Raw genomic sequence first — 288,358 nt, 5'->3', positions numbered from 1 at the left:
TTTCGTTCTTCCTCTTCCTACCACTATAATATCATCAACGTAATTGAAACAGCCTTTCAGTCCTTCTAGTGCTAGATTTAATCGTCTCTGAAAAATTTCTGAACTCACTTTCAGTCCAAATGGTAATCGTTTCCATTTGTATCTACCAAAAGGGGTTATCATTGCTGTCAAATTAGATGACGCTGTGTCTAGTCTGACATGCCAGAAAGCTTCTTGCACATCCAATTTGCTGAATATTTTGGCATCGTTCAAATCTGCCAATATGTCATCTAAAGTAGCAAGATTATAGAATTCCCTTAGTAAAACGTTATTCAGGGCTTGTGGATCTATGCAGATCCTAATTTTTCCATTAGCTTTTTCCACAATTGCCATCTGACTCACCCACTCTGTAGGCTCTATCACTGGTTCTATGATTCCTCTCTGCACTAGGGTCTTTAACTCCTCCTTAACTCTTTCTTGTAAAGCAATAGGGATCTTTCTACACGGCAGAACCTTGGGCTTAATGCTGCTATCAATCTTTAAAGACACTTCTCCTAAGTCACCCAAATCACCAGTAAACTTTGGACTATAGTCTTCTTCTTGGTTATTCACTACTGATGCTATGAACCTATCTTTATTGACTTTGATTAACTTCATTCTTGTTAAAGTTTCATGACCTAGAAGGCATGCTAGATTATTTGGTACAACTATATATTCCACCTCAAATGTTTCGTTAGTTTTCTCATTTCTCGTCGTTAGAGTGGCTTTCCCTATGGGTCTCATTTCAGTCTTATTCCACATTAGTAATCTTTGCGTTGCCTTTTCTATCTGATTCTTATTTACGTATTTTTCCTGGATGGTATTTACATCAGCTCCACTATCCATTTGAAACCTTACACGGTGACCATTTACTGTCATAACTGCTGTCATCCTTTTCGTTTTGTGGTTCTCCAAAGACATCACTCATTCATTTTTTACCATCATGACATCATCTCTTGTGTCCGACTGTAGCTGTCTTTCATCGTTAGACATATCATCTGACACCTGCTGAATTTTCTTTTTGCACATCACAGCAAAATGATGTCTCCCCTTGCATGCTAGGCACATTTTACCCCATGCAGGGCACTTTTCTTTAATGTATTCGTGAATCCTTCCACAATACCTGCATTTACCTTTCTGAATGTTTGTTCTTGAAGGTGTTGATACTTTCTCAATGATTGGAGGGTCGGCTTGTATTTGTCTCAGCTGTTTGTTGGCGGTCTCGTATGCTCTGCAAATATCTCTGCACCTTTCCAATGTGAGACTACTATCTTGTAGCAATTTCATTTTGAGGCATTCATGTCTAATACCAAGAACTACTCTGTCTCTAATCAAGCTATCTTCCAGGCGTTCAAAACTACACGTTTTTGCTGGTCTTCTCAGATTTGTTATGTACTTTTCAATGTCCTCGCCTTCTTGCTGTTCACGCGTATTGAACACATAGCGCTCATAAGTTTCATTCGTTTTTCCAATGCAAAAACTTTCAAATTTGTTCACTATTTCTTCCATCTTTCTTTCTTTTCCCTTCTCAATTTCAAGACCATCATATATGTCCATCGCTTTTGTTCCTATAATTGTTAGAAAGGTGGCCACTCTGACCTCCTCTGATTCTTCCGACAATTTAATGGCTAACTCATAGTTTCGCCAGCTCCGGTGAAACTTTTGCCAATTAGCGGCCATGTTTCCTTCTACCTCGAGCGGCTCGGGTACAGGAAGGAAATTTCTAGCTGCCATTGCACGGCGTAGCCTTGAATTGTTGTCTATTTATTATTGCAAACAATTAACCTTTATATACTGATTAATGATTACCTCTGATCATTAATATACCGCTGCCACCATGTTAATTATGATCTAGGTTCACAGTCAGCAATAAACAAACAACAACCATTAGTGTCCTGGCGGAGAATGATACTTTATTATATTGAACGCGTGCACCTTTGCGCACCATATCAACACAGGAGATTTTAAAAATAATTTCCACGACTTTTTCATATATTTTGCATCATTTTGCAATTACAGATATACTTAGCGCGGGGTCCACTGCGGCCGCATAGGTTGCAGTGGCTTAAGACCGGCCCTCAGGAATTCGATCAAAACGAATTTGACGAAAGGTTGTGCGGATTTCAATATTTTGCTCACTGTTGCATCTGATTAACATATTGAAGTATTTATGCAATGAATCGCAAATACCGTCTAATACAATTGATTAAAACAGAGAAGCTCGTTCTCATGTTAACAGTTACAGAAACATTTCACTGCTAAGCAACACGGAAGTTTTCCTTTCATCTCTTTCTTTGAGACCTAGACCTATAAAAGTTCACTTTGAGAAAATGATCAAAACTAAGAAAGAAGAAAGTGTTATTGCATTGGTATGACTGTTTTTGTTTCAGTATTTTAAAAACAAATGTAAAAACAATGTCTTGGTTGATGTCTTAAAAAACTTTTGATTGTGAGCCAATGATTAGATTGCAATCAATTAGTAGGTCAATAGACTATACCAAGACAGATATTAATTAAAAAAAAATGTAAACAGCTTTTGAAGATTCCTATCTATGGCTGAAAAACTAAATAGCTAATAGCTTTTTTTTTAAATCTGATGTACTGACTATAGGCAGGGTTGATACGCTATGTATTTAAAAAGGTAAAAGAGCATTGTTTCTTGCCATCTCGTCTAGAAGATATTACTAGAAATGAATTGGTAGCTAAAAGTATTTTGTTGGTACTCTGGTACATTTATTTTCGTCTTGACTAGAATCTCTTCCAGCGAGTCAATAAGCCTGTCCATTCCTTTGATAGTGTCTTCCCATGGCTCTATCTGCCTCTTCCTCCCCTTCAATAAGTCTTTGCGAGCCCTGGTGATCTCATGATAAAGCCATACAGTTTAAGTTTGATATGTCAGTAAGCCAATTGCTAATGTGATCCTGTTTCAAATTTCCTAATTTGTGATGAGGTCTTTGTAAGTGATACCTAGGATCTTTCTAAATTGTGATGAGGTCTTTGTAAGTGATACCTAGGATCTTTCTAAATTGTGATGAGGTCTTTGTAAGTGATACCTAGGATCTTCCTAAATTGTGATGAGGTCTTTGTAAGTGATACCTAGGATCTTTCTAAATTGTGATGAGGTCTTTGTAAGTGATACCTAGGATCTTCCTAAATTGTGATGAGGTCTTTGTAAGTGATACCTAGGATCTTTCTAAATTGTGATGAGGTCTTTGTAAGTGATACCTAGGATCTTCCTAAATTGTGATGAGGTCTTTGTAAGTGATACCTAGGATCTTCCTAAGTGATACCTAGGATCTTCCTAAATTGTGATGAGGTCTTTGTAAGTGATACCTAGGATCTTCCTAAATTGTGATGAGGTCTTTGTAAGTGATACCTAGGATCTTCCTAAATTGTGATGAGGTCTTTGTAAGTGATACCTAGGATCTTCCTAAATTGTGATGAGGTCTTTGTAAGTGATACCTAGGATCTTTCTAAATTGTGATGAGGTCTTTGTAAGTGATACCTAGGATCTTTCTAAATTGTGATGAGGTCTTTGTAAGTGATACCTAGGATCTTCCTAAATTGTGATGAGGTCTTTGTAAGTGATACCTAGGATCTTCCTAAATTGTGATGAGGTCTTTGTAAGTGATACCTAGGATCTTCCTAAATTGTGATGAGGTCTTTGTAAGTGATACCTAGGATCTTTCTAAATTGTGATGAGGTCTTTGTAAGTGATACCTAGGATCTTTCTAAATTGTGATGAGGTCTTTGTAAGTGATACCTAGGATCTTCCTAAATTGTGATGAGGTCTTTGTAAGTGATACCTAGGATCTTCCTAAATTGTGATGAGGTCTTTGTAAGTGATACCTAGGATCTTCCTAAATTGTGATGAGGTCTTTGTAAGTGATACCTAGGATCTTTCTAAATTGTGATCCTGTTTTGAATTTCCTCATTTGTGATGCGTCTTTGTAAGTTATAGAAAGGATCCATCTAAATTAAAATTTGTCTTAAAACTATTTGATCTCTAAACAAGTATCGCAACGTATAACATGTATTTTTTGGGCTATATAAGTCAAATGTGGGCTATTTTCATGAATGCCGAGTGTAATGGCGGTGCATCTCCCTAGAATGGGGCTTCCTTTTGTCACACCACACCCATTCTAGATTTTACTCTTTTTGCCTAACGTAATTATACTAGACATCAATGGGTTATTACACTTATTAATGAAATTAAGAGAAAAAAACACGACTATTTAATAGTGTTGGAAATAGTTTGCACTGCCCACTTTTTGTTACTGAGCTGACCAATCTATCTTTCTCTCTTGCAACCCTAACTAATATATCTTCTGCTGTTCAATAAAGTTGATTCGGATCTAATAGGTTTAAAGTGTCTGGTCGATAGCTTTATTCATGCCATTGAAAATGCCGCTGCTCTGAACCTGCTCCCAGAATGGTATCCTAGAAACGTAAGTCCTAACTCCTGGCGCCGATGTCTTAGGTACGCACGGCATGCTATCATCGAAAAGTCTGCAGACGATATTTCTAGTTGCTTGCTTTTCAATAGAGGCGTACACGCAATTCCTGTCCTTGCTGCACAGGCTAAAGCAGACAGATATGGAAAAGACATTCAAGTTGTTAATTGGTTTCTGAGTTGACAGCACATCTTTTTCTTTGAGCTTCCAACTTTGTTGGATGATTCGATCTGATTGGAGAGAAAAAAAAAATTCATGAAAATTTAGAGAATACAGATCTAATATATCTAGAAAAAATTTCATTAATTGTAGATATATATCTTATCTATATCAAATCATTATCTTATCTATCGTATCTATATCTTATCTAAATCTGTATATCTTATTAATTAGCTGTATATCTTATTAATTACAGATGTTCCTTTAAAAGAGAAGATAATTACATCCAATGCATATCCATATGTCGATTATTCAGAGGCGTAGCTAGGATTTTGTGATTTTACCATCACAAAAAAGATAGGCTACAAGACACCAATAGCAAAGATAAACAGACACAAAAAAAAAAACTTTTTTGTTTCCCCTGGCTATCAAATCATTGAATAGATACTGTCTGATATAAAATTTACGCATGTAAATTATGAGTGAGTCTGGTGTGAATGTACATTTTGGTTTTCCATAATTATATAGTTCGTCCATCGTGGTTCGATGATGACCACTTTGTCATCCAGGGTGCTGAGGGGTTTGCACTGCGGTTTTATGCCTCCTCATGTGGCTGGTGAGACCTATGTGAGCCCGGAATGTTCGGCCGCACACTGGGCAGGTTATTTCAGCTGGAGCTAGTGTCGTTTGCCTTGCTTTTCTTCTCTGGCGTTTTTCTTCTGCCAGCGTTGTTCTCTTTTCCTCAGCAACCTGTGCGCCAGCTTTCACAGCGCGACGCCATGATGCTCTGTCATGTGTCTCTGTCTCCCAGGTGCCTGGGTCTATGCTGAACGCCTTCAGAGAAGCTTTGAGGGTGTCCCTGAAGCGCTTTCTTTGACCACATTGCGAGCGCTTTCCATACAAGAGTCGTTTAGGGATGCGGTGGTCTTCCATCCTGCAGACGTGTCCTGCCCATCGCAGCTGGGACTGCATCAGGATTGTGTGGATGCTTTGCAGACACGCTCTTCGAAGGACTTCAGTATCTGGTATTTTGTCTTGCCATTTGACATTCAGTATTTTTCTCAGACATGTCATGTTTTGTTGGATGTAATGCACAAATTGTAAGACAAATTTCCTTAAATAAAGATTATTATTATTATTATTATTATTAATGTGCGGGTGGTATGGGCCGCATGGGATAACAAGTGGTGAGGGGTATAAAATTTCAGCTTCCTAGTTCCCTGAACTTTTCAGTAAAAACTACACACAGGACATAGATTATAAAAACACAATTTAAGCTGCTGTATTTGAAATATAAACTTAAGATTGTCTTCGAGTAGGAAACAGTATTGACAGCAAGGCTCAACGAGCAATTGGTCTCCACTGACCACAGGTCTCCACTGACCACAGGTCTCCACTGACCACAGGTTTCCACGTCACAGGTCCGTGTTCAGGCCTATTATAACGATTGGTTTCGGTCAAACAATACAATAGTATCGACACTATCCAAGGATTGCGGAAATGTGGTAGGATGGTTTTGTTCAGTACTTTATCTCTCACCTTTAAATGCCAAATTTGCTTCGTGCATCGCTATTGCGTCAGGAGTAGCCCAGTAAAATGTCTGAAAAACATATGCAAATATTATTATAGTATATATTTTTTTAAAGTTAATTTGCTATTTAAGAAAACAAGATGGCGAAACTTAATAATTTAATGTATACAGCGCTGTCCTCTATGGTCAACTCGCGACTGGCACAAGAAAAACTGTAATAAAACGTGACCTCAAATCAGTGAACATCAATACTGACAATTGGGAAGACATAGCTCTAGACCGCAACAGGTGGAGAGAGACAGTGACCAAGAAAGCTATGGACAGTGAAAGTACATGGGTCTCAGCCCAGGAAGAAAAACGCACAATCCGAAAAATGGCCAGCTCCTCTACCACCGAAGCAAAGGCCACCTTAACCTGCGCTATCTGTGGACGGGAGTGTCTCTCCAAAATAGGGCTCCACAGTCACACGAGGAAGTGTGCTCTGAGATGAACCATAGTCGTTCTACGACTGAAGGAGGCCAATGAGAGCGCTGTTTACAAACAAAATGTAGTCTCAAGGCGATGTGATAACATTGCAAACATAAACACGAGAGCTAAAATGACAAACTAATCTAAAAAGGTTTTAAACAAATAGGTCTTAATGTTATTCTCGAATGTAGTGTAGTATGTTGTTTGTCTGAGATGGGGAGTGAGTTCTAAACCTTTGGTCCGTGCACTGAAAAAGCCCGCAGACCTTATCTGGAAGCGTTGAGTCTATTAAACGCAGGGCTCTCTGAGGAACAGTTCGCGAAGGTACAAGGGCATTTTTGTTTATTATAGATACACTGATGACAAAGTGTAGCCACCTTGTAGTCGATTCTCGCTTTCACAGGAAGTCAATGGAGTGTTGGTAAGAGAGTAGTAGCAGAATCTCGTCTTGTTTTTCTTAGGACTATTCGTGCAGCGTTGTTCTGAATTTGTTGCAGCTTGGCGATTTTCCTTATATTAGTTGAAGAGAATATTCTTAACTAATCCAGTGATCCGGGATGAGGGAGAGGAAGTAGTACTTAATTGAAGCTACAACAGTTGGTGAAAATAATTCACCAGGGCCTAATAATTTAAATTATATGTGCTAGTCTTACTTAATGCCATTGACATTTCTACCAATGACTAACATATACCTATGCTGTGTCCCCCATCTAGAAATAGAAAAAAAAATGAGCAGGTGAAACAGGTCTAAAATGTGTAAAGAGACATTTACAACTGTAAAAAGGTGGAGACGAAGCAGTCCTACGTGTTTTAGCGTTATCCATTCTTCTAGATTCTAGAGCAATACACAGTTTGGGAAAGACTGTCCTACATAGTATATACCGCCGAAAGAACTAGATATGGATTAAGTTAAGTATTTGAGAGAAGTAAAGTTTGAAATGGCTGCCTGGTTATGTGGTTATGCGCTCTGCACTGTCGTTCGAGGTCTCGATGCTCCCAGCCATCTCCTGCAGTCCTAGGGAAGGTTTGGACTAGGATTTAATACTCATCACATTTGAAGCATCCGAAACATGAAGAACAAACAAAAACTCTTCAGTTTTGTTTGGGGCTATTTTTTTGTTTCAAGATGTGGATTGTCTCGCGTGCATTAAATAAGCGCTTTATCAGTTTGTTGAGTAATTTTTCGGCACAAAAATTTCTTTGATGGAACTCATGGGACAGTGTTTTTTTGTTTTTTTAGAGATAAATATTCATATTAGTTTGACTATTTAAAATTATTTTTTGGATCTGGTTATTATAATATTAGAATTGCTCAGTAAAAGGATGTAATATCTTTCAGAACTTACGATTTTTTAACGTAGAAATTAAGTGATTTTATAGCACAAATAAAATGGCTTAATGTTTAAAAATTTTGTATTTGAATTTTAAATGTTTATAATTAATGTGCTTTCTCATGACTAAATAAGTTACTTTACTTCAATTGGTCTGACTCCGTCTATGACCAGTGGTGCTGCATATGCGGTTAAGTCCCCTTTACCATAGACGTAACCACCAAAGGTCACTGCATCATTGGCAGTTTTAATGGTGTGAAATCCCGAGTTGTTTGGTGGGACATTGATGCTGACATAGTTGAAGCCCGTCGTCCCAAGCTTCTCCCAGCTCTTCCTGGAGACCCCAGTGGAGTTGACTGCAAGAAGAGATTGGAACATGATGAGGTTCTTGTGTGGACAGGGCTGGGGTTGCTGTTTGAATAATTTGTAGCGTTTTGGTGGGTCGTAGTAGAAAAAAAAGACATCAATAACAAACTCTACAAAGACTATTTTGTGAGACTTGTCTGATCTTTAAGTTAGCTTCTGATGTGATGTTCTCATGTCTCCTCACTCAAATGGAGTTTGATATGAAAACAACATAGGCCCATAAGCTAAGTGTCTTTCAAGGTATAAATATTAATATACCAATTACAAGAAAAATCTTATTCCCAAAGTTTATACAATTAGAGCTCATGTGTATTTCTAATGAATTTTATTTTTGAACACCTAATGTACGTTTTTTCCAAACCTATTACTCAACTGGTAATTGAGTTCGTGTTACATGTTTCAGTCAAGAGTCTGATACTGTTCTCCTGAAAAGATCCTGTCTCTATCATCACAGTTGGCACTTGGGCGGAACTCCCATAATGCTCCAGCGGCGTCACTAACAACATAAATGGTGGTCTTGGTGTGTATTGCATCACCTAACAACAAAATAAGAACAAAGAGAAACAAAAAGTTTTTTTTTAATGACGTAAGCTACTAGTCTATATGAAGTAAAGTAACTTGTCTAATGGGTGAAAATGAGTTGGGCAGTGTTTCTCAAACTTTTGTCGATGGCATCCTCCCACCAACGAGAAAAATTTCATTCACTCCTCCTTATATATATATCTAGCGGAGGATCCTTGGGGAGCGCTGTAGGCCAAAAAAATGGGGATGGTGAGGGATTTTAGAATGTAAAGGGAAAAACTTGCTAATCATAACACAATTTTCCAGTTTTATTGTTCATAAATATTAAAAATAAGTTACTTATCCAAATGTACGTATTAAATGTTTATTAAAGCTAGTCCGTTTAGTCTTTTTGTTCTTGGAAATAATGTTTTGTGGATCATTTGTTAATGGTTTGTTTACTTCTAGGTTCTTTCTTGAGATACAGAAGCTTTCCCTCCATCTAGCAAGGGATTCTGGGAGCACGCTTTTAGCTTCCTCAGTAGTGTTGTGACATTTTTGTTAAATGTAGGTACACCTCTTTAGAAGTTTGTTGGCCAACCTGTAAACGTCCTGACGCTTGGTACATCCTGAACTGACCATCTTCCAGATATTTGTCAATGTAATCTCCTGTTCGTTCTAGTTTGCTAGTCTTCATGTCAGAGGAATAGACAGTAATGTTGGGCTCGCCGGCCATGATGCGAATCAGATCACCTAGTAGGACAGATGGAGCAAAGATCACAGGTTATAGGTCAACAGAAACATTAATTTAGTTTAGAGACAAAAGTTTTAGCCAAAGTTTGGCAAGCTTTTAGAATTGGACTGCCAAGATAGTTTTCTAAAAATAAGTCATAGCCTCAAGCTAAAAAATATATTATGACTGATGTGCCGTTTGCTTATCAAAGACGATTCCGGAGTGTAAGATTTGAAGAAGCTACATCTTCATTCTTAGTGTCTAAAGCTGTGGGTCTTCAACGGAGGCGCTAACGCCCACCGGAGGGGCGATGAAATTGGGGGCGCTGGGAACCAAAGAGGCGGTAGGGGGGCGCTGGGCACAATGGTAGGCGGTAGGGGGAGCTGGGTATAAAAGGGGAATGTAAAGCCCCATTTTCTCTAGAAACTTTGGGAGGACGAAAACGTTTTGAGGAAGTTTCAAATGTGGAGATAATGTTGAAAACGTGGACTTCTGAATGCTGATGGGCACAAACTGTTCTGAAGAGAGTTCATTTGGCAAATCAAAAATTATTTAATACAGATTAAGACCTTTAATGGCGATAAGAACATTATTTTTGTGATTATAATTTTATTGACCAAAGGGAGACTTAGATTTATGACTAAAACTTAAATGATCAATGAATATGATATTCTTAAACTGATCGACGAAAATAATTTTAAGCTAATGTAAGACTTTGCCAATGCTAAATTTTATGAAATAGGTTTCCTTAGTCTGCAACGAAATCTTTGACACACGAGCACTGCGTTAATAAGGTCCTGGTTTTTATTTGATTTACTAGAACAAATTACAAAACTTTATGACTAGGGTTGCCAGACATCCGGAAAAACTAGGATATGTCCTCCTTTTGAATGTCACATCCTCCGTCCAGCAGGCATTAGTCTAAATTGTGAAAATGCCGCGGGTAAGTGGAGAAATAGGTTTACCATTGATTCATTGAAAGCCATTCTTCTCAAAAGACATTGTCGCTCCATATGTCTTTAGGAAAATAAACTCACCTCGTCTTTATGAAATGGTAACTTATAATATGTATAAGATGAGGGCAGTTACCATTTCCTACATTGCGATGTATATGGCAGATCTTTTTCTATGGCCGACGGTTAACTAGAGTGTCATGTAGGCAGCACAACGATCAACCGCCTTCACTTTCCCTAATATCTAATGTCTAATCCATTTAAAATTGTGTTATTTAGAAATACAAATCTACACATCATTCTTACTTAAATAAGGTTCTAGATCCCGGCATATGTCAAATAAAGTAAATGTTTACAAATACGTTTTTTACGCCATTTTGAAATGAGAAAGGTCAGACATAACTTTGTAACTATAACAAGACGGAACCAAAATGTATAACCTGCATTGGAGGTGTACACCACAAACGTCCTGCCCCAGAATGCCACTGGAATTATCTGCTCCACCAGCAGGTCCCCACCATCTCTGTCGGTGATGGGATTGCTAAGGGAGATTATGCTGAACACCGCCGCCGACTTATTGGTTTTGATTTTCGCCCCTGTCAAATCACATTTTTCGCAATTTGGGTTTTGTCGAATTTCAGCCACCTGGAACTTGTTGAGAGTAACCTATAAATAGTAACATTTATAATGTACCAGTAACTAAGTCAACATTGAGCAAAAGCTAAGTACATATCATTATAAAAGCCAATGGCTTACTAAAATCGAGACCTTCAGTTCACGTACTAAACAATTAACGGATCTACTAACCCTGACAACCATCTGCGGTGAATAAGTCTGTCCTTTGAATGTTGCTATTGGATCGTAAGTTGAAGGGGGAAGAGTCACTTCAACCCAAGTCTGGTCCTGGTATGCCACGATGCCAATGTATCCTTGACTTCGAGTACAGTTAATGAAAAGTTATACATTTCATGTCTCATTATAGTACTAGTATGCGATTTTACTACAAAAATTCATGCATTCATATCAATAGATAGAAAGACAGATAGACCCAGATAGAGATAGATAACAGAAAGACAGACACATAGATAAATAAATAAATAAATAGATAGATAGATAGATAAATAGATAGATAGATAGATAGATAGATAGATAGATAGATAGATAGATAGATAGATGGATGGATGGATGGATGGATGGATAGATAGATAGATAGATAGATAGATAGATAGATAGATAGATAGATAGATAGATAGATAGATAGATAGATGGATGGATGGATGGATGGATAAATAGATTGATAGATAGGCATAGATAGATAGATAGATAGATAGATAGATAGATAGATAGATAGATAGATAGATAGATAGATAGATAGATAGATAGGTAGGTAGATAGATAGATAGATGGATGGATGGATGGATGGATAAATAGATTGATAGATAGGCATAGATAGATAGATAGATAGATAGATAGATAGATAGATAGATAGATAGATAGATAGATAGATAGATAGATAGATAGATAGATAGATAGATAGATAGATAGAACTTATTAAATATACGAATTAATAAATAACTTAACGCCAAGGTACACGTTGTTAACCTCTTGGTTTTAACAAAAATCTTTTCAAAGCGACCAAACTTGAACAAATAATTTTACCTACAAAATTAAGGGCAAGTCTCTCTGCAGGCAACTCTGTTCATGATATCCGTTTACTCATTTGCTTATGAGTTATGACTACAATTTTAACAAATATAGATCGATAGGTCTAAACAACTCTACAATGTAGCCACTTGTTGTAACATGATTGTAACTGAACCAGCTGCTCACCTGGGTAGGTTGAAAGTAAAGCTTGGGAAGATGTACTCCATCCCGAGTGATGCCTCTGACAGAACAGAACACAGGGCTGCCTGGTTTTTACTCGGGTTCATGGCGAACACAGAGATAGGCGCACTGGCTTCCACCAGCACCCCTTTGTTTTCACTACCCAGTTCCGTAGTCCTCAGTTCCGCCGGCAGCGTCACGATTTTTGGTGTCAGGAGCGTCACAGTGGCAGTCTCGTTGATCTTGGGGGCCTCGGTCCAGGCTGGAGCAGTTATTTGGACCGAAACCCCCAAGCGTGAGCTGGTGGATATGTAAAGATGCACGGGTCTGGCAGGGAACACCTGGTGCTGGCTGCTCTCAGTGAAGTAAAGGATAAACTTTGTACCAACTGTACTGACTGATGTCTGCGGAAGGGGGTGGGGAATAGTGAACGAGAGGGGGGGGGGAGGGAGGAGAGTGAGAGAAAGAAGATGAAGAAATATTTTTTTAAACGGTACACTGTAAGATACTTATTGGTCTCTTTATAAGCCAAACCTTTTTTAAAAAGCATATATAACCAAAGTATATATCTAATGTATATATTCCAAAGTATATATCTGATGTAAATCTAAAGCATATATCTAACGTAGGCTATATCTAAAGTATATATCTAATGTATATCCAAAGTATATATCTAAAGTATATATCTAAATTATATGTCTAATGGTAAATGGTACTAAACAGTCTTTCTCAAACTATGGCAGCTCCCACCTAGATAAATGATGTCCTGACCAATGGAGGTGGGGGCGAAAAGAAGATCTATTTATTTTTAAAGGGTACAAAAATGTATTTTCATTGCAGTTATAAAGTCATGCTTCAATAAAAACAAAGTAAAATGACATTATTAGCGAAATTTCAAAAAAATTAGGCCTAATATTTTAAGTAAGAGACGTTGTTTCGTCATCTAAGTAGGACCATTGAAAATGTGACAATTTTCTCGAAGGTGTCTGCAACAACAAGATCTTTGAAGAAGTCATTTCATAATGTCCCAGCTAGTTATTATTTTAGACTTTCTCCTGTCCGAGTGATGGAATATCTTCCGACTGTCGTAAATTGTTATGTTAGTGACTTTTGTGTCGTCATCATCATCTTTCCTTTGCGTTCCTCGTGGAACATAGAGCCTCAGTAAAAACACACCACACTCCACGGTCTCTTGTAGTTTTTAAATGGCTTCCCAGCTCTTTCCTGTCCTCTCGGCTTCATTTAGTTTACTGCGTCGCCCTGTTCTTTTTGGTCTTCCACTACGTCTTGTGTCATGGGGGTTCCACTCTAAGACCGTCAAGCTCTGTTTTTGTTATCTTTTCTCAGGGTGTGACCAATCCACCTCCACTTTCTAAGATCTGCACCTCTATATTTCTCTGTCCACCAATCTCCCACAGTTTGATGTTTTCTATTTTGTTATACCAGTGTATTTTTCAGATATTTCTCAGACATCTGTTGATGAAAGTTTGTACTTATTGTTGTAGTTGCTTCACTTGTTCTCCGTGTTTCAGAAACTTACAGTAGGACAGCCTTGACATTAGAGTTTTTGTTTGTTTGTAAAATGTTTTACGTGTTTCGGATGTTCCTTCAGAGTTGAAGATAATTACTTCCTGGTCCAAATCTCCCGAAGGACGTCGGGGGATGGGAGCGGGCAGGGTTTGAACCCGGGACTATCGATAAGTCCGAACGACAGTCCAGCGCACAAATCACACGACCAGGAGTTAAAGATTCTTGTCAGAGATGTTGGGAGATTTCCAGGTTGGCTTTAGGTGTGTATAAGAATAAGGATAATAATAAATAATAAGATGTTTTTTGTCTGACAAAAAAAAATATATACGCGTCAAGACGTCTCGCTTAATAAGAAGATGATCTACGACAATCATGTCCACTAAATACGTACGTAGGCCTATGTTTTATGTTGGTCTACCATCGCAAAACTTCGAGCCCGTGCTGTCGCCTTTTTTATTAGACTTAATTTGACCTGCGTATTTTTTTCTTTAATAGGATAATTATTGAGCCCTAGACGCCAGGAGAATGCATTTCTTGGCTCTGATTGCAAGAAAACACTTCCAAGGGGGGGGGGCGAAATTTTGTTCGTCTAGGGGGAGCCACTAATAAAAGTTTGAGAACTGCTGTGTTAAAGTAAGAAAGAAGAAGAATTACCGTCTTTGGTATTGCATCTTTGACTGCTACACTGACACATACGAGCAACTGTTGCAAAAATTGCAAAAATTACATTTTGGTCCTACTTGGTATTAGGCATATACACTTTAAATAAACATTTTTAAAATTGACATGTATTCTCACCAATGCTGTTCATTCCCTATGCACATATCACTCCCTTACTGTTTCTCTCTCTTTTTCTCTCTCTCTCTCTCTCTCTCTCCGTGTGTATGTGTATGTATGTGCATTGACGGCACTTTCAATAGTATGGTTATTTGAATCAATTTTTCCCTTGAAAATTAAACTTTATCTCTTTTTTAAACGTTCTTAGTGTGAGTTTAGTTAAGCATTTTAATGTAAACCTGTGTTTAACTTAAGCTAATCTATTCTATAAATCTAGGCCTATAGGTCCACTTAAAAAAAAAGAAGCCTAATACTATTTACAAATTTTAACAATACTCTGTATCTTTGAAAAAAACTAATTTTTAATAATATTTTAGTTTTTGTAACAGGATTGAATCTAAATATATGATCTTATTTTATTAAATGTAGTAGGTCGTTTGGTATACAATATACAAATATTGTTTTTTGGTTTATTTTGTTTTACATGTTTTGGAGATCCCTTCAGATTTTAAGATTGAGACCGACATCCTAACTTAAACATCCCGCAGTGCAGGGTTCAAACCCTGGACCATCAAGCCCATCGAAAGAGAGTGCAGAGCGCATACCACATGAACAGGCAGCCATTGTTCAATGCTTTACGTATGGCTACGTAAATAATTTTCATTTAATAAAGCTCTATAGACCTTCTAAGTAAATACAAAATTCCGACTGTGTTTTATATGAAGATCTTATATTAATTATTCAACTTATGAGTCTACAAAAAACAGTTAGGCCTACACTAACTTTACCGTTTCATCTAAAGTTTGGCGTTACTTTGAAAAAAAAATGTTCCTAATAATAATAAATACAATGAGATTACTTACAAAAGTTAAATCCATTTACTGGAAAGATGGAAATAATGATAAGTGAATACTAAACTCTAAATTAATAGTAGGCCTAATTCATCTTTAAAATACACCAACTCAAGACCAACGCTGGCGCGAGTGGCCTTCGCAATTTTTTTTGTAGTGAGTAGACAGGTTGTTTTTTTTAATGTTTATTTATTTATCTTGTGACATCCAGAAATTAACCCAGTGTTCGCTGTCAGAAGCCGGAGAGTCCTGTAATTAAATCAATATCGGAGTAGTGACATTCAGTTTCGACACATTCATCATAAATTACCTCCCCTCACCAACCCTTCACAACAGCCAAAATTGTTTTGTATTGGCACAAACGAGAGACAGGCAGAGAAAGAGAGACAGACAGATAGAAACAGAGACACACAGACAGAGAAAGAGATAAAGAAAGACAGATAGAAACAGAGACACACAGACAGAGAAAGAGATAAAGAAAGACAGATAGAAACAGAGACACACAGACAGAGAAAGAGATAAAGAAAGACAGATAGAAACAGAGACACACAGACAGAGAAAGAGATAAAGAAAGACAGATAGAAACAGAGACACACAGATGGAGAAAGAGAGACAGACAGACAGATAGAAACAGAGACACACAGATGGAGAAAGAGAGAAAGAAAGACAGATAGAAACAGAGACACACAGACAGAGAAAGAGATAAAGAAAGACAGATAGAAACAGAGACACACAGATGGAGAAAGAGAGAAAGAAAGACAGATAGAAACAGAGACACACAGACAGAGAAAGAGAGAAAGAAAGACAGATAGAAACAGAGACACACAGACAGAGAAAGAGAGAAAGAAAGACAGAAACAGAGACACACAGATGGAGAAAGAGAGAAAGAAAGACAGATAGAAACAGAGACACATAGACAGAGAAAGAGAGAAAGAAAGACAGAAACAGAGACACACAGATGGAGAAAGGGGGGGGGAAGAGAGAAACAGAGTCATAAGGACAAAGAGATAAAGACAGAGAAAGAGAGAGTAACAAATGATGACATGTATAATAATGAAAATGTCAATTAGAATACATATTTGTAACATACTCAATATGATTTATTAACACTGAGCATCTTTTAAAAAAAATACACAACATTTAGAAACAACTACAATCAACATCCAGTTAGTAATTAAAACCAAGAAATTTAGTGTTTGCATGAAATCCAACCAAAAGATAACATTTTATGGTTTAACTATTAAAATTATGAAGATTCTTTTTGTGAAAACAATTTTCTTATTTACAAACCTTATATCAACTATTCTGTCTGTCAGTCTAGTGAAATGTTTGTTCGTGTTATTTCTTCCACACCCAAATGACGGATCATGTTAAAATTTATTTTGCACATATAATTTAGGCTATTGTACCTGACAAAACAAGAATTAATAAAAACATTATTAGTTAATTAACTAATGGTAATTAATTATTTTGTTTTGGTATCGAACAAGGGAAAGACATTGCACTTGACATTATTATCCCCCATGGGCGTAGCCAGGATACGGGAAAAAATTATATGTATATATATATATGTGTGTACATAATTAATCTTTATTACATTCTGACCCTTTCGGAAGACGTTTATTGTTTATTGTAGACTCCCCGCCCTTGCTAGCAAGGGGGTCTGGGGGAGTTCGAGCAGTATTTCTGGTATTGAAAGCCAACAAACTGCATATTCTGAGGTATAGACAGTGCATTATCTTGCTATTAAAAAGTTTTATTTCAAAAACCTAATGTGCTATTTTTACTGACTTAGACCCTCTCGCGCCGTTCGCGCATTTTCCGGCAAGCTGTTTCCGCAACTCTTATTGTGCGTAATTCATTTTGTCGGAGAACATGTCCCGCAAAACCTCATGCGACGCTCTGTCACAATCTTACTAAGGGTTCGACTCCCAGTTCGGCATAGGATTTCTTTGATTTAGACCCGATCTCTATGACTGACTCCTACAATCTGTCTTTGTCATCTTTGTTGAGACACATTTAATGATTTTCAATTTCGGCAGAAGACTATTCACACTTTATTAATGGAGCCCAAGCCAATGGTAGAAATTTGTAACCTTTCTTGACTATGCTTTTGGAATTACATGCCTGTATTTCGCTTTAGATTTTATATCGAAAAGGAAAGTTTTTTCGTCAAATCATCTGTTGAGGGGTTTTAAACTAAGAAATCTCTGGAGTTTTTTTGTTTTGTTTTTAATTCAAAACCCCATTTAGCTACGATCTTAGAATTTGGTGACTGTAATTTGCTTTAAAATAATATTGAAGAGTGAGGTTTTCAACTCTATACGTTCTGTATGGGAATTTTAAACTCAAAACCATCTGGAGGGGGTTTTAAACTTTAAAGAAAAAGCCATCTGGAGGAGGGGGATTTAAACTCAAAACCCCTTTGGCTACGCTCATAGATTTTATAGTGTGTAATTTTTTTTTTTTTTATTGAAGAGGTACTTTTTAGCTTCAAATCCCAACTGGAGAGGGGGGGGGTTAAACTCAAAACCCCATTGGCTACGCTCATAGAATTTTGAGTGTGTAATTTGCTTTTTTTATATTGAAGATGGGGTTTATCGTAAATTTTGAAGGGGATTTTAAAATCAAAATCTTCCTCAACTGTGCAGTTGGAATTTGGGGATTGTTGTTTGCATTTTTTTTATTCTGTTTTATAGAAGAGGGGGATTTAACTGCAAAAACCTCTGGTAGGGGGTTTACAATTCAAAACCCCCTGGTAGAGGGATTTGTATCTCAAAACCCCCTGATAGGGGTTTTTTAAATCTTAAAACCCCCTGGTAGGGGGATTTAAACTCAAAACCCCCTGGTAGAGGGTTTTTAACTCAAAACTGCATCGGCTGTGCTGTGGTAGGTGATGATTTAGCATTAAAATCTCACCTAAAATAAAAAAAATTAAATGAAAAATCAGTCACTTAATTCCGTTCACCCCCCCCCCCTGCGGGGGGGGGGATTTCATTTCGGGGGGGTGGGGGTTCGAACCCCAAGAACCCCCCCCTGGCTACGCCCATGTTATCCCCTAAGTTGATATAACAACAGGATATATTGTTATTCTAGACAACTTTCTTAACCGCTTGATATCTAATTTAAGCTTAGGTTCCCATATTTTTTTTTTGTTTTTGTTTTTGCATTTCGGTTTTCCTTATATTATGGGATATTGGATCATATTGGTACGGCGATGTCAATAATTGTAGCGTTCTTTTGGTGTAAATAAATACAGATCAGGCGATTAAAAGCCACCGTTTTGTCAGTTAAAATAGGCTTTTCCCAGTAGGCCTATTCAATTCTAAGTGATCGGTTGACTCGATAACCTCTTGTGGCGAGTATTTGTAATTAGGAAGATAGTATCCTGATTAATTAATCAAATTAAGTGCCAAAGCCAGGTGTTGGAGTAGGCCTATTACTTTTGCAACTTGGTTATAGCGATCTTGGTAGGCAGATTCTAATAAAGCTAAGCATCCTGCCATTATGTGTTCAATAGACTCACCCACATTTCTGCACTTTCGGTATTTGTCAACAACATTGAGTTGAGGATATGCTTCTCCGGCTTCTCGTAGTTTTTTGTCCTAATTACTCTGTCCTGTATTGCTGTAACAAAGCCTTCTGTTTCAGGGTAGAGATTACCTGCTGCTTTGAGCCATGCTAAGAACGCAGCATTGTCAGTGTTTTTACCATGTAATAAAGCCGGGAATTTTCTGTGGAGTGTTTTTTCCTCCCATCTCATGTCCTGTGTCGTCTAAACCAATATTAACATGTCTTGTATAGGTTCAGAGGAGTTGCTTTGGAGTCGTATTTGCTCAGGAAAGAAACTAGTTCATTGCTGGAAGCAGGCAGTTTTGATCGTATCTAACACAATTTGTAGATGCTCTGCAGTCCACGCCTCGACATCATTCCTGGGCAGGTATAACCTTATGATAATATATATAGTTCAGTGCTCAATGGGGAGATAATTTGGTTTATTCTGCTAGAGTCGAAAGTCTATTTTTCGGTACCAATTTTGTTAACGATACGATGCTTTCGTGAAAGGTAAACTAGATTTATATTGAATATTGTTCTAGAGTCTAGATAGACCCATATAAATTTAGAATTATATAGATCCCCTATATAGATCTAGACATAGAACTATATAGATCTAGAATCTAGATATAATCTATATGTAGGTGTGTTGTTGTTTTTTTGTTGACAAACTTTTAAAGTAACAAAAAGTTTGAAAAAGGTAATTTTAAAAATTGAACAAGTCTTAAGTTAGTCTAAACTACTAAAGTCAGTAAAGTCAAAGTGACTAAAGTGTCTAAAGTCACTTAAAAGTCTAATATTTAGATATAGATAACTAACAAGATAAGATTACAAGTCGTAACACTAACAAGTAGACTAGCTTAGCTAGCTAGACAGTCACAGAGTCACTAGAGTCTAACTGGACTTTTATAATTTTAATGACCATAATATATTGATAAATAATGATAATCATCATATAGATCTATATATAATAATATGATATATGATCATGTCATAATGATAGAGTTCTGACTAATTATATTATAATATAATTAATGATCATTTTTATTCTCTTCGACTCTTGGCTTGCAGATAATTTTATATTACATTCTAGACTTCTAGATCTAGTTTATATATTAATATACTATAATAATTAAATAATAAACAATGTAATATCTAAAGATAACAACAAAAACCTAAGGTCATACATTAAGTCTAAGAAAATGGAAACAACAGGCATAGCACCATTAAAAGATGAACATAACATAATACATAATGATAATGGAACTAAAACAAACATCCTAAACAAATACTTTGCATCAGCATTCTCAGCCCCAGGAGACAAAGACATATTACTTAATTTGAACCAAGTAGACAACATAGAAGATATAGTAGTAGAAGAAAATGGAATCCAAAAACTATTAGCCAACACCAAACCAAATAAAGCGTCTGGACCTGATGGTATTCCAGCTAGATTACTCAAAGAACTAAACAATGAGCTAGCCACAGTGTTCAAAATACTCTTTTAGGCATCACTTAACCAGGGCAGAGTACCAAAGGACTGGAAAGAAGCTAATGTCACCCCCCTATTTAAAAAAGGAGAAAAATCAGACCCAGGAAACTACAGACCAGTATCACTTACCAGCATCACATGTAAAATCCTAGAACACATTATACTATGTAGCAACATCATAAACCACTTAGACAAACATAATGTCCTCACCCCATACCAACATGGCTTTAGGAAATATAGATCATGTGAAACACAACTAATAGGACTAATTGATGATTTTTCAAAAGGTTTAGATAATAGTGAACAAATAGATGCTATCTTACTAGATTTTTCCAAGGCTTTTGACAAAGTTCACCACCATAGCTTGCTTAAAAAATTAAAATATTTCGGCATTAGTGGTCCTTTGCATCAGTGGATTAGAGATTTTCTGATAGGGAGAGAACAAACTGTAATAATAAATGGTTCTAAATCAACACTGATAACAGTAAACTCAGGTGTATCACTAACCAGCATCACATGTAAAATCCTAGAACACATAATATGTAGCAACATAATAAACCACCTAGACAAATATAATGTCCCTTACTCCATACCAACATAGCTTTAGGAAATATAGATCATGTGAAACACAACTAATAAGGACTAACTGATGATTTTTCAAAAGATTTAGATAATAGTGAACAAATAGATGCTATCTTATATTATTAGATTTTTCCAAGGCTTTTGACAAAATTCACCACCATAGTTTGCTTAAAAAATTAAAATATTTTGGCATTGATGGTCCATTTCATCAGTGGATTAAGGATTTTCTGACAGGGAGAGAACAAACTGTAATAAAAAATGGCTCTAAATCAACATCTATAACAGTAAACTCAGGTGTACCTCAAGGAACAGTCTTAGGTCCACTAATATTTTTAATTTACATAAGTGATTTACCAAATTGCATTACTTCAGGAACAAAAATCAGATTATTCGCAGACGATTGCGTAATATATAGAACAATAAAAACAACACAAGATACAGACATTTTACAAAGAGAATTAGATGAATTACAGAAATGGGAAATGCTGATGCAAAGTATTTATTTGGGATGTTAGCTTTAGTTTCATTATCATTATGTGTTATCTTCTCCTTTTAATGGCGCTATGCCTGTTGTTTCCATTTTCTTATGACCATAGGTTTTTGTTGTTATCTTTAGATATTACATTGTTTATGTATTCACTCTGCAGCTGTCTGCTTATTTTTGGGTTAGGTCTTTAATTTTTATATACTTTTTGTAAACTCTTTCTGCCTTAGTTTCTTTAAATTTTCTATATAGGTTTTCCTTCTGTTTACAAAGCCTCTTTGAATATTCACATTTGACTAGAGTAACACCTTTAGTAAAATCACTAAATTTAGAAAGCCTTCAGGGTAGAAGACTCAAAAGTAAAGTAGCAATTATACATAAAACACTGAACCATAATCTTCAAATACAAAAACAAAATTTAATAAAATACTCATTGGTTAATATGCATGAAAAAAGAAAATGTATGATCATCTTCTTGTTTTGAAATCTATGGCCTCCTTCAGTTGCAAAGCGACTATGGATCATCTCATGCAAATGAGATGAATGCCTGAGCATTAGCTGTGGTCGGAATGATGTCGCCCACACATCAGTTCCCCCCTCTCCACGCAGCTGATTTATCCAAAGGAACGGCAGTGCTAATACAGTTTGGGGTCAGTGGCGTCGCAGGTTCTGCCAGAGTGTAGCACTGGGTGCTGCAAACTGCCTTAGGGTCGCCAGCTCCTGATTTTTCCTCAGGGTTGACTCCTGAAGCCTTTCCCATGATTGCAAGGCAACAGAGGTTTGAATTCAGAGTTTTCCTTCTCTTAGGTGGGTAGCCAGCCATGGCTAACGAGCCCCTCCTGCCCGAAGCTTACTGGTTAAGGCGCCAGTTACTCGCCTTTGCCCCTTCTCCTGTTAGTGAGAACAGTTCCGCCGGACTCAATATCTGAGCCACACGTGAAGGCCAGGAGTTGGACTGGTTGTCAGAGGCTTACATCCATTACCACTTCCGGCAATAACAAACTTGCGGAACCAAGTATCATCTGTATTATATAAGATAAAAGATAAGATAGAATCTAAGTAGTAGGATAGTAGATCTAGATCTTTTCATTGTCTCATACTAGATTAGATCAAAATCTAGTATTAATAGATCTTTATTAGATCTACAATAATCTACATCATCTATAGAATCTAATAATAGAATCTATTAGTACTATTAGAAAAATCTAGAGTCTAGACTAGTCAAGTAACCAAGCCTAATAAATCTAGTAAATCTATAATAGTAAATAGATTAGTTTTGTTATTTGTTACTTCTAGATGTATACAAACTTCAAAATGAGCATATGGGCATGTGCATAATTAAGATAGCATTATGATATGGACATAGCCTATGCAATGTAACCTTAGACTTCAGATTGACATCTAGAGACTTCAGATTGACATCTAGCCTTCTGTAGCAGAGAGCTTTCCAATGATAATATCAAGTTTATATAGATTTTATAAATTCAATAATTGTGAGGTTTTTACAATTTTAGATGTAAAAAATTAGCTTCCTTTAGCCCTTAGAAAAAAATGTTTCAAAAAAAAATATATGAACTTTAAATTACTTAATTATAAAAACTCTATAAATGATATGGTGTTGAAACTTCACATAGTTTTTTTATTTATTTATGTCTATTCTGTTTTAATGTAATAGAAAAACTAAGACTCAACAAAAAAAAGTCTTTTATTATTATTTAAAAAATATTTTTTTTCCTTGAAATTATGTACAATCGAATCAATCTCATTATTTTTACAATATATAAACAATTAATTATTGTTGTATACCTTGAAAATGGATTAATTGTGAATAATTAATATACTTAACTAAATTACTGTAGTTAGTATTATTAATACTATTGGTTATTATTGCAGTGGTACTCCTGAAAATGAAATCAGCATTGGTCATAGGGGCTACAAGAGGCATAGGGAAACAGATTGCTTTAAAATTTGCTGAAAATGGATACAAAGTTTGTGTTGCTGCCAAAACTACAGAACATAGTGACAAACTACCTGGTAAGTGCTTCAAAAATGGCACTTATAAGTGCTTAGTAAGTGCTACACAAACTGCCTGGTAAGTGCTACACAAACTGCTTGGTAAGTGCTACATAAAAAGTGTATAAGTGGCAGGATAAATGATTGTTGTCAATTATTGTAAGTAACTTAAAACTTTATAATAATATAATTAATGTGTTCCATTTCCTTGTAACTAATTGAATAATTTTGTAACCAGGTATTAAGTTTTACAACCAAATTTACTGTTTAATTTAGAGAAAAATATTATTTTTCTATTGAAAAGGTACAATCTTTGATGTTGCAAAGGAAATCAAAGACAAAGGTGGTGATGCCAAACCCGTCAAATGTAATGTGCGTAAAGAAGATGACATTGCCAGCACAGTCCAAGAATGCATTGATACATATGGATCTCTTGATGTAGCTGTTTATAATGCTGGTTTGTCTTCTTGTAGTTACTGGTTATAATGTATGATTATTATGATTATCATTATGATTTTGAAGGACAAAGACAAAGCCTATCCACTTCAAAATATGTCATCAGGCTAAGGTCACTTGAGCACAGGTGTAAAAAGTTAGCAACCAATTATAAAGGATGACAATTTATAACAGTCCTGATTAACATAAATCCCTTAAAAACCTATAACTATACTTTGAAATAAAATCTAAAATTCCAGTTATCAAAAGAAAAGAATAAGTTTAATATCTAAAACAAAGCAACAGTAAAGTGCGTCTTTTTTTTTTTCATTCATCAGGAAACCAAATAACTTACAAAATACTCCTTGTCATACTGAACATTCAAAACATTCAGACCACATACTCATACTCCGGTAATACAAAAACACAAGAATGTAACTTTTTCATACCTAAATATATATATATAGCTCCTCCTTCGTGATTGAAGATGAGTACATTTCTCATTTCCTATGGGCTCGAATGTGACTGTAAAGTCCAATCTTCACTTTAAAAAGCTGGCTGCATACCTAAATAACAGCATAAATAATACATTCATTCTGTGGTATTGTTATTATGGCTAAATCTCTTTTCTGCATACAGGAGCTGTGCTATGGAACAGTGTCATTGAAACTCCACTCAAGCGCTGGGATTTGATGAATGAAGTGAATGCTCGTGGAGCTTTTTGTATGGTACAGAACATTTTGCCACACATGTTGGAGAGAAAGAAGGGACGCTTGATTCTTGTAGCACCTCCAATTTATAATAGGTGTCTCTGAAGAAAGGCATTCTATTTTTTTTTTGTAATTAAAAAAAATGATCTTTTATTGTATTTTGTGTAATCTTTAAAAACGTTATACTATGTAATTTAGATGCACTTAAAACACTCTTTTATTATCTGTTTAGTTTTGTTATTTAATACACTTTTAATTATAGATAGAACTAATATTATTTATGTTTTTGTGCTTGTAAAAAGTTGTAATATTTTCTTATCATTTTCAGATTTTTTAAAGGTAAAACCCCATATTCCATGACAAAAGTAGCAATGACTGTCTTAGTTCATGGGTTAGCTAATGAACTAACTGGCACAGGTAAATACAGTTTCTTTTTTCTATTTTCTTCAGATCAATCTTCGGCCTTCAAAAGCCTTCAAAAGTTTATTTTTTTTAAACATGTCACCTTAATATCCTAAATTGCTTTTGTCTTTTTCCATTTTTGTTTAATCTTAATAAAGCAAGTTTTCTTTATAAATTTTTTTGTTTAGAGCTTGAAAATATTGTGTCGAACCTTTTAGTTTTTTTTTAAATATCAACAAAAAATCACTTTCCTGTAATTTGAATTATTGTTTTTCTCAGGAGTTTCAATCAGTGCATTGTGGCCAGCAACAGTTATTGAAAGTCATGTCACACAAGTTCGTAACTTGGCCCCTGCTTATATGAGAAAGCCTACAATATTTGCTGATGCCTGTTTTCAGATAGCAGAAGAGACAACAGAAAAGTATGTAGCTACAATATTGTCAGGACTTTGATTATTTAATTACTAATTATTAAGTTGTCTAGGTATTAAAAATGTCATTTGGATTGCAATATGCCTGTGTGTTATAATTAATTTATAATTTCTTATTACTTAATAAATATATCAGTCCCAAGGTTCAGCCTAACAGACACACCATACACATCCAGTTGTATATAAATTATAAACAATGTGTATGATGATTTACAATTAAACTATAAATTTAATACAATGAGATTTATACAATGAAATGTCATATGACTAATGGGAATGAAAATTGAATACAAGTACATATAGCATGATGTGAAAATTAATAACTCATAGTACAGTTCAATTAAATACTTAAATAGTATTTCAAACAGAATAACCACCTTTTAGTATGATTTCCAATAATATTGACCTCAACAATATTTCATTTCAAGACAAAGATTCTGTAATCAGGTTCAGTTCACTTCATACACAAATGTTCATGGCAACACAAGTATCTTTTAGCCAAGATGAATGTTCACCAACAATGAAGATACAAAGTTAAGGGTAGCAGCAAAACTCACAAAGTGACAATGCAACCCCAAGACTGAACACTGAAATCTGGAATCCAGAACTTGAAACCCCTAAACAGATGTCAAATAGTCCTTCAAAAATATAATCAAGACAAACACTAAGGCTGTCCAGTAACGTAAAATGCATGGAAAATTCAGGAACTCAAGATACAGCTCTGTTGAGCAATATGGCGTGAATGCACCAAATGTACAAGAAAAAAAAAATGACATCATATGAAAAATTATGACGAAGCTACAAGGGGAGAAAAAAATACTGCACAAAATAAGATAGCATAAATGACGTCATTGCCTATTGAAGAAAGCGGCGCTATTAGATTGTGTACATTTTTAATACAAAACTAACTAGCTACGACAAATATTTTGATTCGATGTGATATGCTAAACTGAGCAACTTTTTTTTAACAAAACAGGTAAATATGAAAATAATTGTGTACCAACTGTTCAGCTAATGCCATTAGGACATTGACTTTTCTTTCTTCACTTCTAGACAATCAAGAAACACTATGTAGTTGTGTAAAAACTCTCACCATGTCATTGATATCTTTCTGCTACAAAACAAATTTCATTTATATATGTGAGGTACTGTTTTGGTTGACTATTATAGCCACTGTTAGTTAAAGACCTTTGTTTTCTCTCCTTAAGTAGATTGTAATTGCTCCTCTTCTGGGGCCATCTACTTTTGTGTTAATTCTTGTCAACTTGTGAAGTAGACATAATGGTGAGACTCCACCCTCATTTCATCATAGGTTCCTGTGAGAGTTGTTTAACATAATGTGTGATAATATGTTTTGATTGTTTGATGTTTGGGTTGATTTAGTGCCTCCATACAAATATTTCTGTTTACATGTAATTGATGGATTAAAGTACTGTATTCATAATCTTCAACAAAACGGTGTACCCGGTATATTAACAGACTTATTGTTTTGCTTTTTTAAAAAATGTATTCTTAGTAATGTTCTAATTATTCTATATGTGTCACTGACTGCACTTATCAATACACATTTTTCAATGGCCTTTAGAAAAAAAAATTCTTAATAATTCTTTTTCCCTTAAGAAATGTAAATTTCGAACTGTTTTTAATTCAAATTATTTGTCTTATAATATAATTTACAGAAGATTCTTACAGACATCCATACATTGAATAGTTTAAGTTAATGAATTAGATTGTACCAAACCTTTAATTTTCATGGTTAATGGAGACAACATATGTTAAGCCTAATTAACACTTCTAAAGAAATAGTTTTTATATATATGTTTGATTTCAGGACTTTGTATGAATAACTGTCCATAATCATTACACTAAAAAGTAACTTTCAATAGTTAATTTAAGAAGCTGATTTGAAAAGTTGTCTTTTATTTTAGACTCAACGGACTGGCTCTTATTGATGAAGATTACTTAAGATCAGAAGGAGTGACAGACTTCACAAAGTATCGTTGTGACCCACAGCAGGAGCCTGATCGTATGATGCCCATAAAATTCCCCACTTTGTTGGTCCAAGAGGAGATGAATGACCCGCCAGTCACGTCCAAGTTGTGAAATAAGATTTTAGAGACTTGTTGTTTTGTAATAAATTTTAGTTTTACTCTGGCCTTACTTCTTGTTTGTAACACTTATGATAGAAGTGACTGAGTAGCTTGATGGAGTGAATATATGGGGGTTCTTTTGGCTAGTGATCAACTCAATAAAAAAAATATGATGGCTAACAGGGTAAACCAAGAAAAAGGCATTTCATGTGTTTGTCTAAAATTTAAATATTATATGCTTCATTCAAGCTAGATTTGAAGTGATACATAAGCTAGTGTGAAATACTTGGTTACTTAATGCAGCTAGAGAGCCTTATGTTAGTTACTTACATAGGCATTTCTTCTTCAATTAGACTGCTTTCAGCTCTTTTTAATCTGTGCTAAGGAAAAGCACTGCGATGTAGAGTGTTGGCTATGCTGGGTTCCTATGGCAATAGGGTCAATCATGGATTGGGTAAAAATTGACTATTTTGTAAGGGTATCACAGTGTCTACAGCGGGGTGGTTGTTAGAGGTTTATGCTGTTAAAGGGGAAAAAAAATTGATATAACACCCTTTATTAATGATAAAATTAGTATTTTGTACTAGAAGCCTTCTTGGACTATAATGCAGAAATACACATACATCATTATCTTCTTCCTTGAGGAATGTCTGTAATTTAAAAGATAAGGTTTTAAGATAAAAGGAATATGAATGTCTGCATGAAATATTAAAAACATTTTGTATTATGCTCTTGAATATTTGATTGTTATGTTCATGCCAAAGACAGTTTAGTGATTTATATATCTGATAAATAAAAAAACAAAGAATCAAAAATGTGTTATAACTTCTTTTAATTAATTATTTCAAAATCCTAATATCAAACTTCATTACACAGTTTACTAGAAAAAGAGATAGTAATACTTTTAAACTATCAATGGTTTATGATTACCAAATATATGAGGCTTAAAAAAGGAATACAAAGTTCCAGTGCTTAACTGAAATTTCATTGGGCTCAAGAACAAATATATGAAACAAAAGCTCTTGATAATCATCTAAAATTTTCAAATTACTCCTTAAATTAAAAGTAAAAATAAAATGGTAAACTTCTGAATAGCTACTGTGGCTAAGTTGTACTCTATAGCTACATTATAATAATAATCGAAGATGAGCACATTTCCTATGAACTCAAAGATGGCAATAGAATCCTATTTTCACCTCAAAAAGCCAACTGTGCACAAGGCATAGGAATGCTGGATCTGTTGCAAAGTTACCTGGTTGGATTCTCAGCTTTTTTTTTTTTATGATCTGCTTTCTTCGCTGTTGGCTAATCTTCTCATTTCACATTACGTACCAATATCACATCTAAATCACCTTTTCAAAAGTAACTTGAAGCAATGAGTTTCATTATTATCATTAACAGAAATATTTAAAAAAAAAGATATTTGTTTTTGTCTTTCATAATCTTTTCTTTTGTTCTATTTGACTTTATAACTTGATCTATGTGACTATTAAATAACATGCTGTTTGTTTCTAGAATACATTGAAAAAAATTGGTAAAATAATAAGTAGGCTATATTTATTTTTAAAAATAAAAGGGTATAATTCACCAATGAACATTATTAATATTGTAATAAACCTGGTGGTGGCACATGGGGGTAGTGGTGTGTGTGTAGTCAGTCGACGCAAATCGCCCCAGGCCAGCGCTAGACGAGCGGTCAACCGTGATGAGTTATGACGGTCAGCCAAGACAAGTGTCAACATGACAGTTCGGGAACAGAACTCAGGAGCGTCACGAGGGATGTCATCATGATTACCAGAAGGGTCGAGTGATGTTCTGTCCGGTTCTAGAAGGCCAGCAGGGGTCCTATATAAAGAGCGGAGGTATGACGGCTCAGTACAAGTCCGAGACAAGACGGAGAGACCAGTGCAAGAGTTGATACGTCCATACGGTTATTAACGGAGAGTACAGTCTGTGTTGCATGTTGCCAATTGTACAGTATTGGCTGTTATTTATTGACATTAAACTATTACGTTACTTGGAGCCCTGAGTTGTCAAGTTCTTTCAGTTGGTGGTGTCGTGTGGTGCAGTTTGCTGAGAGCCTGGATAGTGAGATTCACTACAATATGTTAATGATAGTAAAATCAGATTTATAGTAAGGCTTGGCTTCAAGTCTGAAGATAAAGGAGGAGTTTAGAATGCAGTCCTAGCTGTGATCTTCATATTTTGCCACATCCTGGGCAGGCATAAAACAATGTCTGCTGGTGGTTGGGTTAGGTTCGCTTTTTGCAATCTATGTCTTTCCTCTGTTCTTTTTGGTCTCAAATGTAAATCCTGAAGCCTTTGTACAAAATCTCCACTGCCTAGTTCAGAAGTCACCTGCTACCAGGTGCTCTCTTCTATGACTGATGACTGAGCTCAATCAAATCAGACTCATTCCATCAATTTTCCTCATTGCTTGGTTCCATTTCAATGCTGACACAGAATGTTTTCTGTTTTAAAAATAAAATGCCTTAACCCACCTGTTTTCACCCATTGTTTGGCAGCAGCACAAATCCCAATTTTTTTTAGGTTTCAAGTATTTAATTTTTGAAACATTATTAATGACAATGGAGAAATGAGTTTTAATGTCTCAGATAGCACAAAATATATTAAAAGTAACCCTTGGCTATATTATAAAGACTAAATCAGCCAAACTTTGTTATCTGGTAACTAAAAGTATATACTGGTATGTTCTACTTTCTATTAAAACATTCGTTAACTTATATTTCAAAGCCTCTACTCCTTCCCAAATCTTGAGTACTAATTTTAATTATTTTTTTTTGGGTTAGAAAGTAAGATAATAAAATTGTTAATTATTTCTTGGTCTATATTTATAAATAGATGTTAATTTGAGAATCTAAAAAACAAAAAACCAATAACAATGTAATTGTTAGCTATAAGTTTTTATTTCATTGATAATAATAGCTACAAATATCTCAAAATCTCATTAAATATAAAGTGATCTGTACAGTAACCAGTACAATTACATTTCTATACAACGACGAGGATATTTCAACAAAGGTTCTGAACACACAATGTTGAAGCTTTACTTTATGGTTCATAATATTATTGACTTAAAATAATAAGTTTCTGTTAATAATGCTCTAGGAATGTTTTCTAAAAGTGAACACAACAATTAATTATCTTCTTGCCCAAAATGGGGGCAGGAGATATTAATAAGCAGGATTCCAACCCCAGAAAAGCAAGTACTTTCCAGAGTGCACACCAAACAGCCATTCAGCTATCCAGAAAGTACACACTGAAAGTTTTTTTAATGATTGTTTGGGAATGTCCAAAGTACATTCTTTAAAATAGACTACAAATTATACAAAATTAATGTCTGCTCAATTGATCTAAAAGTTTACAACCTTTTTTTTGTTTTAATATATTACAAAATCCACACATAATAATTAAATATAAAGACATAAATAATGAATATGACTTTGATTATTCTATATTACACAAATATCACAAATATAAACATAAATCTATTCAAACTACAACGCAAGCAGCAAATATTTTTAATGTTGAAATCATTTGCAGCCAATTGAATTCTTGATAGAACTTAGAACAAATATACTAGTGAACAAGTTGGGCATGCATTCCTCTTGCTAGTATGACTTTCAGGTGTTTTGGCCAACATTATTAAGACTTGGTGACCACATTTCAGGAAATTCTGATGCTTGCCTAACCCTAAGCTTAGACATTAGGAATAAGATGAAAGCTGGGATAAGAGGAAGAAGAGCCAGTCAAGAAAGGGAGTGAACACATGACTAGCTCTGTTCTACGGCTAAACAATGGATCTAGATTCTGAAAACACAATACAATACATAACGCAGTAATGTAATGCCACCAACAACATGGAGCCACAATAAAGTTTCCAGTGATCAAGTGAAACTATATACACAAGATACATGTCTAGTGCATTATGTCAAATGTTTTTTTTGTTGACATCAACACTTGGGTTATACATTTTGGCAACTGCACTCAGTACTAACAAGTGAGCCATTCATTGACAAGAAGAGAACAAGCAAAGTATGTATCAGCTAGCACTGTTTAGGCTGGCTTAGACTAACCTTAGCTCAACAACACATTTGAACAAAAGACTGTTTTGTTCCAGGGGATTAGATTCTATTTATAGAGATAGTGTTACAATAATAAATAAACAATGACGACAAAACATAATTTTTGAAAGACCAAAATAAAAATTTGATAACAAAATTCAACAAACACACCAAATAATATTCCATGTCTTAACTTTAACAAGCTAAAATTATAATGTCTATGCTTTGTCCTCTGTTTACCAAAGTAGTTAAGTAAATACCAGTACACAAACAGACAAAGATTTTTTTTTTTAATTTATCATAAGTAAATCTGAACATTTTATGACACCATGTATTGTTTCTTTAATAATCAATTTGATATTTTATGCAGTTAAGTATTTTTCAACTAAAAAAATATATTGAACAAACCAAGTGTTGATAAAACAAATTCATAAAATGATTTACTTGAAAAATCAATTTTGCAGTTTGAACATGAGGCTTCACTTTATTTTTGTTACTTATTCTTTGTGAAAGTCTAATAACCATATGACTATCATGCATTCTTGAAAAATATTAAATTAAAAATCAAGACCTATAAGCTTTCTAAAGAAGTTTTAAACAAATTAACTAAACTTAATATCACCAAGATTGAAAATGTTAAATTAGCACAGGCATTTTTTTTTATTAATCACACCTTGCAAGATAACACTGATATCAACTCTAATGCTCACTTGCAAGATAACACTGAACTCTAATGTTCACACTTAAGGATCAGACTGTGTACTTCAGCTCCTGACCATCAACTGTCAAAAGGAAAATGGAGGTTTTATCCACCCAGACCAGTCTGACCAGCTTCAAAATGTTGCTGACAGATGAAGCTGCAATGGGTGGGGTTGCATAGGTGCGTAGGTGTTTAGTCTGCTGGGAACCAATGCCAAACAATGTACTTGATGGAGTCTGGAGAACAAAGGACATTGTTAGCTGCATATGTTCAAATACATTCAAAACAAAACAATAAATACAAAAGCTGTTTCATTTTAAAGCCTAACAATTCTAAGGCCAGCAGTGTGGCATTATGTTTTATATGACATAACAAATCAAATATTTTATTTTCTATTGTCTAATACTTGCTAAGGCAGTTATATTCTCAGATTCTATGTAAAAATCTTGTCAGTTACCAGGCTTTGAATCCAAGACCATTGGCTCTGTAGCTAAAAGCTAATTAGTCCTACCCATTCTAATGTCCTGGTCTGAACAGAACTTAAACTTCAGATGATTCACTTCTAATAAGTAGACCACCATGCCCATAAGTAACATTTTTTTAAAATAAAAAACTTTTATTAATGTTTTGACATTGTGGTTACTGTGTATTTAAAATAAGCTATAAATAAATTTCAGAAAAGTGAATGCAAAAAGAGTTAACTCAAACATATTCAAATGTAGTTCATAAATCATCTGATAATAATAGGTTGTATTGATTCCTTCTGAAGTAAGAAATAAACTTAACCAGTATATATTAGACATATATAAAACATCTACTGACCTGCCAAAACTTGAGCTTGTTATCCACATGGGAGAAAGTTGCCAGGTACTTGCCATCTGAGTTGACAGCAACAGCAGTTATGGCCCCTTGGTGAGCAGTGATCAGCTAAAAGACAGGAGATGTAAAATATCAGTTTTAATTAGATAGTGGCAAATAATAATTATTAACAAAACATGTTGGTTCTTACTGAATAAAAACAAGTTTAAAAGTGTTTTTCTCCCATTCAAAAGTAAGCTGAAGCAAAAAGATTAGAATAACTAAAAAGTAATGTTCATTATATGGTAGTGGATGGAGGGAGACAAAACACTAAAAAAATAACACCAAACTGATTAAAATCATAAAGCAATATTCTTATTGCATTACTAGGTTTAGCATCAATCTAGCCATTAATGTAATTCTAGCCTTAATACTAACCATAAACTAAACTCAACTGCAGTATAATTATCATAAAATAAAGTGACTTTAATTCTAAGCTACTAATTTCACTTTTTCAGTACAGTGAGTCCTAACTTAACGACAGGTCTGTTTAACACAGACTCAAACTTATGACAGACTTTCACGATATATTATCAAATTTCAATGATATGATGGATGACAGAGCAATATCTTTAAACTTCATCCACTGAGCGGAACAGTGGCAGCACTAAGTGTGGGTGTATGATAAGCTGGGCTGAGACAGTTCATCTTGGCAATGTGATTGCTCTTTTCACACATTTTTAGTTTGTTGTTGTTTAAATTGTACTACCAAGCACATGCCACCAACAGGGGAGATAAAAGGAAGAGTAAATGTATGTGGTTAGGATTTAAACTATAAAGATGAAAGATGTTAAAGATGAAAGATGTTAGAATATGTACGACTAAAGTGTATATAGTGTTGTATCAAAAGAAAAAAGTTACTACATACTCTACTATTAAAGAATGATAAATAGCTAAACCAAAGCTAAGGTCACTCTTAACAATAAAACATGCTTAATGACAGACAAATCCTGTTGCTAAGCAGGGACTCATTGTACTTTGAAATTAAACCAATCACTATAATATACAATATGAAAGCAATAGTTTCTAAAGTAATCTCTTTTTAAGACTATGAAGTTGTAAGCAGAGGTAGAGTTTTTTGCCCAATTGTCTACAAGAATAGCATGTAGCCAGTTCAATGAAGTGCCTTTATATAAATGATGTATGTCCTAAAAAAAAGTATGCAGGATGGAGTAATTTAAATACTTTAATTCAAGGCAAAATCCTAATACATATAACAAAGTATAAAACATAAACTTTTTCTTTAGCAGCTATTGTGTTATAATGCAAAGGGAAAGAATCCTAAAGAGTAAAAAAAAAGTTTAAAGGGACAACAAAAAATGCAAATTGTAAAATTCATTATTACTTGACAGCGAGAGTGCTGTTTCATTTCATACAGTGCAAGGCAGCCATTTCTAGCTCCAACCCAAACCCGTTTAGTTGACTGGCAGTAGGCAACCATGCTAAATCTGGGAATACAAGAGAACATCTTTTGGAATGGAATGAACAAAACAAAACTCATAATGGATTTCAATAAATAGTAATTTTTTTTTTAAATTTAGGCTTAGAGCAAATTAATAAAATATAAAAAAAAAAAAACAGAGGCAAGATTATTTTACCTGCAAATAGCTGGAAAGAGCTCTGGTAAGCCTTTGGCTTTCAGAGTGTTGAGGTCTAAACAAAACATTGTCACATCCATTGCCTGTGGAGAAAAACAAATGTGAATATTTCTGGATATTAACCTCATGATAACTGTTCAACCAAATAGATAATGATAAAGCAGCAATGCTAACTTATCCAGCTTTATTATATTCGTTATAAAATTAAATATGAAAAAACGTTATTGTAGTCAGAATTGTGTTAGTTTAAATTGCATATAGAAAAAAGTGGAAAAACTAAAAGGCCTAAGCTAAAATGAATTTAATAATAAAAAATAATCACACTATATTTGAACTTTATAAACAGACCTTGGAAAAAAAAAAAAAAACATTTGAATTTTGAATAAAGATTAATAGATAGTTTTATTTTAACTATAAATTAGAGTGTGCTGTTAAAATTATATGCACACATATCACCAAACTCTTGCTTTGAATGAATTTGTATAGACTTCATAAACAAAAACACATAAGCCACATTTTAATATAGAAATATCTCTATATATTCCTTATTAACAAAAAGCTATCAAACTGAAAAGTAGAAGATTAGAGAGATATTTCAAAAAAAGAATTCAGTGATAAATACTGTTTATTTTAATTTATAACATTTTTAATGTAAGTAATAAATTATAACACAAATAAAGCCATGAAGCAGAAAATAAATCTTTCATACGATCTATAAATATATATATATATATAATAAAATAATTGTAATATTTTGAAAATAAAATCTACTTGCCTCAACAATAAGATCTGCCACATCATTTGGTATCTTCTCTACTAGCAGCTCAATTATGTGTAGAATCTCAGCCGATGCTCTGGCCAGAGTGTGGTTCTGTGCATGGGCATTCTGATGCTGGGCATTCTGAGCAAGGGCATTGTAACGGGCCACCTCTTTGGCCATGGTGATGACAAATGCCGGTGGCCTGGCAGTTGCTATGAGCGACAAGGCGTGTCTAGCTGAGCGGCAGGTGTCAGCCATGGGAGACAGTGGAAGGCCATATGTGGTGCTAGAATTGTAATTATAAAGAAACTTGGATTACACAACTGAACAAGCAATTATTCTAAGAAAGGAAATTAACAAACAAGATAAGAATTTACTTTTAGGCCAAAAATTCTCTGACCTTCTATACAATAAGTATTTAGTTTGAAGCAGATAATGTCATTGTAATGAAATGTTGGAATGAACAAATATTGAAATAAACAGTCATCTAAGCTCAGCTATCTACTTTCATGGAACTCTATCCAATTTTCAATCTAAATCTAGACATTCAAACAAAAGCAAAATTCAACAGAAAATAAAGTAGGTTGTTTCCTAAGAGATGACAAACCATGATACAGCATGTAAAGCTTCTGCATGAACCTACAATAATATTTCAATTGTACTCTATACCAGCAAAATAGTTGTAAAAAAAAATATATAACCATTCTGAACTGGAAGATCTGTATTTTCCAATGACTCTTTTTCCTTCTCCTTTCACCAACATACACAGACATTTTTCTTCCTTAGATAGAATCCATCACTTAAAGTTTCTTTCCAGTTTCCCAAGTCAGTCAAACAGCCCCCCCCCCCCTTTTTTTTTCCCAAGCAGCCCTCTACTATTCCCCTACAAAGTAGTCTGCTAATATCTCCAGTGCTTTGTTTATTCTTTGACAATAAATTCCTCTTCACAATAATAATGATAGGATACACCATGAAAGTATTTAAATACATTTCAAATGATATACCTTGTCAGAAGAGAAAAGATATTAAATAGATTATAATACAGAAAGGTGGGTCAGAGAAAGTTTTCTTGCATATCCTTCATGTATCACACAGCCATCATTGCTATAGAAAAATACTTAAGAATCATTCCTTTCCTAAAGCCAGAATTTTGGGTAGCTAATGACCTTATATATCTGTACCTACAATAAAATTTATTAGAAAAATAATAATTAAACCCCAGTATAACAGATCAAGAGCTTACAGAAAGTGGCAAGAGCTTTGAAAGATAGAAATAACCTTAAAATAGCAGGGCTAAATGCTGTGTATAGAGGCCAATGTGGTACAAAGCAGAAACACAAATAGGCAAGCAATATAAATGATGGATGATACTACTATTAAAGTAGTAGGTCTAACCTTATTGTAGATAGAGAAAATGACAAATTCTACAGTAAAATATCAATACAACCATGCCTATTTTTTTTAAGTGTATGCATCATCACAGCATAAAAAAAAATTATCAGACCATATACTATCAATTTATTAAATTATTTGTTAACATTTAATTAAAACAACTTTGAAAATTGGTCATCATATTGAGTTGTGTAAAATAAAATATTGCTAAATCATTATGTGCACACAAGACTGACCAATCAACCCAACAATAAACACATAGATAGGAAGTTTAATCTACACCAACATTCCCTTGCTTACTATTGATAGATTAGGCAACCAGCAGCTACAAAGAGCAAGGGGAGCAAACTCCTAACTGGGAGGCTTACTTTTGTTAACTTCTATTTAGTCTTTTTAACACACAAAAAATATAACAGATTCGTGGACTTCTCAGACATTTCTCAAGCTAACTAAATGTCTGGAATTGACTTTTATACAACTCAGGGTAATTTATCCATTCATTAACAATTATTTTTTTCAGGAATAGGAAAATCTTATAACATTTTCAATATTTAAAAAGCTACTGCTTAATATTTATAAAAATCTATAAACTTCCTAAGATTTAAAAGTAGGTCCAGTGGATCACAGGACAAGATTGTATTGATGCTTTACTACATTAATGTACATCTTTATGTATTTCTTTTTGATAAAATAGAAAACAATGTAGGGTAGAATAGAAAGAAGGTCATCCTTCTTGATTTTAATTAATAATTTTAAAATTAAGGGTTAAAAAGTGATATGAAATTATTAAATAAATGTATTCACTATGATTAATTCAAAAATAATTTTAAAATATAAAACAATATAATATGTGTATATTTATTTTAGGTGTTTAAAAAGTTAAAAAAAAAAAAAAAAAAATAGTAAGAGAAAAAAAAACTGAACAAAAACTAGGAATATATAATATTTGTAAACAAAATGTTATTATAATGATGAAATAAAAGAAAATAAAACAGCTAATAAATGAGAGGGGGACAAAAGCAATGCATATATCTCTCTCTATATATATATACACGTGCATGTTAAGATATTTTTAAAACTTTATAAACAAACAACTGTAAAATTATGTAATTGTACTAATCAATCATCCAAGTGGCTACTACAACCAAAAATGTTTTTGGAATGCAAAGAGCTTTGTTAAATCTGTCAGTCCTCAGCCAATACTTTTGAATCACCATCAACCAACAGGAAATTTGAAACAAAACAAAAAAATCAAAACACTCTTACTGTACACCCAGGATTCTGGTTGGTAGAATTGGAATTATGGGTAGACTTAACAGTAGCCTAAGTAGTGAAATAACATTTAGTTTAGTTGTTTCTAACAAACGCAAATAAATTCAAAAAGATTTAAATAAAAAGGGACCCTCCTCTTTTTCTACACTGTGTTGTAATTCCCTTCAAATTGAAATGTTTCAAAAAAGACAACATGCATTGAGTATAAAAATGTGAAGGCGTTTTAGAAAGGCATAATGGTGAATGTCAAAGCAATGCAATAAAGATATACTCTGACAGCAGATGACCTTCATAATGGGAACTACAATACAGTATCTGATGTTAAAAGGGTAAAAACCCTGCGTATGCTAAACTAAATTGAGGTTTTTGCACCAGGGTGGACAGTTTTTACCCAACATGACAGTCAGGCTTTAGTCTGATACTTACAGGCACTTCCTACTTAAACAGAAAACAAGAAGAATAGCATTAACACCCAGAGACAGACAAGAACTAAGCATTAATGGATAGGTCAATTCAATGCTAATAGCCAATGACTTCTGTAAAATTAAATTCAAATAGAAAAAGAAACAAAAATAAAATGAAAACAGTAAAAATAAATCCAACTTTAAACCAGCATACGCCGACCTTACAAATCTGCCATTTACTCTTAGCCTGCAAAAAATATTTATGATCTATTAATTCCATTTTCACTAACTTTTTGATGATTTGTTACTCTGACCTATTAAGAAAATTCATTTGAGAACTGGAGTTGTTAATTATGTCGAGACTGATTAGAACATATTTGATCAACCAATTTTCCGATATAGAGCTTGCAAATACTTTCCAGAAACAAAACAGAAGTTTTTTGATATTTCAAATTGTTGTGTAGACCTAAATACATTTTCTAAGTGTGCAATAAAGAAATGCAAATACAAATGCATGACATGCATAATGTTGGCTACAAACAAATGCCCACAGTAGGGTACAATGTTATTCTGCCATACAAGTCTTCACTGTTAGTTTAGCTACACCCTCAGGGTTTGCGCAGGAAAATAAATTAGTTCGCATACAAGTTGTATAATAACAGTGAAGCTAAAAAAAACATTCACAACTTTATAAAACGTTAGGAGTTATAATATTTTGTTATTTTCGTTAAATCATACCGTTCCATGAGTCGATGAGATATTTCACGCCTGAAAACATTGAAGTCATTAACAGATAGCAAACAAGCATGCAAAATGCGACAGCACACAAAAGAGTTTGTATGAGAAATCAAACAAAAATATACAGGTTCTATCTGGTGTTGAGAACAAAAAATGGTAAAGGGATATAACTTATGATACAGGCTGGCTAGCACATTAAACATTGACAAAAATTATATAGTAGTTCTAATAAGAGTGCATCATTGATAATAAATACTAAAGAGAAATAAAGAACAAGTTCTAGGATGTACAATGAGCCATAGGGAAGTGATATTTTAAATATATTAGAGAGATAAATTTAATCAATAAAATCTTTAATCACAGAGTGAGCTTTGACCAATACTATTCCTTTAAAATTTAGGAAATATTGAGATTCTAATGTCTATATTCGTGAAAGATGTAAACTCTCCATTAAATATACTATTAAAAGAGAAGGGAATTTAAGGAAAAAAATGATTTGAATAAATGTGTTAAATATCTTTTATAAAAAAATCTTAATAACAAAACTACCAAGAAGACAGACAGATTGTTGAGTCCCTTTCTGTTATACACATCTACAAGAGTAAATCAAGAGATATGAGCTCACCTGGGGATCAGCCTATTTGAATCAATGCTCAACTCCAGAAGGCCAAGCAGAACAGCAGAGACATCTATGTATGGTTCCCAGACAGTAAACCCCCTGCCAATCAAATCAATGGCAGCCCTTCGTATGGGTGTGTTGGGTGGGAGTTTGGGAGTTGGGGGGTGCAACAAAATAAATGTTAGAGCTTTACCTGAAACAAAATGTTTCTCAAAGATTAAAAGTATTTCTAGAAATATCTTATCAGCAAACAAAATACTAAAATGATGTTTTAAAAGAGCTTATCTAAAAGGAATAACTCCACATTTACAGACATAGCTAAATACTGTAAGATTTATTCACCTTTTTATATCAAACAAAATGAACTAATTAACTAACTGGATCATTTCTTTTGATTGAATCATTTCTTACCAAGAGACAATGAATAATTGTGCAAAGTTTCAACTTGATCCGAGAATGGGAAGTGGGAGAAATAAAGTGTTCGAAATGTGTACTAGACAGGTTGTTTTAAGCCTCTGTAAAATAATGTTGTGAAGAGACCAAACCTGAGCTGATTCTGTCTTATTGTAAGTCAGAACTCACTATAAAAATCATCATTCAAGGTACAGTGGATGGAGAAGAAAGACTGGTTGGAAAACATCAAAGAATGGAACATCTTCTCTCTATGCTGTGACTAAGGATAGCTGCTTACGAGGAAGAGCGGAGGATTTGGTTGCCCAAACATTTGCAGCACTCTATGACGCAAGTCAAGGGACTATGATGTAATTTGTTATGAAGAATAAAGGAGGCCTTTGTGAGTGAGCTCCAGCTGTCTCGTTCTGAAGCCACAAGTAACCATGTGCTCTCTTCTATGTCAGCTAAGGCAAGTTGGCACCTTAGCTGGTCTTAGAAATGTTTCCGTGGGGCGCCTCTATTACGTAGACCACCTTTTAGCTCACCAAAAAAGACTGCCTTTGGCATAAGTTCGCCTCCCATACAGGACACGTGTCCCGCCCAGCGTAACTGTCGGACCATAAGAAGTCCTTCTATACTGTCCATACCGAAGTTCACAAGGACTCTCTTATTAACCAGGTGGTAAAAAACAGTCAAGAAAAAAGTGAAACAGTTTAGGTGATTTACTTGTATTCCTAGCAAGAGAGTAGTTGGTCAAGCTGAAACCCTCAACTGGCCCTTGTTTTTTTGATTTCTTGATGTCCTCTGGTTTGGCTCGGCTTGGCTCTATTTCATGACCAAACTCAGCACCTATCACCCCCAGCATGACAATGGCTGTGGCCTGCTTCCTGCGGCTTTCAAATGATACAGACAACTTGTGGGATGGAATGTCACCTAAAGAAGAAATAAATAATGGTGATTTGTTGAATTTTAAATTTATTTTTTTTCTATAAAAAGTTGTTTTAAAAATAATTAGATACTTTAATACATGCATACTAGGGTCATGGATGTAGATTAAAAAATTCAACATTTTAAAAAATAATAAAACTAAATAAATTTATTTGCTCCCTTCCCTCCCCGCCAAATAAATGTTTTAGTCATTTATTATTTCCTTTATTCAACAACTTTTTAATAATTTAAATAAAATGTTATGATACTTTAAAAAAATTCTTTACTTCTTTCATTTCCTATAGTATCTTGTTGCTAAAAAAAATGTCTAATGCAGATTGCAAATGTTGTATTAAAGTTAAAGAAAAAAACTAAGTTATCTTTATAAGCCTTATAATTATATATGTACATACATATATTGTATGAAAACTTCAGCTAGCAAAATCTTTTTTTTTATACTGTTTTTATATATCCAGATTATCTATTTTCTCTGCATCCTCTTCATCTATGCCCATAAAGATCTCAAATGTATAAAGTGCTAGCAGCCAGTGTGGTGACTTGAGAGTATAGGAAAACGGTAAAACTTTACATCGAAGGACCCTTTTGAAGAATGTTACGCAAGTGGCAGCACCGCGCTGTCTATCGCTAAGGTAATCAGGTCACAAGGTCACTACCGGCTAGACAGTGTCAGTAGTATCATGTAATTGTTCGTGATAGATCTAGTCATGCTCTAATGATATGAAAACTCTGGATCTATATTATGTAATAATAAAATATTATAAAGGCTATAAAAAATAAATATTGAGAAAGAATGAAGCTTTATTTTTTTGATTTGTTTTTTTTTTTTGTTTATGAGGCTAAACAAATGTATGGTTTCCTATTATGTACGGGTCATAGTCATAGGCCTATATATATAATATATATATATATATATTTTTTTTTTTCATTTGTAATGTTTTATAGATCTAAATTATTAGTTTTTTAGAAGGGTATTATGGTGGATCAAATTATTAATTTAATGGGGTTCGTATTTGTGTATCATACTCTTTATTTTATTTTCAAATTAAATTAAACTTAAAGTTTCCTTATAAGTGCAGATATTTGTAATTATCTGAAATCCGCGTGTTTTCAATAACAGGAGCTAGATGTTTATGAAGCGTAGTAATATATGTAGCCTAATATATGTGCTCACCCCTCCTCCTTTCACATTCTGGACTTAAAACCAGACAACGGAGGAGTTATACCAGCTTTTAAGTAAAATGTAACTTTTAAAAAAAAATAATATTTCAAGCCAGTAGAGGAGACATAGGCAAGATGCAATACCAAGGCTGATTTCTATATTCATGGAAATAAAATAATTCGCGGTTGCGCTAAAACCAAATTGGTTAAAAATGTAGAGATGAAAGGTAGACCTAAACTAGAAGATGTAAAGATATAAAAATATTTCTGATTCAAGTTTCTAATGTGCTGGCTCTCAAGCATAAAATCTAGGAAAGTTGGTGTCACAAGGGAAATAGCACACTGCAAATGTACCACATTATTTTTTAAAAAATATTCCAGTTTCATTGAACAAGGGATTTATATCTGCCAGATCTTTACAAATATTTGTAAAAGTATTTTAAGTTGTGAAATCCACCGTAAAACATACCCGAACTTTTGGCATGAAACTATATAAAGAAAACTAAAGAATTGAAAAGATTGAAAACTTACACTGGATTTTGTATACGAATCAGTCAGAAATAAAAAAAAAAAAAAAAAAGGAAAGCGACGATGCGATGTTCAGTGTTGGATAGCTTGATAATAAACTGTATTAACTAAAATGTGGACATGTGACTTAAGACAAATCAAACCAATCACGCAAATCTGTGGTGGGTTATCCAGATTTGTGTGACTGGACAATGTGAAGGTTACATGAAAAGACAGCAAGGGGTGGGGTGATAGGAAGGAATGGGTGGATGTTGACAGTCTAGCATTGGCGAGGGAGTTACACAACATGGCCATCTGTCTTATATGACCTGCGTGCTCATGTTTTATTGATGTATTGTATGTATTGAGAATGTAAACCTACATGAAAAAATTAAGATTAAATATTATTATTAATAAAACAAAAAAAAAACATTTATTACTTAAAAAGATTCATGCATCTTCAACTGTATAGCTTTTAAAAAGAAATCTTTTAGATATATATATATATATATAGATAGGTTAGAGAGGTAGAGGATAGATAGATAGATAGAGAGAGAGAGAGAGAGAGAAGTTAGAGAGAGGATACATAGATAGATATATATATAGAGAGAGAGGTATAGATAGGGAGAGAGGATATATATATATATAGAGAGAGAGAGAGTTAGATAGATAAGTTAGACAGAGAGAGGATAGATAGAGAGAGATAAGTTAAACATACAGAGAGAGAGAGGGGGATAGACAGAGGGAGATAGAGAGAGAAGTTAGACAGAGAGAGGATAGATAAATAGATAGATAGATAGATAGATAGATAGATAGATAGATAGATAGATAGATAGACAGACAGACAGACAGACAGACAGACAGACAGATAGATAGATAGATAGATAGATAGATAGATAGATAGATAGATAGATAGATAGAGAGGGATAGAGGGATAGATGGAGAGAGAGAGAGGTTAGACAGAGAGAGGATAGATAGATAGATAGATAGATAGATAGATAGATAGATAGATAGATAGATAGATAGATAGATAGATAGATAGATAGAGAGGGAGAGAGGGAGAGAGAGAGAGAAGTTAGAGAGAGAGAGGATAGATAGATAGATAGTTTGGCACCTGACATAGCGCTAGACAGAATGGAGCCCCCCACCTACCAACCCCGACCCACCCTCACAGACACCTAAGTAATAATCTCATTTGTAAGTGATACATTTTGTTCAACAGGCCTGTTTGTAACTTTGTTTTGTTACAGAACTATAATTCCAAGCTCTAAACAAACAAAAAATGTGGGAGGAGAAATTAAGTGGACCAATTAGATTATACTCTAAATTTTTGGCATTTTTAGGATTCGAGCATAAATTGTGAGTTATAGTCCCAAATGTATTTATACAATAGAAAATATCAGGTTGATTAAAGGTTGCTAATAGGCGACTAGATAAAGAATATTAGGGTTCAGAACTCATCTCAATTTTTACTCTTATACTGAATAATTTTGTATAAATTCTAAATTTTCCAAAAGAAAGTTTTTCTTAAAATAATTATGATAAATTCATGTGCAATTACATAAACTCTGACCGCCCTCTCATTCAGAGGGCTAGAGTGGGGAGGGCAGAAGATGAAATCACCCTCCCATCCCATCGAATTCGCCAAGAAACCAGAAGGGTAGCGACATAATATGAAAATTATATACTAATTCCCTACCCCACCAAATCGGCCAACATACCACAGGTCTCATCTTTGTTAGGCTTTTCCCCTCTTCTGTACACCTGGCCACCAGAAATGATAGCCTGATAGAGTTTCATGTGCCCTCCTTCTTTCTTTCTTCCATTCTTCCTTTCTTGCCCAGACATAAATCTGGGGCTACTGTCTAAGTCTCTTTCGTCAGTTCATGTGTCGTTCTAGTTTAATAAAGCCTTGTTTTAGGTTACTCTTCAGTGTTCCTTTATTTCTTATTACACTCTTTGCAATCCTGCATTCAACGTCACAAGACAGGTCCTCATCTGGAACCTCCAAGGAAAGAGAAAGAGAGATGGCCCAGAAATATATGGCGCCGAGATTTGGATGCAGATGCCAAGAAGGACAAGAGACAGCTGGCTGGTGTCCTATATCCCAGACTGAACCACAGGCTAGGATTAAAAGGAAGGGAGATAATTTGCACCCCTGTCTCGATGCTAAAAAACTGTTGTTCATTCTTCTGTTTTAATGCAGCACCTAGACTGACTGTATATGTGTCATAGGATCTGGACGAATTTTTCTGGGATGCCGTATTCTCTAGCTATTTTCCATACTGAATCTCGGTGGACACTATCAAACGCTTTCTTAAAGTCTACGAAACTGATCGTTAGCCGTTGTTGGTTCTCAATGGAACGAAGATCTGCTCTGCACATGTTCTGCCTCTTTGGAAGCCTGCTTGTTCTTCTCTGAGCCTCTAATCTACAGACTGTTGAAGCCGATAAAGGCACTTTTCTTATTTCATATGCTTGGACAAAAGTATTCAAATGCCCCGTCTTTCACCGTGACTGAGCAATATACCCAGCAAATTCAGTTGATTCATAATGCTCTTGCTCATATTTTTTATTTATTTATTCCAAATCAACGTTTTGACTCTTACGACGTTGAAGAACTTTCTAATATTATATTCAAACCTTTTATAGTGCAAAGAATTGCAAGCCTATTATTAGATGTACATGGTTGGCCATCATCATCTCATCTCTGCCTGTGGTCCCTTATGGGGCATAGGCCACCAGCCAGCTTCTTCAAGGCGTCTCGGTTCTGGGCGAGTCTCTCCAACTGTCCCCACGTCTTGCCCATCTGCTTGACATCTGCTTCCAAATTGCGGCGCCATATATTCCTGGGCCGTCTCTATCTTTCTCTTTTTAAGTCTGTCGAGTATGATGATAGTCAGTCTGTTGTAAATATTATCCTTCTCTTCCTCTTCACTGTTGTTAAGACAATATCTAAGTTAATCCTCTTCTTCACTGAATGGAATGAGGCTGTTATTATCCGTGGTCCATGCGCTTCCCATCCTACCAGTGCTCTCTGAGCCCGCTTAGATAGCATTAGGACTACTGCCTGTGTGCTCAAGTCCATAAAGTGTAATTCTTGGAGGATCGTGTTTCAAATCAGGAGCTTTGAAACTGGACAATACACAAAGTATCAATCCTTTTTTGACACAGTAGACCAAGTTGGATCAGATATGTCACCCGCATGCCAGATGAAAGAATTCCTGAGAACATCCTGTATGCTGAGCTTGTGGAGATCCAAGAAACGTTCAAGATTTACCAACAGAGATGTCTGCAAGTGAAATCTGACGACTACAGGGATAAACAAATAGTTTGAGAACATCGCGCAGGGTGGACAACAGAACAAACTGAGCGTGCTGGTACGAACCTCGCTGATAGCGAAAGAAATGAAGTTGTCATAAAGAAGGGGATGCAAAAGAAAGCAGCCCTGTTAGATAGCCCTAAAACAGGAGCATTCAGATACACGAACAGTGGCTAACTTTGCCGCTTCGGAATCCGATTGTTCGCGGACTCAAACAGAAACCAGACTAGTTTTTAATGTGAGTACATTATTTACATCCTTTGTCTTTCAAGACAGAAGGAGACATATTACAGTCGGCAACCTCGTCATGGTTAACAAAATGTCCATTTGTAGCGTACTCGTCATATAAACATCCAGTTACGGATTTACGGCAGTGCGTCAACCCTGTGCCTATATTTCCGCAAACCTAAAAATATACAAAATACAATTTTGTTTGTTTGCATATTAAATAATTATAATTATTTTTAAAGTAGAAAAATAAGATTACATCTTTCTTCTAAAATATGTCATATTATCTTTAGATATTATTTTTTTTTAAACTTATGCTTTGCTGTTAAAATGATTCAATAGGAGAGTCATACTCTAAAAAAAAAAAAAAATGAGGGCAGAAAAAATGTATTTAAATGCATATTTAAAATAAACAAAACAGCTAACACACGATTAGATTTATTATTTTATTTTTTTTTAGCAAAGATACGTAGGCCTATAATTAATTAATAATATATTAATTAAAATTCCCCAATTAAAAACATAAAATACCATCTAAACATTAATATTATTCCAAGAATAATGTGTAGAAAAAAAATCTAAATCTATATTACATAGATCTATGATTTACCATACTAAAAGAGGAGAGAGAGAGGGGGACAGTGACCGGGCACGATCTGCTAATAGAGCGCGCGCGAGCAGGTTAGGTCACGTCAGCACGTCATCGTACGTGCGGATAGACAGCTGCCAAATAATTGACCTGAAAAACTAGGGTCCTTCGATGTAAAGTTTTACCGGAAAACAATAATTTGTGACCAATCAATAACTGACCTCCAAGAATACTTTCTTCATCTTCCATGTCAATCTCCTCCCCATCTCTTTGATCTTTTTGGCTGCTCAGGATGGAATGTTCAGCATCGATGTAACTTGGTAAGTATGGAGCCCACATGTCTAAAAGCCGCTTACGACCTTCAGGGTTGATTCTGCGCAGCTCAGCCAACAAAAGAGCCTGTGCAGCTTCTCTGATCTATTTCATACACAAGAATATTTTGTGAAAAGAAAATAATTGAATGATGCAAGCAGTCTACATAAGAAGGTAGGTTTAAAGTTTTGATAATATAAAAGAGTTCCCTCAGATTACAACAAATATGTAACATTTCTTAATAGAAGTAGACCTGAGAATTACCAACAGCTTATTTAAACTTTGCCTAGTTTGTTTGTTTTACATTTTTTGGATTATTACATCCTAGCAAAAACCTCCAACAGGATGGCGGCGGGTATGGATCGAACCTAAAACCATTGAGACAACAGTCCAGAGCACATACCAATCACATGACCAAGCAGTCATTTTTAACCTCAATTCCATTTTGTTAAGAAATGAAAACTTTAAAAATAGAAGAAAATTGTTGTTTTTTTAATATCATATTTTAATCCTTCACCTTTTTGTCAGTTCAATATGTTGGGGTTCTAACCTATATAAATCTTTAGAAGCTTCTTTTCTTTTGAAGATATAAAATCCTTATGTTTATCTAAGTGTTCAAGACAATATTATCAATTGTAAAATAATGCAAAAGAGCAAGGGTAAAGCTTACAGAGGTCTTTAAATCTGGAGTTTTAAGGCAAGGGGGGATGGGAGGCTGGGGAAAATAGTTTTTAGCCTGAAAGACTGGATATATTAAGAACCCCTCCTCCCTTTGAAAAACTGGTATTTTTTTTTATTTTTGGATTTTGGGCACATTGACACAATTAAGGCCATGTCGTGCCCACCTTTTCTAACTGCTAAGAAGTGAATGTGCTTTAGTTTCATTCAGGCTACAATAAACTAGAATTCACAATGAGGAAAGAGCTACTGCCAAAGTGTGACATAAATTTCACAATGACGAAAGAACTACTGCCAAAGTGTGACACAGAATTAAACCCTGATTAAGTAAAAAAAAAAAACAACTGAGAACAAATCCTGACCTCAAGACATCTGTCCTGCCAGCGTCTGGCCAACATCTCCAGCTGAGGGCACTGGTAATAGTCTAGCCCCACCAGCTCTGGGAGTAGAACACAGTGCATGGCAGCAAGTAGACTCCAGCCCTGCTTTACTTGAGCCTGAAGGGTGGCCTGCATATCAGCCGAGTCTGAATCTGAGCTGCCAAAACTTTCTGGGCTGTCAGTCTCTCGGAATGAAAGACCAAAGTTTGAGCTTAGAGAATCCCCTTTGGGTCTGTAATATTTAACATGTTCATTTATGTTGGTACCATATCTTAATCAAGTACATTATCCTTTATTTATACACATTAAAGTTACATATGAAGAAAAAAATCCCCAACACTGCCAATGAATAAGTAAACATTTATTAGAGACTAAAAAACAAAATGTAAGCTAGCAGAGAATTCCAGCTATAAAGAAATAAAGTGTAGCTAGTGTAATGAGTAACTCAAATAAATTATTATTACTAGAAAATAAATAAAGTTGGACGGAAGAGAATACCAGCTATACTGAAATAAAGTAAGGTTAGGGTATTGAAGTTTTGAAATAAATCATTATTATTTCTTTATTGTACTGTGCATGCATGTTTATAATATAGTAGGCCTTCTTATCAAAGTGCACTTTGGCCATTCAGGGAAAATCTTCTGTGCTCTAGCTTCCAATGTAAAAAGTTCTAATTAAGACCTTCTTTTTAGCATGCTAATATTCCATATGAGAAGGCACCTTGCCCTAATATAAATAAAAATGAGCGTATAAGTAGTTTAATAGTGTTCATTGACTGACGAGGCTAGTTCATGAGTGAAAAAAAAGTGTTCTAATGTAGGTGAGGTTAGGAAATTAATATATTGTAAACAAAATATTATATAGTCAAGTTTATATTATTAGAAATTGTCACATTAAATAAATAAACTATAAAACTAACAAGATAATATGTTGATAGAATTCAAAGTTATCCCACCTGGTAGGGTGAAGCAACTCTGGCATGAAGACAGCTCTACTCATTCCCATTAGAGTATTGGCAACAGAAATAACACTCAACAAATGTTGTGTTGTCACTGCACTAGATATTTGCCACCGCATCTGGGATAATACAACAAGGTACAGATATTCAGTAACAATGCTATCTTAAAACTATTTTTTTTTATAAGTAAAAAAAAAATTACAAAACATTCTATGTTGTGTTGTTGTTGTTTTTTTATAGATAGGTACCAATAATTGTGGTTTTTTTTATATATGGTTGCAAAAGTTATAGGTTACTGGGTATATGGTGGCAAAAGTTATAGGTTTCTGGGTATTGTTAGAGTTAAGAGAATAGAATAAAATTTAGAAATGTGCACTTTAGCTTAGAGACATATACATAATTATGACATTTGAGGCAGAACCCACAAAAGCCAAGCATAAAATTCAGACTTAAACCATAACCCATCTAATAATAAACACTTTTGATGTTCTAGAAACCATTTTCTCAATTACATTGAATTGTTGTTATCATCCTGTCGAGCTTGTTTACTATCAACATTATAGCAGTTGTTAAGAAACAAGTCAATATCATCTCCAATAATAAGGGTATTTAACAGTTTACAACAATGGGAAAAGAAAACAAATGAGTGTGTCATTATACAAAGATTAAGAGGGAAAACTGGAAACAGAACTAATAAATACTGTAAAGCAACAAAAGCTGGTAGGTTCAAGCAGGCTTGTCATTTCTTGGTTCAGGTACCATTGAGAAATTATTTTAGAAAGATCCCCAAAAGAAAGGTTTGTTAGATAAAGATTAAAGAGTGAACTGGTCCATATCAGGATAAAGCTGATGGCTTCTGACCAATTGGAGTGAAGCGACTTCCTTACACTCATGGTTAGACTTCTCATCCCCCTTCTACCCCAAGGACACATGATATAAGCAATGCTAATGATGACTAAAAGACTAACATACTTTAGTAGAGAAATCATAAGCTTGTTGCTGGCAGGCTACAACAGACGCATCTCTTCGTGGTGTGCTTGGCCTAGAAGATCTACTGACTGTCTCTCCTTCAACCTCACTAGGTTTCTGGACAACTTGAGTTGGCATGGGTCCTATTGGAGAACATTTAACAAAGTCTCATTTCTCATTACGAAAAGAGGTTGAAAACTTTGCAAAATGATTAGTCTGAGTGTATTCTAAAATAGCCATATGCTATGACAACAATAATTATAAAAATTATGATGCAAAAACTTCTAGAGAAATCTATACAGTTTTATGTAAAAAGAAAAACCCATTAAATCATGGAGGACCATTTAATTACTATTCTACATGTGACAAAAGCTAGTCGGTATTTAGAAAATAGGTTTTCCTGAAACTGAAACTGTCACTATAAAAAAAAAAATTCACTACCTCCAGGTGTCAATTTGTCTTGGGCCTGATGTCTGTGCCAGCCAGGGAGCATCAAGGACATGTGCCCACCATGGGACAGAAGACCAAAGCTTATGGGGCACTTGGGTTTGTGGAGCCCCAATTTTTTTAGGCAAAGATCATCTAGCTGAAGGTCAAGGTTCCAGGCATGCAGACAAGACATGAAGAGTTCACCAATGGCCATACTCAAAGATTCCTGCAAAAAATTTTTATAAGTAAAATATAAAAAATACTTTAAAAAAAAAATGAAGCTTATATTGAGAGAAACTGCATCAATTATTTTGAATCAGTCAAATTATTAATTCTAATAGATCTAGACTAGCAATAATAATTTTGTATGATTGAAAATATTTTTATTAATTGTTTTTGTTTAATGCATATAGATTGTTCACTTTTGTGGACCAGTTGAGGTGCAAAGGGAGAAGGTTGCCATGCTGCTTTATCAAAAGCTATTAAAAATGGATTTATTCTAAATTCAAACTAGGGGATCCGTGATGGAAGGCTGATGTTTTATATACTGAGATATTCAATTACTTAGAAAAAATAGAAGGTTTCATAGTCTAAAAAGTCTACACATTACCTTAGAACATTATTATAAAAAACAAAATTAATAAATTATGACTAATTGGGTAATATTTTGATTGTTATCGACAATGAATAATTGTTAAAAATTTCAACTACATTCGAGAATGGGAAGTGGGAGAAATCCACCCAGAGTTGATATAAGCTTTTTAAACAAGAAAAGCATAAAAAATACTTTTTCAAAAAACAAAGCTTATACAAAGTGTAATTGTATCAATTAGTTTGGATCCGTCATGTAATTAAATTTCTAATAAATCTAGACCAACAACAATAAATCTGTGCGATTAGAAATATTTTTACCAATTGTTTTTGTTAAGTAATATTTCATTCTTTCTCATCACGCTATGATCCTATCATTTATCTGGACCAGTTGGGAAAATGGGGGGTTGGGGAGAATTTTACCGTAATCATTTTTAAGAGCATTTAAAAAAAAAAAGGAGGAACGGACAGAATTCAAACTCATGACATAAGCCTCCTCAGGCTGACATACTAACCACTCTGCTAGGGAGGTGTTAATAAAAAAATAGAAATTGTATTGTTATCTATTGTTTGTTTCAAACTTACTTTAAAGTGGTGACCTATAAAGGGGAATAATTCAGCTTATACCACCAATTTCTTTCTCTTATTTGAGGTACCAAACAAAATAATTAATTACTAATAGTTAATTTAATAATTTGATACTTTTTTTTATTGATTCTAGTGTTGTCAGCTAAAAGAAATAATTGTGCACAATTTCAGATGGATTCGAGATTGGGTGTCGGAGAAATAATGTGTACAATCTATTTACCAGACAAAGTGAGTTGATATAAGTTTCGTAAAAAACAGCTACTGTTTTTACACACCAATAAAAAGATCCATTCATTGAACAGAAAACATATAAACAGATAAACATCCTAATGTTGGTAACATACATGTACTGTGATGGAGTCTGGTCTCTTCCTGGCACTGGTGGGCTGGGTTTGTATGGGTATAATAGGCTGACCACCTACATTGCCTACAGCATCAAGCTTGTTCTGAATCTTCTGACCCACAGTCTCAGCTTTTTCTTTAGCTCGAGCCAACAAACCTGAGGAGAGTCAAGTTAAAATGTATCAACTTCTGAGGATCTTTGATTAAAAATCATCAGCTTTGTCAAATTTTTTATAAAAACTAACACAAAAAAAAAAAAAAACAAGCGTTGATGGCAAGACTTTAGTAAATGTAATGTAATTGCTGTGTGGCACTAAATTGTAAATCGTTAACAGCTTGTAAGTTATTACTAAGTAGAGCTACTGACTACATTATACTTATCTATTTGTTTTTAATTGTATCTTTAGTGTGTGCAACTCTTGTGACATAAATTTATTTGTAATAATGTAAATTAAGAGAATATTAATCCCTACTATTAAGGCTAAAACATAAAAAGTCACGAAATTGTGTGTAGCTGATATAATTATAATATCCTATTTTTACTTTTCTATAAAAGCAAAATGTGACTTCTCTTTATTTACTGGATTAGTAACAAGAAAATTCATGTCAGATACTATAAACAGAATGTGAGATCCATTCAACACTTCTCTATCAGTGTTAATGTATTTGATGCAGAGGGCTTTTGTGAAACAAGACTAAAAGGTACATTTTATAGTTAAGAGAGTGTTTGAAAGAGTGCTATCAATAAAAAAAAAAAAAAAAAGAAACCATTGGAATAAACTGGAATAAACATTTTCTGAAAGGATAAACTCATTCTGAATGAAGTGTTGAAAGTAAATATACATCATGAGAGCTTCAATATATTGGTTACTTAGAACACATTTGTTAGGTTCAACTCTTCTCTATTAGTTAACAAAAATATTTTATTGTTAAATCACTTAATAGTTTATACCAAAATTTTAGATTAAATTATAACCTAGAAGAATGATTATTGATAATAAATACAACTACTAAACAATGTCCAAATATATACATAATGCATTTCTGCATCTACAGTGAGCAAGTTACATTTTAGTGAAACTTATGCGATTAGTTCAACGCCTATATTTTCTCAATTAAACTTCTTCAAAAATTCTAAACCAGAGCCAACTAACTACAATGTATGTACCGGAAGAAATGTTTCAACTACTGTGAGAGGTTTCAGCATAACTATAATGTTTCAACACTAAAACATTCAGCTTCAATTGATTTAACTGTCAGGCAAGATAGAAATCGTTAACCTAGGTTCAGCCTCACTTATAACAGATAGACTTTTAAAAATTACTTTTATTTCAATGTAATTATGTTTTTAATGTTTCACTCAACAATTGAGTCATAGGAGGACAAGCCTTTTATTAATCTATTTCTATACAAAATTGATTTATATTTTAAATTAAATAAAAAACATATTTTTATATGTATCACTAATATCATCAAATAATAAATGGTACTGAATCTTTTATTTTTATTTTGTTATAAGTTAAAAATAAAGTACTCTCTCTTGGTTAAAAATTGTAAATGCTGAAAATGCCTTGATTTTAAGGTGCACAATTTCGATTTAGATTTATACTTGAGTACCATGATTTAGATAACATTTTCTTATACGATATGCATAATTTTTTTTCTCATATTGAAATTCGAGGCAACCCAAAAAAACTAGCAACGATCTGAATTGTATAAGGATATGAGGGATTAAGTACAAAATTTCACATCTAAACAATAACAAAATATGGAGGTCAAAAAAGTAAAAGGAAACAATAATTTTAAAAGCAAATTGATAAGCAGATTTCAATTAAGACTAGACTAATACTGGAATACAAAAAAGTTAGTATCAAAGGAAGATTGCTAAAATCATGCCAAGATTTCTGGTGCAGCTTAGGCTAGAATGTATAATACAAAATGGAAAGGTTAAAAAATATAATGAATACTCTTGAGTAGATGGATGATTCAGATGTACATTAGAATAGTCACTAAGGCTCCAGAAAAAAATAAAGCATCTACATGGGTGCTCACCCAGTGGTTGTCTCAATATGATTCCTGGGTTAATGAGGGGGATCAGATAAGAGGAAGAATGCATGGTGTAGCGGAATATCGGGCGCTTACTTTCAGCTTCTGTCTCACTCTGAATAAGGTCAACAGGAACACTTGCAGGCCTTGGCAAGGAGTTAGTTTTTTTTCCTTCTGTTGGGCTATGACTTTTAACCTTGAGAGATTTAGATCCCCTATAAATTTTCTCTGAATCTAGGTCAGAGCTGGAGCTTACAGACTTTGACTTGGAGGAGAATCTTAATGGAAATTTAGACTTTTTACGTAGCGGAACAGCTGGGTTTACTTGAGGGGCCTGTCCGCTTGGGGAAGTTGGCGAACTAGGAGAAGGAGAAGTCGAGGAGCTCAAAGATGAATGAAAACTAGATGGTCTAGAGTTCAGCCTAGGAGGAACATTCCTGCCAGCCGTGCTTGAATAAGAAGCAGAAAAAAAAACAGAGTCAACGTCTCGGTCCTCCTCTCTGGTAGGATCAATATGTTCCTCATCCTCTTCCTTGAAATCTGCCAAGGTCATTTCATAGGAAGAGTTGGACACATCCTCTAGGTATAAAACAAAATTATGACAACATCCACCTTTTCTTGTAGCAATCAAAATGATTTTGATGTTTAAAATTCAACTAAAAATATTTTCTAAAAAAAACAAAACTAAACATATAAATGTAACACATATCACATGTTAACAACATTTTTTCAAAAGCAAAGAAAAAAAATCAATGTAAAAGAAATATAGGGAATAGATTATCTTTTGCTGATAATAAAAATTAAGAGCTTATGATACACTTTACAGCACATTTATATAATAATGTCTTTTCAACTATGATAACTTTTTGATTGGACATGTTTACACACCAACATGTTTACACACCAACATCACTGAATTAAAATGAAATTGGATCTTGAAAACTTTCTCTTCAAACAAATTAGGTCTATTATAAATTGATTTCAAATTTGTTTATTTATTTGTTTTAAAAAATCTAAATAATCTAAAGCCCAAATCATTCCTTTCCAGGATAACAACAGCAGGACCATTTGTTTTTTCTGTATAAACTAAGAATATAACAGAAAGATCATGTCTTTTTTTTTTTCTTTAATATAATGTTTAACTAAAGATGAAAAATGAATAAACGCCCAGTTATGTTCTATAAATTTTGCCACAACTACAACTGATCAAGTGTAGCGCTCAAATCAATTAGTATGGGCATAGTCAGAAAATGGTATGAAAAAGTTACATAATAGAATTGTCTTCTAATTCCCTCTTCTTCTGGCTTGATATATTTGATGAACATAATAAAGCTTTGCCAAATGATTCGTTTCTTTTTGTTTTAGATTCTCTTAATGAAAGATATGAACCCTTTTAAGATACTAAATTTATTTAGTCAAAAGATACTCAGGGTCAAGCGGCTCACCAAGTTGCTCATCTTGTCTTGTCCTACGACATAACAGCTGACAAAAAAAACTATTACTCCCACAAAAAAAAAAAAAAATACAAGCCACCAAAATGAAACACCAAAATGTTACTGCATGCAATACTCATGCACCAAAATTTTTAATCTAACAAAAAATAGAATGTTATCAAGAAACAGGAGAACCCAATATAAAAAAAAATATATGAAAATATTTTCATTATCAAACACTTTTGTAATATTGGGAGAGCACTAAACATTAGGGTCACAGTGTCTTTAGTTTTATTTTTTTTAAAAGGAATTTTCAATTCAACCAAAAGTTTACCTGTAAGTTTTTGTTGACCGTCCATAAAATCATGTGGCTGTATCTTATCACCTTGAGGAAGAGTCATACCCCTGGCTTCCAGCTCAGCGGGTGACAATAAAGCATACTCCTCAGTTAGAAGGTGGACTGAAATAATTCAATTTTATATGATAAAAGATCTATTGTCTTAGAGGAATCTAAGAATTTTTAAAGGAAAATAAATGTGTCCCATTAGTTATTAAGTCTCATTATTTGAATAGATGACAAACACAATCTAAGTAGTAAACACACAAACAAATATCAAAGACCGAATAGTGATTTAAAGTTAAGGTTAAAGCCTGTTTTCGAAATTCTAATGGGTACTTAAGTTGGAAAAAATAAAGGGGTAAAGGTGCTGGCCAAATGATACGATACCTTAGTTAACAGCGGCCATAGAAGCAAATGGCCTTTACATCATTGCCCTATAGATTTTTACTTATCTAATAAATAATAATGAAAAAAAAGATATAAAAGTTTAACAATGAAATGATTTCCAATCAAGAATATTAACTCTTTCTCTCCGCAATTATTTACCACATTCTGGTGGAATCAACACTGGTATCGTCAGTTAGGAGATAAAGAGTTAAATAAAGTGTTGTATACAAACTACAATGTCACACAAGTTCCTTACAAAAATTTATATTTTGAAACTAAAAAGATGTACACATATTTCTTTGTAAATGTTTTTATCTAAATCTGCTACTTACAACAGGAATATGATTGAACTAATAAAACTATTTTTTTCTGACCTATTAGAGCTTCTGTATCAAAGAAAAGCACATGAGCATCCGGATCTCTAGTGTTGGTCTTGACCCCTTGAATGAGGAGTGGGAAGCCAGTTGGTTTCATGAACTCAACCTTGTTGCCTTGACTGTTCTGATTAGGTTGTGCTGTAATCTGTGAAAGAAAAAAAATTCAGGCTTACTTAGCTCATTCATAAAGACCATGTGATAAAAATGGCAGATCTATATGATCCCAAGAAGTATTCATTTCACAAGGGTCTTTTCTTTCCTGACCAATTAGATAGACAGTACTACAGTTTCAAGACAAAAATTGTCAGGGTAGAAAATGTGGCTACTACAACATTTTACTTCTTCCATCCAATGACCATGAGTGAGGTTAGTTGGGGCACCACTTATGACTTTTCAAAACTTCATATCATGTCTTGATTCTAAACATTCCTTAATATACTTGATGTCATCCCCAGCTGGCACATTAAAAACACTTATCCACATTACTATTATATATTTATTTATAAAGAAACAAAACATTCTTACAACATGCACACCAACATAAAAAAAAAAAATGTCTAGAAACAAAATCTTTATAAATGTGTTTCAAACTAAAATCAGTTATTGAACAACATTTCAAGGTGTCAAGATGACCTACATTCAACTTTTGCTGAGTGAAATTTTTAAAAGTGGCCAGATTTCTTCTTTTCAAAGCCTGGGCTAATGTGATACTTGGATTGGTGAGTGCTTCCACAGGCATGGCATTTTCATCACAGTTGTTGAGAACATCTTCAGCAGTCTTACCATCAATCACCCGATCCAAGTGACCTGACAGACACATTTCAAATGACGTCAGCATGATACAGATATTCAAAAACATATTTTGAGAAATGATACCAAGAAGTTAGCAGCCAAACCGAATATTTAAAAAATTTAGGAAAAGTATTTAACACTAAAAACTAGAATTAGCTAGCACATGCTCCTCATCAATTGTATTTAAATGATGAAAAAGACTATTCTCAACTTTTTTGCTCCTGCCACGGTAGAAAGTGTTGTCAACAGCTAAGCAATAGTGAGTTAGAATGCGCTGGGATGTTAGCAGTAGTTTTTAAAACTGTCCTATAAGAAGAGCTCATCATGTCTCTTTAAGAACAAGAAATAGAGCATGGTGACTCTTTTTGGTGAAAACAAAATGTCTATGGCATTTATTTTTTTTTTAAGAGTTTTTGAAACAAAGGTGCCAATAGGTGCCTATTTTTTAAAGTTGTTAATTTATTTATTAGTATTAGGTATTAAATTTTTATTTTTTTGTGAATTTTTTTTCTCTAGATTTTTTTAAAATTCATCAGAGTTACCTCTCTTTGATTAGGGTATGTTAAGGACTTTTAAACCAGAAATCAGACAGAACTAGTGGGTTAAATAATAGAAATTGTTCATTGAATATAATTATGAGTATTTAGAATAAAGAATCAGTCAAAAGGTAAAAACTAAACCAAGAATCATCCACTTTTTTGTGCAACTACAGAGAAGCAAATGTGACCTACTTGTTTAGCAAGATTTGATGCAAATAAAGCAAATCTCTGGCAAGTCAAGTCTTAGTTCTTGTTATGTGTGCCATACTTAAAAAATAATTTTTTCCAAAACTATAAAGTCTATCACATAGAATATTTGACTTTACCTGTCTCCATTTGCCAGACTGTCACAATGCCATCTTTTGTCTGTACCAGCATAAAGTCATCTAGGGGGCGCCACTTGATCATCTTCACAGGATACAGATGACGGGAAGCCAGAAGGACACATTTTCTTTCTTTGAGACTAAGAAGTGCTACTGAATGGTCACCAGCAACAGAACAAATACATGACAAGATGCGAGGCTGAAAAACAAATGAAATGAAATTATAGACAATTAAAAGTTAAAAATTGAAAATCTCAAAATAAGTATGAAAGAAATTCAATGTTTGCCATTTATTGTTCAACATATAAATCTGTCATACATAGATAGTGACAGCAAATAAAACAAAATGGAGAAACTTTGGGGCATCTTTAGTTTCCCCTAGCTCTAATAGCTATAAAGCTCATCTAGTTCCACCTAGCTCTAAAAGCCTTGTGGCAGACTTTCAGACTTTGATGCATCTCTAGCTCCACTTAACTCTAAAAGCTTTCGGACTTTGATGCATCACCTGTTCCACCTAGCTCAAAAAAGGCTTTAAAACTTTTGTTATGGAAAGTAAATGTCTTTAGTCATTATTCTAGCTACATGACACCCTTGTTAACTATTGATCATAAAAAAAATTGAAATACATCTTGAAGAAAAATTAGGTACTATTTTCTTTAGTTCTTTTAGAGATCATATGAATAGAACTAAATTTTTCTTGTAACATATTATTGCCAATCCCCATTCTTTTTTCAAATCATTAACAAGAACAAATTCAAGGAACATAATGAGTTTAACATATGAAGACTCACATTACAGTTGGCAGGAGGGACTGTCATCTGAGTCAGGCTACCACCATGCACAGTGAAGGTATGGATTTTGACACCTGTGTTGACATCCCACAAGATGACAGAGAAATCTGTGCCTCCTGAGAGCAAGTGATTTGGCTCATACCGAGTGGCCTCATTGAAGGGGTACAACAAGCAGGTCACCCTGCCATGGTGGCCAACCAAGACTCTGGGAGTCACTTCTGTAATATATACATCAAGTTTTGATCAAACTAAGTTTCTTAAACAAACTACATTTGTGGCATAAAAAAAACTTAGTACACATTTTTTTAAATTAAAAAAATTCTGATAATTTTTGTGTAATATTAAGGTAATTCTCGATAAAGTTTTGTCTATTTTTTAACGAGCCCAGATTCAGCCTTAATCATTTATCAGATTTCTTAACATTGAGGTTTATGTACGAATGAATGGTTTTGTTAGGCTGTGCCACTAGGTTTTCACTACATTGCAAAATTAAAACGGTTAATATGTTTGAGAAAAAAAGAATAATTTTTGAAAAATTTAATGATATATGGTACATTTATATCAGGCCCTTATCACATATCTAGAGCTGCTTTGCTGCAAATAAACTGAATTAATTAAAACCAACATCAGATGTATATCAGATAATTATTATTAAAACAAAGACTAAATTGAATAACGAAGTGTCTTAATTTTATTGTAACACGCATGAAATGTTAGTGACTAAGACTGTTACAAAATTTGTGATAATGTTTTACAAATTGTCAGCCGATAAATTCAAAGGATCTTACGAGATGATTTATTTAATGTCAAGAGTTGTCTTTTAATGCAGTCAATGGCTGGGACAAGAACGATGGTTCCATTATTTCTTCCACAAACCAATTTACCCTGAGAAGGGATGTAGATTGTAGCAGTGATAAATACTTCAGGATCATCATCTACACCATCCATCTGGAAATAGCCAAATCAGCAGTGCACTCAGTTAACTAGCAGAAATAAAACTACATACAAGTTCTTTATGCTCTAAATTGGAAAAATCAAATAATGTATAATTTACCATTTTTCAATTGATAAACCAATGAAAATTATAACTAGTAATTCATTTAGTGATTAAAGCTGTAGACTGAAATCTTATTCTATGAGAAAAGTTGACAAGTTTACTATTTGGCATGCTAAAAAAAAGTCAAATTCTGAGGTAATCTTTGCCAGGTATTTTAAACTTAAATTTAGGTGGGTGAACTCAAATAATACTGAAATATAGATTTTTAAAAAAAATTATTTTTAAACTGAGACTTTTCAAAATAATATATTTTATAACAATAATTGTTACAGTGACAGTTTATGATGCCACCAATGCATTATTGTTTAATTTTGCTAAATTTCTTGAAAAATCCTGATTCATTAAATAGCATTTCCACTCACCAAATTATCCAGTATACCTGGTGGGGAGGAGGTGCCAACAGTCCATGATTCTTGTAGAGTGGTACTTGACTTGGGACTTAGGGCTACATAGAAACAGTACTGATTACTTAAAACTTTTACCCAAGTACAAATCTAATAAACAGTACACAAGCCTAATGCCAAATGCACACAAACAGCTCAGGAGTTTACTTTTGCAGATCTTGTATAATGTATTGATGAAACATCATTGTTTATTTTATTGAAACTCTATTGTTTATTTTATATTGTATTTTTTAAAGATATAACTACAGTATTAATAAGTTAAAGCTTTGTATTTATATACAGAACATAAATTGAGAAGAAAAAGTTGTATTACCTGGTAGTCTGTCAAAACTTTCTTGTCTAACCAATGTCATCTGCTTCTCTGAGACTTGTGGTAAAGACCAAATTGTGACACGTCCCTCTGAGTCCCCGCGAAGCAGCAAGTGTACAGCAGTTTCCCCACTGCCATAGTTAACATACGTAAATGCAGGGGAACAATCCAAGTTTTTCTACAGAAAACAAATGCAAGGTAGCTAAATGAACTAGTTTTTAAAGAAATTACAACAGAGTTTCGACAATACAAAATCAGCTAATATATGCAGTAACTTGTTGGCAAGGAAACATGTCGTCCAGACTGTTGCTCCACTTAGGCAGGCTTATAAAAAGAGTGTCAAAAACTGAACGCACAACCCTACCATATTTGAATGAACTTTTACAGCAAAGATATCTCATCAAAGCAAGAATCTTAGAAAACAATGGCCACTCACTCCATCACGGCAAGAACCAAACAGTACGTCAAGAACAAAACAGTACGAAAAAGCGTTTGTTCCTCACTCTGTCAGTCTGTATCGTCATTACTCATAAGGGAAAATTAAAAAGCTCAAGACGTCTGTGTGTAGTCATTAAACTTCTTTGTGTGATGTGTTTATTCTATTTTGTGGTATGTTGTTGTTTTTTTTAAATGAAAAAAGAAAAAAAGGAGTCCTTTTAATCACAACAAATTTAAAAAAAAAATGAATAAAGTAATCTTAGCCTTAGAAGCCCACACATGCAGACTAGAAGCAAAATACATAAAAATTGATATACTTACACTTTGTGTAAAAATATCCAAGACATAATAAGCATGTACGGATGTCTGGTTGTATGGCCTGTGATAATCTTTGTGATCAGGGTTGGCACTAGTAAAAACAAAACAAAAAATCACAATTGTTATTTATCTACAGCCATTTTGTTCCTTGAGTCTTATTTTAATATATATTTATATATATATATATATATATATATATATAAAGAAAAACACAGAATTAGATCAAATTGCCATTTGAAAGATAGGAATACTAAAAGTTAAATAAAAACTTGTTTTAAATGAGAAGAATGAGTACAAAATGACAGAGATAGATCATGAAAAGCTAATGAAAAGCAGAACATTGTTTGCAAGATATAATGAAAGATATAAAAGAATGTATCAAGCAGCTTTCCTAAACCTCAGCTTGGTTATAAAACAATAAGCAAAAAAAAAATTAAATTAAAATGTACAAACATAAGGACTTTATGTAATATAAATGCTTTACAAACATTAAATACATGTTCAATTACTGTAATCATAGTTAGAGAGAACACATGTTAATCTTATGATAAGCTGATGGTTTTTTATAAGTTCAATGTTAAAGAAATGATTAGAAAGAGAAAAAAAGAAGTAGCTGATATTAAACTACCCTGGTCATGGGGTAAAAGATGTATCTATTTGAAATTTTTAAGACACTTTTTTTTTTAAAGAGTGATTCCCCATATATGTGCAATGAGACACTAAGTTATAGAATACTGGCTTCTGCAGTGGTGTCTTGAAAAGTTTACAAAAAGAAAACTTCAACAGTTTCTTACAGAAAATCCACACTTAAAGACTGATACAACTTTTACTATGATAAGACAAATCATTCTTTTCAAAACAAATACAGAAATGTACTGGAGAAATGAAAAAAAAATTTCACAGACTCATATCCTACAATGACTTTAAACAAGTATTGTAAAAATATAAAGGGCAATAACTTCTTAGAATAAGGAAGGACAAATCATGCACATTATTTACATTTTGTTTTTGTTTCTCAAACTATTTTCCTTGAATTATATTTCACACTCGCATCAGGTATTTGTCTGTTACTTTGAAATTAAACAAACATGTTATTATTGAAGGGACTGGGAGTGGGAAGAAAGCTTAACTATAAATTCATATATGGAATACTTGGTTTTGTTTAATCCAGCACAAAAAATGAAATTTTACTGATGTCCTAACTACATATAATAAGCTTTGGCTAAGCATAGAACCCATTTAATTTGTGTTAAAAAAATCACAGGACTCTCCATCTTATGGTAGAAACAAAATTTCATTTCCTGTAAACACAAAGATGGCTGTGAAATCCAATCTCTGCTTTGACTAGCAGACATCAGAGAATGGGTTGCTTTTTTTTTTTGCCTGTCTGCATTTCCTCTCCTATTTTTGGTGTATCTTTGTAGTCAGGTGCATTCTTTGCCTCCTAGCCTAAGCACCAACACTAATGACACCACACCTATAGAGTAATCATGTGTTGGTTGACTATAGCTTATGCAGAGAACAAGTCCAGACAATAGCTGCCTATGAAAAACAAACCAACTGAATCCGCATGAAATCTACACTTGTCATAGATGAAGAGTAATTCATGCCAAGGCAAAAAGGTCACAACTACAAATTCACATATCATGTGGACAAAGACACATACATTTTACTCAAAACCTGCCACCACAAGCTTAAAGAAATTGATTTTGCGAACAAGAAACATAAAAAATGTTTATCAAAATTTTTTTTTAATCATGCAGTACTGTTCATACAGAAAAAAAAAATAAAGGTTCCTTCAAAAGAAGATTATTTTTAAATATTTCATTGAAACAAAGTGTTTATAAATGTTAAAATGTTAGTTCAGAAGTCATTACAAAAATCTAGCAGCTAGAAAAGAACACACGACCTTGTAAGATAATGCTCACTATGCAAAAAAAAAAAAGAAAGTGTTTTTTGTTTTAATCTTTTTCATATGGGGAACAGGAAGCTGAAACATAAGCAAACGACCCTTTATTGTCAAAGTAATACTGGCCAGACGGGGAACTAGCAGTAGTCCATACTTACTGAGGGAGCTCTGATTTATTTTTTTGCTGAATTCTATAAGGTAGTGAAACAAAACAGAAAGTAATATATGATACATTAAACATTACAAATATCTGGAAGCACATGTTTAAAAAAAAAAAAAAACAAGAAAGTAATTTTTTTTTTAATTTAAATATCTGGAAAACAAGAAAGTAAAAAAAAAAATTGCTTAAAATGAAATGAAAAGCCAAAAGAAAAATATATTTCAGATTCAATTAAATTAGCAGATGATGTATAATTCAAGTAAAATTAATAGAGACATAGTGAGAGATAGTGAAAACGTATCAAAGTAATACATTCAATTGTTAAATATTTGATAGTACTAGCAGCACCAACTGAAGTTTGAGATTCTATTCATCCTCATTGACCAACAAGTTTAAGCAAACTGTCCATTCAATCACTTGACTACAGTCCTACAACATCCAAGCTGCTTCAAAGGTAATATGTGTTCAACATTTACACAACAACTAGAAATTTTAAGTAAGGGAAAAGCAAGACAAGAGTTTTTTTTGTTTTTTTTTTATTTGTTTTTTTTTACATTTTATTTTTATTTTTAAAATAGAATTTTTTTTAAGTATATATTTAAACAAAAAATTTAACTTAAGGGGTTACTGGATCCGATTTTGGGTAAAAAAATCAATTTTTCAATTTTGGTGTAATTAAACAGGTGGACATGTATTTTATAAACTGGCACCAAAAATTTTCAAAAAAATAGCATTTTTTATTGAAAAAAAGCATTTTAATGAAGCATGGTGAACACTATTTTCCATATTTTTCTTAATACAAATTCACTGTTTTTGAGTGAATGCATTTTTTGTGCCCCCCCCCCCCCGTAACATATTTCTAAAATCTCTAGAACTAATAGAGATAAATGTGTCAAATTTGGTACACATATTCAGAGATAAATAATACAGAGAATCAGCTAGTTTTAATGACTTTAGCTGAAGAAGTTTTTAATATATGATCTTTTGGGAAAAAAAATGTGGATGCATTTTACAGGAAAAAAATCACTCTTTTTTAAAAAATCATAAAATGCACAATACTAAGGGAAAATGTATAAAATCTAGCTAGCTCCTTCCAGCCACCTTTATACTTTAAGGTGTAAGTATTTTTAGCTTTGAAATTTATCTATTTTGAAAAATTTTAGAATTTTCCTATATGAACTAATTTTTGTTTATTTTCAAGATGGCCGCCATTACCATGGCAACCCGGAAACATTAGACAACATTCAATATATATTTTTTATTATTGAGTTGTCATATGATATAATATAACAATAGTTATTAAGTTAAAGCAAAAATAAAAAAAATAAATTTCGCACTCCAGTAACCCCTTAAGAAATATTTTTTCAAACTGAAATAATTTTAAACAAAACAAAAAAAAATAATTTACAATTAAAAATGGCTACTCTTACCTGGCTACTGCTTTTCCTTTAAGCAAGCTAAGTAAAAAGTAAGCTAAGGATTCAGTAGCTGAATAGACAATGGTAGCCTACTTGTCTATCTACTCAGCAATACACTATTATAGTTCAGACAAGACCACTGCATACAAAGATACTACTTTGAACTTTGATTACTTTTTTCTCTATGATGTGAGAAGACAGTGCAACTTAGGCCAGATCAGAATATCATTTTTATTAAAAACTGAATAAATGAAAGAGAATTGATGTGAATGGCCAGTGTATTATTTTTAAGCTGTGATATACCAGGTGTATAGTTTCAACAAAGTGATACATCAGAGTGTAACTTCTACTAAGAAAATAGAAAGTATTTTATTCAGGTTTATATTTACATTTCAAAGCTTTAGTCCTCTATCCCACTTTAACATTTTGTATTTCTACTACATCTGATTATTTTTTTAAATTAATCAAAGTGATACAAAATAACAGCTTTACTCTTCATTTCAATTATGTTTTCATTTCATTATTTTTTAGTGACAACATTTCATGTTTCACTGCATTTAATTAGCAAAGAAATGCAATTCGATGCATTAAAATGTAGGTACCTATTACTTGACATTGTATTTACTTTATCCTTGACACAGTTCAGTGGGTGAAAAGGTTATATTAAAGTATGGACTAGAGTATCAATATGCATATAGAAAATTTCTGTTAATCACATTTCTGACATGTCATGCTGTTAATCTAAAACAAAAATACTTAGCCAAACAGAAAAAGAAAATAGATTTTGAAAACACTATAAGTATAAGTAAATCAAGTGTTGGTTATTCAACACATCTTAATAGCCTCTTGGAAATAAATTGGTAAGCATGCAGTCTAAAAAACCCTTAAAATGAAACCCATCAACAACTATGAGATCAAATTAGAAACAGAAAAGTTCATAAGGAATGACCAAGTGTTAAAAAATAGTTAAGTAAGTTTTAAGGACGTATATGACTTGCTAAAATAATGGGAGTTTGGTTACATATTTTTATCTTTATAAAACAAGATATACGTTAATACTAAATCTTACTCGTTACACACAAATCTGCACAGAACCTAATTAGGATATTTTTTTTTTCTTTCTATCTTCAATTCTTTTAAAAGTTGAAGAATCAGATATTATATTCATTAAAACTATAGACTTTAATGTGCTGTTGTTTTTTTGTGTGAGATGAGAGCTAAGTTTAATATGAAAAGTTATGCTTTCAATAAATCTCTATACAAGTCAGTATTGTTACAATTGTGCTGATGACATGGGTAGGTGTCGCAGTGTGTGTGCTAACAGGTAACACGGTCAGCTTGCTATGAGGGTCAACTGTATCAAGGGACAAACCTACAGGAAGTGCTGGTATGAACTCTTCATGTGAATGTCTCCCGTGATATTATCATGGGATCATATAGAAAGGACTGGCGATTTCTGTGATTTAGCAAGAGAAGGCCTTGAAGTATCCAGTATAAAGAGCGAGAGTGTCAGAATCACACGATTCAATTGTGATCAGCACAGCAAGACAGGCCAGTACTGTGAATCCAGAATGAGACAGAAAGTATGTCAGTACAGTTATCAGAGTGAAGCATCTGTCAGTGTATTGTGTAGCCAATTGCACAGCATTGGCCCTTGCTTTATTAGTTATTTAAGTATTATGTTATTTTGGAGCTTGTGTAACAGTGTTGTTAAGTTTTTGAGTTAGTTTATGTTGTGTTGTGTTTGCAAAAAGAAAAAGCCTCTTAGGATCATATATATATATATATGACTCAGTCAAATAATAATTAACTTTTAATTAACTGACCAAGCATAATCGTTTACAAGGTGAGCATCAGAAACACTTAAAAGCATTACATAAACAAATTTACAGGTCAAGCATCTGTCGTTGATTTTTTTTTATGTAATTAGGCCAATACCAAACACTGAAACAATGACTTTTTAGTAACAGTTTAGTTGCTTTAGAAAATGTGGGTGACATCATCATTGAAGACATGACAAAGTATACTCTCAAAGTAAACATCCTATGCTAATCTATGCTCAAGACAAGTGATAAGCCTTCCTACACAACAAACACATTTTTTCTGTCATGTTGGTTACATTACCCTGCCAGATACGCAATGAGATCAAAGGGAAAGAAAGAGGAAAAGAACAGGGACAGAACAAAAATTTACTTTGTTGGCAGCTTGTAGAGATAACCACGCCCCTCGTTACTCCAGACTATGACCCGGTCCACGCTGAGAAAATCTCCACCGGTCCAACGCTCACCACGACGATTGGACTCGGAGCACAAGAGAGTGAAGTCACTGGCATCATATATCTGCGTGTATGTGGGAGAAGAAAAAGAAAAACAAGGAATGTATAAATAATTTTTTATAAAAAGATATTTAAAAAAATGAAGTGTTAATATGCAATGACATCTCAAATGGAAAAAATTATATTAAAACCATGTTTTTGCTTCAATAAGAGAACTGATAATTCACAAGAGATTGAACATAGTATGGTAAAGAGTATTGTTTATTATCTTAACTCAGCTCTTTTTCACAACTCTTCTTCTATAGTAGAGTCTACTACACTAGTAGCCTGGTTAAGGGGGAAATTCTGATTTTTTTAAATTTATGTTGTTATTATATGTAATTTCCTAATCATGGCCCACATTACTCCGAACCAAACTGTGTTGAAGATCTTTCTGAAGCAGAAAAAGACGTGATAAATGTCTTATTGGTGTTAAAAAAACTTTCACCCAGTATACTCAGCTTTAGGATGTTCTTCAATTGCGTGCCTGTTTTTTTTAGATATTATCTTATCACTAAAGGATTTAGATAATTAAGCAATATTTTAATATTTTAAGCATGACAGCATCTGCAGAGCTGTAGGTTGCATTTTTTTTTTTTGCAAAGTGATGATTGATTGGTTCCATGACTGTTGTCATGTTACACATTTAGTACCACATTGATCATTGATAGACATTCACAAAACATGAGTTTCACCACTGCTTCTGCTTCTAATAAAAACAAAATGAGTCGTCATCAATTATTGGTGAATGTGAGGATTTGGAATAATTATGTCTTCAATTGTTTCTGAGTAGTATTTGTTGTTTATATAACATGAAATCTAGTAAACTATTTTCTAAATTTAAAGAAAATACAATATCTCACTTATAAATCAAAGAATTAAAAGATAAGAAACAAAAATTAAATTGGAAAAAAAAAAAAGAGGGCCAGAAATACATACATTAACTATTAGCCATAATTGGAGAGACAGAAAAATTCCAAGACCCTGATCTTTATGAAGAATAAAAATTAAAAGAATGTTTCAACCCAAAAAAAGCATTCAGAAGAGATCAAGACATTTAATAGCAAAGTGAAAGTAAAGCTGAAATACACTGATAACTGATCAAATAAAAAATTTTAAATCATAGAGATTTAAAAAAGTCCTTTTTTTTTTCAGATAAATTTTGCCCTGAGCTACTCAAGAAAGAGTTAGATGACATCGACTAGAAAGAAAAACTTTTAAGGAGCTCTAACACACACACACAAATGTTATGCATAATTTATAAAGAGCGAAAAAAAATTTTACAAAATAACATGTTTTGATTATCTTTTTAAACACAGTCAGAAAATTTGAAGATAAGAAACAATAGAAATCTAATATTAAGATGGGTTTTAAAATTAAGACTTCTGAATATCAAATGCAATTTATTTTATTTCCATACATTTAAAAAATGCCATATTAAATCTAAAGAAATACATACATCTTCTATTATTTATTCATGAAGTGCAATGCCACAAGTTCAAAGAAACTAATTTCTCATGAAATAAACATATTGAGACCTATATCTAGAAAATGAAATGGTCTACTTTAATCATCATGCTCAAATATTCATTTGTACACAGAGTCCAGATATAGAAAGTGTAAGTGCACACTCAAATAAATGTAAGAATTTTTAAAGCAGTTATTAAGTTTATTAGTTAGCAAAGGTTTATGAAATAAAAAACAAATAGTAGTGTAGTTCATCAGCTGATAGGCTGGTCTAGCCTCATGAAAACTTATTCTAAGGCCACTAATAGAACAGTGTTAAGTAGGCTTGCACAGCGCTTAAAAGTATGAAACTTAATATTTATTTTTAAAAAATGTGTTTTAAAATATATAAATATGCGCCAAACATCTATTGTTACAAAGATAATTAAATAGTAATAAATGGTTGGTAGGCGTGTTTCTTATATGTGTGCGTGCTTAATATAAATAGAAATGAAGCTTGACATAATATATGTGCATTACATAGTAGCTGCTCTATTACTGTACCTTTTTTTTTAGTGTGTCTTGACCCTTGAGTGGGTAAATGAACATGTTATATTCCTTAACTATGTGACACTGGCCAGACATCTGTCTCCAGAGGGAGAGATGAACACTTCCCCAACCCCACTTTATTTCTTTAGTCCATCGCATTGAGTGTAAAAAGACAGGTGACAAAATAAGGCCAGAAGGAATTAATGATTAACATAAATTGCTAAGACACATTGTCTAGAGGTCACATCTGTTGACACTAAGTTTGCTTACTTGTCAGATAAATCTCAATTAGGGGGTGGACTATGAGGCACACCTACGCACTTGACCTTCACATGTTTTGTTAGACAAACCTCAACATGTAATTATATTTCACAGTCTAGTAACTAATTTCGATTTATATAAAAGTCCACTATTGGCTACTTAAGAATTAGATATGGGTATATTAGCAGTATGCATTATTTTGTTAATGATTATTACTGTTGAGTTACTTTTCCTAACAAGTTAACTTTGACTCTTACTCCTGCATTGAGTGTTTTGATTTGTTAACAACACTCTACCTAATAATTTGGAAATGTCAAGTAATTTGTATGATTATTCACAATATCTACTAAGCCACTATTAGTATCAGGATCTAGACACCAGGACCAGAAGCAGTCCATGGCCTTTAAAACACAAGCCTGATAAGCAGTTGATGATCTGAAATACATGGACATATATATGTACCCACTATACAACCCAGATTGCACATTACCTTTCAGAGATTTACATTAGTTAAATATACATATAGCCTATAGATACATATATATATTTTACATTGACTAACCCATGCACAGCCATAATAGTCAGGGGCCTTACACACACAAATTAAATTGACATTTGAAAGATATATCTGTTAATAAATGCTGATTAACTTTAATTCAGCAATCAGTGATAGAGTCTAAAACAATAAGGTGAAAAAAAAAAAGTAACAAAATAATATTAACATGGGTATGTTATTTAGAAGCTTTGCGAAATGCTCAGTAACACAAATGATTTACTAGAGACATTGGAATGGTATCCGGCTCCCACAGAATAATATCATTGTAGTATCCACCTGAAGCTCGATTTGGCCAGATATAAAAAAGTGCTGACTAGTGAACCCCTAGTGTTTAATGAACCTTTCTTTGAAGCTCTAGGGCACATGTATAGTATTCTACCTCCCAAAACATGTAGCTATTGGCACAACAACAGTGCAGAAACTTTTTGATGAATTTCATGTAGGAAATCACCAGATGAACCCCCCTATTTCCATGATGCTTATGACTGACCAAGAAACAAGGACAATCTAGAAACAATAGCAGTCCTAGTAAAGAAAATGTAAAGACAACAATGCCCTAAGAAAGATTTAAGATATTTGAAAAAAGGTTTTAGTGTAACTATTTCAGTAGTTAACTTTTTGTAAGAAAAAGTTTTAAAAAAGAGAAACTGAATTTTTTTTTTAGAATTAGAAACACTGCAACAAAACAGACAAGAGAGCAAGGGTCATGGCTCATGAATTAATGAAGTTAATTAACTGGATTACTTCTTATACTTCTTATATTGTGCTTTAATATCTTTTATGTATTCTTAAAACTCAGCAGAGAAAGAAACTCACTTTGCCAGCCCCATTAAAATAAAAATTGCACAAACCAAGAAAATGTTCACAAACTTTGAAAAAAAAAAAATTAATCTTCAATACTGAAAGTTTTGATAAGCAAGTATTTTAAGCATGCTAGAAAATTCAGAAATAAAGCATCAGAGTGATTAGCTAGTTTCCAAGAATATTTCATTTCTTGAAGTAAAAAGCATATGTAATAATCACAACACAGACAACAAAAAAAGCTAAAAAAAAAAACAACCTAAAACAAAAAAATAAATAAAATTGCTGCAAATAAACTGCTGATAGATAAATCCTTCATATAGTTTGACTGCTAATGAATAAAATTAAATAAACCTTCCTGTGTATTCACCTTGAAAATGTATTAATTTCACTCTACATTGGCTAATTATGAAAGTTAACTAGTAACTACATGAAACAAATGTTCTCAACATGCTGTTTGGCATTTACTAGTAGGGGAAAGCCCAAGCTGTGAACTGGCTCTTTGTTTCTAATGCACAAAAACATAAAACTGTTAAGCCCTTCTTACCGCATCTTGATTGTCTGGGTTGCGACTGGTAAAATTATACACCTTAAAATAGGAGCAAAATTTTGTATTCCTTTTTTGCCACAGAAGTTAAAAGGTTAAAAGGTAAAATAAAACACTTTAAAATGAGAGAAAAATTTTGTGTTTTTTTTTTTTTACAGAAACTAAAGGTTAACAACAAATTCTTTATAATTTTTGGTATAATTAAAAAAAAACAAAAAAACTGTAATTTCATTTATTTTTAAAGAATATCATAAAAGGAACATATATTATAAGTTTAAGAAACTATGAAAATAGAATAATAGTAAAAATCAATAATTAAAAAAAAAAAAAACATCTAACTATAAAAGAATCTTCAGTTATATTAATATACTTTTTTTTTTTTTTTCTTAAAAAAAAAAAAGCTCTTATGTAAACATGTTAATGCTTTAAAAGACAACATCTTTATTTACTTTACTAAAAAATTGAAATGTCTATATTAAACAAATAATTTGCAATGACCTAAGAAGTGCACAGATTTAAAAAAAAAATGTTTTGTTATACTTTTCTTATTTTCCTAAATAGCAAACTATTTTGAAATAAAGACTTGAATAGCAGAAGCATCACATTGAACTGCATATTATTATGTAAGTTTAAAAAACTGTTTACAGAAACAGTGATGCATTTACAATACATTGGACCAAACAATGGAGGAGAAAGCATGCCAGATAAACAAAAAAAAGGAAATATTCTCAGCTTATTTTGTGTTGAAGAATGTGAAGTTGAAATAACTAGTTTTTAACCATAAAACATAAATTCAAATTTTGGCAGAATTTGAAAAATTTTCAAAGAAAAAAAAGATGAAAGTGAAAACCAAAACTTTTTCAAACAGACAAAAATGTAAATAGTTTGAACCAGTCAAAAGAAAAAAGGTTAGGTAAATGTAAGATATTAGTGTAGCACTAGGTATTTGCATATCAGAAAAAAAAAATTTTCTCATTTTTTGTTCAAATAAAAGGGATTTTATTTTGTTACTTGTCTAGAACCTTTTTTATCTGACCACCCACTATTTTTAGACAGATATATGACCATATTGAACAAGTAAAGTTTTTAAATTTGACATTGCTAAATGTGAAAATCCAGCATTTTTGTATTTACGTCTATGTAAATGTGAGAAGAAATGTAACCTATGTACTATTTTCTAGATGGGGAAATTCCAACTATCCAAATGGACATGACTTCAAAACAAAATTGTGGTATAAAACAATGTCTTATGTTACAAAACAGAGCTAGTTTGAAATAAGAAACAAACCAAAATATTTTTTTTATTTTTAAAACCTGTATTTGAATATAACTTTTTAAATATAATACTATGTATTTCAATTACTATTTCTTGTGTAATTTTTTAAAGTATTTTTTTTATCATAAAAAGTAACATTATGTTTTAATTAAAAAATTTCTAGCTTTTCTTTAACTTTAGAATATTCTTTAGCACTAAATAAATGTCAATTTCATTAGTGATCTAAAATTCAAATTTGAAAGGGAAAAAAAGATTGTAACTCATTTATTAATGCATTCAAAATATAAATGAAAGAAATGCAGATTATCATATCAATATATATGTATGGCAGACCAAACATGACCAAGAATATGCCAAATTTGCTTACCTGCCAATATTTACTACAAACAATTAGAACAGTGCGCAAATTTCCAGGGCAGCAAGTAAGTGTTTGAGCATTTAGACATCTAATCTGTTTGGACTCATCTTCTGTAATTTTGTTGCCCTAGGAATGGAGTATATTAAGTATAAAACACATTCTATTAAGTAACTTTATATTATTAAAATTAATTAAGGATTTTATATCTTCTTCTTCTAGCCAGCTTTTTGCTGCTGAGCTGTGAGCACTTTTGCAGACTGTGCCAAGGAAAAATAGTGTGCTGTTTTTAGGATTTTAAATAACTATACAGCATTTTAAATAATATTAGAGATGATAATTTTGTTTGATAATAGAAGGTTCCTAAGTATGACCCACTGTGGGCTGTTTTCTTTGTTTTTGTTTGGGTAATGGTGGTTGTACTCGTCTTTTGTTTGTCAAAGAAAAAACGGAGCACTAGTCTTAAAAATCCTTGAATTTAACTTGTCACTCTATATTTATTTAAATGAAAATATGAAGCATTACATTTGGAAAGTGTAGCGCTGCATATTTAATATACAAGTACAAATATTAATCAATAAGTACAACAAATAATAAAACCTTATGCTCTGGAAGAGCTGATGACAGTGTCCAGACTTTGACTGTTCCAGAATTGGTAATAGCCAAGATAACATCATCTGTTTAGGATACAAAATTCCAATTAAGGAAATGGCAGAACAAAGAAACAAGAATAAAATCTTTAAAGACAAAAAGAAACAACCTGACAACAAAAATATCTTACCATCTCTGTTTGGTGGATTGATAACACAACAAGCACTCATCCAATCTGAATCTGACCTAGCTACTAGACGAGTCAGAATTTCAAGACTGAGTGGGTCAATGATCACAATTTCATCATAGTAGCCATTACATATCAAACGAAGGGCTTTAGAAGATCTTAGATGATATGACTGTTGAAAAATAAAACTTATTTCAAATTTAACATTTAAAACATATATTAACAACCTGTGCCATAATCTTTTTAATTAATTTTTTTTTATCTTTAGAAACAAAATCAACAATAGTAAAAAAAAAATTAAAGTATAAAAATTTTTTTTACAAATTTTTAATCATAAAAAAAAATTAGAATTGGAAGAAACAATTTTGCTAGTCGCTTTTTAACTTTTTGAGTGCGCAACCAAAAGTCATAGCAGCTGAAGTGTTAAAATATAATAGTTATACAACAGAAAAATTGTTGTTTAAGATAGAAATTCTTAATATCCTCCCAAGTCTAATCCACCCACCAAAAGTCAGTAAATTTTTCAGGTTTTCAATCAAGTTCAAAGCAGGGCTTATGACAGATACGCCCTTATGTTCCTGCTCTCTCACTTACGAATTCTAATTGTAAGACAAATATGCATTGTATTTTATGTATTTGTACATTTACAATGTTACTCTATTTAATAATTATTGTTAAATTTGTAAATAAAATACACAACTATGTGTTCACCAGAAAAACTGCCTTTTCAACTATTGTCTGGGAATTTGGTTATTTATATAATTTAATAATATAAAAACATTTTTCAATATAAAAGCTTAATTCTTACTGTTATTTCAGAATGAACTTTATCCATTTTTGTATTTTCAATACAGCGGCCATCAGATACATCCCACAAGCACATTTCACTGAAAAAGTGAGATAATATTTTTAACTTAAAATTTTAATACAAATGAAGAATAATTAGTAGAAAGAAAAAAAATATTTTTTAAAAATAAAACAGAGTAACCGACCCATTTTCTGATGATGTGACAATATAGCATTTGTCTTTCTGTTCACTACCAACTGCAATACAACTGATGGCAGCAGTGTGACCAAAGAGCATATTTCTGGGGGCAACCTGAAATCAAAAAAAAAAAATTCAAGACTTAAATATATTTAATAAACTAAGTATACAATTTAAATCAGCATATTTTTATTGTACTGAATAAAATGCTTCATTACTGAACCACTAAAAATACTAAAGTAAAAATTATAGAATGACTCAACCAAATAATAATTTACACAAAAAAAAAGAGAAGAAAAAAAAATTATATCTCAATAAATTCCAGACATTTCTTCAAATACAAAGCTTATTACGTGGGCAGTGTATATTATTATTATCATACTATTTATATATATTTTATTTATGAATGAAGTCCATATGGTTGTATTTTGAAGTCTGAAGAACTAATGGAAATAATATATTGTTTTTCCAACAAGACTACAGGCAGGTAATGTGAAGGTAAACCATTTCTGGAGCCAATGGCATAAAAAGAATTCTAGAAATAAACCTGGATTCACTAAGGCTAACCACTATTTCAGAAAATAAAATATCCACATGAAAACTTGAAGTTTCCAAAACAACATTCTTACCTGCATGTGATCTAAAACATCCCAAATGCAAATCTGTCCATCATTGCATCCAGTCACAACATATCTGCCGTCTGGTGTCATGAGAATGGCAGAAATGCAGTGAGTAGGTGCATGGCGCCCCCAAAGTACCATAGGAACCACAAGACTGCTACCAGCTGCCATTCTTCTTTTTGATAAATTACTTTTTTTGGCTAAAATAATAAATGCCTAGTTGTAGATTTATATCTAGAGAGAAAGAGATTTATAATATAATAATCAAAATATATTATATTGTTATAACCCTAGTGGCGGACTGAAAGGGTTAATATGTGTACAGCCTACTGACACACATGATTCAGGCCAATCACACAGGTCAAGTGCTGTTGAACAAGGGACATTACTGCTAATGCACGCAATATGACCAATGTTATGGTCATGTGACCAAAAAGCCTTTACAGACGAGAGACAGTGTGTTAGAAAGGACAGTAGAGTCCAGGACAGCAAGCAGTAAGGACAGTTTGCTACGAGGTGATTCCTTGAAAATGTAGCTGTACGAGCTAGAGAGACTTGTAGTGATTAGTTAGGCAGTTCTGTAATGTAGCAAAGCATTTGAAGTTAGTGTAGCCAATTGTGTTTATTGGCTGTTGTTGATGTAATTGTAAATAAACCGCCACCTTGTTACTTGAGACTCTTGTTGTCAAGTTGATGTTTTAGATGTGTTGTGTTGTTAGGCAGTGTTTACAGAAGGCCTGATAGAGAACGTAACACTATTATATATATTTAATATATAAGTATAATTGTGTGCCTATGCCAGCCTATGGTAAATCACTTAAAACTGTTGTACTAAAGTTATACTATTCAATTATTAATATTAATAATCTGACTTAAATAAAGTAAAGTATAACATACCAACTTATAGATCTAACAATATCATTGAGAGAATGTTGTTTCTAGAGTGCAACATCAATTAATCATATTAATGCTGTGAAAAAACAAAACAAATTATAACAATTATTATAGGTCTAGTCAATATATATATTATTTATATAGTCTAGTGAAGTAAATCCTATTGAGGCTATTGTGAGGATTATGGATCTTATAATATATTTATATGTAATGGTAATAAATAATATATAATATATATAGATTTATATAGATATAGATTCTAGATCTATTAATATTATAATTTATATACTATAATAATATAATACTTTAATATAAAAAATAAATTATGCTAGTCTAAATTTATAGATAGTTTATAAATAGTAATAGTTAAAGAGTTTAACTATTATTTTAACAGCTTAGTCTTAGACACTAAGATAGAGTTAGCCTGTTCACTATAATAGTATAACTACTATAGTATAAGTATAAAAGTTTAAGTCAACTAAGACTAAGAGTTAAGAGTAAGAGTAGAGACTAATGACTAAGACTAAGAGTAAGTGACTCTAACTCTATAGTATAGTATAGTATAGTATATCAGTAATGACAGTATTAAGTAGATCTATAATCTATGACTCCAGTGTCACTAGAGTCTAGATCTAGATCTATATCATATGAGTAACTCTAACAACTTTCCGCTGTCTAACTCAGAGTAACTGACTGAGTCAGTGAGTGTGACTCTCACTCTAACTCTAACTTAAAAGTTAACTACATTGACTACATCTAGAGTGACTAGAGTCTAAGTCTAAGTATAGTCATAATTATAATAGTGTTACTAAGTAAACTTAAAAGTATTATAGATTCTAGATCTAGTCAAATTTAAAATCTGATCTAAACCCTTTTCGTTTACCTAGACTCTAGATCTATTAAATTATTCTATATGAGTAGATCTTCTTTCTAGATCTAATATAGATCTAAATCTAGATCTAGTTATAAATCTAGTAAAATAGCAAATCTAGCTACTAATTAATGTCACTTGTGATGTTATGATTAAGGGACTTGACAGCCGGAAGTCAATGTTAATAAATTTGTCGTAGACCTCTTTTTTTTAGTAATGACTAGGTCTATGTCCAGTTTTTATTTTTATTCCAGCTCAGGATGCACGATATTTCTTTACGTGTTAAAATACCTATTACTCTATATAATATCGAGATCGAAAATATGAATAGTCTAGATTTACATAGCATTCTAGATAACCTGGATACAGGTCTGGAATATACATGCTAGATTGCAGCTAGATCTACTTTCGTTTTCTTCGTTGTTTTTTTTTTAAGGGTCACAAGTGCTACTGTCATGTGACCAACAAGATGGAGGTTTATTTATCTTCAGAGACTGAATCATATTATTTGAAATCTGTGAAATTTTAAGAATAATATACAATGAGTGTTTTAAAAATACTGAAAGGAACGTTTCACAACGTTCAGCAAGATATAGTTGATGGGTATGTTAGTATGTTATGTAAATATGTTTAATATTACTAGATCTAGATATATTTCTTAGTCTTAGTTATACTTATAGTTATAGTTATAGTAGTTATACTATTACTAACTATTAGATCTAGTTATTAGTATTACTAGATCTAGTACTACTAATTAGTAATTACTAATATAAAATATAATAAATATTAATTATTTTAATAATAAATATAGATCTACTAGATCTATATATACATTACAAGTACTGAAGTAGTATAAACTCAGAGTATAAGTATAAAGTAATATGAAGTATTATTACTAATTAGTAATTATCTTTAAGTTTAACTTAACTTTAAGTTAAGTGAAGTCATTAATTTAATATACTTGTCTTATACTATACTTATACTAGAATAACTAAGAATATTAATATAGATCTAGATTGAGATTCTATAACTTAAAATAAAAATTATATTAAATATATATTATAATAGACATATGTTTACCCGCGACCCGCGGGTCTTTATTTGCGCATTACTGTCGATATAGTCACTGAGAGTGTTTTGTAAACAATTAAACAAAATAATAATGTAATAAGTAAAGCGAATGTGTCAATGTAAAAAAAAGTGTGAATAATGCTATCAAATCAAAATAGCTAATAGGCTTAAATCCATTTTTTTTTAATTAAAACATTTCTTTTAAATAATCTAGTGGATTGGATTTAGATGTATGTTAAACGTAGCTAATGATCCTTTCACGTTATTTCAGTTTCGCTACGAAAATAAAATTAGTTTTGCGAAAATGGTTTACCCAAAGTCGATACATTCTTATCTATTAAAAACGAAAAGAGCGATAGCTTTGTTAAATAAATGGGATTATAAAGTGAACAATTAAACGAAATAATTTTTAGTACGCGATTCATGAATGAATATAGATCTAGGCCTATCTCAACTCGGCTTCGCAGCTTTCGTAAACGAATGTAACTTTAGAAAACCAATTTTGAATGTTTATTTGATCAAAATATGAAATGAATGGACTTTAATTAATATATTTATGTGTTAAAGTATTAAACTATCTGTGCGAAGAGAAGTTTTATCATCTTAGAGTTGGATTAGAGTTTTAGATCTAGGGATGGGATTATAAAGTAAACAATTAAACGAATTAATTTTTAGTACGCGATTCATTACGGTATTGTCTAATGAAAGAATGTTCGTCAGGAAATCTGTAATCACAGATATAAGGAACTAATTAATGTAAAAAATGCTTTTGAAACACAAAATTGAAGATTAATTTTATTATATAATGAAATCAATGGATCTTCTTTTGTATTTTCATGTGTCAAAGTAAAAAACTATCTGCGCAAAGTGTATTTCTTAAAATTAGATCTAGGTCTAAATCCTTTCTATCTTTTCTTATGTCAACATTGTAGACATGGCCTAGATCCATAAAATACTATAGCTGTAATAGAGTCGGACAACTTTATTTTTTTTGAGGGTCTTACATTTGTTTTAGGGCTACAATACATTCACTAAGGTCTAAGTTGGTACCCAAGGAACATTCCTGCCTAGTTTTATCAAGATTGGTCAAGCGGTTTTGATGTCTATAAGTAACATACATACATACATACATACATACTCCACACATTCTACTTTATAATATAGATTATGTTTCTAGAAGTAGATCTAGTAGAAGTTCTACTCATGATTCATTTTACTGTAAGTAGTGTACTATTGTAAGTGTGTAACTATGCTGAGTATTGACAACGGCTATGGAGTATTGTTGTCAGTATTGTTAGTTACCCTTACACTTAGCAGTAGTATATAAATAGAGTAGTAAGTTAGTAATTACTTACTGTTAGTAGTCTACTCTAAATAAGGACTATGTAAATCCGCCATCTAAAACATGATCATACCAAGGAACTAAGTTAACTAAGTCTAAGTAGTGGTACTACTAGTGTTAGATCTAGATATATAATAATACTGAGTAGTAGACCAGTGCTGATAGACATAGAAATGATAGACTACTTTTCTACTAGACTAGTAACTAGCTATATAACTCATAATAGTTATAAGCCTATATTATTAGGCTTTAATTTTTTTTTTAGTATGCCTATAAATTAATATTTAATTGATTGCCATTAAATCTACTTAGGCTAGGCATCGGGCCTTAGAATCTACATCTAGAATCTAGATCTATAATCTATACTATTTTAGACTATATTACTATATAATATATACTTACAATAGCAAGATATGACTCGCAGCCTGCAGGCCTTAATTTGTTTGAATGTTACTGATCTAGTGGATTGAATTTAGATATAGAGTCTAGAATAGTCTAGATCTATGTCAAACATGACAAATGTTTCCTTAAGGGCTTTAACATTATTTTATATATATATATATATATATATATATATATATATATATATATATATATATATATATTGCTACGAAAATGAAAGTAGAGTACTGTGAAAATGGGTTTAGCCATATTGATATCAAATATAAAATAAATATTTTTTAAAATAAATAATATATAGATATAGATATATATAGATAGACAGATTTAGATATTATTGATTTCATATTAATATTAATAATTATACTAAATCAAAATTGTTACTAATTTTCTAATCTATATCTATAGTCTATTTAGATCTATTATATAGTTTTTTGTAACTATTGATAATTGTATTGTCACAAAGATCTTGACCAATAACTATGACATTAAATTGGCAATGTCTGAGTAATAAATACTAATCTATCTTTAACTAGAATCTAGATTAACTAGATATATATTATAGATCTAGATCATAATAAATAGATTAACATGACAATGCTGATTACCAATATTACATTTATAAAATTAAAAACAGTATTTGATAGTTAAACCAGATAAAGTAAAGAATTAGGCCTTAGGCTCTTAGATTCTATTGTTTGGTGAACTTTGCAGATAAAAAGGAATGGTTTCCTTGTCATGCAGTATGGGGATTGGACTGTTATTCAGTTGTCTTGATGGTCCAGGGTTCATACCCTGTCCGCTGCCGTCCCCTTTATTCTGTGGGAGGTTTTGGGCTAAATTATCATCATCTCTGAAGAAAATCCAAACCATATAAAACATTTTCAATTTCTAAACCATAACGAACATAAAATGAAATGTATTACAGTACCCATTTGAAAGACTGTTGCCTTGTACTGCATGAGGTCCCTTGATTTTGCAATCATATTATGCATAATTAATAATAATATTATTATTATACCTTTGAACATTTTACTTTGTTCATGTATATTATGGGATTTTACATTGATCACTTTTGAATATTTAATTTTAAAAGTAAAAGGATCTCAGCTTTGAAAGACAGAAAGTACCACTGCACCTATTTTTGGCATGATAAAGAAGATGGTGAAATTGGATTTTCAATAGCATTTTTAGTTTTTGAGATCTAAATCTTATTTATAATAAATATTATAAATTACAGACATTCCTTCAAAATAGAAAATAATTTCCTCTTATGCATATTATATCCATGTCTTAATCTAATTGTGCATGTTAATTAGAGACTTCAACTTTGTTTGTTAAGTCATTGGTTTACCTTGCTGATTCAGGCAACCCTGAATATAAATGGTGTCTACAATAGTGGATCTCATTTAAGAAGGATGAGAATTTAAGTTTCATTTCCTATTAAAAGAGTTAACTTATACATACATATGATTTGTAGATTAGTTGTACCTTTGAATTCTAACCTTGTTATTGGAATGACAATTTTTAAATTATTTTATTTAAATAGTTTAATTTTGTCTACATGAAACTAATATGAAACATAACTATATCTAAAAAGAAATGTAGAGAGTACAGTGTTGAAGTTTTAAAATTTGGCTTCATTCTTTCCTTGTCAAACAAGCAAGTTTTAAGTAATGATGCTATGAAGCCATCTTACCTCTTGGATCATTTGAGATGATGCCACCCTGAGAAAATATATAAAGATATAAAGAATGCACCTGATAAGGTAGCTTTCTTTATCATTCATACTTTCTCTGTAGTCCTCAGATCTTGCTTGGAGACATCTTTGAAGATAGTCTTGGGCGTCCCTCAGCAAGCTCAGCGTAGAGGATGTCTTTTAGAATTCTTCCATCTGGCATGCTGGGGATGTGTCAGAGCCAACATAGTCTTCTCTGTGTCAAAAGATACTTCCACAATCTCACCATGAGATGCACATTATGCTGCACAGGCAGCGCAAGTGAAAACTGTTTTAATGTATGCTCTTGATGCACCAGCTTTCACTACTACTATAAAGAAGAGTGCTCACTATGCAGGCTTTAAAAACTAGCCTTTTGGTAGCTGTGGTCAGTTTGGTATCTTCTCAGACAAGATTAGAGAGTTTTGCCATTGTTGCAGGAGCTTTTTCAGTTCTTTTTGTCACCTCAGTGTCTAAATTTAGGTTGCTTGCATTATTTGATCCCAGATAGGTACATTTCTGCACCACCATATGGGTGTGGTTTCCACTATTTATCACAGGTATTTCTGAGACGTCTTGTGCCAGATTTTCAGTCTTAGTGAGACTTATTATAAGGCTGAACTCTTGACATGCAGCTGCCAGAGCATTAATTAGCCTTTGTAATCTTTCTTGCAAATGGTTGTTGAGTTCGATCTTCCAAGCATTCAAAGGGTCTGGAGAGTACAATGGAAAAGAAGATGCAGAATAGTGTTGGGGCCAGTACACATCCTTGTTTTATCCTGCTCTTAACTGAGAATGGCCTAGGGGAGGAATTGTCAAACTGAACAGTGCCCTGCATATCTTCATGAAAAGCTGACTCTAGTTTCCGTTTTTTTTCAGTCAGCCTCTAGTATGACAAATTGACCACTTCTCCTGACAAGATCATAGGCGTTGGTCAAATTGTTAAAAGCTATGTAGGTGGGCTGCTTTTTTGCTCTCCTGTAGCTGCTGTAGTTCATTGAGTGGCTTCAGTAAGGTATGCTTTCCAGCCTGAATTACTTCTACAGGAATATCACCTCATCTGAGTGTTTTCCTGTGTGCAATCAGTTCCTTTACAAAAATGGAAGTGTTGGAAAGTTAAAATGGTTGGCAAGATAGCATTTTCAATCTGGTATAGTTCTCCATAATGCTCCAAGCTTCTCTCCATTTACAGCGCATTATCACTGATGACTATGTCATCTTTTGACGAGCTGGGAACACTTGCTGGTGTGAGGTCCAAAGGCTTTTCTCATTCCCTCATATAACCCTCTCATGTTGCCACAGTTAGTACAAGATTGAATGTTTTTACACATGTCCTGCCAGTATTTGCTAGAAAATTTCTTAACATTTCTTTGATTGTATAAACACTAGAAAGACCTATAAAATTAGTTATAAATTGTGTGTATTTTTGGTTGCTACTGTGTGGGATATAGTCTGTGCCAGTGGGTCATTCACCATCAGAAAGCAGAGAGGAAAATATTAAGTAGCAGAGTGTCATTGTTTACTTTTATTGGGAGAATTTCACTTTTAGTTTTGACGAGTGGGAAAATAGATGTTATAATATTTCAGAAAATATTTTGTTGCTGATATTTTATTCCTTAGGGAAAAAAAGTTAAAAGCCTGTGAAAATTATGTGCATGTAGTTTGGGCAAATAACTTCTAGATCTAAAAAGATTTCTCCTGTGCATCTGTGGGATAATTCAGAAATTTCTCTATAAAATATTCAATATATAAAATTAAAATTCTTATCTTGATGATGTACTGTGTCTATTGCAACACCTTAATCAAAATATTAGATACATAGTGTCTGAATTGCTTACATTGTTATTGACACACATTTTTTTGGTTGAGCTATTAGCTCAAAAAAAAAATTAACCATGATAAAGGAACTCACATAATCTTTGAAAATGTAAGGTTATAAGTGTAGTTTCTCTCTCTCAGACATAAATAATCATACTATATGTCATACTTTAATACAACAAAAACCATGTTAACATCTAAAGCTGAATGACAAAAATAACTATACATATAGTAAAGATCAAGACATGGAACATGGTCAGTACACAATCTAACACGAATCCACAAATGTAAACAAACACTAGGGGAATCGAAATAAACAAATTCACAACACTATATTAAAAAAAGAACGGACCTCATTCACCAATCGTAAACAAACAACATTTTGCCATGTGATTCTCTATCTCTTCTATACAAATTACGCAATACACACAGGCTGTCACGTGACAGTTTTTTTCTTTGTTTTATCAATATTATCACGTGGCTAAATGTTGTTTGCTTACAATTGGTGAATGAGGTCCATTATCAGAGACACAAAAATCAACATTCTAATTAGTGCTTCCTATCATTTCATATATTGTTATAATATATTTTCAGACTTCGGACACTCACTTCATCTGATGGCCAGCCAAGACATGAACAGCTACGCAATATTAAAAATAAAGAAATAAATTTGAACGTTGGTGCTGATTTGTTATATGGGTAAGCTACATGTCTAATTATAAGACTTTCAAAATCTTTTCTTTTTTTTTTTTCTTAAAAACTTTGCAAACTTGTGCTTGTATCATAATTTTTTTATCTTCAGATAGTCTTTATTCTTTAAAAGAAGAGTAGAAACTAGTTTTGGAGAATTTGTCCCACAGTTTTTAGCACCATCTGCTTGCTGAAAAGTATCATTATAAAACATTTCTGCAAGTAGAAAAAAATCCTTGATGGATTCCTCTACCAAAAAAAACTTGGGTCAACTGCTTTTTTTTTTTTTTTTTAGCCAGATTTTTCCTTTTTTGTGGTTTAAGAGGACCTTAATCTCATTTCCTGCAAACTCACAGATAGATGAAAATTCTGACCTTTGCTATAAAAACCTGATTATATTCAGGGCTTGTGTAGGTTGAACCTACCTTGTTTTCATTAGCTATGAGTTTCTTGGCTTGTCTTTTTTCTATGATGTTCTCTATCTTTTTTAGCCTCAAAGCCTGAAGTACCAACACTGATTGTACTGACTGATTCTGCATTTCTCGAGCATTTCTCTTGGGGGTATCTTTATATCTCTTGGGTCGGCATCCTTGAGAACACCTTTGATTGTACTTGTCACCATTAAATAGTTGTTTAGTAATTAACTATCTCAGACTTATGGACAATATATTCAGCTCATCTTGTTTGGGAGCTTGTCATTTTATCATGAATATTGTCCAAATTTTAGTGCTTGTCAGGTACCCATGTTATTTCACATGGAATTTATCCATTAGCATTGAATAAATATAAGTCCAGGACTCTTGAGGCATATAGTGTTAAAGACCTTCTGCTATTTTGAGATGTTTAGTTCCTTTCTTTGCAATATTTTTCTATATTTTTTTAAAATTATATCTCATTATGTATGTATATTTACAATATAATAATATATATATACAGGTACCAACAAACATGGTCAGCTATTCAGGCAGAGACCAAAGACTCAGCAAAGAAAGCAGAGGTTTGTATTTTAACAAAACATGATATGGAACAAAACAATTTTCTATCTTCAAATAGAACTTAACTATGTGAAAATTTTGACAATGCTTAAGGTCTTAAATTATAAACTATGATTATCAAAGATACTGTTTACCATTCATTTTTCTTCAAAATGTAATTATCTTATCTTATATAATACAGACATTACTTCAAAAAAGAAGATGATTATGTCCTACGCATCATGCATTTAGTCATGCATATTAACCAATGACTTAAATTCTGCCAAGTCACTGGTTTTCCTGGCTAGCTCAGGCAACCCATTTCATGCCCTAATAGCACAATCTTGTGATTAAAATGGACCTTCTCTGACACATTCTTTCTACCTTCACTTTGTTTGTTCCATCCCTGTTCCACTTGCTATGATTCCTTTAATATGTCTGATCATATCAAGAGGTGTGGTGCATGAGCGGTAAAGCGCTTGGCTTCTGAACCAATGTCCCGGGATCGAAGCCTGGTGAAACTGGGATTTTTAATTTCGGGATCTTTGGGTGCCTCTGAGTCCACCCAGCTCTAATGGGTCCCTGACATTGACTGTCGAAAGTAAAGGTGGTTGGTCGTTGTGCTTGCCACATGACACCCTCATTAATCCTTTTATTTCAATTAGAAACAGTAGTGACTGTTTCTTGAAGTATACCTGAGTTTACTGGTGCTGATAGAAGCCATTTATTATTACATTATTAATTAATTTAAATTTATCTAAGACATTAAATTGACCTTTTTTTTAAATTTTATATTCATCCAGGAGGTCAGTACTTTATTACAGCCCATGTTTCAAGTCTGGGATAAATGTGGTGAGTCGGTGACGCAGTTGGAGGAAGAGGTGAAAAACATTCCCAGCATTCTCAATACTCTTGAACAACTTCAGAAATTGATAGGTACCATTTTATTTAATACCATTTGTCAAGTGCATGATTTTCAATAAAACATTCATATTTGTGTTTGCTGAATAGGCTTGGATGTCCTAATCCCTTCTCTCACTTGAAATAACTCATTATTATAGTCATTACAAGAGCCTAATGGTGTTTTATATATATTTATATATATATATATATAAGCTTTATATATATATTTTATACTTTATATATTGGCTTCAAACATCCATCTTTGAGTTGATACTGAAAATAAGATAAGGAAAATGGATCTTTGTGCTGACAACAAACATATTAAATCATTTGTTAAAATTGTCTTTTTGATTTATTGTCACTGCTGATTCTTTCACAACCTTGCACAATGATGTATTGTTCTCTGCAAATAGACTAAATTCACCAACAGTTCATTATTTTGTATTTGACTTTTTTTTTCTTCTTTCTTGGTGCTGTGTCTTGCAGGATATTTTATACAAAGTGTTAGTATTATTAACTTGAGGAAACAAGTTTCTCTCACATTTCAATAATTGACTAATTCAATATCACTGACATTTTTTCACCAATTACAGCTGGACTTCGCCAGGACTTCATTGTAGCAGAAAAAGGGCTTGAGGTTCTAGAAAATTTGTGTGAAGAACAAGAATTAAAAAAGAATTTTCTTATAGAGCAGAAAAAACTGACAGCTTATAGATTACAAAAAGAAAGTGAAGCTGAAAAAATTAAAGGTATATAATATAAAGATTTAAATTTAAAAAGTTAATAGACTAGACATTACAATCACGCAGTTCATCATATTTTTTTATTACCTTCACTAAAATGTATTAAATACATAAATAATACCTTTTATTTTCCCCCATACTTATTAAGAGTAAATAGCTACAATAACTTTGGCTTAATGTAGAAAAAAATATGAATAAAAATTATTTTAAAAATTTTCACAAATTTGAGTTTTAATTATCTTTCTTTTTTTTTTTTTTGGTTGGATTGAATAACTATGTCTAATATTAAATATTACATATAAATTATAGTAAACATTTTTTTTTAATCATAAATTTTTTTGTCTTTCTTCTCAGTTGTGATGGCACAAGATCATGCCAAAAAAATGGCTAAATTAGAAAGCCAAAAAAGAATTAACCTCCAAGAACGTGCTGAAGTTTTTACTTCTGCTTTCCAAGAAGATCTGGAGTACTATAGGACACATGGCCATCCAGATCGTAAATTACTTTTTTTTTTAAAATGTTGCTAATTTTTCTATCAATAAATTTTGGTAGATGCAAAATTAAACTTAATCTTTTCATTATTAAATTTTTACCTCTTTCATGTAAAGATTCATGCACATTATCTGAAAGAAATTTTCATTTTTATAGGCTCACACCAGCCAACAGTCATATGCTTCTAGAACAGTGTTTCTCAAACTTTTTTTCTACCGGCACAGTAAAAAAAATATAAAAAATTTGCGGCACACCAGGAAGATGAAACATATATTACATTTATTTCATCTGTTTTTAAGTAGTACATTTAATGTGAAGGATGTGCCTGTTTTTGAGAGCAAATGCGATCTAATAGAGGCTCCAAAGTCGACAAACAAACTCACATTTCATCGTCTATTGTAAGAAGTCTCTCTCTTTTCTTAGACTTGATTTCAGTCAGTGCTGAAAATCCAAACTCACAAAACCACGAGGATGCAAATGGAAGAATTATTTTGATTGCTTTTAAACTGATTGCAGGATATAACTTGTTGATTGAAATCTAAAACACATCCCATCCAGGCTTTTCTCGGCCCTGATTGATGTTGATGTACAATAGCCTTTAGTTTCCTCTCAATTGTACAAATGCAACATTAATTAAAGAGTTATTTCAGTGTTCGCAGATGTATCAATGCATTTGCACCAGCTTTCTTTATAACTTATGTTATAACTCATCATTGAGTTTTGCTAGGTGCAGATGCAGTTAGTTTTGAAGAAAATATACCTTGAAATAGTAATTTGTTAATGCAAAATGTTCTCAAATTTTTTTTTTGTAGAGAATTTAGCAAAGATTTAGCCATGTTAACTTATTATCAATGTTATCTTTTTAATATTTATATTGTGTTGCTAAATTTATTAATTAATTGACTCTCATAATTTACATCTTTCTGAAATTGATGATCAACTTTTATGTTTACATTCAATTGAAGCTAGTTATTGTCACACTATTCAATTAAGTCAAAATATTTTCTTTTCAAAATTGAACATTTAATTTTGAATCTGATTCTAAAAAAAAAACAACTTTAAATACTTATATTTCTTGTAAACAATGTCTCATTTTTAAACCATGCAAAATAAAGTTTTAAAAATATGATACCATAACTTTCTTATCCATAGGTGTTCCAACAGAATTTCCAAAAGTTTCAAGTTTGAGTGAAATAGTAATTGAAGAAGATAAACAGGAGTTGGACTCCTTTCTTGGTCCACCTGATGGCTCCCAAGGTAAGTCTAAAATTCTAGACAATGAAATTACTGTTCAGTTTGCATTATTTCTAGCCCATATTGACTAAGTGGAAGAAGATACAACTTTTAAACTTATACAAATAGTCATGAGTTCAACACCTTGCCAGGAAGAAAACTGAATGTGCCTGCACTGATGTTGACCTAACAGATAATGTTTGTTCTTTATGGAAACAAATTTTTACTACTTTTCCTTTACCTCCATCAATAATATATTTGTTTTAGTACATTTCTAGTTTAGTACTCGGAAAGGCACAAAGATAAAGGCACATTTCTTATTCCATATGCTAGGAAAGATTTGTACAACTGCTCCTCCTTTCCTATAAGAGTTATTAGTGCCATTAGAGAATGAAATGGGTTGACTAAATCAGACAGGAAAACCTATGACTTAGCAGAGTTTAAGTCATTGATTAACATGCATGCCCAGATTGACAAATGAAATGCACACAACATAATTATCTTCTCTTTTGAAGAATCACCTTGTAATTTATAAGATAAGAGCAGGTACCTTGCTCAAGAAGCACTAAACAATGTTACAGTATGTATATTACTGTTTTAATATGCAGAGATATTAGCTTATGATGTTGTGATAATTTAATAAACTCTATTGTCTTTGAAGAAATTTGTTTCACTAATTTGAGTTTGACACCACAATTTTCTAAACTCAAAAAGAAAAGGACTTTGTATTGATCTATATAGATCCATTATACAAGTACATGAAAAACGATGTAAATTTATTCAGCAATAACTATAACATTTTTAAAGAGGGATATTATACTCATACAGAAGTTAATTTTTGCTATAGGTAAAAGCATGAGCAGTTTTTAAATCACACTTGATCATCTGAACTCCTAAAGTATCTGAGTAACTCACATGAAAATATCTTTATTAAACTTTTTTTTTCGTTCCATTTTAGAGTTGTCAGGAGAAAATGCATACATTGAAGATGATTACCTAGGAGATTTCTCTGTCAAAGAAGACACAGACTTCATAGAAAATGTTGAGTACATTAATAGCACTATAGTAGAGAACATGGCCATTGTAGGGGACCATGAGGATTATGAAGACTCTCCCTTGACCAGAAGCTTTGATTCTTCAAAAGGTGCTACTGCAAGAGACAAAGAAGATGAAAACAGTGAGATGGGAGAACAGTTTCTATCGAGGAATGCCCTGGATAACAAATTCAGGACACTGACAACCACAAGCGATAGCTCGGAGCACGATGGTGAAAATCATGGACCAGATGCCAGCCAGTCAAAGACACCTTTACATACTGAGACTGAAGTAGAAAAAAGATTGACAGAAGAGGAAAGATGAGTTTTAGATGTTCACTGTAAAGGAGGAGGTTGATGCAAAAAATTATATTGTGGCTGTTAATGATAAATAGGCTGCTTTGCAAGTGTTAATTATATGATATAATGATAGTATCTAGAAAATGTCTACAATCGCCTGTAAATATTCTTATTCATAGACGTGGGTTGAGATTGTTACATTTTTAATAGTTATAATTTAGACTTTTCCAATTTTAAAATAGCTTCACAAATTATTTTATTTTTTCAATGTTATATGTGCAATGGTCAAATTAAACATATATACAACTTATAAACTAATAATTTAATTTCATGTCCCAACTTACACCAAATGTGCCTTTATCAGAATAAGTAGAAATTTCATTATCAAGATTTAATTGGTTTTGGTTGTATAATTGGTTGCTTTTTTTTTATACTATATCAATCAGAAATTATTTTTTCAAGATAGAAATCAACAAAGGTGAATATTTTTTGTTATATTAACATTTTCCCTTAGAAAGAGAATTAGCTTAAAAATAATTTACAATGAAATATTTTTGCCATTTCTTTTTAAAATTATATATAAATCTATAAATTAAAATCTTAAAGTTTCGATATTTGTTTTTTACTGCTTTACTTTTAACATGTGATATAGTTATTCTGTCCAAAAATCTTTTAATTTTCTCCATTTGTTTTGAAGTCTTACTATCTCTTCATCTATTCTTAATACTTTACATTTATTGATTTGAAATGTTGTTTATGAATGTAAATGTTTTTGTCACTTTTCTTAAATGTTTAACTAATACAAAATGCCAACAACATTTTTTTGTTCATTTATTTTTAAATGAAATACAATAAATGTCTTTTTTTGTAGTTAAATAAATAACATCTTTTGAGAATCAAGAAGCAGAATTTAAGTAGGCCTTTTTTTTTTTAGAAGGGCTAAGCAACAATATAACATATATATATCATATACCATCTTGATTGTTTTTTTTTTATTGAAGTAGAAGATAATATAATAATAAGGCTTGAATTCAAGTCTGAAGATTAATGAGGAATGCAGTATTTCCCTTGGCTTTGTAGCCCAAGCTGTGACCTGCTTATTTTGCCACATCCAGGAGCTGCATATTTAGTGCACTGAGGATTTTGGGGGATAGGGAGACTTTTTGAAGATGTCTCTACGGCCACAAGTTGCTTAAGGCACACAACTCACTCAAGTTCATCATACCCTCCATTAATATTGGAACATATGATCCTCAGTTTAGCAGTCACGTAGTTTATATCTCTGTCATCACATTCACCATAATAGGTTTACTGCTGCAGAGTGTACAAGTTATTTTTAGCATCACACCTTTTCATGGTCTATTTATTTGACCTATTGTCTTATTAGGCTGATTTCTCTTCGTGTAAATTAATACGCCAGACGTTATGTTTAAAAATGATTTTGAAAAAAAAATAGTGTTAGTAAGGCTAGTGAAGTAAAGAGAATAGTTGATAGGCTAAGAAACTCAAGAGATGAAGCCAAAGAAATCAAGCAGGGTTAGGTTATTTTTCTTTTTCAAAAGAGTGGACTTCACAGTGATCTTCAAAAGCATAGAAAATGAGTTAATGTTTTATATTAAATAAGTCAGCTAAGACAACTTGTTTTAAACAACTTCTCATTGTCACCGTATAGATGTACACGTAAGGTTGGAGATGTAACTCATTCCTTTTATGAACCTTTGACCCGGTAAAGGATTTTATCCCGTGGCCAGGATGAGGAATTGGCTCTTCACCGACACCTCCGTCTGAAGTCACCAGTAGGCTCTAAAAATTGCTACACTCCGATCTATAACACAAATCTCTCTCTCTCTCTCCTATTGTAAAATCACTATAGGAATATTCGATTAGTGCATCACATGACCACGCAAACCCAGATGCGACCTTTGTATGTTGGCAAATCTAACGCAGACAATTAAGGAGTGCTTATTAGACATGGTATTTTATTCACTTATATTTGCTCTTTCGTTTCATTAACGTTTTATTTTTTTTTTTACTTCTTGGAAAGAAAGTTAAAAATAAATTCAGGTCGATATATTAAGGCTGCAAACAGTTAGAGCTGAACGAAATAAACGGATTTTACCAAAAATATTCATCATCTGGGCCTAAGTTTCTGCAGAGTGGTTTTCTAAATTCAATGAACATTTCAGAAGTAGGTATTCGTCTTGGCCACTATTAAGATACAGGTCTGTTACGTAATTAGGTATTATTTTTATCTTAGAAATCGATATCTAATTAATATTGTCCGTTTTAGAACTATAGCTCTTTTATATTAAAGACGGTTATTTCAAGAAAAAAAGAAGAATATGCTACATGTGCCATAGGTCAATCTAGTCATGTATGTTAATCAATTATTTAAAGTCATTGGTTTTCCTGGCTATTTCAGGCAACCCATTCCATTCTCTAATGGCACTGGGAAAGAGGGAGCACTTGTACGAATTTGTTCTAGCGTATGGAATAAGAAATGTGCCTCGATCAATTTTGTGTCTTTCTAAGTATTTTATTAGGTTTTGTTTTTCTATTTGTAAATTATGGTTCTGTGTTTTATGTATTATTGCTACTTTTCTTTTTATTCCTCTGTGTCTCTAAGTTTGGTGATTTTACTAATAGTGTTACTGTAATCAATTTTGAATATTCGTTTGTTATAAATAATTTAAGCTAGTTTTATCTTTAGTAAGCAGTGGACTAAAAATTCGTAAATTACTAAGATATTGCCGATTTATCCTTAATACTTTGAGAGCTTATTAATAAGGTTTTAAGGTGTCTTGGATTTTATTTTCTAATTTAAAAAAAAACGTTTAATACATTTTGAAACGTAAAAATAGTAGGTCCATGCCTTTACTGGGACCATACAGGGACGAATAGGCCTACCAACATAATAGGGCCTCTAGAGATTACAAAATAAAACAATATAGAGATAATATAGAGACAAACATAATTTATAGAGATCAAAAAATGAAGTTTTAAAATTGTCCAAATTTATAGTGAAAAGGGATGCATTGGAGATGACCAAAGTCATTTTAAAAAATAGCCTACGTTTTAAGTTGTTGTTTTACATCAGAGGCAACGCAAATGTATTTTATCTATGATGGTGATATTTACTGGTTTAAACATTCCTTGTAGTATTATTTATTATAAAAGGATTTTTTTTTTATAAAGTTAGCATTGGGTTTAGAAATTGCTCATAGATTGGCACGTTTCAAATCTACGTTTTGCTAGAATTATATGAAAAAAAAAAAGTACTTAATTTAAGTAGGCCTACTTAACTTAATTTTTAGCGGCCCCTGAAGCTTTTAGTTTGGTGTGGAATGTCTGTCCGTCCGCCCGTCCGTCTCGTTTAGATCTATAGTAAGTAGAAAAGATAGTGAAAATCTGACATCATAATATTTTAAACCATTCAAAGTTCTGATGCGACGGCTACTTTTTTCTTTTCTGAAAACGAAAAAAAATAATTTTTTAATCACTTATGCAAGCAGTTTTTTTTTCATAAAAAAATGCACCACTTTTACAACTATTCACTATTAATAGCAAGAAACACCAGAGGCTCTTTAGTAGGGGAGATGACGATTTACCATATTTTTAACACATTTATGCAAATGGTTTCAGATTTTGTCAAAAAAAAATTTTTTTATATTTGTATTGCTAAGTTAAATAAGTTCTGTCATACTTATTAGGGCCTACTACATTTACAAAAAAAAAAATTTTTTTTAAAGAAAAAAAAGGTATTTAGTATGCATATAGGTTGGACATAATTTAAAACAACAATTAATATGTAGTTATTCATATTATCGCGTGAACTGCACACGGCTCACACGAGGACGCCAAACTAAAGAATTTTTTTTATGGAAATGTTTTTTTCTTGAGGATTTGACCCTTTACAAAACAATTAGATCAATTAGATTAGATATTCATTATAAGACATCAGTTAGGCCACTTTCACTTATCCTTTGGTCTGGTGGACCGCTGGGGCACCACACAAGATCTGTCAACCTTCTTTCTCCATTCTTCCCTGTCATTTATCCTTGATAGAATTTCATTCTGATGTCCTTTCTGAAAATATTGAAGCCTGCCTTTTTACCTGCCTGGGTGGACCACTTCGGGGGCCGATTTTGAGTTCATATTTCCACACAAACTATCTTTGTAACCTTGTTTTCTTTTATTTTCCAATCACATGAAAAGGAAAATTTAAAATGCCTGACAACACACTTTATTTTAGTTTAAAGTAGGAATTTGATTTTTTGTTAAAGTAGGCCAATATTTATTTATGGTTAATAATTATCTTTTTTGTTTAATTTATCAGGCTTATTATATAACTTAATTATAAAATCAATCCACACAAATGTACAAAACTAACAATAAAAAGCCGCCTAGTTGCTTTTTAAGTATAAGTTGTACTTCTGAGGAATTACCTTTCTGGCAGTCAATGGATCATTTAGCAGTAAGTTTTAGAAAATCTTTAATAATAATAATAGCCCTGATACGTTTAAGCTTTTCATAATAGTGTTACATTATAACCATTATCTTTAATAATAACACCATGATAAGTTTAGTTTTTCATAATGGTGTTACATTATAACTATAATCTTTAATAATAAAACCCTGATACGTTTTTGTTTATAATAGTACATAATAGTGTTTGTTATAGCCATCGTTTAATCCTAGCTGTATTATTTTTATTCTATTTTTGACAGCCAGTTGTTTTGTATGATGTGAATCCATTCGCAAAAGAAGGCGTTGAGATATCTACTAAGTTTCATCAAACCTTATTTTATCCGGAGTTTAGAATTCAAAGAGTGTGGCGCATCCAGAATCCTATTCTCTGGTTACATTACTCTCTGTAAGTTAAAACATCTGAAGAAATATTAGGCCTATATTATAAACCAATGTTAGCTCGCTGTGGCGTGCAGATGTTTTGATAATTGATGAGCTGACTTGCGCTGGTGAGGATGTATGTTTTCAAGGAGACTTGAATTGGAATCCTGACTCGAGCTGAAATAGCTGACCGCCTACAAATGTCTAAAATTGAAACAAAGCGCAATGACCGTGTGCTGCGCTACACCAAAGCTTTTTTTTAAAACTTCAAGCCATGCCAAGATGTAATCCTGTGATCCTTTATTTTAACATGAATCAATGTCTCGATCTTTATCCGTTTTCCAAATTTTACTATTTTTCCACCTAAGTAGCTCCACGGGAGATGTGAACAATTTAGAAATGGAAGTATAATTACATTTTTAAAAATCATCATCCATTGTTCCCCTTCAGCTGTCCGTATTCTGTTGAACCGTTGAGGTACCACACATGATCTGTCGACCTTCTTTCTCCATTCTTTTCTGTAGTCTAATACCAGTGACTTGCCAGTTCGAAATGTCACACCTGGTATTTTAGCAGTCCTTCTTCAGTCCAATGTATGATTTGTCTCAAGGAAAGTGGTGCGTTTCTGATCTGTATGCTGTTTTAACTGGTTAACCGCGTACAGTAACCTCAAGGTGGGCACACTTTTTATCAGGAAAGTGGCAACATGCTACAATAATAATTAAAAAATGCGGTTTGAACAGCAAAGCTTCCGGTGATACCAAAATAACAAAGAAAGAACAATCACCGGACCTAATTGCAGTTACAATGAAAACTATTTCAATGCCTTCTTTTCTTTTTTTTTTTAAGTTGGAGGATACTTTTCAATAATCTTATATCTGTGATGAACCGCGTAGTGGTTTGCAGCTCTCCATTTAGGAGGGTATCAGGGTTTGGTTTGGGCCTCAAAGTGACATTCGTTGGCAGCCTGTGTGCGTTATTTTTAATGAGGTAGGCCTACTGTCAAACCTGTGTATGAAGCCATCATGACATCCTTGGCTTAAATTAGTTCAACATCAGTGTTTAGTCCTGAATCGTAATGAATCTTTTTAAAAATGTTGCGCTAGTCTCGAAGATACCAACTCCGTGCGTTTAATTTAGTGTACACTCAAACGTGACCATTAAGATTATTACACTCCTCCCTCCCAAAGCGACAAAATACTAAAAAATATTCCAATTAATAGCATGACACATAACAATGTACACATGCCGCACAGACACGCCAAATAAGACACGGTCCGAACCCTTTTAAAACTATGAACATTTTGTTTAGCCTTCTAGCCAAATTATCCCATTTCTAACAGAACCGAGTATAGCTTAGTTTAACTAACAAATATGGGACAGATGAAGGAAGAATCGTGCTAATTCTATGCAAGAGAATTCGTAAGGTCTTACATTGTGCAGAAGAAAGCTAGTTAGTATGGTACTCTTTTAGAATATTTTAAACTTATCCAAAACTTTAAAAAAAAAAAAAGATGACTTAATGCCCTTTTGTTGTCTCAGTAAGAAAAAACAGTTGTCTCAAGAACTTGGAGGAGCTGGCCGCTATCCAGAAGAACGGCAATTATTTCATGGAACTTTTAGAGACAGACTAGAGCCAATCATTAAACAAGGTTTTGATTGGAGGATTGGGAAAACTCACGGGAAAAAGCTTGGCAACGGTATGTAAATTATTTGACAAAATAGTGCATAGGCCTATATTCTAGTTTCTAAGAATGTATTGAGGTTTCTTTTGAAGCCATACAATGTCTAAACATTTCACCTGTTTATATTTATAAGACGTTAATAGAGCTAGACCTCTAGAATTAAGTTTTGACTGGTCATTACTTTGTATGTGACTTGTCTTTTTTCTTTTAACTGGTGTATAGACTAGTGCCCATTGAAGTTCATTGGAAAGAAACACATCACATCATTTAGAGCTAATATTTTTCTTTTTAATTGCTTTAGGCTTGGGTGTTTAAATCTTGATTTTTAGCGGCCCCCGAAAGGGGAAAAGACGCTATTAGTTTTGTGTGGCCTCAGGTGGCCTGTCTGCCCGTCCGTCCGACCAGTTTAGATCTCAGAAACTAGAAGAAAAAATGAAAATCGAACATCATATTTTAGATCATTCAAAGTTCTGATTTCAAGCAGAAATCGGTCTCAATAGTAAGAATCGCGTTTACATTCGTTTGTTATATCGTTTTTTTTTTTGTTTTTTTTTTTTGCTAAAATGTATGTCAGAAATATAAAAACACTATAATGGGTTATATCAGAATTTGATACATTTGTATTCATACAGTCAACACATTTGATTCAATTTTTTAGAGTGTCATTGTGGGCCCCTATTGTTCAAGGGCCCGGGTTTATTGAACCACTTAGCGCCATGGTGTCATCCCTTAAGAGATACCATATGTAGGCTTATCTTCACCTCTTTTTTTTATTTTGTTTTAAATATCATAACCATATCTTTTTATCTGATTTTTTTATAAAAGGAATTTATTTTGGAAGACACGCAGTTGGTGCCCATGAATTTACAGACTGTGGTGGGGATAACAAAAGCACAAGATGGAAAACTCATATCTTCTACTCTAAACCATTACAGTTTCAAAGTACTAATCATTTGCAAGCATCTGAAAACGGGACGGCCATAAGCGACATATGGTCACTTTTTAAGTACCATAGTCATACTGACAGTCATTTTATGCTGGCTGTACGTGTTCTGGTTGGACGCTACACCATGGGGAAACCAAGTCTACTTCGTCCTCCTCAGTTTGATGAAAGAGATCTGAGTGTAAGATATGATTCTTGCGTTGACAACGTCAGCGCACCACAGACATTTGTTATTTTCGACCAATACCAGGCTTATCCTGAATATGTTATAGAATATCAACACTGCATAAATAACAGATTGCGAGTATAACTATATCAATAATATAATTACTTTAACATAATTTAGGTCCATGAATTATAAGTACGCAACGATGACTTAGAACGGCCCATTTCAATCGACCTCCCACACACAAACAGATACTGGGAAATATATTGTCTCCCTTTTCTCACCCCCCTCCTCCTTCACCACCCCTAAAAAAATAATTGTACCTAAAATCAATAACTTTTCTTTGGCTTCTTAGTTCAATATCAAATTATTTCATAAGCTCCGTGTTGCGGTCAGTGTTGTGGGCAGTCGTTGAGTTGTAGCACCAAACAGCTGATAGACAACAAAACCGCTGTTGGCGTATTATATCTTAACTTATAAAACTTGAGAAAATTCTTTCTGAACAATGGTAAATACAACTTTATTTTTACAATACAGTCACATTTTACTTGAGATAAAATGAAATAAATATAGTGGACCTAAGTAATAATATAAAATGGTATTTTAAACAAAATTTAACTCACTACAATACCTAAGACCGCTGACGACAATGCTATTTATCTTGCATCATTTACACTACATAGCTAACCTCTTCCCACCGCCACCGTAGAAACTCACACACTCCGTAACAGTCGCAGTCGGATTCCTTTTTGTTATCAGTTGGGCATCGTAACACACTCTCACCCAAGAATTCTATTTTTTTTTTATATTTTATTTTTTCTAACCTCCACACTGAATACAAAATAATATAGTTATGCCTACATTTCATTTTTTTTTTGTCCCACTTTAGAACATATTTTAGACTAACAAAAAAAATGTTTTTTTTAATATACAAAGTCTACAAAAACAAGTTACGCGCCAAGTAGGCATAGTTTTGTTGAAATTCAAAAACTGTTTAAATAGTGCTTATAAACAGAAGGAAGTATAATTTAGTACTTTTTGATTAGTCGGCTTTCAAAAACGCATTGAGATAAAATTGAGAATTAAAACAAAAATCGTTTTGGGGAACAAGACAAGTAGTAGGCTTAACAGGTTAAATTGCCATTTTTCCCCGTCAATTTAGCGTCCTCGACCTTGTTCAGTTTAACATGAAAATCTCATGTCAGCTTAACTAAACTGAGGTCAAAGTTTGTTTTTAAAGTATTTATTTTGGAGTGCTCCTATTGGACATTCTTCCATGTTAAGCTCACAAAATAACAGCAGTAAGCCATACTCCATATCTATAAAATCATTAAATATTTTGATATTTATAATTTTAAAAGTTTTTAAAGTTTTTGTATCTTGAGGCAAGTAGCTAATTAAATTATTTCAAAATATTCTTATGACTTTTTTTTTTTAAATGTGTTTTTACAAAGCTTATATCAACTCGCTCTGTCTGTCTGTCAGGTATACGTTATTTCTCCCCACACATAATCTCAGATCAAGTTGAACGTTTGCACTTTCTTGTTGAACTTTCTTGTACCTGACAAAACAAGAATCCATTAAAAAAAAAACTATTAATGTATTTTAACTATTGGTAATTAATTATTTTGATTGGTATCGAACGCGGGAAAGAATTGTATTTGACAGATGTGGTGGTATAAGTTGAAATAAAAATAACATCAGATAATTGAGATAAATTCGATGGTTGTGTTGTGTAAAAAACGAGTAGAATTGCATTGGTGGAGACTATTAATATGACTTATGCAAGAAAACGTTTTGAGTCGGTATTGTTGCAGATGTCTTAGCTCAAAAACGGTATAAACGATCATACTTCGAACTTAATTTATTTAATTTTATTTACATTGCTAATAATTTAATATCCATTTTTACTTGATTACTTTTCAAAAATTGATATATATAGGTTATAATAGCACTAAACAACAGAATCTAGGCTCACGATACTAACAAGAGAAAGAAAATCAATACATACAAAAGTTTATGAAGTAATCACATTACATATTTGAGGCCCCTACGATTTTTCGAAAGCTTTAATAAATATCCACTTATTTATAATAATACTATTATCTAAAAACATGCAATATTCTAATATCCAGCATTTGAGTGGTTCTACTTGTAAATTTAATTTAAATTTCCTTCTTTATTTTATTATTTAATATGCAAATTTTTAGTTTTAAAAAAGGAATATTTTTGAATTTGTAGAGGGTAAGGCCCAATATCCATTTTGTATATTACGAGCACGCTTTAAGCGAATACTTCTTAACCACGACAGTGTCATGCTTATAACCGTAAGATTTAAAATATTGACCGTAAAAATGCGAAATAATGTTCCAATACAAATTTAAAAAAAAAAAATCGGATTTTAAAAAAAATCTCTCTATAAAATTACATTACTTGATGCGGAAAAATATGCAGGTCGTAGTATGTATATATGGGTTTGGGTATATAGTCATGTGAAACACTGCATCGAAGACATTTTATTAATTGTAGCGTAGTTGGCAGCAAAGAAGATTTGTTGTGGTGTTTATATTTATGAGTAATCGACTACCAAAATATACTTGTGTATTAACAATACAATAACAATGCATTAACAATACATGTCATAGTATTTGTTTATATTGTTATTCAACCAGGTTTTATATATATATATATATATATATATATATATATATATATATATTAATACTTATTATAAGTTGTTTTTTTGTATAGCTATATAATGAACATCTTCAAGTTTAAAGAAATGTAGGTCATGTAATCGATTATAGACTTGTTATTAAACAATTCTAGACATGCAGTTGGAATCGTATTTCCAAGAAAAGGAACTTTCACTTTCTATGTTAACTATGTAGTTACAAATTATATAAATAGATTTAGATTTTAGATTAAGATCTAGAATAGATCTATAGTGACAGTCTAGATCTATAGTAATAGAGTCTATATATACATTTCATCTGGGTAATTTCCGCATTGTGCTGGCGTTTGTTTGTTTGTTTTACATGTTTCGGATGTTCCTTCAAGTTCAGAGTTGAAGATAGATATTAGATAGAATCATAGATCTACTACTAGTTATCATCTAGAAATCTAGATCTATGATCTAGATCTAGTTTACAGTTTACTTTCTAGTCCAAACCTCCCGCAGGACGACGGGGGATGGGAGCGGGCAGGGTTTGAACCCTCGACCGTCGATAAATTCGAACGACAGTCCTGGGTCCAGCGCGCAAACTGCACGACCAGGCAGCATTTGTTGTAGAAATTACCTACTCTAGATCTGTCTAAACTCTGAATTCTTAGTGTTTTTAGTCGAATCGATCTACTACGACTACCCGGACTAGCATTACTAGGATCTAGATAATTATAGTAGGTAAGACCCATGCCATAACTGGTATAACTAAGTAGATTTTAATTCTACTACTACTAGTACTACTATAAGTATAAGTATAGTCTATAGTAGTATAGATCACGTATAGCATATAATATATAATAATTATATCATCTAGACTCTAGGTAAATCTCTATATTATAGACTATTATAACTATAGATCAGATCTAGATTTAGATAATAATTATAATACTAATTATATAGGTAGTAATATATTTACAGGGTTGGGGTTAGTAGGATAGTAGCTTGCGATGAAGACTGTGATTTTTAATTTCCGGATCATTATCATGGTGCCTTTGAATCCACCCAGCTCATATGCATACCTAAAAATAGTTGGGATAAGCAAAAGCAGTTTGTCACTGTGCTGGCCTCTTGACACACTTGTTAATCTTGAGCCACAGAAACAGATGATCTTTACATTATCTGACCCATAGATTACTGTAACTTACTATGTCTGAAAGTGAAACTTTACTTTTTTTTTTTTTACTTTTAAAATACTGTTAGAATGTTCTTATTATCAGATGCATCAGTAAAAATAAAAAAGAGGGAACTGTGAGACCTGATTAAATTATAATGATTGCTTCAAAACCTCATTATTAATAATAATACAATTTTACTATCCAAGATTGAATGCTCATTAGATTGTTTTAATTGAAATATTTTTTTTAAGAAGTTGGTTTCTAGTAGGCTACTCTTCCTCATCGAGAATTTGTCAAAGTTGGCATGATTTATTTACCTAATATTCTTGTACCTGACAAAAATCAATGGACTTGATGACCTTGTTGCCAAGTGGAGTACTTCTCAAAAGGAGCAGATCAAGACCTAAATCTCTGCTAAACATATCTGGACATAAAAAGTAAATACAGTATTTTCTTTTGGCTCTAATCCTACCTTCTGCACTTGGCTGTGTTATTGATAATACCGGGTTAATTTAATTTTTTTTTGTTTATTTTTTTTTTCTAATATTTTGGAGAAATTCCAACAGTATTTGTTGAGAGACGATTTGTTTAAAATTTGCTAAACATCTAAAGAACTCATTAAAATGGAAATATTAGATGATTATTTTTTCTATTTTGTTTTTAGTGGAATTTAGGAAGCCTAATTGTTTTCTTTCTGTAAGATGCTCTTCCAATGAAGTACCTCTATGGCAGCGAATGGAGCGAACTGCAGTAAGTTGTATTTAATCTCATTAATACTAGGTTGTTTTTTTTAAATTTATTTCAGTGTAAAATACAGAACCTTATTTTTTATTTTAACACTGTTATAACCATTCATAACCTGTTTGATATTGTTGGTTTTCTTTATGTACTTCTAATTCCATTGAATGGTATGGACATTTTATTTACATTGATCTAAAATGTTGATTTTTTCCTTTTTATAGCCAGTTATGTTGTATGATGTGCATCCTGATACAGATGAAGGTGCTATTTTATCAAGTTTGTTTCATAAAACACTTGTTTACCCAGATTTTTTAATTCAACGACTCTTTCGTGTTCAAAACCCCATTTTGTGGTTGCATTATGCTCTGTAAGTTCAGTAATACAGGCATCTGAAGTAGTTATTTCCCCTGCATTGATGCTCTGCCTATTTCTGTTACCTGCTACCTTTTTTTATTATAGCTCTCTCAAAACACTTCTCAAAACACTGGTATTTTATCTTAAAAGCATTTTACTTTATTTTCTGATTTTAACTTTTTTTTATATCGCTTGCCCTTTTTAAAGATATATATATTTTAAAAGGTATTTTGTGCATTGTATTTTGTTTACAAGTTGTTTTCGTTGAACATCAAATTTGTTAAAATTTCCATTATTTGTTTAAAATTAACTTTTTCTCTCCGTAATTATTTTCCACGTTCCAATGTAATTTTCCCTTATTCTCAGTTGTATTTCACTACCCTGCTATGATTAAAAATAAAAATGTACAAACTGTGGATAAGTCTCTTTAGAACTAGATCTAGGTAATATTTTATGATTCAAATTGAAATAAAAGTATTTTTTATGATAGTTCTTATGATAGCTATTTATATTTTCTTAAAACTTAATGTATAAATAACACATCTATAACATAAAATTATTGTCTTGAGCTAATAATCCAATGTGATTATTTCTTGAATCTAAAGGAAATAAAGCCTTTTTAGCCTCAGTTCTTTAAAAACATCAATTTTGGTTAAAATACATTAAAAAAAGAAAAAAATCCAAAGGGAAATTTTAAGCAATTAAAAACATTTTGGGAAAAAAGAAAACAAAACAACTGACCCTTGAAGCATTGATGGTAATATTATCAATTTGACTGAAAGAATAGGGTTAAATCCATGATGGTATTGTCTATTGTTGTTCACAGCCGTCTCAGACTTCTGTGCTACTGTGAACTGCCTTTAGCTTAAAGAGTGGTATTGGTCTGCGCGAGCCAATTATCACTATAAAAATACTCTGCGCTGGTTGGAGGCAATACAGTAATTAGTCCACAAATTGTCTATTAGGAGAGATTGAGTAGATTAGATTTTCAGTAATTAGAAAAGAAAATAAGCTACTAAAAAGTTTATTATTATTTAGTTTAACTATATCTAATTGTAAAATGTATTTTTTAGTGTGGTAAAATGCTAATTGCTAACTACTCACTGAAGTTTCTTTGTGTAATGTAATTTTGTTGTTCAATTGTTCTGTTGAGAGATATACTGTTAAAATAGAGCCATTGTTTGTCTAATATGTATCTAATGACTGTCTGTCTCAACTCTGTTAAAATTGGTGAAAATGGGTATGACTATTAACCTCTGGGTGGCAGGTGCATGCTTGCAAATGCTACAGATAAAAAAGATGTTTTTTTTTTATATCTGAATGTTCTAGTTGTTAGTTTGCTAAGCCCTGTGTTGTTGTTAGGCAGAGTTGTCATTTTGGAGGGTCACTGGCTCATGCCTTGGTCAGTGCAGTTTCTTATTTTGTTATACATAATTCACGCTTTTCTTTAATTAAAAAAGTTTAATCCCTAGTGCTGCTTTTATGCATGTGATATGTACGCATCATTCATTGGTTTCTTTATGTAATGATTAACCTGGCAGCCTGCCCTTTTCAGACTGTTTGTTTAGCTGAACCTTAGAAATTAACTAGAAACATTTTAGCATAAAACTAAAGTCTAAAGCCCAATACAAAAACATAATCTAATAACATACTCAGAAAGACACAAAGATAAAGGCACATTCCTCGATCCATATGCTAGGACAAATTTGTACAAATGCTCCTTCTTCCCAAGTGCTATTAGAGCATGGAATGGGTTGCCTGAGCTAGCCAGAAAAACCAGTGACTTGTCAGAATTTAAGTCATTGGTTAACATGCATGACTAAATGCATGACACGTAGGACTTAAAAATCTTCTTTTTTGAAATAATGCCTGTCTTATATAAGATAAGATAAAGTAATAACTTTTTCAAAACTGTTGCTTCTGAAGCACTTTTAATAAAAAATATTTTTTTAAGGGTTCAGGGGTTTCATCATTTGTGTTGTAAAGAGCAAATACATTTATTGATCCCAATATAGGACTTTCTTTTTAAAGTTCTACTAAACTATTGTGAATAATAAAAGTCATTGTTTCCTTAACAGCAAATATGTTATTCTTTCTGATTTCTTTTATTAGCAAGAGAAAGCAAATAGAACAAGATCTGGGAGGCTTAGATGCAGATGAGCGTCGACTTTTTCATGGAACATATAGAGACAGACTTGAAGCTATAGTCCGTCAAGGATTTGATTGGAGGATTGGCAAAACTCATGGAAAAATGTTTGGCAACGGTAGATGCACTTTTAAAAAATTTTTGCTAGCTTGTATTTTTTTAAAAAGTAAATGCATATTTGACTTTACCTGGCACTTTCCTCTGCACATGTTTATTTCCAACAAATGTTGTTGTATTTCTTGAAGAGAAACTTAAAGACTTAAAGTTATTCATTATAAAAAAAAATTATAATAATATATTAAAATGGGGAACATTTATTTTTATTTATAAAAATTTAATTTATAGATGTTTCTTAAACAAAATTGAATTGATTGATTGGATATTTAATTTCAGAAATGTATCATTCTTGAAATTGAAAACATTTATTCTGACATAACCTAAAAAGACCCTGAATTTTTTTATTAGATGTCACAATTTTGTTTTGGAGAGTAATATTGTTTCCCCAAATTACTTGACAAATTCGAGTTCGGGGGTGCCTCTACGCTTTTATTTGAATACACTGAAGAAAACACAGAGCAGAATCTATTTTCCTTGAGTTGAATGTTTTCAAACTAAGTTCAATAGAACAAGTCATCCAGCGATGAACAGGTTCACATAACTCGCTTGTGCAAATAGAACTTCACTGACATATAGTATTATCCTTGAGTAAATTGAGCACAGTGAAGAATTTATCAATTAAATAGTTATCCATCACAGAATACTGAACAGTGACCCAAATAGCTAGCTCTGTGCCCCTTATTGTCCTGCACAAGGACTTTTCTGGATTTTCTTGCATCATTGTTAGTCTTGTCTTCCAGCTTCTTAACCTTCTATATTGACCTATCTTTAAGTATTCCTAAATTACATTTGTTTACATCCTTATCTTTCATGGTCTTGGAAACTTTCAGTTTAACAATAAACAATTTTTTTTACTTACACATACACAATATGATTTACTATCTTTGTCAGCCTTCACTCTTGTCTTGCTCACTGAGACTTGACTACCCCTCTCTTGCATAGTTTGCCCACTGAGGAGTGACATTAGACAAAAATCTTGTAAATCATAAGATAAACAACCTGAAAAAAAAAAGCTAGAATTTTCACATTGTTTTCATTTGTGAAATCTAGATCTACTGATGGGCTTTCATTTGTCTCAATGGAATCGCTATTAAATTGTTTTAGAAAGTTATTATATAATGAAGAGATCCTCTTAGTTTCACATGGATAAGCAACAGTAGAGATGCTTCTACACCTACAAGGAGTGCTTTGACCAAGTGATTATAGACCACTTACAATCTTTTGTTGTTGTATTTTTTGGACAATTTTACAATTGGCAAAGGACCACTACTTTAAGCTCATCAAACAAAATTGAGTTTTTCAAATTTCTTTAAAAAGCAAATAATTATGTGATGCTTTTATGTGAAGAACAGTTATTGAAGATGAAATAAGTGTTCTTCTTAATAAAGAGGCAATAAACAAAGAACACTATTTCTGCTTTAATGAAGAAAGTACATGATGCTCTGGAAGAGGCAAAAACATGTTTAAATGTAATGTGCTTAGTAGAATGACGAACGGGTAGTCTGGAGAAGTTCATATAGTGTCAAAAGTTATAAAAGAAAGAAAATTGGATTTAAAAGTTGAATAAATTCTCCCAATTCTCTTTATGAAGCATAAAATATTTTTTCAAATATATATATATATATATGACACTAAAAATAAAAAAAATAATAATAATTTAAGTTACAAAATTATGTAATATTGTTTTGTTAGTGTTTTTTTTTAATGATGAGTGTACTTTAAAAGCTGTTAATGACTATGTTCCATTATGTTTTGGTTCTTCTTGAAAAGAATCCATTTTTTGGGAGGTTACAATGATTTCACTGCTTTGAAATATAAGGGAATAGAACATTTCAAACTTGTTATTGATCTAGCTAATACTCTCTATTTTCTTATTTGCCAGGAACATACTTTGCAAGGCAAGCTAGTTGTGCTCATGAGTTTACAGATTGCGGTGGAAATAAGTTCAGTGCTAGATGGACAGCTGATAGTGGATTTATGGAATCTAGAGAATTTTTCAGGTCTCAGGTACAAATGCCAACTTTAGGATCAAAATACCCTCAGTTTTTAAACCAACCCTTCATCACAATTCCTGGCTTTCACACTGATCAGGATAGTGATGACATGACCAATGGCAGACCTAGATATAAGACTCAGACTTCACTTGCTTACGAGAATGGCACTTCTGACATCTGGTCACTCTTCAACACTCAAACTCATCCACTGAGTCACTACATGATAGTAGCCAAGGTTTTAATAGGACGCTACACTACTGGAATAGCTGGCTTACAGCGTCCACCGCCCTACGATCAAAGGGACTCATTAGTCAGGCTGTATGATAGCTGTGTGGATAGTATTCTAAATCCTGAAAAGTTTGTTATCTTTGATAATAATCAGGCTTATCCAGAATATGTTATTGAGTATCGAGATCTCAGGTGGAATAAATAACTCAGGTTAATACATTCAACATTGTTTGAATGATGTGGCATTACATTTTGGAATATTTTCACTAGATGCTAAACTAATTGTATTCACATAGGGGCTAGTACATTTGAAAACTAAATAGCTACTACATCTAATATGATAAAGAATGAGAGAAAAAAAAAATAATTTCCTCCCTTTGTCTGGCAAACAGTGTGATGATCAGTTTTCTGGCACATGTTGGTAAACAGGGCGTTACATTGTGATGGTGGTAATCTTGTGCTATTCATTGTAATAAAGAAGGGAAATAGAGCTATTGGTTGTAATGACTAAGGGAAATTGTGCTATACATTGAGATGATTTTTGTTCATTTTTTCATGAAACAGTGTTTTATATATTAATCATAACTTTTTTTTTATTTGTAATTATTGGATTATTTATTAGTATAAAAAATATTCTAATTTAAATTCTCATCATCAAAAATAATCTGTATATATGTAAATATATGACAACTTTGTTTTTATAAAATGCAAATGAATCTATTATGACATTGTGGCAGCTATTCTAACAGAATCAAAATATAACAGTTTGCCACAACATCTCATGTTTCAGCTAATGAAAGTGGCCATGACCAGGGAGGGCATCAGTCTGATTTTAGTGTTTGAGCTTTGAAAGTGTATTCTGTGGACTGCTATTCTGGCCAGTAGTTCAGGTTTGGTTCCTTCATCTGAGGTATTTAAAACTAGTAACACTTGTCACTTTCCCTCTCCAATACTGATGTCCCTTTTAAAGCCTTGTTGGCTATTGGTCATAATTTTTGTTCTTTCGGCATTGATTTGCATACCTCATGTTGCGGAAGTCTTGTCTATGCACATCACCAAATCAGCAAGCTATTCTGCTGCCCCTGCCAGATCATAATGTCATCTGCGTAGTACAAGTTAGTATGGTCAAGGCCACAATCTTATATGCTTGTGAATCTTGGGTGCTGACTGCAGAACTAGAGAGGAAGACCCTAGCAATGGAATTGACATGATACAAAAAGATACAATGTATCGCGTACAAAGACTGCATCACAAACAAAGAGATAAGAGACAGAATTAGCACAGCAATTAGACCTCACGATGATCTGCTAACTACTGCCAAAATACACAACTAAAACGCTGTTGCCATATCACATGGTCCTCAGGCCTAGCAAAGACCTTCCTTCAGGGAACAGTTCCAAGAAAATGAAGAAAAGGCAGGCAGAGAAAGCAATGGGATAACAACATAAAAGAATGGATTGAAAGAGATTCTATCCAAGGCAAAAGACAGAAATGGAGAAAGATAGTCAACAGATCTTGTGTGGTGACACAATGGTCCAACAGATTAACCTTGGATAGGTGAGGGTGATGATATAATCAACTTAAAAAAAAAAACATTTTCGCTTCTATTTCATAGTCAAGATTATACTAATTTAACTTGCTCATTTTGTCTTGGACTTCAGGTATAACTTACTTCCTTTTCAGGTTTTAATAAACAGATAAAGAAGGAATTATCATTTCAATATTTTTAATGCCTTTGTAACTGATATTTTATTATTGTTTTGGACTCTATGCAGTAGTTCTTCAATGATTTCAAAAAAAAAAAAAAAGTTTTCTCATTTGTTTTCTTAAATCTAATTTCCTGTTCTAGTTATATAAAAATTTATCACTTTCAAGACTGTGATCTTGAGAACAAGGAAATCAAGTAGGGATAAATGATGGAACTTCTAAATACCACTGTCTCGGTGTCACACAATTATTTATTATTGTAATGTTAAGACTGTTTATGGCAGTCATAAATTTGATGAGAGATCTGATAATAGAAGCATTATTGTTGATATAGAAATGAGACTGGACACATTTAAGGATGATGATAAATGAATTTCCAGGAACAGCACCTTATTAGAGGCCTTTAGTGAAAGGGAAATAGTGACGGCCAAGAAAAACACAGGAACATATGAAAGAAATGGAAGGCAATGACCAGAGATCTACTAGTACTAGAAACCAGCAGTGTTACATTGATCACACCAAGTCTCCTGGACACTGATGGGACATATAACAAAAAATTGGGTTATTATTACATTCAAAGTACTGTAGACAGTGTACTATAAGCTTATTGTTATTGTTGTAGCTCTCATGTTTATGTTTGTAATGTTATCACAGCGCCTTGAGCCTACATTACTCAGCTCTCTATAAATTAAATTATTATTGTTATTCCTATCACAAGATAAGATTGATTTATAGTTTTGAATGTAACAGTGAATGAATTCATTTGGTTTGCTTGATTTTTTTATATGATTTCTATTTCTACTTTTATTTCTAAAGATGTTTTAACTACTTAAATTTTTTATGCTGTTTTTGCATTAGTCCAGTCCTACATTGATAAGTTTTAACTTTCTCACATTTTTTATTTGTCCATAATTCTTTCATTTTTGTTTTTGGTCAAATTACTGTTGATTGTAACTTACGATTACAAAACAACAGCCTTTTTAATAACCACTGTGTAAGTTATAGATACAGTCATATACATTTTGTAGTAAAACATGAAAATTAAAAAAAAACAAAAATCTTTCTATACCATCTGGCCATCATCATTTGAACATCCCATTAGCTGCCAGGAAAATAAATAAATATGCAAATGTTATAAATATTAAATTAACATGATCAGATAGATGAACAAATGTTGCTAAAAAGGTTGCCAAATAATATAAATGAAGGTTTTATATTTTTAGAACCAATGGAAAACTGGTGGTAGCAAAGAAAACTGAATATGATAATTTTGTTAAGCAAGTGCACACAAGACCTTTTCATAGTACTTAGCTTTACTTTGATGTTTGCACTAATAGGCTCTATCTAGGATATCATATATCATATACCTTTTTCTTTTTTTTTCAGTTAGGTTCAATTTATATGGAATGAATAAAAAAATAACTACTTGAACTTTTCCTTCATTTTTTATCTTCCCTCTAATTCTCTTCACTCCTCTTACATTTTGTTTGTGTAAATTTAAAAGCTAGTTTTGTACCAGCAAGTTGTCAATATACCAGGCAATTAAACTAATACTGTCACTTTATCCATTGTTTTAATAATTGTACAGTTGTCAACACAACTTAAAGTTTCAATTGGCAATTTAGTCATTTTTTCCCATTTTTAATCCATTGAATGATCCAGCTTGTTTACTTTCTGACACATAATTCATTCATTGTAAAGTTGCTTCAATTCAATCATCATTTCTGTGGTTGAGAATGATATATTTTACTAATAAGTACCAAGTCTTTCTTTAAAAAAATATACTATTTGAAAATAAAGTGTTTTGAACAGAAGTCTTAAAGATTTCTAAATATTTTTGTTCAACTATTGTGTGTGTGTAAATATTGTTAATGTGGATGTATCATGTTGAAGTTAAAATCTGTGAAATTTGGCTTTTTTTTTTATATTTAGTATACTAAGTAGGTGCTACTGGGGCTGCATAGCCACTGGAAATACTGCATTTCTCATTAATCTTGAGACTCGAAGACAAGCCTTATTATTATTTTGTCAAGTGGTACATCACTTGTCTTCAGGTAACGAGTTGTTACGAGTTCAAATCCCAGTGAAGAGTAGGAGTTTGAATTTATTTTTATAACCTCCTTGAGTCCACCCCCTTCAAATGGACAGCTGACAATAGTTAGGCAAAGTAAAGGCAGTTGGTCATTGTGCTGGTTACAAGATGGCTGCCTGGTCGTGCGGTTTGCGCGCTGGACTGTCGTTCGGATTTATCGACGGTCGAGGGTTCAAACCCTGCCCGCTCCCATCCCCCGTCGTCCTGCGGGAGGTTTGGACTAGGAAGTAAACTATCTTCAACTCTGAAGGAACATCAGAAATATGTAAAACATTTTACAAACATCCGAAATATGTAAAACATTTTACAAACATGCACCATCGTTTTTCTTTGTTTTTTTTTTCTTTAGAAATTAAATAATACTAAAACTAATTCAACCATTTATTTTATAAGTACAAACGAATAATAATTACTGTGGTTTTCTTCCTTTTTTTTTTTTTTTGGGTCTAAAGCTAGTACATTTTTCTGGTAGGAAATAAGATAAATTGAAAAACTTAAATATAAACTTGATAGCTTTCCCTTTCTCGCCAGGAACCGGATGTTTAAAATAGCCAATGACAAAGCTGTTTCTAATTAACAGGCATGGTGGATACGTGTATGACGTATAATTTCTTTTGAAGGAATGTCTGTAAAATAAATCTTTCTATTGCTTACGCTGGCAATGTTTGGGAGAGTGACCTAATTTTCTTGGCTACCTTGCTGGTGGGGGGGGGGTCGAGGGAGGCTTGTCTCGAGATGAGCGCCCAGGGACATCTCGTAAACCTTTAGATACTCCCCTTCCCCTCCTATGTCCACAAATAATAATGGGCCAGAGCACAGTGACCATGCTACACAAAACCAAAAATAATTTCAATCAGAGGCGGCGAATTTAATAATTAATTACGCCATTTCTGTACCCACTCGATTTGATTTTGAACTTGTTGGTTACTGCTACTCAAAGTTTGATAATTATAGACGTTTTACGTCAACTGCCAGATGCATACAAACTGATTGATACCACCAGATCCATGCCGTGGATTCTCAAAGTGTTGCTCTAGTTTTCTATTTTAAAAAAACAAGATTTTATTTAAAAAATCAAAATAAAAAAAAGTCTTTAAAAAATGAGGCTTATACCTATTAATTGTAATTGTATCAATTAGTTTGGATGAATCATGTGATTAAATTGTAATACATCTAGGCTAACAATAATAAATGTGTGCCATTATAAATATTTTTACCAATGTTTAGCGCAATTTCATGTTTTTAGCTTTCTCAATGCGCTATGATCGTCTTATCACTTGTCTGAACCAATTGGGGAAAACAAACAAAGGGGGGATTATGTGTGAATGTTACCATGATCGCTTTTCAAATGCATTAAAAAAATGTTCACTCAGAGCGCAAGCCTCCTCAAGGGGAATAATTCAACTTATATGATCATGATCGCTTTTCAAATGCATTAAAAAAATGTTCACTCAGAGCGCAAGCCTCCTCAAGGGGAATAATTCAACTTATACCACCACATGTCAAGTACGATGTCTTGCCTTGTTCTTTACCAAACAACATAATTAATTACCAATATTTAATTAACTAATTGGTATTTTTTAAAATTGATTCTGGTTTTGTCAGGTACAAGAAATAATTGTGCCAAATTTCAACTTGATGCGAGATTGGGTGTGGGAGAAATAACGTGTACGAACTTTTTACCAGACAGAGTGAGTTGATATAAGCTTTGTAAGAAGAGTGTACATTTAAAAAGGGTGTAGGCCTACATTTACTTTGGGCGAGTCCAAATTAAAATCGAGCCTGGATTTAAACCCAAAGGTCATACAGGCCTATAGCTTCTGTAACTTTCCTATCTTTAGTTAATACTGCTAGACGTGTAGGTCTAGTCCAAAGTAAAATTTGAAAAAATCATAGATTTCTATAGAGTACTATAGACTATCTACGCCTAAACGTAAAAATTTACAACGCGAGGATTTATTTTTCTTCATATTTATTCGTGAGACTGGCTGCTTGGTCGTGCGGTTTGGACGCTGGACTGTCGTTCAGATTTATCGATGGTCCAGGGTTCAAACCCTGCCCGCTCCCATCCCCCGTCGTCCTGCGGGAGGTTTGGACTAGGAAGTAATTATCTTCAACTTTGAAGGAACATCCGAAACATGTAAAACATTTTACAAACATTTTTACAAGACAGATGGCGTATAACTGTAGAACTTAATGCATAATGTGAGAAGCGCTGGTTTTGGCTACACTAATCTCTTATTTCATCTCTCATATTTACCGAGCCACTGCTTTCATCCACTCATTATTCAAAGTAGTTACGCGCGCGACAGGAAATGCTCTCTTCAATTGGTTGCCAAGCAATGTTTTGTTTTTAGTAGTAAGAACTAGTAAGCACATAGGCCAGTTTGGATCACTGGCGGATCCAGGGGGGGGGCGGTAGGGGCGATCGCCCCCTCCCCACTCGGCCGACCCCCCCGAAGGGGGGGGGCGGACGAATTTTAGTATAGAATTCACACAATTTGTATACGAATTTATTACTTATGTTAAAAATATATACTAATTATTTATATTTCAACCTATTATTAGATTATTTCGCCCCCCCCCTTTCTAGTATTTTGGCCGATTTGGTGGGTTCGGGAGGGGGCGATGGCATCAATCCGCCCCCCCCCCCACCATAAACTTTCGAGTGGGGGGGCGGTCCTATTTATTTGTAGAAATCACAGCTTACTAACAGAATCAATTAAATATCTATATGATTAAAACTTTTTATTGGTATTTTAACCGGTCTTTATATTATGTCGTTCATCTGTTGGCCGATTGGAAGGGGAGGAGCAAATACCTCTTCTGCTTTTCCCATCTAAACCCTTTGTGTGTGTGTGGGGGGGGCGGTCCTACTTTTATGGAGAAATCATAGTATGTGAACAAAATTAGTCGAATATCTATATAATATAGACAGGTGGAAGTGCGATACATGCAATCACCTTTCCCCCATCGGACAAACCAATACTTTTTCTTTTTGTATTATAGTAAGAAATTACAAAATTTAAAAAATCTGTCACTAATATAATTTATTTATGCTATAAAGTAAATTCTTATATCGTGTCGCCCAACCCCTATTCTTTAATGCAAAAGGCAATCATTAGCAGAAATTATAAAAAGGAGCGAGGATTAATCGTTTTCATTTTACCGCCCTTCCCCTTTTCAGACAGAGTTTGTGTAATTTCACATGAATTTATAATAACTATTTTAAGAAAGACTTTGCTTTGGAAAAGTTATAATTCAAACGAAATTTTTCAATATAACAGTCACGGTTGAGATGAGTTCAAAAGCCAGATAATCTTTTCCTAGTCGACTTTTTTCAACCTTTACTCTATCTCATATTTTTCTAGTTAAATAAATTTAGGACTATAACTCACAATTTATGCTTGAATTTTATTGAATATTATTAATCGAATTTTTTTTTTCGGCGGCGATCCTCAAAGCCTTAATCTAAATATGTGGGGTATATTATCTTTTCAAAGAACATATCGGTTGTATTTGCAATGTATTAAGGGACTATAAATTCATATTAGAATATTTGTCCACATTATTGGAATGAATAATGAGCTGTAGGTCAGGAGAATGCGTTTCTGCAGTGAAAAATGCAGAAAAACTCTTTTGGCGTCGGGGCTTCGCCCCGAACCCCACTGATAAATAATGAGCTGTAGATGTCAGGAGAATGCGTTTCTACAGTGAAAAAGCAAGAAAACGCTTTTGGCGTCGGGGCTTCGCCCCGAACCCCACTGATAATTAATGAGCTGTAGATGTCAGGAGAATGCATTTCTGCAGTGAAAAATGCAGAAAAACGCTTTTGGCGCTCTCACAGACCCCCAAGCTTGCAAGAGAAAGGCCTCAACATGACTGGGTTTTTTTTCTGTTTTTTTTTCGCAGAAGAGAAACAGTCTTATTTTATTCTCATATATCGAATATATATATTGTAATAACTTAAGGGAGGCAACTCAACGAGGACATAGACGTTTATTTACAGAGAGACATGACAAACACAAAGGGCATCTGCCTTGAGTACAGCATCTCCATATTGGCTCTAGACTTGGGCGGAAATCGTTAGTCTCTTATGTCAACATCCGACTTGTCTGGTCACTGATAGTGCGCACCTTCTTTCTGCACTATCTTGGATGGCGGTGCGCATGGCAAAGTCATAACATTGCCCCCGTCTTAGCACTTTTCGTCCCGAAAAGAAACACTGTAGCTGAGGTTTGACAGTTCAGGTGGAGGTCGATCAGTGGGAGCCACAGGCGGCAGGGAGCGTGTTCCCCACGAAGCCATCCGCATTGTTTTCCTCCAGTGCCGCTTTCTCTTTCTCCAGTTGACCAGGCTGTTGTTGCGATAATGACGTGGCCGTTTGCCACACAAAGAGATAGGGTCGAGCACTGTTTTCTTCAGCACAGCCGTTGATCGGACACGCTGTCTCAGCAGACCTTCCCGACAGACGCCTCTCAAGGGAGCTTCAGGTTCGCTTGCAGCCACGTTGCAAGCAAAGTCCAATGCACCGAAGTCATCCTCAGACAACAGTCTTACGTCCAGAAGATAGGTCTCTTCAGGTTCAAGTGGAAAATGTCTTTCTCTTGACAGCTCAGATTTGGAGTGATTTGATTGACATTCATCTATGCCAATGTCGATGATGATGGTAGAAGTACATATGCGCTGTTGGTGGTTTTCTTGGCATCTAAATTCTACGTGTGAAGCGCCGCACGTACCATTCATGGTAAACTTCTGGATGCTGTTGTCAAGCTTCGAATTTCCCTCGTGAGCACCGACAGATAGGCAGAGGTCTTGAAGGTCCATAGCAACAGGCTTGAACGCAGACCCAACGTTGTCTTGCTCCGTCAGGCTCATTGAGGTACTGGTAACAGGTACAACAGGAACATCCGCTTCAGGCACATAACAGACTTCAGTTAAGGTACTGGTAACAGGTACAACAGGAACATCCGCTTCAGGCACATAACAGACTTCAGTTAAGGTACTGGTAACAGGTACAACAGGAACATCCGCTTCAGGCACGTAACAGACTTCAGTTAAGGTACTGGTAACAGGTACAACAGGAACAAACGCTTCAGGCACGTAACAGTCTTCAGTTTCTTCATTTGTCTCTTTCCGTTCGATTCGGTACATCTCGTTGAAATCATCACAGCAATCGTTGTCACGTTTCTCGTCTTGAAAGTCACAACCACAAGACTTGCCCACAACACAGACACAGACGGCGCTCAAATCCCCAGCGTCTCCGTCACCACTGTTTGTGCAACCACAGTCTTGACCACGCAACTTCTTGACCAACGAGTCTACAGGCAACTGCTCCTTTACCAACGAGTTAACTCCTTCTTTCAGCTGAGACAACATTTTATCTACCTTGTTCCCCATACTGTTAATTTGTTCACACATTGCTTCATTTATCTTGCCAATAAGCTCATAAATCTCCGGTTCAATTTCAAATAGGTAGGTCTCCGGATCTTCGTCTTCATCAATCAAGGCTTGCCGGAGACGAGCTGTAAGCACCTCCTTGGTACCACCAATTATCTCATATCGGTTACGAAGTTCCTTCCTAAGCTCTCTAACTGAGAGTTGGTCTAATCGTTTCAAAGCTGCCATTGTAAATCCTACCTCCTCTCGTTGAGTTGCCTATAATCCCACTTCTGACAACCAATTGTAATAACTTAAGGGAGGCAACTCAACGAGGACATAGACGTTTATTTACAGAGAGACATGACAAACACAAAGGGCATCTGCCTTGAGTACAGCATCTCCATATTGGCTCTAGACTTGGGCGGAAATCGTTAGTCTCTTATGTCAACATCCGACTTGTCTGGTCACTGATAGTGCGCACCTTCTTTCTGCACTATCTTGGATGGCGGTGCGCATGGCAAAGTCATAACAATATATATATATATATGCTTTACGCACGTTTATGCATAGGGTTAGGGTTTACTGGGCGTTAGGGTTAGGGTTTGGAAAAAAATCGCCCCCCCCCACTTCAAAGTTCTGGATCCGCCAGTGGTTTGGATAGAAAAAGTTTGTTTGGCTACACGGATGCAGGAACTGATCTTTAATGATAAATCTTGTATATAAGAGCATATTTAATCTAATCAAAGCTTTTCTTATTGAGAGGTTGTTGTTTTTTTAATGCATAGCTATGATAGCAGCATATGCGTGTTTCTGAATTCTGATGTAACCACGAGAAAAGGTGGGCGGATTGTAAGGTTATGTTGGCTGAATAGATTTTGATAAAATCACGAGGTGGTCTGTCGTAGTTCAAGCTTATAAATACGGGTGTAAAAGTTGAGATGTGAACAGGCGAGAGACGTGGGACACAATAAATTGTATTTTTACTTCACTTATATCATGTTTAAAGATGATTATTATTATAAATCCATTATCAACTCACTCTGTCTGTCTGGGTGGAATTTTGTACAGGTTATTTCTCCCACTTTCTGTTCTCGAATCAAACTGAAACTTTGCACATTTATTCATTGTCAATAACAACACACGAATTGATCAACAAAAAATTAACTAATTATTTTATCACATAGTCGTAATGAAATACTTGTTTTCATATAGAAATGTACTAATTAAGGGGGGTAAGCCTTGCTTAGAGAGTTGGTTTGTTCGCTGAAAAAGATAACTATAAAAACATCACTTTTTATAAGTAGGCCTACTTGGGTAGTTAAGTGGAAAGCACATCAGCCTTCCATAATCGATGGAATTTTGACTCTAGCAATCTTTTTTTAATAGCCTTATCTTATATAATACAGACGTTACTTCAAAAAAGAAGATCATTACGTCCTACGCGTCATGCATTCAGTCATGCATATGAACCAATGACCTAAATTCTGCCAAGTCACTGGTTTTCTTGGCTAGCTAAGGCAACCCATTCCATGCTCTAATAGCACTAGGGAAGAAGGAGTATTTGTACAAATTTGTCCTAGCATATGGAACGAGGAATGTGACCTTTATCTTTGTGCCTTTGAAAAGGTAGCAAGGAAATCTTCTCCCAGATACCACCCCCACACACACACACACCGATCTACAAAAGTAATTGGACCATAGCATGAGCATGCTAAAAGCATGAAAGTTGCGCTAACCAGAAAAATATTTCCAATAGCACAAATAAGAATCTTGTTAAGAAAGTCTGTAACGGACTCTCTAGTTAATATATTAAGAATCTTAACGAGAAAATCTGAAACGCAAAACTCTCTTGAGCAATATATTTTATTTGGACAAACCCTAACAGGAAAAAAACAAGGTTACAAAAGACAGTTTGTGTGGAAACACAAACTCAAAATCGGCCCCCGAAAAGGTCCATCCAGGCAGGCCTCAATATTTTCAGAAAGAACATGCAAATGAAATTATTCAAAGACAAATGAGAGATAAGAATGGAGAAAGAAGGTTAACAGATCTTGTGTAGTGCCCCAACGGTCCCTCAGATCAAAGGATAGGTGAAAGTGAATGTAAAGTTAGATGTGAACCTGGCCTAACTAGTTCCCCTTTTAGACCTTGTGGTCTATAGGACAAATGATGTAAAGTTCATCTGTTTTTGTGGCCTACGATTAGCGAGGGTGTCATGTAGCCAGCACAACGACCAACCGCCTATACTTTTCCCCAACTAATGTCACTTACCCATTAGAGCTGAGTGTACTCAGAGGCGCCCAAAGATTCCAAAGTCGAAAATCCCAGTCTTCACCAGGATTTGAACCCGGACCCCCAGTTCGGAAGCCAAGCGCTTTACCGCTCAGCCACCGCGCTTCCCTTGGCCTAACTGATGTCTTATAATTGATCCAATTGTTTTGAAAAGGCTAAATCTCTTATTCGAATCCTCAAAAAAAAAAAAAAAAAAAATTTCCGCAATAAAAAAAATGATCATAAAAATGAAGTTTATAAGATTACTATTCATTTTAAATTAGGTCTAACTTATAAATGCATACTAATTAGCTTTTTCTCTTTCAAAAACTGCGTGCATAACTGATTTTAAAAATTAAATTTTTCGCTTTCAGAAAAAAAAAAGTAGCCGTTGCATCAGAACTTTGAATGGTCTAAAATATTGTGATGTTGGATTTTCAATTTCTTTTCTAGTTTACGAGATCTAAACGGGACGGACGGACAGACGGTCAGACGGACAGACGGACAGACATTTCGCACAAAACTAATAGCGTCTTTTCCCCTTTCGGGGGCCGCTAAAAACAGTTTTGAGTAGATTCATATATATATATATATATATATATATATATATATATATGTATATATATGTATATATATGTATGTATGTATGTGTGTATGTATTATATGTATATATATGTATGTATGTATGTATGTATGTCATGGGCGTAGCCAGGGGGGGGGGGTTGGGGGTTCAAACCCCCCCCCCCCCCCGAAATGAAACCCTGGGGGGGGATCGGAATTTAGTGAATGATTTTTTGCTTTGATTTTGTTTATTTTAGGTGAGATTTTAATACTAAACCATCACTTGCCCCAGCACAACCAATGGGGTTTTGAGTTTAAAACCCCCTACCAGGGGGGGTTCGAGTTTAAAAACCCCTACCGGGGGGTTCGAGTTTAAAAACCCCTACCAGGGGGGTTCGAGTTTAAAAACCCCTACCAGGGGTTTTGAGTTTAAAACCCCCTACTAGGGGTTTTGAGTATAAAACCCCCTACCAGGGGTTTTGAGTTTTAAACCCCCTACCAGGGGTTTTTGCAGTTAACTTCCCCTCTTCTATAAAACAAAACAAACAAAAAATGCTAACGAAAATCCCCTAATTCCAAGAGCACAGTTAAGGGAGATTTTGATTTTAAAACCCCCTCCAAAATTTAAGATAAACCCCTCTTCAATATAAAAAAAAAAGCTAATTACGCACTCAAAATGTTATGAGCGTAGCTAAATGGGTTTTGACTTAGTTTTGAGTTTGAACCCCACTTCAGCGGGGTTAGAAGGTAAAAAATACCTCTTTAATAATAAAAACAATGCAAATTATAAACTCAAAATGTTACGAGTGTAGTCAAAGGTTTTTTGAGTTTAAACCCCCTCCAGTGGAGTTTGAAGCTAAAAAGTACCTCTTCAATATAAATAAAAGCAAATTACGCACTCAAAATGCTATGAGCGTTGCCAAAAGGGGTTTTGAGTTTAAACCCCCCTTCAGAGGGGTTTGATGCTAAAAAAGACCTCTTCAATATATAAAAAAAAGCAAATTACACACTAAAATTATTTGAGCGTAGCCAATCCAATCGGGGGTTTTGAGTTTAAACCCCTCTTCTACAGATGGCGTTTTTTTTAAAGTTTAAAACCCCTTTAAATGATTTTGACGATACAACTTCTCTTTTCGATATAAAATCTAAAGCAAACTACAGTCACTTAATTCCAAGAGTGTATTCAAGAGAGGTTACACATTTTTACCAGTGGCAGGGCTCCCTTAATAAACTGCAGTGAATAGTCATCTGCCGAAATTGAAAAACACTAAATGTGGCTCAACAAAGATGGCTAAGAGAGATTTTAGGAGTCAGTTATAGAGATCGGGTTTAAATCAAGGAAATCCTATGCCGAACTGGGAGTCGACCCCATAGTAAGATTGTGAGAGAGCGACGCATGAGGTTTGCGGGACATGTTCTCCGACAAAATGAATTACGCATAAGAAGAGTTGCAATGATATCCTATTACATTTGACGCCACTCATTCATTGAGGTCCTCACGGCAGGTGGGAAGAGGCTTCAGACATTACCAGTGACAGATTTTTATGGAAACAGCTTGACGTCAAATGCTCCGAACGGCGCGGGAGGGTCTAAGTCAGTAAGAATAGCACATTAGGTTTTTGAAATAAAACTTTTTAATAGCAGGAAAATGCAGTGTATATACCTCAGAATATGCATTTTGTTGGCTTCCAATACCAGAAATAGTGGTTGGCGGCGGGGCTTCGACCCGCGCTGGGGGAGCTCCTAGCGCTCCCCCAGACCCCCTTGCTAATAATGGTGGGGAATCTACAATTTTCCCACTAATTCATGAAAGAACCTATTCTATGGCACATTCTTCCGAAAAAATGGAGGGTCAGAATGCAATTAAGAATATGTACACACACATAAATACATATAAAAAAAAAATTTCGCTGGGGGGGGGACCCCCCAAAACCCCCCCCCCCCGAAAAAAAATCCTGGCTACGCCCATGATGTATGTATGTATGTATGTATGTATGTATGTATGTGTGTGTGTGTGTGTGTGTGCGCGCGTGCGTGCGTGTGTGTGTGTGTGTGTAAGTAAGTTAGATTTTCAGACCAAATGCTACAAACAATACGTATACGTTTATATGGGTATCGAATTTCAAAAACAAATATAAAGGTGCATTTATTTTTTTTTAACAATTAAATAATCTTTGGAATAGCCCTGTTGACCATTACGTCCTTCTTAAATGTGTGGAGGAACTCAAAGGAGACCAGAGCAAAATTTACGTATAGTTTACACAAGCTACGGTTTAGGGCCCCCACTCTCTTGGGGGACCCCAAAATAAGTGTCTGAATGACTTTGTTATGAAGAATGATGTGTTCTTTTTTTTTTACTGAGTTAAAGTTAAGGATACATTTTTTCACTATCTAGTCTGTTTTATTGTAGGCCTAAATCAGTTTAACGCTCTAATTATCCGAAAATCATATTAGCACTGGACTTATAAAGAGCCCCATATCTACACCGCATTCATTTCAAAGTTTCACCAAAGTTACTTGGAGAGAACTGACATGTCTTGAATATACTTGAGTGTACATCTGCGTGTGACCAACGAACACAGACTGCACTTCATGCTTCGCATTTCGATCTGCTTCTTTGGTAAGATCGTGCGATTGGTTATGTTAGTCTAGTGACAGTTTAGTCCCTGATGGCACTCACTCATTTTCTCTTCTGTCCCTCGTTCTCATTTACCTGGTTCTAATAAAACAGACTCAAAACGACACCCGCACCACACAACGAAATTTAGACGTCAATCTACCATGTCTCTAATGCTCAGTGACGTGCTGGTCTCACGGATGCTCAGAATAAGCTCAGCCTCAACTTATCAGCACTTTCTCAGTTAATCATCTACCATCTTGGTGAGCTGGCTTAACAGTTTGATTAGACGCTCTGTGCATCTGTCAAGTGGATTAGTCAAGTTAATGAGGGCGTACAATAGGCTGGTTCATCTACAGACCTGCAGCCAAGTATACATTTAACAGCAGCATCTTAGCGCTATTAGAATTATTAAAAACCAAGTCTAATGCAATGTTGCTGGGTTGTTAGGTATTTTCTTTTTATCTTATTAATTTCAGACCTTAAAAAATACGATAATTACGGTACGTCCTACGCGTATTTGTACCAACTACTGCAGTGGGACTTAAGTTGAAATGAGAATTGCTGTTGTTTATATCTCGACACTAAGGAGACCAGACTAGACACACATTCTACATGGGTTCTAACGATTTTCTTTTCTTTTCAAAAGTGAAAATATAAAAAGATTAAAAAAATAGGGAAATAACAATGATGTAGGCCTATAATTGTCATATAACTGAACCCCAACTGATTCAGAATCACATTTTAACAAATATAGGCTAATTAATTTTACACCCTCAACACTTAAACACGCGTGGATTAATCAAGGTGTGCACATTCACAGTCAGTATTTGTCCATTGTATAACTTGTGCCTCCCTCAAAGCCAGCATTTGTCCAAGTTGCCCATTACATAACTTGTGCTTCGCTCAAAGCCAGCACTTGCCCATTACATAACTTGTGCTTCACTCACAGCCAGCACTTGTCCATTACATAACTTGTGCTTCGCTCACAGCCAACACTTGTCCATTACATAACTTGTGCTTCACTCTCAGCCAGCACTTGCCCATTACATAACTTGTGCTTCGCTCACCGCTAGCCCTTGCCCATTACATAACTTGTGCTTCGCTCACAGCCAACACTTGTCCATTACATAACTTGTGCTTCACTCTCAGCCAGCACTTGCCCATTACATAACTTGTGCTTCGCTCACCGCTAGCCCTTGCCCATTACATAACTTGTGCTTCGCTCACAGCACTTGTCAAAGTTGTCAATAACAAATCGTGTGCTTCACACTTAGCCAAGGTGTCTACATGTACGTACAGTTAACAGATACTTGATTTCATTAAATAAATACATTCAATATGATGAATAAGAAAAAAAAAGAGTTTAAATTATTTAAGGGCCGATATTTAAAAAAAAAAAGGAAATGGGCGGAGATAAGCATGAAGGGAAGGATATATTCTTGGATTGCGTGGGAGTTCTACGTGAGTAAACAGTGTCAAGTGGACACAACTGGACAGGATTTGAGGACGGCAGCAGACGTCACTGGCACCGCTATATAATACAAGTGGCATACAGTCATTGGTTCAGTTGGTCATTAGAGTAGATTTAGGACAAGGTGACTAGGTTAAGAATTACTTTTCTAATTAACGAAAAAAAGTGTTTTTTCTTTTAAAAATAACTTCAGTATTCTTCTTAGCAGGACTTTTTAAATTTAGTTTTAAGACACAAAGTGAAAAAAACAAACATTGATAGTTATTCCGATACATCACAGGCTATACTATCAATAAAGAACTAGTTTCCGTGATAAAATGGCTGTTTGTTACAAGAGAAAACGTTCAAGTTTAACACGACATGTGAACATTCATTCGATTCTACTTATAGTTTTGTTGGGTAGCTTCATTTTGCAGTTGGCAGAAAGTAGCTCGCAAACTCAGGATAAAGAAAAACTTCTCAAGAACGACATCGAAATTCTGGCGTCTTTGTTTCCAGGAAGCTACAGCAACCTTCACCAGTACCACAAACTCGCTCAGAGGGGGCTGCCTCCCAACAAGAGGAGCCTCCTCATCCGCTCGGAGTTCTTTCTCGTGACATCCTCACTGTTCAACGACTCCCTGACCATTTACTTTCAGGATTTCACTAAATTTTCCGCTGACCCTTTCAGATCCGGTTTCTACAGCTTTGTTTTTGACTCCACTATCAACGTGTTCAGGATGAGGACATACAAACTAAGGAACAATTCGGTTCGCATAGAACCAAAGTCCTCCATTTATAGCATGGGCGCAGAGCTTGTTGCTTTGGTACTCGAGAAGCAGAATGTCAGTTCTGCGGAACTACTTACATATAAGGCATGTGACATGTTCTGGAAGAGGATCGGCGAGAAGACTTTCGTGGGTATGACGGGTCCCAAGTGTATTGGTTCTCTTGGCAAAGAGCAGGTTGGTCATCATTGGTATATATATTGTTTCGTTTATGGAGCTTTTTGAAGCCTATTTCATAATCTCTCTCGTTAGGTATAAACTCGGGAGACCTAGCATGCGTCTGCAAGCAAATAAGAAAAGCGATTTAAAAAACTAAATTTTGAACAAAGAGTACGCTAAATTGATTTTAGATTTTAAAACCAAGAAAGGGTACACTTAATTGATTTTGAAACCGAATTTCGGAAAACATTTTAAACCAGAGTTTACAGCAGGAGAAAAGTTTATTTAGAATGATAAATGTTTTTTTTTCTACACCATTTTAGTTAATAAAAGCTGCATAAGATTGCAGAAATATTGAGCTTCAATTTTCTTTGTGAAACCAGTGATTAACAAGAATATCTTTATCTCAAAGATGGAATAAGACAATGTCTTCTAAACTGGTTAAACAAAAATTACAAAAAGCAATTAGCAAAATATTACAAAGCTTCTATCAACTCACTCTGTCTGTCTGGTACAAATGTTTAACACGTTTTCTATCACAGATCCATTCTCAGATCAATTTGAAACATTTACACAATTATTTATTTTGCCTATCAAAACATCAATCAATAAAAAAATTAATCCAATTAACTACTGGTAATTAATTATTGTCTTTACCAACAAAAAGGAGATAATTCCTTCAGTATTAAGACACCTCATTCTCGGATCAAGTTGAAACGTTAAACAATTATTTATTGTATTTAACAACACATGAACCAATTAACCAGTTAGTCGATTAATTATTGGTAATCAATTATTTTGTTCGATATAGAAAAAGGGAAATACATTCTACATTATTAAGATATATAGTAGTTTTAAATGCAAAATTATTCCCCTTATATAAGCTCTGTTTTTTTTAAGTATTTTTTTTCTTTTGTCCATCCGATTTCAACTTTCAATAATTTTGTTTTATTCCTTCCCAGGTTCATATCGGTGTGTCGATGACCTTAACATCTGACAAGCTTCACTTGACTGAAGGCTGGTATAATATCAAGAATGGCAACCAAGTTTTGGAAGTTAAAGTTCCTTACATCTTTCAAAAAGTGAAAGCCTCAGAAATGCCACAGCGAGACTCTTTTGAAGAACAGGTCACTTCAACCAAATTGAAAGGCAGGCGTGCCATACAGACAAAGTCTTTAGAGAGAAGGCGAGAGTCCAAGTCGGAGAGAACGCCCGACGGGCCAGACAGTGGTAGCCACACAAGGATTCTCAGAAATTTTCAGCAAGTGTCCGCTGCCTTAAACGCAGGCTACGACGTCACGTATCGCGTGGAACTCTCCGCCTGTTCCATGCCCCAACAGATCATGCTGGACAGAATGTCCTTTGGTGGACGTGTGAAGGATTTCATTTTCGTCAGACAGGATGGGGGGATAAACGACAGAACAGACTATGTCCAGTTTGTGACAAAGAAAACGGTCACAGCGTCACAAGGTATAATAGAACTAGTCCTGCTTCACCATTAATATATAGCTATAATAGAACTAGTCCTGCTTCACTATTAATATACAGCTATAATAGAACTAGTCCTGCTTTTTCGTTTATATGTAGCTGTAATAGAACTAGTCCTGATTTTTCGTTTATATGTAGCTGTGATAGAACTAGTCCTGCTTTTTTCGTTTATATGTAGCTGTAATAGAACTAGTCCTGCTTTTTCGTTTATATGTAGCTGTGATAGAACTAGTCCTGCTTTTTCGTTTATATGTAGCTGTGATAGAACTAGTCCTGCTTTTTTCGTTTATATGTAGCTGTGATAGAACTAGTCCTGCTTTTTCGTTTATATGTAGCTGTGATAGAACTAGTCCTGCTTTTTCGTTTATATGTAGCTGTGATAGAACTAGTCCTGCTTTTTTCGTTTATATGTAGCTGTGATAGAACTAGTCCTGCTTTTTTCGTTTATATGTAGCTGTGATAGAACTAGTCCTGCTTTTTCGTTTATATGTAGTATTGAATCAGCACTAGACCTGCTTCCCCGTTTATATGTAGCTGTGATAAAAGTAGTCCTACTTTCTCCTTTATGTGTAGCTGTGAATCAGAATAAGACATACCTTCCCATTTATAAAGCCTTTTATTGTGTAATTATTATGTATCAGACCTTCCACTGTGTGTAATAAATAATAATATATAGTATCTTTATATTCAATTCAGTTACTGCCTAGGCCTAGATGTAGATGTTCTCAGAACTAAAACTCAAAAACCTTTGTCTCTTTCACAGGTTCTCAAATTTTAACGCGCGAACTTACTTTGCTTAGAGGAGGTCGATTGAATGTCAAGGTCACCAAAAGTTATCTGGATACCAACAAGATGAAGAAGGAGTACATGTTTGAATGTAGACTCTATGACGACCAAAAAGGGTAAGAAGCTTATATATATATATGTATTAGTGTGATAGATAATGTACAATTATATTATATATACAATTATATTATTAGATATTTTCTTAGAAGATTATGAAAAGTGCAGTATTGAACGTAGATACGAAGAAAGCCCTCGTGTGACCTTCATATTTTGTCCTGAATAACGCTGTAGTTTGATGGTCTATTTATATTTGTCATCTGGGCCGTTCTTCGGAGACAATCTTTCCTCATGTTACAAAAGTAGATCTAGATCTATGGGTCGCGACCTTTCTAAGAGTTCTCCAGCTTTCTCTTTCGGAGTCAGTTTCTGCCAAGTGTTTTCATATATGCCAGCAGTACTACTGACCTAGACCGAAGGTCTCATAAAAAAAAAATTGGTTGATAGAAAGAAACGAAAAAAAAAAACAAAACATTGCCATTATTATTAATAAGATAAAGAGATACGTAAATCACTTGTATGTACAGAAGGAGGCGGAGGTACTGGTTTCATCTCTCTCTAATGCCCCTCCACTATTTTCCTCCAAGTAAACTAAAAAACGGTGTGTGTTAGGTGCCTTTAAAAGTTTTGGTTCAGGGAAAAATGTCTTTAATCGCAATCAATACCTTTAAACAGACATGAATAGTCACAATGACAAACAGCAGCTAAGTCTTTCGGTTTTCTTATCACAGCTATGGCGGCGTGAAAATCTTTACCAACCAAAAAGACAAACCACACAAACTGCCCAGTTACAGATCAATAGCCCGGGCATTGGATCAAGGTCATGAACTACGTGTAGTAACTGACCTGGCAAGGTGTCAAGGATTGAGAAATAAACCAGCTATTATTTTTGGAAATACCATTGCAGGTTAGTAGGCTACTACGCAATCCATGTAGACCTTACTTATATTAGGGTTATCACCCTTCAACATCAAAAGCTATTATAGTTTTAAAAAAAAACATTTATTACATGTAAATAACTAGGCATATTTAAATTATTATAATTTTTTAGATTCTTCAGAAATTTTGTTTCGGGTAAACGTTATCGTTTCTTCCTTGTTATTGTTTTATATTGTTTGGTTCTTACAGACTACGATACTGTAAATGGCGGTAAAACTCTGGAAGTTTATCTCCCCCTACTTCAAGCAGACACCGCTACAACAATGAGTGGTGAAGGATTTGTTGGTCAGTTTCTGAAGAATGGAGACGTGGCGCTGACCAAGACAGGCAGGCCTTTGTTCATCGCCAACATTAGCCAGTGGTCATTCAGTCCGGCGTATCACTGCAAGCTCTCATCGCAACATTTCTTGCAGAACAATGATGAGAATCTGAGCAGCGTCAAAGTGTTTCAAGTGAGGTGAAGCTGAATATAAGCCATCGTGAACTGAACCAGACTAGACTGAACACATTCCTAGATGAACTGAACCAAAGAAATTAGACTAGACTGAACACATGCCTAGATGAACTGAACCAAAGAAATTAGACTAGACTGAACACATGCCTAGATGAACTGAACCAAAGAAATTAGACTAGACTGAACACATGCCTAGATGAACTGAACCAAAGAATTTAGACTAGACTGAACACATGCCTAGATGAACTGAACCAAAGAAATTAGACTAGACTGAACACATGCCTAGATGAACTGAACTAAAGAATTTAGACTAGACTGAACACATGCCTAGATGAACTGAACCAAAGAAATTAGACTAGACTGAACACATGCCTAGATGAACTGAACCAAAGAATTTAGACTAGACTGAACACATGCCTAGATGAACTGAACCAAAGAAATTAGACTAGACTGAACACATGCCTAGATGAACTGAACAAAATAAACTAAACTGACAGATCTTAGGTACGCCCAGATGAATTGCACCAAAGAGTATAGAATGAATTAGCACAAGCTTGTCCCATTATGAGAAACAGTTTGCAGACACTAGTACAATATTTAAAGTAAAGAAGGGTCGTTTATTTGGGTTGCTCATGAAACATTCACCTTCACCCATCCCTTAGCCTTTGTCTATTATTTCAGTTCCCCCCCCCTTTCCCCTTTTTTTGATATTATCAATGTCTGTACATATTCTGCTGTCATTGGTCTCCATTGTTGTTGAATAGGCTTAACTTTATAGTGGAAAACGTGGGGGTACGGACAATGAAATACTCTTGACGCTGCAGTAACTTATTTAGACCTTTGTCACTTCATTTAATGACGACTAGAACTTTACAATTTGACATTCTGGGAATGACGCAAAGGGAGAATGTTTTTCCCTTAAATTAAATTTCAGAATCGGTTGTGAGGTTGTGTAATTATAACATTGACATGGATTTTTTGACAATGATTCTTTCGTGATTTTTTATTCAATAATGTTGAATTGTAATTAATTGTATTATTTATTATGTTATATATGTATTGCAACTATGACAAAAACAACAAGGGAGGCTAGAATAAAGATGGTTAAGGGAGGCAAAAACGCAAGCAATATGTTATAATTGCAATATACCAGTTACTTCCCATGCTCTTTTCAATCATATAACACTTGTTATAGTATAATGGTATTTCAAAACGTATAGTACATTATTTATTATCGGATAAAATGTATTGACGTATATACAATTATGACACCGACATGTGATTGTTTTAGATTATTAAAATTATTAGCATATGATGCCATATCTTCAATAAGTCTGTAACTAGCATATCGCTAACTATTTATTATTTATTCCTAATTCTGTGTTCATAATGCCATCACTACAATAAATACCCTATTTATCTACTCAACTCATTGAATTGTATACGTTGGTTACTTTTCATTCACTTATTCATTTATCACAAACTACAGAGAGGGCTTTGATACAAATAAATAAAAATGTTTCATTCTGTGTAACTTACAGTTTTGGAATCACTGCAAATGGCTAACAGGTAACTGGTCAAATGAAAATTCGTTACCAATGATTGGTAAATTAGTCAATTGTTCACCAGTCATTTGGTTCAACGATTAACCAGTTTACCAGTCAATTGTTCACCAGTCATTTGGTTCAACGATTAACCAGTTTACCAGTTAATTGGTTCACCAGTCATTTGGTTCCACAATTGACATCAGTTCACTAGTGAATTAATCAATGATTGGTTCACTAGTCACTATTAGTCATGAGCCCGACAGACTAAGTAAATCCAATCAATTTTTGGTTGTTCTTAAATGTTTTACCACTGTTTTACTTTGACTAGCTTTAAACAATGTAAAATCTAAGAAGATTAGCTCTATTTCAATTTTATGTTTGTTTCACCACGAAGCATATATTTAACCAATTTTAATCATAATCAAACCAAAAGTACGCTTTAACTCCCCTTTCTCAGTGCCACGACACATATTAAAGGGGATTATCTCCCTTGTCTCTACATTTCTCTTTATGAAGAAGCCTACATTTTAGCGAAAAGGGCAAGTAGATCTAAATGTTTAAAGTGGCGAGGATGGTGTAGCCACCGTCTAGGCCAGAGAATACCAAGCTGAAAGAGGCAGAGAGGGAGAAGGCCGGGCTCAAACAAGAAGAGAAAACGTAGAGAAGAGAAAAGGAAAAAGGCAAGCGGTCCCAGGAGGGGGAAAAAAAGGTGGGGGGAGGTTAACCTGTCAACCTGTTGGCTCAGTCAACATCTCCTGAAGCCATTTTACCCTAGCATGACATTTTGGTTAATTATAGAACAGTGGCGGGTGAGGCCAAGGAGGCTGATGTAAATTGTCATAAGACTAAAGAAAGAGACGCGCTGATAGCGTTACCTATACCACAGTTGATGGACTGTCTCTCTGCACTGTCTCCAACCCACCCCCTTTTTTTTTTCTCAAACTTTGCTGGGAGATTCCATGATAACAGTGAATACAGTAACCTATTTATTATGCAATTTCAAACAAAGCATTGAAGTCTGTTGTTCTATTCACAAAGTTTTCTTACAGCAAAGGGCAACAATCCTGCATAGGTTTGTGGGAAGAATTGTTCAAGTCTGTCATAACAATTGTGCTCTTTTTTTTGTTTAGGTCTAGTAGCAATATGATTTTCCTAAACGCATGTACGTCGAACCGAGCCTCAATGGTTTATTTAGTAGAAATTTCTGTAGACCTAATAGCCCCGCTTCAAGGAGTGGATAAACTCTAAATAAAAACATCTAGAATCTAGATGTATCTTTGCTAGCAAACTCCTATTGCATACCTTGAGGAAAAAGAAAGAGTCAAATATTTTCGCTTCCTCTCTCTCTCTCTCTTTCTCTCTCTCTCTCAGTGGCGTAGCAATGGAGTTGGGGGCCCGGGGCGACCTATTTAGAGGCCCCTGCATTTTGACATTCGACATCATGACATGAAATAATGGACTAATATTTAATTTAAAAATAAAATTTGGAAACTCATTTTGGGGCCCTCTCGTGTGAATGCCCGGGGGGATTTTAGACTTGTATATTTCTGTTATGTATTCACTCATCAAGTGGCTGTATCTGGGGGTCTCTCCAAACAAGGCCCACAACTTTTTTTTCTCCACAATTTATGTTTTGTGTGAATGAACACACAGACTTTAGTGTCGCCAGGAAGATGATATCAAATATTTATTTATTCATCATACAACCACGCCTAGAAATAGAATGTAACAGCTGAAGTCAAGTTTGTACATGAACGATTAATGAGATTAAAGCATTTAATAAAAGGGCTCTGTTTTAAAATACAGTTCGCCATCAATAGTTTTCTCTCCCCCCCCCTTTCTCTCTCACGCACACACATACACTTTTACTGTCACTTTCTCTCTTTCTCTTTTTTATTCTATTTTCCTCTCGTTCTTTCTCTCTCTCTCTCTCTCTTTCTTACTCTCTTATTTAATCTCTTTATCGTACTGGATTTCTCTCTTTCTCTCTTTTTTACATTATCTCTTTCTCTCTCTTTCTTATTTCTTATTTGATTTCTCTCCCTCTCTCTTTCTCTCTTGTTTCACTTTCTCTAACCTTTCAACAATCCAGTTACAAACTTCTCCACCTTTTAACCTTCTGGAGGTACATAGCAGAAGTGGCAAACGTGCCTACAATGTAAATGGCTGAAAATGTTGTTGATGTTTTATCCCATGTATGTCAAGGTTTAGGCAACTAATTAAGGGCGCCTAGTATCCGCCTATCATGTAGGTCGAGGTCAACCAATTAAGGGCGCCTAGTATCCGCCTATCATCACTTCACCTGCCAGGGCAGTTTCGTCGGACTTAGCCAGACGTGCAGGTCAGCTACTGGACTTGGTTCTCAGTGCCTTTTTGATACGCCTGCTATTTAGGAGCATTTTAAAAACTAAAGGAGCTTATCCCCAATGACATCTTTTGACATCCTATCTTATCTTATAAAATACAAACATTATTTTTAAAAGGATGATTACGTTCTACTTGGATTCCCAGGTCAATCTAGTCATGCATGCTAATAATATATTCCTGGCTGACTCAGGCAGCCAATTCTCTAATAGCACTAGGGGAAGAAGGAGCATTTGTTGGTATTCACCTTAGCATATGAAACGAGGAATGTGCCTTTATCTTTGTGTCTTTCTGAGTATTTTTTTAGTTGAAGGCTTACTCCGATTCCTAACCGCAGTTAGGTGCCAATGCTTTAAGATCTATGGACAAATTAATATAACAAATTAAAAAAAAAAGCAATTCCTATTTTATGTTTAAATAATTATTTTCCTTCCATTTAAACGTTTCATTTTCCTATAATGTCTCGATGCATAACGACTATTATCTCTTTGTTATGTCATACCTTTGCATGAGAGCGACCATAAGCAAAAGGGATATTAAGAAAAAAAAAACAATATTTGACTATAACAATATTGTTATTTCTCCTGTGTCTCCATAGATGGAACATTAGGCTTTAACAGTAAAGTAAAATCGTAATAGATTGCATAATTAATGAAGTATCTTCTTAAATGTTTTATAAAATGTGTTATCACTCGGCGCGAGTTTATGTGCCAACTTTCAGCTCGATAGGAGCATTAATATTTGTCGAAGGAAATAATTCCAATGTTTGACTATAACGAAATTGTGTGTTAATAGTAGGAATCGAAAACTCAAGATTCATTTTTTGATGCTATATGTCAAGTCTGTTATTCCTTTTTGTTTCACGTTGTCAGGGTAGAGAGACACAACAAGGGAAATGTCGAGATCATCCGTTATAAAGGGCCTAAACACTGACCTGCAACGTCACAACCTGTGGGCAGTTTTTTTATGCTATATGTAAAGTCTGTTATTCCTTTGTGTATCACGTTGTCAGGGTAGAGAGACACAACAATGGAAATGTATCACAAGTCGAGATCATCCGTTAGGTCATAGGTCTGTACGACGTGGCAACGAGATATTGGTCTAAACTGCCCACAAGTTGTGACGTTGCAGGTCAGTGGTCAGGCCTTCTCACACAGGTCCCAAATGCGCCGAGAAGAGAAAAACTCTGGTGTTCTTGTGAATAGCTTAAACTAAAAACAGGAGGGGGGGGGTATACCATACCTAAAGACTCGCCTCTGACGCCGGTAGATATCGTCTTACTATATTGATAATGAACTGCCAGATGATAATAAAATGTTGAGGGTTTAACTTTGTTTTCTGTTTTTTTCGGAGACGAATATTTTGTAAGTGTGTGTGTGTGTGTTTCGATTATCATTTATAATGTATGCGGTGCAACTGTGTTGGTGTGTGAAACATGTGGGCGTGTAAACGTTAGTGAGTGTGTTCTTTCAGTTTTTGTTGTTGTTGTTTTTTTAATTTATCTGGTATCGAACAGGTCAAGCTGTTACTCAAAGACCTTCAACTGTTGGGCTACCACAGCTGGTGTGTAGTGACTCGTTCTTCAACCACACCAGCGCTCTTCACGTTGTTGTTTTTTTTTTGTCTCTCTCTTTCTCTCTCACCAGTTTTTCTTTTCTCTGCAATCTCTCTCTCTCTCTCTCTCTCTCTTTATCTCTCACACACACTCTATCTAACTATCTTTTGCTTCCTGTTTATTAATATCATTTTAATTTAATTAATCTATATTATAAAGTAGAATGTGTGGTGTATGTATGTATGTTACTTATAGACATCAAAACCGCTTGACCAATCTTGATAAAACTAGGCAGGAATGTTCCTTGGGTACCAACTTAGACCGTAGTGTATGTATTGTAGCCCTAAAACAAACTTAATACCCTCAAAAAAAAATAAAGTTGTCCGACTCTATTACAGCTATAGTATTTTATGGATCTAGGCCATGTCTACAATGTTGACATGAGAAAAGATAGAAAGGATTTAGACCTAGATCTAATTTTAAGAAATACACTTTGCGCATATAGTTTTTTACTTTGACACATGAAAATACAAAAGAAGATCCTTTGATTTCATTATATACTAAAATTAACCTTCAATTTTGCGTTTCAAAAGCATTTTTTACATTAATTAGTTCCTTATATCTGTGACTACAGATTTCCTGACGAACATTCTTTCATTAGACAATACCGTAATGAATCGCGTACTAAAAATTAATTCGTTTAATTGTTTACTTTATAATCCCATCCCTAGATCTAAAACTCTAATTCAACTCTAAGATGATAAAACTTCTCTTCGCACAGATAGTTTTATACTTTAACACATAAACATATTAATTAAAGTCCATTCATTTCATATTTTGATCAGATAAACATTCAAATTTGGTTTTCTAAAGATACATTCGTTTACGAAAGCAGCGAAGCCGAGTTAAAGGCCTAGATCTATATTCATTCATGAATCGCGTACTAAAAATTATTTCGTTTAATTGTTCACTTTATAATCCCATCCCTAGATCTAAAACTCTAATTCAACTCTAAGATGATAAAACTTCTCTTCGCACAGATAGTTTTATACTTTAACACATAAACATATTAATTAAAGTCCATTCATTTCATATTTTGATCAAATAAACATTCAAATTTGGTTTTCTAAAGCTACATCCGTTTACGAAAGCAGCGAAGCCGAGTTAAAGGCCTAGATCTATATTCATTCATGAATCGCGTACTAAAAATTATTTCGTTTAATTGTTCACTTTATAATCCCATTCATTTAACAAAGCTATCGCTCTTTTCGTTTTTAATTCATTAGCTACTAAGCCATACCTAAGCAGCATCTCTCTAAATACTAAGCAAAGGGAGGTAACTCCAAAACATCAATAGACTGACTTTACAAAATATATTTAAAAAAACATAAAACAACATCTATCAATAACAAAAAAAATTCTAAAAAAAGAGAAATGGATGACCTTTAAAATGATGTATAACTTGAATAGGTTTTACAAGATTAAAACAATAAAAACAACAGGTAAAGACGAAAATTTGTTCGAGTGCCTGATTTTTTGAAGACTGGTGGACCCCCCCCCCCCACCAATCAGATCTGTAATTTTTGGTAATATTTAAATTTTACCCAAAGACCAGTAATATTTTTAAGTAGGAATTTAGTAGGCCTATACAATAAACATTATGCTTATATATAAAATCTTTATATGTCTTGAGTATTTACTGACTTTCACTGGGTACGCGTGAGGCCCTTAGTTGCCTGAACATGGCATCATGCTGATGTGGTTCTGCATGTGTCTCAGATTTCATGACTTCTAGCATAACAAAGTAAAAGTAATCAAACCATTGTCCAAACCAACGTTGTGAACACCCCCAACTAGATCTATTTCATCTAAAGTTTTCATGTGGTAAATAAAAACTGTTCAAAATATCAGTCAAAGATGTTGAAGATTCATTGACGCTAGATCCAGAATAGTCTAGATCTAGATCTAGGCTAGATGATCGATCTAATGTTTCCTTCACTCTATCTCTGAATCGGACTAGATCTAAGTCTAAATGTAGCGCTAAATTCTAATGATCAATGTCTTGATCAATATCAAGTTCATTATTAGCTGTATTTAGTGTATTATTTGCGATAACGGGTCTAAAAATTGAAAGGTCATTGAGAAAATGGCCTGTGCAGCTAAGAAAAATCGAAAAAAAAAATCAACAAACTTCGAAGGCCCATAGAAACTGAAGCGAAAGACGTAAAAACATCCGTTTTTTTTTAACGAAACGATCTATATTTCTACTTTTTAAAAAAACCCAGCCAGCTCAAAATAACACCACGCGTCGCGCAGGAAAACGAGAGCTACGCAAGTCACGCTGTATGTGTGCTGTGGCGGGCGCATTTGGGCGCATTAGTACTGAGGGGGGAAGGGCGCATTTGGGCGCATTAGTAGCTAATGAGTAAGAATGTATCGACTTCGGGTAAACCCATTTTCGCAAAACTAATTTTATTTTCGTAGCGAAAGAGAAATAACGTGAAAGGATCATTAGCAAAGTTTAACATACATCTAAATCCAATCCACTAGATTATTCAAAAGCATTTTTTACATAAATTAGTTCCTGATATCTGTGACTACAGATTTCCTGGCGAACATTCTTTCATTAGACATTACTATTACCAAATGGTTACACATTAACACATCTCTCTACTGAGTCTATTCCTAGGCCTAGGTCTAAAACTCTTATTGAACTCTTAAGATGATAAAACTTCTTTTCGCAAAGATAGTTTTATGCTTTAACACATAAACATACTAATTATTGTCCATTCATTTCATATTTTAATCAAATTAACATTCAAATTTGTTTTTTATAAAGCATTTTTAATACATTCGTTCGCTGTTCGCTGAAGCTGTGTAGCCGTGTTGAGATAGGCCTATATTCATTCATGAAAACAAGTTCACGCATGCTCAGCACAGAATGAACTCTATAAAAGCCAATTTTTAACTCTAGATTAGTGTAGATTTAGATCTATGTCTACCTCAAGATCTACTTTATACTTTATACACATGAACATACAAAATTTAGTCTATTCATCTCAAATTTTAATCAAATATATGTAGGCCTACAAGCAAATGTTTTAATTTGAAAAAAAAAGAAAAAATTTAAGCCTATTATCTATTTTGATTTGATAGCTTCATTCACACCATTTTTACATTGACACATTCGCTTTACTTATTACATTATTATTTCGTTTAATTGTTACAAAACACTATCAGTGACTATATCGAAAGTAATGCGCAAATAAAGACCCGCGGGTCGCGGGTAACATATGTCTAGTATATTTATATTATTTTTTTAATTTTATTTATTCATATTCTTTACATCTATCTTTCCGTCTCTTGCAGTCTCTGTTAAATATTTCCTTATTTAAAAAAAGACTATTCAAATAACAATATAGTCGTAATTCTGATTTGTCTTTAAAAAAGAGAAAAAAAGTACATGGAGATGCCGGGGATCGAACCCGGGGCCTTTCACATGCAAAGCGGACGCTCTACCACTGAGCTACATCCCCACATGAAAATTCACATTGTGTATAGCTTTACTATTTCAAATTTAGTACTGTATCTGAAGTTACAAGTAATAAGTCATATAGATCTAGGTGTTACATTCAGTAAAAAAGCTAGAGATGGATGTTCTATCTAGGAACTAGGCCTATAATCTATGAAATAATCTCTCCAGATAGTAGACTGCTTCATTGATCCTTATGGAAATTTGTTGTGATTACAATGACTCTTTTGTCATATAAAAACAACACAATAGAAACATTCACATAAATAGAACAGACACAACATAGAGCAGGGGTTCTCAACCTGTGGATCGCGACCCCTTTGGGGGTCAATTGACGATTTGTAAGGGGTCGCATAAGACCATCGAAAAAATGAATTGTTTTTGTCCATTCTTCTATTGCTGTGTGTGTATGCGGAAAGGGGGGGGGGTTCGCGGCAGAGTGGGGGGTTGTAAAAAGGGGTCGCCGAGCCTAAAAGGTAGAGAACCGCTGAAATAGAGGGTTCATTCAGCGACTACACACAGGCATCATGATCTTTTTCATGTTTCTTGATACTACTCAGTGTAGTATTACCAAACTCACACTAATAGTGTCAGGAAAAGTTAACTGGTGAAAAGTTGCTAAAATGTAATGTGTTTTGTCTATTAGATGTGCAATGTGTGGAATGCCTCAGATATATAAACATTAATATAATTGGATTATTAAGGACTCCACCTTTACTTAATGTTTAAAACAAAAATTAAAAAAAACATGGAGATGCCGGGGATCGAACCCGGGGCCTTTCACATGCAAAGCGGACGCTCTACCACTGAGCTACATCCCCAACTATCTACTTGTGTCCTAAACATGTCATTGTTGTTGATATTATAAGATAGTCACGGGTGGCTTTGCCATCAATGTTAGGAAACTCACATGATAGTGTGTCTAAAACTGTATGCATGCTAAAAATGATACTAAAAAAAAGGTGGAGGGGCGTATTCGTTCAGATTAGTTTTTTCATGCGAAATTTTTTTATTTCATTTATTTGAATATTAGGGGGAAAAAAAGTAACCATTTCAGACATTTCGATCAACAGATGATGTAATAGTCATCTGATTCTATGGCCAACAGTTAACGAGTGTCAGCAACACGACCCTCTACAGTCAGGCACCCACTAGAGTTAAGTGGACTCAGGTCATGCTAAATATCCCGAAATTAAAAATCCCAGTCTTCATCGAGATTCTAACCCGGGACCTCCTGGGTCCGAAGCCAAGCGTTATACCACTCAGCTTGCAAGCCTCCCTATTTGGATATTAAGAAGGTAACTATTACATACGTGTTTCAAACATTCAAATAATCTAAATAAAAGTCCTCGTTTCATTATCTAAATAAGTAACTTCTAGAATGTTTATGGATTTTGCCAGAACAGCTGCAACAAGATGGACTTAAAATTGTTTTAAATGGACCTCTCCGTTAACACGATTCTTCTCGACGTTCTTGTGTCCTACTTGGTTCTGTTAACGACTTTCTTGTGTCCTACTTGGTTCTGTTAACGACTTTCTTGTGTCCTACTTGGTTCTGTTAACGACTTTCTTGTGTCCTACTTGGTTCTGTTAACGACTTTCTTGTGTCCTACTTGGTTCTGTTAACGACTTTCTTGTGTCCTACTTGGTTCTGTTAACGACTTTTGCAGGACCAAAATAAAATGTTCCTCAAGGCGTTTTACTTAGCCCTCAACTCAAGAAAACACAAAGAAACTAAAACAGTCACAAAATAGAGCAGTGAGATTCATAACAAACTAATATTCACATTTGACTAGAGTAACACCTTTATAAACCCTTCAGGATAGAAGACTCAAAAGTAAAGTAGCAATTATACATAACAAAACCTAATAAAATACCCAGAAAGACACAAAGATAAAAGCACATTTCTTTGTTCCATATGCTAGGACAATTTTGTACAAATGCTCCTTCTTTCCTAGTGCTATTAGAGCATGGAATGGGTTGCCTGAGTCTTCCAGGAAAACCAATGACTTGGCAGAATTTAAGTCATTGGTTAACATGCATGACTAGATTGACCTTGGAACCCGCGTAGGACGTAATCATCTTCTTTTTTTAAGTAACGTCTGTATTTTATAAGATAAGATAAAAGTATCTTAAGACGATCCCGCACTCTCCAAATGTACATGCGCTGTATGTAACTTGAATGTCCTTTATAGCGTTGGTCATTTATACGCCTTTCGTTCCTTGACTGAATTTATCCTGTAATCGTTTTTAACCTGAATGAATAGTGCGCTCTATACGCCAGGAAGAGGCATTTCTGCAGCTTGGAATGCTGGGAAAAGGCTACGAGATCGCCCAATACTACCTCTTTATTTAACCACTGCTCTTCCAAATATGTGGAAAAAAATAGTGTGTTATAGATAGGCCTGCAATGACAATGAATTTCTGGCGCTCAGAGCGCAGGCAATGGATTCGCACTTTGTGGAAAGAGCACTGTTCAATCTCTGCCATATCTCTCATTACATCAAGGTTTATCTCACGTTAGCTTATTATTAAATTATCAGTATCATTAAATAATTACGACTAATTGATTGGCTTATTGATTCTTGTTTTGTTTTTTAAATGTATGTGTTGTCAACGACAATGAATAATTCAGCAAAGTTTCAACTTGATCTGAGAATGGGAAGTGGGAGAAATAACGTGTACAAGATTTTGACCAGACAGACAGATGGAGTTAGTTTATATAACCATTATTCCAACGAGAAACTACTTGTAAGGTGTAATATTTTGATGCTAGAAGTAAATAAATGTCATCAAAGCAGGAACGTCAAAGATCCTAAGTTCAAATCTAGCCCGCTTCAATCCCCCTGCCATTAATGTCATTTTAAGTTTTGAGCAAGGTCAAGGTCAATTAGACTAGATCTAGTCATGTGCTTTTTATATGCTACCAACCTCGAATTCGACATTTCCACCTGCTAAGCCCCACGCTCTTTCTAATAATAATCAAGATTTTTGAACAAATTTTGAACACGTTATTTCTCCAACTTCCCCTTTCTCGGATCAACTGGAAACTTTGCACAGTTATTTTTGTTCCTACCAAGGGCAAGGTTTGAGCCCGGGACCATCAACACGGCAGTCCAAAGCGCATACCAAACGACCACATAGCATTCCACGACTTGATGGCGATGACTTGCACCTAAGTTCAAACTTTCTTGGCTGTATGTTTGATTTAACGATATGCTAATTTATGCGGAACTGTGTTGTACGTAACATGTGTGTGTGTTCATTGATACATACAAATGTTTCACCTTTAACTATTACCCAATGTTTTAAAACATTTCTAATTAAAGTCTGAACGTAATGTCTTTATCTAGCCAAATGAAAATATGTTCTGTGTTGTCTTGTGTGCGCGGGCTTTGTGTGGTGACATTGGCGGTGTGATCAATGTCTAGGCTACAATCATGTCTCATGAAGTTTGTTCAATAGCCATCGGCAAGTTGAACATGACCGACATAGTTCATGCTATCACAGCTTGGGGAAAAAAAGAAATGTATTTGGATTCCTTATGGAAGTTAGGATTTTACTTGGGGAAGATTCTATACATAGTAAAACAAAGTGGTCCACGCCAGCCATATATATATATATATATATATATATATATATATATATATATATATATATATATAGATAGATAGATAGATAGATAGATAGATAGATAGATAGATATAGATATAGATATAACATGGGCGTAGCCAGACCCCCCCAAAATGAAATCCCCCCCCCCGAAGGGGGGAGTCGGAATTTAGTGACTGTTTTTTTGCTTTAATTTTGTTTATTTTAGTTGAGATTTTAATACAACCCAGCACAACCAAAGGGGTTTTGAGTTTAAAACCCCCTACCAGGGGGGTTCGAGTTTAAAAACCCCTACCAGGGGGGGTTCGAGTTTAAAACCCCTACCAGAGGGGTTCGAGTTTGAGGATAATTAAATACATCTTCAGTGTAAGAAAAAAAAAAGCAAAGTACGCACTCAAAATTTTATGAGCGTTGCCAAAAGGGGTTTTGAGTTTAAACCCCCATTCAGAGGGGTTTGATGCTGAAAATACCTCTTCAATATAAAAAAAAAGCAAATTACACAATAAAATTATTTGAGCGTAGCCAATCCAATCGGGGGTTTTGAGTTTAAACCCCTCTTCTACAGATGGCTTTTTTAAAAGTTTAAACCCCCTCCAGATGGTTTTGAGTTTAAGATCCCCCTAAAGAGCATTTTGAGGTGGAAAACCCCCAACAGATGATTTTGACAATAAAACTTCTCTTTTCGATATAAAATCTAAAGCAAACTACAGTCACTTAATTCCAAGAGCGTATTCAAGAGAGGTTACACATTTTTACCAGTGGCTGGGCTCCATTAATAAACTGCAGTGAATAGTCATCTGCCGAAATTGAAAAACACTAAATGTGGCTCAACAAAGATGGCTAAGACAGATTTTAGGAGTCAGTTATAGAGATCGGGTCTAAATCAAGGAAATCCTATGCCGAACTGGGAGTCGACCCCTTAGTAAGATTGTGCGAGAGCGACGCATGAGGTTTGCTGGACATGTTCTCCGACAAAATGAATTGCGCATAAGAAGAGTTGCAATGATATCCTAGTACAATTTAGCGCCACACTTTCATGGAGGTCTTCAGAGCAGGTGGGAAGAGGCTTCAGACATTGCCAGTGACAGATTTTTGTGGAAACATCTTGCCGCCAAATACGCCGAACGGCGCGGGAGGGTCTAAGTCAGTAAGAATATCATATTAGGTTTTTGAAATAGCTGGATAATACACTGTAGATACCTCAGAATATGCATTTTGTTAGCTTTCAATACAGGAAATAGTGATTGGCGGCGGGGCTATGCCCCGCGCTCGGGGAGCTCCCGGCGCTCCCTAGACCCCCTTGCTAGCAAGCACGGGGAGTTTACAATTTTTTCACTAACTCCAGAAAGTACCTATTTTAGAGTATAAAGAATGAAGGGTCAGACGCCACTCATTCATGGAGGTCCTCATAACGGGTGGGATGAGGCTTCAGACATTACCAGTGACAGATTTTTATGGAAACAGCTTGACGTCAAATGCTCCGGACGGCACGGGAGGATCTAAGTCAGTAAGAATAGTACATTAGGTTTTTGAAATAAAACTTTTTAATAGCAGGAAAATGCAGTGTAGATACCTCAGAATATGCATTTTGTTGGCTTCCAATACCAGAAATAGTGGTTGGCGGCGGGGCTTCGCCCCGCGCTGGGGGAGCTCCTAGCGCTCCCCCAGACCCCCTTGCTAATAATGGTGGGGAATATACAATTTTCCCACTAATTCATGAAAGAACCTATTCTATGGCACATTCTTCCGAAAAAATGGAGGGTCAGAATGCAATTAAGAATATGTACACACACATAAATACATATAAAAAAAAAATTTCGCTGGGGGGGGGGACTCCCCAAAACCCCCCCCCCCCCGAAAAAAAATCCTGGCTACGCCCATGATGTATGTATGTATGTATGTATGTATGTATGTATGTGTGTGTGTGTGTGCGCGCGCGTGCGTGCGTGTGTGTGTGTGTGTAAGTAAGTTAGATTTTCAGACCAAATGCTACAAACAATACGTATACGTTTATATGGGTATCGAATTTCAAAAACAAATATAAAGGTGCATTTATTTTTTTTTAACAATTAAATAATCTTTGGAATAGCCCTGTTGACCATTACGTCCTTCTTAAATGTGTGGAGGAACTCAAAGGAGACCAGAGCAAAATTTACGTATAGTTTACACAAGCTACAGTTTAGGGCCCCCACTCTCTTGGGGGACCCCAAAATAAGTGTCTGAATGACTTTGTTATGAAGAATGATGTGTTCTTTTTTTTTTACTGAGTTAAAGTTAAGGATACATTTTTTCACTATCTAGTCTGTTTTATTGTAGGCCTAAATCAGTTTAACGCTCTAATTATCCGAAAATCATATTAGCACTGGACTTATAAAGAGCCCCATATCTACACCGCATTCATTTCAAAGTTTCACCAAAGTTACTTGGAGAGAACTGACATGTCTTGAATATACTTGAGTGTACATCTGCGTGTGACCAACGAACACAGACTGCACTTCATGCTTCGCATTTCGATCTGCTTCTTTGGTAAGATCGTGCGATTGGTTATGTTAGTCTAGTGACAGTTTAGTCCCTGATGGCACTCACTCATTTTCTCTTCTGTCCCTCGTTCTCATTTACCTGGTTCTAATAAAACAGACTCAAAACGACACCCGCACCACACAACGAAATTTAGACGTCAATCTACCATGTCTCTAATGCTCAGTGACGTACCAGAAATAGTGCTTGGCGGCGGGACTTCGCCCCGCGCTGAGGGAGCTCCTAGCGCTCCCCCAGATCCCCTTGCTAGTAATGGCGGGGAATCTACAATTTTATGGAAACAGCTTAACAGCAAATGCGCCGAACGGCGCGGGAGGGTGTAAGTCAGTAAGAATAGCACATTAGATTTTTGAAATAGAACTTTTTAATAGCAGGAAAATGCACTGTAGATACCTCAGAATATGCATTTTGTTGGTTTTCAATATCAGAAATAGTGCTTGGCGGCGGGGCTTCGCCCCGCGCTGAGGGAGCTCCTAGCGCTCCCCCAGACCCCCTTGCTAGTAATAGCGGGGAATTTACAATTTCTCCACTAACTCATGGAAGAACCTATTCTAGGGCACAATAAACGTCTTCCGAAAGAATGAAGGGTCAGAATGTAATAAAGATTATGTACACACACACACATAAATACATATAATTTTTTTCCGCGGGGGGGGGGGGAGAAAAAAAATCCCCCAACCCCCAAACCCCCCCCCCCCCCGAAAAAAAATCCTGGCTACGCCCATGAGATATAGATATAGATATATAGAAAGATAGATAGATAGATAGACAGATAGATAGATAGATAGATAGATAGATATTATAGATATAGATGTTATAGTAAGTATGAAGTATAAGTATGGGATAATGTCAGAAGAAGGTAGAAGATAAGATAAGATAATGAAATCGGTAGATAAAAGCATAAACATATTCCACTATCTCAACAAACGGAGATTGCATTGAAAGTCATGAAAGACAACTCCAAGGTTCTATACATAGCTGGATAGTGTTTGAATGCTGAGCTGTGCGGTACGATTATAGAACGGTGCGGTGTTAATAGTGTCTGGTGCGAATGTGTTGCTGCGTTGTTGGATGGAAATGAAGTCAGAAAAGGCCGGCTGAAAGGATGAAATGACTTTTGTTTGTTTGATTTAGATGTCTAAGTGTCAGCTCTTGAAATTAAAAGTATATAAGTTAAATCGAGTGTTTGGTATTGAATTCAATGTAGTACTGAGATGAGAGATACAACTCTAGCTAACACAAAAATAGTATGTGTGAAAACACAAACTCAACATCGGCCCCCGGAAGGTAAAAGGGCAGGTTTCAATATGTTCTCCAAAAATATCAGAACCTGTGACCTATCAACAACCCAACTCTGACTCCGCCATTACAATAAAGAAGAGACGTGTACGTATTGAAAGTGTTGCCGATACTATTGTATGGGCCTCATTCACCAATCGTAAGCAAACATTTAGTCACGTGACAATATTGTATGGACCTCATTCACCAATCGTAAACAAACATTTAGTCACGTGACAATATTGATAAAACAATGAAAAAAACGTATCACGTGACAGCCTTTATGGATTGCGTAAATTGTATAGAAGAGATAGAGAACTACGTGGCTAAATGTTGTTTGTTTACGATTGGTGAATGAGATTACTTTGTAGGCTGACTAACGACATGATACCACAGGATGCAGAGATTTAGTAATGTTATTAGTATTAGTATTGTTTTTATTGACATATATTCAATGAACTGCTTGTTATGAAGATATGGTTCATTATGAACCTTGCCTGACTGACATTATTGAATTATTATCTCATTTTTTTTCTAAAGGGCAGGGCAATCTCTCATTCAAGGTCTCAAGGAAGAAACTTTTCCCTTTGGTTCAAAGTAGAAGTGTATTTACAGAACAGTGCAATGCATGCACTCCAATTGTATAATATAAAACATTGGTTATAAATTGTTTTAAATTATACAAGTACTAAATACATTCTTTCTGTTTTAAAGCAAAAGTAAACATTTATTCTAATTCTAAGTAGCTGGTATAACAGAAAACTCTTAATTTGGTAATACAAATATTTTTAGTACTTTTTTTTTTAAAGAAAATAACAATATTGAATTTTGCTATTAATAGTGAATATTAAAAATGGCTTGCATAGTTAATTTTAAGAAATAAACGGTTTAGTTTTAGAAAACAAAAAAAAAATAGCTCCTTGCATCAGAACTTTGAAAGACCTAAAATCGGATTTCAATATCTTTTTCTCTTTTCTGTGACCTAAACGGGACAAACAGTCAAGGGCGGAATGGCTATATGGGCATTTGGGCAAATGCCCGGTGGGCCGGTAGGGCCACCGAAATGGCATGATCGAAGTCACTATTGCACATATCAAGTTGTTAAAGGTTTTATAATATTCTTATTATATTCTTATTTTTATTTTTATAAAAGGCCCACTGAGCGTCGTGCTTAAACAAATCGTTCACAGACATTACAGTGTAATACTATTTTAATCTAACACATTTTTCGAAAATAAAATGTAGAATGTAGACAGTGTTACTAGTAGGGTTCAACGTTTTAGGGCCTACATAATTGTTGATTTGAAAAGACGCTATATTGCTTATTAAGATATAGAGTTCACTGTATGCATGCATATCGATACATTATCAAACTTAACAATGATTTTTAAGGACCGATACACCTAGAAATGGATGCCCATCACATGATAGAGAATTTGTGGGCCGAATTTTATAGCAATGCCCGGGCCGATTTTGACACCCAGTCCTCCCCTGAAACAGTCCACAGTATACTAATACGGTAGCGGCTTTTCCCCCCTTCCGGGGCCGCTAAAAATATTCTTGTTTCAAATGTGAGGTCGATACTGCTGCACGAGCCAGATCATAATAGAAAGTATAAAATTAAACTCAACAACCACTTTGTTCTGGTTATTGCTGCTGCCAAATACAAGTCATTTTTTGAAAATAAAAACTAAAGACTCAAAAAAAAAAAAAAAAAAAAATGACATGAAACTCCCATTGTTTGGAGAGTCTGAAACTCTCATTTCTTTGCCAGTTGTTTTTTTTTTAACGCTTGCCAAAACAATAACTGTGATGTCATATCCGATGTGACGTCATATCTGCTGGCAATTGTTGAAACCGTAGATCAAAAATGATATAATTGTTTTCACAAAATTTCATTTCTTGACAAACAAAACTTTGTTTCGAAATTTTTAGTAATCTTTAAATAATTTTTAGTGGCCCGCGAAAGAGGAAAAGACGCTATTAGTTTTGTGTGAAATGTCTGTCCGTCTGTCCGTACGTCCCGTTTAGATCTCATAAACTAGAAAAGATAGTGAAAATCCGACATCATAATGTTTTAGTCCATTCAAAGTTCTGATGCAACGGCTACTTTGTTCTTTTCTAAAAGCAAAAAATCTAATTTTTTAAATCACTTATGCAAGCAGTTTTTTCATAAAAATACACCACTTTTATAACTATTCACTATTAATAGTAACAAACACTGGAGACTCTTGAGTAATTTGCCATATTCTTAACACATTTATGAAACCGTTTGTTGTTTGTTTGTTGTTGTTTTTTTGTCAAAAAAAAATAATTTTTTTTTACATTTGTATTGCTAAGGTAAGTAAGTTCTGTCCTACTCACTACTACAATTACACGAAATAAATGTTTCCTTTTTTTTTTTAAGAGAAAAAATCTATTTAGTATGCATATAAGTTGGACATAATTTAAAACAACAATTAATAAGTAATTTTTCATATTATCGCGTGAACAGCAAATCCACAACGTCACTGTATCCATTCTTTTCTGTCATTTGTCTTTGATCGAATTTAATTCTGATATTCTTTCTGAAAATATTAATACCTGCCTTTTTACCTGCCTGGGTGGACCACTTCGGAGGCCGATTTTGAGTTTGTGTTTCCACACAAACTGTCTTTGTAACCTTGTTTTACTTATGTTTGTAAAATGTTTTACATGTTTCGGATGTTCCCTTAGAGATGATGGGAGATGGGAGCGGGCAGGGTTTGAACCTGGGACCATCGATAAATCCGAACGACAGTCCAGTTGAGTCCAGCGTGAAAACCGCACGACCAGACAGCCATCTAAAACTTAATTTTGTTTTAGACTCGATAACAAATATAACAAAAAATTTTTATTTTTAAATTGAAGCCTACATACACTTTAATTTAAATGTATTAATTAATTTAGGATTAGGGTTAAGTTGAAATGTTAGGGTTAAGTTATAAGACTCTTGAAATATTCTCTGTCTATCTCTTTATATAGCCTACACTAGCTTCTTTACATAGTCTATAGACGCTGTATGGCGTTTTCAAAGGGGCAACAAAATACTAAAATATTAATTATTGAAATATTTTCAGACAAACTCCTTGGGCTTTACAATTATGCTGGATTAAATCTGTTGAATAATCTCTTCTTCGCAATCTTTTTAATAAGTCACAAAAAAGAAAAGAAAAGAAAAATTAGTTATTAAAAAATAGTTTCTTTTAATCATGAATATATGGGTACTACATCTAGATCTACAAACAGGATCTCTGCTCAAATAGTGTACAAATTGTTGATAAAATCAGAATATAAATTTTTACATCTAGATGTAGATCTATCCCAAGAAAATGACACTCAAAAAAATCGATGAACCATCGTGCTAGCAGCGTAGCACGTTCAAGATGGAGGAGCCAATAGAAGTGATGGGAAGCACCACCCCCCACCCCTCCTTTCAGCGATGATCTTCCACTGTCAACAAACGAGGCGGGCTGTGCCTTTTTTTCTCTCCTTTTCCCACAAACACGCAAAGTGGCTGTAGGGCTTTGAAAAAAAAAAAAAGAAAAAGATAAAAGTTTGGGACTTTTTTCTTCCCTGCATGTGTTTTGTTGTCAACTAACGGTAAAGTCATTTGCTCAAAAACTTTCAATAGTATTGGATATTGGATGCTGCGGTTGTGAGCATACTGCCAGCAGGTCAGTCATGCGTGCAATGTTTGTTATTTTTACGTATTAAGTTAAATACTGGTCTAATAGAGCTGAGATGGTTGTGTAATGTGTGTGTGTGTGTTTTTGTTGTTGGCACATTTCTTGCTTTATTAACATATTAACAGAAAACACAAGAAACAAATCTCAACATGTTGGTTTTTTAAAGAAATACTTGAATATGTTAATTTACTTCTCAGCCATTTTAGACCCTTCTTAATGGCAAAGGTTTTTAAAGTTGTAGTTATTCTGTTGTGATACCAAAGTACACCTAAAACGTGAACGTTGTAAGAATTTCCAGAAATAGTAACCCGTCATTCAGGTACGGTAACTACAGGAATTGTGTCGTTCCAGGAAAGATAATCGTTGCTCAAGCGCTGTCTAAAAGTGCAGCTCTTATAATTATGCCTTTACCTGCTCTAGAGTAGAAGATAGTCATTCATTATATTGAATTTAAAAAGAAAAAATACATTATATTTTTAATTATTTTTTTGTGTGCTAAAAATACTGAAATATCCTCAACAGCATTTATAATAATTGCATATAGAGTAAAATAAATTGGAGTTAACAAGAAAGTTTACATGCACATTACACAATCTAGCACTCTTATATTAGTAAGCCGTAGGTGACCGCCGAAACAAATCAATATGAGCCGGAGTAACTTAAAAGAGGCATAAACCCCAAAGTGAGGCATAACCCCCCTCCCCACCAAAAAAAACAACAATTAAATCATATTGTAATATTTAATGTTCATTTCATCACTGAGGAGACCCAATCTCATTAGATAGCAGGATTTGTGATCTCCTTCCCACGTAAGCGGTTTAAAAAAAAAGGCCGAAAACAAAGAACACTGTTTTGTATTTTATAAATAGGGTAAGGAGGACACAAAAAAGATTAGGATTGTTGTATATATATGCTGTCATTGCAAAAACTTCGTAAAGTCTTGACGTACATTTTATTACACTAGACCACGTCACTCTAAATTATATATTGGTCATTTCTGTGTGACGCTTAATATTGAACCAATGGACCATGTATTCTACGTATGAAATAACAGCACACCATTTTTAATACGAGAAAATAGTGAAATAAATAATGCGAGTTCAATGCCAGCTCTACTTACAATACTATCCACGCTTATCATTGTTATCATTGAAAAATTATTATTTTTATTTTTTTTTTGGGTATTAAACAAAAGCGAAAATTTTTTTTTTAAATACTTTAAAAAACAATCTCCAATAAGGGAAGGAGCCGCACATTCGACGCCACAACATCAATAGTGCAAGATTTATCTTCATTTTTCTTTATAAAGCAAATTTAATTTAATTAATTACCTTAATTTATTAACTAATTGGTTAATTTTTTAAAATTAATTCGCGTGTTGACGCAGACAATGAATAATTTTTTACCAGACAGACGGAGAAAATGAATTGACACAAGATTTGTAAAAAATAAATATGTAGACCTAGCATCCAGTAGGAATGTATCATTCTTCGTTCTCTGGAATCAGTACCCCCTCGCGTCGCCCCTACTTTCATTGTGAATCTTCTTGCGCTGTCAGAATCCGAAAAAAAAACAACAACCCCAAAGCGATATAGATCTAGCCCCGAGTGTTGTGATGATGTAATCTTTAGCGTTGCTCTTATACCAGCTGTCATCTTTGTCATACTGTGCTCTGATGACACTCACCGTCGTGACACTTTGCACGCTCCAACGCATCCACGTTTTCTTTAACTGATAAACCCTATTGACCCCCCCCCCCTCCACCTACCAAGCTGGTCCTTCTAGTACGTATACCACCCAAGCTCCTCCCTTCACATTTTATCATCCTCTAATTGTGTGTGTGAGAGAGAGAGAGAGAGAGGTGGGGGGGGGGTTAGAAATGTGTTGTCTGAGTTTTGGGAAAATCCACATCTTCACATCGGCCTATCATCACCTTCTTTGTGTTGTTCAAGAAGTTAAAACAACATAGATAAACATAGATAAACATAGATAAACTGGTTCCTTGATAAGTCATCTTTCAAGACGAACATTTGACCGCATGATAAATAGCCCGATCTCACTTTATTGTACACATTATTGATGCCTGTACAACCAACCATCATCTTTATTCTTACTACCCTTGGTTTATTTACAAAAAAATAAGGGAGGTCGAAATTAATGTGGGTGCATTTCAACAATTAGGCCTATTAATAGTAAACGAAAATTGGCATCAGGATGGTGAATATCTTCAGAACAATGGTTTGCATTAGTAAAACAATGTTTTTTGATGGTTAGGTGTATTGCCCTGTGTGCGATGAAATTGGATGGTTAATATGACCCAATGTCCAAAGTAGGTCGGGGATATTTATGTAAGTAAATAAACGACAGAAATTCACTTTACCAATTAAAACACTTTAATTCTCCACGTAGAAATCACGACAAGATTGAACACATGTTATTAAGACACAACTTAATTTCAATGATAGATTCACTCAATTATTTGACATGCACCCTGAAACTTATTAATTGATAATCTTGCATCTCCCTTTTATAGGTCTTTAAATAGAAATATATCGAACCGGAAATAAAGTGATCATTTTTCATTTCCAATTAACTCCCTTTCGTTCCCCAATCTTCTGTCTTGAACGTTCGCGACCCAAATAGGTAAGAGAACTTCCTGTTTACACATCTCTTGAGACCTTCGTGCCTACACCACGTAACTCATGTGATCTTGAGCTATTATGATTAAATCTGTTAATATCTGGAGTATTGATAAACTGAAAGATGAATTGATTGATGAATTAATGCATTAATGAGTGGAAGTTTGAATGCGTGAATTTATTTATTTTCTTTTGATATTATTAGATAACTGTGTAGATGCATTGATTGATCAATTGATTAAATTGATGTAAGAGGAGAAAGAATCAATGCTATTACCTAGACAAGAAGATAGATCTAATAAAATAGGAATATCATGCAAAGGTTAAGAATGCAAGGCAGGGATTCAGAAGCAAGACCACATTGTAACTTGTAACCTCTGAGCACTTTAAAGACCTGAACGTCAGGTGATACATCACCTGGCTTAAATTGTCAGAGTTTCTTAAAACGGCAACTGAATCCCACGTGCTCTCCTAGCAACAAAAGTAGTTTGACGCGTCTCACCTAGACTGTTGTCTCAAAAACTGACTTTCTCGTAGCCTCCCTCTGTTTTATTAACTCAGACGCACACACCTTCAACTGCAGTAGCTATTGCTCACCCACTTCTCTTTATAGTCATATATCTTTCTGCAACCTCGCTTTATACCAAAATCTTTTCATACCAAAGTTATACTTGTCTCTTTTAGCGCCATTCCCCCAAATATCAGCCCCCTTTTTAATACATAATTTGTATTTCTTTTATAGCTATCGCAATTAATATATACCTATCTCTCTTTATAACACCTTTTCTTTATATCTAACCCTCTTTATACCTTCGCATCTTCTATAAGACTTAAAGTCCTGCGGATGGGTTATGGAAGTTGCCTATGATCGATCTCTGTGGAAAGAGCTTGCCGCCCTATTGGCCTCTCTTTATCCTTAACTCTCTGTATACCATCATCTCTTTATAAATACCTCTCTTTATGCCTCCTTCTAACCATACATTCAACTCCTTATAACACTTTATTTCGATCAGGAATTAGTATTTTTTTTCACAAACGTCAACTGGGTAAACAAAAGTGTAGTCCATTCTGCAGTAAATTTACTTTGCACTGTAAAGTATTTAATGTGTATTTACTTTGCACTGTAAAGTATTTACTGTATATTTACTTTGCACTGTAAAGTATTTACAGCATATTTACTTTTGTACTGTAAAGTATTTACTGTATATTTACTTTGCACTGTAAAGTATTTACTGCATATTTACTTTTGCACTGTAAAGTATTTACTGTATATTTACTTTGCACTGTAAAGTATTAACTGTATATTTACTTTGTACTGTAAAGTATTAACTGTATATTTACTTTTGCACTGTAAAGTATTAACTGTATATTTACTTCTGCACTGTAAAGTATTAACTGTATATTTACTTTGTACTGTAAAGTATTAACTGTATATTTACTTCTGTACTCTATAGTATTAACTGTATATTTACTTCTGCACTGTAAAGTATTAACTGTATATTTACTTTGTACTGTAAAGTATTAACTGTATATTTACTTTGTACTGCAAAGTATTTACTGTATATCTTTTAGCCTTTGAGTTCAGCTTTTACTAACTCACATTTAACTATGATGAATATTCAACGAATCTTCCTTAAAGGTTTAAGAAATAAATTTGAATTTGTTTTCAAAATGTTAAGCTAAACCTGTATTCTAGATTAAGATCGTAAAAAAAAGTTTGACGCTGATAAACGAAAATATTATTGGGAGTGGGGGTGGAACTTTGAGACATTGTCACAGTATTAATTTTCCTCTTGATGGAAAAGTTTGGAATTCAGAGCTAAATAAATTCTGAGCAGTCCACATTAGTTTTTCACTTTACATGGCTCTGCTGTGAATAAACTGACGTTTGGTAAACTCGCTCAGAGTACAGTGACAACTTTTTCAAATCAATCTTCGAAAAAACAAATGTTCCTTGGTCTTGAACGAGAAAATATAAGAACCACTGTACATTGATTTTTTAGTATTTAAAATTAAACTTTTCTTATTGACAATTAGTCTAGATCTTTGTACATGAAACAAAAATTCTAACAAATCAATCTGGACTTTCTGAATGACAGCAATAATGTTTTAAAAATGTCCTACATTAAAACGGGGGATTCATCAATATAACCAAACAATGACTCCCCGTTGTTCAAGGCACCATTGCGACGCCTCATCTACACGCCCTTTCCGGACATTCATTCCAAGATAACGTTACCTGAACTTGTTCAGCCTCGCCCCTCTACTCAGCCAAGTCACTAGGCACCTGCTGAGAAGTAAGGTCTACATATGTGAAAGAAAAGAAAAGGAGACTCTGGGGGGAGAGGTAACCAACAGAATGTCTGCATCAGAGAAACACACGTAGATTATCTATATAGATCCAGATCTATACAGTACACACCAGAAAGAGACAAAGAAGATATTTTTTAATTGTTTTTTTTTTCTTTCCACTTCTGGCAACAGGTTTTAAACATAAGTTACGTCCCCTTGGACTGTCACGTGGAACTTATAATTATTAGACCGCGCCATGCGCCCTCTGTAATTATGCATTTTTAGTCAATGTGTGTTTGTGTATGATATAATGTGTGACTTGTTTGCTAGTGTGTACATGTGTTTGTGTGTGTGTGTGTGTTAGTATGAGCATGTGTTGTTGTTGTTTTCGGCTATGCTCTTTTCAGAAAGTTAGGCCAAATTAGATTTTATAAATATGAAAACCAAATCCAGTTGTCACATTTCATAAATGTAACATTACCTGGCAACATTTCCTGATAGAGACGATACAACGATACATTTCTACGCAGAAACAGGGGCGAAACTCCATATCCCGCCCCCTTATAACTTTCAGTAACCTAAATTCTATGAGTTTGTTTTAAAGTTAATCATTGTATGTAAATCGTGACGTCATTTCCACTTGTTGGGCCACGACAAAAATGTGACATGTTAAGGTTTTGTTCCAATGAAAGTGGCTCCGGTCTATAGTCAGTGTAATGTCTTCTGCTTTCAACGCGTGCCACGCTTGTGTGCAACAAAAAACAAAACAAAAACAAAAACTATACATTTTTAGAAGATATTTATTTTTATTTCGTTTTTGATAGGTAAGTGATTATTTTTGTATCCTACTATTACGCGTCCAAGAGAAAGTTTCGTGTAGACTCTTGGACTTAAGTAAAAGGAAACAATAATTATTTATGGTAAGAATATAGCAAATATAAGATTCGCACACTCCTTTCTATTTTTCTCTCTCTCACTCTCCCTGCTTTTCTTTCTCGCTCTCTCTTTCTCACTCTCTGTCTGTCTCTCTTGTCTATATCATATTTCTAAGTTACCTCTGACTGACTGGCTGACTCAATGATCAAGATATATCTCAATCTGTCGTACGAATTAGCGTGAAATTTCCTACACATGTTCCTTTTACCTACTAGCCGCGTGCTAAGAACCGTCTTTTAATAGATTCGCAACCTGACCACCGCAAAACCGCAAGCTTTCTATCAAATCTTTGTATTTTATTTTCGGTATTTCCCCCAAAACGCCAGTCTAATTATAAAGCACTTTAACAATAGCACAGAACTTTCGTATTTTTAAAGCAATTTGTTTCCTTTTTTTCCACCCATGTCTACTTACATTTTATATAAAGGCATCATATTCCATTCCAAAAAATGAATAGGTAGAAACATCAATGCCCTATTCAGGGGCGGACTGGGTATCAAAATCGGCCTGGGCATTTCTATACAAATTCTATATCATATAATGGGCATCTAATTCTAGGTCTATCTGTCATTATGTTAAGTTTGATAATGTATCTAGAAGCATGCAGACGGTGACATCTACTATCTTTATAAGAAATATAGGCCTTTAGTTGCTTTCTAATCATTGAGTATGTAGGCCCTAAAAGGATGAAGTCTACTCGTAGACTATTACATTATTTCGGAAAATGTGTTAGATTAGGAGCGCATGCGCATTGCCAGGAGGCACCATAATATATTTATTACCGCCCTTGATAAAGCAACCGGATGTTCTGAGCATGGATGACGTAATGTCTTACACAAGAGCTCTTCAGTTTTGGAGAGAACAACTATGCACTGCACTGCACCGTAGCTTCTTATGCGACAAAATTGCACTCTCCCTCTCCTCTTCCTCTCTCTCTTTCCGACCCTCTCTCTTTCTTTCTCTCTCTCTCTCTCTTTCTTTGCACATTGTGCTCTTTTCTTCTATAAATGTCTGTCAACATCTCCCTTCCTCTATCCCTTCGTCCTTTCTCTCTCACTCTCTCTCTTATCCTCCTCATTTCTCCCCCTCTCTCGTGTAGCTGTGGTCAAATCTTGGCGGACAAGAATTTCAAGCACACCTCCAATGCCAAAACAAACAAGATCAAAATCCGATTCGACCTCAAACATCAAACATCGCAGGAGAGAAAATTTTGAGGGTTCCCTTGAAATGAATAACGAATAATGCTTTATATTTGAGTAGGTCTTTTCCTCTCTACAATTTATTTCTACATTCTCACTCTTATCCTCTCCCTCCCTCTCTTTCTTCCCCATCTACAACATGCAAGACAGGGAGTTGAGGAGAGGGGAAGGGAGAACAATAACTAATTGCAAAAATAAAAAAAAAAATCAGACGCTACTGCTTCTTTTTGTCAACGAACTTGTTTCATCAGCTGGAGGTTTGGTGGCTATGTAGAAAAGCACTTGGCTTCCGAACCGAGGGTCCCGGGTTCGAATCCTTCGATTTTAAATTTCGGGATCTTTAGGGTGCCTCTACAAAAAAAAAAGAGAGGTTGAAATTAAGGAGGGTACATATCAACTAATGGGTACTTGACATTAGTTGTGGAAACGTAAAGGCGGTAGGTCGTTGTGCTGACCATATGACACCTTCGTTAACCGTGGGATGGAGAGAGAGAGAGAGGTGCACGGGGCGCTGTCTTTGCCTAGTCAACGTCCTCCAATGGCGTTTACCAAAGAAAAAAAATCATTGAATCATCATTTCTGTTACACAATAGAAGGTTCACTTACAGACAATGGAGAGGTATGTCGTTCGTCTTCGTGTCTTAGTGACAATGTCAAGTTAGGGTAGTGTAGTACATGTTACGCTAGTGTAGTACATGTTACGGTAGTGTAGTACATGTTACGGTTGTGTAGTACATGTTACGGTAGTGTAGTACATGTTATGACAGTGGGATAGGGATTAAGAGAAATCAGACCGAATCTGAGACTAACTATTGGGAGTGGCGCGAGGGAGAAAAAGAGCGCGAGAAAGAGAGAGGAAAAGAAAGTGAAACAGCAAGTTGCGAGGTTCATTGGTCACAATGACTTTGTGTTTAAGGACTCTTCGTCTTATTTTTCTGGCTTCATGTCTCTATAACCTGCCTTGTGGACGTCATGTCTCTATAACCTGCCTGGTGGACGTCATGTCTCTATAACCTGCCTGGTGGACGTCATGTGTCTATAACCTGCCTGGTGGACGTCATGTCTCTATAACCTGCCTGGTGGACGTCATGTGTCTATAACCCGCCTGGTGGACGTCATGTGTCTATAACCCGCCTGGTGGACGTCATGTGTCTATAACCCGCCTGGTGGACGTCATGTCTCTATAACCTGCCTGGTGGACGTCATGTCTCTATAACCTGCCTGGTGGACGTCATGTGTCTATAACCCGCCTGGTGGACGTCATGTCTCTATAACCTGCCTGGTGGACGTCATGTCTCTATAACCTGCCTGGTGGACGTCATGTCTCTATAACCTGCCTGGTGGACGTCATGTCTCTATAACCAGCCTGGTGGACGTCATGTGTCTATAACCTGCCTGGTGGACGTCATGTGTCTATAACCTGCCTGGTGGACGTCATGTCTCTATAACCTGCCTGATGGACGTCATGTCTCTATAACCTGCCTGGTGGACGTCATGTCTCTATAACCTGCCTGGTGGACGTCATGTCTCTATAACCTGCCTGGTGGACGTCATGTCTCTATAACCTGCCTGGTGGACGTCATGTCTCTATAACCTGCCTGGTGGACGTCATGTCTCTATAACCTGCCTGGTGGACGTCATGTCTCTATAACCTGCCTGGTGGACGTCATGTCTCTATAACCTGCCTGGTGGACGTCATGTCTCTATAACCAGCCTGGTGGACGTCATGTGTCTATAACCTGCCTGGTGGACGTCATGTCTCTATAACCTGCCTGGTGGACGTCATGTGTCTATAACCTGCCTGGTGGACGTCATGTCTCTATAACCTGCCTGGTGGACGTCATGTCTCTATAACCTGCCTGGTGGACGTCATGTCTCTATAACCTGCCTGGTGGACGTCATGTCTCTATAACCTGCCTGGTGGACGTCATGTCTCTATAACCTGCCTGGTGGACGTCATGTCTCTATAACCAGCCTGGTGGACGTCATGTGTCTATAACCTGCCTGGTGGACGTCATGTGTCTATAACCTGCCTGGTGGACGTCATGTCTCTATAACCTGCCTGGTGGACGTCATGTCTCTATAACCTGCCTGGTGGACGTCATGTCTCTATAACCAGCCTGGTGGACGTAATGTGTCTATAACCTGCCTGGTGGACGTCATGTGTCTATAACCTGCCTGGTGGACGTCATGTGTCTATAACCTGCCTGGTGGACGTCATGTCTCTATAACCTGCCTGGTGGACGTCATGTCTCTATAACCTGCCTGGTGGACGTAATGTGTCTATAACCTGCCTGGTGGACGTCATGTCTCTATAACCTGCCTGGTGGACGTCATGTCTCTATAACCTGCCTGGTGGACGTCATGTTTCTATAACCTGCCTGGTGGACGTCGTGTCTCTATAACCTGCCTGGTGGACGTCATGTCACTATAACCTGCCTGGTGGATGTTCGCTCTTCTATTTCATTTTAATTCATTCACGGCTTCTTTCGCTTCCCGCACTTCTTGCTTGCTAGTGGCCAGTTTCTTGGGTTCTTTAAATCGTGATAACACGCCCCTCTTAAAAAGAAAAAAAAATATCCCCGTCAAGGTATTTGTCACACACATACACGCGCCAGCACAAACACACACACACACACACCACGCATGCATACACAGCTACACACAACAACGACGTCAACCGGTTCTGTTCCGGTACATGTAGAAAGAGGGGGAGGGGGAGGAGTTAGAGAAGCGATGGCGAAAAGAGGAGAGGGGGGAAGTGGATGGAAAGGAGGGGGGAGCGGAGAGGGTGTGCGACACAGAAGATGGAGGAAAGGGGGGAGGGGGGACACGCCAGAGGGGTGCACACATTACCTGTTGATTTTGTGAAGAGAGATGCGGCACGCAGGTATAGCACACCATATTAGTACTCGACTTACCAGTTAAGTTTAGGACCTTAACTCTACGAGGTGTGTATATGTAATGACTGTGTTGTCTTCTTCTAGCCTGTGTGTGTAGCAACACGGCGACTGTTTACATGCCTGTTTTTTTAATTATTTTACATTCGCACTGGTTAATTTACCTGGATATATAGAGACCACAATACCACTTCTACTAGTCAGATCTTACGTCTTTAAATAATACGTTCTTTGTTATTACTGACACTGCATTGGATACATCAATTACAGGTCTAGAGCTAGTTGTATATATATATTTTAACACTGTGGCAATTAAGTTGCTGTCAGTTGTAACGTCCGCCGCAAGACCTTTGAATTATTAGAACAGTCTTCGACTTTTCCCTTGGATTTGTTCAAAACATAGACTCTATTAACTCTATATTTCACACGTAAAATGGAGTTACCTGCTCACATATAGATCTCAAGTTTTCTGGACATTAAGTAAGTCTATAAAATCTTTACAATAGTATCGTAAAATTAATTAACAACTTAGTCAAAGACCGTGAGCTCACGCTAAGTCCCTGTGGGAAAAGTTAAAGCAGTTGTGCTGTCCACATGATACCCTCGTGAACCGCTGTCCACAAGTAGAGATTCATACTCATAGCGCTGGTTGAGTGTTTCGTGGGTGTGTTGTTTACCGTTGCCTCTATAGTGTTATTGTTGTCACTGCTGGATTGACATATAGGCAACATAAGCTAAAGCCCCACTTGCTGGGGGGGGGGATTATTTTGAAGAAAAAGCAAGGGAATAAAATGCCTTATATTGCTTCCTCAAATAGCTTAGGGCCTTACCGAGTCTAAATCCGGCCCTGGTTGTTTTAGTAGTAACGTTGAGGACTGGACTACCATTTGGTTTGGACCAATAAAATGGACTTATCTATTTTATCTTAGTTTAACTATTACGTCTCTGTCGAATAGATCTAAGCTAATATTTTCTTAGGGAAAAAGTAAATGTTTGTTTGATCATATTTGATGAGTTTATCTTTTACAAAAATGCATATGAATGATATCGACGGACAATCTGGGATCTTATTTAAATTACCTTGACATTGGTTTTACACGTTCTAAGACATCTGTGTTCTATCAATACGTACGTAGTTGACTCTGATGATGATGTGGAGTTTCTAGCCCAAGTTACATGGTGAAGATATCAAGTCGTGTTTTCTTTCATTCATCGGGCTTGTAGAACATTCTTTTTATTATCTGCTCCTGTCATAGAGATGTTTTTTTTTCTTTGTGACACATGCGGAGGGGGGGGAAAGGGGGAAATTCAACTCTCCATTAAAATTATTAGTTTTCATAAAATAACTTTTAAAAAGCTTTAAACTCTAGGTAAATAAATAATCTTCATCACCTCCGCAAGGGGGTGGGGATGGACAAAAGTCCAGGGTCATATAGTAGAGATGTCTGCCTGGTTGTGTCGTATGTGCTATGGACTGGATGATCCCGGGTTCGAGACTCGCCCGCCTCCATCCCCCGTTGTCCTGAGATGGTTTGAACTGGTTGCAATAATCTTGAGTCTTGAAGGAACGTCTCAAACCTGTACAACTAGAGAAGGTTTGTTCGCACATGTAGAATATAAAAACAAACAACAACTCCATTTCTGTACTACAAGATTAGGTCTAGATGGTGAATGGTAAACAAAGTTTCCATGTATTATCATCTCGTTCTCTTCGTTCTGCCGTACACACTATATGTATTGCAGATGTAAAGGACCAGTCCATTGAGTCTTTGGTTACTATTGTTAAGACTTTATAAGTAAGTAATACGAAGTACGATTTATTATTATAACTCCCCCTCCCTCTTTTCCCCCCATCCTATTAGTGAATGTGTGTTTGTCTACATCTCTTTCCAAACTGAAACTTTGTCAACAGTGGAGTTTGTATCGAATCAAATGGGGTAAATACAAATAAAGGCATGACAGGACCTACATAACAGACTCCAGAGCTTCTTTATTTTGTGTCCGTCTTCTGGCTATCAAGTTATGACTAGAACACGGCCCCCCTTCGTCTTAGGTGTGTAGAGATTTCACAGACAAGAATCGCACGCGCGTTTGTGTAATTAAAAAGCATGGGGGCCGCTGCTTAACGAACAAACTGCGTCAGACGTAATTAATATAATGTTAGCCATCATTCGTTATGCAGTACCTGGCTGGCCTGCAATGGACGGGCATGTTTAGTTCTGCTTTAGATCAAGACACTCTGGCCACACGTACACTGCATATGAAAAAGGAATACCTCTCTTAAGGTTGAACTTAAAAAAATAGGGGGAAAACATTTTACCCAGTCGAGAGACTCTAACACTGTCTAGATTACGAAATACGTTGTATCACGAGATGTGGTTTGGTTAGATCGCTAGCACGTTAAATAGTGAACCTATGTATCTAGGAAATAGATGTACAATAACATGGAACATCCGTCTCTCTCTCTCTCTCTGAGTCTTTTAAATAGGCCCTATTCCTTGTTTTTTTTTTGTAAATTGATGGAATGGTGTGCCAATTACTATTTTAAAGACTGTTACTCTATTTACGCACACACTATGAGGGTTAACAGCCTCATCTATATACATCCTGGATCGGGTCAATTGGCCCTAGCAACACGTAAAAGCTACCTATAGCTACTAGCCTCATCTACACACACACACACAATATATATAATATGGCTGCTACCAAAGCTGTACACTGTTTCCACTTCATGCACGCATTACATTTGAAATGTTCTTCAAATCCTGATACAGACGTTCCTTGAGTTTATTTAATGAAGCTCTGTCGCTGCCTTCCTCTCTGTCTCCTCTTTCTATTTCTTTCTATAAAAAGAATTCATCCGCTGTTTTTTTTTACACAAAGCTTATATCACCTCACTCAGTCTGTCTGTCTGTCTGGTAAAAAGTCTCTACACGTTATTTCTCCTACATCCAATCTCGGATCAAGTTGAAATTTTGTACAATTATTATTTCTTTTTCCTGACAACACAAGAACCAATAGAAATAAAATAAACCAACTGTTGTAATTAATTATTTTGTTTGGTATCGAACAAGGGAAAGATATTGTACTTGAATAATGTGGTGGTATAAGTTGAATTAGTCCTCTTTATAGAGAGAAATAGGTCGCCGCTTTAAAGTTTGAAACTAACAGTAGATAACTATAAAACCTTCTATTTTCATAAGCACTTCCCTGGCACAGTGGTTAGTGTATTTCCTTGAGAAGGTTTGAGCCCTCGAGCTCCAATTCTGGTCGTTCAACGTTTTTATATAAATGCCTTTAAAAAGCGATCGCGGTAACACTAACACAGATCCCCCTTCTTTCTCCTCCCACCCAACCCTTTCGCAACTGGTCCAGACGATACGATCATAGTGCATTGAGAGAGCTAAAAGCATGAAATTGCGCTAAACAAAAACAGTTCGTTAAAATATTTCTAACCGAACATATTTATTATTGTTAGTCTAGTTCTGTTACAAATTTAATGACATGACTGATACAAACTAATTGATACAACTTCATTTCATATAAGCTTTCTTTTTTTTTTTTTTTTTTTGATGTTGCCACACCCTCCCCAGCCCCTACAACCACTATCGCGCGATTCTGAGCCAAACTTCAGCAATACTGTCGATGCTGCTTGGCTACAGATGTTGCACACGCCCCCCCCCCTTCCCAACCCAACCAATACAAAAGACTCCCTATCAGACCAACCAGTCAGGTCATTATTGTCCGTGCATCAGATGTTACTCACTCAGATATCTCTGTTTGGTGAACTAAGGCTGTTTCTGATCTAGCTGACTGGGTAAGTGCCACACTATTTGTGTACAACAGTATACGTGTAAGTTTAAGCCTACAACTTTAGGTGATCGGTGAGCCCTATAGCAAAGCAAAGGTACCCATGTTACCGGGTTCAAGAATAGGATACAACGTTGTTGTTTTCTTTCAATGGCCCCTTTTGGTGCCTATCGGTCATTGACCCGACGCATTGAGCCCCTTTGAGCCATGGTGTCACTGGGTGAGCCAAAGTAGGATCTCGATTGTACCGCGTGCCAAAAAAACATGCCTCTCGCGATGTAGATACTTATTGCACTAATTTACCTTTGATGATTAATTTGGTTTCTGTGCCTCCCCCGCGTCAGTCATAGGTTGCTTGGCTGCCGCGTTAAATTGGCTTTAAAAATAAAATCAGCTGCCAAATGTACACTTTTATTTGGACCTCGGTGTCGTTTTATTTTGACTGTTGATCCTATTTTTCTGCTTGACCAAACAACTTTGAACGCCAGAGACGTCACCGTTCTTCTAAAACAGTGTTTCCCAACTTGTTCTTTAACCAACACTGCACACATTCTGAGTATTTAGAGGAACACTAAGCTTGTTGTTTTCCATTGTATCACTCCAACTTATTAACCTTGAACCAGGGGTGTATATTATATAGTCGCAGGGCCGGTCCTACAGATTGCGGGGCCCTATGCCTAAGACCGTCCCTGTATAGTCGTACATGTATATTAGTCGGTATGTTTGGGTGGTGACTATTTAACTAGCCAATGTTTGATGACATCTGCGCCCCACCCATCCACCCCATCACCTTCCACATCCTCTCCCCCATCGCCACACCTTACACATTTCTGTTGGTTGGGGGGGGATTCCACTTCAACTAGCCGAGCTCTGAACTGATTCATTGGTTCCGTGTTTAAAAAAAAGAAATTATAATAATATCGTTTCGCTTCAGTTAATCTCCTGGGGCCCTATAAATTAAAGGATGGCTGATCAAACAGGTTAGATTGAGTATGACTACGGGTGGAATATATTTGCAGGAATCTCTCTACTGCACCTTGAGTCGCGTACTTAGTAGTCTGAACTAGAGCGTAAACATCCATTACTTATCATGCGTGTTGTATCAATAAGGTTTTCAGCCATAACTTCTGAAACAAAATCTGTCGCCGTTGAATGCCTCTGACCACCGAAATCAAGCTCAATTCTTGCACGTCTTTTCTGAGCCTGGCCCAACCCGGCAATGACTAGGGACTAAAATGGTAAACCATATAACGTCACTACAATCACTTTTATTTGCTGTCCAAAAAGAACATTGAAAACATTGTGATGACTTATCCCGAATGAAAAAAATGTACAAGTGTATCCATCTGCAGACATTGCAAGAACAAGTTCTAGGTCCCGCCCCACCCCCAACCTATTCCCCCCCCCCCTTTTTTTTTTTCTTACATTGTCACTTGACAGAATAAGTCAAAGCTTCCCCCCCCTCCCCCAACGTTTCCCGAACAATAAAAAACTTCTCTTACACCCCTCCCCGTTGTTTGCATAAGTAAAAACTTCTCCCTCCCCCCACCTTGCCCCCCCAAAAATGAACAAGCCCCCTCCCCCCCTCCAATAACATTACCCGAATAAGTCAAAGCTTTTTCATATTCTCAACATTGCCCGAACACTTTAAAATTCTCCCCAACATTGCCCGAACATGTAAAAGCTTCTACATCCACATCGCATGGAGAGGTGATCAGATGTAGAACTTTTTTTTTTTTGTTTTTTTTGTTGTTTTTTTTAAACAAACCTCCAAACTCCAACAACTTTAAACAATTCAACTCTAAGCAATTCATAGTAAGTTATTACCCATTTCAATTCGCAATATTTGTACCGAAACCTAGAAAATATTTGTACCGAAACCTAGAAAATATTTGTACATAAACCTAGAAAATATTTGTACCGAAATCTAGAAAATATGTATACATAAACCTAGAAAATATTTGTACCGAAACCTAGAAAATATGTGTACGTGAACCTAGAAAATATGTGTACATAAATCTAGAAAATATGTGAACATAAACCTAGAAAATATGTGTACATAAACCTAGAAAATATGTGTAGATAAACCTTGAAGTTGCTAACTTGCTGGCATCACTGCTCCTCCACTTTCTGTGCCTTAATACCAGATCTACTCGCAGTTTCCTTGTTTAAAATACTAAATGTACACTGTTTGACACTATTAACCCCTCCCCCCCCCCCAACCTCGCAGCTAAACATTTGCGCGCACTTGTCTCATTAAGGAATCTTTTTCTTTAGATACTCACATACCCCTGGTTATCAGTCAAACCGATGCCTTGAAGTCCAGGGGGTCTCGATCAAACCCTTGCAGTAAATGACAAACAGTCATAAAGTCACGTACATTACCAGACAAAGGGAATTTACTCTCTAAAAGTGAATCACGGTAATCTACTCTTTGTTTACACTTTGATTTTTAAGATCCAGTTGACGTTCAAAAATACAATAAAAGAGAAAAAGAAGACAAAACTATATGAAGAAATGTGGTGGCTATATCAAAAAAAAAAAAAGTAAGAAAACGCAAAGAGGAAATGGGATACAATTTGAAACAAATAAGCAAAAAAGTATCAATGTTTAAGGACACCTTATTGAAAGATCATTATTCCCAACTATGCCTCAAGCGAAAGAGATACCATATCTGATTCCAGTTCCAAAGTGCTAAAAAAAAAATGGAACACACATTATTGTATACTTTTAAAAATACTTCACTAATTGGTACTATTAGAATACAGGAAACACCAAAAAAAAATCTTGGGTTCGCCTCCCATAGGAAAATCTCTCATTGTGTATGTTTGTTAGAAAAATTGGTTTCACTTTTGTTACTTTTGCCCTGTTGCACTTATAATGAGTCCGCAATGTGTGCCCCAACACCAGTGACCAATGGTGCATCGCATTAGCTCTACAGGCGCACGCACTCGGAACGACATGCACGCGGCATGACGTACGGACATGCACGAGTGTTGTCGTCAAAGTTCGAGCCAAAACGAATGGCAAGGCGAGATGGAGCGGGACGGGATCTTCATTAGTGAAACAGAAGGATCCCCGGCATCACTGTTGCGTTCACTCATCTAGAACGCCTAAACAATTGTCATTTTGTTTCTAACTTACTATCTTGTCATGTTTCGAGAAAGTAACATTATTCCTTGTACAAAATACGCGAAACCACCTGACACCTAAATATTTGTCATCATGGGGGTTTTGAACTCTCACCCCTCGGTTTGGAAGCCACTCAGATCTGTGCTATGCAATGCTCTATTGTTCGGCTAGATTATAGTTCCATTCTGATCCCAATGCCAATAGTTCAGATGATGAAAATGTTACGCGTCTGTGGCTTACGAGAGTGTTACACGTTTAGCACAACGACCAAGTTACTTCCCCCACTTTTTTCCCTTCTTTTCCAATGTGAAGTGTGAGCTAGAACCGAAGTTAAAACACCTGAGTTAAGAAACTTGACCTCCACTAGGGTTTGAACTGAAGATCCTCGATTTGACATTGGGCAAAAACAAATCTCTTTGCTTTAGAATGTCCTTATAAAGTTAGATCGCCACAATATTTCACAGATTCTTTAATATTTTCTATGTAAAAAATAATTTTGTCAATTACATTATGCTACGGTCACGACCCGAAGTCTAGACACTGAGTGAAATGACTAGCCACATCGAACGCTGGGGTCTTTCCATCGGCTTTGGACCGTCGGTCAAATGTATTTGTGATACGGCTTGCTTGGCCATACTTTGGGACCTGGGCAGTTATACATATACGTGCAATAATGAAAAGTATTTAGTAGCAGCTTCTTACCATGCTTCTACCTACTGCTTCTACCTGACACGAGAAGGTATACATGCTTTTTTTTTTAATTAAAAGTAGACTTTCTTGTTGTAATACCTGGACAAGCTACTTTACATACTTGTTGACTTAAACAGTTGTTTGTCTGCATGCTTCTCCATTTAACTCATAAACAATCTTACTTTGGCTAAGCTCGTGGCTGCGATACGTATCAGGGAAAGGGGGGGGGGTTGTCAAATCCGAAGGAGTCTCCGGAAAACATGCATGGCTTCTTTTTTTTTCCGGCTTGTTCATTATATTTTTTAAAAAAAAATTGTTTAGGCATCTTCGTACACCATGGGAAATGGAGAAAGGCAAAACACGTTGAAAAATACTTTAAAAAAAACAAACACTTTGAATTGACTTTTGAAACATCCTTTGCCCTCCCCCTCACTCCTACTCAATGTACTTATTTCTGGTCGGCGACCCATGACCTCCACTGAACCATTAAGTGTTTTGAATCTTATGGAAGTATCTCGATCGATTCCAGCTAGTTTTCAAATACATATTGGATTCGATGCGATCGATATTGATGTCTATTCTAAGAATATATTCTCAGCTATATCTGACGCTCTAGAAACTGGAATCTCTTTATGGACAGCAGTTTTCTAAGATAACTTGATTAGGTTTGAGACGAAATGCGGACTTGATCCTCTGTGCTAGTAACTTTCTAAACTCTGTTCCGGACCACCGTTGCTAGCTACAAATATCACTCCTAGTAACTAGTAACCCATTGCAATCTGTCACATGTCTCTGCACACACCGCCAGATATTACCAGTCAATAAGACAAAACAGCACACAGCGTGCAGGGTAAACAAAGAAGACACGGTAACTTCTGTTGTTTTCTTTTTTAATAGTATGCGGCAAGTCCGTTGAGTGTGGCAGTTGACCTAGTTCAACCCTCTCTCTTTACCTGGAGTCTTGTCAAGTGGTTTGCCTTGGGATGGGGGCGGGGGGGAGAAAGGTAAAATTATATAACAATTATTGTGCGAGCACTCTTAATTGGTTGTTGGGTTGTTGTTTTTTTTAATTACTAGTCAAGTCATGTTAGTTTTACAGATTATTGGTGGATTCTGAGTTCCCAGGAAATGATTGGAAGGAGAGAAAGTATTTTGTATAAAGTTTAATTTCATTTCTAGGCCCATTTTGTCTTCAATCTTATGTCTTTGGGAAATGGCAAGAGCCTATCAGAAGTGCTACAGAAGTCTAGCCTGTTGACATTAAAGATAAGCAACCAGGGTTACTATTCAAAGATTAGCGCAACATCACTCCTTATTGTGTGTGTGTGTGTGTTTTACGACTGGATCTGGTGAACAGCTGACCGCGACACTTGTCTTTTCTCTCAGACATTAGGTAGGCCAACTAGTATCAGGTCTTCCTGTGATAAGTTCACCACAGACAGGCGCGTGCACTGGGATACTATTAAATGGACATTAGAAGTCTTTTGTTGCAGTCGAATATTAATGTTTTTACTACTATTTTTTTTAAGGTATCTTCTATCTATCTATCTATCTATCTATCTATCTACCTATCTATCTATCTATCTATCCATCTCTCTCTCTATCTATCTATCTATCTATCTATCTATCTATCTATCTATCTATCTATTTATCTATCCATCTCTCTCTCTCTCTCTCTCTATATATATATATATATATAAATATATGACAATATATTGACAATATTTTATTACATTAAGAATAAATGAGTTTATATTCAATATTGATCATATCTATTAATGTTATAGGACTATAGCATCACTCACATATCCAGATCATTGTGTTAGACTGGATGGCTGCTTGGTCGTGTGGTATGTTGTCTGGACGGTCCCGAGTTCGAAGCCCTTCCGCCCCCCCCCCCCCCCATTTCTAGCCCTACTTTGGAAGGTTTGGGCTAGGATTATTCTGGAGGAACATTCGAAGCATGTAAAACAAACAAAATCTAGTTTCAAAATGCAAATAGTTAAGATTTATTCTATTAGGCTAAAGAGGAAATAAAGGACACAACGTCAGGGTCTGTTAGCTGTAGGTTCGGAGATCGATATCTAGGCCATTTATAGTAAAGGAAAAAAAAACGAATTCTTAAATTTCTTCATTTAATGAATTACGATGTGAAATACGCTATTTGATAGATGACTGCGAAACCAAATGTATCCGGGGACGTATGCATATAGTAATCTGTTTTAGACATTTAATCTAAGCGAAAGGATTCTTCCTTGAGGCCTGGAATGAGATATCGGTCCTTTAAAAAAAAAAAACATCATTTAGGTTAGAGATGATTATTCAACTTCCATACCAGACTCACACCGGACAATGGATGACTCACACCGGACAATGGATGACTTACTAACCAAGATCACGTTGGCCATAAGAGGACTTCCTTACCAGGATCACTGAACCGGATAAATTTGGTATATAACTTGATGGATGATGAGTAGCAGAAGTCGGGCCCTGGTTGTGGAGTGTAGCCTGGGGGGCTTTAAGGTGGAGAGGGGCGCATAATGGATGAAGACATGATTGAGTGAGAAAATGACTTTCCTAATGCTCGTAGGAAAACAAAGTTAAGTAGGTTGAAAATAACTTTTAGTGTTACAAATGAGGAATAGGAAAGAGTTTGGGAGTGGGTACGTTTGTGTTTCTTGCAACTTTGTAAGATGTTTACGTGTTGTAAAAACGGTCATGCTAGTAGTGTCCCTTTACAAGTTCAATAATCTTAGTACCCTTTCCCTGTAGCTGTTCTTCATACTCTCTCTCTCTCTCTCTCTCTCTCTCTCTCTCTCTCTCTCTCTCTCCAGTCATAAAAGAAATTAGTATACTTATGCTATTTATACTTACAGTCCTAATTTGTAGCAGCTATTAGTTTTGTGTTGTCTGCCTGTCTGACTCCTTTAGTTCTCAAAGGCTAGAAATGATATTGAAAATCCGATATCATGATATTTTTAAAGTTATCTATGCAAGTTGTTTTTTTTTTAGGAATGCTATAAAATATTTGTATTATTAAATTAAATTTTTTATGTTATACAAGCTACTTTAATTTTAAATAACAAATTTGCGTTTGTTTTAAAAAGGAAAGAATGCATTTAGTAAGTATAGTAAAGTCGAATAAATTTTAAAACATTTAATAAGCAGTGTTGACTATTATAGAAGTGAAATGAAGTAGACATATAGTAATCCGTTTTAGACATTTTATGTAAGCGAAAGGCTTCTTCACTGAGGCCTGGAATGAGAGATCGGCCCTTTAAAAAAATATCATTTGGATTATAGATCCTCATTCAACATCACATTTGTAAAAATATCGTCGGCCTCTTTCTGTACTGTAGGCAGAGTTATCGAGAGGCCCGATAGCAACGCTTCACGGGTCGGAAAAGTCCCACGGGCCTTAGTCTGAGTAAGAAATAAATGGCACTTATAGTACATCTGTGTTTTCTATTCAATGTATGAACTAAAATACAAAGAAAGACTAGAGCTGGATGAAACTGAACAGATGTTTCTTGCTTTAACTATTTGTGTGTGTGTGGTCACTTTGGGCTATCTAACGTTGACATATATTATTTTATCTTTTGGCAGGAAACAAACTGTGACATAGACTCCTGGAAACGTTTATGAAAAGTCCAAGTCTAAACGATTTCCAAACAGAAAAGAAATACAAGTGTTTTCTTTTATATGAAGATTAAAATTACATGAGAGATTTCTCGTGTGAGTGAGGACTACACGTTTCCATAGCAACCATCTACTGGACAGGATATTTTCTAAGGGAGATTTGTAACATTGACTAGGATACATTTTATACATAGACAAAAAAAAAAAGAAGAAAATAATAACAAACGAAGGCGGATATTCACAACGGCATCGCTAATCTGTGTGAGAGGGAACAAGAAGAGCGACAGAGGCGGCGTCCAATGGCTGCCCTGCCACACATCGTCTGCTTCTTCGTGACCACGGCTGGCAAGAATGGCGATGAGCTCGGGTCGGACGAGGAGCAGATCGTTCAGGTCGTCTACCTCCTGTACGACCAAAACAATAACAAGGTAAGAAATGGGCATGACCTAGAGTACCTTATAGTAGACTAGTACAAACACGTGGCCTGTGTACGCCTGCTGCATCCTTGTAGCCAGATGTGTGTTTAATATGCCTGAGTGTGTTTGGTGTCTTCCAATAGCTTTTGGCTGGTTAAACATTATATATGTGTCGATTTTTTTTTAAAGCTAAGTACTCTGAATACTGTGTATCTTGTTTAGGACGACCTCTTCCGACATAGGGATCTGTTGCTTATATTAAGCGCAATCTTTCTGTCACAGCACTCGTTGAGACTTGAAACTATTTTTTTTTTGTCAGAAATCTAAGCCCATTTACTCCTTAATTAATGTCTATAATATCTCAGTCCAGTGACTCCCATAGTCCAGTCTATAAAATCTCAGTCCAGTGACTCCCATAGTCCAGTCTATAAAATCTCAGTCCAGTGACTCCCATAGTCCAGTCTATAAAATCTCAGTCCAGTGACTCCCATAGTCCAGTCTATAAAATCTCAGTCCAGTGACTCCCATAGTCCAGTCTATAAAATCTCAGTCCAGTGACTCCCATAATCCAGTCTATAAAATCTCAGTCCAGTGACTCCCATAGTCCAGTCTATGAAATCTATGTCCAGTGACGGACTTTTGTGGCGGTCCTATCATGCATTTTACGTGTCGCTGTACGAATAGAAGAACTGTTTCCTCTGCCGATTCTTGTCTATGATTATTTTTCTAAATCATTTTCATTATGATATTAATATTTGTATTACAATGAAATAGTCCAGTAAAAGTTTCAGTTGTGTGACAGCGATTAGACAATCTGTTCTGTTATAGGGCGAGACATGTCAAGAGATCCAATACATCTCTCTCTTCTTTAATTGAAATCCTAGGTTTGGGTTCATTCATCGGAAGAAGAAAGGGGGAGGGGTGTAGAACCCAGTTAATGCAATTGTCAGAGAGAAACCTGGTTATACTTTTCAATTAACTTTCTATGTATGAATGACTATTTTTTTTTTCTTTTACTGTCAACACTACTGTCAATGGGGAATAAATGACACCGTTATTACTGACAGTTTTGTATTTAAAAAGGCTTACACCAATAGACTTGTAATTACACAAGGAAGAAAGTAGGTCACCAAATCAGGTCTTACACCGATGATCTATTTTTACTTCGTGACTTAACCAGGAGTGTATAGACAGCGGTATACTGTGTAACACAAGGCTGTACTGTGGCTGGATATTTGTTTTGGCTCATCCTAACTCTTAGTTATATGTATAATCATGAAATGGGGTTATGTCTTTTTTTTCATGAGGGTTTTGCAACGTCAAATGTCTTCTTCTGGAATAGAGGCATCTTGTAGCAGACCGCACCCCACTACCCATACCTTGCTACACCTGTGGAATTTATCGGCAAATTAAAAACAGTTTCCTTTGCATACACTTAGTGATGTACAGAAAGTCCACTAGAAGTCAGTGTGTGTGTGTAGCGTCACGCTCTGATTGCTTCCATTAGGTGACTACATCTTTCACGTCCGTATGCAGCCTGGATGCCACGAAATCACTTTGGAGAATTACACACACAGGGCCCCCCTCCCACTTTAATAAATGTCTTTAAATGTATTATATTCAGCTTAGAAACACCACACACACACACATCCGAAAGTTCTTAAAAGTGAGCAGAAGACTTCAATAAAATGAAAAAAGCGCCATTTTATTTTAGTAAGATAATTTCTAACGTGTCCATATTAGAATGAATATTTTGGCGATCTAACGACATTCTAACGGAAATGGCCAAATGCCAATCTTAAACTCAATATTAACCATAAATTGATAAAAAAAACAGGTTTTCTTTATTTTTAACGGTTGAAGTTTTAAAATATTAAAGCTTACCCTATAATTAAAAGATAAAATATGAAAATACTCATCGTGATTCTAACCCTACATTTGAATCAATTCCTAGATCCAGCTATAATTCCTCTAATCACACGTAGATTGATCTAATTGTAACCAAGTATACCATTGATAAACCTACTCCACCATAATTGTGTTTCCTTTGTGACTGGAAGTAGGTGTATACTCTCTACGCCTTTTCTCCCTCATTCTCCATTGCTAGGGCGGCCCCAACAATTGCGGGGCCCTATGTGAAATGGATTCCGTGGGGGGCCAGTCCGGTTAGGGATAAGGATAATAAGTGAAGCTTACGATTTTATATTAGAAAATAAATTCATCTTTGCATTAAATTTTGTTAAATGAAAGCTGACAATGCCGTGTTTTTTTTAATCGCGCGTAGGATTGGCATTGACCATATTGAATGACACCCTAAATGACAATTTTGTCTATATTTTAGGAGATTTTTTATAAGTTTTCAAGAGATTTCCAGGACTTTTTCGTATATTTTGCAACTTCAGGAGATTTCCAGGATATACTGGAAAATTGGGAGGCCGAAGGAACCGTGTTATAAGTTAGAATGGTTTAATTTAATAATTTACACCTAGAATTAGCGCGGGAACTATGAAAGTGCGGGGCCTGCTGCAGCACTTTCTTCTCTAATTCTATTCGTTTTCTTTCTCTTTTTTTTCTCTTTTGACCCTCCCACCCACTCTTTTTTAAACTCTCTCTCTCTCTCTCTCTCTCTCTCTCTCTCCACTATCTTTCTCTCATAACCACCTACTTTTTAGCTGTTGTATGCAATTATCCTCCACATTTCTGACACACGCCCCGAATCTAAAACCCTCGAAACTTCTTTTAGTGAGATTGCTAAGGTGATATTATCACACACACACACACACACTTTGAATGGGATGTAACTCTGCACGTACCCTTCGTTTCAGCAAATATAGATTTTAATTGCATCTTTGAACAAGACCATTGAACCCTGCCTATATATATTTTTGCCCGTGACACCAAGCACTGTAGATGTTTTGACAGGTGTGGGAAGTCGCTCCTCCTTTTTTTTTTTAACGAATTAAAAAGCATGGAGAATATCGTATCATTTCTTTATGGAATTGTCGCTGCAGATGGATATCGCGAAAATTAAACTGCCAACACCTTTTCCGCTTCCGTGAATGTGTGTTATTAATTTGACACGACCAGGTAAATATAACGAGGGCTAGCAGCAGTTTTTCTCCCATTTCGATAGTGGGGGAAAAAATGTGCACCACCGACGCTGCAAGTCTGATGTAAACCATGTGACGACTTCAGGTCGAGCGATGCAGAGACGGAAATAGATGCTTAATTGTTTCGTACGTTTCCTTATGTCGTTAATCTTTTTAAATCTCTTAGCGACGGATCTCTAAACAAGAATGTCAAGCGGTGTGTGAAAGGGAGGGGCGATACTCACATTATGAAACTTAATTTACTTATTAACTATGCCACGTGTCTAGTGGGTAAGATACAGATTTACAAAGTAACCGCCTTTACCAAAGACGCCAGATATCGGTTCTAAAAAAAAAATGGTTACAGACATACTGATTAGAGGTACAGGTCAAGTCAGAGGGGGGGGGGGGAGCCTTGTGTTTTCCGCGTGAATCGCTAGCGAGAACCAAGACGATAATTTCTTGTCAGGGGGAAGCAACAATTCTTCCCGTCTTGTCATTGATACAGACGCGGCAAGAGTTAAGGGACTTAATTTGCTCTATGTGGTTGTAAAAACAAAACAACAACAATTAAAACGTGTATATGTGTGTGTCTAGTGATGTACATCCACAGGAAGCTAATGATCGTCAGTGCTGCTTAAATATCTACCCATCAGTTTGGACAAATTGGCGCATGCAGTCAAAGTGTAGCATGTCCATCTCACTTGAGAAATTGGCCCGGCCCCCGGGGGTGGGGGGAGGGTGATGCCTGCAAACTTGTGTCCACTAACGGGATTATTTTTAACCTTCTTCGTGAGCTGGTACTAAGCCTGTGAAATCTATTGGGTGGGGGGATAAAGCCTTTGATCTGGTGCAGCGGCGGTGAAGGGGGTAAGGATGTCACAGCTGCGTATGACCTGAGGATGGAGGCCATGGTGCATAGTCAGACACAGTCAAGTGCACCCGTGTGCGCGCACACCCACGCACACACCCACACACAAATGTACTTACACACCCATGTATACACACACACACACACCCATGTATACACACGCCCATTTCTTCCGAATACATTCGTTCCCAGATTTCCTATCTTGAACCTGGGAGTGTTGTAGTCTGTTTTCCGTTTGGGGATTTGGCATCTGTCTGGGTATACGAGATCGAGATATATTTCTTTTCTTTGCAAACAATCATGGTATCCTGGTATCCTGGAAAATAATTTATGACGAAATGTCCTTCATACATTGCACAATTCATTGATGAACTTCTAAACGATATAAACGTTTTTTTTTAAATGTGTTAAAATAGTTCTTGTCGTTCTGAATATTGTTTTGTATCGCTGTTGATCTATAGGCACGTTGAAGTACAATAAAAGCAACATCTTTTAAACGGAAGACTGAAATAGATTTCACAAATCAAATAGCAGAATAAGGACAATAGGCTTCTGTAGTTGGAATCCAATTTGAACTGTTTTGATATTAACACATTCTGTAGACATAGACTGAACAAAATAAGACGCTTCTACATCTTTAAGTTCTAGGTAAGCGTATGTCTCGTGCAACCCAAGAAGACTGAACACCAACAGTTGTGAATATCTCCTTAGAAATAGTGTTGTAGGTATTGAATCCTTTCTGAAAATGTAATGTTTACTGGAGCATGATGACACAGAAGACTACATTTTTTTATTAGCCATTTTCTTTTTCTTTATTATATATAATATAGTACAAATATATTTTTTGTAACTATAAGAGACTTGTACATTCTGTTTCTAAAATTGTGAATGCCTAAAAAAAAAAAAGTTACTTGTTTTATTTTAAACAAACATGTTTAGTTTTCAGAAAAAAAAAAGTAGCCCGTTGGAGCACTATACAGGCAACAGAGGAACAGGACATTCAGTAATGCTTTTAGCTTTTGAGATCTAAACGTGACATGCAAACGGATAGACAGACTGCACAAAACCAATAGCGGCTTTTGCCAACGGAACTATTGCTCTCTTTACATTTGTGCATTGCACTCATTTCGCAGTACAGGCTTCGTCGGCACATGGGGTTCATAGTAAGGCAATGACTCTAGACATCTAGATCTATTTCTATGATGGTATTAGGACCAGTCCTCTGTGATGGCTTGCGTGTGTGTTTATTTCAGGAAGGCAGTTATCACCCTTGCCAGTTTAAGGGGAATTCCCTCGGAAATGTGTATGTGTTGAAAGCGTTTATTGTTTGTTATTGATGTATTCAACACATTAGTTCCCACGAAGTGCTACAGTTGCAGTTGATAAACGTCCCACCCATACAAGCGAACTTACACGGCGAGAGCCTTTGTATTCATTAAGACTCGAGTGCACCGTACGTCAATCGGAACAAAGAATAAAAGATCCCTAAGAGAGATAATTCAATTGAACTCGAACGATCGCAGACGAGAGTTCCGCATTATCTTCCTTTCTTATGTAAATGCTTACGACAGTGATTCTAAATATATTTATTGTCGGCCAAACCGCAGCAAAAAATATTTAAAGATTATAGAATATACAGACAAATTGTTCCTAGATGTTTCTTTTTTTTTTCTGATCTTTTTAAATCTATAAAAGAAAAATAACAAGGAATTGCAAGATTTTTTATTAATCCAAAAGTTCTGAAAGGAAAAAAAAAAGGAACCACTGGGCGGACAAGATGTCCAAGCGTAAGATGTCACGTTTTTCACCAGAGCACCCAATAGTCTTGACCCAAACAAATGTCTGCTGACCAATAATGTCCATTTCAGTTGCTTTGACTGGTCGACATCTCGAGATCCCAGCACCCACCGGGGTTCGAACTCGAAACTCTTACATCATCAGTCATTCGCATCTCGGCCACACGGCATCACCGGAGCTTAAAAAAAAATTGAGTAAATATTTTATCTGGCTTTGTGACTTATTTTTTTAAGCGCAACATTATCGCACACACATACACACACACACATTTAAGGCATATACATGTCTAGTTTTAGGCTTCGAAGTGCGTACAAAAGTGTAATGTATACAAAAAAACTTACTGAAAAGAATCCTTTATCAGGATCTGCCAAGTTATTTCTTCATAAGATCATCTTTGTGTTAGATTCTGCAAAGGTGGGCTTCGATTGCAGAAGACTTGAAAACGGTATAAAGGTTATACCAACTTTAAACATAGAAGGTGAAAAATCGTCGGTTTTAATAATTTCATTTCAGAAAGGGCTACAAATTGGTGATGTTTTGCAGAAATACAAAACAATTGATTTCATAGATTTATTTATAGATTTCATTTTGACCCATGAATTAAGGGCCTCCTTGGACCCCCCCCCCCCCACCCTTTTTTGCGGGGTGGGGAAGGCGGGTTGGGGGAACAATCCTTCCCTCCATCTCCGGCTCGTACAACCTGACGGAACTAACTGGACAATTAGAATATCTTATGTCACCTGAAGTTGTTAAGGATACAAACAGCAATGTAGTTTTGTCGAGAACAAGCATAAAATAAGATACCCAGGCTAGGCCCAAGGTTACTCAGCTCTAGAGAAACACCCTCTTGTGGAAGTACTAGACTTGGCCATAGTCTGTGTCACAGCAACAGCTTGCCAGGATATGAGCATGCGGAGCCAAAATTAATAATGCTAGAGCAATAAACGCTGGTGAGCGAAAATGACAAAGCGGCAACAGAAGGTGTGTCGTCTTTGTTTACCGGCCTACTCCAACCACGGCTGTCTGCCTTTCCAAAAAAAAAATTATGCAGGGTATTGTTTTTTTGTTTTTTAATCGGCCATCTGTAATTGGTAGACTCCTTTTCTATATGTTAACTTCATTGTCTAGCTAAATATATAATTTACACTATTGAACATAGGATAGGTGAGGCTTAAAGAGCATAGTTATCTAATGTATCTATCTATAGTTCAAAGATATTAAATTCAGACGTTAGATCAGTATTTCTCAAACTTTTATCCCCCTTCCCTTTTTTGTTTTAGAAGCACTGTAAGCTCCACCAGCGGCGTGGGACGGGCTGATACAGAAGTGTGAGGCATCCGAGGCAGTAGGACATGTGGGAATGGTACAGACCAAAATCATTGCGCGAAACTAGTATCAACTCTCAAATATAGCAAAGCACTAAGGCTCAAAGACTACTCCCCTAGCTCTAAGTCTGTACTATGGCTCAAGGTTTATTCACACTTGTTTACATCTACTTGTTAGACTACTTATGTTAGAAGACCCTTCTTGTTGTTTTTAATGAACTGCGTAACTGTATATTTTGTATATGTTTATTTGCTGCCGGGCGCTTACACTCTTCTATTGACTGCTCTATGGACCAAACTGAACGTTCTCGTGATAACGGAAAATACTGTCACGTGATATCCGTCGTTGATTCGAATTAGGTCATAAGTTGTATAGACAAGATAGGGAAGCACGTGGCTCAAAATTGTTTGTTTACGATTGGTGAATGAGGTCCGATTTGCTTATATACAGTATCAAATGATATCTAGTGTGTGCGCTCCAGTTTCCCTTCAAAAGTGTCGAAAACGTTCTTGTTGACTCTCTTCACTCTTTTCTTTTCATCTGGCTCCAACTGTGTGCCATAACCATATTTATAGCAAAGCCCGTCACTGACTGTAAATACATTTGAATCTTATTTGCGTGAGCATTATATAATTAAAGATTAGAAATCGTACAAGCCCATTGTAAAGCTTGTTCTTATGTGTTGTCTTAGTGTGTAGATGGGAGTGTGTTACTTTATTGTGTTGTTTGTAAAAATGTTTTACATGTTTCGGATGTTCCTTCAGAGTTGAAGATAATTACTTCCTAGTCCAAACCTCCCGCAGGACGACGGGTGATGGGAGCGGGCAGGGTTTGAACCCTGGACCATCGATAAATCTGAACGAAAGTCCAGCGCGCAAAATCGCAAGACCAGGCAGCCATCCTGTGTTAGAGAGAGAGGTGTGTAAATAACACAGAGAAGCTGCTTGAGCAACAGCTTGTTGCTAGGTCAACTCACACATCCCCCCAACACCCCGTCTAGTCAACTACTCAAGATCAATACAGTCGTTTATGAAGCTGGCGTAGATCTCTCGCACAAGCTGACCAGGACAGAACGTTGATCAAATAAAAAAAAAAAGAAAAGACCCTCGTGTGACAGATTTTATGAAAGTTTTTCGTTTTTTACTTGGCAAACGATCACATTCAACGACCTGTCCAAATGAAGAGATTCATTGCCTTTTCCGAAGCAGCTTTTAATACTACCTTGTCAGTGGATGAAAGAGGCACGGTGGCTGAGCGGTAAAGAGCTTGGCTTCCAAACCGGGGTCCGGGTTCGAATCCTGGTGAAGACTGGGAGTTATAATTTCGATATCTTTGGGTGCCTCTGAGTCCACCCAGCTCTAAAATGGGTACTTAACATTAGTTGGGGAAAAGTAAAGGCGGTTGGTCGTTGTGCTGGCCACATGACGCTCTCGGATCAAGTTGAAATTTCGCACAACTATTTCTTGTACCTGACAAAGCAAGAATCAATTTTAAAAAAATAACCAATTAGTTAATTAACTATTGGTAACTAATTGTTTTGTTTGGTAACAAACGAGGGAAAGAAATTGTACTTGACAGATGTGGTGGTAAAAGTTGAATTAGTCCCCTTGAGCAGGCTTGAGCCCTTAGTTCAAATTCCAGTCCTACATTTTTTAAATGTATTTAAAAAGCGATCACTGTAACATTTACACAGATACGCCCTTCTTCCCCCCCCCCTCCCCCAAACCCCTATCCCAACGGGTCCAGACAGGTGATAGGATGGATCATAGAGTATTTAGACATCTAAAAGCTTGACATTACGCTAAACAACAAACAAAATGGTACAAATGTTTCTAATCGCCCGGATTTATTATTGTCAGTCTAATCTGTAATTACACGACAGATCAAAACTAATTGATACAACTACACTTAATATAAGCTTTTTTTTAAATATTTTTTTTTATATTCTCTTTTTTATTGCAGTGCTGGGGAGAGTGAAATTTATAATCACTCATGCCAAACATTAATTGGGCATCACCAGTATATATATTATTTATATACATATTTAGGCCTATAAATATTATCATGAAGCCTCCTGCTTCTTATACGTACCTTCATTGTTATTTGTTGGTTGAGGTCTAGGGCCATCACTTCACAATGTGAGGGTTTAGATTTAGAAAGAATTGTATCCAACCCGAACCCTCACAGTTTTAAAACTTGTCTTCATGAAAACGAACCCATCTCGCCTGGAGTTGCCACCCCTGTCTACACGAACAGGGGGGGGGTAGGTGTTCGGGAGTAGACTGTGAACCCATCTCGCCTGGAGTTGACGCCCCTGTCTACACGAACAGGAGGGGTGGGTGTTCGGGAGTAGACTGTGAACCCATCTCGCCTGGAGTTGACGCCCCTGTCTACACGAACAGGGGAGTAGGTGTTCGGGAGTAGACTGAACCAATCTCGCCTGGAGTTGACGCCCCTGCCTACACCAACAGGGGGGTAGGTGTTCGGGAGTAGACTGTGAACCAATCTCGCCTGGAGTTGACGCCCCTGCCTACACCAACAGGGGGGTAGGTGTTCGGGAGTAAACTGTGAACCCATCTGGTGTTCTGATATATACATCATCTCCTTTAAGCGCCCTGTGGAATCAATACATCAATACATTGCTTGTTCTCCCTGGATATCAACTTTTAGCCACAGCTGTTACGACGGATATATCAATATTGGGGGAAAGTACTGGATGTGGAGGGAGGAGAAGAATATAGTGGAGGTTCTAATCCTGTGGTGGTATAATATGTTAATAGTGTCTTTTAGGACGTGAATGTCACTTTTCTAAAGTGTCCACTTGAGACCTGAAGGTTAGGAGTCTGAAAATGTTTGAGACTTGACATGATTTTTAAAAGTTCATTTGACACCTAAAGTTCAATGGTTTTTAAGTGATCATAAGAAACCTATCGGTCAAGACTGGAGAGTGCTAACTTTGCCTTCTGGTTCACTTCAGCGTTGTATGCTCTATGGTTCACTTATCTTTGTATTTTAACTGCCACATAAACGTATTGACGAACAAGGGAAATATTTTTTTAAATACCTAAAAAAACAAAAAAAACAACTATCTGTGTCTCTAGAAACTCTAGACTCTGTACAAAAACTACTATCCTGCAGCGTTGATAATGTCAATGCACATTAAATGCACCTGTTTCATGAGCACACATTGATCTGAAGAAACACCTGCAGCTTTAACTCACAGAACCAACTGTGTTCAAGTTGTTTTTATGTCGTGTGTGTTAAACATGGTCCTTGTTGTTGTTTTTATACTCAGTATATTGTAGTGTTAAGCCTTATTTTTCATATATATATTTATAACATTATAATATATAATGACATTACTTATCCGTCTGTTCAACAGTGTTGTGCTAACGTGTCTTTGTTTCATTCTGTATGTTAAAGTCTGTTTGTTATCAAAACGATGTAACAACTTGGTACAATTTAACTTTGTCACCCGTTATACTGTAAAATTTGCTACAAATCAACATTGTCTTTCATTATAATGTAAGACTCCCATTATAATGTGCACGAAAGCCCATTATATATATATAATATATATTATATAATATAATAATAATAATAATCTTTATTGCTCGTAAGGAAAGTTGTCTTACAATGTGTGCATTACACCAAACAAAACATTATAACTATAAAAAAAAAACGCAATGTACATTCACACCAGACTCACTCATAATTTACATGTGAACTCGTGACTTATCATTTGATAGTCTGCTAGATGTGCGTGGGTTGGGGGGGGGGGGAGATAGAGAAAAACCTGAACGTCAATATGATGGACATCTGTTTCTTTGACAGACATTTTTATTAAACACTTTGACGCTATTGATTTGGTCTCTTACTTCTTTATGTAGTCATTCTTCAGTCATTCAGTCATTCTTCAGTCATTCTTCAGTCATTTAGTCATTCTTGTCATTCATTCAGTCATTTTTCAGTCATTCTTCAGCCAGTCTTCTGTCATTCTTGAATCATTCATTCAGTCATTTTTCAGTCATTCTTCATTCTTCAGTCATTCAGTCATTCAGTCAGTCATTCTTCAGTCGTTCAGTCAGTTTTCAGTCATTCTTCAGTCATTCAGTCATTCTTCAGTCATTTAGTCATTCTTCAGTCATTCAGTCATTCTTCAGTCATTCAGTCATTCTTCAGTCATTCAGTCATTCTTCAGTCATTCTTCAGTCATTTAGTCATTCTTGTCATTCATTCAGTCATTTTTCAGTCATTCTTCAGCCAGTCTTCTGTCATTCTTGAATCATTCATTCAGTCATTTTTCAGTCATTCTTCATTCTTCAGTCATTCAGTCATTCAGTCAGTCATTCTTCAGTCGTTCAGTCAGTTTTCAGTCATTCTTCAGTCATTCAGTCATTCTTCAGTCATTTAGTCATTCTTCAGTCATTCAGTCATTCTTCAGTCATTCAGTCATTCTTCAGTCATTCAGTCTTTCTTCAGTCATTGTTTTTTAAGACCCTGTCTATTCATGAAGTTGTAGTGTGGGAATATAATAACTGTTGAAGGAATTGGACTTTTGTGAGGCCAACATACAGACTGTTCACAGCCAGCCTGGCCACTAGGTGTTGCTTTATAAATTCTTTCACCGTCAAGACCAAGGCCAATTCTCACAATTCTCGGGCTTAGGTTCTGTAACATAACTGTATACTCGCAGTAGTTTACAAAGAATTAATAAGGCTTGTCTTAGTCTAAAGATTAATGAGAAATGCAGTATTCCACGTGGATACGCAGCCCCAGCTTCTACCTACATATTTTACCACATCCAGTTTACACATTTATTTAGCAAACAAACACATTTGTCTTTAAAATAAAAATTACTTTTTTTTTTAAGTGCACGCTCCCGTTAGAACTAGTGTGTTCCAATTTCTTATGAGTCTATCTGTCAGAAGTTCAGAATATATTCTGCTATGTCGTATGCTTGTGTAGATGTTATTATAATACATTATTATTATTGTTCGTGCGTAAGGCATGAAGGTATATACTGGTCTAACGAGTTCCTTGATATTTTGAAAATAACTCTATTTCTAGGCCACATTGCGTATTTTAAGTTACTACTCTATATATATTAAAAAAAAAAAAAAAAACTAATGCTATATTTAAGAATATGGCCTACTTCAGTTTCGAAAAGGCTATGGATCATCTCATAGAAATGCTGGACATTAGCTGTGGCTGGAACGATGTCGTCCACTCAGCAGTTCCTCCCTCTCTACCCAGCTGATCTATCCAAAGGAACGGCAACTCCCGATAACAGTTTGAGATCAGCGGCATCGCAGATAAGGTTGCCGGTTCCTGATTTGTCCTCAGGGTTTGACCCCCGAAGCCTTTCCCATGATTGGGTATAGCTGAAAGGCAGCAGAGGTTAGAATTCAGAGTTTTCCTTCTCCTAGGTGGGTAGCCAGCTAAGGTTGATGAGATCCTCTTGCCCGAAGTTTACTGGTTTAGGCGCCAATCACTCGCCTTTGCCCTTTCTGTTAGTGATAAAACGTTCCGCCGGACCCAATATCTGGGCCACACGTGAAGGCCAGGAGTTGGACTGGTTGTCAGAGGCTATTTTAGACACATGCCATTGTAATAATTTTATAGAGTGCTTATTTCCAAAACCACTTCTGGTAATGACAACCTTACGTTTACCTATCTACTAGGTGCGTAATAAAACGTATCTAGGTAGTCGAAACTAATTTGTTTTTGCTACTCATTTTTCTCGAAATCTCTGTAAGTTTTGAGTAGAGCTAAGAATAGCTCATAAATGTCCAACCGAATCTATAATACAATTGGAAGTTGCGCAAACCCAGATAGGTCTAGAAGTATTTTGAGTTTAAAAAAGAGGAGAGACTAAAGATTCGGGGGGGGGGGTGTTTGTTGTGCTTCATTTCAACTTATTTCCGTGGATTGGTTATTTAAACTGATGTACGGTGTTTCTTTATATAACAAGTAATGTGTCTACTTATTTTATTCTACAATTCACGTTTGTGATGTTCAAATATTCTGTTTTCTAAAGTTTATTTGAGTTATTTGGATAATGTGTCGCTAGATTTATGTCTAGAATTGTATCGGCTTGAAATCAACCACGCCATGCAAGCGTCACATCCAGTACGTCCGGCTTTCGACGGGACACGAGTCCACGACCTCCGTCTTTTTGTTTTCTTCCATGACCTTGTTTTGTATAAAATTCTCAACTTTTCGTCTTATCTCCGCTACAAAATGTTTAGATTAAAAATTTTAAATAGCACAGCCAACTTTAACGCAACAAACTCGCCCCCCTCCCTTTTCCCAAACTTTAACCACATAACGTGCATGTCTAAATTATGTTGATACACATTTTTTTTCTATGAACTGGGGGCCATGTATTAATAAAGCTGTAATAGTAGATTTCATTCACGAGAAAGTCTACACTTAAATGAATCAAACTAAGCCATTCCACTAAGCTACCAGTTCCAACTCCAGATAATGGACCATGTGGAGTGTTAGTACATTCGTGTTCTTGACATTTGTGCCATGGAATACATTTGTTCTGTTCAGATGCAACACAATGGCCCGGATAAATTGTTCTACGCCGATCAACGTGTAAAAAGTTCTAATTATTGCATTTTTGTTTAGCAGTGATTGTGTGTGTGTGTGCTTGTATGTGTGTGTTTCTCCGCGCAATATTAATAATGCGATCGTAACGACTGTCAGACACTCATAACATCCTTCTTTCATCTTTTTTTTTTATTTATTTACTGATAATGTATTTCGTGGTGTCAGTAGCGCTCTACGGAATCCAATATATTAAAAACACTTATGCGTTCACGTGAGTGGGCGGTATTCGTTCCGACTGATAGCTCGTGTGCCGGCCATTCTAATGAAATGCCAAGATGAGCACTTGACGACTACGGGCGTCCATTCATCTGTGAAGGTTTTATTACTGACTCGCAAGATGTTACCATCGCCTTTTTTTTTCTCCCTCTCCATTCCAGACCGTCGACCACGCGCTCGCTCTCTTCAAAGTAATATGGCGTATTAATCTTACATTGTCTTTCGTCTGATTACTGCGCATGCGCGTGTGTTAAAAAAGTTCTTGCCCACGTTATTGAAATAATGACATGTGCATGAAATAACTGGTCCTCAAGATTTCATAATCGTCATAGTTTTAGAATTAATATTTATTGAAATAACAAAAAAAAAATAGCCTGCTTTAATTAAGAATTTATTTTTAAAAGTACATGAATTATGTTGTTTTTTTTTTAAATATAGATTAATACTCGGCAATCGACTGATTGACCTTAGTTACTTAAATACTTACCGCATATAGGCCGGACTACTTATCAGACTAACCACAGTGCTTCTTAGTATACATAATGTGTATATATTTATATATCCCTTAGGCCTTAGACCGTCGTTCTCCAGTCCTCTCTGGATAGAATCTCCCCCGATGGCAGGCCCAACACTCCTTTATGCTGTCTTCCCTTTCTCTGTCTGCCTCTTCTTCTCTTTCCTGGTAGACTGTTCCCTAAAGGAAGGTCTTTGTGGGCCCCGAAGATCTCGTAATACGGCCATAGAGTTTTAGTTTGTGGGTTTTTAGTAAGTATTATTATTTATTTATTTATTTAAAAAACACTATGGTGCTATATAAAACAATTGATAAAAGATTAATTTCAACAACTCTCTATTCATTTTGTTGGTGTTGTTATTTTAAATTTGGGTGTCAAATTCTAAATATATTTTCATTGTTAAATTAATTGTGTATACATACTCTTCAATGATGGTCAAAAATATTCCAAAAGTTTCAAATACATCTCTTTACATTTTAAAAAATATTTCATTAATTTATAAATTTTGCATGAGCTTTACAGTTTATCTTATCTTAACGATTCACAGACGTTGCTTCCAAAAGGAATGCATTTACGTCCTACATGTATTCATGTGTCAATGTAGTCGTACAGGTTAATGAGAGACTTAATTTCATTGGTTTTCATGGCTGATTCAGGCAATCCGTTTTATGCTCCAATGGTGCTAGGAAATAATGACAATTATTTATAATAGAGTCGTAGTACATGGAAAAAGAAAAGTGCCTTCATCTGAGTCTTTCTGGATATTTTATTAGGTTGTGTTGTTTTTTAATTTGTAAATTATAATTCAGTATTTTGTGAATAATGACTTCCATCGATACCTAACTATGTAAAATATAACCTATTTTAAAACATCTTTTTAAGTAATGAAATGTAAATGTCGGTAGTTGCACGGACATCTCTACTTCAAACAGAGGAACATTATTTCAAATTTATAAAACGAGTCTTCCCCCCCCCCCCTCTTTTTTTTTTTTACACACTATTTAGTGTAGAAATGTCTCAAAGACAATTTTTGGTACACACTATTTAGTGTAGAAATGTCTCAAAGACAATTTTTGGTACACACTATTTAGTGTAGAAATGTCTCAAAGACAATTTTTGGTACACACTATTTAGTGTAGAAATGTCTCAAAGACAATTTTTGGTACACACTATTTAGTGTAGAAATGTCTCAAAGACAATTTTTGGTACACACTATTTAGTGTAGAAATGTCTCAAAGACAATTTTTGGTACACACTATTTAGTGTAGAAATGTCTCAAAGACAATTTTTGGTACACACTATTTAGTGTAGAAATGTCTCAAAGACAATTTTTGGTACACACTATTTAGTGTAGAAATGTCTCAAAGACAATTTTTGGTACACACTATTTAGTGTAGAAATGTCTCAAAGACAATTTTTGGTACACACTATTTAGTGTAGAAATGTCTCAAAGACAATTTTTGGTACACACTATTTAGTGTAGAAATGTCTCAAAGACAATTTTTGGTACACACTATTTAGTGTAGAAATGTCTCAAAGACAATTTTTGGTACACACTATTTAGTGTAGAAATGTCTCAAAGACAATTTTTGGTACACACTATTTAGTGTAGAAATGTCTCAAAGACAATTTTTGGTACACACTATTTAGTGTAGAAATGTCTCAAAGACAATTTTTGGTACACACTATTTAGTGTAGAAATGTCTCAAAGACAATTTTTGGTACACACTATTTAGTGTAGAAATGTCTCAAAGACAATTTTTGGTACACACTATTTAGTGTAGAAATGTCTCAAAGACAATTTTTGGTACACACTATTTAGTGTAGAAATGTCTCAAAGACAATTTTTGGTACACACTATTTAGTGTAGAAATGTCTCAAAGACAATTTTTGGTACACACTATTTAGTGTAGAAATGTCTCAAAGACAATTTTTGGTACACACTATTTAGTGTAGAAATGTCTCAAAGACAATTTTTGGTACACACTATTTAGTGTAGAAATGTCTCAAAGACAATTTTTGGTACACACTATTTAGTGTAGAAATGTCTCAAAGACAATTTTTGGTACACACTATTTAGTGTAGAAATGTCTCAAAGACAATTTTTGGTACACACTATTTAGTGTAGAAATGTCTCAAAGACAATTTTTGGTACACACTATTTAGTGTAGAAATGTCTCAAAGACAATTTTTGGTACACACTATTTAGTGTAGAAATGTCTCAAAGACAATTTTTGGTACACACTATTTAGTGTAGAAATGTCTCAAAGACAATTTTTGGTACACACTATTTAGTGTAGAATTGTCTTAAAGACTCTTTTTTGTACACACTAATTAATGTAGAAATGTCTCAAAGACAATTTTTGGTACACACTATTTAGTGTAGAATTGTCTTAAAGACTCTTTTTTGTACACACTATTTAGTGTAGAAATGTCTCAAAGACAATTTTTGGTACACACTATTTAGTGTAGAATTGTCTTAAAGACTCTTTTTTGTACACACTAATTAATGTAGAAATGTCTTAAAGACAATTTTCGGTACACACTATTTAGTGTAGAAATGTCTTCAAGACACTTTTTTTTTTTCTTTCTGCTTGTAAACAAAACCAGTCCACGTGCTAAGCTAATTTGACCCGTTTCGACACGCGCTCTGTTCACACGACAATATTCTGATAATGTTTCTTGGGGATGACAACAAATACTTTACCACCTGGCAATTTAACACACTTGGCGGCAATTTGCCAGTTAGCACGCTTCAGGCTATTGTTTCACACACACATAGACACAAAGAAAGCCAAAAGATAAAAAAAAAAGTATTCTTTCTCTCTTGTCATTTATTTACTTTCGTTCTAAAGAGAAAAAAAGTTGAAATACACGTAGACAATGACCTTTGAAACCGAGGTCAACTGAAGGATTGAAATTTTAAAGAATTATTTTTGTTTATGTTATTGTTACGAATCTCACTATCCAGGCTCTCTGCAAACTGCACCATACACCACCAACTTAAAGAACTTGACAAGTCAGGGCTCCAAAATAACGTAAAGGTTTAATGTCCATAAATAACAGCCAATACTGTACAATGGACCTCATTCACCAATCGTAAACAAACAATATTTAGTCACGTGATCTTATTGATAAAACAACGAAAAAAACTGTCACGTGACAACCATCATGAATTAAACATGAGATCGTAAATTATATAGAAGAGATAGAGCACCACGTGGCTAAATGTTGTTTGTTTACGATTGGTGAATGAGGTCCATTGGCATCACGTAGAACAGTACAAATAGCTCTGCGATAACAAATATCTCTCCGATAACACCGTTCCGCCGTATCGAGTCTTGCACTGGCCTCTCCGTCTCGTTCCGGGCTTGCACTGGGTTCAACAGTTCAGGACTGACTTCACACACTTGGGCTCGTTGTGTCGGACTCGATCACAGACCAAGATCAAGACGCCGTTCGTCTCAACTGTACTTGACAGTACTCCGCACTGAACCGTCGTAATGCTCCGTACAGAACCACACCGCTGAACTGTGCTGTAGTTGACCGTGTTCTGAACTCCTGTCGTGAACCCGCTTTCTCAACCGTCTTGACTGCGACACCTCCGCTCCTTATATAGGGTCCCTACTGGCCTTCTAGAACCGGACAGAACGCCGCTCGACGTTTCTAGGTGGTCAGATGACTACAACTCTCGTGACGCTTCTGAGCTCTGTTCACGACGACGATCCTACTCGAACCTTCATGTTGATACTCGTCTTGGCTGACCGTCGTAACTCGTCACGGTTGACCGCTCGTCTAGCGCTGGCCTGGGGCGATTGGCGTCGGCTGACTACACACACACCACTACCCCTCTCTGTGCCACCACCAAGTTTATAACACTGCCCCCTCCTTAGATCTGTCCGTCCCGGACAGAATCAAGCTCATGACATTGGCTGTAAAGTTTCATCGCTGCAGGCGGGGGTCGATCAGTGGCAGTTGGCTTGCCTCTTGAGCTTGATGGAGCCATCCATGTTGCAGTCAGCAATGGTCGCTTCCTTCTTCTTCTCCAATTGGCCTTCACCTGGTTGCATGGACGTCGTGCTTTCATCGCCACCCACGTTGAATTCAGAAAACGTTTTCTTCTTCTCCTCCAGTTAGCCTTCATCTGGTTGCATCGATGTCGTTGTCGCATCGTCATCCATGTTGCACTCAACAAAAGTAGCCTTCTTTTTCTTCTCCGCCAGTTGGTCTTCGTGTGGCTGCAGTTAATTCTTGGTTGAATCACCATGCACGTTGGACTACGCAAACGCCGCCTTCTTCTTTTCCTCCAGTTGATCGTCCTCTTGTTGCAGTGACGTTTTGGTTGCATCGCTCTCTTGTCGGTCGGTACTGAGGACAGCCTCTTGACACATGGAGAGGTATAGGATGTAAGGGTAGGGATTACCAAGATTGTTGACCAAAGAGGTGGCTTCATAGGGCTTTGCGAAGAAGGACTGGGATGGGCTTCAAATTCACAGGACAGGGAATTGTGGGACAGGTCATCATCGTCAGCCTTGTCTGGAGGGCATGCTTGTGGGGCAGGTTGGTAACACTCCTCGTGCAAAGGTCCCTCGTCTTCGGCTTCAGGCTCCATTCGGCTTTCTTCACCACCATCAGGACCTCTCTCTCTCGTCTCAGTATCGGGCCAATCGCCTGTTGGTTTCAGACCTGGTCGATGACTTTCGTCGTGCGAATGTCCATCAACTTCAACGTTAAGCTTCCTTGGATTCTTTTCACCACCATCAGGACTTTCCTCTCCAGTCTTGGCAGCCTGACCAACGTCTGTTGGGTGCCGATCTGGCTGGTATCTTCCGACTTGCAATTGTCTCTCAACGACTTCATCAGGTATCAATGGGTTCTCACGATCACCACCAGGGCTTCTCTCGCTGATCTTAGCATCTGGACGAACGTCTGTAGAGTCCAAGCCTCGCCGGTAGCTTTCATCATGTAAACGTCCCTCAGCAACAGGCTTGTAGGCAAACTCAGCGTTCTCTTGATCTGTCTCTTTCGGCTCCACAAGTCTGTACTCCTTGTTTTCGGATTCACAGGCAGCACCACCTTCATCAGCATTGCCATTGTTACTGCTTATTGATTCACAGCATTGGGTGGGTAATTGTTCAATGTCCAACCATTGTGAACCTCCTTCATCTTTCAAGTCTCCTTCGTCGTACATGGTTTCTTCCACCACGTCCATCGTTTTCACCACGGGGCTCGTCATTTCCTTCACTGAGGTACCCATCTTTTTAATCTCTCTACAGAACTCCTCGGTGTTCTTCTTCAATGTCGCACTCATCTCGTCTAGCATGATACGGGTACTGGTGATCTGTTGCTGCATGCTACTGGTGATCTGTTGCTGCATGCTACTGGTGAGCTGTTCCAGCAAGTTAGGTTCGACTTCAAAAAGATATGTGTCCGGATCTTCTCTTTCTTCCAACATGTCTTCTCGGAGGCGTGCTTGTAAAGTTTCCTTGTTACCATATACCTTCAGCCTTCGTCCACGGAGTTCTTCCTTCAGTTCTCTAAATTCGAGTTCGTACAGCAGTTTCAGACGAGCCATAGTAGATCCGATCCAATCCGATTCCGATCCGATCCCACTTCTGACACCAGTTGTTACGAATCTCACTATCCAGGCTCTCTGCAAACTGCACCATACACCACCAACTTAAAGAACTTGACAAGTCAGGGCTCCAAAATAACGTAAAGGTTTAATGTCCATAAATAACAGCCAATACTGTACAATTGGCATCACGTAGAACAGTACAAATAGCTCTGCGATAACAAATATCTCTCCGATAACACCGTTCCGCCGTATCGAGTCTTGCACTGGCCTCTCCGTCTCGTTCCGGGCTTGCACTGGGTTCAACAGTTCAGGACTGACTTCACACACTTGGGCTCGTTGTGTCGGACTCGATCACAGACCAAGATCAAGACGCCGTTCGTCTCAACTGTACTTGACAGTACTCCGCACTGAACCGTCGTAATGCTCCGTACAGAACCACACCGCTGAACTGTGCTGTAGTTGACCGTGTTCTGAACTCCTGTCGTGAACCCGCTTTCTCAACCGTCTTGACTGCGACACCTCCGCTCCTTATATAGGGTCCCTACTGGCCTTCTAGAACCGGACAGAACGCCGCTCGACGTTTCTAGGTGGTCAGATGACTACAACTCTCGTGACGCTTCTGAGCTCTGTTCACGACGACGATCCTACTCGAACCTTCATGTTGATACTCGTCTTGGCTGACCGTCGTAACTCGTCACGGTTGACCGCTCGTCTAGCGCTGGCCTGGGGCGATTGGCGTCGGCTGACTACACACACACCACTACCCCTCTCTGTGCCACCACCAAGTTTATAACATTATTTATATCTAGATTTGAACTCTTTTTTTTAACATAACAAAAGTCTGGGCTCACGAACAGAATAATGAATGTTAAAATTGTTGAAACATTTCACGTTCAATTTAGTGTTCGACTTGACCTTTTGCTTTCTTGCTCTAACGTATGTCTTTTATTCAGGAAAACACACTTATTTTACATGCGTTTTATTGTAGGCCTTATTGTAGTCCTGGAAATTTAAACATTAAAATTGAAGAGAATTTTGTTGTTTTCAACAGTTTACGGGTAAACAAACAAACAAAATGTGTGAATAGCAAGTAAAAAACTTGAACTTGTGGATCTTTAGAGACTAGTTGTTTTGGTGCACGCAGCCACATTGGTTTTCTCAGACATGGCGGAACAACTATAAATAGCTCAGCTTTTTGGTGTCTCCGGCGTACAAACTAAAGGAAGTGTTGATAAACTAGGTTGTTGTTTTGTAAAGGTGTTGATAAACTAGGTTGTTGTTTTGTAAAGGTGTTGATAAACTAGGTTGTTGTTTTGTAAAGGTGTTGATAAACTAGGTTGTTGTTTTGTAAAGGTGTTGATAAACTAGGTTGTTGTTTTGTAAAGGTGTTGATAAACTAGGTTGTTGTTTTGTAAAGGTGTTGATAAACTAGGTTGTTGTTTTGTAAAGGTGTTGATAAACTAGGTTGTTGTTTTGTAAAGGTGTTGATAAACTAGGTTGTTGTTTTGTAAAGGTGTTGATAAACTAGGTTGTTGTTTTGTAAAGGTGTTGATAAACTAGGTTGTTGTTTTGTAAAGGTGTTGAGAAACTAGGTTGTTGTTTTGTAAAGGTGTTGATAAACTAGGTTGTTGTTTTGTAAAGGTGTTGAGAAACTAGGTTGTTGTTTTGTAAAGGTGTTGATAAACTAGGTTCTTGTTTTGTAAAGGTGTTGAGAAACTAGGTTGTTGTTTTGTAAAGGTGTTGATAAACTAGGTTGTTGTTTTGTAAAGGTGTTGATAAACTAGGTTGTTGTTTTGTAAAGGTGTTGATAAACTAGGTTGTTGTTTTGTAAAGGTGTTGATAAACTAGGTTGTTGTTTTGTAAAGGTGTTGAGAAACTAGGTTGTTGTTTTGTAAAGGTGTTGAGAAACTAGGTTGTTGTTTTGTAAAGGTGTTGAGAAACTAGGTTGTTGTTTTGTAAAGGTGTTGATAAACTAGGTTGTTGTTTTGTAAAGGTGTTGAGAAACTAGGTTGTTGTTTTGTAAAGGTGTTGATAAACTAGGTTCTTGTTTTGTAAAGGTGTTGAGAAACTAGGTTGTTGTTTTGTAAAGGTGTTGATAAACTAGGTTGTTGTTTTGTAAAGGTGTTGATAAACTAGGTTGTTGTTTTGTAAAGGTGTTGATAAACTAGGTTGTTGTTTTGTAAAGGTGTTGATAAACTAGGTTGTTGTTTTGTAAAGGTGTTGATAAACTAGGTTGTTGTTTTGTAAAGGTGTTGATAAACTAGGTTGTTGTTTTGTAAAGGTGTTGATAAACTAGGTTGTTGTTTTGTAAAGGTGTTGATAATTTTGAGCACTTTTTAACACTGCAGAATCAAATTGTCTAAGCTCTTCTTTTGGGAGCTCAAACTAAGCTCAATACGAAAGAAGCCTTGAATTGACAGTGGCGCAACGTATTTGAAAACAAACAGGCAACAGCTGGATATAGTTGTGCATTTTAAAACGGTACGGCACGGTAGTGTATTCAATAACAAAATTACAGTTGGAATCTTCACTCATTTTTTTTTTAGTTGGCAGAATCGAGATTAAATTGAGCGTCCTTGACTTTTGTTTAGTTTATGGTGAGAGTCTCCAATATTTAAGTAGCACTATATTGACTAATTATTTGACTATTCCAACACATAAATGACGACAACATGACACTCGGCATCACAAACACAGTGCCTTGAGCTAGGAGAACGTAACTTAGCTGCGTAGAACAAGATAGAAATGTAAAGATAGAAATGTAAAGATAAAAATGTAAGTTTTCTTCCTACTTTCTACTGAAAACGTTCCGAGTTAAATGCATGAAGCTGGTTCTTCTCTGCATGGTCCGTATTCAAACACCATTCTACCCCCATTAAATTCAAGACTTTGTTGTCATTTTCTTGTTCAAATAACTTACATAAAATGTGCAGTACTGTTTTAAAGAAGGGCTAATAAAATGGTTAGTGTGACTTCCAAGCGGGTAACTTATTTCCTGATGACATGGCATGACGGGATAGGTAAGAAAAATAAAGCAAAAGAGAATGTGGTCAACTGTTATTTGAAGAATGAAAACAAAACTTGGAGCTCATTCTGTACAACAAAGAACGTGACCAGTACATAACGTACACACGTTTAATGATGCTTGGTGGTGATAGCTTGACTGGTGGGGAATACAACAGCTGTTGTGATGGGAAGATAGATCTGGTGTGCTCGTGTAAGTAACACGTTCCTCCCTTCAAACATCTGGCCATAGATGGGTCATATATTTTATTGATTTTATGCGGCTTGGAAGATAATGTTTTACACACACCAAGGGCGGCCCCACGGGGGTAGACCTAATGAATAACATCTGTGGGCAGAATGAAAATAGAGCAAAACAATGACAGCCATACGTTGGTACAACCACAATCAATTGTTTGTTGTTTTTTTTTTTACTCCCCAGGTAGTTGATGTTCAGAACTACTACGTCAAGCCCCAGCCCAACGAGTTGACGGAGACGCTCCTGACAGATGATTGTAAAGCTGAAACGGGTCTGGACGAGGAGCTGGTGAAACAGGCTCCGCCACTAGACCATGTTCTAGAAGAGGTAACATGTCAACTCGACCTAACGTTGTAGACAAAGTCGATTGCTACGTGTATTCGGAAAGTCGCCTTCTTTTTTTCTGCTTATCTGTTCACTGCATATGTGATCAGATCTCAAAAACTAAAGGCGTTATTAAAATCACTATATATAAAAGGCTGAGTAAGCCTAAGCTTATTGTAAGAGCAGGTTTATATCCATCAACAATTGAAAAACAAAATTAAAAGGCACTAGTTGCGTGGGATGTAAATTATCCCAAACTGTTAATGCGATTTAAGATACAAATGGCCTGTATTACGCAACACATAACACTCTTTATTGTCTAAGACGAATTTCATGAATACATAACTAAGTGTTGCCACAACACAGAAGTTTACAGGCTAGTCACGTGCTTTTCCAGACCAATAAAAAATGTTTTGAGAGTATGTCTTTTCATATCTTTTTATTATTATTTACTTTTGGGGGCGTGATGATCCCCACGTCTTAAGGCCCATGTGCTGAAGCATGAAATTATACCTGCTGATTATTTCCCTTGTTTCTATTATTAGGCTCTAATTCTGTCATGCCAGGGACCAGCAGTACACAACATTGACCCTATTTCCTCACCAAACGATTAGTGCTCTCCACAATACGCTTGTTGATCCTCTTGCCCCAGACTGTTTGCCATTGTGTCCGCCCTTTCGGTCCTTCTTAAAACATGGCCCTCAATTTTTTTTTTCTCGCTGTTCAGTTTGGTCAAATTCAATGGCTTCCTGTGTCCCCTGAGTACCTCAGAGCTGACCTCTTCTTAACCCTTTCCCCTCTCCCCTTTTTTTCTCCTCTCTGCCAGTGCTGCCACCTAGTGACCAGTGGCACGGGGCAGAAGGCCACAATAAATAAACACTCGGGGCATCTTGGAACTGTTTGACCACAAACAGCAGTCCAGCAAACAGAGAACAAGACGTACAGACAGTCCCACCAACACGCACCCAATCAAACACACTGCTTCCAATGTCCACCATTGTGTCCCATGCTATAATAGTGTTGTCTACAGACCGGATGGGTTAAACGTTTTATTGTAAGGACTTAGACCTCTGTTTGAATAAAATGAATGTATATGTAATCAGTCGTTTAGTTTTTGTTATCTTTCTTTGCCAAGACTAATTTGAACTAATAATAATTTGGTCTGACATCACGAAAGAAATATAACAGTTGATACAACCTGGCAAAAGTAACATGGTAGTGTCAGTAAACAACTAAAAACATTAGCCAGGTAATAAAGTCCGAACAAAATGGTAAGACGAAAATTAAGGGGACGGTTAAATAAATCAGTTCCTACTTAATGTTCAAGAAACATGGTAAACTAAACCTACATGCTTTATTTGTCTTTGAAAGTAAAGAGGGGGGAATTACCAGCATGGGAAATGTGTTAACAGCTTCGCTAAACCAGCTATACAGCTATGTATGATGTATCAGCTCGAAATAAATTATTCAAAATTTTTACTTTTGGTTTTGACTATGACGAAAGCACGAGCCAAAAGTAGGAATTGAAAAAAAAAATATTTGAAACAAAATTTATTGCAAAAGACCGGTCCTGCCCCCGCCCTCTTTTTTTTTTCACTTGAGACCTATTTATTAGATAAAAGTATGCTATGAATCACTTAATAATCTAAGTTAATGTTGGCTGTAGGCCTACATAGATCTAATTACTTCTTTCTTTCTAGTTTGACAGATTTCTCAGTGCTAAAGGAGTACACCCGGAACACGGAGGACGGTCATTCTATCTGCTGACCGATGGTCAAGCCCACCTCAGACAGTGCATACACCATGAGTGTTGCAAAAAGAACATTCCATTGCCCACATATTTTTACAAGTTTTACGACATTAGGAAGGAATTCAAAAAGTTTTACAAGACGGAACCCATGCCTTCATTGAAGACAATGATTGACTGTATCCTTTCATTTTTTTTATTTTTTTTTAGGGAGGGGTGGCAAAGAAAGGTGGGAATTCTGCAATAATTAGAGCCTTCTGCTGTAGCTTGGCACTACATTCATCCTTAATCCTCAAAATCTAAGACATTGCCATTACTATTAATAAAATTGACCAATAAGTGTCAATAACATACTAAACATTTTTTTTCTAACCAAATTTACATAACGCTGTGGAAAATAGATCTAGTTGGCTTGATTGAAGCCACCAACTATACTAGCAACATAAATCAACAAACAAAACACAATATTGAGTCCTAGGTTTTAAATTTGGCCCCCGCGTCGTGCTCTCCCTGGCACACACAAAGTACACGTTTCAATTGCTGTACTACATCCCACGTGCTGTTTATCCTCTCCAGAGAAAGACAACCGAAAGTGCGAGGCCCTTTTGCACAAAGACATTCCCTTCTAGAAGGAACTAATCGGCTCAAGACTCAAATGAGGAAGCAATATTTCTTATTGACTGAACGACAATCGTCCCATCGGGCGGTCAGATTTACTGAGCAGTCCTGCTGACCGTAGCACAGTTCAATACTTGTCGAAATCCGCTTTAAACCTAGATGTAGACGTAGTAACATAATAAAAAAAAAACTTGTTTAGAGTGGGAATGTTTTATTAGCTTTCTGCTTGTAAGTAGAAGATTGTTGCCAGTTAAACTGCCCATATGCATGAAATCAATTGAAAGGGATGTTTTAAATTAATAGTAAAGGAATCAATAGAGCAGCACACACACACGAAATAGAAATGTATAAGTTTAAAAAAAAAAGGGGCAGATGATGTAAATGTGTTTTTGTGGCTCACGGTGAACGTCATGTGGCCAGCTCTGTCTCGTCACTCATCTCATGCATCAGTTGCGCCTCTATTTATACATGCAGTGCAGCAATTTAAAAATAGCATCTTAGTCATAAGGCATTATTACATCCGTTAAATCACTACTCACACTCACACGCATAAATACTCTAAACCTCACATGTATACTGTTTAGATAATTATTTCTTTCTATTTCATTCTTTTTTATTTCTCTTTTTTCGTTTTTTCTAGCTCTTTCCTTTTTCTCTCCTTTTCTCTCTTTTTCTTTCTCTCTCTCTCTCTCTCTCTCTCTTCTGTCTCTTTCTTTTTTTCTCTATTCCTCTTTCTTTCTCATTTCTCTTTACTATTTGTCATTCTTTTTCTTTCTACCTTGCCCCGCTCCCTCTCTCTCTCTCTCTCTCTTTCTCTCTCTCTCTGTTACACTTTCTCAATCCTCATTGTAACACACACACATAACACTTACAAACGACCCGTCTCTCATGTTGTACGCCCCTGTCATCTCTCATAACAAGAAACCAGCGAGTTATCTCTTAGTGAGCTGGAAGTCAGGCCTTTGATGTCTCTGTAGATACTTCGTCTGCTGAACTGCCTTCCCCTGCAGACATTTTCACGTTATTAGCCTATAAATAGCTCAGTTTGACAAGTTGACTGTGGCTTGCAAACACAAGGGTAGGGTGAACGGGAGTAGGATTACTACTCGAGTTCCAATACACACCCAACCCCAGCTCCCCCAAAATTATACCTTTCATGTAAGTATTTGGGTAACTTACGGGCTCAGTTAGCCAAGGTGCCTTTTTTCTTTCTTTTATCCCAACAGGCGACTAGATCCAATTACCGACAGATCTAATTATTTGTTTACTTGAAAAGGCCAACATTTCTGAAAACGTTCATATTTTGAGCTCATAGCATCCAGTCAGTGCTGGGAATGTTTTTAAAGTAAAAGGTCTATTATTTGACAAAACAATTAAATAAATATAGTGGCCAAAACTCTTTATCATTTAATGCTTTTAATTATATAATCAAACGTCTCTCTGCCTATGAGTTAGTTTTGTATTTCACTTTCTGGCGAGGCATTTTGAAACAGCCTGGGATCTTTGGGTTATTCTGAGCTATTCTTTACCAAACACTTGACAAGACCTTTCCAAAGAGCATCTCCAGGTAAAAGGTGGAGGCATCTTATATCGGAAACAAATCTCACAAAAACAGAACAATCAGGCATCTGTTCCTACTAAAGACATGCTCACGCAGAGAACAATTCAAGAGGAAGTGATACCCGATACAAAGCTCACAATCATTCATTACCACCACACACACCGTCTCTCTCTCTTTCACACACACACACTGTCTCTCACACACACACGTACATGCGCGTTGTTTTCACATGTGGTAGATCTTTTGATGTGCGTCTAGGTTCTTACCAACCTCTTGCTAAACAATGTCTCTGGGAACGCTAGGTCTCAACTAGGAGAGAAACCTTCCAATGATGTCATTTGACGTATTTTTCCCCTTTTCAAATACTCTCGTCTGGTTTTCTCATTGCCAGGGTTGTTTTAGGGTTTTTTTTTTTTGTTTTTTTGTCTTTGTTTTTTTTTAATATTTCGTCACGAGTCATAAAAGAGATTAATGGTCGTCCCCCCACCTAAAAGTTGAGGGGAAGGGGAAGTAATTCTACAGGTAGAGCTAGGGCAGTAGACATCTGACTGAACTGCTGGACCTGAAATGAGTTTTCCCCCCTTGCTCCAGAGTGAGTGACAAGGAACGATATTATCTCAAATTGGATTAGGTGCTAATGGAGGGCAACAGAAACGTAACATGTATCCCCCCCCCCCCAAAGTGGGATTACTTCTTGTCTGTAGTGTCTCGTCCACATAAAGTCATGTCTTAAATAAAAACAAAATGGCATTCACTATGAAAACAAAATCACATACACTAAAACAAAATCACATACACTAAAACAAAATCACATACACTAAAACAAAATCACATACACTATGAAAACAAAATCACATACACTATGAAAACAAAATCACATACACTAAAACAAAATCACATACACTATGAAAACAAAATCACATACACTATGAAAACAAAATCACATACACTATGAAAACAAAATCACATACACTATGAAAACAAAATCACATACACTATGAAAACAAAATCACATACACTATGAAAACAAAATCACATACACTATAAAAACAAAATCACATTCACTATGAAAACAAAATCACATACACTAAAACAAAATCACATACACTATGAAAACAAAATTACATACACTATGAAAACAAAATCACATACACTATGAAAACAAAATCACATACACTATGAAAACAAAATCACATACACTAAAACAAAATCACATACACTATAAAAACAAAATCACATACACTATGAAAACAAAATCACATACACTATGAAAACAAAATCACATACACTATGAAAACAAAATCACATACACTAAAACAAAATCACATACACTATGAAAACAAAATCACATATTCTATGAAAACAAAATCACATACACTATAAAAACAAAATCACATACACTAAAACAAAATCACATACACTATAAAAACAAAATCACATACACTAAAACAAAATCACATACACTATAAAAACAAAATCACATACACTATGAAAACAAAATCACATACACTATAAAAACAAAATCACATACACTATGAAAACAAAATCACATACACTAAAACAAAATCACATACACTATGAAAACAAAATCACATACACTATGAAAACAAAATCACATACACTATGAAAACAAAATCACATACACTATAAAAACAAAATCACATACACTATGAAAACAAAATCACATACACTATGAAAACAAAATCACATACACTAAAACAAAATCACATACACTATGAAAACAAAATCACATACACTAAAACAAAATCACATACACTAAAACAAAATCACATACACTATAAAAACAAAATCACATACACTAAAACAAAATCACATACACTATAAAAACAAAATCACATACACTATGAAAACAAAATCACATACACTATAAAAACAAAATCACATACACTAAAACAAAATCACATACACTATGAAAACAAAATCACATACACTATGAAAACAAAATCACATACACTATAAAAACAAAATCACATACACTATGAAAACAAAATCACATACACTAAAACAAAATCACATACACTATAAAAACAAAATCACATACACTATGAAAACAAAATCACATACACTATAAAAACAAAATCACATACACTATGAAAACAAAATCACATACACTAAAACAAAATCACATACACTATGAAAACAAAATCACATATTCTATGAAAACAAAATCACATACACTATGAAAACAAAATCACATACACTATGAAAACAAAATCACATACACTATAAAAACAAAATCACATACACTATGAAAACAAAATCACATACACTATGCCCAGACGTGTAAGGTTTGTGTACCGTATGTTAATTATACTTTTAATTCTTTTTTTTTTCCTTTTCGTTGGATGGTAGGTTGTGTTATGTGTCCACAATATGTTGAAAAGTATATGTCAAAATTCGTTTGTAACGGATTCCGTGAGCAACACTTGAGTTTGATATAGGTGATAGGTTACCTAGCAACAGCATAATGGCATCAATGTACATAACAAATCCAATGTGCATTAATGGCTCTTTTTCTTTCGGGGGTAAAGAATTCACTTTCAAAGATTTGGCACATTTAAAAAAGATTTTCTCATTTCTTTTTTCTTAACTGGTATTGTTCTTCTACTTTAAAGTTGTAAAAAAATTGCCTTGTAGTTTCATCTTTCGACTTTTAAAACTCTGAAGCCAAAGCTACTTGTAAATTGTGTGTTATATTTGTTTCGTTTAAGGGTAGGTTACTCTGGACCAACTTATAGATTTTGACAAATCAAAGCAAAGTTTTGTCTGATTAGAGTGTTGTATTAAACAGCAATTACCAGCAGTATAAAAATAGCCATAGCCTATATAATTCTATATTATAAGCGCAATAAATAACTGTATTTTTATAGATAGATCTAAGTGTTTCTGTTTTGGCACCTGGCCATTATTATCCTTTTTGGTTGTAAAATTGTTTTCAGTTTAACTTATTTGAACGTTCTGGTGAAAACAAATGTCTAAAAAAAAAAATAACTCTAACAATTGGAAGCGATGAGTCGTGGGCCATTGATCAGGGAAACCATCAACACAAAATAGATCTAGATTGAGTGCAACAATTTATTTTCAGAATTGAAGATCACAGTTTTACTTAGACTTAGGTCATCCCGCGCCGTTCGGCGCATTGGGCGGCAAGCTGTCTCCACAAAGATCTTGTCACTGGCATTGTCTGAAGCCTCCTCCCACTTGGTGTCCTCTGTTCTGAGTTCCTCCATGAAAGTATGGTCATACGAGGACGTCCCTGTTTGCGCTTCACTCGTATTGGCCTCCATGTCATCGCAACTCTTGGTATGCGTAGTTCATTTTGTCGTAGAACATGTCCCGCAAACCTCATGCGACGCCTTGTCACAACCTCACTAAGTGTTCGACTCCCAGATCAGCATAGGATTTCCCTGTTTGAGACCCGATCTATATAATTGACTCCCAAAATCCGTCTCAGATCATAGTTTTATACGCATACAAATGTTGTCTATCACCAAATGAAACCAATGCCTATCGTCCAGTCTTTATATTTCTATGTCAATGGATAAAACCTAAGACATTAAATAAGACTTTAAAAAACAACATTTAATGATGTAGGCCTAGCCTTAAAGGAATGTTATCAAATATTAGGGGAAAAAATGAAAATGAAAGATAGGCTTTAAACCTAATCTGATTGATCAGTAAGTTTGAGCTCATCCAGAGATAGCTCCATACTGAACGACTTTAACATTTGCAAAAATAAACTGGTGAGGATGTGACTTAGATGCTGAATGTGAGAGACTTAAGAGAGACTACGCTAATGACTACCTTTTTTTGTTTTACCTGTATCGTGCACCGCTAGTAGCACGACAGACTGACATTTCTCTACAGACAGAAAACATCCCTCGACATTTAAGAATAACCTTGTCTGCGCCAACTGTCAACTCTGCCTAGCTAGCCAACGAGGCCTGGCTAACGCTGAAATGAGTTTATAAAAAAAACAACCGTGTATAAACATTCGCCCGTTGACCGTTAGCAGGGCACCTCACTACCTGTAGTCAACATAGCAGGTCTTAGTTCTCAGTCGTTTGTATAACAAGAATGCCCATTAAAGGTACGAGCATGTCACGTAACGTCAGCCTGCCCCATCACCTTAAACCTACACAACTGTTGAGACCTTAACATTCGACAACATACAGAAAAACAAGTGCAAAGGCCAATAACTCCTCTTTTTTATGTAGTTTAAAAACCAATAAAGCATAGTGAAACTAAAACCTTGTATGTGCAGGTCAAATCATGAAGAGAAGATGTTCATATTGAAGTAACGTCTGTATTATATAAGATAAGATAAGATGAAAATAGGATAACTTGCCCTCGAAAATATAGTTCAGAAAAACAAGTGTAAAGGCCAGTAACTCCTCTATTTTGTTTTTAATTTTAAACCAATAACGCATAGTAAAACTAAAACCACCTTGTATGTGCAGGTCAAGTCATTAAGAGAAAATGTCAGTGGAAAATAGGATAACTTGCTAAGTTGCCCTCGAAGATATATTTCAGATGACTCTTGCAAAAGGTTGAACTATGTTTAAGAAGAATGAGCGAGAGATTGGGAAATAGCCGAGATAGAAATGCTCTAATATAGTTAGCCCTTGTAATTGAGCTAGACACAACCGATACTCCCAACACGTTCAAACAACTGAGCTGGAGACTAGCCGCGTACCGTTTCCTTTTTATTTTTTTTACAAAGCTTACATCAACTCACTCTGGTAAAAAGTTTGTACACGTCACTTCTCCCACAGCCCATTCTCGGATCAAGTTGAAAACTTGGCAGTTATTTATTGTACGTAACAAAATACGAATTAGTGTAAAAATGAACAAAATGAGTGAATTGATTATTAACAATTAATTATTCTGTTTGATACCAATAAAGGAAATAAATCCTACAATATATACATGTATCGCTTAATAGTCCACTTAGGTAATTGTACACGTAATTCTCCCACACCCATCCTAGGATCAAGTTCAAACTTTACACAAATATTTACTGTACCTAACACGAATAAACAATAAATTAACCAGTTAGTGAATTAAATTGGTAATATTTTTTATATCGAATAAGGGAAATAACTTATAAATTATATAGATATATTGGTGTAAGTGCGGATTGCTTCCCATTAAATAGGTTATTTTTTAAAGGATTTTTTTCTATTTTGCTTGTTTGTTTTTTTCGTATAGTGCTAGAAAATATTTTTTTTTATGTATGTTAGTAAAACGAAAGTTTGACTCACTACCAATCCAACTTCATTCTGTGCCCAATGCCCAATGCTGACAAGGTGAGATTGATTCAATGCAAGTTTTTACAACCAATTCAGTTGGTTCCTATGTTTGACATCATGCCTTTACATTATACACAAATCTCTGACCTCCTTGTCCATTTCCCTCACATCCCTTGGGATCTCCTCTGTGTCCACTCTACTCCCCTTCCCCCCCCCCCCCATCTCCCTGATCTGCGGTTTAGCTTTAAGCGCCCCCCCCCCCCATTTCACATCCCCCCAAACCACCAATGTAAGGAAGGCGAAGTATGCACACCATCTTTGTGATAAGCTTATGAGGGGCTTACCTGAACTCCAAAGGGCGCTATACTTACCTGGTGATGAGTCACTTTTGTATTAGCCCCCCCCCCCCTGGCATCTGTAGAACGTGTACTCCCTCTCCCCACCCTCTTTTTTGTTTTTGGAAAAAAAGGGGGGGGGGTGGAAGAAACTTTTTTTCATTCCCTACTTCTTTTTATGTTCCACTTTTTGTGGATGTTTTTTTATTAAATCCTTAAAAAGTGTCAGCCTCCCCCCCCCTCCGTCATCCATTTCTCCTCTCCCATTCCTATATTGCAACCCCCCCCCCTCTGTCCTTCCAAAGCCTCTTGGCATCTTCTTGACATCGCATAGTTTTGTCAGTCGATTTAAAATCAATATTTAAAGTGTCGCAATTCGGAAGGCAGCAATAGTAAGGGAGAAAGCAGGGTCGAGCTGTTTGGTCGAGGTAGCAATAGCCATGGAGAAAGCAGGGTCTATCTATTCTAGTTAGTATAGGTAGCAATAGTTGGGGGGGGGGGTAAAGCAGGGTAGGTTGAGGAGGTAGAATAATTGCCAATTACAAAAGCTTCATTTTATCGCTATAAGCTTAAACGAAATCAAGCAATGATAATTGACATAATTATCTTCAGATGAACGAACTCATTAGCATGTACAACAGCATAACTTGATATAGATTCAACACATTCTACATTGCTACAATTGAACTTAGCACCATGTAGATTATGGACTATGTTATGGAACTATAACATGCACATAGTCTGATCTATCTATATATATATATTCCTGTATCGTATCAATAAAATCATGTTAAAGTTTAGAACTGATAAAAAAATATTGTTTCTCCAATAATCTGAAGGAAAGTCCGAAATTTGAAAAAATCAAAACAAAATGAAATAAAAAAAAGTTAAAAGTATTTGACTTTATAATAAAGTTGAAACCTTGAACTTATCAATAGGTAAGACAAGCAATAGCTTATGGACCCCAATAAATAGTAATCACTGATATCTGGACTTATAAAAGACCCAGAAGAGACCCTATATCTGAAATAGCTTAGGACCTTTTCAAGTCTAAATACGGCACTGGCTGGAATTCTCCCCCACCCCAAACCTTCTTGTCTTTATGCCTATATTCCCTATTCACTTTTTGGGGCGCACATTTTGAGTGCGCCCTCAGAGTACGTCAAGTTTGTCTTAGATCTAAGAGCGTTAAGAAATGTTTGCAATAAATTGGGGCTGTAGGTAAAACGGTTTAAGCAAATACTGTTGACATCCTGGAGGTCTGACATTAATGACAATGACATCCGATTTGTAGATCTTTCGAAATTTTTCTTTTACGTAATGGAGATTTTGCATCAATGGCAGATTACTATAAAAAATAGTTAGATTTTTTTTTCTTATGATTAAACGATACATAAAATTTATTTTTATTTATTTATTTTTTTTTGCTTTTTAGCACTGAAAAGTAACATTTTTAAAGCTAGTTTGCTTGTAGCACAAAGTTTATTAGTATTTCATTATAGTCATTGCAGAGGCATAGTGAACAAAACGTGCTCCCGGGGCATCATGCCGCCCTTACATTCCTCTCGCTACGCCTCTGAGTCATTGACATAGTTTATTTATCCATTCATGATAAAATTTCCAATCTTCTTCTTTAAATTTTCTAACGTTTTTATTCATGTTTTCATATATTGCCACCACATTTCTCCAGATCTACTTTTTTACTTTATTTTCTTGATTAAAGAAGAAAAACATTAAAAATACTTTTTTCAAAAAGACAAAAGAACGAACTCACTAATTCTTATGCATAATACACACATACATTTATACATACGCATTAATTGCAATTGTTTTATTTCTTATAGACATAATGTTCTGTTATCGAATTGAAGGGCCTAGATCAAGAAGGTCAAGTCACAATTTGGTCAGTTCGAGAAAAAAGGCAAAAACGCTATTTTTTTTTTAAGTTCCTCTTGATATTTGGTTCTTGTGGGTTATGAACTAAAATTTAGTGATTCCATTCTTAATTGGCAATTTTCCACTGTGCTATCTTAGGGATCTGGAGCTATTCTCCATAATTTACTATTATGTCTTTCTAATTAGGAGGTCAAGTCCAAAAGGGACTATGTACACATATCTACACTTCAACACACTCCATTTTCATTAAAATTTGACTTAACCACCTTCTTGCACTAGTACCTTCTACTGACGTCTCGATATTTTATGTTTTTATTTGCACTTTCTTTAATTACTCTTCGGTTGTGGTCCAATACCTTGTCCTGAAGACGAGGCTTCCTTCAATACGCCGTTCTGAAGACGAGGCTTGCCTCAATACCTCGTTCTGAAGACGAGGCTTCTTTCAATGCCTCGTTCTGAATACGAGGCTTGCCTCAATACCTCGTTCTGAGAAAGACCCTTGCTTCAACCAAAAAGTTTCTGTCAAACTTTAATGTTCTTCTAGATTTAACTAGATCTATTTGTCATACACTATTAGATGTCAAGTTTCAAAACGCTCCAGAGAATAAACTTTGATAGACATTTTAAGACTATTAAAAACATTTTTTTAATCTCTGTTCATTAAAGATTAACACATGATTAACTTTATCAATGAGGAGTGAGGGTGAATGATAGTTGACAACAGAAATTAAAGACATAGTCATCGGGAGGATTATGCTCAAAATCGCAAGTCAACTGTGACTTTATTTTATGCGGAGATCACAATGACTGATGTTACGTCATCTTTCATAAGGGCATGATGACGTGTCTATCAGAATTTTGTTTCGATATAAGATTATAGGTTATAGTTTTTTAAGCATCGGTAGTTTTCTTTCTTAGACATATTTGTATTGATTTATTAATCCCCTTTCTTTCGCTAAGATTAGAAGCGCATTTTGTCTCCTTAACTCCGTAATGAGGCGGATGATGTATCAATCTCAGGTCTCTTGGATGTTCCCCAATCACTATTTCCAAGAATGCTTGTATCTGTATGATCTTGAAGCAAAGCAGCGTAAGAGTATGAAGCTGAGCTTTTAGTTCCATGTTTTAATCTTCAAAAATGTGATATTCAGAAGGAAATCCAAGCACTGGTGGATCCAGAACTTTTGAGTGGGGGGGGGCGATTTTTTTCCAAACCCTAACCCTAATGCCAAGTAAACCCTAACCCTATGCATTCACGTGCTTATATATATATATATATATATATATACATGAGCATTTTTTTAAAAGCAGCATTTCTCAACCTTTGGTGAAAAACAAACCAACTGGGGCATCGCTATAAGGTTTTCAAGTGGGGTTCGGGGCGAAGCCCCGACGGCAAAAGCGTTTTCTTGCTTTTTTCACTGCAGAAAAGTATTCTCCTGACATTTACAGCTCATTATTCATCAATGGAGTTCGGGGCGATTTCTTGCGTTCTTCACTGTAGAAACGCATTCTCCTGACATCTACAACTCATTATATATCAATGGAGTTCGGGGCGAAGCCCCGACGACAAAAGCGTTTTCTTGCATTCTTCACTGTAGAAACGCATTCACCTGACATCTACAACTCATTATTTATCAATGGAGTTCGGGGCGAAGCCCCGACGCCAAAAGTGTTTTCTTGCATTATTCATTGCAGAAACGCATTCTCCTGACATCTACAGCTCATTATTCACCAATGGAGTTCGGGGCGAAGCCCCGACGGCAAAAGCGTTTTCTTGCTTTTTTCACTGCAGAAAAGTATTCTCCTGACATTTACAGCTCATTATTCATCAATGGAGTTCGGGGCGATTTCTTGCGTTCTTCACTGTAGAAACGCATTCTCCTGACATCTACAACTCATTATATATCAATGGAGTTCGGGGCGAAGCCCCGACGACAAAAGCGTTTTCTTGCATTCTTCACTGTAGAAACGCATTCTCCTGACATCTACAACTCATTATTTATCAATGGAGTTCGGGGCGAAGCCCCGACGCCAAAAGTGTTTTCTTGCATTATTCATTGCAGAAACGCATTCTCCTGACATCTACAGCTCATTATTCACCAATGGAGTTCGGGTGAAGCCCCGACGACAAAAGCGTTTTCTTGCATTCTTCACTGTAGAAACGCATTCTCCTGACATCTACAACTCATTATTTATCAATGGAGTTCGGGGCGAAGCCCCGACGACAAAAGCGTTTTCTTGCTTTTTTCACTGCAGAAAAATATTCTCCTGACATTTACATCACATTATTTATCAATGGAGTTCGGGGCGAAGCCCCGCCGCCAAAAGCGTTTTCTTGCATTATTCATTGCAGTAACGCATTCTCCTGACGTCTACAGCTCATTATTCATCAATGGAGTTCGGGGCGAAGCCCCGCCGCCAAAAGAGTTTTCTTGCATACTTCACTGTAGAAACGCATTCTCCTGACATCTACAGCTCATTATTCATCAATGGAGTTCGTTGCGAAGCCCCGCCGCCAAAAGCGTTTTCTTGCATTATTCATTGCAGTAACGCATTCTCCTGACGTCTACAGCTCATTATTCATCAATGGAGTTCGGGGCGAAGCCCCGCCGCCAAAAGAGTTTTCTTGCATACTTCACTGTAGAAACGCATTCTCCTGACATCTACAGCTCATTATTCATCAATGGAGTTCGTTGCGAAGCCCCGCCGCCAAAAGAGTTTTCTAGCATACTTCACAGAAGAAACGTATTCTCCTGACCTAAAACTCATTATTCATACTATTAAAAAAGGACGTATTGAATAATGTTGTACTTGAAAAATATTCTAATATGAATTTATAGGCCCTTAATACATTGCAAAAAATCCGATTTGTTCCTTGAAAAGATAAGATACCCCACATATTTAGATTTTGGCTTTCAGGATCTCCGCCGAAAAAAAATTATTCGATAAATAATATTCAATAAAAGTATAAATTGTGAGTTATAGTCCCAAATTTTTTAAACTAGAAAAATATCAGATTGAGTAAAGGTTAGAAAAAGGCGACTATGAAAAAATGATTTGGGTTTAGAACTCATCTCAATCGTGACTCTTATAGTGAAAAATTTCAATTGAATTCTAATTTTTTGAATGCAAAGTCTTTCTTAAAATAGTTATGATAAATCCATGTGAAATTACATAAACTCTGTCTGGAAATGGGAGTGGTGGTAGAGTGAAAACGATTCATCCTCGCTTCTTTAATAATTTCTGCTAAAGATTGCATTTGGCATTAAAGAATAGGGGTGTGGCGACTCGATATAAGAATTTAATTTATTATATATATAAATTATATTAGTGACAGATGTTTTTGTTTTGTAATTTCCTAACTGTAATACAAAAAGAAAAAGTATTGGTTTGTCCGATGGGGGAAAGGCGATTGCATGAATCGCCCCTCCCACCTGGTACAACCCTTTTTCATTTAAATTTTACTAATGATAAAATTTGAGATTAGAGTGTGGTACGACATAATATACAATGAGTCCACATATCAATATGTAGTTTATATTATATAGATATTCAACTAATTTTGTTCACAAACTATGATTCTCCATAAAAATAGGACCGCCCCCCCACTCAGAGGGCTAGAGTGGGAAGAGCAGTACATGCAATTTCCCCCTCCCCCAACCTCACCGAAACGGCCAAGATACAAGAAGGCGAGCGACATAATATAAATCTATATATTAATTCAACTAATTTTGTTCACAAACTATGATTTCTCCATTAAAGTAGGACCGCCCCCCCTCAAAAGGTTTAGGTGGGAAGGGCAGTAGAGATAAATTGGCAAACAGGGAACGACATAATACAAAGATCGGTTAAAATATCAATAACAAGTTTTAATCACATAGATATTTAATTGATTCTGTTAGCAAGCTGTGATTTCTACAAAGAAATTGGACCGCCCCCCCCACTCGAAAGTTTATGGGGGGGGGGGCGGGATTGATACCATCACCCCCTCCCGACCCCACCAAATTGGCCAACATACTAGAGGGGGGGGGGCGAAATAATCTAAAAATAGGTTGAAATATAAATAATTAGTATATATTATTAACATAAGTAATGAATTCGTATACAAATTGTGTGAATTCTATACTAAAATTCGTCCGCCCCCCCCTTGGGGGGGGGGGGGGTCGGCCGAGTGGGGGGGGGGCGATCGCCCCTACCGCCCCCCCCCTGGATCCGCCAGTGAATCCAAGGGAGATTACTGATACAATATTTACACAACTCATTTTGCCAAAAAGTGTATGACAGTCTCGGATATACACTACACTTTTCACCAATGTGAACTTGAGTTGTCCAAGAGTTCAACTGTATTATACATGCATTTTGTTAAACTTAAACAATTTTTGGTTTGTTTTCAGAATGATTAGGGGCCTATTTAAAATGTTTAGTTATACCGGTATGGATGTTTCCATTTACAGAAGGCCTATATACTTTTTATTTTTATTTTAACACCAATGTTTGTTTAATAAATGACCTGTTTGAATGTTGTTGAATTTGATACAGAAAAGAAGTATTTTTATATTATAAAGACATAATGCAGTTAACTAGTCTCTTAGTGAAGGCAACTAAACAATGTCCTTATGCACCTTCTCTCTCTCTCTCTCTCTCTCTCTCTCTCTCTCTCTCTCGTATTTTCCGTATCTACTAGATCTATTTCTCAACTTAGTGTATGTATATTCTTTTTTTTTTTTTTTGCTAGGGTAGTGATGACATCAATCACCCCCCCCCCCCCTCTCTGAACCTCCGTGGAGTGCTGTGTCGATGTGCACAGCCGAGGTTGTCCACACATCCGGATTTGTGGCCGGTTCCTCGCGTCTGCTTAATCAGATTTTCTTCAGGCAACATTTTCTGTGTGCTCCCTCGACTAGACCTTGAAGGAGAATCTTGGCCCCCAACTAAGTCAGTCCTCACAGTATGTCCAAACCTTCGCTTCAAAGTAGAGAGGAGTTATTGCATGACTAGATACCGTAATTTACTTTCTTATGAAATGTTAACCCATCAACTGTATATAACTGCATATAACTGTATATAACATTCAGTATTACCATTTGAATTCGTCTCAGTCTCAGCCGTCAGCCTAATTAAGGGATTCGCTAGTGAATCAGGCCTGTAAATTTTACAAGAACGCATTTATGATGCCAGTTTGCTTGAATGAACCTTCCTTTCTTTACAAAGCTTATATCAACTCACTCTGTCTGTCGGTCTGTCTGTGGGTCTGTCTGTCGGGCTGTCTGGTACAAATTTTGAACACGTTATTTCTCTCACTTTCCATTATCGGATCAACTTGAAACATTGCACAATCATCCATTGTTCTTAGTAAAACATGAATCAGTCAAATAATTAACCTATAAGGTAATTAAATAGTGATAATTAATTTATCTTGTATGATGTCAAAAAGGGAAATACATCTTACAGTATTGAGATGTATAACTGTAACTGTGGAATTATTCTCCTTAGATAAGCTTTGTTCTTGTTGTTGTCTTTATTTTTTTTTTATTTTGCTTGTTTTAGAAAATATTTTTTTTATATTTAACTTGTATCATCTAAAATTTAGAAATGTCAGGGTTTATCCTAAGCTCGCTTCGCTTATCCTCCATTGTGTTTGAGATTTGTGCAAAATGTTAACAAAAAAATACTATTCAGACATATATTTGTCAAATCTCAATAAAAATTTGTTATAGAACGTGTTGACCTAGTTTGAGATACCTAATCGCTCTCTAACATACAAACACGTATGCCTTCTATTTCGCCCCTCATAATGCTAATATTAATGCTATTGTGCATTTCCTATTGATTTAAAATATAACGCTTTCAAACCACTCCAGAACTAGTAGATCAAGATTACCGGAAATAATTCATAGTGCCTTCGTATGACCATGGAACCATGGTATGACCAATTTTAGAATAAGTTATAAACATATAACGTGTGCCTGTATCATGTTCTTTAAGTTTTAGTAAGTATTTTAAATTATCAAAATAAATGTACATAAATTATGTCTAGGCAATAAAGTTAGTCGAGGGTATCTTAAATAATAATAAATAAAATTATAAGCATGGCGCTGTAACTATCATTTGCCAGCGTGGCATGGTTACTGTTGACTGGCCAGGTAGATCTAGTTTTGTTTTTATAGGTCAACGAAAATATGAATATGAAATGCACTCTCTTTGCGGATGTCGTTGCTTGGCCTCTATTAAATGTACTTAATTACAATGCAAATTATACTATGATAATTCATATGTAAATCAACATAAGCTTTTTGTCAAGTTGAAGGTATTTAAATAAAAGCATTAATAATGAGGGAAATGGTTTTCTCCAACAAAGAGCTATCTTCTACCAAACGTTTTACTGTTAGCAGATGTTTTTTGTGTTCATGTTCCTATCTCGAAAACAAATGAGCGCCTTTGATAATCACTTTTTACCTTGTGCTCGAAATCAGTGATACTTATGTTTATTTAAAAGTGTGCTCCTTTTACAAGATATGTATCTTATCTTATATAATACAGACGTTACTTCAAAAAAGAAAATGATTACGTCCTACGCGTCATGCATCTAGTCGTGCATGTTAACGAATGACTTAAATTCTGCCAAGTCACTGTTTTTCCTGGCTGACTCAGGCAACCCATTCCATGCTCTAATAGCACTAGGGAAGAAGGAGTATTTGTACAAATTTGTCCTAGCATATGGAACGAGGAATGTGCCTTTATCTGTGTGTCTTTCAGAGAATATTATTAGATTTTGTTTTTGTATTTGAAGATTATGGTTCAGTGTTTTATGTGTAATTGCTACTTTACTTTTGAGTCTTCTCTCTTGAAGGCTTTCTAAATTTAGTGATTTTACTAAAAGTGTTACTCTAGTCAAATGTGAATATTCGTTTGTTATGAATCCCACTGCTCTATTTTGTGTCTGTTCTAGTTTCTTAATGTTTTCTTGAGTTGAGGGGTCCCAAACAGAGGATGCATATTCTATTATAAATTAGTATGCACATAGATCTACATATCATCTACTTTTTACTGCGCTTATATTACTCACACAGTATCTTTCTTGGATGTTCTTGTTTAGATTTTCTTCAATCGATTTGTTGACTTCTACTCGCCCAATCGTCAACAAATGTCGCATACAAGCTTATGGTCGATGAACAAACATGAATTTAAAAAATCAACCAATTATTAGTTGTAATTAATTAATTTTGTTATTGAATAGAATATATAGAAAATAGATGTACTAAACTAAGGGGATATCAAGCCTTGTGTAGAGCATTAGGTTATAAGAATTAAAAGAGTAAAATAGAGTAATTAAAGGTTAATGTAAAGAATTAAAGATTAGGGGCCTATATCAAAGTGCAAACACTGAATGTTAATGCAAAGATTACATAAATGACTGGTTGTATATTAATCAATCATAAAGAAAACTTTGTAATGGATTTGTTAATTAACATTGTCTTAAATACCATTTTTAGAAATGAATTTTTTTTCTTCTACCAAAATACAGTGACTTATATAATTGCAAACATCATACAATAGTACATAAGAATAATAAGGCTACAATTATACACATTTCAACATTTAAAAAAACAACAACACTTACATTAAAACGCACTAAAAAGTAGAGGAAAAAAATCGTTGGCTGTGAGTTTCACTTGAACTCGAACTCCAATTTTTTTTTTATTATTTTAAATGTTTAAATAAAATAGGAATTCTAAAAATTGGTTTTGGGGGGGGGGGGGGTAATTCTAACTTTCTAAAGCTCCGACACCTAGTATTATGGTCTGTCGATATCGTGCTATAAGGTGTAAACACATTTGAAAGTAGAACATATATCAAATATGTATCAGTCACTTTTTTTTTACTTCACTGTGTCTTAAAACTACACCAAAAAGATATAAAGGTCTGATGTGTATCTATCTACTTTACGTTAGGCTTATGCGTTTATCAATATGTTGTATCGATCAAAAGTATCGATCAAGAAAACCATCTTTGTCTTCACTTTTTATCTAGATTGAGTGCTGTATCTTAAGTTTTTGTGAGACCCTTTGTTTGTTTTGTTGTTTGTTTGTTTTTCACCTATATCCATGTTGAGTTTTACCAGTAATTAAGGCTATGACGGAACATTGTGTAATTTGCTTTGTGCTAAGATTTTGATGAGATCTTTCCCAACCTCCAACTTTCTGAACATACAAATAAAGTTGTGTTGTCAGTATCTGATGTAAATTATCACGTTTTGAATATAATATTGTTTCCCAAGTATGAGAACATTTTAGATTTGATTTCATTCTTAGATAGAGAAAATAGTTCAACAACCTACAAACTCACACACTACGGGAAGGGTGTTTGTTGGGCTTATGTTAACTGAGCTCAATACCTACCCAGGTAATATAGGCAATGGTAATGACAACCCCATCAAGCCACTGGCGGATCCAGAACTTTTGAGTGGGGGGGGCGATTTTTTTCCAAACCCTAACCCTAATGCCAAGTAAACCCTAACCCTATGCATTCACGTGCTTATATATATATATATATATATATATATATACATGAGCATTTTTTTAAAAGCAGCATTTCTCAACCTTTGGTGAAAAACAAACCAACTGGGGCATCGCTATAAGGTTTTCAAGTGGGGTTCGGGGCGAAGCCCCGACGGCAAAAGCGTTTTCTTGCTTTTTTCACTGCAGAAAAGTATTCTCCTGACATTTACAGCTCATTATTCATCAATGGAGTTCGGGGCGATTTCTTGCGTTCTTCACTGTAGAAACGCATTCTCCTGACATCTACAACTCATTATATATCAATGGAGTTCGGGGCGAAGCCCCGACGACAAAAGCGTTTTCTTGCATTCTTCACTGTAGAAACGCATTCTCCTGACATCTACAACTCATTATTTATCAATGGAGTTCGGGGCGAAGCCCCGACGCCAAAAGTGTTTTCTTGCATTATTCATTGCAGAAACGCATTCTCCTGACATCTACAGCTCATTATTCACCAATGGAGTTCGGGGCGAAGCCCCGACGACAAAAGCGTTTTCTTGCATTCTTCACTGTAGAAACGCATTCTCCTGACATCTACAACTCATTATTTATCAATGGAGTTCGGGGCGAAGCCCCGACGACAAAAGCGTTTTCTTGCTTTTTTCACTGCAGAAAAATATTCTCCTGACATTTACATCACATTATTTATCAATGGAGTTCGGGGCGAAGCCCCGCCGCCAAAAGCGTTTTCTTGCATTATTCATTGCAGTAACGCATTCTCCTGACGTCTACAGCTCATTATTCATCAATGGAGTTCGGGGCGAAGCCCCGCCGCCAAAAGAGTTTTCTTGCATACTTCACTGTAGAAACGCATTCTCCTGACATCTACAGCTCATTATTCATCAATGGAGTTCGTTGCGAAGCCCCGCCGCCAAAAGCGTTTTCTTGCATTATTCATTGCAGTAACGCATTCTCCTGACGTCTACAGCTCATTATTCATCAATGGAGTTCGGGGCGAAGCCCCGCCGCCAAAAGAGTTTTCTTGCATACTTCACTGTAGAAACGCATTCTCCTGACATCTACAGCTCATTATTCATCAATGGAGTTCGTTGCGAAGCCCCGCCGCCAAAAGAGTTTTCTAGCATACTTCACAGAAGAAACGTATTCTCCTGACCTAAAACTCATTATTCATACTATTAAAAAAGGACGTATTGAATAATGTTGTACTTGAAAAATATTCTAATATGAATTTATAGGCCCTTAATACATTGCAAAAAATCCGATTTGTTCCTTGAAAAGATAAGATACCCCACATATTTAGATTTTGGCTTTCAGGATCTCCGCCGAAAAAAAATTATTCGATAAATAATATTCAATAAAAGTATAAATTGTGAGTTATAGTCCCAAATTTTTTAAACTAGAAAAATATCAGATTGAGTAAAGGTTAGAAAAAGGCGACTATGAAAAAATGATTTGGGTTTAGAACTCATCTCAATCGTGACTCTTATAGTGAAAAATTTCAATTGAATTCTAATTTTTTGAATGCAAAGTCTTTCTTAAAATAGTTATGATAAATCCATGTGAAATTACATAAACTCTGTCTGGAAATGGGAGTGGTGGTAGAGTGAAAACGATTCATCCTCGCTTCTTTAATAATTTCTGCTAAAGATTGCATTTGGCATTAAAGAATAGGGGTGTGGCGACTCGATATAAGAATTTAATTTATTATATATATAAATTATATTAGTGACAGATGTTTTTGTTTTGTAATTTCCTAACTGTAATACAAAAAGAAAAAGTATTGGTTTGTCCGATGGGGGAAAGGCGATTGCATGAATCGCCCCTCCCACCTGGTACAACCCTTTTTCATTTAAATTTTACTAATGATAAAATTTGAGATTAGAGTGTGGTACGACATAATATACAATGAGTCCACATATCAATATGTAGTTTATATTATATAGATATTCAACTAATTTTGTTCACAAACTATGATTCTCCATAAAAATAGGACCGCCCCCCCACTCAGAGGGCTAGAGTGGGAAGAGCAGTACATGCAATTTCCCCCTCCCCCAACCTCACCGAAACGGCCAAGATACAAGAAGGCGAGCGACATAATATAAATCTATATATTAATTCAACTAATTTTGTTCACAAACTATGATTTCTCCATTAAAGTAGGACCGCCCCCCCTCAAAAGGTTTAGGTGGGAAGGGCAGTAGAGATAAATTGGCAAACAGGGAACGACATAATACAAAGATCGGTTAAAATATCAATAACAAGTTTTAATCACATAGATATTTAATTGATTCTGTTAGCAAGCTGTGATTTCTACAAAGAAATTGGACCGCCCCCCCCACTCGAAAGTTTATGGGGGGGGGGGGCGGGATTGATACCATCACCCCCTCCCGACCCCACCAAATTGGCCAACATACTAGAGGGGGGGGGGCGAAATAATCTAAAAATAGGTTGAAATATAAATAATTAGTATATATTATTAACATAAGTAATGAATTCGTATACAAATTGTGTGAATTCTATACTAAAATTCGTCCGCCCCCCCCCTTCGGGGGGGGGGGTCGGCCGAGTGGGGGGGGCGATCGCCCCTACCGCCCCCCCCTGGATCCGCCAGTGCATCAAGCCTAGATTAGCTTGAGGCCTTGTGGCTCACTGGCTCGTCCCCTCCCCCCAACACCATGCGTCCCTTTATCGTCCATATAATTTTTTTTTGACAGAAATATTAACAGACATGCCTGTGTGATCAAATGTGACACTGTCAATGTTGGGGTTCACAGATTGTCAACGTTAACTATAATACCTAAAATCATCTAGTCAGGGGTGAAATGGTATTGGAATGAGTTAAATGGTGCCCGACTTAAATATCTTAATATCTCTGTTCAAGAAAATACTGGCCTCGTGTATCTCTTGTAAAAACGCGTAATGATTGATAATCTAATATTAATCATCATCATCATCATCATCATCAAACTCCATTAGAGTGAGGGCTTGAGAGGCTCAAATCCTCTCTTGCAAAAGCCCTGGACAGAAACCCTGCTGTCTTGCGTAGTGCATAAATGTCGCCATACAGGTCAAGAATTTTTGGTTTCCCAGACCTGTCGAGACGGAGATCAGCAAGTCTGGGGCAGTCAAACTGAATATGAGGCACGGTTTCCTCTTCTTCCCCGCAGCGGGGGCACCGTGAATCAAAATTTGGCCATAGCCGCGAGAAATATTAATAAGCATAATTAAGTTTGAGAAACAATTTATCCCACATTTAGATTGAGTAGGCTACTGGTAAGCGTGGACCCAAGATTGTCATTGTAGAAAAAATGAAAACCAAAAAAAGCAGCTTGCAGTCGGCCAGAATTTTCTATCATCTCTTGACACATGTCCATTTCATAAGTTTTTTAAGCTTGTTAATACTCTAAATCTAGGTTATGTGTCGTGTGTCATTCTGTGTGATGCGTAAAAGTCTGTCATCTATCACAGCAATGATTGAGAGTTTCTGAACGTCATTCTGCCATAGGTACAGACTAAGTACAAGATTAATGTATGAACTGTGGTCGTGGAGAGAGGGTGTTGGAGACGATGTGAGGAGTTTGATCTAACTCTCCCCCCCCCCTTTACAAGAAACGAGATTGATTACACCAGTCGCTCGTCATTTTTTTTTATTTCTTCTTATGGCCTTCGTCCTCTCCTCCTGACTTTATTTTAATGTGTCTTCCCTTTCTTCTTCATCTTAGGCTCTAACCTCGCGATAACACTGTGTGACTGCCCCTCCAGGCTCTTGTCTGCCATCTCCCAAAACTTTGTAACTTTTTTTTTTATAATGTTCAAGGGCTCTAAATCTTCGGACTGCTTACACCTCGGGGAAGATGGGTTAAAGAAAGATGAAAGCTGTTGGGTGAGGTATTAGCCATCAGAGAAAGCATCCCTGGTGCTTTATGCTAATCTCCAAGCCCCTCGGGGGATAAAGGGCTGTCGCCGTCTTGAGTCGCTGGATCCCATTTTGGCCCACCTGGGGCAAATCACATCGTCAAAATAAGCTTTCCTGGTGCAGAGTACACGTTGAATGATTTGTAATATACGTGAATACATTTGAATAGTTAGATGCAAATAATACATTTTTAAACAATGCCGATTGTCATAAAAGCACACACAAGAATTAGAACTGTTTAATAAATGCATCTCGTGTAAATTTTTATTGAACATTTCATTTCTTAAATATTGGGGATTTTATTTCCACGTTAAAACTGTATATTTAGCAAAATTTCTTTTTGGAAATTTCAGATTTTGTTTTTAATTGTCCGGGCTGACTTAATGCCTCTTTTATCTTTGAAACAGACAACACCCTAAGTCGATAACGTAAGCTGAATGTTGAAGCTTCAATTTTCGGAAATTTCTTTTATAAATATTTCATACTTTGCCAGTTCATTTTTTTGATATATATAAATGTGTATGAATTGTAGGATTTCATACTTTGCCTTAGACATTTTAGTGCAGTATCATGTGACTGTCATGTGACTATGTCCAATGTTTCCCATCTTTCTATCAAAACATTATGTTTCAGAAGCCAGTAATATGCCTGAACGTCTCTAGCAACTAAGGAAAAACAAATTTATTAAAAAAAAAAGGGCTATCTTCGCCTGATTTATAATTTTCTCACCATTCTTATAAAACTCGTGGAGCATTCTTAGACAATGAAAGCCTCGTGCGCCTCGCTCACCTTTTCTTTCTTTTCCAAGCACCGTTTAGATTTAAGTATTATATGAATTTTGTACATATATATATATATATATATATTAATATCCTTTTGCAAACATGTCATGGTTACGTCCTCTTTGTATGACGCATCGAAGACAATCATGTGCAACCTATATGATTTACTGTTAATCTAGAAACCACTTTACAGAGTTTTATTATACCCATAGCAATGACAACTTTCTCCCTTTATTTACCTGAATTAGCATTTCATCTTAGCCTTATATCTTTATTGTTTGAATTGTAATGAATGCACGATCGTCACATGAATAAGTAATGGATTCATTGAAGTTGGATTTTATGGGGCGTTTCATTGCATGACATTATAGTATGATTATACGATAATAACAATAAAAGATTAAGCTACCCTTAGTTTTTCATTTTGTCTGTGCAATCTGGCAAACTAATTGCAGTATGCATATTCATTGCTTTGACCCTTTTTTAGACAGTTAATTAATGCGTCTTTATTTAATTTTTTAAAAAGTAAAATATAGGTCTAATATGATGCCTTTTCAAAACTATTTTTTTTAAAGGGAAAGTTGCTCGAACTCGAGCCTCTGTGATGGAAGGCCGACGTGCTTAAGTACTTATAAAAATATAACGTTTTATTATTTTATAGCCTATTGTTAGTTTAAATTTTTAAGGAATGACCTAATTCTCTACACAAGGCTTATTCCCCCTTAACTCAGCACATTTTCTTAATTAAAACAAAATTAATTAATTACGATTAATTGATTAATAATTGGCTATTTTTATTTATTTACTAGACATATGTTACCCGCGACCCGCGGGTCTTTATTTGCGCATTACTGTCGATATAGTCACTGAGAGTGTTTTGTAAACAATTAAACGAAATAATAATGTAATAAGTAAAGCGAATGTGTCAATGTAAAAATAGTGTGAATGAAGCTATCAAATCAAAATAGCTAATAGGCTTAAATCCATTTTTTAAAATTAAAACATTTGCTTTTGAATAATCTAGTGGATTGGATTTAGATGTATGTTAAACGTAGCTAATGATCCTTTCACGTTATTTCTCTTTCGCTACGAAAATAAAATTAGTTTTGCGAAAATGGTTTACCCGAAGTCGATACATTCTTATCTATTAAAAACGAAAAGAGCGATAGCTTTGTTAAATAAATGGGATTATAAAGTGAACAATTAAACGAAATAATTTTTAGTACGCGATTCATGAATGAATATAGATCTAGGACTATCTCAACTCGGCTTCGCAGCTTTTTAGCTTTAGAAAACCAAATTTGAATGTTTATTTGATCAAAATATGAAATGAATGGACTTTAATTAATATGTTTATGTGTTAAAGTATAAAACTATCTGTGCGAAGAGAAGTTTTATCATCTTAGAGTTGAATTAGAGTTTTAGATCTAGGGATGGGATTATAAAGTAAACAATTAAACGAATTAATTTTTAGTACGCGATTCATTACGGTATTGTCTAATGAAAGAATGTTCGTCAGGAAATCTGTAATCACAGATATAAGGAACTAATTAATGTAAAAAATGCTTTTGAAACACAAAATTGAAGATTAATTTTATTATATAATGAAATCAATGGATCTTCTTTTGTATTTTCATGTGTCAAAGTAAAAAACTATCTGCGCAAAGTGTATTTCTTAAAATTAGATCTAGATCTAAATCCTTTCTATCTTTTCTTATGTCAACATTGTAGACATGGCCTAGATCCATAAAATACTATAGCTGTAATAGAGTCGGACAACTTTATTTTTTTTTGAGGGTCTTACATTTGTTTTAGGGCTACAATACATTCACTAAGGTCTAAGTTGGTACCCAAGGAACATTCCTGCCTAGTTTTATCAAGATTGGTCAAGCGGTTTTGATGTCTATAAGTAACATACATACATACTCCACACATTCTACTTTATAATATAGATTTATGTGTTGTCATTGCCAAGGAATATTTGTGCAACTTTTCAACTTGACCTGAGAAAAGGAAGGGGAAGAATAACGTGTAAAAGATTCCATCATGACCGACGAAAAGAGTAAAAATATAACCCATAGACTTATATATAACCTTTGGAAAGATAAAATGAACTAAGGATCCAAAGAGAAACAGTTGTTTAGCACCAAGAACTAGATCTACTGATAATGATTAAAATGTACGAATTTAACCAGTGATCTTCAAAGGTCTCACTGACTTATATTGATGTCTGTCACATGACTTGTAGCTTCAGTGGCCATTTTGGAACTATTAGTTTGTTTTAAAATGGAACGATCTTTGTTACAATTTTAATGACAAGTCCTACTTAGAGAAGGGAAGAGCCATAGAAAACATTATAACATTGGTATGAATATCATTTTTATTTCGCTCTTTTTGTCCAGAACCAAACAATAACGTCCATTTTTTTAAAGCATCATTAATTTTAAAAATCGGGATCAAAGGTAGCAGTCAAAATGAGGATGGGGTTAACGGCCTTTTTAAAAACTACATATTTTTTCCCCCCTCTAGTTTTCTTTGCTTATATAGCCAAATAGAGTTAAATCACGATTTAATGCTTTTTTTTTTTTTTTGGCTATATAAGCAAATACAATGAAAATTTCGGCATTGATCAAAATTTACACACATTTTGACATAAATTACACGTATTACACATTTTAACCGAAATACAATTATGCAAAACAGCTAGAGTTTGTGGTGTATCCGGTGTACAGAAATAAAGGACTTGTTGACGTTCGTGAAAAATCCCCAACAAGTATCAAATCCATGTGTCTGTTATTGTTTGCTTATAGAAAATGGCGGTTTCGTAGTAGCTTCCACGTGTTTCCCATAACACTAATCCTGATACTTTTGTCACTATTTATATATCGCTTCTTTTGTCACAAGTGGGCCAAATAAAGTCACATATCCTATGAAACTCTCGACTACTAACAACGTGACATATCACAGGCTAATCATAATCTGTTTTTTCGCCCCACGATCGGGCATACCCGTCAATCGTAGTTCCGTTCCTAATTCAAACAGCATTGATCTCCAGGTTGTCAGTGCAGTGTCTCGCACGTTTCCCACGCTGACACAGTCTGTCAAAACCAGTTCATTATATTCTTTACCCCAACAGTCTCACTTTGACTTGTCTGTTTGAACTGGCCGCTAATTGACACTTAGAATGTTCGCCTAGGCCCGTCTGCCATACAGGCAAGTCTATTTGTATGCCCCTGGGATCCCACTTTTTTTTTCTCCTGGCTACAAAATAGATTCCATATTCCCCGTGTTGGCTTTAGAATGAAATGTTTTGAGGGGGGAGGGGGAGTGGGCACTCTTAGTCTAGCTCCCCTATTCTAGATATTCTAACCAAACTTTGAGAAATAGAGGTACGTTATAAAGACTTATTCTAATACGGAAAGTAGATCTAGTCTAATGATAATCCAGATTTAATGCATTAGCATGTCTTTGATTTCAAATATTTAGTCTAGACTAGATGTCTTAGATGTAGATCAAGATCTCAGTCTAGGTTTACTTGATTTACTATTTAGTATTTCACTCGACTAGGCTAACCAAGTTTCTACCCCCCCCCCCCCCCACGTTGGTTGATCCACTTATTTTGTCACACCCAATAAAAAAAAAGGTCAGTTAGAGACAAAAAAAAAAAAAGCAAAAGATATTGTCCATTACGGCATGGTAGGCCTACCAAAGAACATCCTCATGTACGGGTTAATAGTAGATCTACATACTTATTAGAATTATGAGGTCAGTCTTATCATATAAAATACAGACGTTATTTCAAAAAAGATGATTATGTCCTACTCGTGTTATTAGTCTTATTCAGCTCCCCACCAAAAAGGTGACAAAATATATTTATTCCCTACTAGATCTAGATTCTAGGCTTATTGGCAGACTACTGGAGTGTATATTTTAAATCTAGAGAGTCTGTATGATTGATAGTAGGCCATATAGGACATTTGAATAGTGGCCTGTTGCTGGAAGGTAAATAAAATGAGAATCACTGCCCTACAAGTTAGGCCTGTTCAATGGAGAGGCGAATCCTTCTAAATATATAGATTTAGGTCAATTTAGGTCTATATAATAATAGCCTACTTCACTGGGGCTGGAAAAAAAAGTTTTCAAAAGCTTTAGAAGCATGAGGTTTCTAATTATAGCTTTGTTGTGATCAATATTATTGCCTTAGATTTTATTTTAAGTTGACAATAGGCCTAACTACAAGTATATCTTTAAAAAAAAAGGAGATCAATATCTACATATATTATATTAGTGCACATATACATTTCTATCTGCATTTTCATGTAAAATTGCTGACATGTAACATGCTAGTTTATAAGGTTAAAAAAAATATGTTAACAAATTCTTGACCAAAGTTTAAAGATCTTGCATTGGACAACAACGGTTCTGTGGAGTATGGTGTTAGACAATGTCAAGAAATGGCCAAAATTTTAACCAGACTAGTCAACGATGGTAAGTCTAAATTGAATTTCTTTTTCTTTTTTTTTTTCTATTTTGTGACAATTTCTGTTGTTGGTCTTAGTTTCTCTCATTGTGTTTGCAAAGGAAAGTCTTGGTTAAACTAAGACTAACTGTCAGCTTTGAAGTCTGAAATGTGTCAATTAACCTTCAGAAGTTTATTTTGTTTACTATAGATCTAGATGTATTCCACATTAAACTTCAAATAAAAAAGTTTAGATGACTCCTAGATGGAATCTTGGTCTGAATCAAAATTTAGTCCATCATCTTGTAACATACCTCATATATATATATATATATATTAGCTGATAGCTGTGCTATGCTGCGGTTGAAATAGTTGGAATAAATGCTTATTTTGCCTGGAACACTCTTAAACCCATAACAAAAAAACTGTTCATGTTACAATGCTCCATCAGCCTCAACACAATTTTCTAGCCCTCAAATTCTATTTCCATTTTGTTTTGTCTCTTTCATCCTACAAACAAAGGGCACACAAACCCCTATTATAGAGTATGCACAAACAACTTCTAGGCCTTCCATCTTCCTTGCGCCATAATGCCCCCACACTACTTTCAAGTGAAGCGCCCCTTCCCGCAGAAATTGGAAAGAAGAAACATGACTATTTGCAACTTACATTTTTTTTTTTTTGGAAGTCATGGATCTTGATCTAAAGAGGCATTTTATTTACAATAACTCATCTTCACAAACTGTATTAAACACCTCCGCCCTTATTGAATTTCACAGCTAAGATTTTGCTTCATTCATAAATGTTGAATATTGGGTTAAAGTCACAAAAGTTTTTCTTGGTTTAAAAAAAAATGAAACAGTACACATTTAACCACTTGGTTTCATTTTGCAAGACAATATTTATTTTATCCTCTGTGATATTTGTACCTTATTGATCTTTGTAACTCTGGGTTGGTGTGAGAAAGAGGCAGACTTGTTCATATCTTGTTTCTGAAAAAGAAACACAAAGCCAGGACTGTGATGTTGCAAAGGGCAAATATTGTGTTTTCTTTTTGTCAGAGCTACAGCATGACTTTTCGAGGTAGACAATTTTATTCATGTTGATTTCCAACTTATTTTGTCACATACTTCAAGTATGAATTTCTTTTCAATCCTTGCAGGACACAGCTTTGGTGATCCTGAAGTCATTAATGAAAGATTAGAAGGAGGCATTTGGTGAGTTTTTTAACACAATCATCTAATCAATGCTGAAATTGTAATATCACTACTTAATTGGTTAAAAGTTTATGTAATTTACTCAGAGCCATCATATATTGCTTTTTAAGACTATGCAAAAGATTTAATTTAATAGTTTCTCAACTATCTCTTACTAAAAATAATCTTTGAAAAGTCACCATGAACATAAAACCTTCCACATGTTAGGGCTTACTGCAGTGTAAATAGAAGTGAAATCTTGGCATTATGCTTTATCCTGCATAGAAAACTCAATTTTTAAAACTTAATCTGCTATTTGCATTTTTGTTTTATTAAAACACTGTATAATAAATTGCAGTAGCAAGAATGAATATGTCAGTGATGGGCTTGTAGTCAGAGCTAGAGGCTTGCCGTGGCAATCTTCAGATCAAGATATAGCCAGATTTTTCAAAGGATTAAACATTGCCAAGTAAGTATTGTTTTTCCTTTCCAATCACACATACAGTATAAGGATAGTCAAAAAGTTGAAAGCAAATTACTTTGAAAAAAAAAGACATTTCAGTGCTTTGGAAGATGTATACATTTTAATTATGAAGAAAGTTGTTTACTTTTAAATAAAGTAGAAATACAGGTATTGAACAATTTGCATAATTTGTTTACATCTAACCAGGGGTGGCGTGGCTTTGTGTTTGAGTCCACAAGGAAGAAGAAATGGAGAAGCTCTCATTCGGTTTGAGTCTGAAGAACACAGAGATCTTGCTTTGAAAAGACATAAACATCATATAGGCCAGCGCTACATCGAAGTGTATAAGGCTTCAGGAAAAGATTTTATTAATGTTGCAGGAGGTGAATAATCTTTTTTTTTAAACTCTCTTATTGTGTTGTAATTTCCCAGAAACTTTTTGAAACTGCGGTTAGCAGCAGATGGATAGATAACTTTGGGGGGGGGGGGGGGGGCTATTAAAAAAAAGATTGTTTTATTTTATTATGTATTGAACAAGAAGCATTCATAACTAAACTCTCAAGATTATAATGTTTTCATTCTCTAGTGAGATGTAATAGCTGGATCCCATAGTCGGAAAAATGATGTGTTTGATTAATTCTGTGAACAACATTTAACCCTCTTATACGTTGCTAATTTATAAACTTAAACAGTTGTCAAACTGTTATTAACAAGAATTTAATTTAATTTGATTTCAATAGTAAATAAATTAAACATTTGATTATTTGAAAAATATTCTGTTCCAGAAATTGTTAGGTTAGACTAGGTTAGATTAGATTAGATTGTTATCTTTGCATTATTTAGCATGAAGAAATCAAATGAAGTTTTTTATTTTAAAAAGATTAAATTTGTTATCAGGAAACAATTCTGAAGCGCAGGCATTTTTGTCTCGTGGAGGCCAGACTATCATCAGAATGAGAGGGTTGCCATTTACATCAACAACTCAGCAAGTGGTAAGCTACTAGGTTCATTTTTGTTGCCTAAAGTTGTTGTCTTTTACATCATTTTTGTTGTCTAAAGTTGTTGTCTTTTACATCATTTTTGTTGTCTAAAGTTGTTGTCTTTTAATTCATTTTTGTTTGTGTTCAGTCAGCATATTTTTTCCTCTTTCACTATGATATCATCTTAATAAAAACTCACATTTGTTAACGACTCTAAATTTTTTAAATTTAAGAAATTCGCCCCAAATGCTACTTTTTGACTACTGAAAATAAGCTATAATCAAATATAATTAGCTCAATTGCTGATTTGAAATTGGATTTACCATTTTTCTGATTAATAATGTAGGAAGAGTAGGTTTTTTTAATTGTATTTAATTATATAGCTATAGAAACATACTTTCTTTATTGATTTTTAAGTTACATGTAAATAACTATGACGTAATTATATATAAAAAGTACTGCTTACAGGGAAAAGAAATGACTATATATATATAAACGGACTGGCAGTTCCTAAAGATTGATATGATAGGCCGTTGTTGTTTATCTGTAGTTATTGTTTTCTCTATGTTGTTTCTTCAACTTTGTATTTAATAACTTTCTGCATTTTAAAATGTTGATTAAAGTTAATTTTTTTTTGTAATAACTATTAAGAAGAAATTTAGTCACTGGTCAGTATAATTGGTGATAGGTGTGGTCAACTACAGACTTTGTTTTACTTCATGCTACACCACTAGAGCAGACATTTACAGGTTTTTCCTGCTTTCAGCTGGCCACATGTTAACAAAATTTTGAAAAAAATAAAGTATCAATCATGGACCTTCCCATTAGTTAGAAGTTTTTTTTAGAAGGTAAGTGATGGAATTGGACAGTTTACAAAACTCCACTTGGCCTGTGGTTCTTAATGTGGCGGTTGCATCGGGATGCACAGGTTTATATTTTCATCCAATCATATTTCAGGTGGATTAGCTGGTGCGGGATGATGGTTTCTGGACTGCATATATTTAAACATCATTATCTACTTCTTCATTACACCTTAAGGCTTCTTTACTCAAAAGGAAATGGTTGATTTTTTTTCTCCACAAAAGAAGATCTGCTGACTTTAATTTGTAATGAGTTAAATTTTTTTTTTTCATATTTTTTAAAGAATAGCTCTGTATGGTTTGTTTGTTTTTTGTTGTTTTTTTTTTTTTTGGTAAAGGCTTATACCTATAAATTTAAATTTGGGCCACTACGTGTGCGGTGTCCAGACTTTAACACCTACCTAAGTAAAGATGTATGCATTTTCATCTTATCAAACTGACTTGTTTAGTATTGGTCTCCCCTACTACTTAACAACATTTTTCGTTAATCATCATATACTTATTATTTCCTTTCTCTGTCAATAATAGGGGAACAATGGAAGCACTGCTTTAGCGAAATATACTGTCCTAAATTCAAGTGTGTGCTTAAATTTTAAACATGGAGCCAAAAGGCTTGGGGTACGCATGAGAAGAAACTGCTAGTGAATGAAATGGTTTTGTTGTTCATAACATTTTGGTTAGAAGAAAAAACTTGTTTTCATTTGTTATACAAAGTTATTTGTTGATTCATTTTTGTGTTTATTTGTTTGGGGCAGGAAAGCGAAAGATAAGAGGGGTAATTCATCATACTGACATGCATACAAATGGTGTCAATGTTTATGAACCGTGAGAAAGTTGTAGGCTAGTGATGTAGTGTAATGGTGATGGATCAGTGTCAGTTGGTCTTAACAACAATTTTACAACAATTTTTTGTGATATAATTGTAACAATATCCAGCTACAAAATTTCAACTAATTCTATGAACTGAAAGTTATTTTGAAAGAAAAACAATTTTTATAACACACACAAAAATATGCAAATAACAGAAGCTATACATTTGAAAAAAAAAGGAGATTAGCATTAATATCTCAGCATCTCTAATTGCACCCTTTAAGCATAGCTAGTGTTTTCAAAATGCACAAAATATTAACAGAAAGGTTTAGGTGCTCATACATAATGGGTTGATAGAAGTCTTTTTGTTTTACTTGTTCTACTTTAGATACGGTTCACAATTGTAAAATTACTTTTTTTTATGTTAAAATAATACTAAATGTTTCTCAAAGCATGTTTAATATAAGTGTTAGATGTACACTTAGTAATAAAACCATAGGTTGATGTTGTAGAGATTTATGGAGAGGGTAATGAGACCTGAAGAGCATAGCAGAACATAAAAGATCTGTTATAAAACATTGGCTACCAAATATTTAAAATCATTTCTAAAATGACATTTATAAAAAATGTAGTTAATTAGTGAACTAGCCGCAATAAGTTGTTTTGATTCGATCATTTATGATGTTTTCAGTTTTCCCTTTTACTTTGTCATGAGAACATAAAGACGTCAATGTTTCATGTATCCTCCTGTTTTCATTTTCCTTCTGTTTCATATTTTCCTCATTAGTTGATTTTTCATTATCATATCATTATTATAATTTAGAGATACATTTAATTAAGAAGCAAAAGAAATATCTGTAATTATGTAAGATACCATTAGACCTAATAGTTATTCTCTGCTAGTTGCTTTCAAATGATGGTGAAAGCGTTTGTGTTTTGTTTTTTTTTTCAGTTGGAGTTTTTTACTCGTGATCCCAACTCCTCACAAGTTCTTGATGGAGAGGAAGGAATTCTGTTTGTCCACTACCCAGATGGCAGAAGCACAGGAGATGCATTTGTTCTCTTTGCTACAGAAGAAGAGTCAGCAAAGGCATTGAAGAAGCACAGAGAGATGATGGGCTCTAGATACATTGAATTATTTAAAAGCACAACAGCTGAAGTTCAACAGGTATCAATAGTGAAGATTTGTCTACCTATAATTCTAGAAGTCATTTTCAAAACAACAACAATTGGTCTTTAATGGTCTTTAACAACTTTGAAAAAAAAATTCCTTTTAAAAATTCAACTTATCTTAATTCTTCCAGGTGCTCAAAGCTTGAAATTAAATCTAAAACAAACCAAGGGAAATAATCTTGTAATATAGACCAACATTAGGTGTGGATTATGGTAAACCATGTGCTATGGTGAACTGTTCCTTTGCTATTTTTGTAAGAGTTAAAAGTTTTTTTTTACAAAAATTTAACAAAATTTATACTTTATCACAGTCAAATGTACTTGTTTAATATAAAGCTGTTTTTTGTTTTTTTTTTAAACTATAAACCCTGGCCATTTGGCAGCCCTGAGTTTGACACAAATCTTTTTAAAAATACATTCAGCTAGTGTAAAATGGATAGAGATGTTGTATGTTAAGTAGCTATAATACAAAAACTCTTAACCATAGCTTGCAAATCCAAAAGTGAAATCTACCTAATACTCAGAAAGACACAACAGTAAGACATTATTTCAAGTGCTAGAACAAATAGATACATTATAAGTGCTCTTTCTTTCCAAGGGTGGTTAGAACAGGTGCCTGAATCAGCCAAGAAAATAAATGGCTTAGTAGAATTAAAATCTCTAAGTAAACATGTGTGACTAGTTAAATATTTATTTTTATTTACATTATAATTCATTTCAATACAAAGTTCTTGTTTTTTAATCCAAATCTTAGGTTTTGAACAGAAGTATGGATCCACGTAACCCAGAACAACCAGACAGCCAGCTGACGCCTTTGATTGCACAAATCCCAGCAGGGATACCCATCATTCCACAATCTCTTATCACTAGCGGCACAAGAAGGGACTGCATCAGACTTCGCAACCTTCCAAGTGCTGCCCAAGTGACTGATATTTTAACATTCCTGGGAGAGTTTTCTCAATTCATTATTTATCAAGGAGTTCATATGGTCTACACTGCTACTGTGAGTACTGTAAACACTAAATCTAATATTTTATTTAATCAAAAATAGCACAATACAATTTTTCCTGAATAACAAATATAGCTGATTAGTTTTAATAAAATCTAGTTCAAATTTAATTACAATGTTTCAATGAAATGTTTAAATGTAAACAAAAAATAAGAATTTCTACTTTGAAAATTTTTAATTCTGTAAGCTATGAATTGGTTTTAAATGATGAACATCTTTTATTTCATTTAAAAAAAAGGCTTTAATTTTTAGCGCCCCCCGAAAGGGGAAAAGGCTCTAATAGTTTTGTGTGGCCTCTCTGTCCATCCATCCATCTCGTTTAGATCTCAGTAACTAGAAGAGAAAATGAAAATCGGACATCATGATATTTTAGATCATTCAAAGTTCTGGTTTACTACTTTTTTCTGAAAGGGAAAAATCTAATTTATTAAATCAATTATGCAAGCGTTTTTTTTCATAAAAATACACCATGTTTACAACTATTCACTATTAATAGTAACAAACACTGGAGGCATTTACGAAAAAAAATGGTAACTTTTTTTTTAAAGAGAAAAAAATCTATCTACTACGCAAATAAGTTGGACATAATTTAAAACAACAATTAATAAGTAGTTTTTCATATTATCCTGTGAACTGCAGAGCATACACACCGCCATGGAACACAAAACTAAAGGATTTTTTTTTTCCCGAAATGTTTTTTTATTGAGGTTTGAATAAGAGACTGACCCTTTACAAAACAATTAGATCAATTAGATACTCATTATAAGACATCAGTTAGGCCAGGTTCACATCTAACTTCACTTTCACTTTCACCTATTTAATACTGATATTCTTCTGAAAATATTGAAACCTACCTTTTTTCCTGCATGGGGCCGATTTTGAGTTTGTGTTTTCACACAAACTGTCTTTGTAACCTTGTTTGTTTTTATTAAACTGTTGTTAGAAAATATCTTTAGCTGGTTGTCTCAACAGAAAATGTGCTTGGTACTGCAGTGTTTTGTCTAATATTTTGATTTTAAAAAATAAATACAATTTTAATTATGAACAGGGTGAAGCATCTGGTGAAGCCTTCATACAGTTAGATTCAGAGGATGCTGCCACCTTGACAGCTATCAACAGGCACCGCTGTCAGATGATATTTGGCAACAAAAAACGAGTGATTGAGGTCATTCAGTGCAGTGGGGATGACATGAGCTATGTTTTGACCAATGGCATGCCTCAGATGTCCATTTCAGCCATGCCAACTGCTATGACTGCTCCAGCACTGCCACCACCGTCTCCAATCACTCTACAAAGACCTATTTTATCTCCTGGTAAGTTAGCTACTTTAATTTGTGAAGAAGAACAGAAATTATTGGACTATTTACACATTTTTAAAAACTGTTATTTCAATCTAAAATTTATAGAATCATTTCTTTTGTCTTTTGTTTACAATTTTTTTGATTTCATGGCTACATGAATTGTTATAAATCAAACAAAAATTTTTGAACTCTATGGGCTTATATCTCAAATACCCCTCTTAATAAGAAAAACTCATTAAAAAAAGCTTTGTTAATTCAGGTTTTATGAATCATCATCATTCCTTTGAGTTCCTCATGGAACATAGGGCCTCGACATAAACACGCCACTCTCCACGGTCTCTTGCTAGCTTTTTGATGGTGTCCCAGCTCTTCCCGGTCTTCTCTGCTTCTTCAAGTATACTGCGTCGCCATGTTCTTTTTGGTCTTCCTCTGCGTCTTGTTCCCTGGGGGTTCCACTCTATGGCCTGCCTAGCTCTGTTGCTGGTATCTTTTCTAAGGGTGTGACCAATCCATCTCCACTTCCTCTCTAAGATCTGCACTTCAGGTAATTCAGGTTTTATGAATAGATGCAAAAAAACTTTCAAAGAAAAGCAACTATTATGATGCCCTTGTTACACTAACAGTTAAATATGTGTATTCAGTTGTATCAACTATTTTTATTCTCTTGATACACTTATAGTTAAATGTGTGTCATCACTTGTAATCTAGAAATATTTATGTAATAAACAGCTGACAGTATATTATTTTTGTCTTTTTTTGCAGTTACTCCTCAAACCATCATGACGACTTCTGCTTTGACTGGAACATTTCCCTACATGTCACTAGCCCAGCCATTGCCAGCAGCCTTCACGCCTACCATCACTGCCTTGCCCCAGAGACCAGCCTACTACCCGCCGATACTCTACTGGTACCCAAGCCCGCCTGTCTCTCCACCCACACCACAAACACCAGCTATCACTTACTACACTACCACCTCTGCTACTAACACTGCCGCAGGGCCATACACTGGCCCTTGCATGATCATAATGAGGGGCCTGCCAATTAATGTAACTGTTCAGGATATAATGAATTATTTTCAGGGGTTCCCTGAGGTAGGTCCAGGTGACGCCATCAAAGTGGTTCTCCAGTCTAGCTTGGTGGCTTGACAGCATCCTGTTTCAGTTCATTTTTTGTTACTTCAGTTTTTATGGTGGTCAAAACTTTATGTTTCAAATCCCTTACTGGAATTTTTTTTTTCATTTTTATTTTGAATGAATACATAGGTGGTGGATATTTAATTTTCAGTTAAAAAGTTTTTTTGTTTTTTTATTTTCACTGAATCTGTTATACTAAATATTTCCCAGTACTATGCAATCTTACTTTATACAGCTCACAGAAGAATATTTCAAAGTATAATATATAAGCTGTTTTTAAAAGCTTTTAATATGAAGAAACAAAAAAAAAGTATTATTCATTTAAATTTATCTGATATAAGAATTTAGTAACAAAATAAGATTTCTGGGCCGTTAAAATATTTTTAATTTATATTTTTTGTTTTCACTGTGCTGACCTACATTTTTTTTTTTGGCTTGGGCTCTTCATTATGTTAATGCTTACATTTTCATTTCACCTTTTTTTTTTTCTTTTTGTTTTGTTACTTTTTTTTCTTCATTTTTGTCAATACTTTTATTGTTGTTTCTTTGTTATTAGACATACCAAAAATATATCTGTAAAAGTTAAGAAAATTGTTACATTATATTAAATTTTTTAAATTTGACTTCAACCATCAACCTAATTTAATCTATACATATTTCTTTTTTCTCCCCATCTTTGTCCTTCCTTATTTGTTCATTATAAGCTCTTACAATTTAGTTCTCTCATTCCTTTAATATATTTATATATATATATATTTATATATAGGCTATCTAATTTTTTTTTGTTTTCCTTTTTACAGGTAGGTCCTGATACCATAAGCATACAGACTAACTTGGAAGGCCGACCAAATGGAGATGCTCTAATTTCATTCACTTCTAGACTTGAAGCAGAGCGAGCCATTGTTGAAAAAAATCGTAGACATCTTGGAAATAGATTTATAGAGCTGTTTATGGCCTAAAACAAGCTATTGATGAGATCTGCTTTGTTGATTGCTGAGGATTATTGATCTTTGTCAAGAATCCTGGCAAATTATATTTATATTTATGAAATTATTTATTTTTACAAATATATATATATATATATACATAAATAATACATAGATCTATATTATTGATTATCTTCCAAAAGTATGATATGATGAAATCTTTCAATTGAGTCGTTATTCACATTTTTTAATGCATTCCCAAACATGTAGGCTTTTAATCTCATGAAAATATTTGTCTTTAAATCATTCGATGCATTTCTACTGTATCTTTTTTCTTTATTTGCATGAGGTTTCTTTTAAACTGAGCCTTTTCTCGTGTGCCTTAATGATATTTGATGTTAGCCTACATTAGAAAAAAAAACAACTAACATTTTATTTTACAAAATATGTGTAAACACCATAAGACTTGCCACTGCCTTCAAAATATTGCCTTGACATTCCAAACTTCCACATGTGGCTTCCAAACTGTTTTTTTTTTTGTTAGACAGAACAGTAGTTAATCACTAATTAAAAGATATTGTAAATTGATTTATTTATCAATGACAGCATGTATTAAGCTTATGCACAAGAATCAATCTCTTTATAACATTCCTGCCATAAATTCACCAGTTAGAAGATAATATTTATGTTTTTTGTCTTTTTCATTGAATCATATTTATTGAACTGGACAGTTACTTCATGAGTGCTGTAACTTCCTTGATGTTAATATGATCTTCATTTATTTTTTTTTGAGATCATTGAACATTCCTTTGGTTTTACTCTTGTTATTTTATTTGATGTGTATATATAGCTGGTTAGCAATATATCTATTACCTATCATTCTACTTGAAATTCAATTATCTTAATGAAATACTAATATTTATTGTATGCATTCATGCTTGTCCTTCTTTTCTTGTTTCCAAAAGAAAAAGATGGTATATTCACCAATGGTGCCTTTTTGTATCTTATTGATTGTATTCTTTGATGATGTTTCTGCATGCTATGTGTAGCTTTGTTGAGCTTTGACCAAACAATTATTGGCTCTTATTATGTAGGCTTGTGGAAAAACAACACATATCAGTCAATTTTCTTTTTCTTTGGATTAAAGTAATTTAACAGTTTTCTGAATAGTCTAAAGAAATTTTGAAATTTCCGTATTAGTTGTTTTTTTGTTTGTTTTTTTTTTTAGAGACATATTATTGGAAAACTTGTGTTAGTTCATCATCTAGGATTGTTTAGGAATAGTTGTAACATTTTTGTCATTTGTAGGCTATATAAATTTCAGATCTGCTTGGACTATATATATCATTATTGTGATGATTTACAGTGAACTGAGAATATATTTAGCTCAATGTACTACATGTTTATTTTATAATCATATATATATATATATATGTTAATATACAAGGATATGAAATATATAAACATGCATATTTTTTGTAGGCATGTTAAATTTAATGATGAAAACAATGTATTATTGAAAAGATAATATAATTTATAATACTAAGCTTACCATCATTGTGCTTCCACTGCCTTGAAGTCTTGGTTTGCAGACAAAGCATTGCATGAGCTATTAATGTTTATTTTCTGACTAATATGCGCTGCTTTTAGTTTAAATAGTTTATCACCTTTTTTGTCATTGAATGTGTTATCAACTTTTTTTTTTTAATGTTGCACATTCAATTTTAAAGTTGAATACTCTTAAATAACTTTCACTTTTATTTTTTATATTGAGATATAAAATTTGTTTTATTCAGTACTGCTGAATGTTTATTTTAAATTGTAAAAGATTAAGTTTCCTTGTGCCTTTCTAACAATTGTTTATAGCATACTTCCAATTTCTCATCATCTTTTTTTTTTTATAGATCTTAACCTATATCTGTTGACTGCAATATTTTCTTTTTAACAAATTCATAGACTTCAATTTTTTCCCTTCGAACCAAACCACAATATTCTGTTGGTTTTTTTTTTGTGTGTTTTTTTTTTCAAATGCATTTATATTTTTGAAAACATATATATATATTATATATATCTTCACATGAAATAGTTTCTGCATGAGTGTCAGAAGTATTTTCTTTGTATTGTTTGTTCAGCTCATCTAAAGATTTTAGAACTATTTTCCTTTATTAGTAAGCGTTTCATGAAATATTGTTGAAATAATGAAAACAAAACAACAAATGAAATGATCTATTAAACAATTTAGCTCATTCTAAGTGGCTTCATCTCTACTCTTCATAACATGAAATTTATACAATGAATTTACTATGTTTTCTTATAAGATAATATTATACATAAACAATGTTAGTGTTTAGGAGTGCTGTTTACTGCTATCTTGTATTCAAGGAATGATACAAATTGTTGACTGTATTTATGAGAGATGTAAATTTCATTGGTTTTAATCACAAAATTTGTTTTTAAATTTTAGTCTTACATGTGACTGTAAATATTGTCATGAATTGAGAAGTTTATGTTGCTTCATTTTGAAAGTTATTTAACTTGCTTTGAACTTTGGCAATTTTATAACAATTGTTGCAAAATGTTTCAGAGTTATCTATAAAGTGGTAATGCATGGCTACATGCCATTTCAGCTATGTTGCAATATCTTTTAATTTCTTATTAAAAAAAATGTGTGCCTATTACTTTAAGTTAAAGTATAAAGCAAGACACACAGATATCTCTCGAACAGAAAAGGTGCAATTCTAAGAAAGTTCAATTGTTATGTTTTATATGAGATAAAGATTGAATGATTATTTTAAGATTTTTTTTTTAAATAATATAAATAGCAATGAAAACTACATAATTATTTTTTTAGTTCACAATCAATTTGATTTATAGTGTGATTTAATGATAAAGAGTTAATTAAGCTAAAAGATGAATTATGTACGTTATTTTTATGTTAGCATTTGTTAGAGTATCCTTTTTCTTCATTGTCCTTTAATACAGTCTAGGCCAATGTTACTGGCAAGAAGAATAAAGAAGTTGTATCCTTAATGTTTAAGGCATAATGTAAGCCTATTGTGAAATTGTTAGTAGAGGGGGAAAAAAGCCCCCCTTCCTAGAATTGTTCCTTAATTAGTGCCCTTTGATATGTGCTGAAAAACATAGACCTCTCAATTATCTGAATTGTTAGTGTTAAGTTTCCTACTACTACCTATTACTAAATATGTTCAGCTTATTTTTGTACTTCTTATCATTGTAACAGAACACACAGAATGATGTGATATATAACTCCAGTTTATGTAATTTGTGAACACTGCTTCAGAATGTAAACATGCACACACACACACACACACATATATATATATATATATATCTTGTGAAACATGTCCAACTTCTCAAAGGCCTGTATAATCTAGTCATATGATGTCAGGGTAAATTACCCTTGTCTTAGATGTAGATGTGACTTCTGTAGATACTGTGTAGCATAAGAAAAGAAATATTTATGTCATTGTTTTTGCATATTTGCTTGTTGTTTTGCTTTTATTGTTTTTGAAAATGCTAAAATAATTTTATATTTTCATGACTACTGAAAATAGATTTCCATTTTTTTTCAAAGTGCAAGTCATTTTTTTGTTTCAAATCAAAGATTTCTAATCTTGGATACTTTCTCTAGGTACTTTATCAAAATGCCAGCAAATGAGTAAATGGTGAACTATTTTTGTCATGGATAATTTAAGAAAACCATTTTCATCAAACATTTCTATCAACTAACTGCAAAGAAATCTTCCATTAAGCCTTTTACACTAAATAGTTACTACAAACTATTTAAAGACTCTTAGGATAGGTAAGAGATGAATATTCTAAATAATAATTTTGGGTTTATTTCTGATTTAAAAAAAAAAAATTCCACCCAAGAAAATGTGTTGTAGATGTGTAGAGCATTGCTGGTCCATAGATGTGTAGTCCACTTGTAGCCTATAGATGTATTGTCCATCACTTGCCTTGCAATTGAGCTGTGTATATAGAGATTGCGCTCTAGAAATGTGTGTTTACCAAGATCACATTCCAATTATTTCAAGTTCTCTGCCCTTTGATCTGATTCCATTCTTTGATTAGCTCATCACTTTATTTATTGTTAGTCTGTTATTTCTTATATTTTTTCCCCCTCCCATTCAGTCCAGCAGTGAAATGGTTGATACAGAAACCAGTGATGGACATATCTTGCATACAAAGATATTGTTGTTTTGTTACTGTTCAGCTTGACATCAAAGCTTCAATTCACACATTTAAAAGAACATTTTTAAAACAACTTTTTTTTACAAATAAAAAAAAATATTAAAAAAGAAAAAAACTTCACATGCCATAAAGAAAAAACAGAAAGCTTTGAGACATTTTGTGTTGTATTTAAGTATCATTGGAGACACACACACACACATGTATGACCTTCTTTAACTAATATATTATGTTCAACTTCAAAGACAGCTGATCACTCGTAATAAATCTTTTTTTTTTTTTTTCCCATCTTTCTGTATTCTTTTTAAAACCTTTTGGTGTAATACCCAGACACACATCACACATTCTTATATTGAAACAAAAAACAAATAATGACAAAATATTACTATATTAAATTCCTCATTTTTTAACATGGTACTAGATTGAACAAAAAGTATTTCAATTGTTCGTCTAGCAGCACAAGAGGAATAATTCTGTTAAAAAGACTGAAAACATTCAACTTAGAAGACTGCCTTTTGTACATTATGATTAATGAGGTCAACTGAAACTTTCGCAGGAAGAATTCTACATTTGATTCTGTAAGGTGATATCACAACAAAAATGTCTGTCTCAAATTTAGCATTTGAACCATAACATATTCTGTTACATGTTTTTTTGTTTAGTCTGCATATAAAATAACTGAAGCTGTTTTCTGTACTGAAGTCATTATTCTTTTTTTTTTTGTTATTGTTTGTTGTAGTTTACTGTTAGAGCCCATTCTAAAGATCTCAAAATTTAGTGACTAATTTGTGAGTGTAAAAATTTTAAAAAAAAAATACATTTTGATGATCTTTTAACATTTGTTTTATTTGTCTATGAAATCTTTGCATTTGTTGATAGATATTTTTTTGAAATGTATATTAAAATGTAGTTGAAATTTTACTTCATTAAATTTTATAGACGAATTTCAGCAGATGTCAAAAAACTATGTCAATTGATTATTTATATTTGAAGGCCCACAGTACTCGGTACTCTAAAATAATTTAGTGGGCATTATAGAGTTAACACTACAGCAATAATATTAATACCATAGCAATGAAAACTACATTTTAAAAAAAAATTGTAATAGACATGCTCTTCTGTTATTGTTGTGTGCATTTAACTCTATGCAGTCTGAAAAATAAACATTTTTCTTTTAAGCCTTCAATTTGGTGATGGTGCTTTTATTATTTCTGTTTCATGTCTCTTTAAACTTATTGTTTGGTAAACTGTTTTGTCTGAAGGTGTTGCAGTCAACTCGACAACTTAAACCATTTATTATAAAGCTAAATTTCAACTATTTAATTGGCTAGTTGTACCTCATTAATTCCCTTGAGAAGAAATGTATAGCGTTGTGGTGATCATCCTTAATCAAACTCAAAAATTGATTTCTCTTAACGACAGCTTAATTGACATCAACCATTTTACTGTTAACTGTAGGCCTCAACAGATTACATCCAAGCCCTTTTACTTTGACTAGAAAAGAAACTATGACTTAACAAAGTATTCATCTTTTAAATTGATATCCAGTGTTGCTTTAAAAATAGTATCCACTATTAATGATTTCATTGCAACCACTGCTATATAAAGAGCAAACTTATAAGATCATTGCTGCCCAAAGTACAGCCTGCAGGTCAGATCCAGCCCGCCAAAATGTCACCACAAAGTGTGAAAAATCCCCCCCCCCCCCCCTTTTTCATAATTAAAAAAAAGGTTGAAAAATGTATCTACCAATGTTCACTTTTCACTCATTGGTTTGTAACATGACTGTTACAATTCATTTATGAAATGGGATCGGAATGTAGAATTTTACATGAAAAGTGGATGGATCTTTACTTTTGGAACATGATACTAAGCCAACATATTTATTTGTAAAGAAAGTGTGGCTGTTTAAAAAACAACACATATAATGGCATTATGAAACAAATATGACAGCATTCTTGGTTTGAACTGCAAATAAAAAACTAAACTATGCCTAGAAATTGGAGGATTTATGAAAAAGAGATAAGAAAATGAGTCTGTACTAAAATTTTGCTCACATTTTAAGTAGACAAATGAAGCCACTTTCTGACGCATAAAAAGATAAACTTCCAACGTCTCTTTCATTAATGTATCTATCAAATAGTTTCAGGCCAATTTCAGTTAGTTTTTTGTACCTTTTCCATTATGTGGCCCATGACACAAGTGTCGAAAATTAAAATGGTCCTCTGGTCAAATTAGGTTGGGCATCACAGTATGATCTATTTGAAAATAATTATCCCAATTAAAGAGTAGTCGTATTTAATTAATTATAAGTTTCAATTTAGATGATTAAGGATGAGTGCATTGTTTTCAAGAAATAACATTAATACTAAATAAATTGCCAAACAACTAACTAATTTACTCACTTTCTGGCTAGCTATCAGTTTGTCAACCAAGGAAAGGATAATATACCAAACCCTATCATTTTTAACAACTATAGTTCTACCTATATCCATAGATGTTCTTGGACAATTGTACTATCTCTAAATAAGTTCTATAGCTACCCAACTGTTTGAATAAGCTGATAGTTGTAGGCCTTTAAGGTAAAGCAAAATTTTTTTTTTCAATCACATTTTGTCTAGTGCAAATGAAACTCTGTATTTTCGTTTTAAAATCCGTAGTCTAGTCAGTTGGTTGGGTCAAGTAACATATATATTTTTGTTAATGACTGTGTATATAATTCATAAACACAACAGAAATCTTTGATCTTTTGGGTCTGAGTGCTTCTTATGGCTATTGCAGATATTTTAACCAGTACATTTAAAACAATATATTTAACTTGTTATATATAGATCTATTTATCCCATTCTCTCCACTATGAAATTAAAAGAAGAGTACCGTATTCACTATATATTTTAATCAACTGATGGCTTTTATAAAATTGAGTACCGGTATTATATTAAGCTGAGTTCAATGGAATATATTACCACACAAACTCCTAGTGAGTCAGTATGCAGACAATACAAATGAACTTTTAAATTCTGTTCCCCACATTTAGGAAGCTCTCATATCTAATTTTAAAGTGTAGAGTTCTTATTCTCTTGTCACACGTTTTGATAATGACTGGGGTATGTCATCTCTAAGTAATAATTCAGGCAAACAAAGATCTGTTACAGTGTACTTTTATTTCTCCTTCACTTGATTCATAAATAGAATGCAATATGCAGACACATTCTTTGCTAAATAACAAACAGAACTCAATGACTTGTTTTCCATGGGGGTGGCTAATAGAAATCAGTAGTCTACACTACACATAATAAATAGACTATTATGATGAAATAAGAAAAGATGAGATTAGTATTGCAGCGGTGATACGGCAAACGTATGTCTGCCAGATTCAACTTCTCCAAATGGAGATGTTGATTGTCATACAGAATGTACAAGAAAGACACAAATGAAAGACAACATATTTTATAGATCTGTTCTTTTCAATCTCTAGAAGACAAGACTTAAAATCTAGTCAACTGAACCAAGATAACTTTGCAATCAAATTAGCATATACACTAAATAGGTAAACCTACTACTTGGCTACATCTCTTCAACTAATTACACAAGCAAGCTTTTAAGTTAGATTTGCCATTCTAAAACTAAGATCTTTAATTCTAATCAAAAGAACATTCATCTATAACTTCCAAATTCTTCTTCATGACCCACATTTCCAATTTATAATTGGGATATGCAACAAACCTTGGATAATGAGGTACACATTTACTTTATGTACTGTATATACACCTGATGTTAAAACCCACAAATCACCTTAGGAATATAGACTTGTTTATAAGCATTTAGTAATACATAGATTTTCATTATATATATATATATACATATATATATATTTATAAACAGAAAGTAAAGATGACTTGAATATCAGAGAATTGATTCTACATGCTCTCCCAATGAGCTCTAGTATTAAATTGATTTGATTAAAACATCAAAGGATAAACCAAATTAGTCTAAAAATAAAAGTGTATTTATAGAAAAAATCAAAATGTATTTGATATAGTTGGGGATAAAACTTAAATATTTAATTACAAGAACAAAGACAGGTTTGTACATTTGGAGTATTACTAGTCAGACAACATAAAATAAGATTGTATACACACATTTTTGATACAAGTCAGAAAACACTGCATAGATAGTGCTCATTAGCTAAAATTTTGCCCAAACACTTGAAGTGGTTCCAAGTGAACATAACATTCAGCTTTACACTTCATTATTCATACACTAGCCACGTTTTTGTATTTGAACTATTGAATTAGAAACACACTTTTAATAAGTGTTGTAAACCTAACTTCTAGACATCAATTTTGCTTTCTTTTTTTAAAAAAAAGTAACCACAACAAAACCTAATAATATTTTCTTAGTGCCATGTTTTTTTTAAACTGTATTAATGCTTCATTATTTGGCTTTAAACGAAAAAAAAAAAAAAAAAAAAAAAAAAGGCTAACATATTAAAATTGTGATTCTTTGTAATATGAAAAAATACATTTTAATGCCTACATTTTAGAATAGAAATATATCAGAAAACAATATAATAAATTATAATGCTAAAAAATAACAATATTTTAAAGATTTCATGAAGGCTTAGAACAAACGTGATTATGAAGATGGGGTAGAATGTCAAATTTAAAAATGGGCATTCATTGTGCAAAAAATGTGTATACAAAACAAACTTATTTAATAGGCTTTATAAATGCTCAGGTTTTTCTATGGGAAATAAAAGAATTCTCAAATCCTATCTAAGGCACATTATGTCTACCAGTAGTTGTCATCACAGATATTCTTTCTGGCAGGAAAGATCATTTCATTTTCTTATTTAAAAAAAAAAAAAAATTGCAATCAACTGTTGGTCACATGTATGGTTCAACAAGTCAAAATAAACAAAAATTGCATGTCAAACAGAAACAGAATGCTGCAGTTTTAAAACAAATGTTGACTAAATGTTTTTAAAAAAATACATCAACTTGAACCTTACTTTTCAACAAGTCAATTAAGCCAAATACTGAAATCGAGTAGACAGTTTATTAACTCTGTATAAAAGTCTAGTAGTTTAAACATAAAATATACATATATATAAACAGCTGGAGTTAAAACAGTCTCAAATGTGGTTTAGCTGTAACAGTTGACAAAATCAGCCCATTTTAGGTGGTCACCAAAAAGTCTGAGCCCTATTAAACTGGTACCTGAAAGATAATTAAAAAAAAAATTATTGATTGATGGATGGAATATCAATTAGAAAGTTAAAGACCAACTGAAGAGTTTTTTTCTAAATTGATATAGCGATTGATTTGGATAGTACATAGCATTAAAGTTAGTTCCTAAAAATTTGAGATTTTAGAAAAGCGTATTTATATTGGAAAAAGTATTTTGAAAGTCAAAAACAATGAGATTTGAAAATCAGCTTCAATGGCCGAAAGCAGAAGTGACGCCGGCTTAGGGACGGGAAAAAATGTAAATAAAAATAGACACTGATAGTGATTCAGATGATATGCATATCTAGATCTAGATGTCAAACAATTTTAAATACTTATGATGGGATGGACCCTGAAGATAACTCTTCTACTTTTTCAAAATATATTATAGTATACAGCAGACAATTAAATTAATATAATTATAGATAGATTAATAGACGAATCTAAATCTAGTCTAGGACTAGTCACATTTATACTATAGGCTATACTAGACTCCATAATAATATACAAGGTCTCATGCCTAGATCTAAAAAAATTTAAAAAAACGTAGGTAGACCTATATTATTATAAAAATCTATACATCCAATATTAAGTTTATATCAGTCTAATGCCTATATAATAGTAGTATGTATGGTGTATATATATAATTATATATAATAGAGATCTAGTATCACCTATAGTCCTACTACCTAGCTAGTTGTATAGCCTATTTAGCTCCAGTCTATGGCCTAGATGTAAATTCTAAATCTAATCTATCTATCTCTAATTCTAGCTAGGCCTTCCAACACTAGTACCTAACTAGTTTATAATACTTGACTTGTAGCAATAGTTTATAAACTAGTAGATTTTAGTAGATCTAGAGTAATCTAGGCTAGAGTGTAGCTTAGTCAATAGAACAAGTAGGCCTATGGCTAGGTTAAGTCTAAGCCCAGTCGCCAACATATTTTTATGTTTGAATTTGTATATCCCTGTAATAGTTAGACCTAGCATTTAATAAAGATTATTCATAGATATTATATCTATTAGTCAAGATCCAGACCAGGGGTGTGCCCACAGATTACACATATAAAAAAAATTAAATTATTTAAAAATAGTCAATTTTAAATATCTATATAAATTATTGCAATTTCTGGGGAGAAAGAAACATTGTCTTTATATGACATTCTAAAAAAGCATAAGGTAAACGATTCTTTTTATTTGCAATATTTTGAAAAATTTAGTTAAAGATTCAAACTCAGACCACTATTTTATTCATTGCTTTGAAGAACAGTGTTGAAAGTCTTGGGCTAGCTTGGAACAAGATGGCAAGTGTAACAACTCATGGAGCCCGTGTTTTGACTGACAAAAGCAGGTTTTTAATAAATTAAAGACGATATCTTAAACATGAACTTTAAACGGAAAAGTTTGCTCAGAGCTGAATTAAATATCTATTATATTATTGACCAAACTATCTCAGTAATTTAACTTTCCATTGCAAGAGGTATTAACCACAGGCAGTTCCGATGAGTACTTGAAGATTAGGAAACAAAACATTCTGGTGTTCGTTACAACAGTAGTCTCCGCTAGCTTAGCATGGGCAAGGTAGTGAGAAGAAATGGAAGAAAAGGAAGAAATTGTTATGTTCCTTGAAGGACATTGACTGTGACCTTCTTACTAAAATTAAGAGATGAAGACAGACTTCATGTTTTCATCAGAAGTATTGCACATGAAATGTATGTGCATGTTAAATCTTTTCAAACAAAGCTTTCCCGTTACTCCAGGCAAGCAAGTGAAAACAGGTTTTGTCATTTTCCTTTGTTAAAAGGTGAAACTATTTCTAGTGAAAAGGTTGAAAAGTGCAAGATTTATTTAAATTCTTTGATTGTGGAATTTGAAAACTAATTTTCAGACGTCAAGAACTTTGAATCAGTTTTCAATACACTCAGCTCACCAATTAGTGAAGAAGCTGAATCAGCTCTAGAGGACATACCTCCAAGTAAATTATGAGCTGAAAGAGAAGTTCCATTCAATTATTCCGCGGGAGTTTTATGAGTGCCACTTTAAAAAACTTTCCTGCTAAACTTTCACATTATTTTTGTGCACAATGGCACATACATCTGTAAACAAACATTTTTTCTGTTTGAAAATAAACAAGTATAGGAACAGGTCGATGCCGACTGACTGTAATTTGACAGCAGTCACAAGGATAACTAGTAAGCTAGTTCCACAATTCTGGAACATTATGCACGAGTGTTAAAAGTAAAACTCAACATAAGTACAACTGTTCATTTGTGGTGAAATTGTGAGATGTAAACAGACGATAACAAAATTTTAAAAACCATTATTGTTAAACTATTTTCAGAAATCGCTAACTCCCTCAACTGGGAGTATAAAAAATTAAATGTAAATGTATAACAGTATAAATGTGAATTAAAAAACATTATACACAGTTAGCTAGCTTATTTTTTATTGTTGCAAGTACATATACAGTGCTTTTTTTTGTGACGGTACGCACTGGTACGGCGTAGTGGCAACTTTTTTCAATGTGGGGAAATTTGTATTACTGTTTTTGTATTTTGACATTTATTATTAATTTATTTGGAGTTAAACAGGCAATCCATCACTGAGTACCGGCACCTATTTTTTTTTCTTTACAAAAAAAAAAGCCCTGTATATATATATATATATATGGCCCCATACAAAAAATTTATAGAAATATATATGCCCTAATATATTTACATAAGAGTGTAACAAAATCCATATTTCATATATTATAGAATTGGTAGATCTAGGTCTAATTTTTGCTTCATAGATTAATTAGTTTTTAGAAATTTAGATCTAGGTAGATCTGAATCAGACTTATCAGACTAGTTTTAAGTCTAGAATCTATAGGTTAAGGTTAAAGCTATTTGCTAGTGTTGCATGGGCTTTTGATTAACTAGATTCAAGCTAAATACAGTGATTTTTTAGGAAATTTTGTAAATCAGTGTTTTTTAACTTGCCTGTCGCGGCGACTTAAAAAAAAAGATGTTGCTGATTTTTTTTAAATCATGTAAAATTAATTATATTTAATATTTTCTTTAAACAATGTATTACATAATTACACTGCATAGGCAGACCTGCCTACCAAAAAAAGTCCAAATGCGTAACACTTACGGTCAAAATGCGTATTTTGGCACCAGGATGCGTAACACTTACGTGATCCTCTATTTTGTCATATATATATATATATATATAATATTAGATGTCATGATTAGATCTACAATCTAAATCTAGATCAATAGAGATGAATCAGATGATATCTAGACTAGATCTGGATCTATGTCTATATAATGAATATAATCTACTCTAGATCTGGGCTCAAAAGTGTTACCAATGCTGTGGATCTGCTAGATCCAAACTTTCGTAGGCCTACCTTCATACTTGATCTATTCTATACTAAGACTAGGAATCTAGTCTAGATCTAGACTAGATGGTAGTAGATGTTATCGATCTAGATCTAGTCAATCTAAATTCTAAATCATACTAGATCTAGATCTATAACTAGTTTGTAGGGTAATGTAGAGAATCATAACGTAATGACTAGCTAGACTCGAGCTAGATCTATTCCTATATAACAAGTTATCTAGATTTTGTAGATCTAGAATCCAGATCTAGATCTAGACTAGATATCTACAATGTCACTCAATGTGTTTTGAATCGATAGCTCTTCGATTTTTTTTTCTATACAAATGAATACGAGAATCAGGAATGCACCAACATAATTAACTTCTACTCATGAACTTACAAAAAAAAAAAAAGTCACGTTGGTGTATCAGCTAACTGACGGTACCAACCTGGTACCAGCCCGCCACTCCCTCACTCACGCGTTCTTCATTTCTAGACATCTAATTGCTATTAAGTATCTGGGCACATTGTGTTCACCCTACCTTTTCTGTTTCGCCCCTCTCCCCACAGGTGGGCTTAGCGTGACCTCCGTGACCGCTTGTAAGCTAGTCTAGAGAGGAGAAAAAAAAAGCATACGAAATGCGTAACGCGACGGGTTAAATGCGTATTTGCGTACTGGCGGTCATTTTTGGGAGCTTTTGCGTAACGAATATGCATTTTGCGTAACGGTAGGCAGGTCTGACATCTACTTAGTTCTTAAGCAAGACAAGAACCAGATGAGGAGCAATGCTTAGAGGAAGAGAATGTTTAAAACTGCATATTGAGGCTTCCTAATGTGACTCTTTTTCATGCTGATACAAGTTTACAAGAAGTGGGCTTTTAAAGCATTAGTAACGATTAGTTATTACTTTAATAGAAAAAACTTTAATATATATTTCTCACTATAGATCTAGATCTATCTATAACACTATAATCTAGATCTACTTAAATCTAATAACCTGGATCTAGATCTCTAGATCCAATATATTACTATTATTGATCCAGTATATTACTATTATTGATCCAATATATTACTATTATTATCTTTTTTTTATCTAGATCTAGGTCTATATCTATTATATTCTATTAGACTTACATTATACTCAAGTCTTAGACTCAGTAGCTCACTATGTATAGAATAATACATCCTTATGTCTATAATACTAAATCTAGATCTTATGACCTAGGTGTCTAAATCTAATACCATTTGAACTCATGGAAGTCGGCAGACAGAGTTCAAATTTAAAAAATCTAGGAGCCATCATAACAACAGAGCCAAAGATTCATTATGATGCTCTCAACTGTGATAGATCTACTTTTCAAAAGCTGGCAAGCAGCCATTGAGCCCATTTGAAGTCTAGATGCTCTAGATCTATGTAGATCTAGATAATCTAGATCAAAAGTATTCAAATTAAAGATACTAGATATCTTATCTAGAATATATCTATCTAGACTGATTCAAACCACTCTAGACCTAGATTGGATCAAAGTCTATAGTCTTCTAAGACTATACAATAACACAAGATTTTTTTAAAATAGAACTTAAATTGTGTCTAAAGACCAGATGTGCGCATGCCCAAAACAAATCAAATCTTATTTCCTTCTTCCGAAAATGGAAAATTAAAAATTTGGATTTTTTTCATTTAAAAAAAAAAAATGAAAAAAAAAAATCTTGAATTTTTTTTTTAAATGTCAGGCAAATTTCAGATTTTTTGTTAGAAAATCGGATCAGAAGAAATTTTCGGAATTTTCGAAAATTGTCGAAAAATTCCCATCACTGTAAATATAACCATGTACTACAATAACTATATTGTTAATGGTTTTTCCCCCATATTGGACCTATAGGTTTATAATCACTATTAAGTCACTATTAAGTGTATAGATAGTCTATAATTTTAAACTTTGTTTTTCTAGATCTAGGCCCAGCACCTCCATTGAATCAGTCCTAATACTACTATTACTAGATCTAGACTTGACCTAATCAAAAGAAAAGATCTAGTTTTTGATCAAAAGCAGATCTAGAGCTAGAATAAGCCTGCCATAAATTGCGTAACTTGACTAAAACGAAACATGTGAACTGAGGCCCGTGGTACTGCGTGGGCTGAAACGCTGTTCGCTTGAGTAGATCTAGAATAAGCCGACATACAGTAACATGTAAAGCGATAAATGGCATAATTTGACCTAATTTCCCCAACTCTAACATCCACATTTTATAAATTGGTGTGTTTTAGTCGCCTTTGTTTTCAGAAACTGGCATTTCTATAAAAAGGAATAGGGAAACACGCTAAGCCATAAACTGAATAATTTGACCTAGTTTCCCTAAGTCTATGTATAATATTTCGTATGTATGTTTTTTTAAGCATTATGAAATTTTAAAAAAGTATTACACCTGTTTCGGCGTTTGACCCCAAAACCTCTTCAGTTGGTCTTTCAACATATATTATAATATATTTGCCTATCAAAGTATTGTCTACCTTTATTTATGAATTATTCCTTGTAAAATACATCTCCTTGCTACTGTAGCATATAAAAAGATCTAGATCATACTGATCATAGTAGATGCCAGATCTAGATCTAGTAAACTAGAAAAAGTATAACTTATAAGTACTATAGTTACTACTATACTAGACTATAGTAATATTTAATACTAGATTAGTAGATTGTCTAGATCTAGTACACCAGTATCATGAGATGAGTAGATGGCGGCAGATCTAGTATCTTAGTCTTGAGTATCTACTAGACTAATATCAAGTCTTTCTAGATTTAGATCTAGATAAAATAGATCTAGCATTTTCATTCTAATTCTAGATATGTTATTAAAAAATTTATTTTTTTTGTTTTTTAAAGAGATCGAGATAGACTTAGAATACTTAGATCTATATATGCCAGTGACTATTAAAGTAAACAAAGTATTAGAACTTCCATTTTAGGTTTGAATTTGCCATATTATTACATTTTTATTAAATGAAAGCAGACAATGCTGTTCTTTTTTCTTAATCGCCAGTAGGATCGGTGTTTTTCATATTGAATGACACCCAAAAAGACAATTTTGTTTATTTTTCAGGAGATTCTTATGACTTTTCAGGAGATTTTTAATAATTTCAGGAGGTTTCCTGGACTTTTTCATATATTTTGCAATTTCAGGAGATTTCCAGGAGCTCCTGAAAAATCAGGAGGCCGCGGGAACCCTGTAGTAAAGCCATGGCATGAAATGAACATGGTGCAAGGAATGTGTACCTGGTATTAAGTTTCTATAGTTTCCTAAGAATGTCTATATATATATGGCTCCTTTTGTCTTGGAAGACAATGGATGTGCCCAGATAATAAGTCACTGGCTTTGCTTTCGTTTTGAGACAGGGCAGAATCTGGAGTGACTATTCAAGCCAATTCTGGAGCAGCAAAGTTTGCCAGTATAAGTATACTTAATGGCATGAAATGAACATGGTGCAAGGAATGTGTATACTTAAAAGTGCCTTTAATGTTGACTTTTATCAAGCAAGATCTAAAAATAGTCCTAACACTGGGGAAAACCAATGCACATTACTAACCATATCAAGAGAAAGCGGTAGTTCAGTTCCTGGATGTTGACTTGCAAAATACCTGACATCCTTATCTACATCAGATTGTAATCGTTGCTGGGTCTGCACTAAATCTTCATGGTAGGGATTTTGGTGTGATGTGAAGTAGTCTACAGAAACAAGAAAACACTTGACTTTTAATAGTCCAAATAAAAAATAGCAGTCAGCACCACCCACACATCTATATAATATCAGTTTGAAAAATGAAGTGAATTTTTGAAACTTCCTTGCAAATGACAAGTAGTACTAACAGACCTGCCTACCTAAAAAAGTCAAAATGTGTAACACTGATGGTCAAAATGTGTATTTTGGCACCAGAATGTGTAACACTTGCGCGATCGACTATTGTCAAATGTAATACTGAGTGTGTATGTGTGTATATATATACACACACACAGTATATATAGGCCTATGGATATATAGATAGATAGACATAATTTAATTCAAATATGTGATGTTAAATTGTAACTAGTAAATTAGAAACTAAAATTTCTAAATATAGATCTAGAATCTAGATCTAATAGTTGCAGAGCTTTAGTCCCTCTAGAGACTAGATCTACCTAACTACTACTACATTAATTTATATTAATTTCTAATAGTATACAATCTGTAAATAGTATTAATAATAATAGATCTAGATCTAGTTTACTAACAGAGATTGGGACTCAATTCTAGAGATCAGAATCAGAGATACTTAATAGTCAGATACCAGACCAGACAAGACAAGTAGATTCTAGACCTAGTCATTGCACTTCTTTCTACATTGATTATATCTAGTCTACATAGATCTTGCTTGAACCTAAATCTAAACAAAGATCAATACGCTAGATCTAGACAGACGTGAAGCTAAAATACGATGTTTTGATTCAATAGCACTTTGATATTTTTTTTTATTAAAATGAATACAGCAATCAGGAATTATTTTTTTGCATTCGACTTTTTTTAAGCTCCAAAATAATTAGATTCTAATAAAAATAAAAAGTCACGATGTAGTAGCTAACTGAATGGTACTACAAGACACTCCCATCACTCTCATGTTCTTCATTTGTAGACTAGATCTATTAAGAACCAATCAACGTATAGATCTGGACGCAATGTGTTCACCCCCACCTTTTCTGTTTTTCCCCCCCCCATAGGACGGCTCAGCGTGACCTCTGTGACAGCACGTAAGCTAGTTTAGAGAGGAAAAAAAAAAGATACGAAATGTGTAACGCGGCAGGTTAAATTCGTATTTGCGTAACGAATACGCATTTTGCGTAACAGTAGGCAGGTCTGTACTAAGGTTAAGAGGACTTGGTAAAAGAAATCACAACAGGTAGTTCAGCAAATATGATACAGTTGTGTCTGATAATGATTTGGAAAGATAAGACACTCAAATAAAACAGATTAGTCACTCAAACAAAACAGATTTTTAATTGTAGACAAAATTAATAAAATGCTTTTATTTCTTTGAAGTTTTAAAAAATTTTCCTATTACTCTAAGAAAATAGAAACTCTTAAAATGCTTAAAAAAAAAAAAAAAAAAAAAAAAAAAAGGTTTTACACATAAATATATTTACCTAGAGGCATAATCCTTTGAGACATTACTTTAGCTAAAGAAAGTCTGACATTGGGTACAGCATCAGTACTTAAACCAAGCAAGCTGGGCAAAAAATTTTTGGAAAATATATCTGCTGGAAGGCTATTGTCTGCTAATATTGTGTAGCACAGTTGAGCAAATCTGAAGGATGAACAAGAATACATTAAAAAAATATTTGGTAAAAGACAACACCTTTATACATTTTTATACATTTTATAGTGCTATGATTTTGCTCTTATCTAATAAATGTTAACATTCTAAACACACAAGAAAAAATAATTTTCACCCCACCCAATGTGTGACCAAAAACAAAACAAAAAGGGCAAGTGTACTGATTTTTGTTTTTGTTTACAAGACATGTAAAACTAGCATGAAACAAGGGTTGCAATGCTTAAAACAATTATCCTTTAAGTGATTTTATTTTTTTATTTTCATGCCACATTATGTCATTGACCTGCCACTTGTGTTATCTTTACTGCCTTCATGTTTTCAAGATGATTACATTTTCATCAAAATTTGTTGTGTTTAAATTGTTTTCATATTTAGTTGATCAGGACAGTTGTCCTAATCTATTTTACTATATAAAAATGTAACTTCCTATCTTAGTTATCTATGTTATTCTAAATTGTATAATGATCTGTAATCTTTCATCCAATCATTACCCAAAAACCAAAAGGAAGAAGCCATTAGGATTAGCACATTTGGATAGAAATAATTTGGAACTCACGTTTGGCGGCACAGCCACCTCTTGTCATATGCAAACTTTTCAATGATGTCATTGCATATAGATGCTAAAAGTTTCTTTTCTTCATTTTGATATGTCTTTTTCAAAATGGCACAAATCTTAAAAAAAAAAACACACAAAACATATAGTACCATTCAGTATTGTGAATCAGTTCACAGCATTTATAAAAAGAACATTTATGTACGGTTTATAAAATTAAAACCATGTAAAAAATAATTTGTTATTGAATTAACATAGTAGTAGAGTATATACAATGCCTTCATACTGTATATATTTAGTTTTGACTAATATGAATCTTGAGATAAGATGGTGTATTTTAAGAAAGATTGTGTTGCAGATTGGATTCACTGGCATTAATATGACTTGTGAAGCTTGTGTTGTATGGATTGTGCTTGAGGTTAATGTTTAATGTCTTTGTCTTTTACACTGATTACACACCCATAATACATAAAACTACTTGGTCTGAGAATCCAGTCATGTCTCCATTTTTCTTTATATTTTACTTAAAGTTAAATCTTGACTGAATACCAAGCAAGATTTGAGTTGAGTGTTGGAAACCCCAGATGGTGTTCAAAATAGACCAAATTTAATTTAAAGATGATTGTATTTTGAAAAATAAGTCAAAGATTTCACTGTATAGCCAATAAGGTAGTTTTTTTTTCCAAAGATGCACATAAAATGTCCAATTTCTATGAAAATCTTTAGAGTCATTTTTGAAAGCTGTGCCCACCCATCCATGCAAGTTTGCAAGCTAATAAGAGGAACTGTTTAAAAAACAAAAAAAGGGGCAACTTCCTTTATTATTTTCTGCATTAGCAGGGGAAAATGTATTTCTATTGTTGAGATAAATTTGTACATATATTTTATTAATACACCGTAAAATATGGGGGATACATAAATGAAAAACTTACTAGTTTAAGTGCTACAAGCCTAACTTGAGCAACTTTGTCAGTTAACATCTCCATTGCAAGGGGTACAATATGAGCAACAACATCTATACAATGGAATAGATCACACACCAGGATAAGTTGCCTGGAAATAAAAAGGAGACTTCTCAAAAACTGACTGGATAGACTTGAACAAAGCTACCAATGGATGGATACCAAATATAAATTGAACTTACTCAGCTAGTTCTTCTCTAAATCGCCAATTTCTTTGATTATCAGTTTTCATGAACTCTGAAGTTCTGGATAAATACTGCAACCGCACTTCAGGTCGAAATAACTTTAGACAACAAAATATGGAGAACTATTGAGCATTAGAGAATAATAACCCCACCCCCAAACAAAAGCTTGTATAATATGTTAAGATTTTCTTAATTGTGATATAAACCAAAATTTTGTATTGTTTTATTTTAAGCTAACTCACTTTAAAAATATCAGCTAGATGTTTAAGAACTCCAATTCTCACTTCATCTAGATCTTTTAAAAAACCATCAAAAACAGGTACTAAGTCTGTGTGTGTTATATCTTCCCCAACAATCATAGCTAGCTCATGCATGGAGAATGCTAAAGTGCGTCGAACTTTCCACTGAAAAAAAAAATTACAGAAAAAGTTTAAATTTTCTAATGGAAATAAAAATGTTACAAGGAATGACCAGATGTTCTGTCAGTTAACTATTTTAAATAAATCTTTCCTTAAAAACTGATGTTAATATATAATTGACAAATTGATCCTCTAGTCACCTTTCCTCATCCACCCCAAATTATATTCTACTTATGATAAAAATACAACTCATATTAATAGCCTCATGACCAAGATTTTAGTCTTAAAAGATTCCTTGAAGAAAAAAAAAGCTATCTCCTACTGAAAACTAAATTAAAATTTATTTTTTTTTTAAATGGCATGTCTGATGGCTTACATAATTTAAAAAAATATAAATAAATAAAATGAATGGATGTCTAGTTAACAAAAAATTGATCTTATTGACTTTTTTTTTTTGTTGTTTTATTGATACATCCTTCTTATCTTAATTAAGCTTGCATTCTTTGATGTCATAAAGTATAATAAAGTACTAAATTTAAAAAAAATAGACAAATTATAATGAACTTTAATGTTCATCAGAATCAGATTTTCAAAACAAAGTGAAATTTAGTAACGTACTAATATGATTTATAGCTAACAAATTCTGAAAAAAAATTACGCTCATACTTGTCAAATAATCTATAAGTAATCCCAAAAGCTTTATAAAAAAATGCTAAATTAAGGCTACATTACAATAATTTTTATTCTACAATTATAATTATTGAGCATACATTAATTTAATGATTAATCAATTCAGAAAAAAACAAACTTTTACAAATTTACATTTTAAAACCTAAGATCCCATTTTCTTCAATATAATAACAACTTAAAGTAGAAATGCCCAAATCAAAATTCCTGAGTCATCTTTTTTTTTTTTTGTATGGGTTTTTACTTTGAAATTCAATGGTTTCAATTCAGTCTCACAACATAAATAAAATACTGACAAATTTCTTTAAAAACAATCTTTCCTGACCTGCATATCTTGAGCAAGTCTTTCATACAAATTTTTTATACAGTGCCAGTTTTGTTTGCCAAGAGTGTATGCCACAGCAGGAATATTGTAAGCACAATGTTTGGTTATTTCCCCATCAACAGTTTGAGCACGAGATGGATCAACCATCCCCAAGTAGTTCTCAAGCAACAATTGTGGCACAATGCTCTAAAAGGTGAAAATAAAAAAAAAATATTGAAGATTTACAACTTTTTAAAAACATGATTTAATGTTCAGAATTAAACAACTGCTAACAAAAAATATAATTAAAAAAATAATTACCTGCTGCTGAGCAAGAGAGGCATCATCCAAACCAAAATCTACTGATGTTAAGTCATCCAAGAAATTTAAGCTTCCAGTACTCAAATCTTGAAGACAAAAAAAAATTAATACTTTCTTGAATGAATTACAAGTGAAGAAAAAAAAAAAAAAAAAAAAAAAGCATGCTAGCCTTGCATCTAATATATAAGGATGAAAGAACAGGTAATAAAAATATAATGACTTAAGTTCAGTGTAGCATTTCAACTAATTAAACTCACATCAACCCTAATTAGACTGTTGGATACTTTAAATTATCATTTGACATTAATGTGCTTGTAATTTATATATAAAATTTATATCATTTTCCAGGATCCTTTAAAAAGTGTCAAGTCTTCCATTCATGTAATTGAAGTGAAGATTTGAAAAAAAAAGTAAACAATTCAGTATTTTGCTACCCATTACTTCTATGCCATTACTTTTTATTAAGCAAAAAATGTCATACAAGGAGCTTGACCAAAAGACAATTTACAGTACATTTTATTCTGGGTGATGCAACACTCAGCTTTTCAAAATAGGGTTAAGGAACATTATATTGACTTTATAGAGCAAAGATCAAGGGCAGATTTCTGAGATACTCCAAAAATATTGACTCCTTTGGCATACACATTTTTTATGTACATCTTCAAATTGTTTTTTTTTTTTAAATTGAGTTTAAAGATGCAGAGTATAAACAAAGCTTACTTGATAATTACATTTTTTTTTAGATAAGTTTAAAATTTCATTTCTATAATTTTACCTTGAACAACACCATCCACTATAGCTAAATGCTGTTCTCCTAAATGTTGACCAAGTACATGAGTGCTACCAAAATGTGCAACTGTTTCATCAGCAATGTCACTGACAGTGCTCACACTGGCTGTATGGATGCGAACCCCAGATTTCTCCACATCAGATGTCACAAAAGAAGAACTTGTACAGGACTGGATCAAACTGTTGTGCAATGACAAGCCAGACAAAGAGTCCACCACAGAATCTACTCTGGGCTTCAATGAGCCAGATATACTAACATTCATCTCTGAAGCATAGACTTTTTTGGAATCTTCATCTTTCACTTTGGCCACAACATGAATATTTGTGGGCTGGCCATTAATGATATCGAAATCTATGTTGACTTCTGGAAGAGGTGATCGCCAATATTGAAAGGTATTGTAATTATTATCTAAATGCACATGCACTCTATCAGAAGGAACATCACCAGATCCTAAAGTTCTAATAGAAGCACTGTTCTCCTGAGAATTATCCATAAAAACACTATCAGAATCATTGGAATAAGGCACAAAATTACTTCCATCTTTCTTTGAAGAATCACCAGCAGCATCCTGTTGATTATCACATTTGGTGGGATCTGAAAGTCCAGCTATCAGATCATTAGTTTTATTTAAGCTATAAATAGTTTCACTGTGATCAGAAAATTCTACCCGACTAGACTCTGAAGGGAATGTGGAAATATTTTCTATATTTTGGCTAACACTTGTGTTGCTGTTACTTATATCACAATGAACTGAATGAGCTTTGTCAATATCTATGGCATGATTTATTTCTAAACTAGAATCATCTCTCTTAGAATTTAAATATTCAGTTGATTCTGCTCTCACTTCCTCAATTGATTTGCCATCTAAATTGAATACAAGTTTTCCTTTTCCCATTACAATTTCATCAAAATCATTATCTGCTTTATCATCATTGTCAACAAGCATAGCTTCATCCTGCATTCGACTATTATTACTAACATCACTGTCTTGTAATAACTCAGGGTCAGAATCCCCTGTTACTGAAGAATCTAAAGGTGTTAGCTGTAAAATTCCTGACAAGTCTGTATCTCTATTTACATTATCAACAGGTCCAGTAACATGGCCTACTAAGTCACCATCAAGGCTGAAATTTAAAAAATTAAAAATTAATATTTTCAAATCTAACAAGATGCATGAAGTTAATTTCACTAACAATATGTTTGTAAAGGATAAGTGGTGCAACAATAAGTACCTGTTCACATTTTTAAAACTCAAGCTGCCATCTTCATTAACAAATAATCCTGTACTATCTGCATCTGCAAAAGTTGAAATAAATGGTCCCAATTGTTGAAAGGCAGACATCCGGACCTTTTGATAAAAAAGTTAAATGAACATTTTTTTGTACATATTTCAATTGACTATTTCTACTGGAAAAATTATTGGGTTACTATGTTATACAACTTACCCATCTAGATTGATCACATAATAAATTTACAAAAAGATTAGCCAGCTCATTTTTTCGTGTCTCTAATGAACAGGCACAGGAAACAGTCATAAAACATTCAGCACAGGCTTTTCTAACTCCCCAAACTCCATCTTCACACAAGTAAAAAAATTTGGGAAGCTGCAAACAAATACATCAGTGTTATATTTTCATTGTAGCTTTATTAATTTTATATATTTTATTAAATAAGATCTGTATTTCAAGGATTTCTTACCAACACGTCTTCACAATTCTTAACTCCCACAACTATTGCCACTTCACCAAAGTTAGCAGCACACACCTAGCCAACAAGTTAAATGAAAAACACTTTAACAAGAATGTAAAAACTAAGTAGTAATTTAAATACAAGGTTATATCCAAATCATTTTATAGGTAGTGTTTTTACTAACAGGATAAGGGGCAAAGTGCTAAACCAATAAGCTTTGGGCAGGAGGGGCTTGTTACCTAGGAGAAGGAAAACTGAATTCAACCTATTCAAACCCTCTGCTGCTTTGCAGATTACCCAAACATGTGAAAGTCTTCAGGAGTCAACCCTGTGGAAAAAAAATATAGGAACTGGCAACCCCTAAGCAACTTGCAACACCCTAGCAGAGCCTGCGACGCTGCTAACAACATTGTGCCGTTCCTTTGTAGAGGAAGGAACTGCTATGTGGGTGACATTGTTCTGTGTCCATAGCTAATGCCCAGGCATTCATCTCATTTCTCTTTACCAAGAGGCCTGTAGAAGACACTGGCCCCAAAACACCCCAACAGAAAGAAAACTATATGGTGAGCCCCCTTATATGGAAACCACTGCGCAGTTCATCTCATATATTGGTCTAGTCATCTGAACATTCCAACATGAAAATGAGAACGAGAAAGAAGAATCTTATTTCTATGAAATTATTCAAAGGAGGCAGAAGTTTATTACTCAAATCCTCTCTCCCAAAAGTTTAGTACAAGTTTCCCATTCAGACCTTGTGACCTATAGGGCAGATAAATGTAAAGGTCATCTGTTCCTGTGGCCTATGGTTAATGAGGGTGTCATGTGGACAGCACTAACGACCAACTGCATTTACTTTTCCCCAACTAATATCAGGTACCCACAATTAAAGATTGGTGGACTCAGAGGCGCCCAAGATCCCAAAATTAAAAATCCCAGTCTTCAAACCCGGGACCCCCAGTTTAAAAGCCAAGCATTTTACTATTCACACCCCCCCCCTTTTTTTCCAAAAGTAAATCTAGCATAAATCATTACAAGGATGGATCTTAGTAATTCCTCTAGGGGTAGAGAAGCTAGACTAAGCCATTTGCATTGACCCGTGGCGATGTTTTTTTTTTTAAAGAATACTTCCTGTGAAGCCTATCTAATGCCTACAAATATACTTTTAGTAGTCATACTCGTTATCCATTATTAATATGAAGGAATAAGTATACAAAGATATTAACTTACTAGTTAGTGTAAATATAAAACTAATATCAATAGCAGTCAATGCTGCTGAATTCTATCAGTGTTTTATTGTTACAAAAAATTTAATGCCTTACTTTACACTATTATCTATTCACTATTCTAAAAGATAATTAAAATTTCATTAAGCACCAATGTGCAAAACTCAATTTATTAATATCAAACATTGTGGATGAAAAGTGTTTTTTTTTTAACATTTGACAATATGACCATTTGTCAACTCACTTTTCTATTTTAGTCTCTTAATATTAAATCAACGTTGTTTTTGATGATTGCATTATTTCACCTTGAAATCATCCTATGTATTATAATACTAACCATAAATGCCATTCTAGTTGAAACACTAGCATAGACTTAAAAAAGACAAAAGTCCAATTAATTTGTGATAAACAAGTAACTAGTTTGAGGTACTGAATCAATAAACTTGGTGGAATTAAGATCTAGCCCTTGCATATTTTCTTTTTTAAAAAAATAAAAAAGTGTATTATATGAAGCTAAAATTATTGCCTTTTAAAATTAATGAAGCTAAAATTATTGCCTCTTAAAATGAAGTTCAAAATCTTGTAACGGCCATTACCTTCCTGACATGAAAAAGTGGATCAGTGCACATTTCACTAAACCGTGGAAGAAAATGTCTTTCAGTTATATCTTTTCCTAAAAGAGGAGCCATTTTGCTCATTAACTGAAATAAAAAGTAAAAATAACTAAAAATGCTAATTTTCATACCATTTCTAAAATTATTTTCAAAACAGCACAGCAACGAATTTTTAAAAAGTTTCCAAATATAAATTTCTTAGAGTCAAAATGATAAATATAAATTGATCTTATCTGTCTGCAGCTTATAGGTATCCCTGTCATCAAAGCTGGCTGTGATATGTGTTTGGTGTTACCACATCACAACCGCCTTGACGTCAGGGTAGCCTGGTCTTGACCTTGTCAATTCAGGCTCTGCTCTACGTCTTGTCATACCATGACAGAAAAATCAATACTTGTCATCAGTAAATAGTAAAAATGCAATCGGATGTTTACACCCAAGAAATTGCTAGCCTCCAAGCTCATCAAAGCTGACTGTGATATGACCAATTTCACACATCACAATCACTGTGATGTTATAGAGACTAGAACATTTCCTTCCTACCTGTGCTCAACACCTGTCAAAACTTCTACAGAGGTTAGAAATCAATCTTGAAGCTCATCAAAGCTGGCTGTGATATGAACATTCTCTACAAATCACAGTCACTCTGACGTGCCACAAAGGTGATACTACTAACATCAAGAAGAGAAAAATGACGCAGTACTGATCCAAGCAGGCTGTGATATGTAATAAGAAAAGCACATCCCAACCACCTGGTCAGTGCAGCATGCATTGTATATATATTGAAGAACTTGAATTTTCTCATCTTGTTCTTGAATTTTTTTTAATGAACACTTTAAACAACAAAAAATTTTAAGCTTATAAAAATTAAAAAGTTTTATCCAGTCAGAACAACGCTCATCAAAGCTGGCTGTGATAGGGCCTTAATGAATTACTATAACATCCAGCATTGATGATGTTGGTTTGACAACTGTTTTATGGCCTTGTGTCCTGCAGGTATTTCTGGCGAATGTTCTACTTAATGCAAAAGACAGAGTAGTAAGGTGAGTGAATTTAACATCTCACTACCCATGTCTTTCACAACAAATGAGAACTAGATCTAGAACAAATGAATTTATTTCACAATGTTATACTCCACAAAACTAAAAATTTGCATGAACTATTAAAAAATTGTTTAGCTAATACTTACAGCAGCTGCCTCTGACCTATAATCATCTAAACTTTCAGGTGATGCCAAGTCAAGAATAACGTGCACAACCTGTTTCTCTATATCATATTTTTCTACTAGTCCTTGCTCCAATAAAACCAGTAATGCTGCTTGACTTGTTTTACGGACCTAAATAAAATTAAAATAAGGGGTACTTAATCAAGGAAAACATTATACTAAATAAAAATTATTTAGCTTTAGCACTGCTTTACCTGGCTATTGGAATCATTGAGATATCTTACAACCATTGGTAAAATATATCGAGGAACAGCATTGTCAAAAGCATGGCGATTTTCTTGACAATAAACTGCTATGTGTGGAACTTGTTCCATTAATTCTGATCGTACAGAAGGTTCTAATGAGAAAAAAAAAAAGTTTTTTAACACTGATTTGAAAGTAATGCATATAAATGACCATATCAGGTTAAAGAAGTCTATGCATATAAATGACCATATCAGGTTAAAGAAGTCTATCACTCACCAGGATCTTCTGATAAGCGAGACATAGCATCCAATACAGCCACACAATTGTCTTCAGATTCATAAACAGCTCTGAGTGTGTCAAGAAGACCTCTAGCCAACATTTGTCTGCAGAGAAATGACCATGTGGTATTAACATTAGCAATGTAAGAAAATCATTCAATGGACCACTATTTTCACTAATTTAACACACAAAATTTCATAACCAGGCCCTATTATTTATAAAACAATTTTAACTTTCATAAATCATAACTAGAATAGTCTTAAATCTAACCCTTTATCTCTGCATTAAATTTCAAGGAGTATTGAATTATAAGCAAATAAAATGTTATTCAAACTATTTTACATTGGTTCACAATAGCTTATTAACCATTGTTATTTACTGACAATAACACTAGATTTGGACACTTCACACTTCCAAGTTCAGAACGAATTTGTAGAACTAGACTTAGTAGTAGACTAGATCTAAGTTACTTGCCGATTAAATATGTTATCACTGTCCAGATATTTTTCCAGCCTTTGGAGAGGAGTGATATCCTCCACATCTCCCAAGCTACTTTCAAATCCATAGTCTGTTTAAAGAAAAAAAAAGTTAACATTGAAAGAAGGCATTTTGAAAAAAAAAAATTAAACTAGATCTAGACTTGATCTAAACTGTCTAGATTACGAATAGCCTAAGTCAAGATTACTCTAGTCTAACTCTAGATGGTCCTGAGTGGATATTTCTATAACAAACAATCTTAATATCTAGAACTAAACACACACAAATGATCTAGACTTCAATTTTGTTTCATCTTATCTCTTTCTTACCCACATTATCATTGATGATTGGCAAAAGCCAAAAAAAAAAAATCGATTTTTCTACTCCTTCCGAAAAATGAAGGGGGAAAAAAAAGCACACAAAATATCAGGCAATTATTTAGATCTAGCTAGATCTTTCTAGTCCATAGGCCTAATTAATATCTAACAAGTTAAAATTAGGCAATATAAAAAAAAAGTTGCCTAAAATTGGTAAAACTAGACTTGGTCTAACGTAGACAACTAACTTGTGAACACTGAACATAAAAAAAAAAAAATTATCAGTGGCGGGAAAAAGAAAAGCGGGCCAAGTTGAAAAGGTTGTGGAGGATTGGTCACATGACCTCGCCCCATCAAGAAATGGAGACCCCGTTCCATTTTCACACATTACCTAAGGCCAGCGTGTAAATTTACCATTATGCTCTAAAAAATGAACGAAACAATGTAATTATATGACCCTATTAAAATATTGGTTATACGTTATACATATGTAACCTATAAACACTATACCATAACTAGAGCATTAAAAAAAAACATGGACGGCGCGAAAGGACATACTGACGATACATAACGGTTCACAGAGACAAGAGAGCACATTTTCATTCGTCTGAAGGCGACATGACTAATTACGGAAGAAACGTTATTATAATTAAGAAAGAACCTTACCATCATCTGTGTTTTCGTCTGGATCATCGTGATAAAATTCCAAATCTGAAATATAAAGAAATATTAGCGTTATTGGCGCAAAAAGTTCGAATTTTTATGAAACAAAGTAAATGATGTGAGGTGGACTCACCCGCCATGTTGGAAAGACCACGAGGTGTTGTTAGAGCCTTTTGATTGGTCGATTTGATGACAATATTGGATGACGATTGGTTCTCTAGGTTTGCGTTACGGAAAGTGCCGAGAAGGGCCGATGACTCATGTAAACTACACTACTTGCGTAAAATTCATTGTACGTATATTTGGTGAATGAATCGGGGATATGTTACGAAAACTAGGACCACGTGTATCCGGACGAACAACAAACATGTTCCTACCTCTTATAGATAGTATATCCCTTTAGAATTTGTAAACACATAATGTCTCATCGAACATTTCAAACCATTCCTTTGTCCTACGAGGGTCCGAGCGACACACAAAGAAAGAAACGATGAGTCGATCAGCTGGGTCCCCGTGCTCTCTTAGTTGTGTGCCCCCGTTTTCTCGTGGACAAAGAGAGTTTTGATGAAAGAAATTTAGACCAGCTCTGCCGTAGTCTAACTCGTTCTGAGAACATTAGGTCTAGAATGAAAATTTTAACTTATTAATCATGGCGTCTATTATCCACATAATATCCCAGTTAAATTATAACGAAATCACAGCATTAAATATTTGCAGGCATGCCTCCCAGACGAACTGTAAGCATACCTTCTTACACACGAGAATTTTAGTTCCTCTTTAAATGTTACGGTTAACAAAAAAAGCATAATCGAATCGAATTACCAAACATGTATTTAGGGCGTATGATATAATTCATCTAGAAATCTAGAACTTCGTCGTATATTTTTTTATCAACTCACTCTTGTACACATTTTGAACACATTATTTCTCCCACTTCCCATTCTCGGATCAAGTTGAAACTTTGCACAATTATTCATTGTTCCTAACAAAACATGAATCAATTAATAAAAATTAATCATTTAGTTAATTATGTAGTGGTAATTAATACATTTTTTAAAATAAAAATGAAATGTTTGTGAATATGCAAAGTCAGTCTTAAGTATTCTAAACCAATGTATAATACCAAGTTGTGCCGCGTTCTTCTAATCAGGCAGAATACCTAAGACAAATTAATACTAAAAAGATATATATATATACTTATTATGGCTCACTGATTTTATTATTAGTTTCAAATCAACGTCTAAATCAGTTTTCAGATGTGGTCACAATTTTGATTGGACTAGTTTGCAAATTTTTTGTTTCAGAAATTTAGCTAACTTCCCTCCTTACTGGGTAAAACTGAATTCAAAATATATTTTATATTTTTAGATACAATAAGAGTATCCTTTTTTTTTGTTGTTGTTGTTCACTTCTAGTACACTCTCAAGAGTTATTACTTGACTTTTAAGGACTCTACCGACTGAATCTCCATCTTCTTACATCAATGACAGTGGACTCTACCGACTGAATCGCCATCTTCTTACATCAATGACAGTGGACTCTACCGACTGAATCTCCATCTTCTTACATCAATGACAGTGGACTCTACCGACTGAATCTCAACTCTACCGACTGAATCTCAATCTTCTTACATCAATGACAGTGCACTAATTAAACTCTAGCACGAATATTTTTTAGACAAGAAAAACATTTTTAAAAAATATTATTTAAGAAAAAAAAAAGAAGCTTATATTAAGTGTATTTGTATCAATTAGTTTGTGATTTAATTGGTAATAGGTCTAGACTAACAATAATACATCTGTGCGATTAGAAATGTTTTTTACCAATTGTTTTTGTTATGCGCAATTTCATGCTATTAGCTTTCTCAATACGCTATGATCATATCACCAATATCACTTTTCTAGATCAATTGGTTGGGGGGGGGGGGGAGGAGAACGGGTATCTGGGTTATTGTTACCGTCTCGCTTTTTAAAGCATAAAAAACCTGTTCACGCTTAGAGACTAATTCAACTTATACCACCACATGTAAGTACGTTTTCTTTCCTTTATTAATTAACTTTTTCAAAAAAAATTATTATTGATTCTTGTTTTGTTCGTTACAAGAAATAATTGCGCCAAATTTCAACTTGATCCGAGATTGTTTGTGGGAAAAAAAGCGTGTACAAACTTTTTACCATACAGACAGTGAGTTGATATAAGTTTTGTAAAAAGTACCCTATCAAAGTAGCCTATCACACACAAGTACCCTATCACAACTTGCCATACTATGAAGCCTTAACATATCTACGTGAAATTTCAAGATATTTTGTTTGCAGTACCCGCTCTTGTATTAGTGGTAAGTTCTGGATTATTTCTGACCAAAACTTTTTTTTTTAGTTTTGAGCCTCGGTCAAGTCAGTAGCGAAGTTCTTTGAAATAAGGTGGCAACGGGTTGGGCGGTTCCAATAATACTGGCTTTTTTTTTTAATACTCGCTAAAATACTAATCAGATTACGATCACAACAAAAGTCAGACAGTCGACTGCCAGTTGAATGAGTTAGTCCTACAACAGCTGGTATCAACAAAAAGTTGATCACTGCGCTTTCTTGTGTTCTACAAACCAATTCTTGTGTTCTACAAACCAATTCTTTAGTTCTAAAAAAGAAACGTAGCAATACGACTCGATCGGGGGTCAAATTTTAAAAAAAATGGATGGGGTGCAAGAATGTTGTTAGCAATAAGGAGAGACCATTCCAGGATTAGAGACCCACCAAACGTATCCTCTACACTTCTTTTTGGTAAACAGGAGAAAAGTTATCCGCTACGCCACAGTGAATCTGGTGCACCGTTTGACCTCTCAATACGCACCTGTTAAGAAGCAAAATACCTGACCAATCCCAATCTTCATTCATTTTGTTTTTTTTTTTGTCTATGTGCGTAATAACATATATTTTTGACTGCTACAGAATCCAGTATGTTGGTGAATGGGTGGGATATTTCACATGTGCTCTTCACTTGGAGAACGTAGTCGTAATGTGATTTATATCAGCTCTCTAGCACATGTAACAGCGTGTGTCCAATATAAGTCATGTTATTCCTTGTTTTAGTTAAAAAATAACAGTCTTTCGTTACCATCTTCTCTTATTTTGCAGACGTTCTTTGAAAGGAAAGATAAGTACATCCTACTACGCGTGTTAATCTCTCGTGCATGTTAGACTTAAACTCTTCTAGATCTAAGTCTTAGATTTTCCTGGCTGTACTACTAGTCTTAATTGACAGACTTAATTATCTCCCCGACACTGGATATGAACATGTTGGTACGCACTATAATAAATATACCGGCACCTAACTGTTATTCATTTGGCTTCAAGTGGATCATAATAGGGCCTTATTTGGTTGAGGAATAATAGTGGTATGACCATAGGCTATGGTCAGCCGATTATTCGCATATGTTTGATTTACAAATACTAACATTCTCTCCCCGCCCCACCCCCCTTTTTATGTTATTGAGCATTTTGGAGTAGTTCCATTAGGCCGCGTAACTTTTCTACGCTGACATTTTCTTATGGAAGTATTGAGCTCGCCTAATGAGAAGGGGACGTTAATGTTTGCCTAGATCGTCGCTTTAGATTTGCAGTTCGTTCATTGTCTTTATTCAGTTGTCTGTGCTTTGTCAATTGGTCAAATACGTTTCCATACTTGGCGCCATTGCTTACATTGTTCAACAAGGCCATGATATTTTTGTTGTTACGTATTCCACTACAAGAATGTCTGTCCAGAGCCACATATATAGCTTCCCTTCTCTGTGAGGTTGCCACGTGGTTTCGGATGTGACCTGGATTATTAAGCACTCAAATGTAACACTAAAGAGTTCATGTTTTCTGATCAGATTTAGGGTTTGTGTGAATGATAGACAACATATTTACCTAGTTAAACAATTTCGTGTCAGGCAGAGTAAAACTTGGTGTTATGCTGAAGATCTTCCAGTACACTTATAGACATCAATTGTAACCATCTACTAGTCTATTACAGCCATAACTTAAAACCTCGACTGTCACAGTCCTTACACTAGACGAGCGTGCAAAAGGCCATGTCAAACAGAGCTCAGTTTCCTCTTCATCTCCCCACAAACGCCAACCAAAAGACAACCTCGGCGCCAGCACCACACAGCTGTGCTATGTCCAAGCCAGAATCGGCCCATTTAGGAATACCTCAAGGGAGCGCCAGAATGGAGGTCGGCGTGCACTGTGCTCCGGTTCGACACCCTGATTAAATTAATCTCAATCTTCTATTTAGGTGGTCTATAGAATAGGAAAACTTCCTTTATTGATTGATAGCTCAATACAAGTATTGAACACATGTATTTTCAAAATACACCCAGCTTGCTCCTAATAAACCAACAGAGTTACATAAATAGAATCTTACATTTTTTTTTCCGTTTTCTGTTAATAGAAACATTTTTATTTCTCTCTCTCTCTCTCTCTCTCTCTCTCTTTCTCTCTCTTTTCCTATCTCGTGTTAGCTTAGATAATTTTAATTTATGATAATGTTTTCCAAACCATGCTTTTGGTTTAAAGAAGATTCAAGACGAAACTAAATGCAGTTTAATAACTAAAGTGTTATTTACAAAATAATACAACAGACTTTAAAAAAAAAAAAAAACAACAAGCAGTTCTGATTCAAAATGATTTACATAAATAAGAACATTGAATGTTTCTCACCCAGGCCTGACGGATTTTTTTTATAATTACAGTACATTTGTATACACACGCAGACTCTTATACATCTTTACATACGGGCTTACATTGTATGTAAATATAAAAGCACATTTTCTTATTCCATATGCGATGTCAAAGTGGCACAAGTGTTCCTTCTTGCCTAGTGCCATTAGAGCTGAATCAGCCAGTAGAGTTTAAGTCTCTAGTTAACAAGCACGACTAGATCGACACACAGAGAGAACTTATGGCATAATTATCTTCTATTTTGAAAGAACGTCTGTAATTTATAAGATAAGATGTAGGCCTTACACATACACCAGCCTTAGCTAGCAACTCTAAAAAAATGTAGTAACTACAATAACTACCACTTTCCAGTTGTCATTATAAATACGTGTCTATTATCCACTTTGTTTATGTGTCCTACATTGTATAGTAACAACTTAACAGCGTGCATGGCTTGCAAACTTAATCTTTGCCACTTGCACTAACATATTGCTGTATCGATATATTTCCTAGAAATGAACTACATTTCAGCGCGTCATGGACTTTCAGGGAATTATGTCATAGTCTGGTATTAGGCAAGCCTAGACGTGTAGAGCGACAAAGGGAGTCCTGTGAAACTGTGAATAGCCTTCGATAGTGGTCCCTGGCGTGCACGTTTTCGTTTTCGACATTAACACATTGACTGATGACTACCAACTTGTTCTGAAGACACCACTAATGTGATGGATGGAACCAGTGTGATGGCCCACCCCCGTCGTTTACATAAATGTAATGAAGACAAAAATAGAAGGTGTACTGCGATGAAATGGCGACACACTCAGGCGCAATACCATCGTCAATGTTTTAGTTAGCCAAGTACAACTTCACTGTTGTATGACGGAAACTGTTCAATATAAGTAACTTCACAGCTTCTGATTCTCTTCTCTACTGAATCGCCGCTAATGCTGGAAGTCCATCTGGATTTTGAATTATCATCAAATGTTTTAACTCGCTGGCTTTGTTTCGGCATAATCCGACACCGGGCAGAGACGATCTTGAAAAAAAAAATATGCTTCTGTTAAAGTGAACGCTACAATTAGTTAATGAGATATGACAATGACTACAGATCAACAATCTTTGTTGTAGATCATATATCTTGTTGGGAGATGGATTATTGCTTATCTTGTGCTGAATTGCTATGAATATCTATTTGTACCTTACTATGAAATATAGTCCTATGTTCAAAGGAGGACAGAAAGAGCAGTTGTCCGAGCCAGTAGTACTACAATGTACCCACTGAGTATAAATTCACATTTGGGTACAACATCTACACATTTCCTTTTACGAAGCATTGTACTCTTTTTAAAATTGCATTAAAATATTTCATATATCGGCTGTTTAAAAATACAAAGCCGATCAAATTGCTTCTTTGCTAAATCCAATTTCTCTCGCGAAGGATTATCTCCATAGACATAAATATAGACTGGAAAAAAGGAAATAACTTCATGTAACTTGAAAACATGTATATCTATTGTTGTTGGGTTTCCGAATATTGAAAAGTTGCATGATCATCAGTCTTAGAGATTAAACAAAACTACACTGCTGTATAATAAAGTCATAGACATATATATATATATATATATATATATATATATATATATATATATATATATATATATATATATATATATATATATATATATATAGACTGGACGATAAAGTAAAAATTATTATGGGAAACATTTGGGAAAAGATAAGTTTGTATGAGTTATACAGCAGATATGAGCAGTGTAAAATTAAAAGTATTTATAGTTTGTTTTTTTCAGCCATAACCTATATAATTGATAGAACCCCTTTTGTATTATTATATCTCTAATCGTGCCTACCAAATCTATGTCAGGCGAGCATTCTGATTATCTTTTGTTATAAAATGTTTTCATTTTAGCTTATTTGGGTCTTCTGCTGAAAAAGATCCGTTAATAGATGTATTCAGCTTTAACTTGAATTTTGACTAAAAACTAATTCTAACAATTTGAATCGATAAGACGACGCCATACATTAATAAAGAAGCCATGTCAACAAACATAGATCCACATCACAAACCTATATATATTTGCCTATGTCTATGATTATGAAACAAAAGCAAAATATTGGGAATATGGCAGTTTTGTACTTTTCAAAACTAAAGATCATAATTATATATTGGCTGAAATGTTAGTCCAAGAATTTATAGCTCAATTGCCGCCATTTTTTTTCACATAGATATAGTACATAAACATATTTGACTCCCCCCAAATAAAAATAACTTCCTACTTCCAGTCTATATTTATTGATGTCTATGATTATCTCATTACGAACACGTAAAACTTCGATGGAGAGCAATCAAAAGATGACAAAAATGATGCGTCGCCAACAGCTTGTCAAAACAATGCAGGCATGGATTTAAAATTGTGGCTTAAAAATTCTCTTTATTATTATTGATAGCTTATGAATGGAAATTAGTTTTTTAAAATCTCTAAAATTTGTGTGAAAAATTCCACGTTAATGATAACACAGCCTTTCAAGTCGACCTGGTAGGGCGCTAAATTAAGGGTTGTTTCACGTAACGGGTTGCTGATCATCGTTTGGGGTTTTAAAAATAATAATATTTTATTTTGTCGAATAATTTAAGGTAGTTTAAAATTTTTATTGTTTTCATTTTGACGTTTTGAAGTTCGATTCCCCGATTCGATTTTAAGTAGAGGCCTGGACATGATCATTTTATAAAGGCCCTTACACACACACACACACATACATACATTTATATATATATATAGACAGTGAGTTGTAAAAAGTAGCATTCCTTCAGAAATTTTGATACTTGTGTCACAACTGAAACCAAGAGATGGGGGGGGGTAAGGGGTTAAACAATCAGTCGGGCCAGGCTTTTAAAAACAATTTTAAGCAAAAAACATTTGTTAAAGTATGAGTTGTATTTTAAAACTCCATTATCCTTACATGAAACTGGACATTTTAACAGTTAGGATTGGAATAGAATGCTTCGAAAAGAAGCACGGTGCTTCATTTTTTTTTTATGTTGACCTATATCTCCGCAACAAAAAATTACATCTTTCGATTTCATTCCTATCCCAGCAACCTTGCATCCAGTTTTACGTTTCAATCTTAAAAAAAAAAGGCACAGGAAGTCACGTGACTGTGCTCTTCTTCCATCTGAAAAAAAAAAAAAAAACAATCATCACCTAAGATACCCTCTAACTCCTCGCCCCTTTCCTCACCCCGAATCTTCACAAAGGCCTAGACCAGCTTGCATCGCAATCAAGACTCAAAGAAAATTGTCAAGAGCCACAACCCGAGGATCTTTTCTTCTTTATGTAGGTCAAATTTAGCGACGTCAAAGCTTGTACTGCACTTCTGCAATTCTCTATAGTTGTAAAATGTCTAGAGTCTGAAGAAAAATAATAGATATTCATATTGTGTGTTTCACTAGCGTTTAGTGTTGTACATTTGGCATAAATGATGAATAATAGCAAGGAAGACTTTCAAAAAACGATAGAAATATAGAAAATGTGAGAGCGTGTACTTTACTTTTGATAACGAATGAATGATAGATAACATAAATGAAATAATCTCATTCCGCTCTAATCCCTCCCTCCCTGTTTAAGAGCATGCATATATATATATATATGTATATACTCATAGTTAATAAAATTCTAATAATACGCCTTTACACCCAGACTTGAATACGTTACGCAAAATGTATTATTTTATTTAACTCTCTAATGAATTGATGCGGAGTACCCGCTGTCGTTTGTGTGTTCAAATTATAGAATTTTAGATAGATTTCCCAAAGATTAACTGTCAAAAATCTAAGAAAATCTTTAGAGCCCTTTTTGAGAACCATGTAATCCAAGTTTTTTTTTCTTTTTTTTTTTTTTTAGACCCGATAAAGAATTTTCAACTGAATAGAGGAGTTTCTAAAAAATTAGTCCATGTACGTGGATTCTTACATCGTAACTCCAATCCAGGTCACCAGCATCAAAAATGAAAGTAGCTTTCTGCCCAGCATTCACGTGTGAGGGATGATTAGTCTACATCTTTAGGACTACACGGAACCAAGCCAATTAATCTACAGCAGGTTTTAACAAAAACATTCAGAATCAAATTGTCTGTAAAGATCTGACACAATAATTTGTTCTATAATTTCTAGTTTTACACATTTATCAATAGCCTAGCCTAAACTATAATGGTTTTCATTAATTTTGTACAAATTGATTAATCAGCTTCTGTTTGTGTGTATAGTTATGGAGTGTGTGTGTGTGTGTTTAAATGGGGACGGTGGAGAGAGGTTAGCGATTGGTTGTGAATGATGCAACATAGGTGGCATTGTCGTCATTTGGTCTTAGTTAGGACAGACGACTCTAGAACGTGAGACTGAAAGGTTGTGTTATTGTAGTGAGTTAGATTGTGTTAGAAATGTTATTACTAAAGTCTACTACAGTTATTTGACCTCATTTCAACTTGATTTTGACTATATTATAAATAAGCGTATATTTAGTTTTGTTCACAAAAAGAAGTTATTCAAGTTATTTGAATTTTTATGAGTTAAGATTTATTACTCCTACATGGGTTTAGTTGTCTACCAGCACTTTGGTGCTACAAGTCAACGACCGGTAACAACATGTATGTAACCGGCTGGTATGTAAGCGTGTGTGTGTGTGTGGGGGGGGGGGAGACGATGGCAAATAGATTTCCTGTTGTGTACTTTAAAGAATAAACGTGTTTTAATGTAGATCAACCTTGTTCATTTTATTTTGATCTCCTGGTTCTTAGCAGACATCTACATGTATTAAAAAAAAACATGGACATTTTAAAAAAAAAAAGGGGGGGGGGACAACAAATGAGACCTGTTTATAGTTTTGGATTTGCTGGCGATAAAGATAAAAAAAAGAGGGAGGTCTAAGGAGAACATGTGTCAACATCAATGTGAAAGTTTTTTCCCACCATTTTGACATCTTTGTACATCCAATGGAAAACAATGCTGTCCCTTAACTTCCGGTTGCGACCACTGCAGCATGTTAATCTTACTAGTTCCATTCCCCAGACCAACATAATGAAAGACATCGATCATAGGCGTCTCAAAGAAAAGAAAAACGTTGTTTTTTTTACTTAGCATGTACTCCACTTTTATTTACCTACATTCCTTGGTGTTCAACGAATCTTGGTTAGTATACTGCTGCTCTCTTGATTCTGTGAACTTATTAAACCCGTTTTTTTTTTCTTCCTTAACACATGGTTATGTTCTTCGCGATGGTTTAGCGTTCGAATCCCAGCGGCATGCAAAATATTTGCACAGGAGGTTGTAGGTTAATGTGTCTACATATTAATTATATAAATATGATAATTTGTATGTCTTTTAAATAGAATTATTGTATATCTTTTAAATATGATAATTTTTATATCTGAAAATATGATCATTTGTATATCTTTTAAAGAAAGAAATTTGTAAATATAGATTTGAATAATATTTTCTTTATGCGTAATCTAAATTAATTTTAGCCAACCCCCGCGACTCAAATGCAGGACCGGATACGGTTTTGCAGTCGTCCAAGGCCTTAAAGGATGGTCTACACATACTAAAAAAAAATTAACATATTTAATATTCATATTGAAGAATAATAATTATTATTATAAAATTCTTAATTATCCCTTAAGAAATTTGTCTTAGAACTTGTGCATTACACAAAACAAAACATTATAACAGTGGAAAACGTAATTTACGTTCCCACCATTTTCACTCAAACGTCCAATGTTTCTATCAGATAGTTGAATAGTATTTAATGATTTGATTGGCAGGGGAACAAGGGAGTTTTTGTGTCTCTCTTTCTGTAATCGGTGTCTTGTCTCTCCTTTGTGATGGTAAAATCTCAAAATCCTAAAATAAGGAAAATGATATTAAAAGGACAAGTAATCTAATGTTTCATTAACCAGGAATTAATTAAATACATTTTGACTAAAGTCGTCAAAAGATGTTAAGGACCTCTACAAATCTAAATCCGGCACTGCCCATATATTTAAGACAATCATGGAACCGAATAACATCATCTGCCCCATAGATCGCAAGGTCTGAAAGGGGAAACTTTATTTTTTTTTACTTTTCTGTGTCTTGAATTACAAAAGAAATAATAAATGTGTTAATAACTAGGGTTGATCCTAAGGTTAAATGACTCCACTTGGACTCTCTCCCTCCGTTCCAGTGTTTTTCCCTTTATGCCTGTCTTAGGCATTTTTTTCCCCTCAAACTTACTTACGTTTCCCAATCAGCATACTAGCAGACGTCAAACGTAGATGGACAATGGCTCCCGCGTTTGGCGAACAGAAGATGCTGCAGAAAAATTGATTTGTGCAGAAAGAGGTGAGAAAGGAGAGGGGGTGGTGAGGAATGGAAAATGAGTGAGTAGAGGGAGTAGAGTCCAGCGCGCGGAATGGCTGGACGGCCCAACCAAACGAAATACAGCCTGATCAAATTGTACCGCCCAGCGTTTGGTGGCAGAGGGTGAGCCCGCTTGAAACTGCCGCACAGACCCGTGGGTCCGAATGATTTATAGCGTTCCTCCCGACAGAAGGCCTCCTCCTACTTAGATCTACTCCTGACCTCCCCCAGAGCCTCTCTCACTCTTTTTTTTTTTTTGGATTCAGCACTCTCCACTCCAAAGCGACTCTTCTTCTTTTTTTTTTTCTTGCAGGGACTCTTGTCCTGAAATGTGTGTGTTAGTGAATATGCAGGTCAAGGTTAGGTCAGGAAGATGACCTATATATATTTTTTAAAAAAAATGGCTAGTTGAGGAAGAACTTCCCAGATAGTATTTTGATAGTAAAGATTGAAGCTCGTTTTAGAACCCGGAACCACCAAGACCAGTGAACGAACATCACACGACCAGATTATACGACCAGATTATACGGTGATTCATGGAACTTAATAATAACACAGTAGATTATTTCAAATAATAAAACACGTATTTCTGTCGTCACTACCCATTGATACCTGAACTAGCACTCCCCCAGCCCTAACTACAAAATATTGAGATAGGGAGGGGCAGACAAAAGTGTGTAAAATCTCAATACCTCCACATGTCTAGAACACTTCTATCTTTACTATCAAAATACTATCAGGGATGTCCCAGCACCAACAGAGCTATTGGCATTTTCATTTAAATGGAATTAGAATGAGGATGTAGATCTACCTAAATTAAACTTCCGATTTAGCACTCTTAAGATCTAAATTTCTAAATTTAGAGATTTTACTAAAGGTGTTACTCTAGTCAAATGTGAATATTCGTTTGTTATGAATCTCACTGCTCTATTTTGTGTCTGTTCCAGTTTCTTAAGGTTTTCTTGAGTTGAGGGGTCCCAACCGGAGGATGCATATTCTATTATTGGCCTAACCAAGGTTAAATAACATTTTAGTTTTATGTTCTTATTTGATTTATAGAAATTTCTTTTAATAAACCCTAATGCTTTGTTTGATTTTTTTTTTATAGTTTCATCAATATGTGGATTCCATGACAGTTTTTCCTAGATATTTTGAGTTTTTAGTCTGTGTTACTGGTTTGCCATGAATAAGATAAGTGGAATTAATTTGTTTTAGTATTTGTGTTACTCTTAACAACTGACATTTTTTCTGGGTGGAAAGACATGCTCCAATTTGATTCCCATTTCTGTAATTCATCTAATTCTCTTTGTAAAATATCTGTGTCTTGTGTTGTTTTTATTATTCTATATATTATGCTATCATCTGCAAATAATCTGACTTTTGTTCCTGAAGTAATGCAAGTTGGTAAATCATTTATGTAAATTAAAAATAGTAGTGGACCTAAGACTGTTCCTTGGGTTACACCTGAGTTTACTGTTATCGGTGTTGATTTAGAGCCATTTATTATTACAGTTTGTTCTCTCCCTATCAGAAAATCTTTAATCCACTGAAACAATGGACCATTAATGCCGAAATATTTTAATTTTTTAAGCAAACTATGGTGGTGAACTTTGTCAAAAGCCTTGGAAAAATCTAGTAAGATAGCATCTATTTGTTCACTATTATGTAAGTATTAGTATGTAAATATATATATATATATATATATATATAAGGATTAAAGACGCATTTTTTGTGCGTTTTGTCTGTCAGTCTGTCTGTCCGTCATGTTAATATCGAAAAAAAAAGACTAAAAGCTATTGAAAATCTGATTAAAATTTAATTTCCCTTCCTAAACATCGCAATAGTTTTAAGTTTCTATAATAGATTCTTCCGGATGTTTGTATATATAGTGAGATAAAATAATAATTCCAGATAAATCAAATACCGTTAATTAAATTTTTGGGTTGGTCTCGTATGAAAATTAAATATACCATAGCCTTGTGGAGAGATTTTAAAAACATACTTTGGTGTTAGGAAGTTGTTTTCCTTAAAATCGGAACATATTAACGATAATTAGATTTTCTGACGTTTTAGCTAGAAAATTAAATATAGTGTAAGAGAGAAGTGCGATTTTACATATTGTTCAAATATTTATCATATAAAGTCAGGAGTAGCCATTCTCTGTAAATGAGAAGAAGATTATTTGTTTTATGTATTAAGAAGATGGGTTTCAAACAGTTATTTGGCGTTAGTATATTTTTCATATAAAATTCGGAACATTTTGGCGATGAAAGAAAATTAATAATATTTATATTTGTTGTAAACATTTCTTGTACAGTTTATAAAAAATATTTGACTTTGTGATACTGAAAATACACAAAAGATTGTTTTTATTTGTTAACATATTGTAACATTACCTCCCTTACATTTATGTAATTGTTTTAGACTTGGTGTATTTTTATGAAAAAATCGCTTGCATAATTAATTTTATAAAATTAAACGGTTTGCTTTTAGAAAACCAAAATTAGCCGTTGCACCTAAACTTTTCAAGCTGCATAGCATGGTGAAAAAAATATTTTTCATTTCTCACTTCTCACTTCTAGTTTTCGAGATCTGAGTGTAATAGACGGACATTTTGCACAAACCTAATAGCGGCTTTTCTCCTTACGGGGGCCACTAAAAATGAACCAATTAGTGAATTAACAATGGGTAATTAATTATTTTGTTTGGTATATTGAACAAGGGAAAGAACGTGGTGGTATAAGCCCTAAGTGAACATTTTGTATACATTTAAAAAACGATCTTGTAAACATTCACACCATTTGCCCTTCTTCCTTCCCGCTTCACTACTGGTCCGGACAAGTGAGGGATTACGCACTGAGAAATATATAAAAGGTAGACAAAAAATAACTGGTACAAATATTTCTAATCGCACAGATTTATTATGTTTAGATCGAACGCGTATTAAACTGCATGACCGATCCAAACTAATTGATACTATTAGACTTAATATAAGTTGTTTTTTGTAAAAGTATTTTTTAAAATGTTTTTTCTTGATTTGTGTCCTGGTCAATTTTACGTTGAGTATTTTTGTGCTGTGGCTGAGAGGCATTAACCTTTGGGCTATCTTTCAAGGGAAATTGAGTTCAAACCCTGACTCGAGCTGATTTTTGTTTGCTGGGCGCCCAAAGGCAGCACGAAAACGACCCAGATACCCCCACCCCACTGGTCCTTAAAAGAGACTGGAACATAGCGCACTGAGCATGCTGTAAGCATGAAATATGAGCTACTGATTTGATGGAAATTTCCTTTGGACCACAATATCCTTAACTCTAAACCAAAGTACAATCATAAGAAGAATATTGTGTTTTGTCTTCAAGACAAAGAGGTTCTAGAATTTAGATTATTTATGTGATCTAAATCATCTGTGCTGCAAGCAAAAAATCTTTCCATTGTATACTATTATGTAGCCCTCAATATGGCGAAAGACCTACTGGTATAGACTCTAGTTGAGATACACCTGTTTATCATGCACAACGTAGAACAAAATGCCAATTTGAGACCTACCACTAAATAGCATATGTCACAAACTTCTTTGAACATAAAAATACAAATATATGCTTTTTTTTTCTTTGAATTTAAGCATGTTAAAATAACAGCAATAGTTTAAATCTTGAAGTACCGGTAACATTAGTTTAATATTTATTTACACACAAAATGCCTCAGGTGAAAGTGAAATTTGATCTTGCTACTTCCTACATTGTGAGTAAAGTGCCTCCAAAATGATTTTGTCTTCTTTTTTTTCTCTGCTTTGCTTGTCATGACCGGTCAAAGAACAATAACATTTATTTTTTTCACTGTACTTAATATCTAGATTTTTATTGATTTGCGCTCACCCGAAATTTTGGTTTAATATGGGCAGCTATTTTTTTAAATTCATGCATGCAACTATATGTGATTCTTCTACCTCTCCAATTCCCCTTTTTTCCCCCACCGCAATTTTTAAATATTTTTAGCGGTCACTCGATTGAGAAAAAGTCGCTTTATTCGTTTGTTTTTTTTTTAGTCTGTCGGTCTGTCAAAATGTTTAGACTCCCAAACGTACAAGTGATGTTGAAAATGTTATTTCACTATAATTTGTAAAATGCTGAAAGTTGTGAAACAATTTTGTTTTAAATTAAATCTACAAACCGCTGTACATATATTTGTAAAATATATTTCTAAAATTAAAATATTTTAACTTTTATTCTTTCAAAAATTTAGTCTAAGAAAAAAAAATGCGTTGGGGTGTTTATTTATTTATTTTCCGACGTAAAAGATTATAAGATATATGATTCTCAAATGTTAACAGGATCACATGGACAACTGTATAACTTTCTAAAAATATGTGTTATCAAAACTTCTTTAATTTTATACACCGAATACAACAAAAAGCTTGCTATTTATTGTTTTTCCGCCATGTATGAAAATCTCAACTTCAAAACTTGTATCTAAGAATGGACATGAATACAAAATGTTAACAGGAAGTTGCTGTTATACAAGTGACGTGATTACCCAAATTGTTGCCTGCTTTTTTCTTTTGTCTACATGTAAAAAAATCATGCAATATTCACGCTGGACGTCTCCATACAGACAAGCAGCACTGGATCCTGCCTTGATTGAAGTATATAGGATTGTAGTTATTTATTGTTTATAGTTCATTGTTTCTGATATTAACACGTGAAGGTTTCCAATGACCGTTTTTTTCAAACCCAAATGTAGACTTAAATCTTTATATTATCATTTACTACTAAAATAAGTCACTAATATTGATCCCCCCCCCCAAAAAAAAAGAAGAAGCGCCTTTATCTTATTTCACCATCGTGTGCGTCGTGCTAAAATTATTGAACCCAGCTTACCAGACCGAGGGCCCATAGGAGCCGCCTATGAGTTTATGGTTTTGTTTTTTTAATGGAAGTTGAAACATGGTTGATTGTATGTGACAAGAAATATCGCAGAAAAAAAATAATTGGACAAATGACAATTAATTAAATGTAAATGATGTTTATCATTTCGCTGTGGCAGCTCTGTCTAGACTTTCATTTATCAATTCATTCATCGCTCTTGCTTGTCCACAGGATACTACTTATCAAACCATCCCAGAATTCTCGTTCCACACAATTTTTTTCCTTTTCCCGCTGGACAACAATGGTGGTATGTAGATCTATATCACTTTTTTTTTTTTTAAAGGGTCACGAACACAACTCTTGCTCTAGACGTGTAATAAAGCCCGGGTCCATGCCGATGATAAAAATACACTGCGAATCGCACACCCTCACAAACACGCACCCGCTGCACACCATCGCTGTGTGTCCCACATTAGGCCAAACCTTCAAACCCATTGGTCCATCACACGCACGCACACGCACAAATATCGTATCATTGGCGGTGCACTTATTAAGTGGGTCAACTCTTTGCTGGCTGCTGTGAATTAATGAATGAACTGTTCGCGGAGAGAGAGAGACTAGGCCTTCCGCGGGACAGACTGCATTCTTTAGTAAATCTGATGAATAAAAACGCGTAATGAGTTCAGGTTAGCGAGATAACATTTTCTGGCAAATAGTCTCCTTGTCGCGCTGTAACAATGGCAGTCTGCCAGATTTTTTGTGTGCGTGTAAGCTTTAATTGTAAGTCAAATGTTCATCTATTTTGTTTAATGAGATACACACACACAAAAGAAGGAAATAAACGTTGGACATAATTTTAATACTGAAAATATTAATGCATGATTGAAAATGGTAAACTGAAATAATTGAATGCATACGAAAATGGCATAATAGTAATTAACATTAATTGAATAATGAAATGTCAACTGCTGCCGAACAGTTCGGTCATTCCCGACGATAACAGAATAAGGCAAGCTCTCTTGCGCGATGAGTTTCTGCATCAAAAGTTAAAGAGGAGTTAGGAAAACGGGTAATTTAAATTCAATAATCAATTCAATTAATTATCATGAAATATTTTTTCTTGCAATGGCTACTGAGAGGATGATAAATTATCGAAGATTGATATTTCTTAACATACTTGTCTAGATTAATTGATTAGGTTTTTTTTAATTGATTTGTCTAATATATTAGACTTCATGATTAATCTATACTAGGATATTAAAATAAATTAATATTTACTTAATAAGTTTCTTTAGATTATCATTCATGGCTAGAGCTAGGTTTAGCCATGGCAAGTTGTTCTGGATAAGTATATAGGCCTACATATCTGTAGGTTTTCCTCCCTTAGGTCTGGTTACCCTGACAAGCCTTGTTAGAGAATACCGTTTGGAATTCTTCCATCTTGCATACCGCTGACATGTCAGGCCAAAACGTTTTGTTTTTTTCAAAACACTGTGTTTTGGCCTGTTTCAAATCTTCTTGTTATTATATCTCCCAGATATTCCAATGAGGCGTAGCAGACGACATCATGAGAGCTGCTCGATCCATTCTCTAGCTGCATGTGATTTAGCCAACTTTTTACAACCATAAATCAAATTGTACTGAATATGATTTATTGCATCAGTAATCGTCTTTACTGTTTTGCTTGTGTTTGTAGCCCATCGTGTTCCACGATATAAATGATTGTTGATTTTTTAAATTAGATAATTAATGGATAAGTTTTGTTTTACATTTTTCGGATGTTCCTTCAAATCTGAAGATAACAACATCCTAGCCCAAAACTTAGAGGGTAGGGATTGAACCAAGGACCATCGTAATCACCGAACGACAGTCCAGGCAGCCATCCCGGCTATTACTATTACAACAAGTACGGCAGGCTCACATCTAACTTCACATTCACTTTCACCTATCCCTTGCTCTGTAAGACCGTTGGGGCAACACACAAGATCTGTCAACATTCTTTCTTCATTCTTTTCTGTCCTTTGCCTTTGATAGAATTTCATTTTGATATTCTTTCTGAAAATATTGAAACATGCCAATTTACCTGCCTGGGTGGACCACTTCGGGGGCCGATTTTGAGTTTGTGTTTCCACACAAACTGTCTTTATAACCTTGTTTATTATTTATTATAATTATTGTTATTTTCCCAGAACTTGCCGTAGTGCTAAAGTAGTTTATAAAAAGTCAAAGGGAGCTAAGATCATACATAGTTTTAACCATAGACATATATATATATAGACTGGACGATAAAGTAAAAATTATTATGGGAAACATTTGGGGAAAGATAAGTTTGTATGAGTTATACAGCAGTTATGAGCAGTGTAAAATTAAAAGTATTTATAGTGTTTTTTTTCAGCCATAACCTATATAATTGATAGAAGCCTTCTGTATTATCATATCTATAATCGTGCCTACCAAATCTATTAAATTTACATAATTAAAATAATTATAAATAGTTTTAAATACTAGATTTAGATCTAGTCTATATAAATACTATAGTAAAAAAATACTACTTACTACTAGTACTATACTACTATACTATAAACTATAATTGTAATCTGTATAGTCTAGTCTATAGTTAGTATATAAATAGTCTAGGACTAGATTGTCACTAGATCTATAATCTAGACTTATACTAGATCTAGTCTATAGTATGCATGCATAGATGATAGACTGACTAGTTTAATAGTTAGTAGTAAAAAGTATGAAAAGTATTAGACCTAGTTATTACAAATATTAGTCATATTTTTTAGATTTAGATCTATCAATATTAAATTAGTGACAGTCACAGTCACAGTGATACTGAATTATTCTGACTTACTGAAACTGAAAGTTACTGTGTATAATATTCAATTTTTTTTCAACCTTTAGAATTTATCCTTGGACTATCGTACTACGATCATTAGAGCACGTTCTGCTCATTTTCTTTGACTTTTTTTTACTAAAAACTAATTCTAACAATTTGAATCGATAAGACGACCGCCATACATTATTAAAGAAGCCATGTCAACAAACATAGATCCACATCACAAACCTATATATATTTGCCTATGTCTATGATTATGAAACAAAGGCAAAATATTGGGAATATGGCAGTTTTGTACTTTTCAAAACTAAAGATCATAATTATATATTGGCTGAAATGTTAGTCCTAGAATTTATAGCTCAATTGCCGCCATTTTTTTTTCACATAGATAGAGTACATAAAACATATTTGACTTCCCCCAAATAAAAATAACTTCCTACTTCCAGTCTATATTTATTTATGTCTATGGTTTTAACATTTGATATTTCTAGATGTATTCTTAAATCACAAAGTATAAAAAGGGGCAAATGAGAAAATTTGAGGACAGTTGTTTATTGTGATTTATTTCAATACTTTCACTGCATATTTATTACTTCAATTCATTTATTATTGTGCCTTTATATCTAAAGTAATCGCTGAATCAGAAACTTATATCCCGCTTTTTTTTGGTGGGGGGGGGGATGAGCTTAAAGGAGGGTCACGTAATCGAGTTGCTCTCCGTAAGAGCTATAAAGATTAACTCATGCACCATTGCTCTCACATGCATAGAGTTAAGTAGCTGGCAGCATTTTGCCACTGAAAGAGACAGCTGGAGAGCTCTCACGAAGGCCGCGACACATTTGAGGCCCAAAGGAAAGCAATTGTCGAAGACGGGCGCGGAAGACGAAAAGAAAATTTAGATTCCGGTGGACAACGGCTTTGTCTTCATTAGCAATGTCGAAATATGGAGGTCACAACTGGGTCTGCGTAGTCATGTGAAACATAGCATTCATCTTTTATATTCGGAATCGAAGGCACCGCCTTTATTATTATTATCGCAATTATTCTCAAATTCAAGTTTGCGATATTCAATTTTTACAATGAATCTGTGTACATGCCATTCTATCTACCGAAATCCGTGACTACGCTTGAATGATGTGTCACTAGGTTTTACATCTAGAACTGCTACTTTAGACTCATCCCACTACAGCATTAGCCACGCTATCATTTTTAAGTTCTCAAAACTTTTTGCCTTGCCATCTGAACGTCGTCCAACAAGCAAGCCCTTCTATTATGGCCCTGCTGGCGACGGGGGGGGGGGGGGGGGGCGAAGATTTCCCTCCCTATAAATGGCACCGTTAGTCCTCCCGTTATGCAGATATTATCGATTTCTTCTTAGATTAGAACAACCCTGCAATTCTATCGCTCCCCTCTATCCCCCCCCTCCCTATTGTTGCCGTTAAAAAGATTCCTTCTCTTTGTCCCAACGTCTCAAGAATGTTAGAGATTCTCTCTGGACACTCGACCTTTTAGAAAGAGAAATCATGGGCTTGTTGTTGTAAAACAAGAAGTTGTTTCCCAAACTTTTGACCTATGTGTACCCCTTTTATAGTTTTCGTAATATAGAGTACCCCTAGCCCCCCCCCTTCCCCCCCACTTTAATTTATTAACAGAACATAATAAATGGGTATTTTTAAAAAAAAATCATCATAGTTAATGAGGTGTAACGCGTACCCCCTCCAAAGTCTTCCCGTACCCTTGGGTGCACGCGTACCCCACTTTGAGAAACGCTGAACTACAGTGTTGAATGTTATTCACAATTCAAATAAGTGCAAGTGGCTAACAATCAGATAATCTAATTCTTTGTTTTTGTTTAGAGACAGCGTTATTGTTTTTGATGAGTGAAACAAAGAACGTTCATTTTGAATGTAATAAAACCAGTATAATTTAATACACAATAAGATCGTTCTAGATGTATGCTTTAAACAGAAATAGCAACTTATACCGGGTACTCTTTACAAGACATAGATATTAATAACATAAGGTAAAGGGCATTAGGCCTGGCATCGAAAAATGTGCTACTAATCGCCTCGCAACGTTGGTACATAGGGAGAACGGGCCACGTTGTGAAAAAAGAGCTACCGTTCTTCCCAACACACAAACCCTGATAACATCCTTTTTCCCCCAAACAAACACTACAATTAAAAAACCAAAAGTCTCAGAAAAAATTAACCCAACACCAACACCTCATACTGGGAAAGTAAGTATCCCCCACACTAATTTAGCTGGAAAGATAAAGCAACATGATCCCCAAATTTCCAAATCTGATGCTAAAACTTTCAAAGTCCTTCAATGTAACGTCCGAGGACTTATTCCAAAGACACTTGAAATAACTAACCTGCTCCACAAAGAGTGTGTGGATGTTGCCTTACTACAAGAATGTCTGATAGGTGAAAAAAGAAGTGTCTCAATACCCGGGTACTCTGTTTTCCGCTGCTCCTGTGGGGATTGCCGAGGCCTGGTTACATTGGTGGCTAATGCTCTGGTCGCCAAGAAAGTGTCCACAGACTTGAGTCAGGGGAGGACAGACACTTTGGTATTAGAAATTTGGAAAAATAATAGACGCTTCAAGTGCATCAATGTTTATAATCCACCAAAACAAGAACTGGCTTTAGATGTCAGAGAAACAATAACTGTAGACACTATCATAGCTGGAGATCTAAATGCCCATTCACCTTCCTGGGGCTATGATGACACTGATCAGTCTGGTAAAAAAGTTCATGACCTGTGCAATTCTACTAACCTTTTTCTTTTGCAAAATAAACACTCTCCTCCTACTCTTCTGCATGCTAGCAATGGTTCACTATCACGACCAGATCTTTCTTTAGTCTCTGCTAACTTGGAATCTGTCATAACTTATCAAGTACTAGGCGATATTGGTAGTGACCACCTTCCAATATTACTGACTGCCACTCTTTCTAAAATGAACACCAAGTCCACTAAAGAACCACGAAAGTGGTGCTATAGTAAGGCTAATTGGAAAGGATACGAGACAGCTGTCGACAATGCCCTTGAAAAAATCAATGTAGAGTCTAGCTCTGTCGACCTTGTGTACCGTCAAATAACAACAGCTATCCTGGGCATGGCTAAAAAGTTTATTCCTCGAACTTACCCTTGTAAAAAATTCAAAAACCTTTGGACGGCTGAAATCAACAAACTTGTTATGGCTCGGAGAAGGGCATACAAAAAGGTCCAAAAGAACCCAAACAATCCAACACTCAGGCAGAAATACAACAGACTCAGCCTACTAGTCAAAACGTCTGTTAACAGGGAAAAACGAGAACGTTGGACCAACACCTGTGCAAGGTTAAACCTAAGGGATAGCTCTAAGGCTTGGAGTCTTCTGAGAAATCTCGAAAATGCTGGGCGTACGAAAACAGCAACCCCATTATCTTCACCGAGTGGGGTAACCATTTCATCGAAAAAGAAAATTGCCACCTTGTTGAACAAATATTTTGCCAAGATCAACAAGGCTGCCAAGAAGTCCCCAATGTCCAAAGCCATTGATAAAGCTCGCAAAGCTGATGAAAAAAAAGACCGAAAGGAACCACAGACCGAAAGTGCTGAGGGAACGATGAACTCCCCATTCTCGATAGGCGAGCTTAATGCTGCCATAAGGAAATGCCAGCTTAAAAAGGCTCCCGGGCCGGATGGTATTACCCCCGAAATGCTTAAACATGTAGGGGGGAAAGGAAGGGCTGTGCTCTTGGCATTCGTAAATAGAACCTGGGCAGATGGTCATCTGCCCAGGGCCTGGAAACGTGCCACCATTATTCCTATACCAAAAAAGGGAAAAGATGCTTCCACTGCTGAGGGCTACAGGCCCATCTCACTCACATCTTGTGTGGGAAAGATGGCTGAAAAAATGGTAAATGAGCGTCTGGTTTGGTACCTTGAGAGTGCCCGTCTTATAGCTCCAGAACAGGCTGGTTTCAGGGCTGGAATGTCCGCTATAGACCAAGTCAACATCTTTGTGCAGAGCGTAGCAGATGGATTCCAAAGGACCGAAAGCACATACGCAGTCTTCATTGACTTAAAACAGGCATATGATAAAGTATGGCGGCCTGGTTTGCTTCATAAGATAAGAGCCGTGGGGGTGCGGGGACGGATATATTACTGGATTAGAGACTTCCTACAAGAGCGTACAATAAGAACAAGGATGTACGGAGAAGTCTCAGGGGAAATGACCCTCGAGCACGGCCTCCCCCAGGGCTCCGTCCTGTCATGCGCCCTTTTCACGGCCTTCATAAATGACCTACCGGCTCAGCTAAAATGCCAAAAGCTGCTATATGCTGATGATATTGTCCTTTGGAAATCCGGAAGGAGCGCATCCTCTATACAAAAAGTGCTACAGGAGGACCTCCATACGCTCTGCTCATACACACAAAAATGGAGGCTAGAAATAAACACCTCCAAGACGGTCTATTCTCTGTTCACGCTCGGGACTGGCATTCTCGGGCAACCTTTCCAGCTCTCCCTCAACGGAGTGGCTCTCAGCATGGAAAAGCTACCCAAGTACCTTGGTGTAACTTTAGATCGCAAACTAAAAATGTGTGAGCACATCCAGGATGTTGTAAGAAAGGCCTCAGGGAAACTTTGCATTGTGCGGAAGCTGGCATCCACGAAGTGGGGAGCCCGAGCAGACATGCTCCGATCCCTGTATTTAGGAGCAGTCCGATCACAGATAGACTACAGCCTACCTGTGCAAATTTATGGCTCTAGGACTGCTCTTGAACAACTTGATAAAATACAGTCCCAAGCACTAAGATTTGTCTGTGGAACCTTTAGGACAAGTCCAGTGAATGCGGCTGAAATAATGGCTAATATAGCTCCACTAACCCTTAGGAGGGAAAGGTCAGTACTGACCTGCTATGAGCGGTATAAAAGGCTGGATGAATACCTCCCAGCTAGAAAACTAGTGGATGGTTGGAGATGCAGAAGACGTATCCAGATGCAGTCTTTTATGCATCATGCCACTAGACTATCTGATGAAGCTGGCCTCTCTACCAACCGACAAAACATTCAACGCTTTCATCCCCTTCCCCCTTGGTGTCGCCCAACAACCCCAGACATACGCTTGAAATTAGTAGACCCTAATGCCACTCAGCAAAGCCGTTCATCTAACGACCTTCAAATCCTAGCTCTGGAGACCATTAATACCTTCAAGCCCAGTGCTATTTTTGCATACACTGATGGATCGGCATCAATAGATTCTGGAAGAGCAGGCTATGGAGCCTACATCGACTTTCTTGGCTCTCACACAGTCAAAATCTTTGGACCATGTGGTAGTGTTTGCAGTTTTGATGCGGAGACCATGGCAGTCTGTGAAGCCTTAAAAGTCATTGACTCTCAACTCGGCGAGGGACATTTGAGGGCAACACAGATTGTTGTGGTCACTGACTCAAAATCTGTGCTACATGCTTTGCAAAGCCCCGGACCATGGCCCCCCAATATCAACACTGTCATCATGGCTTCACATAACATCAAACAACGCTATGGCACCCCTGTAATAATGCAGTGGGTACCGAGTCACATAGGTGTGACTGGCAACACAATCGCAGACTCTTTGGCCCACCAGGGAGGGCAAATTCCACCCACTGATCAGGCTGTAAGCTTTCATCAAGCCCTGGCTATAATACAAAAAACAGAAATGGAAAAGTGGTTTGAGTGCTGGGACAAGTCCCAAAAAGCCCGTGGAGTCTGGGAGCGCATGAGGCGCCCTGACCGCACTTCCCCGTGGTGGAGGCTGTCCAGGCCTGAGCAAGCTATTATAGCACAGTGCAGGACAGGCCACTGTCCTGTTGGCTCATATTTCTCGCGGCTATGGCCAAATTTCGATTCACGGTGCCCTCGCTGCGGGGAAGAAGAGGAAACCGTGCCTCATATTCTGTTTGACTGCCCCAGACTTGCTGATCTCCGTCTCGACAGGTCTGGGAAACCCAAAATTCTCGACCTGTATGGCGACATTCATGCACTACGCAAGACAGCAGGGTTTCTGTCCAGGGCTTTTGCAAGAGAGGATTTGAGCCTCTCAAGCCCTCACTCTAATGGAGTTTGATGATGATGATGATGATGAATAACATATTGTTACGTTCAATCATATTTCTAATCCTACAAAAAATGTTTTTGGTAAGGTCATTTATAAAATGATCAAGTAACGAACAATTTTTTACATAATTTTTGTTTCCTTTGGGCTGTACCCAACCTTCTTGGTTCAGAACTAACAGCAAAGCAAAACCCCCCGTTGGAGTACCTATACGGACCTATGCATCGAGCAGAGGCGTAGCTAGAGTGGGGAAGAATTGGAAAATCCCCCTGGGCCCCAATTTGAGGGGGGGGGGGGGACAATTTATTGTTTTTTACATTAAATATTAAATATTACGCAAAATGCAAGCCTCCCGGTCCCCCAAATGGTGGTAAATTCCTAGCTACGCCACTGCCCTCGGGGTAGTAGAAAGCGCCCACAGCCATATCCACACACTGTTCTTCAAGGGGCCGTTTTTAAGGCGTACAGAGAAGTGAATATATTGGGATTTTCCCTTGTGTTATTTGCCATCAGTCTCTCTTCGAACCCGAGCTTCTCGGGATACGAGCCATCGGTAATAAGGATGTACACATTTACATCCGCTTGTATCTTTACCAAACATAAGTTTGTTCAGCAGATAGGCAGATGGGAGGTAAGCTTCCAAAGGCCTGGAGTTCCAAGAGTCTTAGATTCAACTCTTAGGACAAGTAAGAAGAAGAAGAAATATGGTGGTGAAATATTTCTGTAGGACTAGAAATGATGCTTTAAAATGTGTTGTTGGTTGCTTACAGAGGCTCACAAAACGTTGTGAATATTTGGCTTCATGTCATTATGTAAAGATAGTTGTTTTTGTTTTATGCAGTCGGTAATGGTTGCAAAATGACATCGATTGAAGTGTAAGGAGTCTTTTTTTTTTCCGACTCCATTTCGCTATCGCATTTCTCTATAAGTAGTTTAATTATACATTCAGATAGTGATTTTAATATACAAGCACATTTAGTTTGGCTTATTATGAATAAATCGTGATTAAGATGTATCACTGACAGTAGATCTTAGTTCGCTATAATGTACTAGGACTGTTACTCCTTTATGCGCTCGGCTATTCATTGAATGACATAAAACGTAGGCCTACTGCTGCCACCCCCCACCCCACCCCCACTGGCGGATCCAGGGGGGGGGCGGTAGGGGCGATCGCCCCCCCCCCCCACACTCGGCCGACCCCCCCCCCCCCCCGAATTTTAGTATAGAATTCACACAATTTGTATACGAATTCATTACTTATGTTAATAATATATACTAATTATTTATATTTCAACCTATTTTTAGATTATTTCGCCCCCCCCTCTAGTATGTTGGCCGATTTGGTGGGGTCGGGAGGGGGCGATGGTATCAATCCCGCCCCCCCCATAAACTTTCGAGTGGGGGGGCGGTCCAATTTCTTTGTAGAAATCACAGCTTGCTAACAGAATCAATTAAATATCTATGTGATTAAAACTTGTTATTGATATTTTAACCGATCTTTGTATTATGTCGTTCCCTGTTTGCCAATTTATCTCTACTTCCCTTCCCACCTAAACCTTTTGAGGGGGGTGGCGGTCCTACTTTAATGGAGAAATCATAGTTTGTGAACAAAATTAGTTGAATTAATATATAGATTTATATTATGTCGCTCGCATTCTTGTATCTTGGCCGTTTCGGTGAGGTTGGGGGAGGGGGAAATTGCATGTACTGCCCTTCCCACTCTAGCCCTCTGAGTGGGGGGGGGGCGGTCCTATTTTTATGGAGA

General features: G+C 34.8%; 9 protein-coding genes and 2 non-coding genes across 41 annotated transcripts; 6 read left to right on the top strand and 5 right to left on the bottom strand.

The window, feature by feature from the left end:
- Nucleotides 1-4,230: 4,230 nt before the first annotated feature.
- LOC106050902 (IgGFc-binding protein-like) lies at nucleotides 4,231-15,643 on the bottom strand. Its single transcript, XM_056035852.1, has 10 exons — nucleotides 15,509-15,643; nucleotides 14,523-14,570; nucleotides 12,345-12,742; nucleotides 11,322-11,448; nucleotides 10,955-11,180; nucleotides 9,430-9,581; nucleotides 8,701-8,863; nucleotides 8,106-8,317; nucleotides 6,171-6,231; nucleotides 4,231-4,702 (listed from the first exon to the last, which is right to left on the bottom strand). The coding sequence occupies exons 1-10, from the start codon at nucleotides 15,521-15,523 to the stop codon at nucleotides 4,383-4,385; spliced, it is 1,722 nt and encodes a 573-aa protein (XP_055891827.1). The 5' UTR covers nucleotides 15,524-15,643; the 3' UTR covers nucleotides 4,231-4,382.
- A 3,828-nt stretch (nucleotides 15,644-19,471) lies between these two features.
- On the top strand, nucleotides 19,472-27,753 carry LOC106050903 (hydroxysteroid dehydrogenase-like protein 2). 2 transcript variants are annotated; one of them, XM_056035854.1, is made up of 7 exons: nucleotides 19,472-19,561; nucleotides 23,503-23,643; nucleotides 23,927-24,079; nucleotides 24,697-24,862; nucleotides 25,096-25,184; nucleotides 25,449-25,590; nucleotides 27,528-27,753. In XM_056035854.1, exons 2-7 carry the CDS (start codon nucleotides 23,517-23,519, stop codon nucleotides 27,700-27,702), a joined length of 852 nt encoding a protein of 283 aa, XP_055891829.1. In that variant the 5' UTR covers nucleotides 19,472-19,561; nucleotides 23,503-23,516; the 3' UTR covers nucleotides 27,703-27,753. The 2 variants fall into 2 exon arrangements, with proteins under 2 accessions (XP_055891829.1, XP_055891828.1); XM_056035853.1 differs by lacking the exon at nucleotides 19,472-19,561 and adding an exon at nucleotides 19,587-19,751.
- Nucleotides 27,754-30,597: 2,844 nt separating this feature from the next.
- On the bottom strand, nucleotides 30,598-78,225 carry LOC106066519 (WD repeat-containing protein 7-like). Of its 17 annotated transcripts, none has more exons than XM_056034780.1 (36): nucleotides 78,145-78,225; nucleotides 76,935-77,007; nucleotides 76,047-76,271; nucleotides 75,425-75,531; nucleotides 75,241-75,319; nucleotides 74,436-74,604; nucleotides 74,255-74,331; nucleotides 73,667-73,783; nucleotides 72,024-72,065; nucleotides 67,743-67,888; nucleotides 65,562-65,588; nucleotides 64,130-64,162; nucleotides 62,066-62,153; nucleotides 61,310-61,484; nucleotides 60,955-61,037; nucleotides 60,324-60,483; nucleotides 59,536-59,753; nucleotides 58,748-58,943; nucleotides 57,728-57,897; nucleotides 57,088-57,235; nucleotides 56,321-56,446; nucleotides 54,650-55,132; nucleotides 52,510-52,664; nucleotides 50,999-51,212; nucleotides 50,561-50,700; nucleotides 49,586-49,707; nucleotides 48,613-48,862; nucleotides 47,482-47,677; nucleotides 41,235-41,441; nucleotides 40,122-40,308; nucleotides 38,349-38,405; nucleotides 35,706-35,976; nucleotides 34,931-35,013; nucleotides 34,678-34,780; nucleotides 33,297-33,401; nucleotides 30,598-32,710 (listed from the first exon to the last, which is right to left on the bottom strand). In XM_056034780.1, the coding sequence occupies exons 3-36, from the start codon at nucleotides 76,206-76,208 to the stop codon at nucleotides 32,525-32,527; spliced, it is 5,082 nt and encodes a 1,693-aa protein (XP_055890755.1). In that variant the 5' UTR covers nucleotides 76,209-76,271; nucleotides 76,935-77,007; nucleotides 78,145-78,225; the 3' UTR covers nucleotides 30,598-32,524. The 17 variants fall into 17 exon arrangements, with proteins under 17 accessions (XP_055890755.1, XP_055890754.1, XP_055890756.1 ...); XM_056034779.1 differs by having other exon boundaries at nucleotides 76,047-76,237; XM_056034781.1 differs by having other exon boundaries at nucleotides 76,047-76,237; nucleotides 78,162-78,222.
- A 37-nt stretch (nucleotides 78,226-78,262) lies between these two features.
- LOC106066518 (dysbindin-like) lies at nucleotides 78,263-91,494 on the top strand. Its single transcript, XM_013225574.2, has 8 exons — nucleotides 78,263-78,405; nucleotides 84,744-84,848; nucleotides 85,776-85,836; nucleotides 86,617-86,749; nucleotides 87,310-87,465; nucleotides 87,814-87,954; nucleotides 89,104-89,208; nucleotides 90,143-91,494. Exons 1-8 carry the CDS (start codon nucleotides 78,344-78,346, stop codon nucleotides 90,541-90,543), a joined length of 1,164 nt encoding a protein of 387 aa, XP_013081028.2. The 5' UTR covers nucleotides 78,263-78,343; the 3' UTR covers nucleotides 90,544-91,494.
- Nucleotides 91,495-92,182: 688 nt separating this feature from the next.
- Nucleotides 92,183-99,581, top strand: LOC106076056 (protein mono-ADP-ribosyltransferase TIPARP-like). 4 transcript variants are annotated; one of them, XM_056035368.1, is made up of 5 exons: nucleotides 92,558-92,706; nucleotides 94,855-94,992; nucleotides 95,246-95,391; nucleotides 96,909-97,066; nucleotides 97,877-99,581. In XM_056035368.1, exons 2-5 carry the CDS (start codon nucleotides 94,894-94,896, stop codon nucleotides 98,302-98,304), a joined length of 831 nt encoding a protein of 276 aa, XP_055891343.1. In that variant the 5' UTR covers nucleotides 92,558-92,706; nucleotides 94,855-94,893; the 3' UTR covers nucleotides 98,305-99,581. The 4 variants fall into 4 exon arrangements, with proteins under 4 accessions (XP_055891344.1, XP_055891345.1, XP_055891343.1 ...); XM_056035366.1 differs by having other exon boundaries at nucleotides 92,558-92,740; XM_056035369.1 differs by lacking the exons at nucleotides 92,558-92,706; nucleotides 94,855-94,992 and adding an exon at nucleotides 92,183-92,492.
- Nucleotides 99,582-100,900: 1,319 nt separating this feature from the next.
- LOC106076055 (protein mono-ADP-ribosyltransferase PARP11-like) lies at nucleotides 100,901-110,640 on the top strand. 5 transcript variants are annotated; one of them, XM_056035363.1, is made up of 6 exons: nucleotides 100,901-101,047; nucleotides 102,255-102,437; nucleotides 102,702-102,750; nucleotides 102,963-103,108; nucleotides 105,208-105,359; nucleotides 107,241-110,640. In XM_056035363.1, exons 2-6 carry the CDS (start codon nucleotides 102,346-102,348, stop codon nucleotides 107,783-107,785), a joined length of 984 nt encoding a protein of 327 aa, XP_055891338.1. In that variant the 5' UTR covers nucleotides 100,901-101,047; nucleotides 102,255-102,345; the 3' UTR covers nucleotides 107,786-110,640. The 5 variants fall into 5 exon arrangements, with proteins under 5 accessions (XP_055891338.1, XP_055891336.1, XP_055891339.1 ...); XM_056035361.1 differs by having other exon boundaries at nucleotides 100,901-101,157; XM_056035364.1 differs by lacking the exon at nucleotides 100,901-101,047 and adding an exon at nucleotides 101,276-101,559.
- A 13,181-nt stretch (nucleotides 110,641-123,821) lies between these two features.
- On the top strand, nucleotides 123,822-129,762 carry LOC106069021 (uncharacterized). Its single transcript, XM_013228590.2, has 5 exons — nucleotides 123,822-124,628; nucleotides 125,573-126,080; nucleotides 126,862-127,000; nucleotides 127,673-127,848; nucleotides 128,070-129,762. The coding sequence occupies exons 1-5, from the start codon at nucleotides 124,002-124,004 to the stop codon at nucleotides 128,339-128,341; spliced, it is 1,722 nt and encodes a 573-aa protein (XP_013084044.2). The 5' UTR covers nucleotides 123,822-124,001; the 3' UTR covers nucleotides 128,342-129,762.
- Nucleotides 129,763-137,264: 7,502 nt separating this feature from the next.
- Trnaa-ugc (transfer RNA alanine (anticodon UGC)) lies at nucleotides 137,265-137,336 on the bottom strand. The gene has a single exon. It is a non-coding gene; the product is annotated as a tRNA-Ala (tRNA).
- A 745-nt stretch (nucleotides 137,337-138,081) lies between these two features.
- On the bottom strand, nucleotides 138,082-138,153 carry Trnaa-ugc (transfer RNA alanine (anticodon UGC)). The gene has a single exon. It is a non-coding gene; the product is annotated as a tRNA-Ala (tRNA).
- A 10,150-nt stretch (nucleotides 138,154-148,303) lies between these two features.
- On the top strand, nucleotides 148,304-238,077 carry LOC106069039 (epithelial splicing regulatory protein 1-like). Of its 5 annotated transcripts, none has more exons than XM_056036378.1 (14): nucleotides 148,304-148,455; nucleotides 169,672-170,132; nucleotides 193,579-193,722; nucleotides 195,420-195,645; nucleotides 222,768-222,857; nucleotides 223,991-224,045; nucleotides 224,383-224,493; nucleotides 224,695-224,870; nucleotides 225,385-225,479; nucleotides 228,090-228,305; nucleotides 229,065-229,313; nucleotides 230,368-230,632; nucleotides 231,383-231,715; nucleotides 232,558-238,077. In XM_056036378.1, exons 2-14 carry the CDS (start codon nucleotides 170,004-170,006, stop codon nucleotides 232,710-232,712), a joined length of 2,244 nt encoding a protein of 747 aa, XP_055892353.1. In that variant the 5' UTR covers nucleotides 148,304-148,455; nucleotides 169,672-170,003; the 3' UTR covers nucleotides 232,713-238,077. The 5 variants fall into 5 exon arrangements, with proteins under 5 accessions (XP_055892353.1, XP_055892357.1, XP_055892356.1 ...); XM_056036382.1 differs by having other exon boundaries at nucleotides 231,383-231,527; nucleotides 232,554-232,693; XM_056036381.1 differs by lacking the exon at nucleotides 148,304-148,455 and adding an exon at nucleotides 158,344-158,484.
- A 1,961-nt stretch (nucleotides 238,078-240,038) lies between these two features.
- Nucleotides 240,039-262,203, bottom strand: LOC106069029 (serine/threonine-protein phosphatase 4 regulatory subunit 1-like). Of its 3 annotated transcripts, none has more exons than XM_056036375.1 (20): nucleotides 262,067-262,203; nucleotides 261,693-261,737; nucleotides 260,707-260,800; nucleotides 260,230-260,336; nucleotides 259,962-260,104; nucleotides 259,732-259,878; nucleotides 258,525-258,629; nucleotides 256,715-256,780; nucleotides 256,462-256,620; nucleotides 256,249-256,364; nucleotides 255,002-256,140; nucleotides 254,227-254,312; nucleotides 253,927-254,112; nucleotides 252,798-252,959; nucleotides 252,553-252,653; nucleotides 252,341-252,461; nucleotides 251,412-251,527; nucleotides 250,665-250,825; nucleotides 249,076-249,215; nucleotides 240,039-242,113 (listed from the first exon to the last, which is right to left on the bottom strand). In XM_056036375.1, the coding sequence occupies exons 4-20, from the start codon at nucleotides 260,330-260,332 to the stop codon at nucleotides 242,102-242,104; spliced, it is 3,063 nt and encodes a 1,020-aa protein (XP_055892350.1). In that variant the 5' UTR covers nucleotides 260,333-260,336; nucleotides 260,707-260,800; nucleotides 261,693-261,737; nucleotides 262,067-262,203; the 3' UTR covers nucleotides 240,039-242,101. The 3 variants fall into 3 exon arrangements, with proteins under 3 accessions (XP_055892350.1, XP_055892349.1, XP_055892351.1); XM_056036374.1 differs by lacking the exon at nucleotides 262,067-262,203 and adding an exon at nucleotides 261,823-262,053; XM_056036376.1 differs by lacking the exons at nucleotides 261,693-261,737; nucleotides 262,067-262,203 and adding an exon at nucleotides 261,039-261,259.
- Nucleotides 262,204-288,358: the final 26,155 nt, after the last annotated feature.

The sequence above is a fragment of the Biomphalaria glabrata genome, chromosome 7 (genome assembly GCF_947242115.1).
Source record: "Biomphalaria glabrata chromosome 7, xgBioGlab47.1, whole genome shotgun sequence".
Taxonomy (NCBI): Eukaryota; Metazoa; Mollusca; class Gastropoda; family Planorbidae; genus Biomphalaria; species Biomphalaria glabrata.
This window is presented reverse-complemented; position numbering and strand designations above follow the sequence as displayed.

Excerpts from the sequence above, each read along its gene's own strand:
- LOC106066518 (XM_013225574.2), top strand. The coding sequence starts at position 78,344 with ATGAGTGTTTTAAAAATACTGAAAGGAACGTTTCACAACGTTCAGCAA. Across the intron at positions 87,955-89,103 it reads GACACATGGCCATCCAGATC|GTGTTCCAACAGAATTTCCA; the intron begins GTAAATTACTTT and ends TCTTATCCATAG. Across the intron at positions 89,209-90,142 it reads TCCACCTGATGGCTCCCAAG|AGTTGTCAGGAGAAAATGCA; the intron begins GTAAGTCTAAAA and ends GTTCCATTTTAG.
- LOC106050902 (XM_056035852.1), bottom strand. Across the intron at positions 11,449-12,344 it reads TTTACTTTCAACCTACCCAG|TCAAGGATACATTGGCATCG; the intron begins GTGAGCAGCTGG and ends CTGTACTCGAAG. Across the intron at positions 8,864-9,429 it reads AAGCGTCAGGACGTTTACAG|GTGATGCAATACACACCAAG; the intron begins GTTGGCCAACAA and ends TTTTGTTGTTAG.
- LOC106076056 (XM_056035368.1), top strand. The coding sequence starts at position 94,894 with ATGTACAAAACTAACAATAAAAAGCCGCCTAGTTGCTTTTTAAGTATA. Across the intron at positions 94,993-95,245 it reads AGTCAATGGATCATTTAGCA|CCAGTTGTTTTGTATGATGT; the intron begins GTAAGTTTTAGA and ends TATTTTTGACAG. Across the intron at positions 97,067-97,876 it reads CGGGAAAAAGCTTGGCAACG|GAATTTATTTTGGAAGACAC; the intron begins GTATGTAAATTA and ends TTTTTATAAAAG.
- LOC106050903 (XM_056035854.1), top strand. The coding sequence starts at position 23,517 with ATGAAATCAGCATTGGTCATAGGGGCTACAAGAGGCATAGGGAAACAG. Across the intron at positions 24,080-24,696 it reads TGTAGCTGTTTATAATGCTG|GAGCTGTGCTATGGAACAGT; the intron begins GTTTGTCTTCTT and ends TTCTGCATACAG. Across the intron at positions 25,185-25,448 it reads TAATGAACTAACTGGCACAG|GAGTTTCAATCAGTGCATTG; the intron begins GTAAATACAGTT and ends TGTTTTTCTCAG.
- LOC106069039 (XM_056036378.1), top strand. The coding sequence starts at position 170,004 with ATGGCTGCCCTGCCACACATCGTCTGCTTCTTCGTGACCACGGCTGGC. Across the intron at positions 228,306-229,064 it reads CAACAGCTGAAGTTCAACAG|GTTTTGAACAGAAGTATGGA; the intron begins GTATCAATAGTG and ends TCCAAATCTTAG. Across the intron at positions 230,633-231,382 it reads AAGACCTATTTTATCTCCTG|TTACTCCTCAAACCATCATG; the intron begins GTAAGTTAGCTA and ends CTTTTTTTGCAG.
- LOC106069021 (XM_013228590.2), top strand. The coding sequence starts at position 124,002 with ATGGCTGTTTGTTACAAGAGAAAACGTTCAAGTTTAACACGACATGTG. Across the intron at positions 126,081-126,861 it reads AACGGTCACAGCGTCACAAG|GTTCTCAAATTTTAACGCGC; the intron begins GTATAATAGAAC and ends TCTCTTTCACAG. Across the intron at positions 127,001-127,672 it reads CTCTATGACGACCAAAAAGG|CTATGGCGGCGTGAAAATCT; the intron begins GTAAGAAGCTTA and ends TTCTTATCACAG.
- LOC106069029 (XM_056036374.1), bottom strand. Across the intron at positions 254,113-254,226 it reads CCTCTCTTGCTCAGCAGCAG|AGCATTGTGCCACAATTGTT; the intron begins GTAATTATTTTT and ends TTCACCTTTTAG. Across the intron at positions 252,960-253,926 it reads GACTTGCTCAAGATATGCAG|TGGAAAGTTCGACGCACTTT; the intron begins GTCAGGAAAGAT and ends TTTTTTTTTCAG.
- LOC106066519 (XM_056034780.1), bottom strand. The coding sequence starts at position 76,208 with ATGGCAGCTGGTAGCAGTCTTGTGGTTCCTATGGTACTTTGGGGGCGC. Across the intron at positions 74,605-75,240 it reads AAGTTCATTCTGAAATAACA|TCATATCATCTAAGATCTTC; the intron begins GTAAGAATTAAG and ends ATTTTTCAACAG. Across the intron at positions 61,038-61,309 it reads AAGTTTTGACAGACTACCAG|CCCTAAGTCCCAAGTCAAGT; the intron begins GTAATACAACTT and ends GTTTCTATGTAG.
- LOC106076055 (XM_056035363.1), top strand. The coding sequence starts at position 102,346 with ATGGACTTGATGACCTTGTTGCCAAGTGGAGTACTTCTCAAAAGGAGC. Across the intron at positions 102,751-102,962 it reads AGCGAATGGAGCGAACTGCA|CCAGTTATGTTGTATGATGT; the intron begins GTAAGTTGTATT and ends TCCTTTTTATAG. Across the intron at positions 103,109-105,207 it reads TTGTGGTTGCATTATGCTCT|CAAGAGAAAGCAAATAGAAC; the intron begins GTAAGTTCAGTA and ends TTCTTTTATTAG.